The sequence below is a fragment of the Episyrphus balteatus genome, chromosome 3, assembly GCF_945859705.1.
Source record: "Episyrphus balteatus chromosome 3, idEpiBalt1.1, whole genome shotgun sequence".
Taxonomy (NCBI): Eukaryota; Metazoa; Arthropoda; class Insecta; order Diptera; family Syrphidae; genus Episyrphus; species Episyrphus balteatus.
The window spans coordinates 110,240,433-110,528,790 of NC_079136.1; the positions used below are offsets into that span (position 1 = coordinate 110,240,433).

At 31.9% G+C, this 288,358-nt stretch overlaps 12 protein-coding genes and 4 long non-coding RNA genes across 30 annotated transcripts; 8 read left to right on the forward strand and 8 right to left on the reverse strand.

Moving 5' to 3' along the window:
• Positions 1-3,017: 3,017 nt before the first annotated feature.
• Positions 3,018-4,475, reverse strand: LOC129916456 (uncharacterized). Of its 2 annotated transcripts, XR_008772454.1 has the most exons (3): positions 4,372-4,475; positions 4,105-4,239; positions 3,018-4,005 (listed from the first exon to the last, which is right to left on the reverse strand). It is a non-coding gene; the product is annotated as an uncharacterized LOC129916456 (long non-coding RNA). The 2 variants fall into 2 exon arrangements; XR_008772455.1 differs by having other exon boundaries at positions 3,018-4,239.
• A 37,173-nt stretch (positions 4,476-41,648) lies between these two features.
• Positions 41,649-59,908, forward strand: LOC129915385 (cyclin-dependent kinase-like 1). Of its 11 annotated transcripts, none has more exons than XM_055994886.1 (7): positions 41,649-41,878; positions 55,448-55,649; positions 55,781-56,066; positions 56,142-56,392; positions 56,462-56,557; positions 59,409-59,591; positions 59,689-59,908. In XM_055994886.1, exons 1-7 carry the CDS (start codon positions 41,811-41,813, stop codon positions 59,794-59,796), a joined length of 1,194 nt encoding a protein of 397 aa, XP_055850861.1. In that variant the 5' UTR covers positions 41,649-41,810; the 3' UTR covers positions 59,797-59,908. The 11 variants fall into 11 exon arrangements, with proteins under 11 accessions (XP_055850861.1, XP_055850862.1, XP_055850865.1 ...); XM_055994887.1 differs by having other exon boundaries at positions 55,463-55,649; XM_055994890.1 differs by having other exon boundaries at positions 41,650-41,878; positions 59,409-59,555.
• Positions 59,909-75,567: 15,659 nt separating this feature from the next.
• Positions 75,568-79,407, forward strand: LOC129916128 (uncharacterized). The gene is made up of 5 exons (XM_055995920.1): positions 75,568-75,632; positions 75,695-75,833; positions 75,889-75,974; positions 78,579-78,732; positions 79,034-79,407. The coding sequence occupies exons 1-5, from the start codon at positions 75,612-75,614 to the stop codon at positions 79,396-79,398; spliced, it is 765 nt and encodes a 254-aa protein (XP_055851895.1). The 5' UTR covers positions 75,568-75,611; the 3' UTR covers positions 79,399-79,407.
• A 2,325-nt stretch (positions 79,408-81,732) lies between these two features.
• On the forward strand, positions 81,733-83,814 carry LOC129915860 (protoheme IX farnesyltransferase, mitochondrial). The gene is made up of 4 exons (XM_055995555.1): positions 81,733-81,997; positions 82,079-82,346; positions 82,400-83,086; positions 83,146-83,814. The coding sequence occupies exons 1-4, from the start codon at positions 81,923-81,925 to the stop codon at positions 83,481-83,483; spliced, it is 1,368 nt and encodes a 455-aa protein (XP_055851530.1). The 5' UTR covers positions 81,733-81,922; the 3' UTR covers positions 83,484-83,814.
• A 4,304-nt stretch (positions 83,815-88,118) lies between these two features.
• Positions 88,119-89,171, reverse strand: LOC129916314 (anamorsin homolog). Its single transcript, XM_055996176.1, has 4 exons — positions 88,957-89,171; positions 88,518-88,892; positions 88,332-88,456; positions 88,119-88,276 (listed from the first exon to the last, which is right to left on the reverse strand). The coding sequence occupies exons 1-4, from the start codon at positions 89,096-89,098 to the stop codon at positions 88,163-88,165; spliced, it is 756 nt and encodes a 251-aa protein (XP_055852151.1). The 5' UTR covers positions 89,099-89,171; the 3' UTR covers positions 88,119-88,162.
• A 2,974-nt stretch (positions 89,172-92,145) lies between these two features.
• On the forward strand, positions 92,146-92,617 carry LOC129913784 (uncharacterized). Its single transcript, XR_008772092.1, has 3 exons — positions 92,146-92,255; positions 92,314-92,472; positions 92,532-92,617. It is a non-coding gene; the product is annotated as an uncharacterized LOC129913784 (long non-coding RNA).
• An 11,903-nt stretch (positions 92,618-104,520) lies between these two features.
• Positions 104,521-159,745, reverse strand: LOC129913061 (carbohydrate sulfotransferase 5). Its single transcript, XM_055991461.1, has 4 exons — positions 158,489-159,745; positions 108,668-108,847; positions 108,385-108,586; positions 104,521-106,491 (listed from the first exon to the last, which is right to left on the reverse strand). Exons 1-4 carry the CDS (start codon positions 159,199-159,201, stop codon positions 106,369-106,371), a joined length of 1,218 nt encoding a protein of 405 aa, XP_055847436.1. The 5' UTR covers positions 159,202-159,745; the 3' UTR covers positions 104,521-106,368.
• Positions 159,746-161,562: 1,817 nt separating this feature from the next.
• LOC129915585 (uncharacterized) lies at positions 161,563-162,675 on the reverse strand. The gene is made up of 2 exons (XR_008772329.1): positions 162,613-162,675; positions 161,563-161,951 (listed from the first exon to the last, which is right to left on the reverse strand). It is a non-coding gene; the product is annotated as an uncharacterized LOC129915585 (long non-coding RNA).
• A 1,892-nt stretch (positions 162,676-164,567) lies between these two features.
• Positions 164,568-185,001, forward strand: LOC129913213 (mucin-2). 4 transcript variants are annotated; one of them, XM_055991773.1, is made up of 7 exons: positions 172,537-172,973; positions 176,296-177,493; positions 180,215-182,013; positions 183,485-183,713; positions 183,777-183,957; positions 184,020-184,544; positions 184,601-184,731. In XM_055991773.1, exons 1-7 carry the CDS (start codon positions 172,935-172,937, stop codon positions 184,614-184,616), a joined length of 3,987 nt encoding a protein of 1,328 aa, XP_055847748.1. In that variant the 5' UTR covers positions 172,537-172,934; the 3' UTR covers positions 184,617-184,731. The 4 variants fall into 4 exon arrangements, with proteins under 4 accessions (XP_055847747.1, XP_055847748.1, XP_055847745.1 ...); XM_055991772.1 differs by lacking the exon at positions 172,537-172,973 and adding an exon at positions 164,568-164,767 and having other exon boundaries at positions 184,020-185,000; XM_055991770.1 differs by having other exon boundaries at positions 184,020-185,001.
• A 673-nt stretch (positions 185,002-185,674) lies between these two features.
• Positions 185,675-195,334, reverse strand: LOC129913214 (dynein axonemal heavy chain 1). The gene is made up of 5 exons (XM_055991774.1): positions 194,606-195,334; positions 191,295-191,558; positions 190,435-191,239; positions 187,054-189,710; positions 185,675-186,390 (listed from the first exon to the last, which is right to left on the reverse strand). Exons 4-5 carry the CDS (start codon positions 189,577-189,579, stop codon positions 185,752-185,754), a joined length of 3,165 nt encoding a protein of 1,054 aa, XP_055847749.1. The 5' UTR covers positions 189,580-189,710; positions 190,435-191,239; positions 191,295-191,558; positions 194,606-195,334; the 3' UTR covers positions 185,675-185,751.
• LOC129915189 (trimethyllysine dioxygenase, mitochondrial-like) lies at positions 190,416-195,197 on the reverse strand. Its single transcript, XM_055994664.1, has 4 exons — positions 195,033-195,197; positions 194,606-194,942; positions 191,295-191,558; positions 190,416-191,239 (listed from the first exon to the last, which is right to left on the reverse strand). Exons 1-4 carry the CDS (start codon positions 195,195-195,197, stop codon positions 190,416-190,418), a joined length of 1,590 nt encoding a protein of 529 aa, XP_055850639.1.
• Positions 195,335-200,579: 5,245 nt separating the features above from the next.
• Positions 200,580-206,649, forward strand: LOC129915479 (three-prime repair exonuclease 1). Its single transcript, XM_055995030.1, has 3 exons — positions 200,580-200,974; positions 205,543-205,709; positions 205,774-206,649. Exons 1-3 carry the CDS (start codon positions 200,752-200,754, stop codon positions 206,437-206,439), a joined length of 1,056 nt encoding a protein of 351 aa, XP_055851005.1. The 5' UTR covers positions 200,580-200,751; the 3' UTR covers positions 206,440-206,649.
• Positions 206,650-211,987: 5,338 nt separating this feature from the next.
• LOC129916168 (B9 domain-containing protein 2) lies at positions 211,988-214,487 on the forward strand. Its single transcript, XM_055995978.1, has 4 exons — positions 211,988-213,098; positions 213,237-213,426; positions 213,491-213,652; positions 214,375-214,487. Exons 1-4 carry the CDS (start codon positions 213,011-213,013, stop codon positions 214,466-214,468), a joined length of 534 nt encoding a protein of 177 aa, XP_055851953.1. The 5' UTR covers positions 211,988-213,010; the 3' UTR covers positions 214,469-214,487.
• Positions 214,487-217,379, forward strand: LOC129916167 (tectonic). The gene is made up of 3 exons (XM_055995977.1): positions 214,487-215,026; positions 215,875-216,025; positions 216,106-217,379. Exons 1-3 carry the CDS (start codon positions 214,487-214,489, stop codon positions 217,326-217,328), a joined length of 1,914 nt encoding a protein of 637 aa, XP_055851952.1. The 3' UTR covers positions 217,329-217,379.
• A 3,652-nt stretch (positions 217,380-221,031) lies between these two features.
• Positions 221,032-223,100, reverse strand: LOC129915396 (testis-specific serine/threonine-protein kinase 4). The gene is made up of 5 exons (XM_055994910.1): positions 222,950-223,100; positions 222,432-222,879; positions 221,679-221,828; positions 221,459-221,619; positions 221,032-221,389 (listed from the first exon to the last, which is right to left on the reverse strand). The coding sequence occupies exons 1-5, from the start codon at positions 222,975-222,977 to the stop codon at positions 221,094-221,096; spliced, it is 1,083 nt and encodes a 360-aa protein (XP_055850885.1). The 5' UTR covers positions 222,978-223,100; the 3' UTR covers positions 221,032-221,093.
• A 29,654-nt stretch (positions 223,101-252,754) lies between these two features.
• On the reverse strand, positions 252,755-253,354 carry LOC129916340 (uncharacterized). The gene is made up of 2 exons (XR_008772442.1): positions 253,181-253,354; positions 252,755-253,118 (listed from the first exon to the last, which is right to left on the reverse strand). It is a non-coding gene; the product is annotated as an uncharacterized LOC129916340 (long non-coding RNA).
• Positions 253,355-288,358: the final 35,004 nt, after the last annotated feature.

Consider the following 288,358-nt stretch of genomic DNA (forward strand, 5'->3'; position numbering starts at 1 on the left):
TTAAGTAGCGGTCTTTGAATCAGGAACAACACTGGCCAACCAAATTACACTTTTTTTGCCACAAGAATCAAAATATACTTTTCTGAAGGTTTTTGGGTTGCTGCAGGGCCGGTTTTGGGGGGGGGGCAGCCTGGGCCGTCGCCCAGGGGCGCAAGAATTGAGGGGCGCCTAAGGCGCCCCGAACTTTTACTAAAGTTATATAAATAACGAAGTCTTTCCAATCGATGTTTCATATATTTTTACTTTCAAAAAGGCGCCCCAATTTTTTTTATATTTACCTTCTTCAACGGCGGTCGTATTTTTTGTCCTAAACTTTTTGAAGAATGAAGGCGCCCCAATTTTGGGACAATGGTGTCTAAAATCAAGAACAAGGCGCCCCAATTTCTTTTGGAAGACTAAAGCAATCTTAATATTCCTCCAATCAATTTAATTTTTGCAAAGGCGCCCCTATATATAAATCACTAAATCATAGCTGGTAATATGTAGCGGGAGTGTGTTTCTTTATTTTTTCCGGATACGGAAAAGAATAGACCGACGAGACAAAATAGTTTATGGAGAATATCCATACTGTAATAATGAATAAAGAAACAGAAGGTAGACAGACAGAATCCCGAAATCCAAAATCCAGAAAGCCCAAAATCCAGAAAACCCTAAATCAAGAAAACCTAAAATCCCGAAAACCCAGAATCCCGAAAACCCAGAATCCCGAAAAACCAAAAACCCGAAAACCCGAAAACCCAAAATCCCGAAAATAATGCAGAAAAGATAAAAAACTTTTCAAAATTGTGTTTCACTGAAATTTTAACCGAAACATAAAATTAAAACCATTTAAATAACAATTTCAACATACAATTATTATAAGTTAAATATTAAAATTCATAATTCTTTTGATTTTAGTTCAACGATTTTTCCAACTTAACCCAATCACAAAAAAACACTGCTGAAAGCGCAATAAATACTTGAAATCATGTAAAAAAGAGATATTAACCGAATCATACACTTATATTGTTTTTTACGTGTTAACACCTTAATTGCACACTAATTGTTTTCGAAACCGAAATTCCGAAAAAATGCTCGGGATCCCATTCTGGATTTTGGGTTTCCGGGGTTCTGGGTTTTCGGGATTTTAGGTTTTAAAATGATTTTTTTTTTGAGGCGCCACTTGCAATCTTGCCCAGGGGCGCCGGTAGTGCTTAAACCGGCACTGGGTTGCTGAATCCGAATCCACAATCAGAAAAATTCTATTAGCCTTCGTTCTTAAAATATTACCGTTATAAAATGCAAAAAAGGGTTTTTTTATAACGGTTATATTTCAAGAAGGGAGGCTAATAGAATTTTTCCGATTGCGGATTTGAGTTCAGCAACTCGAAAACCTTCAGAAAAGTATATTTTGGTTCTTGTGGCAAAAATTCTGTGACCAGTGACTTAAACTTTAGATTAAGTTTAGTTTCTCTTTGACTTATTAAATGAAACTTAAGATATCTCGAGCAATAAAAGAGATATCGGGAAAATTTAAACAGTTTTTGAAAGAAGAATATATGTTCTTATAATAACCGTTACAAATTTGTTTTTAATGAACTACCCCACATAAAAACAGAACCTCGAAAACAGCCAAAATTACGTTTTTTGACATTTTCTAACGGTAATATTTCAAAAACGAAGGCCAATCAAATTTTTCTGACTTCAGATTCGGATTCAGCACCTCAAAAACTACTAGAAAAGTATATTTTGGTTCTTGTGGCAAAAAAAAAGTTAAATTTTGTTGACCAGTGTTATCAAAAGAAAATTAGAAAAAAGAGTCAAGCCTCTTGAGGCTTCATGTAATAGCTGACTAAAGGGAAAAAATAAACGGACCAAAAAATTAAAAAAAAAATCAAGTATAATTAAAAACATATAGGTATAAGGTTGTGTATTAATCTTGTAAATGAAAAAAACCTTTTTTTGTATTTTAAGTTTAAGTATTTTATTTAATAACGAGAACAAGTTAAGACGAATAATAGTCGACTGACTAAGGACTTAAAATTATTACCCACAAACTAAACTGAATTACGATAAACATAATAATTGGTAACGATACGATTGATCACTGCATAATCTTTTTAGAAGATGATAAGTGATATATGTCGTACCTACATACGAAGGGAAGTGTTTGAAAACATAATCTCTTATAATGAACACAAATACTATCCTTCATATTCCATTTTTGATATGTAACTATATAAAAGAATGATAGTATTAACACCTCGAAATTCCTCTATATAAACAAAATATAGAACATTGGGTAAAAAGTTCAATTTTAAAGTTCAAGTGACCTCAACTCCAAATTTATAAAGCGTTTCGCCCAGGTACGACAGTGGGCTCATCAGTTAGATCTGTCGTACCCTTACTAAGACGCCTTATTTTGGTCGATGTTTACCGACACTATATAAAACTCACAGCATGAATATACTGTGAATTCTAATATTCTAAAGGAATTTGTTTAAATTCAGACCTTAGAAAATGTATGAAGGTCTGAATTTAAACAAATTCCTTTAGAATATTAGAAAATGTATGAAGGTCTGAATTTAAACAAATTCCTTTAGAATATTAGAATTCACAGTATATTCATGCTGTGAGTTTTATATAGTGTCGGTAAACATCGACCAAAATAAGGCGTCTTAGTAAGGGTACGACAGATCTAACTGATGAGCCCACTGTCGTACCTGGGCGAAACGCTTTATAAATTTGGAGTTGAGGTCACTTGAACTTTAAAATTGAATTATATTCAATCGCTCCACTTAAAATAGAAATAATTTAAATAATTTTTATTATTTTTGTTATTTTTTTTCTTCGTTATTGGGTAAAAAGGTTTAAAAATCTGTCCGAACAAAAATTTACCCATACTCCAAATCCATTCATACGTCAACTATTTTCTGATTTGCTTCCGTTGAGTAAATTTATTGGTAACTAAACCAATGGAAGAGCTATTAAATATAGTAAATTCCAAACGGTAAAGTAAATACTCAAAACAAATAACATAAAGGTTTGAAAATAAGTACTTAATTTATTTTCTCTTTATCCATTAGGAACACATAAATGGTCCCTCTTCATCATCTCATAACATGCTGGCATGACAAATTCCGGAACATAAAGCTGAAATTATCTCAATAAATTGAGTGAACCGAAGAGGTGTTAAAATCATATCCACTTCACCGGTGCTTAGGGTCATGAGAAAAATACTCCTAACAGCACATAATTCATTTGAAGATGAAGAAAAAAAATGATAAATAAACCAATCAACCACCCCCAACACACATATACACCACTAAACTGCCAAGAAACATATATTTTCACAGAATATCCGATAAATCAATGCTAAAGTGTCCCCACCTATATGTGAAAAGGTTCAGTTTGGTTCTTGGTTCGATAGTCGAGTTGGTTCAAAGGGTGACGAAGGACATTTGTAGTAAAAGCGCCCATGCGGACAGAAACACTTTAAATTATTACATCAATTCTTATGATTGCGTATCCTGCAGCCTTTGGCGCCCAATATTTTATGCTTCAAGTGAACATTTTTGAACATTGAGTATGTGCTCAACGTCGCTTGGCTAACATACGTATTGTTCACAGGGACGTGTAGGAAGTTCTACAATTTCTTAAGGATTCTTTTTTCTTTAAGTACGAGTATGTTTATGCGAGTTTTATTGCCAAGACGGAAATTCCAAAGTGTTTGTGGGTATACATTTTTGGAGTATATTGTTCTCCAATGCTACTCTTCCATATGGCTTTCGTGAGACAGAAGCAAGACAGCAGGGGGCTTACTTCGAGAAACTAAAATTACGTAGATATGCTTGTATGCAAAACTCTGTTCGTGATGCAGCGTAAACACACAACATGTGAACAATATTATTGGCAGATGAAATCTTGGCATGAACTCGAAAAGATTGCGGAAAAGTATCTTCTTGGTTTCGGTGATATAAACTAGAAATGGTGGTTGACTTGAAATTAAAATTGGACTTCCTGTTCCTGCTTGCAGAGAAAGATGAAGTAGAGTTTGGTTTCATTGATATTTAAAGTTATGGAAAAGTTCAAGTTATGAAGGCCATTTGACATAGAAATCCTTACCACGTCTAAGAGTTTGTAAATATGCGAAGTTGAATTTTTTGAAACTCGGGCGCAAGATAACAAAAATGTTTTGATTTCTACAGCAAACTTTTTGGTTGCAGTAATGCGTAATGGAATTGAAGGCTGGAATTGTTTCTAAAAAAAACAATTTTGATGATATAATACAAAGGTTTTTTAGTTTAATTGATTCAAAAGGACAATTTTAGAGTAAAATTTGTTTATTGATCTGATTGCATTTTCAGCTTTGTTGAGATTAATATTGCGTACCTATGTTAACAAAAGACGTAGGTACATTGAGCTGCGGGGTCCCAGGACAAGACCAAATTTGAGGGCCCTTTGTCTTTAATTTTTCCTTTTCTTTTTGGAAAATATGGAGTTTTGTTTTATTTTTTGGTGTTTTATTTTTAATTTTTTGAAATTTATCAGTTCAGCTAGGTATACTTATTAAAAATTTCTTAAAGTGATTTTTAAAATTAAAATGATTTAGGCCCATTTGCTGAAACGAAACTTAAATATTTATGTGAAACATAAACCCTTAAGTTCTACATAGTGGTTTGCACGAACTTCAAATTGTGTCATAAATTCCTCTAAGTTTAACACAACTTAGAGGGAAGAAATAGTAGAACTTAAGCAGTTTATGTTCTACTTAAGCAGTTTTAATCGAGAAATAAAGAGTAATTTTCGCTAAAAAAATAATGTATAGTTACTTAAATGACCATAAATTTATGATGTAAATGATGTAAAAATTTATTTCAAAAATTGTTCATGGAATTTTCACTTTTTTGTTATTTATTCCCTACACAAAATTTGACACACACATACATTTACAAAGCACAAATACATTCACTCGAATCAATCCATTTATTTAGCAAAACACACATTTTATATTATTTTCACTTTTTTTACATATGTCCATTAATTTGAAGACATATTTAACAATATTTTTCCTGCTACCTATAATTGCTCAAAAACAAATAAAAACTAACTGGCTTTTGTTTTGATTTGACATTTTAATTTTTCTCGCATGAAAGTAAATTATTGCTATGTTGAATATAAATATTTTTTAGCAATTTAGAATAAACTAAGTAAAACATAACAGTTATGTTCGACCTACCTAAGATTAGAATTTATGACAAATATGAACAAATGGGCCTTAAAGTTTTATCTATGGTATTTGAAGAACAAAATTAATTATTCTGATAGCCCAATAAATTTAATGAATCTTTTTAGGAGTCCAACTATCAACACTTGTACGGCTTGCTATTTAAGGAGTGCACGAAAAAGCCAAAGTTTGTTTCGCTCGTGTTCCTGGTAATTCATATTTTTAAAATTGAGGTCTTAGGTGAAAATAGGAAGGAGTCTTTTAGATCTGGTTGGTTTGTTATTTCATTTATAATTACAGATTTTTTAACCTAGACTTTTTATGTTTGTAGGTACACGGTACAAATATGATAGTTACAATAATGAGCAGCAAATTTTCTTTCAATAAAGATCAACGCACCGTTGAATTGATTCTTAACAAATGCTTCTAAACTGCGTATTCACCCACTGTGAGGGTTTTTTTTCTCCTTACGAATTACTGCACATGTGAATGAAAGGATTAATATTATTCATCATCATCATCCTTGTAAAAAAATAAAACCCCAACCTCCAAGCACGTGATACTGTCCGTCAAGCTGACCACTTTCCAAGAAAGAAATGTAAGCCAATGTCCCCTTTTCCAAAGTCCAGAAAATATAAAACAAAGTTCGGCCACTCCGCTCGCCCTTCCAAATCATGGTAATAGTTAATTGGTAAACTTCTGAATTACGTGCGTAATGCAAGAGTTTCCATAGCAAACATTGCTGCAATGCTAAACAGAGTATAAAAGTACCTATCCACCATTAACATATAGAAGCATTGCCATTGAAGGACGTACTGGTCCTAAGCTTTTACGTAGGGAAAAATAAAATTTGTAAATTGGAATAAAACTTTTCGTTATTTTAGAAACCATATAGAAGTATGCAGTTGAAGTATATTTTATACATAAATAAATACATAGCAAGTACTTACAATCGTGCATAGAAGACTTTTTCCGAAAACAACTCGTTTAATTGGAATTTAAATTTTGTGCAACTCTCATTTTAAATTTTGAAACAATGAAGCACACATGCCTTTTTGGAGTTTTAAAAATTAATAGTTTCATGATGCTGAAAATTGTTTCGGGAACCAGTATGCGAATGAGAAACTATGCTAATTGAAGTTGTGGATCGTTGGCGTTGCAACATCATTGAAATTAAAAACATGAAGAGGTCGTTGTTAAGTATGTATTCATTATATGTACAAGTACATACATACATTATGTTTGTGTGAAGGCGGCCAGAAGCATTGAAATGGAATATGAAAGCCAAAGAAAACTAAAAAAGTAAATTAAATATTGATTATGAGATTGTGACAGTCAAATTAACGTTTATGAAACCACGACGAGATATTTTTTTATAGAAAGAAATTTCAAAATATTGCAAGTTGCAGCACTCTGGAAATATTAACACAAAAAGCCGGTAATGGTTAGCGATTTTCGCAAACTTTGAATCTGGTTTTTATGGAGATTACCGAGAGCACTCCAGTCTTTTAGTTAAATTTAAATGAGTTTCGAAAAGACGTCCCTAACTGGGTTTAATTTTTGATAATTGGCAGATAGGGTTCGATATGTTTTGCTATATGAAGTAATTAGTTTAAGATTGTTTGTTCCCGCTTTTAAGTAAAGGAATTTGTATTGTTTCCAAATATAGGTATAGGTATGAGTAGCATTTCGAATTGGATTACTGGAAATGGATTTCTGTGGACAAAGTTGTTTTTCTAATTTTAAGCTTCTTAAAACTAATCTTTGGTCAACAGTTTCCCAAACATGATTGCCAATTTAGCAACTTTGTCAATCAAAAATGAAATTGCAAAATAAATTTTCTAAAGGTTGTATAAAAATTTTAAATATACAAGGTGTTCCAAAACTAATGGATCAAGCATAATAATGCCAAATATAGCCAACTTAAGGGCTCTCAGAATTTGGTAACTTGTTCATCCCAAATCCTTACGGTTTTCGATTAAATGCAATTTTTAGGGAATTTCTATTTTGCAACAGTACTTGCTTCTTCCGCCCATAATTGATTTTTGTTTTTTACAATTCTTTCACTAAAGCATTGCCTAATATTAAGAAACAATTAATTAATCTCCTATGGAGAGACGGTCCAGCCCCTTCAACACGGCCCATCCTTTCAACGCCACAGACTCTGTGTAAACTGTCACATAAGGTTTTATGTAGAACTTAAATTCTTAAGTTAAATTGATCAAACGCCTCTAAGTATTTAAAAACAAAGAAAATTCAAAATGTGCAATGAGTTGGAAAATCCCAGAAAAAGCAGAAACAGAACTGAGGAAGAACGCAAGAAGTATTGGTAGAAACAAGATACATTTTTTTATTTATTTAAATAAATTGTTTAATTAATTATTATATTCAATAATATTATACATACATATGTATGTATGTTAAACAAAAAAATTTTACCTTTAGCCTGCTTGAAATATGTATAATGTTTATTTAAATATTGCAAATATCTTTTAAAAGGATTGAACTAAATAATTGCAGCCAGTTCCGAGCCTGCACTGCACTCACTTTTCGTAATGCTGAAAACATTAGCAAAAAGAATCACTATTTTTTAAGGACCCATTCGCCATCAAGAGTTATGAATAATACCCGATGTATGCCGTGAAGATTACCTTTTCGAGGGAATTCAAATGCTTTTATCGAGATGAATTGAAAGGAATGATCATCGCATACAAAATATAGATGAGAATATTTTCTAGTTTCAAACATTTCACAGAGTGCGATTTTAGAGTAGTTTAGTCGGATTTTAGTTTTTGAAGTAATTTTTTAGTTTAATGCAATGGGAGTCTGTACGAGAAAAAAATAATCCCCATACAAACATAAAATTTCATACAAAATAACAATAAAAATATTATGTTGCTTTGATTCACGATTGGTTTAGCAACAATTTTCTACCATTCACCGAGATCATTAATTAAATAAAACGATTTTCCGCATCACTCGGTTTCGTCGAAAAAAGATTCAGAAAAAAGACCGTGCATATATCAATAATCAAAATGTTTATCAGCGATACAACTTCAGCAAATATTGTTAACGGGCGCCCAACATGAGCTTCTTGCATATGGTTTGTGTCATATACATCCATGGACAATGGAAAGAGATGGTAGAAAAAGTATGTTTTTTAAATCGAGGAAAATCATCTCCCTGTGCTCTTACTACGTATCCAAACCAACCAACTGTTCATCGTCGCACCGCGTCGTCAACACAATCCACTAGGATGTTCGAGTTACCGGAATAATTGGATTGGTTTTAGTATCTGTCATAAATTTTAGTGACGTGTTTTGTTTTTGTTCCCTGAGTCGATAACTGTGCCCTTGTTATCTGTTCTACGATTAAAGCAAACGCGTTCGTCTGGATAAAAATTTCCAAAAACGTAAAGAAGTAAATTAAATAAAAATGATATAAAAAAAGCATAAAGCATCGGGAAAAGAGTGACTATTGGCTGTTCCCTGAATAATATGGATATGTTTTCTGTTCTCTGTACTGTTGCTGGATCGAATCCCATAGCTACTGGATGGATTTTAAGCTTTGATTTTTGTTTTTATTTTTATTTTATTTTATATTATTTTTTTCTACTGAGCATATACGAGCACATATACGAACGATTTTCTAGTGAAAATCTCCACTCAATTTAAAACGAATGCAGTACAGCATGATTTGAAGTTTTAATTGGCTCACGCATGGACGGGCGCATTGATTGTGAATTTACTGATAATTGTTATGCGAAAATGTTCGTTATGGAAATCATTATTTTACAGGATTGTTTTTTCTTTTCAGATATTCTAGAATGTACCTTCACACAGGTACTTTATTTTTTATTATTATTTTGACTAATTTCTATGCATCAGTTAATCATTTTGTAAGGAAAATAATTTTTGATATGCTTGTGAAATAAATAATAAACTAATTTAGAGCTGAGCGATTTGTAAAGTTACTATGCGTTTTAAACCCTTTGTCTTTCACTTTAACTGTAATTGGGCTTTGATGAATATTTGATATAAAGAAGCATAAGTGTTTTCAAAAACATATTGCAAAATATAAAGGATGGCTATATTAAGTCTTCGGTCAATTATAAATTTTCTGTGTACCTAAATAATAATTTTCAAACTTTGAACTAAACCCAACAAAGGGATAGCTTGTATTAAACATAAGGTCACGAAAAAAGGAATAATTTAGTTTGATTTATGATTATTATCTAAAGGCCAATTTCTTCTTCTTCTCCATTATCGACGACAGTCATGATCTCGAATGGGATCACAGCTCTCCCACTTTACAGCTTCGCACTACGGCTCCGCATGTGGGGTTCGCCGGGTTGACCTCAGGAAACGTCGGCAGGCTTCTCGATTTTGAATTGTTCCATGTCTAAGGCCAACTGAATTCAGTTGTCGTTGCATTTGTCGCGATTGCGTTGGAACGTCGTAAGCGATCGCCTTTTGAACTGGGTTCTCAGGGTCTCGTCTTTGTACATGACAGTACCAGCTTAAACGGTCATGCTGTATTTTTTTTCTTGTTTCTGATTCGATCTAGCTTTGTTACTCCTGCTGTCTAAAGGCCAATTTCTTCATTCTAAAATCAATTTAAAAGTATTATTTTTATTTTTAGCTCTTGATTTTTAATAAGGTCTCAGTATTTTAATACTCCGCAAAAGAATATTAACTTTAAAACTAAATATGAAAAAGACTTGCAGAATTATCTCTTTGAAAGAAACGTTCTCTTGATTTTCTGGCGAATAATATGGAAATGGAAGCAAGCGATTTCTAGTTTAACTCCGGTGTAAGTTCAAAATTCCTTGAAGTTGGTATGCCCGATTTTATAAGTATTTTGTATACCTACCTATTTGAAAACTGCCCTATAAAATCGATTGTGATTTTCGAAGTAAGTACAAGGTATGTTCATGTCGATGCTAGCATAGTAACTTTAGTCATTAAGGAGAATGAGTTACCTATAAATTCCAGCCTAACCTTGGTCTGAGAAAAAAATGGTCACTGAAAAACATTTATGTAATCATTTTTCCTGTTTTTTTTTTTAATTTTGTTTTATAAAAATTTGTGTTTTACTTTTTATCTGCTGCCCTTACAAAATTTGATTTCGCTGTTTTGGCCCGTCGTTACCATTTAGTTTGACATGTCTAATTTATAGTATACTTTTGGCAAATTTCTCCTGAATCACCAACTTACTATTTGATTAGGTCACTTATAAATTCCTACTAACTATACAAACAATTAAATCTAAATATCTGGTCTATTATTCAACAAATCATAAATTTGTCTTTATAATTTCATCATCTGGAACGTTAAAGTACATTTTCTGATTCTCATAAAATAGCAACACAAGAAGCCTTTATCTTTTATTCTATGCATATGTTCATCATTCATAGCAAACATCACAAACGTAATTAAATCATTTTATCAGTGTATCTGTATATACTTGAATCTGCAAAGATTCTCCACTTAGTGCCGTCATCAGCGAGTTCTTAATAGAACTTTTCAAAAGTTGATTCAAACCCCGTTTACTTCTTCATAGACAATTTACAAAGTCGGAAGTATCATCAACACATCCGCTTCACATCACCATCAACATTATCATGATGAGGCATTCGTTTCGTAGTCCAATGCCAGATATTTCTCTTCTACTTAGAGTTTACACTTCTAATTAAAATTAGACAACTCGAACTTATGGATTCGATGTAAAACCATTGCAAGAAATTAAAGAAGAAAAACTAGAAGCAGGAGGATTCGCTGATGGTTCTTCGTTCTGTACTTTTTGTCAGAAGTTATGAATTAATTATTATTATTTTGAAGTGCTGTTTTCCAAGTTTAATTACAAGTGATGGTATTTCTTTTCATCTGACTCTATACGAGTCTGTTGGTTTTTTGTGTCTGATTGTAGAAACAGAGCAACATGCACACAAACGAGACCATGAAATTCTTCTTAGCCATCAACACACTTCTAACTGTTGTGTATATACTTTAAGGATGTTTTAGAGGCAACTTTGTGGGGAATAGTGGTTTTGTGGAGTAAGTTTCAGCATTGTGCAGAAGTAAGAGTGCGCATTACCACCCATTGCCTTTGCCATAGCTGCTTTAAGTTAAAGACGAAAGAGAAAATACTATTTGTGATGATGATGATGATGTTACACTGCTTTTAATAATAATTTCTTAAGTGGCATCAATTATGAAATTCACCAAAGCGATGCTTCAATTTGTTAAGAATAAACTTTTCGAGATATGTACTGTACACTCTAGTACCCGCAACTGTTAATGTTTTTGGCAGCCCATTAAGAGCTCTGTTAAGTGATCTCAAAAATGTAACAGAGTTTGTTTTGAAGTGGTAGTGTTTTGAGGAGTACGATTTATTTGTTGTTAGTAAATGTGGCCTGGTCTTTGGTTTTATTCCAATTTAAATTATTATAGGGTACAGGGTGTCCAAAATGTTATTTATTATACTGATATTTTTTGTGCAAACATTTCTTTTGTTAAATTTTAAATATTAATATTAAAAATATTAAATATTTATTTTCATCAAAAACAGTTTTTAGAATCCAAATAAACAGACACAGCCTTACACATAATGAACGAGAAAGAAACGGATAAAGAAACAATTATTTACCTATCAAGATTATCGTTTTCTAAGCGCAAAAATTATCTTAAGCGCCAATTCAAATTATAAATTATGGACAACATAATATAATTCCATTTTTTAACTTTAGTGTCTTAATCTTATCAGCAATTGTTCAGTAAAACATTCATATCAAAATCGTCTCAAATAAGTCTTAAAACAAATGTTATTTAAGACCTGCCATGTCGTTTACGATAATTTTACGGAAAAGGTTCGATATCATACAAATTTTAAAAAAATGTTTTCTGTCGGTTAACGGACGATGAGATTTTTTTAATTTTTTTTAATAAGTTATAGAAAATCACAAAGATGCAAAATTTGGTTGGTACCATTAGGGTAAGGTGGTACAAGAGTGCTCATTTTAGACAAAACACCAAATAAAACAATAACAAAAAGAATTTAACTATTGTTTTTATATACGATTTTTTTTATTATTTTTCTGATAACTCGCACCACCTACCCTATCTACCGTTTTCGTTTCGACGTTAACTTTTGGGACACCCTGTATAGTTTTTAGTTTATAATCAAAGCAACGAAAAAAACTTAAAACTGGTAACAAAAATGTATTAATTCAATAGTTATAAACAAAATACCACATAAGGTCATTTGCGCACTCTTACACACTATTGTGTAAGAGTGTGCGGGTTAGTTTGTAAGAGTGCGCAGCTGCGTACAGGTGTTGTACTTCGCACAAAAGTCGCAAATAAAACTGCCTATCTTACATAAACAGACTATTTTTCAACCTATCACTCCTTGCATGAGGAACAATCAATTTAGTCTTCGATTAATGGTTCCGAGAAAATTTCAATATTTCCTAGTTACTTTTCATTCGCTTGTTTTTTGTAAAACTTGTATTTGGTTTCTTTCTGGTTGGAATTGCTTTTTCTAGCTGCTGTTTGCTGGTATATGGACAAATGCCAGTTATTTTGAAGCCTTGGATAACATTTACTGCTCTTATAACCCGCGCACTCTTATACATCATCATGGTGCGCACTCTTACACGTTCAGAGACTTTAGATTGGTTTTAGATTTTTTGGAATTAGCATTAAAAAATACCTTGAAATCATGTATCATATGTGTATATAATACCATTGTCTATTATTGTTAATTTTTAAAATCTCCATTTCGCGATTTGACCTTGAAAATCGCGACTTGCGGATATGAGATTTTTCTAGAAAATATTTAATAATCCCGCCATTTTGAAGGAAATTTAATCTTTTTTTTTTTTAATTAGAGCAATGCTTATGTCTATCTCAGCCCAAAAAAATACAACCGAAAAAGCAAAACAAAATCAAAAAATCGATTTTTTTAATTTTTTTAAAATTTGTTTCGACTGTTTTTTTTAATTAAAAAAAAGTTTTCTGATAGGAAATTTAAGTCTCTTCAAAAAGTTTTGAACAAAATATGTACATGGGTAAATTTGACGAAGCTAGATTTTCTTCAATGGGTGAAGGTAAAAAAAACCGTTTTTTGCCCCTAACTCCAGATTTTGAGGGTGTTAGGGACTTTTTAAATACCGATTCGTAATCAGTGCGACTAGCTCTAAACAACGTGATAGGTCTCTGCCCGCGTACATTTTGAGTGTTACACCACCGTGTAATTTGTTTTCGATACTAAGAATTTTGTCCGAGTAACTAGTATATATTTGTCTTAGTTTAATATTTAATTGATCACATTTATTTTTAACATACGGTTTCCATTTTAGTTTCGCGTTGAGAGTCATCCCTTTTTATAAATCTTCTACAAGTAGATAACTGTTTGTAAATACATACATATCTAACAGATTATCCCTATATGAAATTAAATAGATTCAGGTTTTATAAACATCTTTCTTTAACATTCTAACTGTACATTTTGTAAAGGTAAGTAGGTATATTAAATTAAGCTAAACATCTTCATCCAAAGAACACAAATCCTATTAATAAAAGAAAAGAAAACAGTAGTTCTACTTAGCTTGCAAATTTACCTTGATCTATAATTTTTTTTTTTTTAATTTTACGCTGCCCGAATAAACAATGTTTCCCAAAGTAATTCTTTCCTAGATGGTTACCTAATTAGCTCGTAATGAAAGTTAACAATCTATGCCTGTGTAAAAATTAAATACCAATCAACTCAAGCACAGCTTCTTTCGCCTTACAAACGCTCAGCTCCGTCTTATTGTTTTATAAGCGACACGAAGACGAAGACCTCCTCAAAACTCACACAATCTCATACTTTCACCTGGCTACATAGTCTAATTATAAAATCCCTACAATTATTCGCTCATTTAAGCAGAAAAACTGCAGAAAATGATATTTAATTGGCAGCCCAACGCACTGACGGCAACGTTTATACATACACATGTACATAGCTTAAGCACCATTTCCCTTCCCTGGTTCCAATTTTAGCTCCAATACCACCTCACCTTTCTTCACTGCGGCGCTATCTCATTTAATTAGGAAAAGGTGCAAAATTTCAGACACAAAATGGCGAAAAATATCACAAAAAGGATATGGCTCCAAGGACCGATTCGAACCGACATAATGGCAAAGTAATGTTTGGCGCCTTGTGTACTTTTACACTCTGGCAATTCTTTACTTTAGGTACGAAGCCGTTGCTTCCTCTTTTTCATTCTGTTCTTGTTCTGTGCTCAGTCGACGACAACGCTGCCATCTTATTTCTCATCTTCTTACATTTTTCTTTGACTTTAACGAACTTTTTTTCCAAAAACATATGAAAAAAAAACATGAAAAAATATCTACAACCGAACAGGCAATGCGATAAGTATCCTGGTGTACCTATGCGCGATTCTGTTTAATTAAAATGTGCTCTCTATCATCGTTGCTGCAGAGAACATCCTCAGATTGCTGCAAAATCAGAGCATCGGGCGGCGGAGGAGCAACAGCTTGACAGAACACAAACTGACAGCAAAACGTTCTTTGCCACGCAGGAGTAAACACAATTATCATTTGATTTGCTAAAACAATTAAATTAATGAGGCGCCTTTACGACTGTTGATTTCGAAGTATGGGAAATCGCTAAGGATTTTTTTTATTTCCAGCCTCTTGAAAAAAGAATTCCCAGGACGATGTCATTGACAACAACACAACGTAGGTACACCTAATGTGAGCATAATTTAGTCAATAGAGACTTTTTGGCTGGGGACATGAGGTGTTCTAGCTGCGACGCGACACTGTTTTTCATGGACAACAAAGTGTTTAAAAAGGAAAAGTTTCATGACGGTGTTCCTAACATCTGGTGCTTTGAAGTCCTTGTTCTTTATTTTTTAGGGGAGAAAATAATTGTACTTACCTGCTCTGTCGGCCTTGCCATGCTGTACAATAAGGTCACTGAATTTATTTAAGTATGTAGGTAGGTTGTTAGAAGTTGTGGACGTGATGGTATGAAAAAAAAAAACATGTAGGTATTATGGTTCTAGGAGCAAAACAAAAACCTACAAGTGGAGTGTAATGAGTCAGTTATTTTCAAAATGGCAGTTAATATTTCGATATTTGTTTTTATTTCTTTCGGTTCAAAGGTTTTGAATTTAGTTTAGAGCTTTTAGTAGACATTTTTGTCTACATCGCTTGAAAGGTGCCATGCAATAAGGTCCAATTTAATAATAATAGGGTACAAAATCTGCAAAAGTCCGATTACATTAATGTAATCGGACTTTGCTGCAGAAATTTTTAAAGTTTGAAAAGCCAACTTTCTGATTATGTGAGTTATAGTTATTTTTCAGAAACTAATAAGGAACGAAAAATACTATGTTAAATGCATAGGAGACTAAAAATAAAATAGTGACATTTTAGAGTTAAAGTACAGCACACAGTTTTCAGGAGGGTTCTTTTCTTGTCAATCACTAACATTTTGATAAATTTTGTTTTAAGCACCGTAATGAGGACTGGTCATTTTCCCTAAGCCTGGATATATCCAACAACAAAATTAGACAGAAAAGTCCCCAAAACAAAGCCAATTAATCAGCTGGCAAATACCAAGTTTCTAGGTTCTACCAAACCCCCAATAAATAAAATTATTTTTTGCTCTCATTCTGAGAGACGGCCGGCGAGGAAGAAGAATTATGTATCTACAAAAATATTACAATACAAGTTGCAGGCAATAACTTATTAACTGTCATATTCCTTATAACAAGAATATTCAAGTAAAAGTCAATAGAAACCGATGCATTGATTTCAGAAAGCATAACCGTTTGATCTTTCAGAGTACCTACATAAAATATTAATGCTTAATAAACTGTCTGGTGTTCTGCAGTATACTTATAAATATTAAATCCGCTCATCCACTAATTTAGTGTAATACAAACTATAAGCAATCATTTGAAGGTTCCAGGAGAAAAGCAGCAGACAGTCAGTCCCAACTTATTCCGAGAATAAAACAATTTATATTGTTGTTCTCTATACGACCTAGTACTAAAGGCACATTCTTTTTTTTAGCAAGGCTTAATTTGTTTTCTAAAAGTAAATATCACAGATCACACAGTGTTCAGAAAATACTAAGATCTCATCATTAGTTTATTTTTGACTAAAACTTGATATGTGCCGTTATATGTGATAAAACCTGTGCTGTTTTTTATGTCATTAAAAGTCTACTTCTTTGATACTTTTCGACTATATTTTCATTAATTTCTAGGTATACAAAATTATTTCATTTGACATTCCAATTGAAATAACTTGCGAAATTATCTCATTTAAGAGCACACCGGTATGCGATACCGGAAAGGTACTTGTATGAAAAAATTCCACACCTGAATATTGATGTTCCAGTTCAGAATTTTTTTCATACAGTTAAGGCTTGACCACACCGGAAGGTATGTGGTAGCGGTACGGGTAGCAGTACTTGTATTAAAAAAATTCCACATCCGAACGTTGATGTGTCAGTGTGGATTTTTTTTTTTCATACAAGTGCCCGTACCGTACTCGTACCGCTACCGCATTAAGCATACCCTTTCGGTGTAGTCAAGCCTTAATAATTTATTAATAATACTTTTAAAAGCCTTTTATGAAGGATTCAAACTTTGTCAATTATTATGTTAAACACCAAAGAAATATTTGGTGCATTAATGTGTTCTTCTTCGTAGGCTGTTTCGATTAATAACGAAAACGACCAAATTAAGTTTAAAGAAAGGTCACCCAGATAGGAAAAGTAAATATATATTGCGCATTTCCATCTGTTATTAAGTTTGTTGCTCAACTCTTTCGTTTAATAAATCAAACCGTATCTTGTTATAGATATCAAACCGATAAATTTCCAATACTTTTTTTATTACCTTAAGGGCCAATTTTTCAATAGTCAGTTAAACAGTCAGTTAGTACTTATTCCTAAGGATAGAGAAAAAATCAATTTTTCAACAAGCAGATATAGCTTATTCCTAAGAATAAAACTATCTGCTCCTTTCAGAGACGAATAAAAATTATTCTAAGGAATAATCTCAACAAAAATATTGTGTCAGTTGTCAAAGCTGTTTTGAAAGAATTTTGAAAAAAATACAGTGGAAATCAAGAAAACAAAAACTGGTCGTTAACTGACTGTTTATTAGAAGATTGCAAAATTGGCTCTAAGAGCCAATTTTTCAATCTTCTAATAAATAGTCAGTTAACTCTTCGACGAATAAAGTTATAAGGCTCATAAACAATCAGATAAAAACATTGAGTTTTTCAATCAAGAATAAATTATTCTACAGAATAACGAACAAAAATTGTCAAATTCAAAAATATTTAAAATTAGACGTCATTTTAATTCATGATTGTTTTTGTTTTCTTGTGTTTCACTGTATTTTTTTCAAAATTCTTTCAAAACAGCTTTGACAACTGACACAATATTTTTGTTGAGATTATTCCTTAGAATAATTTTTATTCGTCTCTGAAAGAAGCAGATAGTTTTATTCTTAGGAATAAGCTATATCTGCTTGTTGAAAATTTGATTTTTTCTCTATCCTTAGGAATACCTAAGTACTAACTGACTGTTTAACTGACTATTGAAAAATTGGCCCTAAGAAAATCTTTCGTAGCGATTTTATGAAATTATTTGCATAAAAAAATAATTATAATACATACTACAGTGTTAATCGAGAGACTAAAAAACACAATAATTTTTGATAAGTTTAAAAATACACTTACATCTCTATTATGTACTTTATTTTTACTTTAATGTTTAATCTTCAAATAAGTATAATTGTGAATTCATTATGAAATTTTTAAATTAAAAACAAAACAAAATTGTTTTGTTTTTTCCAAAATATAAGCTATAAAATTTGATAGAGATGTTTAAAGAAACGCATTGTATTTTTCGCACATAATTCATAAATCTGATCATTGAAATTATTTTGTATTAAATAATAAATGGAACTTTGCTATAAATAGCATGAAATATCTAAATCAAAATAAAGATAATTTGTTTGTGTTTCATTTAGTCTGAGCTTAAAAAAAACGAGCTTTATATGAAAACAACTCCCACACACCTAAGCGTGCACTTTATTAATCTCTGCAAATACACTCAAAGCATAAAATGTACATTTTCATCTACAGAAAACTTCAAACAAATTGCAATTCCGCACTCCGTTCGAAAATAATTATAATTTCAATACTCTTGTTCACTAAGCGAACCAGTTATCAACATCATCCTCAACCTTCCCATTCGCAAGCTCCTCTACTTTGATGAGATGAAAGTCCACTGCAGAGTGAAGTGCTACCCAGCAACTCAAAAAGAAAGAGTTAATGCCCATTCAAAAGTATTTTATATTGCATTTTCAACCGAAAGGATATTTCAGTGAAATTCCCAGCAGAATATGCATAATTAGGTTCTTGTACACCAATTGTCAGGAGGACAGCTTGTCAATGCGCGCATTATGAGAGAACAAAATGAAAATACCCTTAAAAGAGATGATTGTGTCAAGTAGCCAATTTAGTCGGGTAAAACTGTCAGTGATAAGGGGACATTAGCAACTTAAATGGAAGTAAAATGCTTCTTTGCCACCACCACCGCTCTGCCGCCACCACTGCTGCCGAATCTACCGCTGCCAATGGCCATTATTGCCACTGGGAATTGAAAACCAAATGGAAATGTCAACTTCAACAGGGTTTGGCTTTTTGTTTTTTATACTTTTTTTATTATTATTATTATTTCATGGAGAATGGTCCTTGTGGGGTTTGGCTGGTTGGTTGGTGGTTGCTTTGCGTGCAATCAATGGATTTCTGAATATTTTTTTTTCGAATAAAGGTTCATTTTTTACGGAATTTGGAGTTTATTTAGCATTCATTGTTTCAATAAGCTAAAGGAATTAGTTTTTGTCCCTTTGGTGGCATTTTCTCATTTTGTTAATTGTGTCTTAAAGGATGAAGCTGTTGGTTTAAAAAATAAAAAAAAAAATTAAATGCGTCAGAAGGAATAAAAGATTAATTTGTCGTCTTTGAACTTACTTTGAAAGAGGCCAAACTGACACTTTGAAAACAACTTTGTTTGTTTTAGGGATTTTGACGGACGTATTCCACTTTGTAAAGGAGAAGCGATCAAGATGTCATTTAATACTTAAGTTGAAGTAATTTTCTATTTATTTACTTCTTTGTTGTATATATAAAAAAAGAACTACCCAATGTTATTTGATATCATTCATTTAAATCTTATTTAATCAATTTGATGAACAGTTTTGTAAAATTATAGTTTTCAAATTCAAAATTTGGAAAAATACCACGGCTTTTGTTTTTGATATTCAATGCTGCTATTGATTTAAAGTCAAAAATTTAAAATCGAAAACATTTCCATTTATTTCAATTCGGTATATTTCAATTCCCCGTATAGCTGTCAAACTTATACACAAGAGTAGATTGTCTTAACGCGCGAATAATGTGATTATTATTTTTATTAAATAAAGCATTATTTCCAATAATTTGAAAAAAGTTACAGAGTATAAGTATCTAATAAATACGACTTGTATATACCAGTGGGGTAGATAGCTTTTCGCTATGGGGGGATGGATCAAGTTCGCTCATTTTCTTTTTAAGTTTTAATAATTAAAAAAAAGAACAAAAAATGACGAGACTCCATATGCAATAAAAAAAAAATTATATTTTTTAAAGATAATATAATTATACGCATTAATTTGAATACAAACTTGAATAAATACTGATATTGTAAGTAAAATAATATTAATGTTAAAAATAAATAAAAATGCAAAAAAGTAAACATCGAAGGCTTATCACACTGTTATTAAAATAGACATATTTATAATAATCTCACTTCGTTGGCCATTCTTCTTTGTAACCTTTTTTTTCTCTTGAAACTGGAGAAAGTTTTTTCGGGAGTTGACGTTGAAACCGGCAGTGTAGCTAATATCTTTGCTAGCGCTTCCAATGAATTCTTAGAGGAAGTATTATTCCTTCGGATCAAATAGGTAGCTCTTCCAAAGTTTTTAATTCTTCAAGAATAGAAGATGATCCAGCAGCCAAATATGTTTGGCAAAACTCAACAGTTTCATAAAATTTTTTAGCTGCTTTGTAAATTTCAGACGAAGAATCCTTGAAACTTGAACCATAGAGTTCAAACAATTTTTTTGTCGGTTCACTATTTTAACGTCATTGTTAACTGTCAAGGACTTTAGTTATTTTCTTTTTTTCATCTTCAAACACTATCGAAAATCAGTCGTCTTTTGTCCGTTTAATTTTTAATTGATCTCTTAAATCTTTGGTATATGCATAATGCTTAAAATCTAAGTCTAGGTTTATTACTCTAAGCTATTGAAAAATATAGTTTTGAATTGAATGCATTTAAAATTGTCATTTCCCTAACAGATTCGATACAAAAGTAAAATTTATTGAATATTGTTATCAATTGATTGAGGGGGCTTTTTGCACCATAGTTCGATCTATTAAAAATAAGGCACACTGGTTGGTGTAGTCTTATCCTTGTGCGACTTTAACTGAAATTTAGCCGACTTAGAACCAAACTGCAAATACTTTCTATAGTTAGTAAGTTAATGCAGTAAGTGAAGGAAGATTTATTAATTTGAGTCATTGAGAGTCTTATTATATGAGTGGCAAAGTAAGGTTACCACACTAAACAGCTGTATTCGAGTATTGGTCTTACAAAAGACACAAAGAGCAGCTTTAGAACATATGGGTCGCAGAGAACGCGACCAAATCTCTTTATAAATCTTATAAGTCCTAGGATTCTATTTAATTAGATTCTTTAATAATGTAGTTTAAATGATCTTTTTAAAGAGCTATGAGAAATCAATAAAGCAGTAGCCCACTAGATAATTTATCATGTTTTAATTTGTAATTAGACAATGATTATGAAAATTACTTGTTTTTCATTTATATACCTCAAAGCACTGTTTTAATTATATTGTAATCTTTATTATGGTAACATTACTTATTTTTCATTTAAATACTTCAAAACACAATATGGTTTGAAAAATCCTAAATTGCAATTCATTAAGGAAAGACAACAGAATTTAACTTTCAAGAATTATAAAAAAATTAAATGTGGAGTTACATACTATCGTTACTTTAACTTTTTCTATAATATTTTCAAAGAACTTTCTTCTCTGTAAAAGTACCCAAGTCAAATATAACAGAAAATTGTTGGTCATTTCTAACTAACTTTGTAGAAATGAAACCTTAAATTTTTCATTTTAATTAACAGTCTCCAGAATTGTTACTCTTGCCGCAATATAACTTTCATATGCATCTATATTCCTCTGATATCAAAAAACTTTAATTTATCATTATTCATTCGAAAATAAGAACATTTTTGAGAACACTTTTCTCTCCTTTGCCAAAACCTATGTACCTTAGACTGGGCCAAAAAAATAAAATATTTTTTTTTTGGAAATTAACTTCAAAAATCTTGTTCAGGATGATGAAAAAAAAATTTGGTGAAAATTTGAGCCGTTAAAAAAAATTTTAAGAGGTCTATCATCGGTGTTTTTTATTTTTATACATGATATGATGTTTTACAACAGAACTGCTAGACGATCAAAGTAAAAAAAATTTCTGTTCATTTTTTCTTATATAAAATTAAATTTCCTACAAAAAAGATCTAAATGAAAATTTTCGTCAGACGAGCCGTATTCGAGTAATTAAGCTTTTTAAATCGAAGTGTTTTTTCAATTTGCCTGTTTCACTTTGGAATTTTGTGATGAGCAAATAAGTGAATAGAAAAATAAAACCTCGACAGATTCTTATGGGAAATTTAATTCTCTACAAAAAAGGTCTTATAGTAATTTTCCCTAAATTGAGTTTTGAAGAAGTTATTCACGATTTAAATCGAGAAAAAAATTAAAAAATCAATTTTCAATTTCAAAATTTTCTAATTCACTGAAAATCCAATATTTTCAAATTAGCAAGATGTTTTCTTGTAGGGAATTAAACGTTCTATAAAAAGTTCCTTGGCAGCAAATTAATTGCTTTAACCGTTTAGAAGATATTCGTATCAAAACCAATGCCCACTGATTTCAATAGTTTTCTTATGACAAGTATGCATTTGCGATTTGAATACGATTATCTTCTAAACGGTTAAAGCAATTAATTTGCTGCCAAGGAACTTTTTATAGAACGTTTAATTCCCTACAAGAAAACATCTTTCTAATTTGAAAATATTGGATTTTCAGTGAATTAGAAAATTTTGAAATTGAAAATTGATTTTTTAATTTTTTTCTCGATTTAAATCGTGAATAACTTCTTCAAAACTCAATTTAGGGAAAATTACTATAAGACCTTTTTTGTAGAGAATTAAATTTCCTATAAGAATCTGTCGAGGTTTTATTTTTCTATTCACTTATTTGCTCATCACAAAATTCCAAAGTGAAACAGGCAAATTGAAAAAACACTTCGATTTAAAAAGCTTAATTACTCGAATACGGCTCGTCTGACGAAAATTTTCATTTAGATCTTTTTTGTAGGAAATTTAATTTTATATAAGAAAAAATGAACAGAAATTTTTTTTACTTTGATCGTCTAGCAGTTCTGTTGTAAAACATCATATCATGTATAAAAATAAAAAACACCGATGATAGACCTCTTAAAATTTTTTTTAACGGCTCAAATTTTCACCAAATTTTTTTTTCATCATCCTGAACAAGATTTTCGAAGTTAATTTCCAAAAAAAAAATATTTTATTTTTTTGGCCCAGTCTAATGTACCTATATCTATTTTTTGAAGTACAACTATGGCTAACTCGTTTATGATTACCCGCACCATTATAATAGATGAACAGGAAAGAAAAAGGAGGAAATTTTGTTATAAATATAACAACAGAGGCAAACAAAAGAGAAATGAATACTGGGTACTTCCTTTTCCTTCCTTTTTTTGAACCCAAAAAGTGAAGTGAAATTTACAAGATACTCATACTGTTACCGAAAAGTTTTTCGATTATTTTCACATCCTTAGGTCGTGTTCATGTTCATCCTGTGTGTTTGCAATGTTCTCATCTCTTGGTTGGTCGTCCTGCACCTCTTTAATGTTCGTTTGTAAGTTCAGAGTATCTATTAACAAGAAGATTTAATGATACATCCTTTCTTCGAACACCTTCTTTTTGCTTTTCTATTATTTTTTCTTTTTTTTGTTGTCTGATATCAAAGCGAATGGAGCAAACTTAAGATCTTTAGTGGTATAGTAACGCATAGCCTTAAATATACCGCGTCTCCTGTCTACATCTGGCTCTCAACTCGACCTGAAATAATGAATTTTCAAGAAAATCGTTTAAGCAAAGTTAACGGGTATTGTATTGGTTTCGATTTTATTAAATCGCATTATCTGGGTGGTCAGATAATTTGGTCTGAAAATCTTTGTGCAATAAATCGACTGTTTCATGGATGACTTTAGCCATAAGAACTCAGCAAAATTGTTACTGTAACCAAAATCGTTTGCAGCCGCAGCAATCTTCGATTTCTTACTTAGAATGACCAGTGACCGCCTTAAGCCGGTTACAATACATTGTGTCCGTGGGCCGCCACTTTCCCGGGCGTAGCATTTTTTTCAATTCAAAGTTATCTTGTCAGCGCTGGTGTTTTTGTCTGTGTTTATATCGGAGTCTAGGTAGACGACATCTTTTACTACTACGAAGTTAAGCCCAATTTTTTCACTTCTGTTTCGATTCTAACAAAAGCACCACTGGCATCACGCTGCATTCTTCGAATTATGTCAATATTGTCGGCATAAACGCCGGACTTTTGAAGGATGGTGCCTCTGGTTTTGACGTTAGAGCTCCGTATCATTCTCTCAAGGATGATGTTAAAGAAGTCGCAGGACAGTGCGTCTCCCAAAGCACTGTGCAAATTAGAGTGACGAATAAGCAAGTCGTTTAAAAAATATTAAAAAATTACTTTTTTCCAAAAGAAACTTTTATTTGTTGTTTTTACTTGTGGCTGGACTCGTGTCTTGTTGGTTAACTAACTATGAACCATTACCTTTTCTTTTGCAAATGCAAAAACACCAGCATTCAGTTGGCTTCAGAAATGGATCAATAGAAAAGCGGGAGGCTTGCCCCCAATTTTTGAGAAACGTTGGAAAATTATGATCCTCTCGACATCGAGATCATAACAAGCAGCGCCGAGAAAAGGAAGAATATCTATATATAAAAAACAAATAATTGAAATTTAGTGTTTTTTACCTATTTCTTAAATTATATTTCAATTACAAAAAAAATGAGAATTTTTTAAAGCCAACCATGTCTTAAGTAAGATTACGGTACTACTTACACTGGTGGACGGTCATCAAACTTTTCATTTTTGAAGTTTCTCAATTTAAGATTGTGTAGCTTCTACTTCTAGTCCATGTACCGTTCTAAATGATATATCAAATGAAAGGAGAAAAGTAATACATACTATCTGCCTGCACAATTAAGTTATATCAAATTTTTATGTGCTAAGATATAACGTTTTTAAAAAATAAATTAATTTTCCGTTATCAGAAAATTGTGAATGCGAAATGTGCATATGCTAATAACCTATAGCCTATTTTTTGAAGGGTTAGAAAAATTGTTAAAAATTCAAATCACCTAAGAATTCCCCTAAGAAAGGGCACTTTTGAAAAAAATCCGTATTTGACTCCTATAATTTTTTTTCATTAACTTTCTATTGATATACATAACTCAAATTTCTGTAAAAAATGTCCCCTTTCCATAATTAACACTTTTTCGAAGGTCTACCTCATGTTTTTGTTAAAAAAAAAACCTTCTTAACTTGATTTTGATTTTTTGAGAATAATTTCAATACCTTTATCTGGCTTACAATAAATCGTCACTTGTATGCTATCTTGTTCTAAAGACGATTTTTAACGAAATTGAGTTAAGTATGCAGTCTTTATAATTTTGGGACGCTCTTTCGTTTGACGCAAACTATTTTGTTCTATCTCTTTTAGTTTTCAAGTTACAGAGAACTTTTTTGTTCAGTAGGACATTTTTTTAACGGTTTATCATGTCATTTTTGTTCAATAAACTCCTTTTTATCTTTTTTTTTTTTATTAGATTGAACAAATGGAAGTATATTTAAAAAAAGAATTTCATAATTTCTATCTTGTCCAATATTCACTTTTTTGGATGGTTTGTTCAATATGCGCATGAACTTTTTTGTTTGTGTTTTCTTCTATTTCGTTCAATATTGAGATTTTTTATCCAACATATTTTGAAAACTTTTTGTCACTTTATATGCCATTCTCCAATATCCAAAATGACTCCTGTTTGATTTTAATTTATAATATAATTCAAAAGAATTGAAAACTATTTCTATTACTTTTTTTAAAAATAAAATTGTCAAGGGTTGCAGAAAAAAAATCGTTTAAAAACAAAAATTTTCTGATATCAACAAAAATTTTCATTCTGAACGTTAAAAATCGATTTCAAAAAATTTTTTAAAGTGTACATTGAACAAGATAGCATCCAAGCGACGAAATGTATCTTTCTATTAAGAAAATATTAAATTTTCTATAAAGTCGAGTTTAGAAAATAGCCACTTTTTTGCAATACCGTTTTACCCGTATTTTCTATTCTATTTAATGATTGAATTTAAAAGAATCCTTCTTAGTATACACCTTTTTTATCTCTAATAGTTTATTTTTAATTGCAATTTATGCCACACTGCTAAAAACTTCAGGCGGAACAGGAAAAAATGGCGTCACTTTTTCGTGGATTCTGCCATTGTTCATCGATTTATAAGATGTTATCACGTCAAAAACAAACAAAAATAAAGGCTTTTGTTCAAAGAGAAATAAACAAACAACAGTTCGAGAAAAATGTGTTTAAACAATCCTTAATTAATACCTACTTTACATATGTACGTATATGCACACTCATGATCAACTAATTCGTACTCCTAGAGAGCCTTTAGTATTTTCAATTCCTTATATTTTTATCAACTAAGGGTATGTGTCTTTCTCCCTGTTATTGTGGCATTATTACTCTTAATGTTGAGCAACAAGAAAGCAACATCATGACACTTGAGAAGCAAGGATCCATACAATTTTTTTTTTTGTTCATCCTCCTTTTTTGTGTGTTGCATCCTCTTGCTTAAATACTTTTATAAAAGATAAGCTGGATGGAAGCGCATCACCAAGAGATAAAGAGATTATACCCGACTGTACCGCGGGCTGTGCAAGAAAAAGTGAACACTTGCAAATACAACACGCAGCTTTGTACTGTACCTACATCTACATAGTTTAGTATAAAACGCTATGTGAGTAAGAAAAAACCATCCTTATGTAGCCAAAGAGGCGAGTATGAGTTTTTAATGAGAAAAAATATCCTTATACTTGAAGAAAATAAAAATAAAAAAGATGCGATTTAAAGGCAGAAGACCAAATAGTATATATATACGACACAAACACAAAAAAAAAGAGTTCTCAAGGGCGTTCTTAAGACGAGATGACGATAGAGCGCACTTAGTTTTAATCTTATGAATTTAAAAAGTGCCAATAAGAAGATTAAGAAAGAAAATGTGAATATGTGTTGAAATGTAAAGGAAAATTAGTGTCATTAAGGTGTTTGAGCAGATGAACACCCATCACACCTAAGGTGAAACGATAAGAGTCCATCATTAAGACTAAACGACGGCGATGTCGACGTTGGTATAACGAAGGAGGAAGGAAAATATTTTATTTGATATGTAAGCACAAGCACTATTAATGCATAAAAAGAGGTACTTAAAGTTGCGGTTTTGATCTTAAAGATGAAAAGCCCTTTTTCTCTGCGAACGAAAAGGTATAGACAAATTTTACATCATGAAGACGGAGTCAGGCCTGCATCATATAGAGATCCACCTCGCAAATAAAAAGAGTTGAGTTTTGACACATTTTGAACTCTACAGTGACTAGGGGATGGGTTACATAAAATAAAATTTCATCCTCGAATATATACATATATTTTTTTTTACTATTTTTTACTATTTTCATGCGCTGTCAACTGCATACGCTACTTTATGCTTTATGGAAAAAGAGGACGTGTTTGTGTTGTATTAAAAAGGACGAGGAATAGTTTCTGGTTGGGCTTGGGACCATCGGAGTTGAAAGTTTCAGAATACACATACCTATTTGCATTTAAACTCTCGATTGACGTGCTCAATATCACAGAATTTCAACTTTCTGGTGTCAGAGCCTGCTTGTGTATGGATGATAGGTGATAGCCAATACGCGCAGGATAATAAAGTTCGTATTTCGGAGTATTTACAATAAGCAATGGAAGTACAAGGACGCAGTATGGATATGGAATGGACTTTTGGTTTGATGATGGAAGCATTCAGGGTTGATATATGGGATATGGTATAGCGAGTTGAATACTTGGGGACAGTATGATTGCATAAAATTTGTCATTCATGGGAAAATTTCTGGATGACATCTGAGAAATAAATTGACATTCAAATGAAATGAAAGCTGCTGGGGCTTTTTTGTAAATTAGTATGTGTGTGTGTTTGCTTTATAAAAATGTGTGTGGAGATGAAATTGTGTTTCGATTTCATATTTTTGTGGAAACAAATATTCCAAAATTACGAAATTAAGTCATGGATATAGTTACCGAGGAATCATGTGCCTGCAAAAATAACAAAGGATATTATTTCGATAGATACTTTGTCAAGAATTTCAATTATTTCTTTTGATTGAAAAAAAAAAAATTGGGGTGTAGGTATTTGTCATTAAAAAAAAGAAATAAATTATAGAAATGAAAAAGTTACCTAAGATGGTCATTTTCTCAAAACAACTTAAAAATATCCAAGCACATGAATGCGGCTTAATGTAGGTGCTACCAACTGCAATCACCATTTATTTACGACTGCCCCTCATTATTAATAAATACTTGATGGTATTCTATGTGTGCGCATACTAAATAGTTAATAAAGTTATATATTAGGGTAGTTAGTCAACCTGTGGCCTGAGGGACGGGTTAAAACATTTCTGCAGCGCCTCCCCGCTTTGTCGAAAAGAGTATCGAGGAGTAAAGAGGAGTCAATACATCTAGATCACAAACATTAAGGTGAACCTAGTAACATGTTAACATCTATAAACTTTTAAAAAAATGTGCATGCCAGTGCCTGGGTTTAAACGACTTGAGATCACTGCTGTAAAAGATAGATTTATCACAAAACTGGAGCATGCACGCGTCGAGCGGAGATTTAAACGGTCATGTCAGAAATTATGAAGATTGCCATGTATTATGAATGTTTTGTAGTAACAGGCCGTTTTTTGCTATACAGGGTTGGTAGTGAGGTGGTTTACAATTTACAGTCTCTGAAAAGTACTGAAGAAATACAGTTATCTTGTCTATGATGCTCTACAACAGGCATGTCAAACTTGCGGCCCGCGGGCCGCATGCGGCCCACATCGAATATTTGTGCGGCCCAAGCTTAATTTAGGTACAACTTGCATTTTCAATTTTTACATTTAATTTTAGTTTAAAAAAATAAAATTTAAATGTCTCTAATGAACACGAACAAACCGGGGAATCCAATAAAATTGTTTTGAATTTCTCCATTTCAACACGATGTTCACTGCAGAGATTTTAACTTTTTGCTATTTATGTCGCAATGGAGAATTTCCAGCTTATATGAGTTCTTGATGGGTGAAAAGGTAAACAAACATTTTTTGTATTGAAAACAAGCTTTTTTTTGCTGTATTTAGTATTGGAGTGCAGTTTGACCCATGGGAAAGCAGTGAAAAAGTTCCATACGATTTGTTTCATCCTAAGTGAATTTTCGGGAATAAGCTCTGAATTTGTTTATTTGTACAAAGATTTAAGTCGACTTCCAAGCAACCAAAAATTCGATTTGCAGTCGACTTGCAGTCGCTACTTTTTTCTTAAATGAACACCAATGCAAATATTTTCGCTACTTTGTCCCGAAAAATCCATCCTTTTTTAATCTCTTTTTGAGACGGGTTTATAAATATAGAATCAGTACGTAATCATTTGCAAATGGAGCTAATCGAAATCCAGTGTGGCTCCGTTTAAAGATATAAATTCGATGAAGCTGGGATGCCTGAATTTTACAAGTATCTAACAAGCAGATTTGAGAACACTCGAAAATTGGCATATGAAATTCATTTGTATGTTTGGAAGCACTTATCGATGCGAGCAGCAGTTTTCACTTATGAATCGAAATGAGTCACCTGTTAAATCCAGAATAACAGATCTACGCCTTGGGTCTGTCTTAAAAGTAATAACTTAAAAAAAATTTTCATCACAAGTAGAGAAGATGGTACAGAAAAGAGATGCCAAGTGTCAGGCAGAAAACATTAATATTATAAATAAAATATCTAAATTTCATATTTATGTTTCATTACGTAAGAAATAATGCTGTTTTTGGTGTGTGTTGATTAGCATAATAAGAGGACAGAAATATCTTTCTCAGTTGGCAATTGACTCTTTTTTCCAAAATTTGACTTAGGGGAGAGTGGGGCACATTTGAACACTTTTTGCTTTCGCAGCTGCTTGAACGAAATATGTTCGTTTTCTTGATCTGTTAAGTTTACTAACATTGAACAGAAACATTGAACTTCGATTTTAAATAACATTTGGTTGGTTAGACGAAATATTTATATTAAATTTTGATGTTAAACCAATATAGGCTCTTATGTTCAAAAAAGCCCCATGTATGGGGCAGCTTTGAATATGGAAGGGGCACTTTTGAACAGCAGTATTAATTCGTTGTAATGAATAAATATTACTTAACTTTTTATGAGTTTTTTTTTAATATGAAACTACACAAACTCAAAATGGATTATTATATCATATTCAAGGAATCAAAAAATAATAAAAACTCAGAAAAAATAACATTAAAATTTGAACTATAGTTATCGCATTTATTAGTTGAAAAGAAAAACAACAAAAATCAATTTAAAACATAACTTAGAAAAATGGAATTCATACCATTTATGCTTCTCAGAGTAAAATAGATTTATTTTGTTATCAACCTATATTTCTAAACATTAAATGCAAATGTTAACAAAGCGGATGTTCTTCATTATTTCATTATTCTTTTTATTAGAACAACGCGATTTTTTAAATGAAACACATTCAAGTTTCCTTAAAGTGTCTGATACAAACTGTTCGGTGCGGTTTTGAACATGTTCAAAAGTGCCCAATCACACTTGTTCAAAACTGCCCCAACTGTGTCAACGACATAGAATGTTGAATAATTATTAAACATTAATATATTCATCCAAAAATTCACCGTGATTTAGTTTAAAATTTATTAAAAATTAACAAAAATTTTATTGCGCTTTGAAATCACTCACCAAATTTTGTTTAAACTCTTACAACTAAAAAACTGAAATAATGCAAAACCACTATAAAAATCACCTTCCACCTATAAATCTGAAAGCCAGCTGAGATAACCAAGGAAATTCATTGACGTTTATGGATATGGTGTTGACGGGTTCAAATATCGAATTACTTCTAAAAAAGATTGATAAACTCAAATTTTATATGCAATGTTCAAATGTGCCCCGTGTTCAAAAGTGCCCCACTCTCCCCTGTATACCACTTTAAAAAAAACTCAATATTGGTTTTGGACCACTTGAAAAGATTTGTTTGTAGGCTGTTTAGATTTCTTATAGCTATAATTTGAAATAGTTTATAATTCTATTTTATTTTACGTAAAAAGCTTATAAATTCTGCGTAACTTTTTTGTTTATACCAAAAAAAATAGTTTTAAGAAAACAAAAGTTTTTTCAATGTTTAAATTTTGAGAATTAGAACGATTCCTTATTACATATACTATCGAATTCTGTATCAACGAAATATCATGACTTATCACAATCTCTAACTCGAGATGGTTCTATCTAAAAGTTTAACGGCGTTATTGTCAATACCAAAAATTATTCGTAACTATTAGAAAACAAGTTTTTTTTCCTTCGAAGAACTACGATAATTTTTTTTTGTCATACATATGTATACATTTTTTGTTGGTGTTTTCATATACAACAGTTAAAAAATTTAAGTTACTTGAATTTTAGAACAAGTTCATGCAACTCAGCCTTGCAATTTATTTCGGTCTCAATTCAACTGATCACATTATTCCGTATCTCTTTAAAGTTATCAATATAAAGTTTTGCATCCAAAAAATACAACTACTCAAAACACGCTCCTGACTTTTGAAGTTTCTATGTATCTAGTTTAGCTTAAAGCTTTCAACAATTTACGAATGTCAAAACAACCACTTAAAGAGCACCCATAACACATAATATCAACAAAAAAAACTCTGTGTTTAAAAAAAAACTTTCGAAAGGACGGTTTACTTCCTTCCTAGTAATTCCTTATTCAGAATAAGAAAAAAATCTATTTTGTACACAAACACCAAGTAAAATGTATTTTCCTTATCATTTTGTCCTCTCCGATGATCGGAAACGGAAAATGAAGATGAAAAACTTTTACAGACACCAATTACTTTTGTGTGGTTGTTTTGTTTAACTTGAATAGCGTTGTTGTAGCAACAGAACACAACACAGCCCAAGACCGAACTTTCCAATACAAACTATACTCCGTTTCCGATGTGCTGCTTCTGTTGTTTGCTGTGTTTTTAGCAGCATCAATTTCAGTATAGCATTACGACAGCAACAAACTGAAGAAGAGAGGCAACCGGAAACGACCATTGGCATACATTTCTTCCGGTTTTTGTTGTTTTAAAAATCACTCTAGAATCCATAGGATGACGTTAAAGAGTATGTTCCGTTGCGGGGATATGTGAATGGACAATGGTAAATAGTACCTCCGAGAGGACATTACAATATTTTATATGTTGCAATTATCGCTTGTTTGCCCTGAGTAGGATGGCAATGTGTTTATGTTTGTCCCATATCATTCGATGGATGTACGATAGAGATAAAACCGTTTATCTTATTTGGTTTCAGATGGCGATGAGATAATGAAGATGAATTATGTATGATGTTAAGAACAGTTTGTTTTATGTATGTACTATGTTTAAGAATGTTCTCGTGTATAGTTTAATTCAATTTTGAGATCCGAAAGGCTTAAGTGGAATTCTATTAAGTATTAAGTAGTCCAGAAAGTTTTTATAGACTTTCTTTTTGAATATATTTATTAATTAAACTAACAAGAAAAAAAGTTTTAACTAGTCGTAAGGCCATTTTTTTTTTAACTTAAATGTATTTGGTGGTAATTTTATTTTAACTTCTGGTTCTGTGAATAATTGAATCGAAAATATTTTCACTCTTGTACTCTTAAAAGCGATTCTCATTTCGAGAAAAATGAATTGAATTGTTACAAAAGTCTGTTTAAAAAAGTTTTAGATCGATAGCAAATTCTTTGCATGTTTCTATTCACACAGCACTTTTTGACCAAAAGAATAAAAAAAAGAAAAGAAATAGAAAATTATTTACTCGTTTCATTTATTAACGGAACCAAAATGGAGCCCGAATACCTCAAATCTAATTTTCATACACTAAATTAAAAACAAAAATGGTAAATAAATAATTCATTTCACTTAGCAACCACATTTTTAATAATTCTACTTTTTATTCTACGGTTTATACTTTTTATTATTAATTTTTGAGGGTGGTAATATACATACATGTACAACAACACCATACTTATTACGTACATTGTACATAAATAAGTATGGTGTTGTTTTTTTTTTCACGAAAGTTGTATTTTAAAGGAATAATAGAAGTACAAAAAAAAAGGCCCTAAAGTGATATTTAAATTTACCTAATTGTTTTACTTTTAGGTACCTACCTATCTCATCTATTCTAAAAATTCATAAAATAGCAAATTAAGTACAAAAATAAAGGTGATAAGGTTTGCTTTTGAAAATAAGTAGTTCTCCGAGTAACAAATTAGGAGTTTGTCATGCGGTCTATTTATAAGGTTAGGAGCGTTCATCGAATTTAACCTTCAAATAGGCTTTGAGACGAACTACTAAGATTTGTCTCCCTGCTTCTTATTTTTAAGTGAAGAAGATATTACTTTTATTTTGACATCCTAACACGTCCACGGCGGTGTACCTTTTGTCTAATGTTTTCTCTTATTTTTTTTTTTTTTTTCATTTTGAGTATACCTAATCTAGTCAAATAACAAACTCGAAATAAGTGCTAATATAAATGTTTTGTCCTCATGTCAATGTTTTAAGCGCAATTTACCATTGTATCAAGGGCTATTTAATTTGGCAACCCCAAATTTTATTTCAAACCTACCTAGTTCGATTGCCCAAGGTTAGAACAGGATAGCTCAACTTTTATTTTTTCTATGCTACCCTTAGAGTAGGAATTATAGAAGCATTATTTTCTCTTCACCTTAAAAACCACTAAAAATATTTTTTTTTGTTCAGTGTAAAAATCGTTGATTTATCACTATGCCCAAGGTAAGCCCAGGCTAAACCACCATTTATTTCTTGTCGTCCCAACTATATTTGGTTACATATGCCAACTAGTTTCATCAATTAAAAAAAAAGTACGCATACGCCACAGTGACCTTTTTTTAATTTATAATTTAGAAAAGGTAAATCCACTGGTGTGTGTACTGTGACTCAAATGTTATTTATTTGACTTAAAATTCTTACTTGATTAAATTAAGTTAAGTTGTTAAGAAGTTTGAGTTGATTTGTTTTATTTCACCTTAAAAACTTAAAATACAACTATTGATTTTTTTGGTTTGCCATATCAGCACCTAGAAAAGCTATATGCTTAGTGTAATATATCCAAACTTTTTTTCGTTTCTGAACAATTTTAGAAATGTCGCTTAGTACATTCTAAGAGGAAAGTATCAATATTTAAACAAGGAAAAAAAATAATGAAAATTATTTTGATTGCATTATTTTGATGTTAAAAGAGGTACCTATTACTTTTTCAAGAAACGTTAGATTACCTCTTTTTTGTTCTTTTTTTTATATAAGCCTTAAGAAATACCTCGAAATCATTAATCATATATGATGAACAATACATTATACCATTGTTTGTTATTGCTAATTTTAAAAATTTCCATTGCGCGGCTTGGCTCTTTATATAAACTAAAAGCATTCATTCCAAGTTTTAACCTTTTTTCGCCTCATTTGATTGTACTTTCTATCGATTCGAATGTACTTTCTATCGATTCTAATGCCTGGAAGCTACTTATTTTTAACTTTGATTTGATCGTTTCTGCAGTACCCGCTCGAATTATAGATAAAGGGAAACTACAATTGATTTTTTTAAAAGTAAACATTTTCTGGAGGACCAATAACTCCGCTCACTATTGACAAAAAAAAAACTTTTCTCAGAAATAGTTCTATTTTGTGTTAAATTTAGACATTTGAAATAAAAAAAAAAAAAACTAAGTAAATTGAATGTTTGTATACATCGACTAAAAACGTGTCAACTCTATAACCGTCTACCAAAATACTAAAAGGAGTCAGACAAACATCAACATTAAACAGTACTTTTCAACAATTAAAACTTTATTGCTTTGCAGTCAGTAACAAACCCAAGAAACTAATTTAACTTATCATCAACTGTTCTAAAAAAAAATTAAATTAAGAAAACCCCTTCGTCGTTGCAGACCTGAACCAAAACCAATGAAATATTTTATACGAGACAGAGAGAGCTGTTAGTATGGTTATGGATCATCTTCTTTTTCTTCGTCTCTATGAATATATGAACAAATATAAGCGACTTAAAATGGCATTGCCTCCAACCTAAACCATAAAACTGCACAAACTAAAGCATTAGCGCACAAAAGTGCGAGGTTTGGCTAATTAAAAAACTTTCGCGCCACTTATCGTCGTCATCCAAACACTTTTACAAACAACACTCGAAACAAAAATGTGATTCACCCTTCCGCAGCAACTGTAACTGCAGTGGCGATGGAAGGGGAGGTTCCATATTTGCGCGGCAAAGACCAACATGGTCTCGCAATAGCTAGAGCTGCTGTAGTTACTCGAACCCATAGAATCGCGTTGCTATGTTCTGGTGGCAAAAGCAAAGTAGATAATCAAAACCAGAAAAACCAACCCTAACCTAACCACAAAACCGCTATGCGCGATCCTTATTAAAATTAATTTGCGAGGACGATGACAATTTTAGCCTTCTTCACCCCGACTGCTTGCGGCGCCAACCCTTTAATTCACTTCCATCCGGCAATGGGTCTCTATATACAGCAGCTACAACCAGAACCAGAACCAGAACCAGAACGCCACTCGACTCTTTAGTAGGGTGGAAGAAATGGCCTCTTCTCGTTCCCATTCCCTACCTACACTCCATCATGAATTTCAGGACTTCCGGTGAAGTACCAGTTTTTATCTTGGAAACTCTCTACGTTCCTAGCTCCCAGTTCTATCAAGTGGATGAGACATGAGAGGTAGGGAAATTATTCTCTTGCTTGGTAATTCTGCTTCGAATTTCCTCGCAGCGGCAGCACTCGTATTGTCTCATCCTCGGGTGCAACATGAGTGTAACTGATTTTTTATTTCATTGCGGTATACCCTTTGTTTATTTCTACAATATGAACTATGTCCACCCCTTTCTATGGGTTTTAGGGGTCAGAAGACAAGACAGGACGACAGGACATTATTATTACATTATGATTACACTGGATATAGTGTAAAAGTAATTAACTGTGTGTTTTTAGTTAGTGCACTGCTATTTCACCGCCGTCGCTATTGAACAAATACAGCAATTAAAACCCCTCAAGGGGATTGGTGTTGGTCCCAAAGTCCACAACGCACATGTATGTCGATTAAAGGTGCTTGACGCATGCAAAGAATACCCCCATGTGGGCTGTGTGGAACGAGTTACCAACAAAAGTGATTGTTAATTACATCAAGCAAAGCGAAATAATAATTACCAAGCACACAATTAGGGGTGGATTATTGAGCCATGGCACGAGACGTACAACAAAATCATTCTTCCGACGAATAGTACAATGTACAATATGAGCGACTTCCCTCAAAGAGCTTGTGTTAGGCACTGAAATTGATGGTATTAACGTGTTCTTTGTTGACTTTGTTAGCATTTTTCTTTAAGAGGGTGAGTGGAAAATAAGCTCAGCTGTTTTTTAGTACAGAGACAATTTCCCCTTTTGAATGAGATTTTCTTCAGGCTAGGATGATGGTGAGAAACAAAAAAGAAAATGATATATTTTGTTCTCTTAATTTTGTCTAAGAGAATGTAAAATCATCGCTGCTGCGTTGTTCGCACAGAGAAAATATAAAACGAATTCAATTTAGTTTTTTTCGTAAATTCTGCAACCAATTGGTGCACTTACACTGGACTTTAAGTTAAATAAATTGATGTGGTTTCTCAGGACGTTAAATGATGTTCAGGAGAGATTAGATAAGTGTAGAAATCTTTTAATGAGTTACCTTTCTGGTGTATTTTGGTTTGAAGTGTAAATTATTTTTCTTCTTCATGTTTATGAACTTGTAGAACTTGTTATAACAATCAAATATAACATTTTATGATGACAGTGATAGTCGGTCTGCTAGTCGGATATTCTTTCAGACTGTCAGTATGTCATCTTGCCAGCCTGTCAATTGTTTAGCCTACAATTTACAAGGTAGATATATATATTCGAAAAAGAAGGCTTGATTTTCTTTTGAACTACAGACAACTTCTGTAGCTATTTTTTTTTTTGAAAGTAAGTGATTAAACTTACTTTAAAAAAAAAATAGCTACAATTTTAAAAAAGTTAAATTTTTTTCGGTTAGTCTGTTGAGTAGAGATTTTAGGTGGATCAAACTTGAATGAATTTACAATCAGCTTCTCAAACTCAGAGAAACCTGTCTCAGTCTTTAAAGTGCTCTTTATTTTTTTTTTAAAGGTCTGACTGTCAAATTTGTGAAAAAAGGCTTGCAACATCGTTTAAAGTTATTCTTGCAGTTTTGTCGTTCTCGAGAAATAAAAAAAAACAAAGCCATTTAGAAAAAAACTGAGATAGGCATTATAGTATTTCACTAAATAAAAAAAAAATAATTTAATTCAAAATGCTGGGCCTGATAAATTTTTTCATTGAAAATTGACCGAAGCATGGCCATTTGAACCTATCTTTTTTTCGAATTTTGTAGAGGGGTTAAACACAATCATTGTTTGCTATAGAAGGGTAGATCTATCTCAATCTATCTATACGTTAGAAGGGCAAATTTTCTAAAATAAAAAATAACTATTAAAAAACAATGTCAACACTAATTTTTTTTTTTTTTTGCAAGATAAGTAATTTTTTAGAAAATTGCCCCTCCTGACATGAGGGAATAGACCAATCGTCCTCTACGATTTTTTTAATTGTCTCAACCCAACCTACCTTTACTTTGATGTCAACATAATCAGAAAAAGGATAGCGCAAAAAAAATCATCGGAACGACACTTGCGCGTAAAAAAATACATGTTTAATTTTTTTTCATTTCCAATCTAGCTCGAAATCCGTTGTAGTTAGAGGTCTCTACCCAGCCCATATACACTTTCGACCAGCATAGTTTTACTAACAGATAAGTTTATTCAAGCAAAATTTCATCGAATTCGACCGGGAAACTTTTTTATACATTTAGCATTTAACGGGTCACTGTGGCGTATGTGAAATATTTTTAATAATTTTTTTTTTGTGGGTAAAATAACGCTTTTTTTGATAAGCAAATCATGTAACCAGTCTTCTTCAGTGAACCATTTTCTGACCATTAATATAATATTTTGATGCGTCTGACCAAACATCGCTAATTCATGAGTGAGTTGATTTGAAGTTTCACATAAAGTCCGAAACAATAAATAAATAAATATCAATCTATTCAAAATATGTACCTACTGATAAAAATCTAATCTAATCTAATCAGAAATAAAATCCGTGAACGCCATTTTCGTATGCTTAAAGGTAATTTCAGTACTTCAAAATATTTTATACACATTCATCAAAATCTAATTTTAAGTTTACATAGGTACATAATTTTATTATTATTATTGGTTACTTTTACTTTTAATATTTTGAATGCAAAAAATATTTGTTTTACACACTTCTGGCAAACTAAAACACCAACAATGACTCCCTTTTTCAGGCAACATTTTCCCACATTATTATGCATGAGCGTGTGACTCAAAACAAAAGCAACTGGTGTCAAAAATTAGATACATGTATTCAAATTCACCATATCCATGGGATGAATTTACATTTTTATACCTATGTAGGTACATAGGTACATATTTTGTTCACAATCTGTTTCCTCAATTTGTTTATTTATTCACCTGATTTAAGCCTGAAAGACGATAAAGAGACGCAGAAACACATTTTTGTGTGGTATTTCAGTGGAGAGCAAAAGACCTCGACCGTGGCTGCATGCGTATAGCAGAGATAGCTGACTCTACCTGAATAAGGTGGAAGAACGCAATCGGCGAATTACGTCTCATTATCATAAATAAATCGTTCTGTCTCTGTATATTTTTTCTGTAAGTGTTGGTACTGTTATTATGGATTGCTTGTGGCTTGTACTGTGTACTTCTTTTTGCACAATAACATAATATTTGAACTCAAAGTTTAAGTCTGTCCTGACTGGAATCGGATTGAAAGGGATGGTTTGCAACCCAATACGAGCAAAACAATAAAAAAACAAAAAAAAACAGATGGCGCCCAGCACAGTTTCATGACAAAGCAATCAAAAACAACTACTTTATATGCTAATAGCACGCTAGTGTGTCATAGCAGACGTCAAAAACAACAACAATTTTAAGGCATTGTCGTTGCTATTTTCACCTTTTTAATCAATAACATCTGATTTTGAAATTTTATAGAACGTATAATGTAGGTACCATGGATGAAATCGAATTGTTTTAATAAAAAGGGATATTATAAAAAGAGTAGGTTCATATTTGAATGTTAAAAATTTTACTTTTTTAATTATAGTATGGACTTTTGGAATACGTTTCTTTGTGTTAAGATTAAGTAAATACAAAGTTGCCAGGCATAATATTTTCCATGCACAAAAAAATAACAAAAATTGTAAATGAAGAGTGCTTGAAAAGTTAAAGTTGTTGAGATAAGGTCAAATAAAAAGATACAAAAGTAATAGGTACATTAATCAGGGAAAAGGTGCGAACGGTGAGGAACTAACAGTTTATTAAATAAATAACACTGAGGGAAAAAACAACTTAAAATCGAAAACCACGTTAATTCAACTATTTTTCGGAATGATTTTGCGTTGAAGAAGAAAATTTTAAAATCAAAGTAGAACATCGTTAGTTTAAAGTGGTTTACCGTTATAAAACATCTTTAAATCAAAGTTGTTTCAACTTTAAAAAAAAAGCATCAATTTATTAAAAAAAAAGAAAAAAATGGGCAGCCGCTGGGGATCGAACCTACAACTCTTGGGTTACTAGGCGAATGCTTTACCAACGTGTTATCTCACTGTTGAAAATTAGAGTGATAAAATGCAACAAAAGCTGAAGTCCGACAAAAATAAATAAATTTCTTACGTTGCTTCAATTTTATTTTGAAGAAGTTTCATGTTAATTTTTTCAACATTAAATCAACGTTGAACATTTTACATTGCATTTTTTCCCTCAGTGTATGTTAATTTAAACCATTTCTTCAAAAAAGTTACAAAAAAACATTTAACATTGTCTACTGTTTGCTTTTTTATTTATGTATTTTTTGTGTTTATTTTTGCATTATGTGTACAAAGTTTCAGTTCGATACGATTATTGGAAGTAGACTTAAATTGATTTGGGGTGTTTCGATCCTCAATGCCCCTCCCCTGGGGCATTGACTTAATTGAAAGTGGCTCAAAACTGAGTTTCAAAATTTTATTACATTACTGTTTGTTAGTTTATCAGTAACAAGTGAAGCTTATAAAAGAGCAATGAAAACAGTCTTTTTCAATCAAGAAAAATGTCTAGGACAGTAAAAAGTAAATGACAAATGATTGATAACTCTCCACATTATCTGGAATTTTTCTCTACAACTCCGAACTGAAAAAATGAAAACCATAACGAAATTTTTCGTTCCCAATTTCGTTTTGCTATTTTTATATGAAAGTTTCGTTTCGCTTCAGCTACGTACTTGGTTTTAATATGTATACAGGGTGTCCCATAAGTCAACGTCGAAACGAAAACGGTAGAAAGAATAGGTGGGACAGTTATCAGAATTATAATAAAAAAAAAAACTTAGCCATATATTTTGTGAGTTATGGGTTTTCGAAAAAAAAACGAAAAAATGGTGACCCTGTGATTTTATTTTATGTGCCTCAAAAATTTTCAATTTCTCCTCTAAGGAATCACCAAAAACTCTTAATAACGAAGTTTCAAGTCAATCTCTATCATCAATATGTCATGTCTGATTTTTATCTCGAAAAATTTCAAAACAAGTTGTATATCATATTGCTTAAAAGTTGTATTTTTACACACATCTCCAACGTAAATTGGTACTATCAAGTGAAAATTTTGTCAAGAATCTAGAAATGTCTAAAATTCAAACTCTGAATCTGAAACTTGTACTCATGTCATAACATCCTTAGGCCCGATCTTAATACAACAAAAACAACATAAAACAAGTACCAAAAAAATATTAATTAGTTTTTAAGTTATAGCTTATACTAAGCTTAAATAAACATGCATGAAATTCATTACGAAAATAAGAAACATCGAACTTGTATCATTTTTTTATAAAGAGCTTAATAAATAAATAAATATACCTAATAATAAATAAAAAGTTTTTTCAAATATAGTTGAAAAAAAAGTCACATCTCACCCTTGCGTCTTGTTTAAAAAGCTTATAAAAGTAGTTCGCTTAGCACATCCCAGTTATTTAGCCTTGTTGAAATCACATATATAAAAAATTTAAGACTTACCTACATTACCATAAACTTATGTCTTTTCAATCAAGTTTTTATCTCTCATGACCTTCATTTTGTATTTTCTATCTGAAAAACACACTGCTTTCTATTTTATTCATCCTTCAAACAAATAAGTCCCCAAGTCATGAATGGCAACACTCTAACTTCTTGAACTCAATTATTATTCAACCCATCGTCATCCTTCAACCCCAATAACACCACATTCTACCCTTAGCAGTACTCCATCGTCGTAGTGATTCAAATTGAGCACATGATCCAAATGAACTGGCAAAGTTGTTTGTTTTGGTTACCAAGTTCACCAAGGTAACCACAAAATCCGTTCTACTGCCATTCACTATTTGATGATAACCTTTTGCGTTCACCATACAAGCACATATCAAGATATATACTTTCACAGACTAAAACGTGTGTTATTAGCGATTTGAAATTAAAACAATAAAAGAATTGAAATAAATTTAAAAAGCTTTCAGGCAAAGTGGCTTGAATTGTTTTTTTTTTTTTTTTTTGTTCATTTTGCGGATTTAATTGATTTCTATCAGCTGCTCGGTGTCCTCCAAAATTTGGCTACCAAAAAAGGAATCCCATTACGATTGTATGTCATCAATAAAAAAGTATTTTCTTAATCGATTCAAAATAAAAAAAAAATTAAGACTGGATTAGAAGATTGGACACAAGATAAAAGAAACTTAATTACAAGCTTGAATCTCTCGTATGGACAAATGGTTTGGAGAGAAACGTTTGTGGCTGTTTGGTAATCACCTTCCACTCCTGCCCAGAAGGTAAGTTTGCCTAAAAACGTACTTTTGCACCTGCTGCTTTGCATGATGTGTATTTGATTGTGTGAGTACTATAAAAGTTAACCACAATTTGTGTGAAATTAAAAATGAAAAATACATTGGTTATGGTTGTCCTGGTGTCTCACAGTGGGAGTTATACATACAAAAGAATATAACATATAAGTATAATGTACTTACATAAACTCACAATTGTAGCCTTTCATTGAGCGGTTCAATTGAATGTCGCTTTTATTTTTGCGGTTTTTGGTTAGGCCTCAAAAAATAAAAAAAAAGGCTTCCCAGCCGCTGCCATCAACATCGTGCCATTCGTTCATTGTTCAAAATCGATTTTTGGTCTTTGGTGGTATCGAAATGTTTTTTCACAATTATATTTTTATTGTTTGTTTTAACAAGTGAATTCTTTTTTGAAGCACAGCAAGTGATATTCAATGTCCAGTAAGCGTGGTGTAATATCCTGTGACTTATATTGTTAATATTGTTGAATTATTACATCGATCGAACAAAATCCTTTTTATGTTCATTAAACAATTTGTTTAAATGGTTGTTTTTAAGTGTGATGCAGAGCTGGACTCCAATGGCTATAACATTTTTTAGGCGCTATGTGAAAAAAAAGACAAATTAAAATTAAAAGAATTCCGTGTTAAGAATTTCATATAAATAATGGCCGACAGCTGAGTGGTTTTGTCTTTCAATCTATTTTTTGCGTTATCATGAAATAACGTCCAACGATATGAAGGGTCCAGGGGAAAAACAGCACAAGTCCAATCCAACTCATTTCGAGAAAAACGCATTTTAAAATTTTGCTCTCCATACAACTTTCTACTAAAAGCACATAATTTATTTATTTTTTCAGCAAGGCTTGAATTTTTATAAAAATAAGGATGTCATCAGATAGTGCTCCGTCAATACTACAAGACCTCATCATTAGTTTATTTTTGACAAAAAGTGAACTTGTGCCGTTTTTCGGCTGCACCCTTCATATATAGTGTTATAGTTAACTTTATTACTGATAGTATATTTAACTAACAGATATATACTTACAGTAAAACTTATTTCATTGCATTTTTGTATCGCGTATTACGATTGAAGTATGTATGTTGAGCTGAGAATGCTGCCCCCTTGCTTGCTTTAATATAATAGGTACTAAAAGGATAGAACTGATAAGTGATAGAGTGAAATAAAGTCCAAAATCATTTTATTGTGCAAAATTGTTGGTTTTTAATTACACTGGACTTTATTTGATGGCATTTTTTTGCGACAACTATTTATTTTAAAATAACTTCATGTTTCACAATATTTCACTTATTTCAACATTCAAGGAGCGAACCTTAAGAAACTTGTTTTCAGTTAAAAGCCCCACTTTCGTTTCAAAATATTTCTTAATGCATATTTATATGAAAAAGTAAGTAAATAAATACTCGTTAGGGTCATCCTTAGGAAAGAAAAAATTGGGGACGCCCCCTAGATTGGTTTCAAATCAGAAAAAAAGCCCTAATTTTTTCAAATTTTTATTCCTAAGAAGTTTTTTGTTTTTTTTTTTTCAATATTTCGATATTTCATCATTTGCTTTTAAAGGAAAGAAAATTACAGTTTATAGCCTCTTCAAAAAAATAGTGGTGCCCCCATTACTTTTATACTTTCATACGGTATCATACGTATAATACTATCATACCTTTTATACATATGAATGATCAAACATCCGCCATTTACCCGGAATATCGCCCCTGCTCAAGTAGGTAACTTCTTATCAAAATAGGGCCAAGAGGTGTAAGAGATAAAAATATGAATAATATAGGGTATTAATACTCGTACATACATAATTTCTCATTTTCAGTGTACTATAGGACAAGTTTAGGATTCTTATAATAAATCCAGCTTGAGATAGCAATCAGACATGACATAGCTTATTATGATGATGATAGAGAATGCTACATAAATGGGTACACTCAATGTGACTTTAATTGAAAAAGTTGTTTTTTAAATACTTAAACAAACTTTTTTTAAACTACGATGACATATAAATTCATATTTTTTGAGCCGTTATCAACTGTACCTGTTATAGAATCGTTTTCATGATTTCTGACTTTATCATAAATATCGAAATATCGAGTTCAACGATGATTTCGGAGAGGAGTCATTACGACGCATCTGTTACATATTTCTCAGTGACATACTGCAAACATCCAGTCCAGGGGCGTATACGTACCCTTTGGACAACCGGGACAGTGCTCCGGAGCCCCACGGATGCCAGGGACTCATGTTAGAATAAGTAGTGAAGAAACAAAACTAAAAGAAGCGTAGCAAACAGCTGAAACAATCATGAAACAATCTGAACTCCGTTTCTATATTTTCCCCTAATTTACTTAGATACATATCATATAAGGACTTGAAATAGAAGGGATCAACAAATTTTGAGTCTTTTCGCTTAATGCATTGTAACCTAGCCGATCCATTCCTGGGAGGCCCATCTGTACCATTAGACTATGTAGCACTCAAAATATACGATTTTTAACAAGTTGCCCTGATTACGAAACGTTATTTAAAAACTTCGTAACACCCCCAAAATCTGGAGTTAGAGGCAAAAAACGGTTTTTCGGACCTTCACCCATTGAAAAAAATTTAGCTTCGTCAAATTTGTATCCTCTTTTGATTTCTTTACAGTTTTAGATAAAAGACATTTAGACATTTTCAACAATATACAGGGTGTCCCACAGTCACCGCCCCAAATGAAAACCATGGATTCCTGAGGTCATTTTAAGTCGAAAAACTTAAGGGAATATTTTCGCATTTTCGTCCCGTTTTCGAGTTACCACGGTTTTTATGATTTTTGCTCTCTTGTCCTTTAACTGGCCTTATCTTTGCCAAACTAAGTTTGATTTGAAAGATTTTTTTTTTAAATTTATTACAGTTTAAGTTTGTCTCAAAACTTTTTTTTCTGCGGACAACCGTTTTTCCACAATTTTGCATCAAACACAATTTTCTTCGTTTTTTAAGTTGTTTTTTACACTTTCATATCATTTAAATCAAAAAAACACGTTAATGAGCATTAATTTTTTGTCCTTTTTATTAAAGCCCAGTTTATTTTCATACACCCTGTATAAAACATGTGGTTTGATGAAACCACCTAGAATTTATAAACTGACAAAGTTCAAAAATTCCATTTTTTTCGTCATTAACACAACTTCGACATCAATTTAAAGTATGCTATTTTAAAAATATATTTTAACATAATATTTATTTCCGAATTTTTTTTTATGAAAATCAGTTCAAAATTGGCTTAGAAAAAAAATTAACGATTTGATATCATATACAGAAATTCTAAACGTTCGAATTCAAATTTTTAACTCAATATGTATATTTCAACCAATTTTTGAAATAATCGATTTCAAAGTTAAAAATAGGCGAGAACAAATTTTTAAAAACTCATTGAATACTATTTTTGTTAAGGCTGTGAATTTTATATAATACAAGAATTAATTCCTAATCGAACAATGAAAACTATATGTTTCTAAGCCTTCTAGGCTTTTTGAAAATTGAAAAACTATTTTATCAGATTTTTCTTTTTTCAATTTTTTTTTTTTATTTTTCAATTTTCCTCAAAAACTAGAAGGAATAGACACATTATAGTCAATTGAGGCAGTTTTATGCATGAGTTAATTTTGTATTAAAATTCACAGCCTGAACAAAAATAGTATTCAATGATTTTTTTTTATAAATTAAATAATAATTAATTAAATTGCCGAGTTTGATGAATCAATTCATTGGAGTTGGTGGCGGGGTTTACTCAGAAAGTATAAATCTTAATCTCTCCTTCCGACTCCCTAATCACTGCAGCGTGTTTCGAGCGGAAATTATGGCGAATAAAGAGGTATTGACTTTGCTCAAAGAAATCGTGATATCTACTTCGGATATCCTCATCTTTTTTGATAGTAAGCCACACTCAAATCGTTAGCTGTTCTGTTTCCAAACTTCGTAACTGCTCGCGTCTGTCGATCATGCGTCATGGAGACGTCAGAATAGTTTAACATTCACCTCTTTAGGGTGCTGGGACACAGAGATATTCTGGGAAACTGTAAAGCAGATGAACTCGCCAAGAATGGAATCCTAAACTCTAGGTAATACCAACCGCTGGCAAGTGAGTGCAAGAACTTTCTTTACGCGGACGATTCGCTCACATACTGTGAATCCATTTCACCAACGATAACTGCCCGCAAAGTTGAAACTCACATCCAAAAACTGTATGAATTCTACAGTAAATGGGGTTCCAGATCAACTCGCCTCAAAATCGCAAGTACTGTGCCTTATAAAAATGAGCCTATATTTTCAACTTTTTAAAACATGGGCCTGGTTAAGAAAATAAACTTGTGTTGTTTGTCTACACACCGCTCCTGACTCCAACCTGTTTTACATTCTGATTCGAGGGCACATTAAAACATATACAATAGAGTGGGCCGAAAAACACTTTTTTTCGAATTTCAAATCGTAATAGCGCGGAAAAGTTGCGAATGGTGATGACTAATAAGGGTTTAAAAAATAATCAAAATCAGTTCATATCTTCCGGTCGCGCATCGGCTCTGAAGTATGAAAAAATTTTTAAAAAATGGTATTTTTACAAAAAAAAATTTACCACCCTAACATATTATTTTTTGAACATTATAGCTTTAAAAAACTCTCATGTGAGCTAAATATTAAGCAGAAAAAAAAATTGGCTCAAATTGATTAAGGACTTCGGTGGCACATGTGTTTCAAATTTTGTCAAAAATGGCAAAAATCATATTTTTGCGATATTTTTTTTCCTTTTTATAAACTATTTTTAAAATTATTATTTTTACCAAATAAGAATTAAAAATGAAGTTGACACAATCAGTGAAAGCCGTGAAGTCGCTGAATATATAAAAATCTTTCGGTCAATTACGCTTTGGCTATTTATTAATCTCTTTGCCGCACAGTGGTGCCTTTGGTGCTTTTTTGGCTTCAAAAATCATTTTCACGGCCATTTCTTGATGAAAAGTCATGAAATTTAGAACACTGAAATATATAAGTATAAGATATACGAAAAAGCTACCAACTTTTTTTTTACTCAAAATGGTGGTCCCAAAATGGCGATCAGAATAAGCATTTATAGAATCTTCTTTTGCGAAACTGTTTATAAGCTAAAAATTTAGCTAATTGATGAAAAACAGATGTTCGACTTTTGAATTAGGTACAACTGTTCATATTTAATGAAAAAAAATTCAAACATTGTTGAAACAAAGTTCAAAAAGAGTCAAAATAGTAAACCGCACTTTCGACCTTTTTTTTGTGCTGTTTTTTGTTTCCTTTTGAAGTTAGCACAGTTTTTTTATCTTTTCATTTTTTTTCTTTCTTAATATCTACTTTTAAACATAGTTGGGAATTATATAAAGCCAAAATAGTCAATTTTTTATGAAAATAAAGAAGGAAGATATCAAAAATTGAGCTTTATAAACAAAAAATCAAAAAATAGCACAAAAAAAAGGTCGAAAGTGCGATTTACTATTTTGACTCTTTTTGAACTTTGTTTCAACAATGTTTGAATTTTTTTTCATTAAATATGAACAGTTGTACCTAATTCAAAAGTCGAACATCTGTTTTTCATCAATTAGCTAAATTTTTAGCTTATAAACAGTTTCGCAAAAGAAGATTCTATAAATGCTTATTCTGATCGCCATTTTGGGACCACCATTTTGAGTAAAAAAAAAGTTGGTAGCTTTTTCGTATATCTTATACTTATATATTTCAGTGTTCTAAATTTCATGACTTTTCATCAAGAAATGGCCGTGAAAATGATTTTTGAAGCCAAAAAAGCACCAAAGGCACCACTGTGCGGCAAAGAGAATAATAAATAGCCAAAGCGTACTTGACCGAAAGATTTTTATATATTCAGCGACTTCACGGCTTTCACTGATTGTGTCAACTTCATTTTTAATTCTTATTTGGTAAAAATAATAATTTTAAAAATAGTTTATAAAAAGGAAAAAAAATATCGCAAAAATATGATTTTTGCCATTTTTGACAAATTTTGAAACACATGTGCCACCGAAGTCCTTAATCAATTTGAGCCAATTTTTTTTTCTGCTTAATATTTAGCTCACATGAGAGTTTTTTAAAGCTATAATGTTCAAAAAATAATATGTTAGGGTGGTAAATTTTTTTTTGTAAAAATACCATTTTTTAAAAATTTTTTCATACTTCAGAGCCGATGCGCGACCGGAAGATATGAACTGATTTTGATTATTTTTTAAACCCTTATTAGTCATCACCATTCGCAACTTTTCCGCGCTATTACGATTTGAAATTCGAAAAAAAGTGTTTTTCGGCCCACTCTAATATACAACTGTGTGTTTACGTCTCCAACATTTCATTTATAGCCTCTGCTATCGACATATCGCACACATACACGGATATAAACACACATATTATTATATATAAATATAAACGGCGATAATGAACCAAATGAATATTAAACACAGCAGTGCAAAGTATACTTCTGCGAAGGACAACAAAGTGCCGCGCGTATCCAATTCCAATCCATTAAATTAAAAAAAAAAACGAAAACGAAAACAAAAACAAAAATAATAAAAAAAAAACTTCTTCTTCAGTGTATTTATACATTCGAAATAGTAAGGACTCGCTGCATACGCTTCAAGGCAGAGGTTTATTTTTCGTCAGAAGACCATATATATAAGTAAAAAGGATTTCAATTTTAAAAAGGAAATTGCAACGTCGGTCGTTGTCGTGTTTCATGTCCCGTATTGAAGAACCCTATTAATGGACGACATTTAATCAAAGGTATTTTCTCAAAAACCCTCAATGACTGACGTGTCACGCACTATCACGCACATAAGACTTTTTCAAGGACGATACATAACACAATACATATTTGCATGTACCTATATCTACGTAGGTAACTTCATTTCACATATAATTAAGGATTTATTTTTCCTTGAGTTGCAAAGTAAAAAATTCACGTAATATAAATAGTAAATCCAACCTATGTATACCTTCTCATATAATGGAACTCTCGTTCTCGAGAAAAGCCACCACCCTACTCGTATAATTTAATTAGCATATCTTTCAACAAACTACTTCCTTACTCCATTTATAGAGTTGAAAGTTTGTGAGAAGGCTTTGCTTTCCTTAGCTTGAAAAAGGTCAAAAGCCGTGAGGTGCGGTTGTTGTTCTTGTATCTTTTGTCTTTGAATAAAATTTTTGGAATTCCTTGAAGGGCCGGTGACCTGCAGTAGGTTTCCCTTAATCGACTTTTGATACAATCACGATAGTTTTCCTAGAAATTCTGGTTTCAATATTTTCTGCCGCAAATACGAACTTCAGTTTAATTTCAACAGTGGACAGTGGCTAACACACTGGAAAAACTACGACGTATAATGTTTGAACTTTCCAAAATATTCTCATTGAGACGGTACGGTGTGGTGGAGGGTGGTGATAGTTTTATTTTGCTGTTCATCGTTTGAATATTATTAAAGTTTCAATTTTTCCTTGATCTAATTAGAAAAAAAGAATTTCATTTATGACGTTAATAGATTCATAATTGGAATAAATAGGGGAGCTACATAACTTTGTTTGTGTATTTGTTTTTTTTTTTTTTTTGTTTTTTGAATATAAAATTTACCAAGCGAAAAAAAAGAAGAAAAAACAAGAAACCATTTTAGTCCACAGACAAAAACATAACGGGAGTGGTTGACAAAATGGGATTTTCCGTCCGCCATTGAAAAACAAAGTTTCTGTTATTTTTTTAGTGTAATTGAATATAGTGAAGTACTTTCAATGACAAACAATGCTTTTAAAATGAGATTGAAAAAGTAAAATTAATCAAAAAAATTATAAATATTTAAAATTTGTTATTGAAAAGTTTTTTTTTGTGATATTTTTCCCGGTCATACATTTTTTCAACTTTGAAAGTGATTGTTTTTGATCATTAAAATATGTTTATTTTATCGATTAAATGATTGTCCACAACAAAAGATACAGTAATTATCACACAAAGTGATTTGATTAAAAGAAAATAAAAAAGCAAATATGTACTTACATTACAGCGTTAGCTAGTTGCTAAATATAAATTGTGACTTTTTTATATACAAAGTTTTACAAACATTATAGAATGCGTTAAATTGGATGGTTTTTATTTATGCAGTGGGGTTTTGCGTGTTAATTTGTATTGTTGTGTGTTTTAGGTTGCTAAGGGTTTTTTTTGTTGGCCTTTAAGCGTGAATCTACTTATAAATTTTGTATTATCGTCTTGTCTCGTTAAATAAAAGCTTGTCACTTCTAAGCCTTTCCTTATAGTACTCCTTCCCTTCTAAGAGTCGAAATGTACTCGTATAAAAAAAAAGAGCTTTAATATAATGATTAAAAACATTAGTGATTGTAGGTCCAACACTATTAATCGAAATATCCTCCAACGGGTTAAATTAGAAACAATATTTCAAGATGGAATTTAATGACCCCTATGTTACACTTTCCTTATACAGGGTGTCCCAAAAGTAATGGATCAAACGAAGTATGCTGATACGGGATCTTAAGGGCTCTCAGAATTTGGTAACTTGTTCATCCCAAATCCTTACGGTTTTCGATTTAATGCAGTTCTTGTGAGATTTCGAAAAAACCCTACTTTGCAACAGTATTTTGCTTCCTGCGCCCATTATTGATTTTTGTTTTTTAAAATTCTTTTACTAAAACATTGCCAAATAATTAGGAACAATTAATTAATCAAAACATTTTTTATTTCATACGCCATTTCGCTGCAAATTAGCTAACAGTTTCAAGTTTTATAAAAAGAAAATTTCTAACTTTTATTTGAGAGCAACACCGCAAAAGAAATTTGTACGGTGTGATAATGGTTTATTATTTTAAAAAGTTGCCCTGTTATTGTAGTTTTCAAAAAAGTATAAAAGTTTCCAAAGTTGCAGTTAGATCGCAAAATATTACAATTTTAATTCAACAAAACAGGGTTTTTCAGAACAAAAATACAAACAAAAATAGAGGCTTTTGTTCAAAGAAAAATAAACAAATAACAGTTCGAGAAAATGTGTTTATTTTTGGTTGTTTTTTGTTCTGAAAAACCCTGTTTTGTTGAATTAAAATTGTAATATTTTGCGATCTAACTGCAACTTTGGAAACTTTTATACTTTTTTGAAAACTACAATAACAGGGCAACTTTTTAAAATAATAAACCATTATCACACCGTACAAATTTCTTTTGCGGTGTTGCTCTCAAATAAAAGTTAGAAATTTTCTTTTTATAAAACTTGAAACTGTTAGCTAATTTGCAGCGAAATGGCGTATGAAATAAAAAATGTTTTGATTAATTAATTGTTCCTAATTATTTGGCAATGTTTTAGTAAAAGAATTTTAAAAAACAAAAATCAATAATGGGCGCAGGAAGCAAAATACTGTTGCAAAGTAGGGATTTTTCGAAATCTCACAAGAACTGCATTAAATCGAAAACCGTAAGGATTTGGGATGAACAAGTTACCAAATTCTGAGAGCCCTTAAGATCCCGTATCAGCATACTTCGTTTGATCCATTACTTTTGGGACACCCTGTATAATTGTTACGTTCGACCCCATCTTGAATATGCTTCGCAAGTTTGGACTCCATTTTATGAAATTCACAAAAGCCGTATTGAATCAATTCAACATAATTTCATAAGATTTGATCTAAAGGGACTTCCTTGGTCTGATCCTTATAACCTGCCTCCATATGAACAAAGGATCCAACTTCTTCAGATTCAAACTCTATAATCAAAGACGAGTTAATAATGACCTAATATTTCTCCATCAACTTCTTAATGGATACATTGATGCTCCAACCTTGTTAGCCTGTATCGGGATTAATTATCGCGGAGGGTCTCACCACCTTCGAAGAATTGAACTTTTACACGTTGACTTTCATAGAACAAACTATGGCATACATGAACCTCTTAATCGTATGTGTAAACTTTTTAACTTAAACACATCTTATATCGACTTTAATATAAGTAAGGTGGGATTGAAAACAAGTTTTCGGACCAGTGCACCACTATCGTAATTGTTTTTCAATGTCTGTATTAATTTTATAATGTAATATATGTATGTTAATTGTTAGTTTTGTATCGTAGTATATATTTTTGTGCATGTGTTATTTACTAACCACTAACACATGCACTTATGATGAGCCTCTGATTGTAGATTGCAGCTTGCTCTAAGCTCACTACATCGGAAATTTCTGAAGTGTAAAAAAAAAAAAAAAATGGAATCGATAACCAATTTTATAGAGAAAAATAAAAAAATCATTTCATCTATAATAAATTAATTTGACCTAAAGCACTGAGGTAGCTGATGATTGAGTTTTTCTCTTCATGTAATATTTACTACCGCTAAAATTAGATTAAATAAACTTTTTGAAATACATAATTTCAGAAAGTTAATACAAGTCCATTTGTTTCAGCTTAGGGTGACTGTGCAAGGTTATAAATTGTAAATTTTTCAAACTCTTCTGATACTGAAATACTTCCAATCAAATTCAGTTATGCTTAACTCAAACACAATTGTTTATTATCGATTGCTTTAGTAAAATGTTAAATTAAATATTAAATAATTTAAATATGTACGTAACATTTTCGGAGAAAAGTTTATTTACAAAAAACAATCAAGAAATTTGTTTTGAAATTAATTAAGTTGACTTCTCCCTTAAGAAATTTTACAAACTTACACCAAGATTATCCCTCATTTGTGAGTCATAAAAAAGATTTTAGTTTTTTGTGGAGTGACCTGTCTGCTCTATATAAGAGATCACAATTTTGAGAATTTTTGTGACTCAGGTTTTATTTTTAGGATTTATCATTATAATCCTTTCCTATTATCGCAGAAATTAAAATTGCTTAAAATTGTTTTGCCAGGTAACTGAGATTTAGAGCCCAATTCTCCTCCACAGTCACAACTTGTGAGAGTCACAAAAAGAACATAACTATCCTTTGTTGAGATTGTTTTCCTGCTTGTGACCTGCTCAATAGGAGATTACATTTTTGACAATTTATGTGACTCTCACAAGTTGTGACTATTGGGCTTTTATGCCCCTTTTACATGAGTGAAAACTTGGGAGTTATGTTGCCACACAAGTTTCAAATGCTTTTGTGAGAAAACTGCAAAGCAATTTATGTATCTTCATCATTGTAACATGAAATAAAAGCTCGAATCACACGTACTCGCTCGTATGGTAACAGTTGCTCAGCAATGTTAATGCTTTTTATGTTAACACCATAAGAGTTAAATCTTGCAAAAAAATTAAAAACCAAATTAGTTTCTTTATGTATTTCAAAAACATGTTTTCAAGTGTATTTGCTATTTGTTGCATGACCATGAAATTTTAGAAACAAAAAAATTAAATTAAATCTTTAGAGCCGTTTCAACAAAAAAGCTTTTTAGTCCAGTATAGGTATGGTGACCATCCGTCCCGGTTTACCCGGGACTGTCCCGTATTTCTACAGCTTGTCCCCGGTTTTTATTTAAGAAACCCGGGACGTATAAGTGTCCGGTATTTTGTAATCTGTCCCGTGATTCTCCCGTATTTGGACATTCTCTGATTTTTGTATTCAATATTTTAAATACTTTGTACGGAAAACAACAAAACAGTGGCTGGAAATTAAAATGTTTCTAATTTTTCGGATAAAACATTACGCCTAGTACGCTGCTGAAGCAAAACGAAAATTTTTTTAAGTCTCCAAAGTCAAAAAACTTTTGCTGCTAGAAAAATTGCTTGGACAAATAAATGGGCGTTACAAACGATTGAAAAATCTCCATATATTCTAGCACAGGTAAGAATTTCGTTACCTAAGCTGCGTATTGTACAACGAAAAGCAAAATTGTGTGCTGGTTTTGTATGAAAATTTTCGTTTCGCCTCTAGACTAGGCTGAGTTTTTTTTTTAATGTTCGTCAATTTTGAGTTCCAGGTTCTGTTTGTCAGGTTGCTACACAAGGTAAAATGTTTTCGAATAAAGAACAACACATGGAAAAGCAAAGAACGCAGATAATTTTCAAAACTTTTAAGGAAATGTTAAAAGTCGTGTTTAAGATCATACAATTTCAAAATCATTTAAAATAAAATTAAAATGTTAAAAAACAGCTCTCCCGATTTTGATTAAAAAAATATATTTTAGAAGTTATTAGCAGACATTATTATAAAACCATTTAGGTACTTGATTTCTGATTTCATTAAAGACTTAAATGATTGCAACAAAAACGCTCCCATAAAATCGTTTAGGAAATCTTGATATCAAGAGAAGGAAAAACTATGAAAGCTCATTTAAAAAAATTTAAATTTTTTTGAAAAACATTTTCAAAACGATCCAACGAATTTTGTATCTGTCCAGGGTTTCGCTTCCAGAAATATGGTCACCGTAAGTATAGGCATTTTTAACCCCAATCTGCGGGAAAATTCCTATTGGGCTGAATTTTGGTATACACCTTCGTTACGGCGGCGTTGTAATGAAGATGTGAAAAATCGACATTGATATCGTGCCGGCGTTAGACGTTATAGAGGTCAAAAGGTCACGAAAATCAGTTTTTCACAAATATCTCGCGACCTGTTGCACGGAGGTCAATAGGGGTCCATATTGTTATAAAATTATCTACCTATTATCGTGACCTTTTGACCTCTATAACGTCTAACTCCGGCACGATTTTCACATCTTCATTACAACGCCGTAACGAAGGTGTTACCAAAATTCAGCCCAATAGGAATTTTTCCGCAGATAAAACCTTAATTAACTGGACTATTTGTTATGTGTTATAAAATTCTATGGAATCGTGACATTAAAAAAATCGTTTTCAAAAAATTATATGTATTTTCCAAAAATTATTTTTCAAACCCCTCCTAATCCTCGTAGATACTGTGTTCATCATATTAAGGGCAAATTAATCTCTTTAGTGCGCTCTTATTATTAAAAAAAAACATAATTTGAAACCTTTTTTTAATAAAAAATGTGTTATTTTTTATTTTGCTTCCGTTAAAAAATATTCGTTAAATCGGCTGAGTGAGAAATAAGAAAACGGATCTATGATAAGTACCTTCTATCAATAAATCTTTCAAAAAATATTTTTTTCTTAGTGCTCATCTCACATCAGATAACGGTTAGTTTTTGTCTTTAAAAAATATAAATTTCCCCTCTATGGAAACGCCAAAAACACAAAACTACCAAGACAGACATACATTGTTATATCATTTCTGATTGTTTTCTGGACTGGAGTGTTTTTTTTTTTTACTTATTATGAACTAATATCGCAAGTAAAAATGGGAGAGCATTCCAAACAAAATTATACGAAAGTATAAAGTAGCAAATTTAAAAGAAAGTTGTTAATCATATGAATATAAGGCAACCAGAACTTCAAACTACATACCTATTAAGTCAATAATAATATCAAAAAGAAAAAAGAAAAACATTCATATTCCTTAAATGTTAATCAAAAATTTATTCATCTTTTTCACACATTAAACGTTAAATTTATCAAAACAACCCATACAATTAAAAACAGAACTTCTCATTCCAGGCCTCAAGGGAGTAGTAAAATGGATCGTTATGAAAAACTCAGCCGTTTGGGTGAAGGCTCCTATGGCGTGGTCTACAAGTGCCGTGACCGAGATACTGGTGCGTTGGTAGCTGTCAAACGTTTTGTCGAATCAGAAGATGACCCAGCTATTCGCAAAATCGCCCTTCGTGAGATTCGCCTGCTCAAAGTATGTTAAACAACCAAAAAACCATCTTCAATTCACATAATCCTCCTAATGCTCAACACCACCATTTGTCAAAGGCAAACACAAGTGCACGCACACACCCGTTGTCATTTTCTGTTTCTTCTTCTTTGCAGAATTTAAAGCATCCCAATCTAGTGTCACTTTTGGAAGTGTTCCGGCGAAAGCGCCGTCTGCATCTGGTTTTTGAATTTTGTGAACTCACTGTATTGCACGAGTTGGAACGTCATCCCCAGGGATGTCCGGAGAATCTCACCAAACAAATCGTATACCAAACCCTACACGGTGTAGCATATTGTCACAAACAAGGATGCCTGCATCGTGACATCAAGCCGGAAAACATCCTCCTCACTGCACAGGGTCAAGTTAAATTGTGTGACTTTGGATTTGCCAGAATGCTGAGTATGGATATGGCCGGATTCCCGCGTTGACGGTTTAATTTTACCATTGTTTGTGTTGTTTTTCGGATACATATAGGTCCCGGCGAGAACTATACGGACTATGTAGCAACACGATGGTATCGAGCTCCAGAGTTGTTAGTCGGTGATACACAATACGGAACACCAGTCGATGTCTGGGCGATTGGATGTCTCTTTGCCGAGCTGGTGCGTGGCGAGGCATTATGGCCAGGACGCAGCGATGTCGATCAGTTGTACCTAATTAGGAAAACATTGGGTGATTTACTACCACGGCACATACAGATATTCGGACAGAATGAATATTTTAAAGTAGGTTTGCTGTGTTTTCATTTGTGGCTTTTGTGCATGTACTTAAGTATTTCTCTATTTACGATGCAGGGTATTACACTGCCCGTTCCACCTACTTTAGAGCCTCTGGAGGATAAAATGCCAAGTAAAGCTCTGCACAATCCACTGACCATAGATTTTTTAAGGGTACGTATGTGTTTGGAATCTTGATCTGTGTTGCTAGTTAAAGGTGATGTGAACGCTATTCACAAGTTGATTACGGCCAAAAACTAAACAACGCATCATTGATTTATCTTGGTATCAAAACCCTACATCCCAGAGACTTTCTATCGTCCGATAGTTAAGCCGGGTTGGGCTTAACGACTATTGCACAGTCGGCAATAGTCGGGTTCGTAAGATGAGAGAAAAAAAGGCACCTTGAAATTAGATGGTATTCACTTTAAATTCTTTTTTTTATTAGAATTTGTAGAATAGACTGATTGAAAAACATTTTTTTTTGTTCAAAGTTTTATTGAAAATATTGTTGGAAATGATGAAAAAAAATTCTGTAAAAGTTACAGCCCTTAGTATTATTATTTGACGCAATTATAAAATTCTTAAAAAAAATTTGTCAATTTTTTTGTAATTTTGTCAAAATTTTTTTTTTTTGGTTTCACAGATCCTTTTGTTTAACTGCCAAACTCCTAATAATGTTGTATAAGAATAAATAAATAAATTCGAATTATTTTGTTGTTAATTAAAAATTGTTTTTATTAATTTTTCGCGTCGGGTTTTTTTTTAATTTTATAAAAGCATTTTTGTAGACCGTTTCATTTTATACAAGAAAATGATTTAGCCTATTTTTTTTGAAGAACCATTAAAAAGTTATAAGATTCTAAACTTCAAGACAAAATCTTTCCCATGTTAATCATATGGGAAATTGAAATTTGCGATGCGGCAGTACTTAATAATAATATTAAGGGCTGTTACTTTTACAGAATTTGTTTTCATCATTTCTAACAATATTTTCGATATAACTTTGAACAAAACAAAATTTTAATTTTTTTTAATCAGTCTAGTGTAGAGCATACAATATTCAGTGCAGTGTGCACGTGGACATTTTCATACTGATCAAGTGACCGACGAAAATGTCGGTCGAAAGAAAGTCTGTAGTTTGCGCGGGTTCTAAAGTAAATTTGGCTGTCAATAAGAGATATTTCGGTGGCATACATACATATCTACATATTTTGTTCATACACTTCAATATAAAGAAACTGACAATTTGACCGACCAAATGGCCCTTTTTTTACATTGGTTTTGCATTATTTCAGTTTTTTAGTTGTAAGAGTTTAAAAAAAAATTTGGTGCGAGATTTTAAAACTCAATACAATTTTTGTTAATGGTTTGTAAGTTTTAAACTAGATCACGGTAAATTTTTTAATAAATATATTAATATTAAATATTTATTCAACATTTTATGTCGTTGACACAGTTGGGGTAGTTTTGAACAAGTGTGTTGGGGCACTTTTGAACATATTCAAAACCGCCCTGAGCAGTTTGTATCAAACAATTTAAAGAAACTTGAATGTGTTTCATTTAATAAATCGTAATGATCTATAAAAAGAATAATGAAACTAGCATTTGTGGGCAAAATTAAAGAAAAAAATGGAAATATGTACAACGTTATTGAAAATAAATCTAATAAATGTGATAGCTATAGTTTAAATTTTAAGGTTATTTTCTGAGTTTTATTATTTTTTGGTTCCTTGAATATGTTAAAATAATCAATTTTGATTTTGTGTATGTTCTTATTAAAAAACTAATAAAATGTAAAGTGTTATTTATTCATTATAACGAAATTAATACTGCTGTTCAAAAGTGTCCCTTCTATGGTCAAAACTGCCCCATACATGGGCACTTTTGAACATGAGTGCCTATATTGGCTAAACATCAAAATGTAATATAAATATTTCGTCTAACTTACCAAATGCTATTTGAAATCGAAGTTCAATGCAAGTAAGCTCTACATATCAAGAAAACGAACACATTTCGTTCTAGCAGTTGCAAAAGCAAAAAATGTTCAAATGTGCCCCACTCTCCCCTATGGAGATGATTTTGCCTCTTTGAGATCTCTTGTGTGTATCTAGAATTTGGTATGGCGTGTTTTTAAACCTGCCTGGCTCGATTGCCCAAGGTTAGCCCAGTATAGCCCAGCTTTTTTTTCTTTAATCCACCCTTAGTTCTAAAATTATACCGAATTTATGAAATATTAAGTTTGTTGTTTTTTTTTTTCAGTGTAAAGATCGCTGATTTATTACTGTGTACAATGTTAGCCTAGGCTAAGCCAAGATTTATTTTTTTCATACCAACTTTCGTTGGTTATAAAAGCCAAGTAATTTTATTATTTTTTTTTTTTTTTTTTTTTTTGAAAAATAGTACGCATACACCACAGTGAACTTTTAAATTTATAATTTGGAAAAAGTAAATCCACTGGTGTGGAAACTGCACCTCAAATGTTATCCTTATTATTAACCTTAGAATTCCTACTTGATTGAATGTACATTCCTGATAAGAAGCTTAAGTTCATTTATTTCATCTTTAAAACAACATACAAATATTTTTTCAACTGTAAAAATCATAGATTTTTTTGGTTTCCATATGAGCACCTAGAAAAGCTACAGTATAATTCAAACTTTTTTCAAAAGTAAAAACAAATATAAAATGGTGCACGAGTAGTATTTTTTTAGCCTTTCTCAACTTACCATGGTAATAAAAAAAGAATAGTACCTACGCATACCTTTTAATTTTATAATTTAAAAAAAAAGTTGGGATGACGAAAATAAATGGTGAATCAGAATGGGCTAACGTTAGGCAAACGAACCACAGTGGAAAATCAACTATGTATTTTAAAACTGAACAAAAAAAATATTTTTTGTGGTTTTTGAGGTGAACAAAAAGAAAAGTTGGGTTATTCTGGGCTAACCTTGGGCTTTATTCATTTCTAATTTAAACAACAACAATACTTTTTTTTAAATTTAAAATTTTGTATTTCTTACAGAAATGCCTCGATAGGGACCCTGCTAAGCGATGGTCATGTGAGAAACTCATTAAACACTCCTACTTCGATGATTATATTGCGAAGCAACGCGAAATGGAAGCAGCATCCAGTTCTTTACAAGATTCAAGACACAGGGATAAATCAAAGGTTTTAGATTTTGTTAAGATTTTTACGAACTCAAAAGTAAAATTTACTATTTTGGGCATCATTTCTTTTCATCATTGTGTTTTTTCTTTTTGTCTTTCTCTTTGTTATTTGTACATTTTGGAAATACCTGTAGACTTCAAATACGTCACTACCTATGCTGCCTAGCACACAGGACTACGTGAAATTACAGCCAATCAAAAACAATCTCCATCGAACGGAACACCATTTGCCGACAATATAGAAAAGGCCCTCGGTAGAGTATTAGATGTAAGAGAAAGAAAAATTTTTTTTACGTATCGTGCTTGTGAAATGTATGTTTTAAGATATTAAATAAAACTTAATAATAAGAGGAGATAAAACTGATTTTTCTTCATTAAAAAAGTATACAAGGAAGAAAAAAATTCGTAGCTATTAAAAGCTAAAGACCAATGTATTGAATCTCCATTTTATGTCGTCATTAAAAAAGGGAATTTTAAAATTAAAAACTAAATTCATTTATCCAGTCTTTTTTACACATTTTTTTGAAGCTTGACATCATTAACTATTTGAGCATTAAATTTAAAAGGCCTTTTAGATAAAAAGCCAAATTTCACTTTTTAAGAGGGATATTCAGAACAAATGAAGGTTTTAAAGGTTTTATGTGCTCTCCGCTAGCGTTAAATATCATTTCATTTTATTATTTTATTATTTTGTTTGAAAGCTTGAGCGTCTATTGAGTTAAGCAATAAAAAAGCTAAAATATGGAAAATGAATAGTCAACAATATTTGTCGAAAGTGTACGATGAGAGTGGCGGAATGTTCAAAAATTAATTAATGACGAGGACGACTGAATAGCTTTGTAGTTTTTTATTGATGATTTTGGAAGAAATTATTGAGCAGTCAAGCCTTTAAATAATAAGAACAAGTTTAAAATTTGTTGATTAAATTTTAATATGCACCAGATTCAACATTGAAATATACCTGAGAACACACTCTGCAATTGAAAATACTTCTCTGCAATATTATAGTAGCTGCTCAAAGAGATTAATTGCATAAACGACCCCACACAAATTCTTACCTCCGGAATCCATCTAATTGAAATCCAGAAACGAAGGAAGCAAGAAAGAGAAGAAGGAAAGCCTTACTGAAATTTCAAATATCCTGCAAATCCATTCCTAGCTATTTCTTGCAGGTGCTGTTTTTAGCCGCACCAAAGCACTGCCAATGAATATTAGTGGCGTAGCTCGGTTCGCACATACCTTTCTATTCGGAAAAAAAAGGAGAAGATAAAATTGCATCTAAAAACACCTGCATCAGCTGCTTCCTTTCTAGCCAGCCTTCCAGACGGTGCTGCAGTGATCCATCAGTAGTCAGGTAAAAAGTCGTACGTTTCAACGCCTTCTTTGGAATTCTCACACATCTTTCGGTGAATTGGTTTCATTGCGGCTACTGTTGATGCTTCTGCAGCAAGGAACTGAAGTTGCAACTCTGTGTTCTACCACCCGATTCTCACCACTTTCATCTTCTCTGTGTGATTCCTCATGCCGTCTGCCTTTTGGCCACATTTCAGTAGAAACAGTGGTGTATGAGGAACATTGGGTGAATCAATAGAATCTCTTCTGCTTGCGTGGATAAGAAGAAGAAAAATGGTTTTGCACATCCTTTCACGAATGAAATGCTTTCGGTACGTGACATCGATTAGGTTCGAATTTACATCTTATTCGAAGTAAGAAGCAACGACAACTCCGTTCTCTTCGTTGTCAACTTGTCGACGCACCCCAGAATAGAAGAAAATTCCCCAGCATAAATGTTACCTTGTGTAGGAATGCAGAATGTGTTCCTTTATCAAATTGGCGGCTTATATTGCTTAGATCTGTGTAATAAGTGTATATATCTTGGAGGTAATTTAAAGTTGAAAACTCCTGACAGCACCATCCGTTTGCCAATCAATTGCTTTTCTTTTATTCTTATGGAAGATCCACCTTAACGACGTTTTGGTAAGATATGTGGAATGCTAATTTGTCTTTCAGAAGATATGAGGTAGAGTTCTCCGATGACAGTATCGGTATAAATGGATATACCTAGGTAGCTGAAATTTCCTATTTCATTTGTCATGGTAATAGACGATGTCGTCGGTGAAATAAATGAGACCAAAATAGACGAAGTTGTTTCTGTGTTCATCAGAAAAGAGACATTAATATCTTGAAATTAAATAAATATATAATAATAACTGTAACCAACAATTGAAATCATTAAAATAATATACATAATACATAGTTGTACCAAGTTTAAACTTTTTTTTTATCATAAATACAACTTTTATGCTTAAATTATAGGCGAATAAAAAAATCTGAATCCGGATAAAGTATTTAAATGCTAATTTTTGTTTAAATTGAAAATAAAATACACACTTTTATGTTTTAGTTTACTTGTAGATTTTAAGAGCAGCCTCTATATAAATTGTAAAGAAATTTTGTTGATGTTAGGGAAGAGCCGACGTTTAGCCATTTTTTTTAACATTTTTTTTTTCTTTTTGTTATTTAAGAAAATTTAAAGCGCAGTTTTATTGCAATGCTTTGAATATTGAGCCTGAACAGTTTAGTCAAAATCGTTAGAGCCGTTTTCGAGATATTTCGTATAACTTGAAAAAATTGTATGTAGGTAAGGTACAATTTCTAAGCGACATATAAAAAAAATCATCCACCCATTTAGGCTGTGGAAATGTGTACAGATGGACGCATAAACGCACAGACGTACGCACGGACGGAATTGCGAGACTCACTTTTTCGGACATCTCAATCATCGTATTATTGGTTTTGATTAAAACCTCAAATTTTTTTTCTACTAAAAACCAAAAGGTACTTGACGTATAGAGCAAGTAAAAACTGCAGCAGTATAACAATTCTAGATTTCACTTCACCTAAAAAACGAAATGTCTTTAAGTGTCATAAAAAGCATATTTGTTTGTTATTCTTTCAGTAAACTTAGAGTTCTTTGATAAGTAGGTACCTTTACCTGTTTTCAGGAATATAAAAAAATATCATAACACAGTAAGTATTCATAAAAAAACATCTTAAATCATCATTATACTATTTGGTAACTACGGCGTATACACGTATTTTTTTTTTTTTTTGTCATAATAATTGAATAACTAAAAGCTTATAAAAATTGGGGTGCAATAATTAGGGTCGATAATTAAATACACCCTAACCTACAAATGTAAATTCAAAATTACATAACTCTGGTGCCGTATTGTTTTTTTTTTTTTGTAAAATTAAGATCTATAGGTAACTTTTTTCAAGAATTTTGTTCAAGGAAAAAAAATATATAGGAGTTGAAAGCCGATTTTCAATCGTTTAATCGGTAGAAGCAATGTTTTCTTAATTTAACTTCAAACACAAAAAAAAAATTCGAACAGAACGGCAAAATCTAAAAATTTAGATAAAGGTGCATTTCAGCATTTTGAAAAAACTAAATTTGATTAAAATTTTTTTGTTTTTTTTTTTGAAAAACCAAACTTTCGCAAATGTGATATTAAATTTTGGTTGGTTTATGTGTTGATAAATATTAAGTTTTAAAAAGTAAAAAGAAAAGTAGACCTAAAAAATCCTGGTACCTACAAGCAAATGCAAAAATACCAGCATTCAGTTGACCTCAGAAATTGAACAATACAAAACCGGGAGGCTTGCCGCCGATTTCTGAGGTCAACCCTATCGAACAAATACGTGAGATAGTTATTATCCCTCGACATCGAAATCATAACTGCGCCGAGAAAAGGAAGGAGAGGATGTGTTGATAAATATTTACTATAATATGGCATACCAACTCGACGAAATCCATCATAATTTTGTTTTTAATTCCTTAAGCTTGATTCCGATTTGTATTTGTAATATAAAAAATTGCCAAAATTCAACTTCTTGAAATTAAACTTAAATCGAATAGAGTTGATTCTTAATTCCACAAGCAAAATTAAAAATAAATACAAAGTGGAACAATATCCAAGACCTATCCATTTCTCATAGGTAAGTAGTCCTTATCTCTATTTTTAATTGATTTGTAATTCATGATTATCATTTAATTCACTCTATGAAAATATACCTGCAATCTTTAACCGTTTCCATTTTATAGATACCAACTATATTATAATTACATCTGATGCATTATCTTTTTTTTCTGTGACTTCATTGTCTTTTTTCAAGTAGCTCTCTAGATACTTGATACGTGCGTCGTTATTATGCGTATACATTGCAACTGCACGTGTAAGTAATAAAATAATATTCCTTGCAAGAGTGTTTTATTTATTCTGAAAGGACAATTCATCGACCATCGGAAGGAAGTAGAAAAATATACAGTATAGCCTCGTAATGCACTTTTCGTGTTTAACTTTAAAGTGGTATTTACGGCCGAGTGTATCACGTAAACATTTTATGGTTCACATGCATAAAAGTCTACGTGTGTAAAGAGATTTTTTTCTTTTATTTACGTAGGTATATATACTCGTATAGTATACGAAATCACCGACGACGTATAGTTGCATGCTTGCAAACTTTATATCTTGAGTGTTTCATTCAATTATCTGAGTTTCTTTTGAAGGATAATTGTATTTTTATGTGCGCAATTCTTCTATTTGACCACATAAGAGCACTATGCTAATGGGGACATATTTAGCCTGGAGCAAATAGCAAGACTTCATCTTACAGTATCAAGTCAAATGCGATTTCATTATTTATAGAGTTTGTCATGGTTAAAGAAATACAATTCAGAAGAAGAGTAATATTTGACATTTAATTAAAGTGAAATAATTATTTTTTTTTGAAATTGTTACCGATATTATTTCATGTTAAACATGAAACAAGAAAGTCGTTATAAAGGTATGGAAAAAGCATATTAAACCTAATTAAACGAGACCAGGCAGCAAATTCTAAACGATTTCCATTAGAAATCTGTGCATACTTGCATTTTTAGGAGTAAAATTTTAAAACTTACATATTAGGGTGCTTCTTAAAAATTAATGGGACACCCTGCCACAATTCAAAGTTTCTGAGTCATTTTTTTTTCTAATTTTAAAATTTCTAATCAGAATTAAATACTTTATATTAAATCTTTAGCTGTTTTGAATGTTAAAAATGACGTTTAATTTTGAATAATTGAAAAATTAAATATTTTTATCTGATTGCTTATGAGCCTTATATCTTTATTCGTCAGACAGTTAAGTTACTGTTAATTAGAACATTAAAAAATCGGGTCTTAAGAGTACTTTGTATTGTTTTCCCTACTATTAATCATTGAAAAAAAAATTGTTGAAATTGATCATTTCATTTTTTTTTTACTTAAATCTTTAGTGAATGGTAGCGACCCCTAAATTTTAATATTAAAATCGGAAAAAAAATACCATATACTATGCTTATATGGAAGAACATAGTGCAGGGGTGTCTCATTAAAAAATCGAAAACAAATTTTTTTCGGCCATATAAGAAGCACTCTAACACCTATGTATATGAAAAAAATTTTTTAAACATAAATGTTATTACCTATGTCTGAGTAAAAATTAACGTCTTAAATGACTTTAAGGTCCAAAAAGGGTACATAAGCAATTTGATTCCTTTTACAAACATGCATTTTTACAAAAAAAAAAAATCAAAATCGCTACAACATCTTAAACCAAATTTCAAAAAATGTCAATTTCCAGTTTTCGAAAATTTTATTTTTGAAACAAAAAATTAAAGTGTATTTTACCCAAAAATTATTTTTTTTTTCAAAATTTTAATTTTGATTTATATAAGAACCATATAGTCCGGGCGGCCACTGCAGAAACGCTCAACTCATCGAGCTAAAGAAAATTTCAAATGGGAAGTGAAAGAGGGCTATTTGTAGTTACGAAAACCACAGGTCTTCCCGTTCGCATCCTGGCACGATTGGTGTGGTAAAGTGCATTGTGCATCTCATAGAGTTAAAAGACAATATTGGTGTCAAATTAAAGGTTATATTGTCAGCTATCAAAATTCAGAGGTCTTCCGGGCGAAAGTCTGGCAGTTTTGCCATGCAGCCCGTTTTAAGGTTAGAAGCGATGAAAGTGAGTTTTTTCATAAAGTCTTGTTTTTTGGTATTTTGGTGGATGAGTTAAGGAGTTTTTTCACTATAAAATAAAAATATGAGTTATATTAGCATTTAAATATAAAACGATGTTTTGGAAAAAGCTTGATAGATTATTAACAATGACCCAAAGTATATGTAAAACTACGAATAATTCACGAAAAAGTCTCAAATAATACGCTGCGCCCCTTTCAACTTACCGAATTAAAAGGCGAATTTAATTTCAAATTAAAGCTAATAATGTCTTTTTTTGAAAACCAGAGGTCTTCCAAGCCACTTCTTGACATTTCACCCCCCAGCTTGGGTGAACGTTTTAAGTAAAAAACGCTCCTAACCTTAAAACAAACTGCGTGATCTAACTTCCAATTTTTGGCTTGGAAGACCTCTGGTTTTCAAAAAAAGACATTATTAGCTTTAATTTGAAATTAAATTCGACTTTTAATTCGGTAAGTTGAAAGGGGCGCAGCGTATTATTTGAGACTTTTTCGTGAATTATTCGTAGTTTTACATATACTTTGGGTCATTGTTAATAATCTATTAAGCTTTTTCCAAAACATCGTTTTATATTTAAATGCTAATATAACTCATATTTTTATTTTATAGTGAAAAAACTCCTTAACTCATACACCAAAATACCAAAAAACAAGACTTTATGAAAAAACTCACTTTCATCGCTTCTAACCTTAAAACGGGCTGCATGACAAAACTGCCAGACTTTCGCCCGGAAGACCTCTGAATTTTGATAGCTGACAATATCACCTTTAATTTGACACCAATATTGTCTTTTAACTCTATGAGATGCACAATGCACTTTACCACACCAATCGTGCCAGGATGCGAACGGGAAGACCTGTGGTTTTCGTAACTACTAATAGCCCTCTTTCACTTCCCATTTGAAATTTTCTTTAGCTCGATGAGTTGAGCGTTTCTGCAGTGGCCGCCCGCTCTAATATATTTTAATTTAAAAAAATTCGTTGAAATTAAACAATTCGTTTGGCAGAAAATAAGATTTAAAAAACAGTTCTATGGATTTATGAAAAAAAAAACTTTTTTCATGAAGACCTTGCCTAAAAAAGAATACCTACATTTTTTTATCTAAATCGTATGAACAGTTGTTGAGAATATTAATTTTTTCCAAATGGATTTGCCCAGCCGTTTAGGCTCTAACTCCTTTAAGAGACCGGCAGACATCTGACAGACAGACAGACGGAGTTTCGAGACCCACTTTACGCATTCTCTTGCATGGTTATGTAATGTTTGATTGTTATTTCAACTTTTTTTTTTACCTTCATACAAATTTTAATTATTTGACTTTTAAAAATACGATTAACTTTTCACATGAACGATAACGATTTGATGAATAATCATTTTTATCAAAAAAAAAACAAAACCGACTTCCATGGATCAAAACTGGGTTTTATGGTTTTTCTCATAGTTTCTATAGCCAGAACTGAACGAAATTGAAATTGGACCACACTGCAGGCACCAGCTTTATATGTTTTGTTTATGTTTTTTACCTCATAACTTTTGACAAAGTGAACCAATTTTGATAATTCTTTTTGTATTGGAAAGCTGATGCCTGCTGACGAATGTCAATTTCGTTTAGTTATTACTATAAAAACTATGAGGAAAACCATAAAACCCAGTTTTGATCCATGGAAGTCGGTTTTGTTTTTTGGTAAAAATGATTATTGACTATTATTAATTTATAATACTATTATCATTTTATTATGCTAGCAAGTAGAGGGAACCATGTTATAATATAGAAACACTATAAACGGCAAAGTTTCTAAAAAGGACATAATAACTAAATCAATCTATGTATACGCATTGTACTAAACTTCTTCTGTATACTATTAATTCATTCATTATCATCAATCACATAGCGGAAGTAAGGTAATGAGAAAAAAAAATAAAAATTAAATAACATAGACACCTGCGACTTAACCTATATATACCTATCTGGTATTTCCCTGCGATTTGGATAGGTTCAAAATTACAACTCAACTCCATTTATTTATTTCATATTGCCAAACACAAAATACTTTTGCTCAAAGTAAGCCTATCACTTTTCTTCAAATGTATAAGTATGTATGTAATTGTAATTTATACAAAAGTTATTTATTCATAAATTTCTCTTGAGCTTTGTAAACCTCTAAATCCACCCTAATATCCACACGAGCCTTCTCAAAAAAAAATATCAATTCAACAAACAACAACATCATCATCTTCCAACAAAAATCCACACGAACAAATTCCATTACACAAAAAGTTCTATTTTTCTATATTTCTTTCAATTTCGATTCAATCCTACAATCAATTGTGAATTTATTTTGCATTGAATTATTACTACCCCGCTTAGTCTGCAGCTTGGATCTACTGCAAGGATATGGCAATGCTCCTGAGCACTGAGCAGCAATTTAATCTCAATTTCGTTCTTAAATTCGAGAAAAACACCTCCAGGATATTTGATTTGATTTTCTGTATTTTTTTTTTTTTTTGTTCGTTTGTATTATTTGGTAAAAACATGTAGGATGTAGGTTGTAGGAATTTCCATCTATTGGTTGAGTAAGCGGAATCTAAGAGATTATTCTGCTCCCTGAGTAAGAATGTTTGGAATATGCATCCAAATCAGACAGAGAGGAACAATCAAATTATCGAAGAATGAAACTTGGCTCAGGAGTCAGGAAGGAGCTACTTATGTAGTATATATACCTATTTGTATACCTGCTGCCTGTCTCTCGACTGCTTGTTCATTCTGCTTATAGAATACCTACATAGTGGATCTGGATGTGCGATGTCTGTTTGCCATTTCATATCAATAATGAAAGTATCTGACAGATGTTATTCAAGTCAAATGGAATTATAGAGAAATTTCGACTGTCTGGATGCCAGAGAGAGTTGGCGTTGGCAGCATCATTGTTGAAGCAATAAGAGGCATGTAAAGTGTTTTAAGTTGCAAGGTGTGAGGGGATCACCACCATCAACCGCCTTAAGTTCACTGGCTGTTTACGTTTTGACTGAAAATAATATGACTTCCGCCATTTTGAGAAGGACATCACATAAGAATGTGTGTAAACACATTAAATATTGAGAATCACTTCGAATAAATTGAAAAAAAAGTCAGAACTTTAAAAAACAGATGAACTTAAGACAACGTTGTTTGTTTGAAAAAGATTGAAGGAAGTTGTACCTACGAGTAGGCAAAACTAGATATAATAAAAAAATGGAATTAGAAAAAAATATTTGTTAGACCCCCGCACGCTACAGACTTTCTATCGGCCGATATTTTAGTCGGGTTTGGCTCATAGTGTGCGCACAGGCAGCCGACCAAATATACCTACAATTTTGTTTTTTCTATGTTTTTTTATATACAAATTTTAAAACCAAACGGCCTCTTAGAATTCAAAGCGATTTTATGCTGGTAAAAAATTTAAATATAAGATTAATTTATCAATGAAATGGCATAGTTTGGAAAAAAAAAATTACTTAGTTTTATTCGAGAAAATAGAAATATAGTTCGTTCCAAAAAGCGTATGTCCAGCACTTTTTTTTATTTTTAAAGTTGATATCTTTGTAATGTTTACAGCTGTAAGAAGCTAGAAAGTGTAGATTCAATAGAGACAAGAAAAAAATCTGCCTCGTTTAGCTGGCAGGGACAGTTAAAAAAGACAACGCTCACACCTATAATAACGTGTTGTATTTTTTGTAAAGTCAAAAACCTCATCTTTTATTTGGTTTTTAAATAAAGCTTTTTTAATTCAATTAAAAAAAAAAAAAAAAAAAAAAAAAAATGTTGTCTCTAAGCAGATTGCATATCAGCCTCTGTAATAGGTGTCTTAACAGGACACTGTCTCATAGGTAGACACGCCATAAGACTTGGCGTAATCTCTAACGACTTCTGTAGAAGTTGCCTTGATGAGGAAGAAGAAGAAACAATCCAACATCTTCTCTGCTCATGTCCTGCCCTTTCCAGTAGACGTAAAAAATACCTGGAAAAATATTTCTTAGAAGATACCAGTGAACTAATCAATACTGACATCTTCAACCTTCACCGCTTTATTAAAAGCTCCAACTGGTTTAATTAGTGAGGAATTTCCTCACAAAATCATGGTATCACAACGGACCAATAAATGGTCTAAGTGTGTCAGTTGTTTTCCTGACAGCCAATTCTACCTAACCTAATTCAATTAAAAAGTTCAAGTGACTTGAACTCCATATGCGTTTCGCCCATGGAGTTGAGGTCACTTGAACTTCTTAATTGGATTATATTCAATCACTCCGCTTAAAAATAAAAATAATTTTCATTATTTTTTTTTTACTTTGTTTAAAGCTTTTTTTTAAGACACAGTTTTTGAAAAATTAATTTTGAAAATCAAAATTTTGAAAAAAAAATTTAAACTACATATTTTATAAAATTTCGAAGTTAATTATGTTTTCAAAATTCTATGCTCTACTTGTCTTTAAACAAAAGCAGAGAACCGTAAATGTCTGGTCGTTTTTGAGAAACTAATAAAATACCAAAACTACCTATTTTTAGAAACCTCTTTATTTTTTGGCTGGACTTGGTTGGTAATTATTTTTTAAATATTCAGACTTAAATGACAATACAATGAAGTGACACATTAATGAATTGAACTGTGAATTTTTCTTACTAGTATGTCTGGTGTGCCCGCCTTTAGACAGTAAAAATGCAAGCAAGTACATGCGACCTAGCATTTAGATTATTTTTAAAAATATGTAGAATTTCAATCAAAAACGACTTTGCGATTTTGTTAAAACGTACAATTCTATTACAAATTTTGAATGCAATTTCTATGCATATACCTACATTTTCTGGCCATTTGCACTAAAGTGTTTTTTTTTTGTGATTTTTTTTTTCGAGATATAGTTATTCTTCATATATCTCAACGTCCAATTTAACAAGTTATTGCATTCAATAAAATTAATTCTTTGTTAAGGTGGTGCGCTCAGTCGGAGATCAACTTCAACCAACTTGATGTGCGTAACAGGAGACAGCTAGCTAGGGGCCGAGCTGCCAGAATTGTTTCTTGATCCACTCTGAACTGTGGGCGCCACCAAGTAAGTAAGTTTTAAAATCACCCAAGTACTTTTGAAGCCTATTGTTTATCCATTATACCCATTGGAAATAAATGTTTTTGGCGATGGAGTTATCATAAAAAAAACGTGTGTGTACTATGTAGATACACACGATTGAAGTAATACTTCTCAATCACATGCTTCATGCATTTGCCACATGCCATACGTAACAAGATGGAACTTGCCACATGCAACTTTCCACATGCAACTTGGCACATGCAACTTGCGACATGAAATATGCAACTTGCCACGAGTTGTGTGTTTTTTTGCCATACTGCGGCGTACTGCATTTTAAAATACTAAAGTACTGCCAACTCTAAAGCCTGGTACGCTGCTCGCGCTAAATTTTAGCCGAGATAAAATTCCCATACAAGTTATCGATAATTTGTATGGGATCCATTTTAGCTCAGATAAAATTTTTCGATAATTTATATGGGAGCCAAAATTTAGCGTGAGCTGAGTACCAGGCTTAAAGGTAAAACGACAGTCCCAATTGTCGATTGCGTCATAATCCCTTTGACATTCTTGTCAAAAAGTAAATTTTCATACCCACCGTCCCATAAGTATAACTTCAAAAATAAAATAATATACAATTTAAATTCATTAGCGCAATTTTTCAAACATTTAAACCCTACTCTAAATCTTCTTTAAAACGGAGGTCGGATCTAAAAACAAAATTTAAAACGAGAGTCCACTCTTTGATATTTTCGAACGATTTAAAGTATACTTTATTGTTAAACAGGTCGTCTAACTTTAAAAGCAGCAAAACGCTGGTTTATCTTTTTAAAATATGCTTTTATTTGTTAATGTTTGTCAATGAAGAGCAATACAAGTAAAGAAAATTGGATTAAGGAGTTAAAAATATTCTTTAAACAATTTATCCAATATGCGATTGGTCATTTGAAGCCAAGGCCAGTGTTTTTTATTTAAGTTTCAATTTTAATTTTATTGTAGTAATACTTGATAAAAACAAAAAATAAAAATCATATACTTTTTTTTAAAAAATTTTACTATGAAAATTGTTTATTTTGGTTGTTTTTTTTTTTTTTTTGTAAGGGTTCGTTTGACATACTTTTCTGTCAAATTTAGGTGTGTTCAACTACAAATTAGTTAAAAGAGTTGTTTAAACTGTTTGAAAATGAGAACAAGTTAGACAAGGATCTAGAATTTAACGAGTGCTTTAATAGAGTAGGCTTTATTGCTTAGACGAGTGCTGACTGAAAATTTGTGCCATTTACTCGAAATCTGAATCTTAACCCCTTGTAACCCAAGATCGCAAATTTTAAAATGAATAATGTCAATCGACTTGCCTTTAGCTATAATAAAACACGTATTTTTAAAAAATTCAATATCTTTATTATTTACTTAGTTATTTCGAAATTTATGCAGTAAAAAAAAAAGTTTAAATAATTTATTTTTGTATATAAATGCGAAAATTCAAACAAACAACTATCTAATATTTATTTTTAGTCGCATTCCTAAAATCCAAAAATAAAACCCCGTTAGATTATGCACGAAAAATGTTTTTTCTGAATTTCGTAGTTTTTACACTTTGCTTGTTTTCAAAAAAAGCCGAACTTTCAACATTAACTGCCTATTAAAAACTATTGGTGCCATTTATTACAAATATTTTGTACTATTTCGATGAAGCAATATCTTAAAAATATGTTATAAGCTTTAAAAGAATGAAAATATAGTTTTTGCAATTTTTGTGGAATCTTTGTTGGTTTGTAACAGATATGTGCCCTTAATTATGAAAGTGGACTAAGTCACTCCTAAAAATGGCATCAAATCTAGCTAGTTATTATTTAAGGGGTAAAGTTTATTTGAACGCGAAATTGCAGCAAATAAACTTCTTTATTGCTCCTCTAGTGATTTCATAAAAGAAATATAATTAAATCGTTATAAGAAAATTATTATAGGTTTTTCTTTAAACATTGCAAAAAGTGACTTACTCCACTTTCTTAATCAAGGGCACATATGTCACATGGGGCTACAAGGGGTTTAGAGATGTTTTCGAGAAAATGGCAATAAGTTGGAAATGATATATAGGGATATACGTCCTAAATCAACGGTGAACGCTTTGGCCTACACTCATGTCAATGTGTTGCGATTTGAAAACTACATCTTTGCAATTAAATTAAGAAAGATTCAACAAAATCCAATAAAATTCCATAGAATAAATTTTAAACTTTTTAATACCTAAACAATCTTATCAGATCGTTTTTCAAAATTTTAACTTACGACCAACATTAACAAAATTGATTTCTCCAAGTTTTTTGACCATAACTTTTCGTTTGTTTTCTGTGCTAGTCATTACCATAACTCCCTGTGGCAATGTGGACGTAATTTTTACGCTAAAAACTTTTTCTAAAACAATTATTTTTCTATCGAAACTAATACTTCTTTCCTTTCGATATTATTGCGATGAGGATGCAAAATTTAAATAAAACACCACAACAACAATGGATGAAGATTCCCTTAGGGCAACTAATAGGACTTTCGTTGGCAGGAACTATTTAATACAGGGGACACAGTTCTCCTTATTTCAGCAGCAGCATCAGAATTTTTAATCCGGTATTTCGCAAATAATCCTTTTATATTTTTTTTTTTTTGTATTTTATACTTTCTCTCGTTTACATTCTGGCTCCTTGTACGATGATAGTTTTTGATGAAGATATTTTATAAAGTATAGTTTCTGCATTTTGCTGCACACTAGAAAATAGAAGAAGACAGAGCAATAAAGATGAATGGATAAAGCAGTATATAGCACCATCCTTTCTCGAATGAACAACTTAATTCAAAGAGGCTACTTTTTCTTAGTGTGGTACACTTTTACTTGCGTGCGCTCCTGTCATTCGTAGGGAAAAAAACTTAGAAAATTGGAAGGCAGCCAGAGATAAGTCTTCAAAGGTTATTATATAGATAATATCTTACAATTAAGGAGAAAGAAAGGATTTTCTCGAAAAAGCCGTTTAATTATAATCCCGGAATCATTCAAGTGCAAGCGAGAATGCTTAAGATGCACAATATTTTCATCGTGTCTATCTAAGTAACAGGGCAGATATAAATTCTTAGAATTAGAGTATCACTTTAAGAATACAAACTAAGAAGGAACGAATATTGTTCTTTGCAGAGAAGGTGTTCGATGACGCATGCAGCAACATAGATACTGTAACAATGAAAATGCATAATGCAAGATGGCTTACAGTCGAATTCAATTAGAATCAAAATGTGAACGTCAAAGCATCTGGAAGATTCTGCAATCCTTTATCTTTTTAATTACATTTGTGTCGCTTTTATTGTACTGTTGTTGTTCTAGAAGAAAACAATAATCGCTTAGAAATAAAACGACTTATCATGGTTTATTATCATAACTATAAATTACTATCATAATTATAAATTACTATCATAATTATTAATTATTGTCATAATTAACCATGATTTCGAATGTTTTTGTTTGTACGACACCAACGCATTCAGCAGAAGAAGTAACACCTCAATCAAATGGATATTTAATGACCTCTAATCGCATGACTTTGATTGAGAAAAATACTTGACATTTTTTGACAATTTTTTTCCATTTTTGTTTAAATAGTTTGAAAAATAATTTGTTGATGTTAGAGTGGTTTGCGATGAATTGCAGTACCTCGAAAATGGTATATGGGGTCTTTCCCGTTTTTTTTTTTATAACAATATGAATAAAAAAGTTTTATTATGGTTTTTTTTTTTGTGTTTGAAGTTTTGAAAAAGAATGATAAAATTGGAACAAAATTTAGAATTATAAAAATTGCAGACAACTTGTAAAAGCTGGTGTTTTATAATGAAATATATTATTCTGAAAGACATACCTACAAAAAACACAACTTTGTAAAGAAGGCTCATAAACTGTAGTAGAATTTGTTCAAAAAGTTGAAAAAATCAATCAAGAAAGACAAATGTTAATCATTTTCCCTCGAGGCGCCATCAATAGGTAGAGTGACCATGTATAGATATTTAACTGAAAAGCCGGCATCGTGGGTTCTTTCCATCTTAACTGAAGCTACCTCTGATGCCGGCCGGTGCGATAACATGAAACAATTTTCAAATATGTCTTCACCTCTGTGTTGTGTTACGTACTCGTAGTTCTCTGTTATATGTTCTTCTGTTGTTCTTTCTCTACTTTGTCTTTCTGTGTTGTTTTAATGTCTTCCGTTGTATCAACCAATGAACTTAGTTTCTAGCTCGCTACAGTGATTCTAGGCCGTAAAATTTATTTTCGGACTAGATAATGTAAATGTAAAAGTGATAGATTTCAGTTATCTATTGAAACAAAGAAAAAATATTTCGACGTCATAAATGGAAATATTGGCCCTCAAAAACTTGTCGCAATTTTAATCTGTAATACTCTTCATCACTTCGTATTTGTTGAGTATTTATTTTTCTCACTTAATTTCATAACGAAATCAGTGGGTAATATTTTGGACATTCTTTTTTCTTTTCAAGGGTAAAAGTCAATAAATCAATTTGGTACCTATGTATACATAAAAACAAGCCGTTTTTGAACAAAAAGATATCCTTAATGAATGTGCAACAGGAAAACCACGTTGACCCATCGAACTTACATACATATTTACCATTCAATTTCATATAGATCTACAATATAAAATGACAAATCTAACAATGCAATTCATTGTCAATAGTTCACCGAAATCAAAGCATATCTAATGGGTTTTCTGTGTTCAATCCTATCACATGTGATCAATCTATATTACGTATGCTTAACAAAAAAAAACAAAAAAAACACGCTATTCAACCAACGCCAATACAATAGTTTTTTATTCATTCGAAATGCTTTGGATGGAAACGTTTTGTTTTTATTGTTCAGTTCGTTTGGGTGTGATAATGTCGGCAAGTTTTTCTATAGTAAGCTTTATTTTCAAAATAAAAATGAAAATTACATATTTAAAAATAAATAAATTCTGCAGTTTCAAGCGTTCGTTAAAATTTTAATACTTGCTATTTACGGAACGTCACTTTTTACATCAACAAAAAGTTTTATTGAGAAAAACGAACAGCAAAATCAGGATGTTTTCATTATGAAAGTGGTTGACGAAATTACGGGACGTATGTGTAATATTTTGTTCATAGATCACAATAATGAAAAGCTTTTTTCTTGTAGATCCCGAAACTTATACAATTGTTTTTAATGTATTTTTTGCATTTGATGTAGTTTCCGGTTCATCGGCAATATATGCAGCATTAAAGGTATATTGAAGAAACATTTGCGACAAGAGTGTTTACCTTAAAGTTCGCACAGTGGCTGTTTTAAAAATTAAAAATTGAATATCAAGCATTGCATGATACATAATAGAGAACACGAAACAAGACATGTATCTGCAGCCCCCGTCTGTATGTATGTTTGTCTGTCTGCCAATCCGTGTGTATAATTAGAGAACTTAATATTTTGGATCATGTAATGAAATGGTAATTTCAATGGGTATCAGTGAAAAGTCCACTAAGCACCAAAAATACTATATACCTATACAGTATACAATACTAAGTAGCCAGGCGTGAGGGACAGTTCAAAATTTAAGACATAGATAAAATCTCAGATGAAGATCTCAATTTTAAGTTTGTTAAACAGCGACATTAGAAATGTAAGATGTTATTTGTGGGTGTAGTTTAATAATGAAATCGACTGATTTTGTACCACAGCCATAGCATTGCGTTGCGTTTAAGCAGTTTTTGGACATATGGCTTTGCTTGTGGCTCAGTGCATGCATTCATGTGTAGACATTTTTTAAAGTTGGAATGAAATTAACTTTTTAACAGTTTATTAGACATGGTCGTTGTTAAAAAACATGTAGAGCGGAATTCATAGTCGTTACTCAAGTTAAGATTTTTCTACACTCCAGTAAGTTGAGAAATATTTCAAGCAGTCGCTCAAGGGAATTGAAAATAGGGCTGTCACTTGAGTAAAGAAAAATCTTGTGTTGAGGAAAATTTTTTCTCAAATTCGAAAATTTGACTGATTTGAATTAACTGTCATAAAAAATAAACATTTTTTTTAATAACTCAACTTCGGTTTGATTTGTCGCGATTAAAAAATATTTAGAAATAAATAAATTCAAACAAATATTCGCGATTCATTTATTTTATTATAAAATAAGTACAAATTTCAATTGTTAAATACAAAAAAACAAACTCTCGCAATGACACTTGCGTTTTAATGTCAATTGACTGAAAAAAAACTTAAGCGTTTCCTCAAGTAAAAAGCCTCCTCAGAGGTTTACTTGAGAATAATTTCGACTCCAGTGAAGACTATGAATAAGGATTCACTTGAGCGAGTGCTTAAGATATTTCTCAACTTGAGTGACGACTATGAATTCCGCTCGTAATGTAGCGACCTCATTCTTTTTTGTAATTTTCTCCAGAATTTTTCCATATATTTTCCAACAAATGTACAGCCAAATTTTTTGAATAAAAAATTGCCGTAAGAAAAATAAATTAGGTACTTATTCTTTGCCAATTTTATAGGACAGTTGTGTGTCATAATTACTGGCAAGTTTTTGTTGTAACTACCGTGAAAATAGTTGATTGATGATTTCATCACATTACTTATAGTATATGTATATTAGATTTGGGAGACATTCACTATGCAAAAAAAAAAAACATCAATCAGATAAAATCTCCAAAAAATGTTTGACTCGCAATGGATGAAATCCCCATTGAGAAAGGCATCCAATTGACAATTTCTCATTTAAATAATTATTCACTGGCCCTAATTTGTAAAACACATGTTCTTTTTATTAATATGTATTAAAAATAATCAGTTTCATAGATAGAAGTCATCTTACTTAAAAAAATTATGATTAAAATCTATGTGCACACTATGGCGTATACGTACTTTTTTTAAGATATTTTGTTCGTAGATCTACATATTATCAAATTAATATGTAAATATTTTTAGAAATATACAGCATTTCATAAACAAATACATGTATATTTTTCTACAGAAGAGAAAAAAATGCTTAAAAAAACCTTAGCAAGGCATAACTTCGTTAGATGAACAAACACTCAATAAAACTCGGATATGTTGATATTTTTTTTAAACAGGAAAACCGTCTTTTCAATTAAATTAGAATTGGTTGTGCGAATCAGTAGTAGTCATTGCATTTCGTGTTCATATTAGTTAACAACCATTTATTAAGTGCCAAAGTGCAACTCAAACATTTAGATCGAATTCTAGTACGCAGCTGAAGCGAAACGAAAAATTTTGAAGTCTCCAAAATCAACAGCGAACATGTTAAAGAAAAAATACCATGGGATATTATAGCAAAGTAAAAATAATAAAAAGTACAAATCAAAAAATTCAAGAAAAAACATCAGAAAATAAGTTTTATAGCAAAAACAAAACAAATTTAATTTCGTCCAAGATTTTGCTAGCGAAATTTTGTATGGAAGATTTCGTTTCGCGTCAGCTGCGTACTAGGCTTTTGGCTTTAAAGTTCAACATAATTATGTGAGTAGGTATTTATCTAATTTGTCATTTCATTTCATTCATGGAATCACTCGATGCAATAGGTATAAAAGTATTAATAGAATAATGCATAGATATATTCAAATATAACATCCTTTTTTATAGCCTGTTTTCACTAGAGCCCAAATGAGGCAATTTCCCAAATTATCTCATTTCAAAACGCATAGGAAAAAAATTTAATTTGAACTGACCTAATTTGCGAAATTATCTCATTTGGGTTCTAGTGAAAACAGGCTATTATTTACATTAATATAGGTAATTGTAATTGTGAAACAACAATTCATACATATGTAAATGCATCTTAAGTAGCTATTTCAAATTATTTGCAGCTCCAAAAGATGTTCCTGATTCCTTACATATTTTCACAATTCATATTGTTCTTAACTTCACTTGGAGTTCATGTCATCGCAATGATTATTTTGAAAAAAATTGTTAATCTTGGAATTTTAATTGGAATGACCCTTACCGGAGGATTTTATATCCGTAAGATAAATAATAATGGAATTCAAACAACGTCGAACGATCGTCGAAAACTCAACAACATCGTAAGATCGTACAGCAGTAAATTTAAAACGAGAACTTTACAGCTATTGAAAAAGAAAATTTTAATTAAAAACCTATGTGAACATCAACAACTCTGGAAATATTTGAATTTTTTATGAACGGTTGTAATTAACATGTGTCATCGTTACTTAAAGTTTTACGGCAGTTGAAAGTTTTTGACGTTGCATGAATACCGCTTTTATTTAACTATGTCCATTTTCATTAAACTATTCTTTTTTAGTCTATTTAGGCTATAGTTGGGCTGGAGCAGTTGGTCTTTTTCAAATTATTATTCTTGTGAATTCACAAAAATATAAAGTTCTTTATGGAGAGGATCCATTGGCACCGAGAGAAAAGATAACTATTTTACCCAAGGGACATGAATTAAGCGAAAATAATAAGACCAACTATAAACACTTTCATAACAATCAACCTGGTGATTTTAAACGAAAACGACTTATTGACGACCAACCACAATGGCAATATGGAGGAAAAGTCATTTCTGTTATACCGGTGGATCAACAAGACACTGACGATGTTGAGTTGATTCATTTTAAGAACTGGCATTGGAATGAACTGGTTGGCATGAAAAAAAGTTTCAAATAAATAAAACTATGAGCATAAATGAATAATCGTTTTCCTTTTCACACAAAGAAAAAATAATCGTTTTTCTTTTTTTCCAAAATGACGTACAACTATATCAGTCAGAAGTCCTTACTTTTCTCTTATTTTAGTTAATTAAGTCTTTTATGCTGCTGTTGCGAAACGGGATGAAGTTTTTCTTACTGGTAATCGGCACTTACGCTGGAGATGTTTGATCCTATTACAATTTCAGCATCATGCACATGAACTACGCTGGTTTCTTCGGAAATCAATTCTCTGGCAAGAGCTTTGTTTGACTTCAACCTTCCAACCTGATGAAGTTCTTGAAAAGCATTCTGCTTCTATTGTCAAATCGAGCGTTATAGCCCAGTCGGGATGTACAAAAAATTAAGCTGAAATGGAAATAATTAGACCGTGCAATTTTTTTCATAGGACGGTAGAGGGGATCACTGAGAGCTTAAAACCAGTTTTTCGGGAAAATTGACTTTGTGCTTAAGCCGCCATCTTGGATTAAAGGTAAAACACGTTTTAGTGAATAACTCGGCCATTTTTGATTTTTGACAAAACTATGTATGTAAAACTTGTAGAAAATTTTATTTTCTATAACTTTTATCTTAATAAATTTTTCTATATGACCCATATTTTTCGAGTTAATTTGAAAAAACTATACCCCTACTCAGCTTAAAATGTATACCCGCTTTGATTATAGATTTTAAGGTCAACGCAATATAAATCTAGCTGCAATGTTAGTTTTTGCAAATTCCTGAAATTTTATAAACAAAAGGAACTATCTCAAAATCGGTAAGTGTCGTTTTAAACAGAATTAGTAAATATTATAATTGATGTCTAGCAAGACAATTAAGTCTTTGAATTTTTCAAATCGGCCCATTAATGCCTGAGATATGACCAATTGTTTGTAACTCACTCTTTCTTTTAAGCTTTTATTATAAACAATTGGTCATATCTCAGGCATTAATGAGCCGATTTGATCAAAAATTGATTTTCCCAAAAAAATGTTTAAAATATTCTTTAAAAATCCAAAAATGTGTTTTTTGTATTGTTTATTTTAACGTTTCTGTATAAAAATCAAAAAAACCGTTCTATGGCAGGTACAGTAAATAACGGTACAAAAAATATTTTTTTATTCCAAAAGGAGGCTCTTATGTGTATGACTAAACGAAAACTTTTAATCAAAATCACAAGAGCTGTTTTTGAAAGAAATTAATTTTTCTATTTCCGTTAAATGACAGGTACCGTTAGTTTTGGTCCTCAAATACAAATTTCAATTTGTCCTCTACTGCATCACCCAAAACTATTTGCTGCCAAGTTTGAAGCTAATTACTCCAGTAGTTTAGGCCGTAGCTCGAGAGAAAATCACCACCAGATTTTCATCAAAATATGATTTTTTTCACTCCACTGAGGAGTACACCTCGGATTTACCCTTTTTTCTGGAGTGATAGAGTAAAGTAGAGTAGATTTTGATTTTAAAACTGTTCGGTTGGCACTTTTTTTTTAATATACAAAAACCAAATGTGTATTTGACATTAATTGAGCAAAAATAAGTTCTAAAAAGGTACTTTCATTGGAGAGTACCTTTTTAGACATCAGTCTCTGTCTCTGACCTAAAGTAAAATTGTGTTGTGTGGTGTCTATTTTCGTTCCTTCAATCCACTGAGGAGTCTTTACCCTTTTTTCTGAAGTGATGGTAAATAACTGAAAATTTTATAAATAAGTGTCTTTTTCTATAATGAAGATAGCCTTGTAAAAAATAAAAAACAACAAAGTATTTTGGTTACTAAAGTGCCGGGCTACACATTTGACATTTGAATTTTCACAAACACAAAATAAAAAACAGAATTGAGTGGAATCGACTTGGCCTGTTCCATTCGATTTCAGAATGAGTGAATTCTTGAGTGAAACCAATCGAAAACGACATTAGCTGCGTTCCTTTGGAAATATTTATCTACTTTTTAGTACTTAAAACAACTTTTAAATACTTTTGCTATACTGAAAAAGTAGTTCAAAGCAGCTTTAAGTACTAAAAAGTAGATAAATATTTCCAAAGGAACACAGCTATTAAAATCAGAATCCTCTCAAGAAGCACTAATACATGAATGTTCAAAATACAAAATGATCACTCAATCAGTTTTTTTTCTGAAATATACTTCTTAATACAAATAAACGCATTAAAAACAAAAAATCGTTAAGAGGCCAGCTACTAGCAACTCTACCCTACAATTTGTAGATAATGCAGTTCGAATTCAAACTACTTTTCTCAACAATCTAGCCTTCTCCCTCATTCATTTCGCATGCGGCCTATATGTCAAAAATTCTGACAACCAAACCAAAACGTCATTTTTCTGTTCTTTTGCAAAAAAAACCTCGACCGAGCAAAAATAATTTTCGATTTCTGTTCCTCCACCATCCAACTGCAGTGGTTGTTTACTTTACATTTTTTTTGTCGATCGTGTGTTCAAATTTAGAAAATTTAATGCCCACAAATAAAATGCTGCCTTTCTAATTAATCATGATTAAATTGGTATTAAAAACGAGGAAATTTCCTCAAGAGCTTGGACGTCATTGGTGGTACTGTCATCAAAAGGTGAAGAAAAAAACAAATGACTAAAATGGTTATGTAAACATTTTTATCACATAATTTTTTTGATTCTGTTTATGTGCGTAGTATGCCACACGGTTGCCAGCCAAAGAATCAATTGATGATACGACAACATCAACTAATATTGATTTAGTTCATTCGGTGGCTGTCCCAGTCGAGGATAAAAATGCAGTTCTCTTGGATACGTCCAAGCGCATGGAAATGAGTCCGAACATTGCGCGGGAGGAACCAGTTGCAAAAGTTAAGCCAGAGATACTTCCCTGGACAACAAGTCCAACGCAAACTGGTAGCCTTCTTAGCAACTACAAGAAACTATCCAAATTCCGATTAACATGTAAGCCCAGTAATTGATTTTTCCTTCAAGTTTTTCATAATGATCCCTTTTAGCCCTGGTTGTGATAACATCGATGGCTGGCTATGCCATGGCTCCAGCAGCCTTCGATCCCACAACCTTCGTTCTTTGCTCTGTTGGCACAGGCTTAATGTCGGCGGCCGCTAATTCCATCAATCAATATCACGAAGTTCCATTCGACTCGCAGATGTCGAGGACAAAGAACAGAGTTCTGGTAACTGGACAACTAACTCCTGCCCATGCTATTGGGTTCGCGGTGGTGTCGGCCACTACTGGTCTGGGAATGCTCTATTTCGGAGTAAATGGCTTGACAGCAGCTCTGGGAGCTGGTAATCTGTTCCTATACACATCTATCTACACTCCAATGAAGCGTGTAAGTATCCTCAATACGTGGGTAGGGTCGTTTGTGGGTGCAATTCCACCTCTAATGGGCTGGGCAGGATGTGCTGGAACACTAGACACAGGTGCTTGGATGTTGGCAGGGCTTTTGTATGCGTGGCAGTTCCCTCATTTCAATGCCCTTTCGTGGAACCTTAGGCCAGATTATTCACGAGCTGGGTACCGAATGATGTCGGTGACTAATCCAGCTCTGTGTCGACGAACTGCATTGCGATATACGGGCGCCCTTGCTGTTCTTTCTGTAGCAGCTCCTCTGCTAGATGTCACAAACCCATGGTTCGCTCTGGAAACGCTGCCCTTGAATGCTTACTTTTGCTATCTAGGTAAACCTTTTCGTGAGTCTTCTTTTTTGACGAAGTTATTTATGTATTTTCTGTTTTAGCTTGGAAATTTTACCAAAAATCAGACAGTGGGAGTTCACGTAAACTCTTTCGGTTCTCGCTGATTCATTTGCCTGCTTTGATGGTGCTTTTCCTTCTAAACAAAAAACGATGGATCTTTGCTGAACAATCAACCGAAGAAGCAATTGTTACAACTGCGACAACTTTAGACACTTCGATAGATGCAGCACCAGCCAAAGGCAACTTCCTGTCCACCACTCCTAGACCTGCATCGTCATTAAGTAAGGTTTTGCCAGTTGCTGTTGCTGCTAGTCCCGAACCAACACCAACAATTTCCCAGGTTGACCAGAACAAACAGCCTGCAGGGTCGACGCTGTGACAATTAGTTTTGTAGGTTTTTAGTTAATTTATTGTAAATGCAAACTATGATGCTAAAGATGCGTTCTGTGCACAATGATAAATGCACTATTGTACCCAATCAAGGCGTATATCCCAGTCAATAACTTTTGGCACTTAACTTAAAAAAGAAAAAACACAAAGAGATACCTTAATTAGTTTGTTTAAAATATAATCGAGAACAGTTTTTACTTTGATCAAAGAGTGGGAGTGGACAGACGCATTTTGTGTAAATATAAATTTAAATGAAGTATTACTGTTGAATTAAACACAAAAAAGGTAAAACAATAAAAGTTGAGCTCTTTAAAGGTAAAGTGAGATAGATGGTTTTGTGTTTTTTTTTTTTGAGGGCATCTGCAATGGAACAAAAATTTTTCGTTTTGAATTTCACAACGAAACGCAATTGATACAAGACATCTTATTATGGTTATATCACTGGGGAATGCATCAAACGCACTGAGCGAACACGTTTAGGAATTATTACGGACTAGACATCAACGTCATTTTCTAAACGGGAATTAGGGTAGACGATTAAATCAAGTTAGGGAGATTTTTCTTGTATAACTTTCCATCTTTCTTACTTAAAACCTTCGAGTGAATGAAGCTTATAAGTTATAGAATATTTCTACTAAAAAATAACCTTTAATTTGACTTATACTACGTTTCCACCTACGCTAAATCCGAGATTTAGCTGAGTAGATTTTGAATAAATATCGCGTTTTATTCTAAATCTCGGACTGAAGAAAGTAGGTGAAAATATTAAATTTAGGGTAGCTGAAGCCAAATCTGAGATTTAGCGAAGTAGATTTAAAATAAATCTCGAGATTTATTCTAAACCTACTTAGCTAAATCTAGGATTTAGCGTAGGTGGAAACATAGTATTAGACTTTTTTTTAAATACGATTTGATCATTCAAAGTTTCAATGATCAGTGAAATTAATCAAATTATTTATTATTTTGATTTTTTTTATAAAAAAAACCCCTTGATCCGATTAAATTATTTTTTTTAGGAAAAATATTCTCTATCTCATAATCTTCATGTGGTTACCCATTATAACAATTATTGCTGGCTTCATCGTCTTAAAAACTTTCAATGATACCTACAACTGCCTCCTAAAAATTAAACAAAAAATAAGGAAAAACAAATTGAATTGAAAATTATTGAATATTTCTATGCTGGCGCATTTCACATTACTTCCGCATAGATTCTAATTCTAATTTTTTTCCATAAATTGTTGGATTTGGCGTCAGGGATTACCAAATGTTTCTTTACGCGTTTCTTTACGTTTCTATATGCGAACACTGTCAACTATCAACTTATGATAACTAACTGAACGCAGTTCACAAGCAATTGGGCCGAATATTATGCTCTTCATTTTTTTTTCAAAGTTTTCACCTCTTTTCTAAGAGTCTGGGATGAGATTTTGTATTGCGTAAATGAAGTAACGATTTTGTGTGTGCGAACGGTTTATTTTAAAACCAAAAAACTTATACTGAATTTGAGTTTTTCATAAACAAATGATCATTTTTGTTTCGTGTTTAATAGAATCTACCCCCCGATTTTTCTTAACTAGAGCTTGGAGACATTGCTAATACATACTTTAAGAGAAGTGCTTGTAGTCTTTAGACAAAACAATTTTATAGCTAATATCAATTTGTAAATATTTTTTTTAAAAGTGACCCAACTTGTTTTTATCCCTTTCAAAGTACTAAATCCTCAAATAATAGTTGCGTTCCTTTGGGTTCATATATCTTGTACCTACTTAAAGTTGCTTTCAACAACTATCACCCTATTGAAAAAGTATTTTTAAGCAGCTTTAACCCGTTCGAACCCAAACTATGAATATCAATATTAAATTTTTTTCAGTTTAATCGTGACAACAAGATATATGAATAGCAAAAAGTTATTTTCCAAATTTTTTAATAGCAAAACTAATGTATTACTCTCATATTACATTTTAGTTATGTTACTAACTGTCTATGACCACCAAAAAAAGCCGGACAACTGAGAAAATATTTATTTATATACTTAATAATGATGTATACTCCTTCTTCTAAGCTAAAAAACAAAACACTCTGTATTTACATTATTTATATCTTTTTCAAAATTATGGCCACATAAAAAAAAAGTGAAAATCAGTCCCATTTTCGATAAAAAAAAAGTTTAAAGTATGATATTTGACTAAAGTTTTGTACTTATCCAATAACTAGACATTATTATCTTTCAATTTAGCCATCGAAGCCTAAAAAATTATTGAATGGAATATTTTTTACGAATTTTTTATGTTACATGAGAGTAACGCTGGGCTTAAACGAAAGGGTTAAGTACTAAGCAGTAAATGTGCCCAAAGGAACGCAGCTTTTAAAATAATTTTGAGACCAAAATAAAGTGTCGATTCGATGGATATTTTTTCTACATTTCTAATGCAAGAAATATGCAGAAGACCAAGTAAATCCTCTTGAATAAATTTTCATTTATATAACGAAAGGATTTCTTATCGTAGTGTCAACAATTTTCTGTTTGGTTGCGTAATCATTCAAAATTTATTTGTTACCGCCTTGAATGGATCTCTCACGTACAGCAAGAAATCTTGTGTCAGTAACGGCCATATTATTCACTAGTTTAAAAATACATAAAAATGTAAAGAAATCCAAATAAATTTAAACTGCCCTCTGGAAGTCTGTTTAACTTTATAAAACCAGGTGTTAAATCAATTTTCACAGTATTCAGTTGTTTTCTCAAATATTTTGAAAAGGAAAAATAAAGATAAACGAAAATATATACAATATTTATTGAGTAATCACATAACTTATTTTGAGTGAATAATATGAACAAAAAATTAAACCCTTTGATTTATGAAATTTGAATTTGAGTGATTGGATTTAAAATTCATTTTAATCCAAACTAAATCAGAGTGAATAATATTTTTGATGTCTAACATCAATCAAAAAGCATGAGTTTCATATGAGTCAGTTCAAAAAATCAATTGCTTCGATGAATGTCTTGTGTTAATAAACTTATGTATTTGTAGTCCAGTCATTTTAGATTTGGTTGTATGGAGGTCTGAGAAATAATTCGCAACTGCAATTCGGACTAAAAATATGAAAGTACACTAGTACAGGAACTAAACCCCCCATTTTCCGAACAAATGTCTGGACGACTTTGGCCGCCATTTTGTTTTGAACAGTTTTGCGACTATCGCTTGTAGTTCGGCTAGTTTTGGTCTTAGAGAAAAATGTTATGAGACAAAGTTGTAGCAAATTTTATTTCCCACAAAAAATGTTAAGTAAGTTTTTATTCTAAAACCTACCATTTAGGAGTTATAATGAATTTCGTAAAATGCTATGCTCACTTATTTTTTATATTCACCATAACTTTTTTTTTCAAACTTTGATTAAAAAATTGTTGTTATAAAAGTTAAAGAGCTACTAATTATCTATGTTTGTCTCATACTAAGTTTTTTTGTCCGAGTTGCCGTTTCCTCACTAAAACAAAAATTCAATAAAAAAATTAGCAAAAACAGGGTGAGGGGAGAGTACGATAATTGTGGTGCCGAGATTTTATAACAGTTTTTTGAAGAAGGGTTCAATACAAGTATTTTTTACTATCGGAAGGGGGGTCTATCTCCCCCCGTTTATGCGGAAGGGGCAGTTTTCTAAAAAAAAACAGCCTAAAATAAAAAAAAAATATTAAAAAACAACGGCAACACTTACAGTTATGAATGATACATTTTTCAAAAGCCACAATTATATGCATTATTGTAGTTTTTAAATGGAGCTATTAAAATTTATAGTTTTTGAAGTAATCGATTAAAAAAAAATTTTTTTTTCCTAAATTTAACTTTGAGATCGATTATTTCAAAAACTATAAATTTTAATAGCTCCATTTAAAAACTACAATAATGCATATAATTGTGGCTTTTGAAAAATGTATCATTCATAACTGTAAGTGTTGCCGTTGTTTTTTAATATTTTTTTTTATTTTAGGCTGTTTTTTTTTAGAAAACTGCCCCTCCCGCATAAACGGGGGGAGATAGACCCCCCTTCCGATAGTAAAAAATACTTGTATTGAACCCTTCTTCAAAAAACTGTTATAAAATCTCGGCACCACAATTATCGTACTCTCCCCTCACCCTGTTTTTGCTAATTTTTTTATTGAATTTTTGTTTTACTGAGGAAACGGCAACTCGGACAAAAAAACTTAGTATGAGACAAACATAGATAATTAGTAGCTCTTTAACTTTTATAACAACAATTTTTTAATAAAAGTTTGAAAAAAAAAGTTATGGTGAATATAAAAAATAAGTGAGCATAGCATTTTACGAAATTCATTATAACTCCTAAATGGTAGGTTTTAGAATAAAAACTTACTTAACATTTTTTGTGGGAAATAAAATTTGCTACAACTTTGTCTCATAACATTTTTCTCTAAGACCAAAACTAGCCGAACTACAAGCGATAGTCGCAAAACTGTTCAAAACAAAATGGCGGCCAAAGTCGTCCAGACATTTGTTCGGAAAATGGGGGGTTTAGTTCCTGTACTAGTGTACTTTCATATTTTGAGTACAAATTGCAGTTGCGAATTATTTCTCAGCAAAAGTATAACTTGACTGGACTATTGTAAAGAAATCTTAATTTATAATTTTATTTAAGAATTTAAATTTATAAATCAGCTTTAAGTAAATTTCCAGCAAGTTGAACCTTCTCGCCAGGTTTGAAAGCTGGCATTCCCAAGTAAGGACATGTTGAACAACGAAAAGCGTCTCCCAAATAACACTGCAAACAAATTCAAATCAAAATAATCATTTTAAAACAATTTTCATTCACTTACACTTCCACAGCTGGACTTTGCATTTTTTGTTTCAACCGCGACCTTTGTTTTCTCAGCCTCCAGTTCTTCAGCCAGCCCACAAGAACAATCTTTGCAAGCTTTTCTCTTTCCAGTTGTTCCACAAACTACCAAACACATTCAGTAATTCTAAAATCAAGTATTTGCACTAATTTAGTTAGTATTTACCTCTCAAAGACTCTGGATTTGGTTTTGCTTTATCTTCTTCATCTAGCAAATCATCTTCGTTGATTGTTTCCTCTTCGTCGCCATCGTCTGCGTCAATTTTCCAAACTGCGGCAACATCTTTCTTGGCAAAGGATAACTTAACAGATGAGCCAACTTCATAGGCGGGTTTCTGGCAAGTTATGGAATCAGTTGCCTTTTGAATTTCAAGGAATCCAGAAAGTTTTAATTCTTGACTGACGCTTTCTGAACTCCCTTCGTACTTTTCCAGATATAGTTTACCAGACGGTTTGAGTAGGCTTAATAGCTTGGCAAATGCATCTGAGGAACGAGCACCTTCGACGACAATAAGATCAAATGTTGAATTGGGATGTGAGGCTGTTGGGGGGGAGATAAAATGTTAGAAAAATTCTCCTAAAATAGTTGTGAAATGGTTTGTTACCCATTGAAAGTCGATCAATGTTTTCAACAAGAACTTCTCCACCAGTTATTTGTTTTATCAGGTTGATACTTTTTTCCATGGATTCTTGATTCGAATTCGACCAAATGTATAAAGTTTTCTTTAATCCTTTGAATTGTTCCATGGCTTTTTCTTTTATTTATTTTATTTTATTTTAATTTTTTTTATTCTCGATCAATCTGTGACGAACAATTTGCAAACTTTGAAGAATGACAATTTAGAGTTGTTGTTGTATTGTCAAAGTCACGTTCACATGACAAGTGCTGCCAAATTTATAATTTAACACTGTGCTTACATTTGTCAGCAGGGCTGCCCCTTTACTGCTTTAAGTCTAGTACGCAGTTGAAGCAAAACGAAATTTCTTATACAAAATTTGGTTTAAGGAAATCTTGAACGACATTAAAATTTGTTTTGTTTTTGCTTTAAAATTTATTTTCTGATGTTTTTTCTTGAATTTTTGTATTTGTATTATTATTATTTTTGCTTTATAATACGATTACAGTACACATAATAAGGTAATATCTTCCGAACGTTGTCAAATTTTGTTTGCGGAAAATGGTCAATAATTGTTAAAAAATTAGTGGTGTGCGTGGTTTTCGGTTTTTGTGCGTTTTTCGTCGGTAATTTAAAACAATTAAGAATTACGGTAGCTGACATTGGTCGGCAAATTGTCATGTTTTAACAATTTGGTCACCAATGTCAGTTTGGAATATATTACCTACCTTTTTATGTGTACTGTGATACCCGATGGTATTTTTTCGTTAACATGTCCGCTGTTGACTTTGGAGACTTCACAATTTTTCGTTTCACGTCAGCTGCGTACTACCCTTCAAGCAAGAAAACGGAGTCCAGAAAACACAGTCCGACCTCCGACCGAGAAAAGCGGGGTTGCACTCACACACTTGCAACTTTTTGTGTATGAACACAAAGTCTAAGAGAATCGTGGTGAAAACTGAGAAAAGGAAAAAAAAGTAGACAGACATAGCCAACAAGAGCAAAAGCGTCATTTTGTTATTTTTTGTTGAAGTGTTTAGTCGCGTCGTGTCTCGTGTCGTTGTTAATAAAATATAAGTATAATTATAAACAATTATATCAAACTATTAACAATATGGAAACAAAAAGAGGTATGTTGTATATATCGCTCAAAGTGTTTGGATTAAAGGCTTGGCCACACCGAAGGGTACATGCGGTAGCGGTACGGGTAATTGTATGAAAAAAATTCCACATCTGAACGTTGATGTGTCAGTTTGAAATTTTGTTCATACAATTACCCGTACCGCTACCGCATGTACCCTCCGGTGTGGCCAAGCCTTAAAGGGATGTGTTTCTGTTTGTGTTGTAGATGTAATCTCTAATGATGAAGAAAAAGGCAGCAGGTGAAACATGCGATTGGGCATCTAAAGAAACACCAACAACAGCAGCAACAACAAATAAAATAAAATGAAAAAAATGTATTGTATTTTATATTGTATATATTAGCCGTTTTTTATTATCACTTGATCCATATAGATCATTAATTAAAATGTATTACAACAACTACATGAGATCTTGATTTTCATCAGGATCACGAATCGTGATCTTGCTTTTCATCAGGATCACGAATCGTGATCTTGCAAGATCTCATGTAGTTGTTGTAATATATTTTAATTAATGATCTATATGGATCAAGTAATAATAAAAAACGGCTATTGTTAAAATTTCGTTTGCCAAAATTAAAGAAAAAAAAAAATAAATCTTGTTCTTTTTTGGTCGCAAATGCGAAACGTCATCCCTTTTTTGTTCCTCTTTCTAGTAGGTTTTCGCTGCTCCGACTCGGGTCCGACTTCGGCTCCGTTTTCTCGGAATGGAGATTTTCACCACACCAATACATATGCAATCGACTTCGCGGTGATTATAATTTCCATACTAATTTGAGCCGCCTTCGGACCAGTTTCTGATCCGTATTCGGACTCAGCGGATCCGGACCGAGGTCGGACTTGTTTGATTGAAGGGTAGGCTTTAAACATAGTAGAGTTGTCATATTTTTTGGTTTCGACTCTTTCAGGGGGGAAATCTCTCTGGAAGACAGCTTTTTCAATAATTTTTTTTTTGGAAAACCGAAAGCATTTATTGAAATTTGGAAAAGTATATGATATTATTGACATTATAAAGTATTCATACAATTTTTTTGATGTGAAATAAAAACAAAATGGCGGCTCTACAGCTCTTTGAGGTTGGCGTATACAGTTTGCGCCGTGCAATGCCCAAGTCCAGATAATTATTTATAATCAAAAAAGAATTTTTTTTATAATAAAATATAATTATACGCATTGCATGAACCTAAATTTAGTAAAAAAAAGTGTAAAATAAAAATTAGAGACCAAAAAAAAATAAAAAAAGACAATGTTTTTTTATAAAAAAATTGTTAAAACAAAATATTTATTGTAAAAATTATATTGAACTTTTAGGTTCATGCAATAAGTTAATAGTCTAAGATCCCGCCATAGGACGACCTACCCTCATCGTTATACCAGTTGAGAGTTATATTTTCTGAAGCTAGTGTCTAAAGAAATAAATTGCACATGGGTTGCCTAGCGATATCCTGTCAAGGCATAGGGTTGCCTGGCCTTAAAGTTCATTTTTGCAAATTTTTGAATACGCGACCCTGCTTATATGGCAACCCTAAGAGTTATAAAAAAAATATTATGCCATAGAAAATTTAATTTAAAAATTTTAATTTTCAGGATTTTTTAAAATTTGAAGTTTGAGTAGGGTAAACAAAGGTTAATTTAGAAAAAGGGCAAAAATCTATTATCTAAACAAACCGTGGTAAAAATAAAATTGAAATTGGAATCGATAGATATTATAAATATATGAAAGTCACACACACAAATAAAAAATGTAAAAAATCCAAAACTCGAGATATAGTCTTTTTAGAGTCATGACACTCAAATTCGATATTTGAGAAATAATTCACCAAAAATCAGAATAAAAGATTTTTGAAATAATTTTTATTATTAGGTGTGTTTTTTATTACCACCGGTCTTAACTGGACAAAAAAAACACCTCGGGGCTTAACCTAAACACTTGGCAGCACTGCGTTTTAAATGTTCCGAAATCAGCTGACTAGACAAATATACAGTTGTCAAACGTCAAACATAAAAATTTACAGCAGAAACAAACTAAAAAAAAAACAAAAGAACAAATTTCAACAATAAAATAGGAACTATTTTATTTCCACTCGAAACAAAATTATATTAAAATGTCCATGAGCCTCTCAGAATAGTCATTCATGGCAAAAGGTATAAATAAAAATATTCGTTTAGCTTCTCTTTTTAAATAATTTTAGAATTTCAGCAGAATTATACAATTCCAATTGACATTCTCCAAAACCGACGTCCAACAAGTACAATCAAATGACCCATTCATAACCAAACTTTAAAGTGGAACACTATTCAAAGCTAGCTGCCGAATTCTGGGACCCAGCTGGTCAACTCAAAGGGCCATGAATACAGTAAGGTTCGTTGTGGCTCCCCTATAAGAGACAAAATCCTAATTTTAATTTTATTGCATTTAAGAATTATATTTTATCGTGATGGTTTCACCTCTGGTGGGCCTGTTGATCCAGAGCTTCGACATACAACAAAAGTTCTTAAAGACAAACAAATTTTGGAAGTTGGTTGTGCATTCTTCCTGAAAGTTTCGTACTGCAACTTGATTATATAATCGATTTGAGTGATGAACTTATTAAGGTTGCCAAAACAGCACCTTAACGATTGCAGTCTGGAGCTAAGCTCAAGAAATCAGTACCGAATGAAACCACTTGTCATTCTTGTTATAGATAATCTGGAAAATACGATGCAGTAGTGATATCTGAGGTTATAGAATATATAAATTATTGTAAATGCTTGTATGTAATTTGGTAATTAATAGACGAACACAAATTAAGAAATGTTCTTTTGTTTATTTGTATTTGTAGTAAAGTGTGATATAATCATGTTAAAAGGATGCATTTACGAATTCTTGTCAAATAAGTTGCAATGGATACAAGTTGATGATTTCTCTTATGCGTTGAATGTAATTAAGTTAGCGAGATCTTAGGTCGAAGGTTGGCAAAGTATTTCAAATTATTATAGTATTTAAAGCGATCTTGAAATAAATTTATAATATTTGCGATAGATATGTTTAAACAAATGTTTACACAAGAAATTTATTTATAATGACTGGCGAGAGACGGAGCGTTTTTTATTCCTGCAAAGATATTCAACGGTGTCCCTAAATAAACGGTAAATCCATTCATGCCAAAGCATTAGCGATTGCAGACAATGCAACTATGACAACTAGCACATAACAATTTCAATGGGCTGGGCTGTCAAAACCTTAAGTTTTGACAGTTCTCGATACTGAGTTTTTTCTAATGATCATACCTTCTCTTTTTATACCATGGGTACATGCGGCAGTAGTTGATGTTTTTTTGATTACAATCGCTGCAGGCTATAATTGAAACATCAAAAACAAAACAACAAAAATCCAGAAAATACTGTTTACACAAACTGTTATTTATTCATTTAATAGAGGATTAAAAACAAAGACAATTTTTATAAGATAAAAATCGATGAAGCCTATCGCAATCTATATATTGAAAAAAATAAACAAAATCATATTTAAGTTTTCATTACGAAAAAGAAACATGCAATAGATAAAACGCACTTGATCTTAGGGTTCAAGTGTTTAAAATTCTTAAGCTTCAGGCTAGTTAAAGTGACATTTCCTCCTTGGTCGCATAAATCCATGCAAGATGACATTTCAACTGTTCCAACTAATTATTACTGCATTGTGAGCTTGTAAATATTCTTCTGTTAAAACTGGATTATTATGAAATCCTAAAATTAGAGAAGAGTTGAGTTTGTTTTGATTGAATGTTAAATGTGCAATTATTTTTGATGATATCAACAACGGAACTTAGATTGTACTAGGACTCGGTGCAGAACTCACTGACGGAGTTTCACATTGTTGTATGCGACTGCATCCAGATGCCTGAGACCCATTTGTTTGACAGATCTCCATCGCGACCATCCCCGCTTCCTAATGAAAGAACTGCGATTTCGACAAAAATCGACATTTTCATCGTCTCCTCTTTCACCTCCAGACTCATTGTGGGTGTCGTACAGAGAATAAAAGATTAGCGAATCACTCTTTGTGGACCCGCATAGTTTTTCCAGTGTCTTGCTTGTACGATGTTTTTAGAAAGCTACTGCGGCATTACACAATATTTTTTGCTGTGACCTGCAACAAAAGTACACTAATTGGAAAATTGAAGCTTAAAATGCCAAACTCTTCATTGACACACTGCTTTCTTCATCTAAAAGTGCATTGACCTTATTCTCCTGAAATCAGGTTCCAAACCAGCACATGTTTTCACTGAGATTCCGCTTCTTTGCAACAATAGAGTAAGTAATATAACTCTTAACAAGCTCATCTGAGCAGTCTCTGAAAAAATATCAAATGGAAATGGAGGAATCTCAATCCGAAAACTTCTGTTTCATAACACTGTACCTGAACATTTATGAAGGTAAACCTGAACATATGGGGGTAAACATACCGCCGAACTTGCTGTCTTTAACTCCAAGTTGGATGCAGACGTAAGATATTCGGCCGCCAGTTAAGGATGTGTCGACGGTGACTGGATTGTTGCACTCACGAGCTTAGAACTCATGAAGGACAGAGCTATGATTGGTCACATCGTTGTCAGTGTCCCACCAATTGAGATTCGTGCGAAGCCATGGCGTAGCTAAACACAGCTTCAACTTGGTCATCGTGCGAAGTATGAAGTGAAAAGTTCTCTTATCACTGCTATGTAATTTTAAATTCACAAATCACAATAAAAAAAATCACGAACACAACAAAGATTTTGTTTTCAGTTAAAAAAAAAATTAAATTCTTTTTTTTTAGTTTTTTTTTTTTCATTTTGTCATTTCAAACGTCAGTTTTGACGTTTCTAAACAAATTCTAAACAATTTATGGTTTGGTAGCACAGATTTAAAACTCTTCAAAAAGTTAAGCCCAAAGAATTCTCCGGGCTAAACAACTAAGCCCAAGGGGCTAAAGTGTTGTTGTATTTAACATGTAAATTGCTTAGCCCCGACTGCGTTTTTTTTGTCCAGTTAAGACCGGTGGTAATAAAAAACACACCTATTATAAGTTAGGAAAAATAAAATAACTTGATTTTTTGATATTGCTTACAGTTTTTGCGGAGGGATTTTTTTAAAAAGTACTTACATTCGTATTTCACCATATTAAAGGAAAAAATCCCATCATAGGACGACCTATCTACGTCGTTATACCTGTAAAGAGTTATATTTTCTGAAGCTAGTGTCTAAAGAAATAAATTGCACATGGGTTGTCTAGCGATATCCTGTCAAGGCATAGGGTTGCCAGGCCTTAAAGTTCATTTTTGCAAATTTTTGAATAAGAGTAATAAGAAAAATATTATGTCATAGGAAATTTAATTTGAAAATTTTAATTTTCAGGATTTTTTAAAATTTGAAGTTTGAGTAGGGTAAACAAAGGTGAATTTAGAAAAAGGGCAACAATCTATTATCAAAACAAAACGTGATAAAAATAAAATTGGAATTGGAATCGATAGATATTATAAATATATGAAAGTCACACACACAAATAAAAAATGTAAAAAATCCAAAACTCGAGATATATTCTTTTTAGAGTCATGACACTCAAATTCGATATTTGAGAAATAATTCACCAAAAATCAGAATGAATGGTTTTTTTGGGTTGGGGTCGAAATTCTGTATGGGCCAAAATTCGGATTCCAAAATTCTGTATTCCAAAATTCTGTATTTTAAAATTCTGTAAATTCAAAATTTTGTATTTTAAAATTCTGTATATTCAAAATTCTGTATTCTAAAATTCTGTAAACACAAAATTCTGGATTTCAAAATTCTGTATTCCAAAATTCTGTAAATGATAAAAGGAAAATTGTTTTGATAACGAAAAAAGTGCGCACTTTTTTCATTATCAATACAATTTTTCTGTTATCATTTACAGAATTTTGGAGTTCAGATTTTTGATATTTTCTAAGCAGAACCTTGAAGCAGCTTGCGTTCGACAGTTTAAGTTAAGTGTTATGAGTTAATCGTAATATAAAGTGAATTCGTAAAAAATGGAAAATATTAAATTTTATAAAAAAATTAAATTCAAGCCAGCAGAACAAGAATTTTATTGTATGGAAAATGAGATTTTTTATGAAAATCTCGGAAAATTCGCCGGAAAATGGAGTGCTTAATTCAAATCAGTCGAATATTCAATTATTTATGTCCAATTTGTTCGAAAAAGTGGAATTTTTTGAAAAGTTTAAGGCATTTTCTAGTAATTTCTCTGCTAACTTTAAATCAAGTTAGCAGAACATTAAGTTTTTCCAAAAGTAGGGAAGCACTTGATTTAATTTTGGGGTACTTAATTAGCACTTAATTAGCACTAAAAGGTCCAATAACAAAACTTATGGTCTGCTGACCTTGCTCTGCTTAATTGAGGGACATGTTTTAATGTAGAGATTTAGAATTTTTAAAAGCAGAATAATGGATTTGCAGAATTTTGAAAAACAGAATTTTGGATTTACAGAATTTTGAAATAAAGAATAATAGAAAAGCAGAATAATGGAATACAGTGCCTACGTTCTGTAACTCTCGCATCGAGAAATTTCTCGCATGAAACACGCAAATCGGAACAAAAATAATGTGAATCGACACAAAAATCATTTTCTTACATTCGTTTGTTTCTATAAACAAATTTTTCTCGTCTTGAAACATTTCTGAATCAAAATGCTTGACAGACTGGAAAAATGTGAATAAAACTGTGTCTGTAAGAAAATTATCGAGATAATTTCTCGATTGAACTGCCAAAATTACTCACAAGCAAAAAGGATGCGAGAAAGTAAGATATTTGAAAAAAATTTGATAATCTTGCATTAAATGTGAGATGTGTTAAAAGTAAAAGTGTTCACGGTAATTTATTTTTGTATCACATACATTTTTAAAATAAAAAAAAAGAATATTAAAGAAAAAAAAAAGAAAAAATTACATGCCCTAACTGTGACTTGAACGTGGTACCCTCCACTCGCTGACCGACTGCTCTACCTTCGGACTGCCGAGCCTTGAGATATTTTTGGAAAACTATAGGTGTGTTTTTGTTTACAACCGGTCTTAACTGGACAAAAAAAACGCAGTCTGGGCTAAGCAATTTATATGTTAAATACAACAACACCTTAGCCCCTTGGGCTTAGTTGTTTAGCCCGGAGATTTCTCTGGGCTTAACTTTTTGAAGAGTTTTAAATCTGTGCTACCAAACTAATTTTTTCATAAATTGTTTAGAATTTGTTTAAAAACGTGAAAACTCACGTTTGGAAGGACAAAATGTATGAAAATAGTTTTGCTAGCATACATTTTTGTATCTCTTTGTAAAACATACATGAAAAATACAAAAAAATGACGAAAGCGAAAAATATGATTATAAATTTTTGTTGTGTCTGCTGTTTTCGGAACATTCAATATACAGTGCTGCCAAGATTTCAGGTTAAGCCCCGAGGCGTTTTTTTTTGTCCAGTTAAGACCGGTGGTAATAAAAAACACACCTTATGTCTATATGACCTTTGATGGCCAAAGGTACAAATATTTTCCCTTTTTTTGACAGTTTCCAATAATTCCAATGGAATAAAAAATTTACAGGGTTGCTTCTCACATCGAGATACAGACACACGTAATTTTTCCAAATATAGAGAAACGTATGGAATTTTTGTTTTAAAATTTTTCGATGCGAGAAGTTTTCGACAAAGTTACAGAACGTAGGCACAGAATTATGTTCATACAGAATTTTTTCTTCAGATACAGAATTTTGGTCATACAGAATTTTCGAATACAGAATAACGACCCGTTCCCGGTTTTTTTAAATAATTTTTATTTGATAAGTTAGAAAAAAATAAAATAACTTGATACGTATCTGTCAAATTTTTAATTTAACTTACCTTTTTCGCGGACGGATTTTTTGAAAAAGTACTTATTTTCGTAGTTCAACATATTAAAGGGGAAAATGGCGTCATAAGACGACCTATCCACGTCCTTTTACCAGTTGAAAGCTATATTTTCCTAAGGGTAGTGTCTAAAGAAACAGTTTGAACATGGGTTTCCTGGTGACATCCTGTCAAGGCATGGTTGCCACGCTTTAAAGTTCATTTTTTGAGTTTTTTCGACAACACCACCCTGCTTACCATATAAGTGGACAAAAAAAAACGCCTCGGGCTTAACCTGAAATCTTGGCAGCACTGTAAATTGAATGTTCCTTTGGGTATCTCTGGCCAGAACTATAATTGGCGGATGGAGTCGGAAGCTACTGTCAATTGTTGTTGTTTTCCATAAGTTTTCATCCGACGAGTGCGCTCCCTACTAACAATTTTGCGTCTATAATGCTTTACAGAAGCAACAATTGCATCTGTAAAGCTTTATAGAACCAAAGTTGTTTGTCGGGCTCGCAACCGCACTCGACGGATGAAAACTTATGGAAAACAACAACAATTGACAGTAGCATCCGATTCCATCCGCCAATTATAGTTCTGGCTTAAAACGAGTCATTTTACATCTACATTCAAGAGAAAACCTTACACGTACATAAAATAAAAAAGTAAATTGAGTTATAATAAAGTGTGTTTTAATTTGAACGGAAAGATACGTGGAAGTTAAATAAACGAAATAAGTTTAATTTTGAACCCGGAATAAAACGTTACAATATCATCGAGTATTCTGTCAAAGTCAAAATAAAAAAATTCAAAATTAATTTAAAATCAAGAAAAATCAACAGAAAATAATTTTTAAAGCAAGAAATAAATGAATTAAAAGTGAAAAAACAAATGAGTGAAAACTCTCCAATTTTTCGCTAGGGTTGCGTACTGAAAAACGAAAAGCAAAACGAAATTTTTCGTTCAAGATTTCGTTAACGAAATTTTGTATGGAAAATTTAGTTTCGCTTCAGCGGTGACTAGGCTTAAATAGGATGACGATTTTGTTTTTTGCTGATTTCTTTTGTATGTTTAGGGTTAGTTGTACAAATATTTAATCCGTGGTTCAGCAACTTTTATCTCCTGAAATCGGTGTTTAAAGTACAGTTTAGCACTAGTCACTCAAGGTCCATTTAAAATATTTACTTTCGTAAATTTCCCACTTTTTTGCAAAAAGTGGCCATTGTACATTCAGACTCAGGAAAAAAAATAAAAAATGCTTTCTATTCCAAATTCAATATTTTTCACAAATTTTATTAGGGTGGCCCATCATTTTTGTTTTTACTTAAAAAAAAAACACCCTTTTAACCATGATATTCGTAGTAGTGTAATACTAGTATTACTCTATAATTACACACTTTTTCAAATATACCCATAATTTCTCTATACCTAAAAAAAGCACCCTTTCACATGAAAAAAATGTAAAGCCTTGTTTTATTCGTAATTTCCATGGGAAAGACAACATTTTTAATAAATTTCGTAAGGGTACCTCTTATACCTTTGATTTTATTGGACTTATCGCGGATTTTCCTTATTTCCCAAAAAACCTTTCACATAAAATATTTGTATAGACTACTTAGATTCTTGGATTTTGTTATAAATCAAACATTTGTACCAATTTTCATTGGTGTAACAATTTTGTCCCAGTTTTTGTGGTACTAATTCCGAATTTCATAATTTCTTTAAAAAAAACACTGTTTCACTGAAGATAACTTTGTAGACTCTGTTGATTCTTAGTTCTTATAACAGACATTACTTTTTCACCAAGTTTAAAAATTTACAAAACGTAAGTCAGCAGTTATGACACCTTTCTCACACACAACTCAAATCACCAAAAAAACACCCTTTCACCAAAAATATTTTTAAAAACTTTATGAATCCTTCGTCCCTGCTTTATCTTATACCTTTATCCTGAATTTTATCAGTGTAGCATGTTTTTCACATGGGTTTCGGTTATATTTTACCTGTTGAAGTCAAAAAACAAGCACCCTTGTTTTTAATCGACAATAACTTTTCTTAGAGAACTCGTATTGACTTTATTTTTATTTTATTAGAGTCAGCGTCAAAAAATACCTTGAAAACATGTGTCATATGATGATATTCGACAAACAATTTTTTTCAGTATATTTTTGGCCTTCACCCCCTCCCTCTTGTCCGCAAAAAAATAAACTTCCATCCAATTTTTTGTATCCTTGATTCGGTACGAGTACGATAAATACAAAATAAAATAATTAAAAAACAACGGCAACACGTACACTTATGAATGATACCTTATTCAAAAGCCAGAATTGTACACTTAATTCTTGTTTTTAAATCAAATTATTTCAATCAACTGTTCTCGAAATAATCAACTTCAAAGTCAAAATTTGGGAAAAAAAGTTAAAAGAAAACACATTAAATACTATTTTTACCAAGACTGTGAATTTAAATATGAAATTAATCAATGAAATAAACTGCCTCAATCAATTTCTTATCAAAAACTGAAAACCATATGCTACTATGCCTTATAGTTTCCGAGAAAATTGTAGATACGAAAATTACCTTTTTATCAGATTTTCATTTTATTGACTATTTTCGCCAATACTAACAGCTTTTTAACTTCCTTTTTGGGTTCTCTGCCCCGCTCAGACAACTTCGTTGCTTTTCTAAGGCCATTTGAAATTTCTATTTCCCATATGATTTACTTTGGAAGGATTGTGTTTTTGAGTTTGGAATTTTATAACTTTTTAATGGTTCATCAAAAAGGCTGGATTTAATTAATTTTCTTGTATAAATTTCAATGCGATGCAGCAGTACTTAGTATTAATAATAAGGGCTGTAACTTTTACAGTATTTTTTTTTTTTTGTTATTTGCAACAACATTTTCGATATACCTAACTATGAACAAAAAACAATATTTTTTTGAATCAGTCTACTGTTTATGTTCTTTCACTTTAATGAAAAATATAAAAGAATTATTTTATTCAAAAATCCATACCTACTTGATTCTTGTGGGATATTTATTCAAGACATCAAAACACACCTTAATTTTCTTGTGCAATCAGCGGTTCCTGAGATATTGATGGTTAAAATTCCAGTTCAACCATTTTTAAGGGTAATATAGTCACTTGAGAAACCTTATCTTTACAGTGCTTAGAAAAAAAGTTTTCCGAATTTCTATGCTCAGCACATTCAAAATGGAAATACCTGTTAAACAAAACGAGAAAGACAAATGATCACTTCAAGACATCCATGGAAAACATTTTACTTCAAATTAATACAAAATAATTGCTTTATTCCGTTTCTCTATATAAGTTTGTATAATTTTTTAATAATAAAAATATCACTACAAATCTAAATACATAATATACCTTAAATTATTTCTTCTAACAAGAGATACAAATTAAACAAATCATTACAATGTTATAAGACAAATTTTTAAGCTTCAACCAGGGCTTTATTAGACTAAACATTTTATTTTTAACTTAAAGTGTTTTACACTAAAATAAAAACAAATTACTTCATCAAAAAAGGAATCTCAAATACATTCAATAATAACTAAATATTCTTAAATAAAATATTGGACACACATATTTTTAAATATTTTTTTTTTTTTTTTGAAGAACAGCCAGTCAAACAATTTTAATAATTATAAATTAAATATTTCTTTAATTCTATACAATATATATAATTTTATTAGCACTTAACTAAGAGTCATTATTTTTTGCTCATCATTGAATTTTCGAGTAATGTTGATTCTTATGATCTAAAATAAAAGGATATTGCCTATAAATAAAGAAGATGGGACACGTTTGAGATAAGCGCGTATATTATTGAAAAAGGTGCCAACTAAAAGATTAAGGTGAACTGGTGAAGTAAATGTTACGGGTGCATTTTTATTAAGAAACATAGAATTCAAATTAAATGTAGAATAGTTACATTATTTTTCAAAAATTACCTTATTGGTCAGTCGTTTTCAATAAACATAGGTACTTGTTTGTTATTAACTATCAAACTTGTTTAAACAATAAAAGAGTTCAGTTGTAAATTATTTTATTTAAACAATTGTCTGTTTGGAAAACTGATGCATAATTTGTCTTCTATATTCATAAAATACATAATTTTGTTTAACAAAAATGCATCTTAATTATGGACTAAAAACATGAATATCTCGAAATGCCTGCAAACGATTTTCATAAAATTTCAAAGATTTTATGTAATAACTATGACTATGTACGTTAAAAGGAAAAAATAATCAATATAAATCATTACATCCTCATTTCTATATTAAATTGAAAATTAAATAAAAATTACTACGTATGAGCTGAGCAGTGCTCATTGAGCCTCAGCTAGAACAGCATCAAAGCAAATTTATTTGAGTCTGCTGAGCGCCCAGTTTTACCTTTAATCAGCTAAAAAGCAAGAAATTATGAGTTTCATACAAAATATGTATATATGCAACAAATTGGACAAACGGAAATGTAAAAAACAAAAAACTAACACTTTTATTTAGAAACATTTTCAATGACGCACGCTTTTATCCCAAATGCCATATAAAATTCTGAATTTGAAATGGATCCTCTTTTGAAATATAAACCTACAAAATTATGTTGTTTTTAATCAAAAATTGTGTTATGTACTTTCTTCTATTATATTATTATTTAAAAAATTAAAGCTTAATTATGTCCAAATCAGCGCGATTTCGAGAACATTGATATCTTGATAAGGGGACGTTTTTTATGCAGTTTAGAGGGGGGCTGTAAATTTTTGTTTAATTCGAAATAAACGAAAAACAAATTGAGTGAATAAAACAAAATATTATCTTTGCAATCGGTCATGACTTATATGAAACGAATCTCTCGTTTTTATCTAAAATTTGAAGAAAACGAAATACACAGTCTCGATCACAGACAACTAGTCTGGTTTCTCTTCAAAATTCTCCATTTTTACTGAGGAAAAAATATCTCGGATCTCTCAGTGCCAGTTGTACAAACGTGGATCAGCCTTGGTTCAGGAATTTAACTCGCTGATTTCAGCGGATTAGCTGCGGGTCAACTTTGGTTCAAGCATGGATGTGGCTATTTTTACATATATGGACTTTGAACCAGGGCTAAACATCAACTTTACCATCGAATTCGGAAGATAAAAGTTGCTGATCCACGGGTTAAATATTTGTACAACTGGCCCTCATGGCCAGTTGTACAAACGTGGTTCAGCCTCGGGTCAGGAATTTAACTCGCCGATTTCGGTGGATTAGCAGTGGATCAACTCTGGTTCAGGGATGGATTTAGCTATTTCAACCTATATGGACCTAGAAACAGTGCTAAAACTTAATATTTTCAGCGAATTCAGAAGATAAAAGTTGCTGAACCACGGATTAAATATTTGTACAACTGGCCCTCAGTGTATCAAGAAATTTTTGATACCCGGAATACGAAAGCGGTTGACATCTATCGTAAAAAAAAATATTTTGCTACAAATTTAAAATTCGACACAGAAACTAACTAAATTATAGCCCCCAATTATACACCATTTATTTTTATCTATGGTACCAGAATTGCTCCCACTTGTTTAAGCATCATGGCGTTTATCTTAATACATACATAACAATGTCCAACTACTTTTCAAAACTGGTCAAGTACCTAATATAAAAAGCGGTTTATCTCCGAGCTTATAAGTATTAAGTTTTTTATGTAAGTGAACATTATATTTTGATTTTTCTTTCTGAAAGCCAGATCAGAAGGGATGACAAATTTGTTGTATCTCCGGCAGATACCTGAACATTTCGAGTAATGTCAAATACATTATATTTCAAGTTATGTATGTCAAATACTAAATCATTCAAAAGGAGGTGGTTTTTAATGCATGATAATACAAGTTTGATTCGTTTTATCGATTTAAGTGCAATACTATGGCCAGTTTAATGTATTGTTTCGTTTTTAAATTTACCCCCAAAATTTGAATTTCTTGGCTAGCACTGCTTTTGGTATCTACAGCCATTGCAAAAATATTTTCAATCTCATAAATGTAGGTTTTTCTTAAATTTTCACATCGATTTTAAACATTTTCATTAACTAGATCATGTTTTTAAGAAGGCAAAAAATCGGTACAAAATTGACGATTAAAAAATTTTTGCGCACTCTGGGTGTATTTTTAAAATGTTTTGATACCGAAAAGCCCCTGCGAACGTGAATGTAATTTTGTATATATATTTCTTTACTTTTTAGCAAAAACATGAAGAAAACAACAAACCCTGAGTTGTGGGTGAACAATAAATTTACTTGAACATATTTCGATAAAAGCTGCGTTCCTTTGGGAACATTTATCTACTACTTAAGTACTAAGCTGCTTTGAACTAGTTTTAAGTACTAAGCAGTAGATAAAAAATGTTCCCAAAGGGACGCAGCTAAAACCTGCTTTTTTTTGACAACAACTTACAAATTTAAACAAAACTAGAAGAAATAAAGTTAATATTTAAATCATAATCTTTTTTTTTTTTTTGACAATTTATCTACTTTACGTCCTTATCTACTTTATATTGTTTCTTCAAACTGTTCGTTGTTTTTTTTTTTTGTTGTAAATATGGTATACTATTTAGTTATAGTGTTTGCAGTACCTACCTACTTAAAATTAAATTTTTTTAATATCTGTTGATTAGGTTTGTATAATGTTGAATGCATCATAGCATTGGGAATTTCAACAGTAATTTTGTTCGTATTCGTGAATCAAAAATTGGTTTGGTATTCTGAGAATAATCAAATTTATTTGGAAATAAATAGTAGAAGATAGTGGTTTTATTTTGTTGATTAACTTAACAAATGAGGTGTATTTCTTCGTATTGTTATCTCAAAAATGTGACGTCAATAGCATTTAGGAGTATCAATTTTATAAAATATTTATGTAGATAACTTTGAAATAATCTTTTGTTTAAAATTTTGAGTTTGTCTTTAACATGAAATGAGATTTATCGAAGAAGCATTTTGATTTCAAGTGCCAAGAGAATTCGTGGATAATAGTCTGTAATTCTTAGACACTTTCATATCAGGTAAATTTATACGACCTCTAAATCAACAAACTTGGTCAAGAAAGTGAAGTGAATGGGGACGTGTTACTCAAAAGACCTGCTCAAATTTTGTTGACCCAAACACAACCCGATTGAAATCGATAAAGATCAAAAAATGTTGCAAATATTCCAGCTTGTTGAAATGGAAGTGGCAGTTGAATTCAAAAATAACATTTTACTGACATTCAACAAGAAACGCGTCCACCCTTAACTGATAGTGACGAGTAGCATGCTGGCCAACAATTAAAAAAAAAACTGTTGTTCGACATAATATGGGCGCAACTTAGTGTTGTTCTGCAAAAGAGTAACAAAACTTAAGTCTCTGTTGTGCCTCAAATCCAATTTGATAAACTATATAATTTATAATTATGTATTCCTAGTCATGTAATGCATTTACCTTCATTTATGTATTCTGAGCTTTCTATAGACTCGTAAGTTGTTCGATCAAGTTAAAAAATTAATTTTCTTAAAATTTAAGCGATTTTTTTTTTGCAACGCCTACTCACCAACGCAGGCCAAGCAGAAGTTTAGAAATTTGTAAAACAGCCTAGTTTATAGTGATTTTTGACTTTTTCTCGCAAGAGTTCAGCTTAAAACTTTGATTATTATAAGATTTTTGTTTTAGTTCGATTTATAACTATTTCAAAATGTTTTTAATTTTCATACACATCGTTACCTCTTAACAATACTTTATAGTTTCATATAACATTGTGTAGTGTAGTGTTAGTGTTTTGTTTTAATATTTTTTTTAGTTTTGAGTTTCTTAGGCACGTGCATTGGTTGATATTGTTTTGTTTCATTTTATTTTTTTTTTTTGTTTTATAATTTATTAATTTAATAAATTTTATAATTCGCCTATATAACTACACTTTACATGCAATTGCTTATAATTAAAAAGAAATAACAAACGTTTTACTGATTTTTATAACTATGCTTATTGAACTACCTTTAGTTATATATTTTTAATATCTTACCTTGATTTTTAAACTATTTCAAACTATTCTCTATAGTAGGTATTCATTTAACGATATTTTATTTAAGTAATACAATTTTATCTATTGCCACTTCTTGTGAATGTGAGAACTGCAATTATGTTTTTGTTTTTATATTGAATTCGATTCGATATTATTCCTTCGAGGGTTTCTACTTAAAGTTTTTTTTTATTTGTTCTGGATTCATTTGCTTTTGTTTTTTTTTATCTTAAAAATAAATTGCTTGGTTTAACGCGCGTTGTTATTAGTAAAATTGTTCTTTCTTTTTTTTCTATAATCACTTGGAATATCACAAAAATAAAATAAATTAAAACGCCTCACGAAAACGGTGCCGGAAGTATTAATGGATCAAAGGATTTTGTAAACTCTACAGTTGTATCTACTTGGCGATAGCCCCATAACTCCATCGCTTTTGTGCAGGTTTCTTGAATATTTTCAATCTGAAAAAATAAACAAATTAAAAAAATAAATATATTTTTCTTATGTTAAAATTTATATAGGTGTTTTCTAAGGAGTGGATAAGTAGAAACCAAACTCTTATACAAACAAAATCAAAATATCAGCTTTTTTTGTTCTATTTTAAATTTCATCATCTTATTTTTCGTAGACCATAACCACGAATGAAAGAATTTTATCATTATTTTATAATCCAAAATAGAGCTTTCAAAGTGATAGGTTATATCTTTGCAGCCGGGTACAAAGGGGTTAAATAAAAAAAAATCGATTTTCGTATTTTTATTGGACTTTAGTCAGTTTTTTTTTTTCTCTTTCGTTTGGTCCTATTGTCATAGCTCTAGCGTATCTTGTTCCGCTAGAAACGTCTCGGTACAAAGAGTTTAAGTCAAAAAATTTTAAAATTGTGTGGTACTAAGGGCGTAAGTTGACTTAACTCCTGTGTTTTTGCATTCATTTTTAATTTTTAAATACAAAAATTGACCCAAAGGCGTTTAGTCAAGAGGATGACAGAAAACGAAAGGCAATTTTCTACAGTATTATATTAGATCAAAAAGAATTCAACTTTCTTTTATAAATTAAACTTTGTTATCAATGTAAACATAGATTTTTCTTGACTTAACACCTTTGGACCAAGTTTATTTTTGAAGACTAAATGGCTCTTAAGTGTTAAGTCAAAACAATTTTTTTTTAAGAACGGTCATTTTCTGGTCAACAGCATATGAATATTAAAAAAGATCTTATAGATGATAGTTCTGCATCATTACTTTTTCAAAATAATAATATTTTTTGTTTTTGTTTTTTTACACTTCAGAATATTCGGATTTACAAACAATAATTGAAACTTCAATTTTATTTTCCTCAAAATTACATTTTCTGACTTAACACCTTTGTACCCAGCGCCAAAGATATGTCCGTTACAGATACAATCTCATCTTTTGAGCACCACCGAAATGTATAATGCCGTCCTTAGTAATTAGGTAGGTATTTCAAAAAAAAAAAAACAAATATATATGAAATATATATGAAAAAAGGCTTGGCCACACCGGAGGGTATGCGGTATAGCGGTAACGATATTTGTACTAAAAAAATTCCACACCTGAACGTTGATGTGTCAGTTTGGAATTTTTTTCATACAAGTACCCTCACCGCATACCCTCCAGTGTGGCCAAGCCTTAATAGGGTAAAAGTAAAATTGAAAAATTGAATTTTTTCGGGTGAAATCTTGTTCACATGAAAATCGATGATTTATTTTAAAACAAAAAGTGCAGTAGATTTTATTTAAAGGCAGTAGATTTGTTTCTTGAAAAAAATGCAGTAGATCTACTGCAATTGCAGCAAAGTCCCATCCCTGTACCAACACGCGTTTTTTTTTGTTAGTTCAGAACAGAGCCTGAACCAGATATACCCAGACAGAGATGGGAAACTTCTAACGTCATACTAGTTAGCCTACAAGCTCGGATTGAAGCTTTTGGCTAAGTATGCGTGAAAACTATGTGGTGTCTTACTTGGCAATTTTCCAAGTAACCTTAAAAATCGGTAACTAAAAGAAAAATTGTCAATAAAATTTAATTGATGTCAATTTAAAACAAAACTTTAGAACTTGGTACAATTTTATATCTCAGTACTTTTTGTGCAAGCTTTTTTTAACCGTTATGTTTTTGTTGTGATATTATATAACTGGAATTCTTTCTCATTAAATTTACCCTTTGAACCATGTACCAAAACGGGGGCCGAACTACGGTATACAATAACGATCTTATGTTAACGTATTAACGCTGTGTCTTTTTATGTTTCTATTGATAAAATAGAGACAGCAAACACGTTAACGTATTTTAGCATTATTCACTTAATATACAATATTTTCAAGAATTTCTTACCTCTTCGATTGATAAATCATTCTTCCAATGAAATGGGGCTGACTTCGAATCTCTAAATGTGGAACTTACACCGCCAATATTAAGTTTAGTATGTGTATCTAAAAATTCTTCTACCATTGGATCAAACGGTAGCCCAAAGTATTGCAATATTTCTAGTGTCACTTCGTATGGATTCACCGATAAATCTTCGTATCTTAGTGTTCTAAAAGAAAAAATACAAAACAAAACCCCACATCCATTAAATTTCATAAAAACCTTCTTTGCTCAATAACGTCATTCATACCTAAATCGGGACGGATATTTTTTTATGAGCACCTCTGCGGCTTTGTAGTCATCTATAAGGTCATTGCACAAGTTCGAAGCTTCGTCGCAGTCGGGATTACCAGGGCACCAGAGGCGATGTTTCCGTGATTGCATTGTACCACGTGGGTCACGTACCAGCAAGAGTAATCGGACATTAAGGCTATAAAATAAAAGAGAGAATAAAATAAAATTATAAAGCGAGGTGAAATTATATTTTTTTTCTTTTGATTTGTAAATTCTTATTCGAGAGTAGTGTTGGAAATACTGGCGAGTGCCCATTACTTTCTTTTAACGCGTCATTCATTGAAAATAAAATGAAGCAAAAGCAATGAACTTCTCTAAAGAACCGCATGGTTACTTATTAATCTCTTGACAGGTTGGTTAATTAAAATGCGGAAGATGTTGTAGAAATGAGGAGAAATATATTTATTTGGCCTAGATTTACTATGATCTTTGGCTTTTGCAATTTAATTTATATTTATTTTTTGTTTACATGAACAATGTACAATTTTATTTTAATCGCGAGTGTTTTTTTTTTTTCTTCAATTTACCTACTGATTGCTAGATATTATACAAACTTTTTGAAACCCAATTGTTTTACCTCCATGATTTTTACCTATTAACCTTTTAACTTTTGCCTTTAGCTTTACCTTTAGGTATCATTTAACTTTTATTGAATTCATAATACAAAAATTAGGAATGTTAATCAAAACAATTGATTTTGTAAGCCATAATATTTTCAGATATAGTGTCTAGTAATTTTTTTACAAACTAATCATTTTACTTGTGGCATTCATTCAAAATGCTCGTACATACCTATCTAATTTTATTTTTCTTTGACTAACTTGCTTACGCGCATTAAGAGAATTCTTTCTCTTTTGGTAATAATCGTTAAAATTACATTCACTACACACAACGGAATAAATTATTGTTCACTTCTACAGCAACACTTTGGTATACAAATTACCGTGTCATGGAAACAAAAGTCTATCTAAGCAATTTATCATTCTTTTTTATCTGCCATCTGGCTAATGTATATTCCAACTTATCTGCACTAAGTATGGTTGTATCCCCATTTTATCCTATCATAACCCTTTTTTAGACCATTCTCAATTCAACACTGACCACGCATTGCACCCAGTGCCGGAGTAATAGAGAATAACAATGAAAAGATACTATTAAGTAGGAACAATTTCTTTTAACAATAAAATTATGAGTTCCGTTTTCAAAATTAGGAAAAATATCCAAAAATAGTATAAAAAGCTTTTTTTCAAAATTTAACTTTTTGTGAAAACTTTTAATTTTTCCTTGGGTTATCTTAAATTTAAACGATATTTATCAATAAAATGTTCAAATAAACTCAAAAGAATTTGATTTTGCAGATATGATTTTATAGGCGATGTTAAAGAGGGTGAATGCTCTGAAGTTAGCGCATTTTTGAGTGTTTCCTTTCTTGGGGGTCGGGTATACAATATTGAGATTCCATTCTGCAGGTATGCTTTCCTCCAACCATATTTGGCAGATTCAAAATTATTCATAATCGCCATTGTAGTGATTGCAGAACTGATTTCTCCAAACTCTGCATTCATTACAAGAGCCCAATTGATTAAAAGCCTTAATCCACCACTGACCGCAGCATTTATATTTTCTGCCACTGTTTAATGCCATCTTCTTTGGTTGGATGAAGATGTGTATGTATGTATGTAGGTATGTAGCAAAAAAAACATATTTCACTTGATAACCAACGAGGTTAATGTCACACAACTAAACTTTGGTTCCATTTATGCCTTGTGCATGTGCATCGTTCCATGAGGATTTTCAAATTGCCTACTTTTGTGTGTAATTTCACATAAATTATAATTACAAACAATTTTCATTGCAAACGAATAGAATGCTTTGAAGATGTAATTAAAACAATATACGACGAGAATAACTGATATTTAAACAGATTGTGGAAAAATATTTTTTTTTTTCAATGTTTTATAACCATACATGTGCGTCCATTGTCCATGATAAATAAAGCTGATAAACGTAAATATGATTAATTTGAATTGTTTTCTCGCAATTAATTTTATATAATTTTTTATATGCAACCGGAAATAATATGCTTAGGATTGCGATTTAAATGTGTTAATATGAGATTGTGTTAGTTGAATGTAAAAAAGTTGATGATTAGCTGAGGTTTTCAAATGATAAGCAAACAAGATAGGTTTTATTTTATTTTTGTTTGTAATTATATGATTTTAAATAGGGCTTTTCTTTTTTCAGAACACTTTTAACAGTTTTGGTTTGCGAGATCAATCTTGGTATAGGGAGGCTGCCCAAGTTTCTTCAAAATATGCTGCTTGGATAATGAGGGTTTTTATCAATAAACCTAAAATTCATACACCTTTCCACAGTGAGAAAATTAAAATATTGACCTGGGATACTTATCTTTTATCAAACAACATGAAGACATAATAGTAAATCACAACATGTGAACAAAACTTATTTTCGGATCATCGCATTTTGTCAATAAATAAATGATGCAATCACCTTGAAACCACACACGATTTAATATGACGCAATGCAACACTATGGCATGGCAAAAAGAAAAAGGAGGTGCTACCATAAAACAAGTTGGTAAATTTGTAGCACCATCTGTTGATGAGCAATTCAATTCCAATTTACACAAAATGCACATCACTTTAAAGAAGAACATGTGATTTTCTTTTTTTTTAAGTCAGTTGAAACTGTATTTTTTTTTTATAAAATACACTTAAAAGGCACATTAATGGTTTTCTTTGAATTCTTAATTATATTAGAAATATATTTTGTTTTTAATTATAATATAATGCTGTGCATAAATTATTACTTGAAAACCGTAAATTGAAAGATTGATTTACTTCGAGTTTAGTACTAAGCGGGCTTGTATTCTGCAAGGGGATTTTCGTATGTTTTTAAGGAAAAATATAATGGATTTTGTCTGTCTGCACGTGACATTCCTCTGTTTTTTTTTTTTTTTTTTTGATAAATATCTTATGAAACGGTATTCGTTTTCGGTCAAGATGAATGATGTTTTTGACAAATACAATGCATAGAAATTATACATCAAATGCACAGTGGTGCATTTGGTGGTTTTTGACGACAAAAAGTCGACACAAAAGCCAATTATTATGGGAATACAAAAAATTTAACATCTTTTTTACATCCATTTAGCAAAATTTCTATCTTATATATACATGCTTCTGAGAAAGAAAATTCATTTTGAAGCCACCTTATACTTCCTTGCACCAAATTTCAGGATTTTTTGGTTTATTTACTTTTTTTTAATCCTTACATTGTATAAATAAGTTTTTTTTATAAAATAAAATGTGTTCAAATATGTTTGTGTTGAGATTAATATTTTATCTTTTAATTGACCTATGCTGCAATTAAGCGGTTTTCGCTTAATTGAACAACCGAATAATTGACCTAAAAATTTGACAAAATGGGCAATGCTAATAAGCGGGGAATACTGTAAATAAGTAAATAAGCTTTGCATAATTTCTTCATTAATTTTTGGAACGTAAAATGAAAAGCATAGTGATCATAATTTAATAGACAAAAAAAAGTAAATTTTTATAAATTTTTTTAAACCTCTGGGTCACAAGGCGAATGCTTTACTAACGTGCTATCTCACTGTTGGAAATTAGGGTGATAAAATGCAACAAAAGCAAAAGTTCAACAAAATTTTTAAATTTTCTTACGTTGTTTCAACTTAAATTTAAATATGTTTTATGTAGGTAAGTTTTTTCAACATTAAATCAACGTTGACCATTTTTATTTTACGTTGCAGTTTTTCCCTCAGTGTATAAGAAGCTGAATTTTCTTATCACACAAAGCGAGAAAAATCCCAAAAGTCACGTTCAGCAATACAAAGAAGGAAAAACAACATACGTTTTATATAGCTATTAGAATGTTGTGTCCAAAGTTCGGAATCGGAACTACATATTTTTTTAACTCTATACTTCTCTACGAAGACCATAAATGCCTTGCCCTAACTCCATCATCATGCAATCACGTAGCAAATGTGTCATGAGTGTGTCCTTAGTGGTCATGAATGACCATAAAACTATCATAGTTCGCAGTTTTATCATAAATTTAGCACCATTTCATCTGCAACCACAATCGAAAAGAGCGAGAGTTTAAACTTTTAAGTGCGTGTCTTGCAATTTGCAGTTTGCAAATGTCATTCGTCTGTCCTCGTTTTTATGTTTCGAATTATGTATATGGGATGTCCCACGCATTATGAAAGCACATTTCAAGCTTTAAACCAGAACCAGATAGATGTATGGGTAGTAAAAGTGCAGCCAAAACAAAAATTACATAGCTATTATATACGTATGTATGTATGCATGTATGTACGATATATCGCACTGCATGCAATTTTTTGTCTGAACATATCCATGCGCATTATACTGACGAAATTGGGACTCACTGGTTTGGGACTTGGACTGGGACACAAACTAAAAGTGTCTGAATTTGTGTGACCCACTTGGCTAAAAAAAAGCCATCAAGAATATTATATTGCCTCAGGGGAATCCCCAGTTTTGTTTTTACATCCCCAAACCAGGCATTACCATTATCTTTAATGTTGTTTTATTAGAAGTACAACCTATAAGATGCTTATTTATTTATGTCTGCATTAGTTTGCTGAAAAGGGATATTAGTTTTTTTTTATTTTATTTGTAATATAATGGAGAATGGAGTAAAGACAAAAGGAGAAGAAAGTATTTAGAAAACGCAATATGACTGGTTTACGGAGCCAAATACTTTCGATTAAATCAAGTTGAATGAACTTCTGTTAAACGATTGAGTAATTTTTTTTTTCTAATTGAAATTTGTTTTAATCTTAAAAAACATTTTTTTGTGTTTTTTATGGCGTTTTCGATTGGCAGTCCGGAAGCGTCCGGAATCATTCTGAAAGCGTTTTATTCGTACAAAACTGACAGTTTTGTGTGAATAAAATTTTTTCAGAATGATTCCGGACGCTTCCGGACTGCCAATCGAAAACGCCATTAAATTACGACTGTAAATAAACGATGACAACTTTTTTGACAAGGATAAAGATATTTATTATTTTTGATACAAAAACATTTTAGTAAAAAAATAATTTAATTGACCTATAGGAAATGGTTCGATCAAAAAGCGTCGAGCGCTTTGTTAAAACTTTTTTAGTCTTATCATGATTAGGTTCAATTCGATTTTGGTTGTATTAGCTCCCAAAGCCCGCGCCTCCCCAGCATTCGGACCACTAAGATATTGTGTAGTTATCAGAACTACATATAGTATGTACAAAGTTTCATTTCGATACGATAATTGGAAGTAGGCTAAAATTGATTTGGGGTGTTTGGACCCCCCAATGCCCCTCCCCAGGGTCCGGACCAATAAAATATTGTGTAGTCATCAGAGCAACATATATGTACAAAGTTTGATCAAATCAGAAACTAAAATAATCATTTTTACCAAAAAAGAAAACTGACTTCCATGAATCAAAACTGGGTTTTATGGTTTTTCTAATAGTATCCAGAACTGATCGAAATTGAAATGGGACTTCACTGCAGCCACCTTTTCAATGCAAAAAGAATTATCATAATTCGTTCACTCAGTCCAAAGTTATGAGGTAACAAACATAAAAAAATAAAAAAAACAGACGAATTGAATACCTCCTCCTTTTTGGAAGACAGTAAAAAATTATTAACGGCCATATTATTCACTATTTTGAAAATACATCTGGAAGTAAGGAAATTTAAGTGTCAAAAATAATTCCAAATTCATAATATTCACTACTTAAATACAATTTTTTAAATCTAATTTCGTTAAATCCAAATAAATTGAAACTGCTCTCTAGGTCTTTTTAACTTTATAAATCCAGGTGTAAAATTCATTTTCACAGTGTTCAGTTGTTTTATCAAGTATTTTGAAAAAGAATAAAAAAAATGCAAATTATACTTAATTTATTTTATAATCACTTTTTTTTGGGTGAATAAAAGTTAAATTCTTGGATTTATTAAATTCAGACTGAAGTGATTGGATTTAAATTTCACTTTTCCAAACGAAATCCAGAATAATAAAGTCGTAAGCCTTTACGCTTGGATAAAAATACAGTTCGACCGACAGTAATGGAAAAGAAGAAGAAAGCGTGCCAACTAAAGGGGTCTGATGAACGGTTAGGTGCTATTGAAACATCTTTGTCATCAAATCAGCCAGCTACCATTTAATTTTACATAATGTTCTTAAAACTTAATTCATGAGAAATATTTTTTGATATTTTTTTAACAAAAAATTTCAAATCCCCTACAAATCCTCTCGTTTCATGCATCAATGTGATGTAACTTCAAATTGAATTCTGTGGTTTTCATTAAAATTGTCTTCAAGGTTTCAAACACATCAATCTAAACTATTGGGTCAGATTAGTTCTCTCTTTATCATAATAATAAGAACGCAAATTGTTCACCCAATGCATTGTCAAAAGTAACCACAAAGCCCAAACAATTATTGAGTTCCGATAACGTTCAAAGTTCCAGTTGCGGTTTTTGGGTTACAAGTTGTTATTAAAAGACAGATTTATTTTATAGTCCAAGGGGTCAGGTTAATTTTTACATTACAAAAAAAGTATAAACACATTCGATTTTCAATGCGTGTCTCTAAAGTTCAGCAGATTCTCTTCTTCTCTTTTTTCAAAAAAATGCGTGCTTATGGAGTCGATAAGTCTCTTCTTCGTTGGTTTAGAAACTACCTTTCGAACCGTTCAATACAAGTCGTATTTAATGGATTCAAGACTGAAACCCACAAAATAAATGTTAGTGTGCCACAGACTCCGTTCTGTCTCCGACTCTGTTTCTCATTTTTATAAATCTGAAGTCTGAAACGTCTTATCCACTCAACTGTTTTGCTGATGATAGTTTTTCTTATTTGTTTCCTGATTTTCGCCCATATTCTTCGGATGTTAACCTTGAACAGCTAAATATGATAAGCTCATTAAACTCTGATCCGATGGGGAATAATAAATCGCGTAGAATTTAAAGAATTTTTGTAAAGCAATCAGAACTAGTATATGAGTAAGTAAGTACTACTCAGTCGGACATTTTTTAGCTTTATTATTTTATACCATGTGTGGAAATAATTCTTAGTACAAGGTCAACCATAAAACACAAATCCATCTACTACAGGCACTGAGGCATGATGCGGCTAAAAAAAGAGCTGCAGGAAACGAGGTAAACTGCATTTGAGGCATTAGCATACAATGTATCTGAACCATTCAGTGATGAGTGGTGTTTTCTGCTTGTTTCTCGTGGGAATTCCGGTTGTTCTTTTGTTTTATTTTTGCCCGTAAGTTATAAGATCTAATAAAAGTTAAATGAGTTAATAAAACAAACGTATGATTAAGTTTGAGGGTCTTCTTCTTTAACAGCTTCGGTGTCGAGTAAATGAGTCAGTGAGTTGAGTTTTTTGTATGCACTAAATGAGCTGACTACATAGGATTGGATTAATCTCTTTAGTGGTGTCAAGGTTTTGTTGATGCTTTCAATTGATCGATTGGTATTAAGTTGTTTATTATCTTATGATTGAGTGATTTGCTAAAAATAAATACTAAAAAAATAATAATTGTATTTAGTAAATAATTGTCGATCTGATTTCGTATATTTGAATTAATTGCTTATGAGGGAAAAAAATGCTTTTACCTATATCTATCTGATAAATGTGTAATAGTTTTACAAAACCTATCTGTATAAAACCATTAATAATTATATTGAACATCGAAATGAAGAATATCAGTTCGGAATAAGTATGTGGTACTTGACTTGCCTAAGAAAACGAAATTACTGATTACCAACTCGAAAATCTGATTATTGTTTATTGAACTATTCTTGTGTGAAATTCATTTCCCAGATGCAGTTGTATAAACAGCGGAGATACAGACTTATGCTTAAAAAAAGTTGTAAATACTTTTCAAAACTAATTTAACATTTTTATATTTTCAAAGTACATGTTATAATGATGTCCAAAAACGTTTTTATTTTTTATCTCATGAAGTATAGGTGCAAAAAGTAAATACTAACGGTATTCTGTAGCTAGGAAAAAATTTCTACAGAATATATTTTTTTTTTAATTTTGCTATACATTCGACTGCATTCGAAAAAAGAAAATCATGGACAAATTTTGAAAATAAATGATTTAATTGGAGAAGTAACACTTAAACTTCTATAAGTAAACAATAATTCCCACAAATTCAAAAGAAAAAAAATAAAACTCAAGCATTAAAAGCTAAAACGAAGAACGATATTTGGAGTGCGTTGACAAATTGATCTCGTTTCCGTCTGTAAACAACAAAGTTAAGAAAAATTGCATCACTGACATTGTTGCCGTCGTCGTCATCATTGTCAACATTTGAAGTATATTGTTGTGCATATACTACACGTATTTTTCCTACAGTACAGACGCACAAGTTACCTATTCTCTACTCCTGTTGTGAGTTTATCTTTTTTTAACAAAGGAAGTCCTAAAAATAAGTTTTCAAATCAAGGGAAGGACGAGATGGAAAAATCACTACCAGACGTAGTTCTTTTTGACGAGTGGGTATGGTGATATTTGTGTATGTGTATGTTTATATGAAGGGAAGTGAAAATAACACAACTTGAGGCAGTGAACACTACTTTCGTGTTTAGATATATAAGAATATCAATCCATATGCAAACGTTTTGTACAGTACAGAGATGTGGTATAAAATTATTCAGTATACTATACAGTGACCCGTAGCCTTCAAATCCATACTCTTTGCATCCAGACCAGATTATCTGGTTAGGAGCGTACACCACCTCTGTAATATATGGATGAATGTAACTTGGTATAAATGTCCCATCTAAAAAAAAATGAGACTCTCTGAATTGAGCCAACTAGAGAGGTATAAGTCTTCTCAAGATGGCATAACAAATCTTGTTTTTGTGTGATTTTGGTTCTATCTTTTGACAACGACCTCTTCAGCCCCTATCAGTGTGGTTTTAGACGAGGTAAATCCACCATCGAAAAAATCTTCACCCTCCGACAGATTTTAGAAAAAACTCAAGGATACCAAATCCATATCTTCACACCAATTTTTTTTCGATTTTAAAGTCGCCTTGGATAGCGTAAATAGAGACGAGTTAAATAAAGCCATATCACGTCTCGGCATCCCTGCACAACTCGTTGCTCCGTCAAATTCGGCCAAAACATCAACGAAGCTTTTGATGTCGAGAAAGGTTTATGATAAGGCAGCATCGTGCAATTGTGCGCAACTCAGAAATCAACACTAGTGGCACAATTTTTCAACTGCGCATGAATTAATACAAAATCTTTTTGTTTTAAGCGTGTGTATTTTTTCTCTATGCTTTATCATTTTAGAATGACGTGGAACAATGCAATGAAGATGGCATAAAATTGAATCTCACTATGTTTTTTTATGCTATTTTATCAACAAAAAAATGGTCAAAAAACTCAGCCTTTAAAGAACTATGTATGTAAATAAGTAACCTAAGTAATCCAAACATCTCTGAGAGTTTTGAATCAAAACAAAAATTATGACCCACAGCAGTGTACAATGTACATTATATACATTATAATGACGACATAACACATTTCAAAAGCGTTGACAATCATCTTGCAAAGGCTTTGGTCTAGGTCTAGCTTGCTGATGCATTATCTGAATTCCAGTGTACCCCGTGTCGAGGGTGTGTTACGTTACATGAATAAGTTTTTGCATGCAGGACAAACATTTCACAATGCGTTTTCATTTGTATGCTTTGTTTGTCAGATTTAAGTATGAGTGGGAGTATATGTGTACAGCTTGTAGAGTTCTCCTACCCGGTTTTCTCTCATGTATAGCTGAACAAAGTTCTCCCCATGGAAAAGCAAACATTTTAGAATATTTGTAAATGTTTGTGTTGTACTTCTGACTCTGAGTTGTGTCATCTGTGCAGTACACTTTAATTAGAATAATTGCAGTTGGAGGAAAATTATTTAGAATTTCCTTTTACGAATTTTAATTAAAATATATAGAAATGGTAAGCAACAGGAACGGAGGCAGAGGAAGATGTAAAGCGTAGGAGGAGGCCTAAAAACATTTGGAGTAAAAGTCAAATTTATGTCGACGATGTTGGCAGGTAATGATACATTAGTTTACATATACTATACACGGCTAGCTCTATTTGTTTATTTGCATATGAATTCGTGTTGTGTACATGTTTGTCCTCGCAGACATAGTTTTGGGTTGCTGTGATTGATTAACATTTTACTTCTTGGAATGGATCCAACGTTGGGGCTTTGGAAGTGGCAATTAACAGACAATATGTTGCTCGTCATGTTTAACTTTTGTACAAGCTATAACTTTGATTAGTATTTATGTATAGGCAAGACATTATGATAAACACAAGTTGTATTACAAAAACTTAAAATTGAATAATTTTTCTTTTGTATTTGAGGTATCCATGAGAAATTGAGCCACGAAACAATTTAGAAATATTTCTGTTTTGGAAGTGTAGGGGAGGACGGGGGGAAGTAAAGGCAAGGAGTAACTGTGAACAAAGCCAAAAAAAATATCAAAACGAATAGTTTTTAATACAATTTTATAGTAAAATTTTTTTTAAACATGTCTTGTGACATTTGGGACGATTTCAACGAAAAAAAAAAAAACAAAAATAGAAGACCATGAAACCATGAAACCATGGTAGCCTTTTTATTTTTTTTTTGTTTCGATCTGAGACATAAGCTTTTCTTCACAAAATACAGTAAAACCCGGATAAGTGCCTCTCGCTTAAGTGCCTAACCCGCATAAGTTCCTTTGGTTTTTTAGAACCAAAATTTTAAGGATTTTTTCATATACAACTCATCTCTTAAGTACCTTTCGCTTAACTACCTTCCCCGCTTAATTACCTGCTATTTCAAATACTTATAATTGAATTTACATGCAGAAATTTCTTTAAAGTACACATTTGAAACAAGTTTCAACAATAAGAAAAACTTCGTTTGCTATAGCGCTTTAAAATTCAAAAAATTTACTAAAGGTAGAAACTAACAAGTTAGCTATATTAAACTTTCAAAGAAAATTTTCTTGTGAAGATTATTTTTTTAGTTATCAAACATGTTATTTTTTATTATTGAATAAATAATGAGATAAGTGCCTATGAGCAATTAAGCGGGTTCTTGTAAGTACCTAACCCGCTTTAGTGCCTATCAAAATGGAGCATTTAAGGTGAGGTACTTATCCGGGTTTTACTGTATACCTAATTAAAGTATTTTATTGTATTAAATTTGAATGTGATGAAGTTATACGATATTCTTAGCACATTATTCAACGTTTAAAAAAAAAATAATTTTAGTTTGTAGGTCCCCTTGGGTCACTTTTGGACCGTAAGCAAGGGGCACAACATGTAGACGCGATGGAAGTTAACTTCTCACTCACAGAAATTCACATAGTAGGTAGGTTCACACCATAACAAATAAAACAGTTTTACAATTATTATGAGAACTAAGATCACTAGTTAACACGTTGACTGCCATCTGACCCACCGGTGGTGGTTCAGGAAATTTTTTCTAAGGAGGCCACATGGTCTAAAAATGTTCTAAAATTTATAATTTTTTCTGCAAATTTAAAATTAATTTTGAAAAGTTTAAGAGTTATGGACAGAATTTCATTGCCACGGTATTGTTAAAACAAATCAGTTGTTAGTTTTTGAATAATGGCTATAATATATTTTTTTTCCAAAATCATTTTTACGGAAACTAACATAGAAATGTTTTTTTTTTTATTTCATCATTTCTCCCAGAAGATTTGTTCAATTGCATATTATATAGTTTGAATACAAATTAAAAATAGAATTTTGAAAAAATATATTTTTTTTAATACAATTTTGGTTAAAAGCATTCATTGAATTACTACGTAATGGCATAACTTTACAAAATTTTTGATTTTCAGCACATTTTGAGTTTTTATTCAAACATAATTTTTACTACATAAAATAAAAAAAAGCATTACAATTGGACCAAATATATTATTTTTTATGCATATCAGTTCAGTGCAACATGTGATGATAATGTTGGATTGTAACTGGATTATAGTTATCGTATTTGCTTACAACAATGCTCTTCCCAAATGCAAATAGGTACAGCCATTGATCAAAAATTAATACTGCAAAATGGTTTGATCTATCCACAGTCCACATGTTATGTCGTTGAAGTAAAAGTAAATTTGTATTAGTTTCTACCAAGCAAGATGATATTTAAGCACAATAAATTGGTGTTCGTTTTATGGTGTTCATTTTCCAAAGTAATACCATTAAAATAGAACTTGCGGAAGTCTATAAAAATTCTTCCAATGGTATAAGTTCAAAAGTGACTTGCTTCGTTTGCAATTGTTTGCAATTTTTGTTCTTGGTTTTCTGCAATGAGAGTTATAGAATAGAAAAATTCATTTCTAATCCGATTAAGGGAAAACTGCACGCTAATTTTTTTCTTGATATCCTTCCATACTGAAAAGAAGAAGCCTTATAGAAAGTCTTCAGCATAATGTTTAACTTTATATATAAGTACCCATTAAGAAATGACATATCAATTCAGTTGTTGTTGGATATATTCCTGGCAGTGGCGTAGCTAGCATGGGTGGTACTCTGACTTGTTCGTAAAGTAAAATTAATCTCATAAAAAGGCATATTATTTACATGACGGTCAATTTTATATTGATTGGGGGCGGTCCGCCCCCCTCGTCCCTTTGCTACGCCACTGGTTCCCGGAGTGTGCGAACTTCAAGAAACTTTAAGTTAAATGGTAAACAGAGGGTGTGTAGACGAAAACTGACATGTAATTATGTTTTGCATATATGTTTACATTGTAGGTATAAAAAAGTTAAAATAAAAGGGTGAGTGCGAACTTTTCATTTATATGACCCTGAAAATTACAACATATTTTTCAAAAGAAATTTCCAACTTTTTACTCTATAATTTTTCATTTTGGACATACTCTTTTTCTGTTTGGAAAAGTAGTTAACATGATTTAAAAGTTAAGAAGTTGTTGACTTTTTTTTGCGAGATTTATTAATGCAAATAAAACAAAATAAAAGCGAAATGATAAATACAACAAAGGCAAAGGTAATTGAAGAGCTATATTATATAAATAAATTAAACTATATCTCGGAAGCGACGGAAAAATATAAATATGTTTCTTCTTATGTTTAAAAACTGACCCCCGAGACCAATTTTGTACACGGTTAAAAATCCTGTCGTATTTTTTAATAAAACTTTTAGAATTTGGCCTTTTTCAAAACAAAAATTATTAGTTTTTAATATTGCGATTTCATTACACAGTTTTTTTTAATAACTTTTTTATTAATTTCAAATACAAAAAATTAAAATGTATTAGTTTCAAATACAAACAATTAAAATGTAATGTAAGTATTGAAATATAAGAAAATTTGAAATTAAAACTAATTCCTTTGCACCTAAATTATAACTTTATCTGGTTAGGAATTGAAATAAAATACTCGTCTTCTTTTTTTTTAATACATACAAGAAAATCAAATTTTAGTCAAACCGTAAACGAAAATGGAAGCCATTTAAAAAAAATATATACATTTTTGTGTCTGGGATCCATACTCTGGATTTAGGGAAAAAGTACCTATATGTACATAAAACTTTGTGTTTTTTCGAATCAAAAGTATGAATTACTGACAAAATTTGATCGGCAGTAAGATTTCACTTCACATTCATAATATCACCATTATTATTTTTATGATGAGTAATCACTTTTAGAAATGTTTTGATTCATTTTTAAGAAGTAAGAAATAAAATACTTAAATAATAAAAAATAATAAAAAAGAAAAAAATATCATTATAATAAACTGAAACTTTAAATTGAGGAATACGTCCTTGATTTTAAATACAAAAATATTTAAATTTCAGTAAATTTTGTGTTAGGCTCAAAAATGAATGCAATCACAGTATTAAATTTAAATTAAATTTCGGTATTGCCTCACATATAACCCAAATTTTCGTAGAATCTACTCCATAATTTTTAACTGTGTTTAAGCGATACCAAAAGTTTAAATAGCTGGAACTTTTTCAAAAAATGACTTTAAAAGTAAAAACATTACTACATAGATTCTCAGAGTGCTCCCTACTTCCGCAAAAAAGAATAATTAACACCCTTTACCTACATGTTTAAAATGAATGTAACTCGGAGGATAGAGTATTTTCAGAGCCAGTTAAAAGTCCTGGAAGTTATGTAAACTATCATATGAAAAGAAATCTAATAACCAATTTGTATCGTTTTTATAACATCGAAAATCTTTGCTAGAGTATTTTTTGCATTTTCAGCCAAAATTTCTAGATAATTTCGATTTGCGTATGAGGTTAAAATATATCTTTTAATCTATTAACCATATTTTTGTCATATAAATAACTCTGATGATTATTAAAAAAAAAGAAATATTAAAACAAAATCTATATGAAGGCACATGAACTTGACTTTGAAAGACTTTTTTTTTCTGTATGCATTCCACTTTACAACTTTAACGGAAACAAAAGTTCCGACGCGACGCAACGCTACAGCTCTTTTAACTTACCTTTGCCAATATTTTTTTTTTTTTTTGTCATCATCGGGCAATATCATACAACAACATCCTTCGTGGATGAGATAGTTCAAGAAGATAGCAAAAAAAAAAAACTATTCAATCAGCATTCTTCAAAAGTATTCAATTTCCAGATAGTTAATAGTGCCTGACAATGCCAACCAACCTATCTCAAGGTAGCCACACCTTGGATGTGGATGGATGCGACACATGCAGCTTTACCACTCTGTCACGCATCGAGAAATTCAAGTTCAAGAGAAAAATAAACGATCTTGTAAGATGTAACTTTATCTTCGGATCAAAGACAAACAAAAGAGAATTTTCTTGTTTTACCCCAGTTTGCAAAGACTATGAAGATGCCGATGCTAACCGACGACCGACGGACGATGACAACGAGAGCGTATATCTTTTATCTTTAACCATAAGTACTGATATGTTAGTTGTTGTTGACCATGACCGCATCTTTTGAACTTTAATTCAGCAGCAAAAATGACCGACAATCATTATTTTGTGTCAGTTAAAATGTTAAATTAAAGGTGAATTTGATAAATCATTGCGCTTCGACTAGACTTGAATAGTTTGCATTTTTACAATTTTTTAAAGATTCATGTATTGAGTGACTATCGGAAAGACGTAATATAAAATTAATTTACTTTAAATTATCTGGTAGTTATCAATAAAACTAGAAATCTTGATACCTTTTCTAAAATCACTTTTCAAACCACTTTACTGCACTATAAATTGCTAGCCATGTGGAAAATACTTTTTTTGGACCAAAAATAACGGTACCTGTCATATACTAATTCCAGAAAAGTTTAATTTTCTCTGAAATGGCTCCAATGATTTTGTTAAAAAAAATTCAAATGTTAGTTTTTGAACAAGGTCTATCTTTTAATGAAAACATTTTTTTTTGAAAATCATTATTAGCGGTACCTGCAATAGAACCGCTTTTTTTAAATCTGACTTTCTACCAAACTGCTAGTTGTATTTCAAGAAAATTTTTATATAAAAGCATTTATATAATTTCAAAAATTTTGAAAAAAAAATATTTTTGGATATTTAAAAAAATTTTATAAAATTTTTTTTGAAAATTTAATTTTCAAAAACAGGACATTGATTTTTTTTAAATTTTGGTTTTAGATGTTGATTAGTGACCTCTTCAAAGTGCATACCAATTTTATTTTAAAACTTTTTTTTTCCAAAAAATTATTCATACAAAATTAGTTTTTAAAAAACGGCTAACGATGTAAAATTTTTTTTTTTCCAAAAATACATACTTGGTTTGGAGGACAATTTGATTTCAGATTTTGTTTTATTCCTTTAAAAAACGAATTTTATGTTTTTTTTTTTAATTTTTTGTTTTGTTTTTATAAACCTAGTATATTTCCCAAATTTCTTAATGAATAGTCTTAGAAATTTAAGCAATGGGAAACAAATTGAAAAAAATTGTGACGTAACCAAGTTTGGATGCAGAATTGAAAAGAGGTTTGTTTTGAGTATAAATTTCACTTTGCTCATTAATTGATCTTGTGGTGCTTCCGCCATTTTGAAAACCGCGTATCTTAAAAACGACTTTTCGCACAGAAATTTGAAAGGACCTTTTTGTCTGTGAATGTAATAATAATAAATAGATATTTTGTAAAAAAAGTTTAGTTTTCAAACAATGTGCAATGCAAACAATTTAGCAGATATACAATACATATACACCTACTTATGCTGTCCCTTCACACAAGTCTTGGGAACAATCTATTAAAGTTCTAATATTAAATTAATACAACAGTATCTGGAAGTTTATGCAAGTACTTCAAAGGAAACAAATCGATGGCTCATTTTTTATAAAGGAAAGTTATTCTTTCTCGGAAAAAAACTGAAACTTAGAAGCTTTGGTTTCTTCATTGAACGTAATTCAAGTTCTCTAATTTATTCACAATGAAATCTGCGTTGATATTCTCAGTTATCACGAATGAAAACATGTCCTTTTGTAGTGCATATTAAGAAAGAATTATATTTATGTCATGGTTACCTATATTAATTGCAACTTTTGGGCTAACAATTTTTATGCTCTTAGCGATTTGATAAACACTGTTGATTAAGAAAATATTATGCTCATTGGTGATGTAGATTCTAGTCTAGAATTGAAAAAAAAATCAGATATCTACTTCCAAATATATCCAACTTAATTGAAGTAGAAGTTATTGAGAAACGCATTTCAAAAGACGTATTTTCATAGCAATACGAAATATAAATGGTTTTTGATATGAAATTAAGGGTACCTTATATATATTTCTTCTCTTATACCTACATAAATTTTCAACAATCTGGTTGATGGTGTTGCGCGAAATTGGGAATATGAGAGATCGACCAGATTGGACCTTTTCGCGCACCACCACCGATGTATTTTTAATATTGGTTAAAAAGCTGTAAAATATCACAAACATAACGTATTTTTTTATTGCAGAAAAAAAAATGATTTTTTGGTTTAAAAAAATTGTTTCTATTTTAATAGTGTGGAAACAAATTAGTAAAATGTTATTTAAATTTTGTAACAGCTATTAGATATTTAAGCAAACACGTACGACTCATCGGCACCTTAATAAGTTTACTATTCAAAATGCAGCTAACATGAATATGATTTCACCTTAGATGAGCTGCTCGATAAAGGCAAAGTAAAATCTAAAAAAAAGTCTGTATGTACCTTGCTACTATGTATATTGACTTAGGGCGGCAAATTGATATAATTTGCTATTAATGAAGTTTGAGTATCATGGAAAAAGGAAAGTTGAAAAACCTACAACCGGAGGCATGCTTTACTTATAGGCTGGTTATGGTTTCCAGAATTTTTAATGCGTTCTAATGGCATAGATTTTTTTTTAGATTATTTATTTTTTTTTAAGTTTTTCTAATTTTGATAGACATTGATTAGTTTTTACCTTAGGTTTTAGTTTTGCACCGATATGAGCAGAGTGGGAAGTTAAAAGTCAACACTTTATTCTCTCAGTGCACCATTTTTGTCATTTAATCTAATTTCGACACAATATTCTGATTGAGAATGAAGTATAGAGGACATTATTCTAGCTAAGTGCTTTGATGAATTGGGAATTGGTATACAGGAGCAAGAGGTTTGAACGCTTTTTCGTTTTCATGGAAATGCAAATGTAGACAAAAAGGATGTGTCCCGAACCGTGAGAAGTGCAGATTAATCATGGATGCAGTGGCAATGGGTCGGTGGGTATGGGTTTAGCAATTTAAGATGCACATTTTCTTCTCCTACATGTACTTTTTCCTTTTACTGTTACCGTCAGGGAATCGATCTTTCAATTGATTGATGGCGTTAATGGTTTTGTCGATTTTAAAGAAGCTTGCATAAAAAAAGAGCTAAGTTTACTGAAACAATATTAACATTGAATATGCAGTTGCAGTGCAGATCCAACGTGGGTGCTGGTTGAGCACAAGTACTATACAAATTAGCTTTAGGAGAGAATTTTCATTCAAGGCGTTGCGTTTTAGGGAGAAATCAAGAGGTTTTCTAAGTAGTCCATCTTACTCATGGTATTGAAAACAGAGTTTAAACAGAATTGTTAAAAAAGTGTTTATTGGGTGTTTTAATTAAGGTTAACTCGTACCAAAGAATTTTTTTAAATTTTTTTGTGAGATTTTTAAGAAATTCTATATCTTTTTAAAATGGCTTCTGCTGTCGTTTAGGCTTTTAATACAACTTGATTTTATTTTTAAATTGTCGGCAGTTAGCCAGTTACAGTGTTTGTGATTTTTGAACCCTGTATCTCAGAAACAACTCATCTAAAAATATATTTCTTAGTGAGTGATTGAATGTGCATAGTTCAATTATTACAATACATACATTTTTTGTAATCATTAAAATTTTTTTAATTAATATTTTTTTTAAACCTTGAAATTTAAAAACTGTTCTCGAAATAAGTCGTTCTGTGAATAAATTTTTAACGAGTTCACAATCATCATGAAGTTTATTATTTAATAAATGTTTTTCTTCGTACAAATTGTATAATCATTAACGTTATTAATTTTCTTTAAACCTACAAATTATACAACATTAAGTCTTTAATTTGTAAAGTTTTTTCCACTCATTTATCTTTTTTATTCATTCGTATCAATCTAAGAATATAATATTTGTTAGACAATATTGTTAATTAATAATTTGCAACGAAAAAAAAAATAAGGCTTTTCGCAAAAAAAAATCAAAATTAGCCAAAGGTTAAAGCAAGTCATTAGCAATTAATTTTCTGTCTTCAAAAAGTATTCTTTTTTCATATATCCTACATAGCTTCATTTAATGTGTCAAGCCAAGCAAGCGTCTGCAAAAAAGATTGAATCGTCAGAATGTCAGTTTGGGGCAAGTAGAGTCGATTAAAGAAACCATCCAGATAGCAATCATCATCAGCATGTCGTCGCCATTCGCCATCGTCAGACTTGGCTGCTTTGAAAAATTACCCCTTCATTAGTAGGTTTGTGACAATGATAATTCTGTCGTTCGTGTCGTCAGATTATGGGCGGGAAATAATAGTAAAAGACAAAATAATCAATTTACAATAATTCCGTGTGCAAAAATGCCATCACAATATCCAGCGTTCACAACTGTGATTGTGTGCTCTTACCTACATAAGTCTTTGATTTTATCGTTAATTTTACGATGAGTTTGCATGACGACGACATAACTGTGGTAATCTGTATATTTTTGTTTCCTTTATTATTTGTTGTATCAACATATGCTTACGTAAGTTTTAATGTGAAAAATTAATTGTAGTTTTTCTATAGAAAAAATTGTAAAACCTCCACCGTATAGTCGAGGGAATAAATTGATTTAAGGTTTGTTACTCGTAGGTATACAAAAAAACAAAAAAAAAAAAAAAAAAAACAAATATTAATCGTTGTGATATTGACACAGAAACTTCAAGCTTAGTTTGTCTCGGTATACAACTTATCACCAAATTCTGTGTTTGTATGGAAATTATTTTATTGAGTTTTTTTTTCTTTAACTATCATATCATAGCCGAAGAGCGCTTATAGCAAGCACCGTCTTGCGTCTTTCAAAAAGTTCTTAATTTCAAACTATGAAGTTATTTCCATACAAAACTATTTTCAGAGAAGTCAGATTGTCTTGGTTTTATTTTCATGAGTCATGACATATCCATAATTGACATGTTTTTAAAATGATGCTAATGAATGTGATAACATGAAATGAATGGTATCCTTTTTGGTTTTTTTTAACAAACGTATCTTTATTAGATAACTAAGAATAGCTTGCACAACAAGATTTAAATTGAAGTGTCTTGCAGATCTCGGCTCCTCCTTGTGGTCATTGGATTTTGGTTTAACCAGATTGAAGACGAAAACTCCAACTTATAACTTTTTGGATGAGTCTTTATTAGCCTATTGGGCTGATTCCAAAATAAAGAGCATTAACAGTGCATTATTTAAATAAGGATGCTACCTAGATAAATTAATAAATGATATAAATATTGCGGAACCACATGTCATACATACGACATCCTATGAAAGAGCAAGGCTTAGTAACTAACAACTCTTAACCATTTTTGGGTGCATGTAATTAATTTGTAAAAATGGAAGGGACCTACAATTAACGGCCAAGTCTGAACGGCTAAGCAGAGATGCACTTTTTCATGATAATGATATTCTTGGAGGCTTTGTCAATTCCTCGAAAGAGGTAGTACCCCTAAAAAAACTCTTTTTAATTTTAACTGGAAATCGAACTCAGACCTCTGGCGTTATAAACTGTCAAAAATTGTTTTACATTCGAAAATTTGAAGTCCTTGAACTCTATCAAGAAATTCTCACGAAAATTGTATTTTGGCATTGAAATTCATCAGTTTGGTATCTGAGCTGTACATCATATTTAAAATAACGACGTAAACATTAAAATGTTTGACTCCATCTCTCGAGTTGCGATAAAAAAGGTAAACAATTTGAATTTCATTGTTAACTTTCAAATAAGAAACAGCTTAGTAAAAAAAACTAGTAGGTGGTACCTACTAAGTTTTAATAATTTACATATATGTTTGTATAGATATAATCGATGGGAACGGGTCATAATGCTGTATTCCAAATTTCTGTATGACCAAAATTCTGTATCTGAATAAAAAATTCTGTATGAACAAAATTCTGTATTCCATTATTCTGCTTTTGTATTATTCTGCATTTTTTAAATCCAAAATACCTTTTTTTTTTTCAAAACTCTACAAATCAATTTTTCTGCTCTTTGGAATTCTGTAATTCAAAACCTATACATTTTTATCTTGCCTGTTGAACAAATTGTATTCAATCACAAATTAAGTACCTATACCAGTGTATAAAAGACCTTACAAAAAAAAAAAAAAATAACAAAAAGACAAATTGATGCAATACTCGTGTATGAAAATTCTTGGCTTAATATTACTCGTACTTTTGTATTCAAGATATGTCATTCAAATACAAGGCAATAGCAGAAAGCAATATGCAAATTAATTGGGAAGATACTTTACTTCAAAGCTTTGTAAGGAAGATACTAAATTGTCGTACTCCAAAATTCTGTAAATGATAAAAGAAAAATTGTTTTAATACAACGATTTTTCTTTTATCATTTACAGAATTTTGGAATACTACAGAATTTTGAAATTCAGAATTTTAAAATACAGAATTTTTAAGTACAGATTTACATATACAGAGTTTTGACCCCAACCCATAATTGATCTGAGGAAGAGAACGATTTGCATCATCTATACCTACTCAGATTCATTGACCTTTGTATAAATTATTTCGTCATTTAAAATCACATATAAGTGTTAATCACGAAATGAATCATAAAACATATAGACAGTTTTATTTTTATCTGTTTATTGATTCGTGAAATTATACTTTTACAATCGATAAAATTTGATGGTGCTTTTCATAAAAATTTCTGATTGATACGGATTATGTTACTTTTTTCTATTCACCTTAAGACAGTCTGAATAATTTTGCATAAATATTTGAGCCTGAGGCATTTTCTTTTTACATTTTTGAATATAAATGTTAAGCTGATGATTTGCACAGAAAACTGCCAAAAATTATATTTATTCAAAGGTAATTGTTTTTTTACAGTTTTAAGCTAAGAGCAAAAAACCTCTTAAAATTTACCTAATCTTTATTTGTATTTCTTTCTTTCAAATGTTTATAATGAAATTTTTATGTAAGCAAAGAAATTTTAATTTAATTTTTTAAGATGCTATTTTAGGGGAATAGGAATAGAATTACGTTTCACAAGAGTTTTATTGCCTTTATTAACTCATTTTAATATGATTTTGATTTACAACAGTCAAACAAAAAAATATTACTTACAGTTTTGTTGCTTATATTTATACACAAGTCGTATCTCAGAATATTACCTGAAAAAAAATACAAAATTGTTTAGAAAAAGTATCTACATAAATTATATCAAAATTAGTTTTGTCGAATAATTAGGCAAAAATACAATGATTTAAAAAAATCGAAAAAAAATTTAATATGGCTACCTTCAAATGCTTAAAACATAAGAACGCTGTTTGTGTATATGGTCTTAAAATTAAGCTTAGAATATACAAAGGGTCATGAGTCCCTACCACTTAAAAAAAAAAGCAGACAGCTGCCAAAGGATATGTTGGTACCATGGTATAATGAGAGAAGGTAGTATCATGAGCGTTTTCGTTTCAATGAGCGTTTCAATTTGAGCTCCAAAACAAAGTAAGCTTCTGAATTTCTTCCGTTAATATTATTTTCTTTAAGATAAAGAAAAGGAAAATTCAACAAATAGATGATGGTCAAAATTTATTTTCATATAAATCTGTTGTTGAATATTATATATAAAAAATACATAAATATGAAATTCAAAAAAAAAAATAAATTATCTTACTTAGGTGTGACCCAAACCTTTTATTCATAAAATTTGTAAATTTTAACACTTTATTAAAGGTCATTGACTTTTATTTGTTATCACACGCTGTGCTGACCCGAACGGCAGAGGTTTAAGGTATTAAACATTTATCCAAAGGACAAAGACCTTTTTAAAAATACATAGATTATTCACATAAGGTGCGTTAATTCAATTCAATTTCAAAAGTAATAAGCTCATTTTTATGTTCAGATAGATTAACATATTTTAATTTTTTTATTTTTTTATTAAACAATCATAATTTTATTAATATTCACCTTTCATGGTTTTTGTCAAAGAATTTTTGAAAATTTAATTCTTTTTTCGTTTAATACATCATACATGATTAATTCAATTACCTACATAAACAAAGGAGAAAGTATTAAATAAATGTGTACTCATATCTTTGCTTTAGAATTTTCTAGCTCGTTATTTTGGTCTTGCGTTGGCCTAATTTTTTTTTTTGTTAAAAAATTCTGTGATGAAGAATTTTTTTTACAACTTGAAGAACATTTCCCTTAAAATATACTAAAATCTGAAACAAATAAAAGTCCTAAAAAAGTTTCCGACTTAATTGGATATTTATTATGCAAATATATTACAACCTTGAGTTTCCGTCAACATTGAGTTTTTATTTTACGTATATACGAGGATTTCGTGCACGAAGGTAATTCAGCACTCAAGTCTATCCAACAACCCCTTTTAGATCCCACCTCTTCGTTGAGCTTTAAACTTTTACATGTTATACATAGCGTTGTGATGATTTGCTAGGCGACGATGGCTATGAATATGATTTTCAGAGAGTCAGCTTCGTTGTTTTATCAAAAAAAAAAACTATATCCTCTTTATCTTGATTTTTCTCGAGAAATTATCGCATGACTGCATACCCAAGTAGAAATTTAAAAAAAATCGGATCTATTGATTTCACTTGGCTGCAAGATTTGAGCTGCTACTTCTTTCTTATTCATTACTTACACCCTTCTGGCAAACTTTTTGGAGTACAGAAATGAACGTTTCCATAGAGATTTAATGCAGCAAAAGCATTAGAGCTACAATTCGCTCAACATTATAAAGTTCAATTTTAGTTGGTATAACAAAAGCTAAAGGCGATTTTTTTTCTGTATTTTACTCGTATTGTTTTGAGTAAAACCGTTTAAAGAAATTCTTTAAGAGTTTTGAATCTTAAAAGTATAAAAATTGGCATTCACAACATTGGGTTTTGTTAGCCTAAAGCTGCGTCCATATTATGTCGATCACCACTATTTTTACTTGCGATATAGGTACTATATATCAAGTTATGCATTCGTACAAAAAAAAAAAGTTGAGATAACATTTTTCCATGACATTACGATGGTAGACAATGCCAAAAAAGTGGGTCCCGGAAGTCCGTCTGTCTGTCTGTCTGTCTGTCTGTCAGTCTGTCTGTCAGTCTGTCAGTCTGTCTGTCTGTCTGTCTGTATAAGGAGCTACAGCCTAAACGGATGGACCGATTAATGTCAAACTTGGTATGTAGCGTTATTTGGCGACTCTCCAGAGGGGTTTTTGGAATTAATTTTTTTGGACCAAAAATAACGGTACTTGTCATATACCGATTTTAGTAAAATTAAAATAGCTCGAAAACGGCTCCAACGATTTTGTTTAAAAAATTCAAATGTTAGTTTTACGCTAAGGTCTATATTTCAATGAAAAATTTTTTATTTGAAAATCATTATTAACGGTACCTGCCATAGAACCGTTTTTTTTTAAATTCGAATATCTCCGAAACTTCTTATTCGACTTCAACGAAACTTTTTGTGAAGAAGCATTTATATAATTTAAATATAAACCAAAAATAAAATTTCCAAAAAAATAATTTTTGGATTTTTAAAAAAATTTTGAAAATTTTTTTTTGAAAAATGAAATTTTCGAAAACGGGACATTGAATTTTTTTGAAATTTTGTTTTTAGATGTTGATTAGTGATTTCTACAAAATGGCATTACAATTTTATTTTTAAACTTTTTTTCCAAAAAATTATTTATAAAAAATTGTTTTTTTAAAAAACGGCTCTAACGATTTTGAAAATTTTTTTTCTAAAAATGCACGTTAATATATCAATCAAAACTGCATACTTGTTTTGGAGGGCAATTTAATTTCAGATTTTATTTTATTTTTTTTTTTTAAACGAATTTTATTTTTTTTTCCAAATTTCTACATAAAAAGTCTTAAAAATTTGAGCAACTTTAACTCCAAGAGCAAGTTCGTGCGACCCAGTCGTGCATTTTATTTTTAATTGTTGACCAGCATGCTACTCATCCACACTCTCAGTTAAGTGTGGACGTGTTATTTTTCATGTTGAATGTCAGTGAAATGTCATTTTTTATTTCAACTGCCATTCCAATGTCAAAAAGCTGGAACATTCGCAGCATTCTTTGATCGTTACCGCTTTCAATCGGGTTGCGTTGGAGTCAGCAAAAGTTGAGCAGCGCTATTAAGCAACATGTAAAAAAACCTCCGCTTTGTTAACCAAGCGTGTTGGCCATCACAAATCAACATAATGTGGACACAGCTTTAGTTAGAGAAGATATTGTATAATATTTTGTATATCAATTGATAATACTCTCTATGATACTATGGAAACACTAATAGCACCTATTTATCAACTGAGGGAATTTTTTTAACCGACATCTATTGGTGGATCTGCATTTTAATTTCTGGGAAAAGTTTAAATTTAAGATAAACTAGCGATCTTACCGGTGGTCTCGGAAAACAGAAAATTCTACTTTGTGACAGCGTTGCCAGAGCCGGCTATTTATAGCGAATGGCAATACGTCCCGTTTCTGCTTGAACCTCGTAAGTACATTTTTTTAAAAGATTTTATTTTCTGTCAAACAATGCTCTAAAACTTACAGAAAGAATAGGTACAAAGGTTTAATTGTAGAATCAATTCAACCAATATGTCTAAATCATAACCTGATTTCCCTATTTATTTTAAGAACTGAACAAAATTTGCTTTGTAGATACGTGGTTCAGGCAGAAACGGGACGAATAGTTTTACGAACTTATTTTACGTTTCAATTATGATACCAAAAAAAATTGATTGTAGTATATCAGCTTAAAAACAAAATAAATGTTCATTATTTTTACTTGCCATATAGGTATTATATAATATATAATATAATATATTATAATATATAATATAATATATTATAATATATAATATAATATATTATAATATATAATATAATTATTATAATATTATCAAGTTATGCATTCGTACAAAAAAAAAGTTGAGATAGCATTTTTCCATGACATTACGATGGTAGACAATGCCAAAAAAGTGGGTCCCGGAAGTCCGTCTGTCTGTCTGTCTGTCTGTATAAGGAGCTACAGCCTAAACGGATGGACCGATTAATGTCAAACTTGGTATGTAGCGTTATTTAGCGACTCTCCAGAGGGGTTTTTGGAATTAATTTTTTTGGACCAAAAATAACGGTACTTGTCATATACCGATATAAGTAAAATTGAAATATCTCGAAAATGGCTCCAACGATTTTGTTTAAAAAATTTAAATGTTAGTTTTAAGGTAAGGTCTATATTTCATTGAAATTTTTTTTTTTGAAAATCATTATTAACGGTACCTGCCATAGAACCGTTTTTTTTCAAATTAGAATATCTCCGAAACTTTTTGTGAAGAAGCATTTATATAATTTAAATATAAACCAAAAATTAAATTTTCAAAAAAATAATTTTTGGATTTTTAAAAAAAATTTGAAAATTTTTTTTTGAAAAATCAAATTTTCGAAAACGGGACATTGAATTTTTTTGAAATTTTGTTTTTAGATGTTGATTAGTGATTTCTACAAAATGGCATACCAATTTTATTTTAAAAATTTTTTTCCAAAAAATTATTTATAAAAAATTGTTTTTTTTTTTAAACGGCTCTAACGATTTTGAAAATTTTTTTTCTAAAAATGCACGTTAATATATCAATCAAAATTGCATACTTGTTTTGGAGGGCAATTTAATTTCAGATTTTATTTTATTGTTTTCTTAAAACGAATTTTATTTTTTTTTCCAAATTTCTATATAAAAAGTCTTAAAAATTTAAGCAACTTTAACTCCAAGAGCAAGTTCGTGCGACCCAGTCGTGCATTTTATTTTTTACTGTAGTAGATCTTTCTTCCACGATCACAAAAAGTTGGGTAAAAGATATTTTACATCTTCGATTGTTGCATTCACGGTATAAATTGCACCTTGTGCTTGTGTTCAGATAGATTAATTTTATCCTTTAAACCAAACTTTTTGGTATTGAGTCGTTCAGTTTATATTGGGTAGTTTAATGTTCGAAACAAATTTTATGTCAACGATATCCAGCAAGAAGTTAAAAAGCGAATAAGCAAGAAATTCAACAATGTCCATGGATGAATTCACCTTTGAATAACACAAACTTAAAAATGGGTAGCTCTGAAGTATGTATATTTTTTCAAAGAAGAAAAGAATGATACCGGTTCAATTTTGTTAATCGTACCGAGAAAAAGTACCCTCACATAGACGTAGCAAAGGAAACTCAATCTTTTCTTGTTTGTATATTAGCAAACGAACAGACAGACGTAAAAAAACATATAGATAGATACCAATTTTTACACCGGGCATAATATTATTTTCAAAATTATATGTATTTCCTTCTAGTGAAAACATCGTGGGGCTCAAACTGATTTCGTGGCAATAAAAGCAGCAGCACCACCACTTACTCGTAATCCGTTTACTGTGCCACAATTTTCAATGATTTCCTGGCAAACGGATCGAAACCCCCTTTAGTGTTTTTCTTTTTTGTTAAATGGTGTTAGTATGGTGTCGTTGTGGCGTACGCCGAAACTACTAGCAGTATGCGCCCCTGCTCCCTGCTGCGTGTCGTTCATTACTCTTGCTTGCGGTGAGTATTACGTCAAACTTATTTCAAAGTGGTTGACCTCTAATGTTATTCGAAGTGGCTATGTGTTGAAGTGCGGTCTGGAGTCTGGTCTCTGGGAATGAGTTAAAAGTGACTTAGATTGTTGTGTGAGCACACACCGACTATGATTTAAGGTGATTATATTTCTTCATTTCACGACAAGGAGTTGATTTAGCAGGAGTAAAAATGGTGGTAAGACACCATCCGTAGTTGTCGTCCCAATAAAGTCTAGGCAGACCTCACCAACTACAATAAATGCAATTTTATGCTTTGTTTTCGGTTTATTGTTGAATTTTCGTTTAGAGAATCGTTTAATGGTTTGTTGAAAGAACTTGGAGTATAATAATAATGTGTTCTGTTTAGTAAATGAATTCGTGTGAAATAATTTTTCATGAAGATTACGGGGAAGATCTTTATCTTTAGACAAATTATCACCGGATTGTCTTAAGCTTGTTGTGAGAAATGGCTTTTGTGAATTTTTGGGTGGAAGTGTTTTGTGTGGATGTTTATATATTATGACATTTTACAAGTGTGTGAACAAGATAGCAAGGTTTTTATGAATACTAAAAAGTAATTTAACAATATTTACAGTAAGAAAGAAAAAACATTGAGAAAATAAATTTTTTGGATTTTTTTTTTCATAAACCATTTGAACTTGAAACACAAAGTTTGATCAAAGAGAACAGAAAAAATCTTCCATTAAAAATCTGTAAATTTGCTGATTAGGTAATTGTTGGAATGTTCAACTTAATTAAGCCTCATTTTGATCTTATCGTCCATAGCTACAACATAGCGGTAAATTGTCTAAACTTAAATATCGTAAAAAAAAGTTATGTTGGCAATTTAATATTTTAAAATTTGTTGATTAAAAGAATTAAATTTTTAACCGAATTCCGGGAAGGAAGATGTTCTCAATTTAACAGTGATTTTTTTGTTGGAAAAATTTAGCTACGTATACGTAATATAACGTAATTTAGCTACGTAATTTAAAATAATTAGTTAAATCGGTTGAAAATTAGATAAGAAAGAATTTTTCAACTATACTGGTCAGCAACGGCTACAGCACATTTTCTTTTCTATGCGTCCTGCTCATAACTATTTAGTGGAGCCAATATTTGGAAGCCATAAGAACCCTGATAACAATGATTTGTTTTAATTTTTGGTTTGTTTTCTATTAAGATCGGACACATGTTGAAGTGGGGAAATAATTTATTAAAATTGTTTAGCTCTGTTCAAAACAAAGAGATCTGTGTTCTCCGTTTTGAGGGAGGGGAAATTAAAAAAAAAAAATTGTATAAAACAACACGCAACATTTACAATTTCGCACATTAGATTTTTAAATACCGAAAACTGTTTCCTTTTTTTCAAAGATCGTTTACACAAAAAGCGTTCATTTTTTAGGAACTTTTGTCTTAAGAAGGAGTTTCTGCTATAATCTTTAATTTAGTTTTTATAAACTAGTCCACTTTTAAACTAGTTTTAAAGACGTAAGATGTTGGAAATTTATAAACAAAAAAATTTTGTTAGATTTTAGATAGTTTAATTTGGCAAACATGACACTATTTGTTGTAACTACCTCAAATTTGCTTTGAAAAAAATATGTACAGCGTTTATAAGTTATTTAATGAATTTAGAAAACACAAGTTTTTGCGGAGAGCTCATAAATTCTGCTATTAGACAGTGACAGAAGAGAATTCTAAACGAAGAAGTGATATTCGAAATATAAGTGTCGTAAGATTTTGCAATGAAGTATTTATTTTATTTTGACGAATTTACGATTTTTTTGGATCAAAAGCATCTTGCGTGAACTTCAAATATATGTTTTTCCCCCTTTTTGCAGCTAGAAAATAGAATTGCATTCGTTTTATTGGTCAAAACCAAAATATATAGTGTCGTAAGATTTTGCAATGAAGTATTTATTTTATTTTGACGAATTTACGATTTTTTTGGATCAAAAGCATCTTGCGTGAACTTCAAATATATGTTTTTCCCCCTTTTTGCAGCTAGAAAATAGAATTGCATTCGTTTTATTGATCAAAACCAAAATGCAGAGAATACAAACAACAATGAAAAAAATATCCCGAAATTTTAAACGAAGGTAAATTTTTATGTTAAAACATACAGAAAACCTTACCGACTCAACCGAATATTTGAAAAAAAAAACAAGGCCAAAGGAGATTGTGGGGCGCAATTTTGTTGGCTCAGGGCCAGGTAACAAATATTCTTACATGTTTTTTTTTTCCTTCCTGCTGCTTAGGTGCTTATTTTAGTTTCATATATACATTTTCAGGAGAAAAAACTTCCTTTCCTTTCCTCATTTCATTTTATATGTACTTCCACAGAGAGTAAAGTTTTTTTTCTGTTGTACGTATGTGTTTTTTTTTTTTGCTTTTAGTGTGGAATTGTTAAATTCCACCTACATACATGACAGCGCATGCCAGAGAAAGGGAAACCTAAGGCTCCATAAATATACCAACCCTTGCCTGGCCGAAAAACAGAGAAACATTTGTGGTGTTCCGAGTTTTTTTTTACATGACTTGCATGCTAAGATGGTGGAAGAGGTTGAAGGTTCAACGAGCTTGAAAATGCATTTCAACTTTAATCCTATTTTTGGGAATTTTTCAGCTCTGGAAGGCAAAATTATTTGTGTAGAAATAAAATGTGCAAGCTCCATTGATGTAAGAAGTTTATAGGTTTTACTCTTTGTTTGCTTCTTGTATTCAGGAAGGGTCAGAGGAGTATTTATTTCGAAATATATTTAATCTGTATCCTGAGAGATTGTTACTGACACAACCATCGATACCAGTAAGACAAAAAAAAAACTTTTTTTATGCCAATAGGTACCTACTGTATATCTTTAAGAAGATGTTTAGTTTTTATAAAGGAAATCAATTCTGTCAGCATTTCTCCTTATAAGTTTGTATGTAGCGTAGATATTAGTGTAGGCTTTACATTTTTCACAGACTACATATATTTATTTTGAGCGGTCGTAAATCAGATACAAATTTATTTAAATAAATCTTTCGTGATATTTAAAAATAAATAAACACCAAAATAAAAAAAAATTTAAAAGCAACTTCTTCAGTCAGTGAAGGCTTTTACTTCGAACTCCACAGAAACAACCCCGATTTCGATGTTTTTTCTAATTTGTATGTTTTTAAAATCAGAAATCTTTAATATTTTTTAAACAAAATCATTGGAAAATATAAAGTGTACATATATTGCAAAAGATACAAGAAAAGACTACAGCTTTTATGTAGGTTTGATCATACACATCATACACAAAAAAAATGGTCTATGTTTGCCCGTTTGGAAGAGCTCCGTATAGCCAAAACTGGGACCCCTAAATTTTTTTTAATTTTTCAATTTTTTTTCAACAATCGTTTGTCCAGCTCCACAAATAGTATTAACGAAAATCATCTTTTGTCCACCCTACGTTTAGGGATAATCAAAAAACAGAAATTTTCGTACTGAAAATTAAAAAAAAAAATACTCATACACCACAGTGTACCAATGTACCGACTGAGGTTAGGTTAGGTAGTAGTGGCTGTCAGGCTAATTACCCGACACACTTAGACCCTTATGGATCCATTGTGATACCACAAAAGACTAGCAAGTTGGGACTCACTAGCCGAATGTACCGACTGAAAAATTCAAAGTGTTCTAAAATTTATTTCATAAATTAAGTTTCGAAAACATTTTTTTGGGAATTTTGAATTTTTTTTTAAACGAGGTGGACAAACAACAAAAGAGAATGATACAAAATGTATGAATGTTGCTATAAAAAATTGTTTTTTGAATTGAAGGTTTGACAAACGATAATGTTTGGTATGTATCAAGAACTTGACCTTGACAAACAATTGCAATTTAAATTTTTGAAAAAAAAAAAAATTATTTTTGGGGATTTAAGGGGACTTTGAATTTGTGAGTGGAAATTTTAATTTTTGGTACAGTGCGGTTCACATGGTTAGACGCACCAATTTTCTTTTACTTAAATTTCAGTTTTTTGTAGGTGTGTACAAGAATAACCAAAAAAATTGTATTCGTTAGAATCGTTATTTAGTTCTTAATGGAAAAGCAAAAAGAAATAGTGGGTGAGTGGAAGTTAACGGTACTTTTTACTCCTTCTTGTCTCTGATGTAAGAAAAAAGGGCACTTTTTTGGCTCACATGATTAAACGCACACCTTAAATTAGTTAGTTTGGCGAGATCTATTGCACTGATTTGATTAAATTTGGAAGATTAAGCATCAAGGAGTATTTTTTTAGTGAGTTTCATTCAAAATCTGTACAAAAAAGTTCTGAGCGCGAAAGAAAAAGGGAAAAATGACGCGTTGGACTCCAAAGGTGTTTCCATAGGCACCGTTGCCAAAACAATAGGATGAAGTGACCATTTCAAGAGGATTTATTTTTTAGACAGTGCCTCCTACGGTAAAAACTTCAAGGGAGGAACAATAGAAGCTTTAACACCTTAGGAAAAAAGAAAATTTAGAAGAGAAGCTTTGAATTCAGCCATATCCACGAGCAAAATTAAAGAAAAAGCTGGGATAATGGAAAGAACATCAACTTTTCGGCAAATTATTTTGAGGACCGAACATCCTTAATTAAAATAAAACTTAAAAATTGCCACTAAAAAACTCTGTTTGAAAAGAATAGCGGTTGGAGATCGCACCTCTTCACATAACGTATGAAACAAGTTATTGAAGTTTTCTAAACTGACCAAATGTGTTATTTTTTAATGAAAAAAAGCTTAATTTGAATTGTTCTCATGGGTATTCCCACTACTTTCACGATTTTAACAAGGAGGACAAGTTTTTGACACTCCACCATTCAATACAACTGGTGTAAGGGTTTTGGGAGCCATTTAATACTACATTCGATTTGGTTTTCGTTTCAAACCGCTATTCTTTTCAAACAGAGTTTTTTAGTGGCTATTTTTAAGTTTTATTTTAATTAAGGATGTTCGGTACTCAAAATAATTTGCCGAAAAGTTGATGTTCTTTCCATTATCCCAGCTTTTTCTTTAATTTTGCTCGTGGATATGGCTGAATTCAAAGCTTCTCTTCTAAATTTTCTTTTTTCCTAAGGTGTTAAAGCTTCTATTGTTCCTCCCTTGAAGTTTTTACCGTAGGAGGCACTGTCTAAAAAATAAATCCTCTCGAAATGGTCACTTCATCCTATTGTTTTGGCAACGGTGCCTATGGAAACACCTTTGGAGTCCAACGCGTCATTTTTCCCTTTTTCTTTCGCGCTCAGAACTTTTTTGTACAGATTTTGAATGAAACTCACTAAAAAAAATACTCCTTGATGCTTAATCTTCCAAATTTAATCAAATCAGTGCAATAGATCTCGCCAAACTAACTAATTTAAGGTGTGCGTCTAATCATGTGAGCCAAAAAAAGTGCCCTTTTTTCTTACATCAGAGACAAGAAGGAGTAAAAAGTACCGTTAACTTCCACTCACCCACTATTTCTTTTTGCTTTTCTATTAAGAACTAAATAACCATTCTAACGAATACAATTTTTTTGGTTATTCTTGTACACACCTACAAAAAACTGAAATTTAAGTAAAAGAAAATTGGTGCGTCTAACCATGTGAATCGCACTGTATGTATAAAGAACTCGAGGTGCACAAACGATTGCAATTAGTTTTGAGCTCACAGTGTAGCTTTACTTACATAAACAGGATGACTTGAAAACTCAACAAAAAAAAACCATAAGAACTCGGTTTCTCTAAACCGATATCAATATTGCTTAAAACACAAAAATAATAATTTTAGATCGGGTTTTAAGGCAAGGATGTGAAGGAATTCAATTATTCTTAATATTCTTAAAGAAATAGTTATTTTCTTTAACTTTGCTTCAAAAAACTTTAACAAAAAACTCATCATTTTTCTAAGAGGTTGATAAATAAAAACAAACAGCAAAATCCGCATAGACAGAAAAAACAAACAACAAAAATTTATGTTACGGCTACCATCTAACTTAATCAGTACAAAAGCATTTAAAATGTTTCAGTGAAAATTCTCTTCACAATTCGAAACAATTTTTGCTCGTATGCGGAGTTATTCATGCAGTCAAATTGCATCGCAAGAAGAAAATTGCAATGAAAAGCCGGAAAAGAATAAGTTAAACTTTTCGCAGCACACCAATGACGACGATGATGATGATGATGGTGGCTTTTATTTAGCATCAAACTATCTCATGCGTTCAACAATAGAAATTGCTAGGGTTACCATTTCTGGATTAAGTTAATCTAATTTTAAATTTTCTAATTTGGATTTTATCCGACTTCGAAATGATTCACAAATATTTTGTATCTGTAAAGTAAGTGTAAGTACAGAATTAATCTAACTGCAAGTTTTTGTTCTTGGTAATCTACTAAATAAATCACTCTGTAATTTAGGAAAACGTTGGCAGCCCTAGCCAGAGGGCTTCTTTCTACCTCATTGTAGTTATTCAACCGTTGCGGTTTGCTTTGCTTGCTGGTTTAAGTTCTTGCCTGGATGACTGCTTTGTGGCAAGGCGCGCTCATAGAACAATAGACTTCTGCACCACCACCCAAAGATAATGACTTGGATGCGCTTACACCAAGAACACGACTAAAAAACATACCTTACTTACACAGAAAACTTCTTTACACCTATCCGCATCCAAACAAATAGAAGATACACAACACCCCCCGCGATATGAGCTGGGAGTTAATTGCTACGTTCTTACACTGGCACTGGGTTCTAGTTCAATAACAGTTTCCTTCATCTTTCTTTCAAGCTAATATTGGTGGGTAATTATGGGTTGCTGCCACAACATCATGATATTTCTGCAACAGTTGTGCAAATTTATTGAATGCGACACAGTAAACAAGAAAAAATAGTTTTCCCAAAGAGAAATGGCAAAAGGTTTGCTTTTGTTACAGTTTCTCTTTGGTTTTTCACACACAGATGGCAGAAAAAAGGTTTAATCTCGCCCATTTTAGAATAAAATAGCTTTCTTTTGTCGCAAAAAAAAAAATAACAGCCAGATGTCAATTTGAATTCAAGTCACTAAAGATTTTTTTTATAGAAGATGGATTACGGAAACGGAAAAATTGGGTCAGATAAAAGTTTTGTAGCTGTTGGTGTATTTTTCATTGTTTTTGTTTGTTTTGTGTTTAATTTCCACTACACGCTTGCCTTAGTTTCTAGATCTGCTATATGCAGTTTAAATATGCTGGGAGTTTTATTATTTTCTGGGTTATTGTGGTAGGTAGGTTGAGGTATTATATTATACCTCCATTTATAAGAATATAGAGTGGTTTTCGAAGCGTTATCGTTGACAAGAGCTGGAATAATTGACCGACATCTCGAATTCGATGAGGTTCGATTTTACGAATTTAAAGATCAAAATCATGAAGGTGGAAAATTTGATGTCCAGGCATTTTTTTTTCAAATAGAAACAGCATTTATTTGAAGTATTTTTATCATTTTTCGACAAAAATTATTATTAAAATATTATCATATGCTTTGGAAAAAAAATTAATAAAATCCATTATTTTTATTTTGATTAATGTTGTCCGTAGAAAAATTACATATCAAAATATCTTAAATCATCAAAATTGTAATTATAAAGCGTGCTGGTGGTGTTAATAAATGCCTTTTCGGATATAATTTATCGTCGCAAAATCATTTCCATGGATAAAATAATTAAATAACTGTTTTAATTATGTTTCAATGTTACATTCAAGTACACCGAAAAAAAAAACCAATATCAATTTAACATTTTTTAAATATCAAATTAACATTTTTTAAATATCAGCCAAAAATGCTCTATAAAATGTGTTTTATGATATTTAAAATGTTAAAACAACATTTTTATTATCAGGATGATATTTAAATGTCAAATTTTGAAAATTTTTTTTGATATTTTATTATCATTTTTTCATATCAATATCTCATTCCAAATTATTGAAAAATATTAAATAAAAAACTCTTAATGTGTACTAATTTAAAGGCGCTTTGTGTTTTTTCGAAGTAAAATGTATGATTTACTGAGAAAATTTGATCGGCAATAAGATTTTACTTCACATTGTTTGGCTGAAAATAACAAAACAATTATATCACCTATAATAGAAAAAAATAAAATCACCACTATTTTGTAAAGAATATTCACGTTCAGGGCCCTATTTCACCAACTACAAGTTACAAGCACAAATTTGTAACTTGTAGATCACAAGTACAAATTTGTACAATGGAATTCTGTTTCACAAAGTACAAATAAGTAATTCACAAATTTGTGATTATCGAGAAAAAAAATTACAACTAACTTTTGAAAACCACAAGTTTGTAGAATTACCGTTTCACCAAATATATTTTTTTCTTGTAAGCAACAAGTTTATCTCACAAACTTGTAAAGCTCTTTAAAGTCAAAGCGGTGACCGTTGAGTTACTTAACTCGTAACGACAGAGGTTAAAATTTGTTTCAAATGAAAACTAAGTTGATATTGAATATGAAAAAATAGGATTGCCATTTTTAAAACTTAAGCAACCCTATTTTAATCGAAAAATTGTCAAATAACTTATACTGTCATATCTTAGTAATTAAATCAAATAAGAAATTTTTTTAAATGCCAAACAAAACTGTAAATAAATATTAAGATTTTTGTATTGCTGGATTATTTTTATATTTATTAATTTAGAATGACATTCATGGATTTATAGAAGTAAAACAAAGGGTAAAATAATAAAATTGTAAAGAGTGAGGAAAATTAATAAAATAATTTAAGGAATTAAGAACTACAAATATGAGAAAAAAACAAGCCTCTTTGATCAAAAGAGAACGAATTTTTACATACACTTAAGAGGCAGGTTATAGCGGAATCAGGAAAATTTTTTAAACAGATATTTTGTGATGTTTTCATTCGATTTAAAACACAAATGCTATACCAATTTTTAAAGCATTTGTTTTCCATTACAAATTAAAAAAAAAAATATTTATTACAATAAAAAATCGCCTTAAAAAATATTTATTGCAAACAAAAAAATTTGCATTAAAAAAAATGTAATTGCAACTGAAAAATATATAAAAATTTTTTTAATGCAATTTTTTTTTTTCACTATGAAATTTTTTTACTTGCAATAAATGATTTTTTTTTAAATCTCAAATGTATTTTTACAACCTTGAATAATAATAATATATAGCTTTTATTAAAATAATAATAATGGCCTTCGGCGTAAAGCCATTTTAAACACTTTAATCACGCTAAATACGGTTTTTACAAACTTGTAACAAAAATGACATACGTCTTGACTCTTGTAGAAAATTTTCACAAATAAATAGAAACTTGTAACTTTTTTTTTTTTGGTGAAACAGAAACCCACAAGAAACTTGAAAGCTCACAAGTTTGTTACTTGTAAAATACAAGTTTCGGTGAAACAGAAAATGGATTTTTTCACAAATTTAAAATTGTAGATTACAAGTACAATTTTGTGATCACAAGAAACTGGTGAAACAGAATTTCTCGATTTTTTCACAAATATTGTGAAAATTACTTGTAATTACAAATTTGTAAGTTGGTGAAATAGGGCCCAGGAATGTTTTGAAAAAAAAAGAAAGAAAATACTTAAAATAATAAAAAAGAAAAAGAAAGAAATAGGTTTCATTATGATAAACTAAAACGTAAAATCTAATCAACAGTGATATTTTAATTGTCAAAGTGAAATTTCTACAATCCACTAAAACTTAAAAAAATGTCAAAATGATATTTTAATTGTCAAAATGAAATTTTCACTATCCACCTAAAATTAAAAAATGTCAAAATGATATGACAAAATATCAAAATTGATATTTTAATTGTTGGACGACTTTTGTCACTGAAAAATGTTAATTTGATAGCTGTTATTATCAAATTTTTTTTTCGGTGTAGCTTACATCAATTAACTGTCATTCCGGGAACGCCAGTGTTGCAATAATTCTAGATTAAAATTATAATTTTTTGTCAATAATATGAAAAGTAATCGAGGCCACTATAATATTTTTTTTTATTATTTGGTTTTATAATGTAAAAATAAAAAATATTAAAGATCAATGCATATTATGTCATTTCCGGGAACGCTCTAGGAGTAAAAATGAGTTATTTTTACTCCTAGAGTAAAATTTTATTTTTAGGACCTGCCATATAAATAAAACTTTAAAAAACTCAAGTTTTACAAAAATGGCTCTAATGATTTTGATAAAAACCTATTGTGTATTCTTAATAACAGTAGTTGCCACCGTTTTCTTATTTCTGACTTTCTCGTAAACGACTAAATGGTTTTCAGTAGAGATTTTTTTAATAAAAAAAAACTTTTTGGGAAACTAAAATTTAAACTTACTTTGATTAAAAAAAAATAATTTTTGAATAAAATAAAAAATATGACAGCATTCCAATGATTTCTTTCTTTTTTTTTTTTCAAATTTTGATTTTATGTGTATTGATATTTTTTTTTTACTGCTAACTTTTTTGTGAAAAATGTTTGGAAAAAAGAATGGACAAATTTGTTTGGAACGTGAACGTTCCGCGGCCAAGAATGAATTGTTATTTTTTTATGTAACCAAGTCTTTATGGTGCATAAGTACTGTGTTATTTTTCACAAACGGATAGAGCAAAATATGATTTTCTATCATTTTCAATGAGTTCGAAGACTAATAGAACCCCAAAGCTTTTTAAAACATCAATTTCGAGTCTTTTTGAGAGTTTTGCTGTTCAATTTTTTGTTAGTTTGCATCGTATGAAAACACTCGAACAAAATCTCGAGGTTGTTGGCTGAAAAAACGTATATTTTGATTGAAATTTTCAGACTTAGGAATAATCTCATTCTGCTTCCGCCTTCTGGATATCTCTATCACATCAAAATGCTCACACAGTGATGCCGTATTATCCGTAAAAAATGTTTCGAAAAGATACCAGCGTTACCATCTTGTCAATAAATTTCACAATAACGAAAAAGAACAATAATTTTTTTCTTTTTCACACCAAAATAACAAAACGGAAAATTCACTCTTTTAATACACAGCCCGACGCCACAACGGCCGCGGCGAAGCTTGCGCAAAAATTTTTTCCTGAAAGTGAATGTTGACATTAACTCTTTTTTTTTAATATACACTCCTGCTCAAAATTAACGTACACTTTTTTCTTCTTTAGTCATACCCCTACATCTTATTTAAAATGGCTTTTAAATTATTTGTTGTATTTTTTTGTGTTTGGTTATTATTAAGCAAGTCAGAAAAATGCTAAAGTGCAACAGTATTATCAACCAAAAAAAAGATGAACCAAATTTAGCAATTTAAGGTCTGAAAACTGATATTAAAATAATTTTTGTTTTTTAAGAAAAAAAATTTTTAAAAATGGAAGCACGTGACAGTTCTTTCCAATAATTTTATTCAATACTTGGCATTGTCTCCTTGGAGTCATCTATTCATTCCACGAATTAACATTTGAAGGTTTTATTGTAACTTTTCTTTCACTCCAATTTTCTGTGGATCAAGAATGCTTGGAGGTGGATTTCGGCCGCAAATGCACTTTTTTCAACATTTCCTAGACATGTTCTATTGAATTCAAATCCGAATATCTGTGTGGTCAATTCAAGGGTGGCATATTTTAATCTTGAAGATATTTTCAAACCACTCTAGCATGTATTATCGTGCATCAGACTGAACTGTGGACCAAATCTAGGGGTGATTGGAACCGCATGGTGTTCGAGGATATCAGTCAAGTATTTTTGGGTATTTAAAGTAGGTCTAGGAGAGCTCACTAACTCCGTAGGTGTTGTAAAGCAGAGTTTACTTCATGAAAATTTATGACTCATCTCTAAAAGGTTAGCGGGTTGACAGATAGACTTCAGCATATCTCTCCAAATCTTCCCCACAAACATTTTATTCCATACCATCAATTTAAGATCCTGTCTTATTTGAGAAAATAACCACGATACTGTGAGACAAAGTAATAGTAGGAATTTTCTGTAAAATAAATATGATGTGCGTTAAATTTGAGCAGGAGTGTACAAAAAAAAACCCAAACACACATCCTTTTTTCGTTCTAAAAGCTTGATAATCCTGAGTAATCCTGAAAGCTCTTTCAGAAAAACAATTGAAAAAGGAGTAGTTTATAAAGAAAGTTTACTAATGGTAACTCTTATGTATTGTGAATACTTTTAATACAAAACTTCGATTATTGAGTTTCATTCTTCCAACGATCGTGTGGTAGATATGTCATAGGGAATGCACCACGCACATAGGGGTATTTCACCCAAAAAGGTGATCAATATTATTTGTTGGTATTTTTAAATGAAAAAGGTTCTGAAAAAGTGCAATTCATAAATACATTACTAACCATACTTTGTAATTTTTATAATTTGTATTAAACAATAAGAATTTTCAATATAAAAAAAGTTACACATACGCCACAATGACCCGCAGTTAGGACACAAACAAAATAATTGAAAAAAAATGTATTGCTGACTAAACATAACAATAGTTAACCTTTGTTTGCTATTCAATAAATGTCAAAATAGTAAATATGGGATGCTAAGATTTCGGAGCCATTAAACGAAAATGGGTTAAGTATTTTTTAACCACTAACCCATGCAGAAAACAAATCAATAAAACAAAATGGCGGAAGTTGGCGGGGATTTTTATTTTCTTACCTGATAGGGAAATTATGTTGTACTAAGTTATTAAGTACCAAGGGCTACTATATTACTTTTTTATAAATTTTTCTTTTTTAGCTTTCGTGAAAAAACAATTTAAACTCTCATCTTAAATTATCACAATTAAAAAAAGAAAATTACTTAGTTGAAAAAAATTAAGTTTTAAATAAATATTTTTGTCTTTATATGTCAAGGCAAAAAAAAAACTTTTTAAAAATAATTTTTAATTTCGTGTTACATATGTATGTATATCACAAATTAAATGGTACCTATTATATTGGGATATTCTCTAGAAACGCCAATTTGTGATATTTTTGTATGAACTTTTGTAATTACACTTTAATTCTGCCTTATAATATTATGTACTTACAAAAGTTTTTTTTGCTATTTTTGTATTTAAAAGAGAAAAACTTTTTCCCAGCCTCCACAGTGGCTTTACCACTTAAGAAATACATATTTTATTTAAAAATATTTGCAACCCACGCCAAGTCCTGTTATTTCAAATTAAATATGAAGCGAGTTTCTCACTAAAATCTATTTTATTGAATGTACCTATGCGCTGTAGGCAGTGAAGATTTTTCCCACTGAAATTATAGACCAACTTTCCTTTTCGTTTCAAATAACAAGATTTCTTGTAACATTATATTACATAGAGTCCTAGACACCTAAGGTGTATTTACGTTTTTTTTTTATTTGTTTTAACAAATTTATGATCGCCGAAGCAAAACTGTCTGAAAAAGAGTATGTTATCTGTAATCACATTTTTTTTTTGTAGAATTATCAAACAAATTATGACAATAAACAAGTCTTAGCTACGATATTACTCACAACCAAATCATGATTCGAATGCATTAAGAAAAAAAAAAAAACAAAACAAAATATATACCTACATCACTATATCAGCATAAACCGGTCTGGCCGGCCGGCTCCACACCTCTGAAGCTACTAAATGTACTTCAAATTAAAAAAAAAAAACTAGAAATCATTTTTATTTTTTTCGCTACCAAACCCATTATCAAGAGATCCAAACTTTGATTTGTGTTTGAAAAACATCACATTTCAAGTTTTCTCTTATTTTTAAATGTTTAAGTGCCTCCGGTACTTAAGCAAAGCAATATAACACCATCGAGCTCACGATATCCAACCAAATACGAGTAGTTTGTTCCATGAAAGGCTTAAGATTCAAGAGAATCTCAAGAGATTGTCGCGCTACAATTTAGCGCAATTTAGTTAAACGTCATCTTTGCTACTTTTCTCAAACAACGCCAACGGTTGCCGCTTTGTTAAATTATAAAATAATTTATAAATTTGTGAAAGTATATTTTAAAATGTAAACGAAATATTATAACTATAATGTAAAGTAATAAAAAGGCTATATTTTGCATAGAAATATTGTAGACTCGAATAGTTCTCATCATTTCGAAGGAAAGGTATTTATTTATTTTTATTATTTTAGTCAAATTTATACATGATAGTTGGCAATCATGCCACATCAAGGTATTATATAGAATGCAGTGTGTCTATAATGGATCCGGATACCAATGAGATTGTTTTGATGATATTTAGTGAACGTAATTAGAAAGTTCCTCGAGTGTGGCTGGATAAATGATTCATGCAGCCGAAAGTTACGGAGACTACGTTCGGTTATTAATTTCGGCTTATTTAATAATTTAGCTACTTTGCTTGCATTTGTGGCGCAGTTAAAAGAGTAAGAGCGCATGAGAATGACAGAGGATTGTCTATTAAAAAATCATAAGAACACTGATTTAACTTTATTTAAAGTTGAGAGTTTTTTTTATCTAAGGGAATATATTTTTTGGTTTTTTAGTAAAGTTCAAAAGAAATGAAACTTATTTGATGTAATTCTTTGGTCAATAATTAAAAAAGGAGAGTGCGGACCGACGCGCTCACGAAGACCAAGTCTAGTGACTTTATATGCTTAACAATTTTAATGTTCGTATTATAAATTTGTAAGGATGAATGGGAACCTACAATTTCCTTCCGAGTCTGAATGATTGATGAAAGTGGCAATAATGCTCTTTAAGGCTTTTATGCAAGGAGCAGTATTTCTGAACATTTAATTTGGTATAAACTGAATTTGGAAAAACAGAACCTCCAGAGTTAGATTTTTTAGTATTTTTATACGAACAAATTTCAATTTATTAGTGTGTAAACACTATTCAAACTTCGAAGCAAAAGATAAAAATAAGAAGATACACCTCAAGCCCATTTAGAATTACATACATAAATACATATATTAGGCTTGTTTTTTCTAATACTTAATTAATAGCTACATACTAATTTTTATTTAATTAGCAAAACAAAAACAGATTACACAAGTATGTATTTTTTTTAATTTTTATTTTTCGAATAAATCAGAACATGAGTAGCTACTAACTTGTAGAAAAGACAGGGCTATTGTTATTTTTTTTTATTGAGTTTCGAATCATTTGCATTGCTTCGTCTTCCTCGAAATTTTACGTAGTAACACACATTTTTAATAAGCTAACACTTATCAAATTATGATTATTAAATTATTGTATTGAATTGAGAAAAGTAAATCCTTTTATTAAGAAAATTAAACCTTCGTATATTGTTTTTTTTTTTTATATGTATCTAGTAATTTTTTTTTTTGGAAACTGTCAAACAACAATTTAAATTATAGATTTTCCTGGGATAGAATCTGCTTTGCAACACGCAGGAAATTAGTGAGCTTTTCTACACCTGTACAAAGTGCCAAGCTCACTGATACGTGACTGGATATACTCGAACAGCATGCGGTGCTATTCTCTTTGAATTGGTACACAGTTTATTCTGATGCCCGATAATGCACTAGTGTATAAAAATCAGTTAACTTCTTCTTTAGAAAATAAAATAATGTTTGCATGAAAAACATTACAAGAATCTAAAATATTATTTAGAACAACATGTTTTTTTGAATAACTCACATAATTCTGAATTTATCTACTTTAATACGACTTCTCCCACTACTGTTCATGTCATTTTCCTAAAATAGAAACACACAAAACTAATCAGGACAAAAAAAAATAATGTTATACTACATTTTACATATCATTGCGTGATAAATATGATTTAAGTGCGAGCGCATTCAAAATATAATTTGGATTTGTCAACAAAATAAAAATGAAAAAAAAAACTCTTTTGTAGCTAGGGTAATCAAAGATTGTTTATGAAATGGAAATGGAAAAATCTTACTTATTTTTCGCGTGCAAAGATATAGTTTTGTTTCAAATTGTTTAATGAAATATGATGAATGCAAGAACATATTTGTATTTAAATAAATTTAGTAATTTTTTTATCAAATCAGTTACCAGAAAATGGAAAGAAGAGAATTTAGTTTGTTTAATCAAGAAAAAACAACTTGTATTGGTGCTCAACTACCAAAGTACAATCAAATAAATTACCACGAATGCCCTAGCCAAGCTCATTTTGTGCAAATGAGGTCCAAACGATCACATTTAAAATTTAAAATTCATAGATATGGGCAATTATATCATTTGCCTTAGTCAAAAGTAGATGGCTGTGAATCGTAGCATATGAACGCAAAAGGAAACATAAACAACATATTCGAATTAGTTTTTTTCTGTACAAAATACATACGAGTACAAGCATTTTCTGATATTTTTCCTCGGAGTACTGCTTAGAATAAAACAAACGATTAAATGACATACCTTCGATCCTCTTACGACAACTGCCAATTGAATGCTAAGTAATTATAACTCTTTTTGATAAGCGCTTTTTGACAAGCGCTCTACTTTTTTTTCAACTCTGAAAATCTAGCTTACTTCCCCGTGGAAACTTATTCTTGCCCATACTATTACCCCTCCTTTTTTATTGGGTTTTTTTATTTTTCAAACCATTGACTTGAATCAATTACGTGAAGCGTTTGTTCTCGGGGTTAGCACTGTGTTGCTATGGATAGAAAGTTACAATAAGATTGGTTTACAAAAATGCGTAATTATCTACAAATCCATATTGAAATTAGTTTTTCCTTTGGTTTGGTTGGATATTTTAATGACATCGACAAATTTTCTATCAAAAAAATATAACAATGGGTAAAAATAGCTATCGTTTACTTTTATCTTTATCTTAATACAAAATAAGGATAGGGAAATTGAAAAGTAAACATTCAAAAATTAATGTCATTTGCGATGCTATCGCAACTCCATTTGTAAAGGTACTTTAGCATAGGACTTATCAATGATATAACACAATGCAATATATTCATATGGTATCAATGGTAGGTATCAATAACTAATATTTGATTTTTACAATAAATTGACTTACTACAATTTATATTCCAAAAATATGAATTACATATTACGGATCAGTTCTCTCTCATGTGAATTTTTTTATGGAATGGATTTTTATATTATAATATATTAATGGCAGTACAATAAGCTTTGACCTTATGTTGTATTTTGTTTTTCATATGCATAAACACTATCTGTTAGTAGAATTGATGTGCTAAAACGGTTTAATTCAACGTTATTTATAGTTTTTATTTAACATTTATATCTGCGTAAGAATGTTTTAGCACTAAGGACCAATTTATTCACACTCCATTATTTTCAAAGTCACAATCCAAAAAGGAAAATTTAAAAGTTATTATGCGATTTGACAGATTTCTAATATTTAATACGGACTTTAAATATAAATAAATAAATTTGGCCTAAGCAGTTGAAAATGAATATTCCATTGTAAATGGACTTCGAACTAAGAACAAAAACATCCTCACGAAATCTTAATGCTGACAAGTTGTCAAGTTGACTGCAACTTATTTTTTACCTCTGCTGGCAGGCCTGCGAGCTCTAGGAGTAATTAATACTAATTTTATCCTCCTAAAACACAAGCATGAACGAAACAGCAAAATAGTGTCTCAAATGATTTTTTTATAGATATAAAGGTCTAAAATCTTAATTAAAATCTGATTAAAACGATTCATTTTCGTTTGTATTCATTATTCGAGGTGGACAAACGATGGCCGTTTCAATTTTTGAAAAAAATAGTTTTTGGGGATTTTAGAAAAAATCCTTATGCTATAAAAAAGGAGGGTCAGTTTGAATTTTTGAAGAAAAAAAATTACTTTTGGGGATTTTAGGGGAATATAATTGGTGGTGTAGATGTTGGATGTTTGGATTGGATCACCAATACTTTTTAAAATATGCGCAGATTTTTTATATTTCAACCACTTTATAATAGTTTCTGTTCATTTGAAAGAACAACCTACACAATAACAGGTGGTTGTGCAATAACGGGACAAGAACGGGGCAGATAATTAAATACGGGAGACTAATACGTCCCGGGTTTTCTGCTACTGAAATACGGGGCAGTTCCGGGCAATTTGGGTGAACAAACGAATACTCATAGAATTTTTAGCATTTGCAAGGTTTTAAGAGTTGCCGCTGACGATATGGCCACCTTGTCGCTCGAAATTTTCAAGATCGGAATCAAGGGCGTCAGCTTCTAAAGTTCCTACCCACTGAAAATCGGTCACTGGATTAGGAGTAGGTAAAAAAGATTATTCACAAAACTGCAATGATATTGTCGTTGTGTTCATGGAATCTACCGATATTTTGTTTTGATTAAAAAATGTTACCATGGCTATGATCATATGATTAATTGTTTTCAGAACTCATTTATACATAAATACTAAATACGTATTTATATCTTCAAAATTAAATAAATGTTTCTTATATTGAATCCACCATTTAATAAGCTCTATCACAATTACAATTAAATGGCCTATTTTACAAATAAGCTTACCAAAATCGTTTTCTTATCTTATATTTTACTGATACAATATTGCAACGTAGTTTATGTTAAAAAAAAATACTAATTCCATTTCTTTTTCTTATTCACTCTTTATAAAGTGTATTCAAATTGATTTTTATATTTGCTTCTCCAACTCTCCATTTTGATTTCTATGAACACTTCTATTGAGTGTGTGATTGTCTATCGATTGCTTCACTTAGGCATTAAGACAACCCGTATTCCTGTTCTTATGCAATACGTTTTACAAAAAAAGAAAAAAAAAAACAACTATAAAATTGCCCGCGACTTAAACACCTGATTCTCTTTTCTTCTGCGGTTATTGAAGACATTTAAAAGACCATAATGTCTGCTATGATGATGATGGTAATGTTAAATTTGAACAAATAAAAGAGTGTGATGTTCAATGTTCTTCAAGTATTCTTCGTTAATACGAACAAAGTAAAAGTCAATTCAAATTCAATTCGAAGTGGCAATCGAAAATAAAAAACAAAAGTAAAACGAGTAGAAGTAAAAAAGATGCGAGAAAGTTATTACTTTTTTATTTCTTGTCCGAGTGGAAATCTGAGCATGCTGTCTAGCGATTGTGCCTCAAGGGTGCACAAAAGATTGTAAGTTAGTTTTTTTTAGCTTACTTGGACTAATATTAAATGAGGAGTAAATTAAAATTATAACTTTCATCTATATATGTATAATATACATATACATTGTATATGAAGATGTATACATTCACTTGTGTTGTATTTGCTGATACAAATACGAACAAATATAATTAACTTTTAAAAATAATTTCGATACAAAATAAAATGCACGACTAGGTCGCACGTACTTGCTCTGAATACTTGCATAGAATTTTAGTAAATTTTTTTTTACAAAATGCTTCATTGCTATAAAGGAGAATGGGCAAAAATATGTATATGGGAGCTGGTCCACATAGTGAACAGAAACGCCACCTATGAAAACAACTTAGTACTATGGAGTATATCAAAATTCGAATATTTTTTTAAAGAGAACAAGATGATGGGTAAAATAAGCGACCAAAAAATATGAAAAACACTTTGCAATTACCCAAACCTAGCACCACCATTATGAAAAATGAAATACCGAAACCAAGCAAAACCATATGAACATTTATTGTTTATGAGAGTTTTTACTATAAATTTGCTATAAACAATTGTCGTAAAACGTTTTCTATGAAATTCAGCCATAAAAAAATTTGTAGATTCCTTACTTTACAAACCACGCCCCCTTAACTGAGGCAACTAAAATTAGAAAACATATTTTTTTTAATTTTGAATTTTATTTCTTTATTAATGCCTATTTCCTATAAATTGCCATAATTTTATAATAAATTATGCCGACAAAAAAAAAATTGTCGCGCCCTCATTTTGGAAAAAAACATCCAAAAAAAGTGAATTAACAAAACCTAGCACTACCATAAGAAAAGTTTTTGTTTATAGGAGTTTTTGCTATAAATTTTTTATAAACTGTTTTTCAAAAATATTGTATTGAAAAAAGTAATTTTTGGGGATTTTGTTATTTTTATTACATACACTGTGGTGTATGCCGTATGCGTAACTTTTGTTGGGTATTTTCAGTACAAAAGTTTGTTTTTTGCATATCTCTTAAACGGAGGGTGGAAAAACTATGATTTTTATTAATTTGAGCGTTTTAGACGATTTTTCATTTTTCACACTTCCTATAAAAAAATTAAAAAAAATTTTTTTTTCAAGGATGGACAAACGAAAATTCTGGGTGAACAAATATTTTTTTTTTTTTTATAATCTGGGCGCACTAAAGGGGTTTTGGGTACCCTTAAATCAACACAGTGCGAGCGTTAGGAAAAGAGGGAGGGGTTTATAAGGAGAAACCGATGCACATTAGTTTTAAAGTTCTGGACATTAAAATGGGAGGGAAAAACTGAGCCGGGTAATGCATTCCACATTCTCGTAGTGCGACTAAAGAAAGAATCTCTGTATTTGACGGTACGTCCCAAATTGGGCTCAAGTGTAAACTGATGGGCATTCCTTGAAGTACGAGTATCACGGTTGAATTGTTTAAGGGGAGGAATGCAGCTAGCTATTTCATTACAACATTTTTTAAAAAAGTACCTATAAAATAAGGACAGGCATGATACATTCCGACGGTGCTCAAGAGGTGGGATTGTACCAGTAATGGACCTATCACCTATCATTTTAAAAGGTGGATAAACGAATTAGATAATATTTTGGTTCAATAATTTTGAGGTCGCAGTTTTGGCTTCACGGAGCTGACTATTTTCAGAGTCAAAATTTGGAGGAAAAACTTTCTAAAAACTCCATTCAGTGCACTTGCGAAGGGTCTTATTTCAAAGCACACATTTGAAATAAGACTAGTCGATTGTTATTTCTTTTTTTAATAAAATACACCCAAATTTGAAAATATCAAAAATAAAATTTGTTGGTATCCCAAGTAAGCTCACATGTGAGTCTGATAAAAAGTAGTTATTTTTTTTTTCAATTTTTTAAAAAGGTAAAAAACATAGACACATCATAACGTTTTCAGTGTTTGACAACAAATTACATAATAGAGGCAGTTGATTTTGTTCGTAAATTTCGTATTTAAGTTCAATATCTTGAAAAATATCGTACTGAAGGTGTTTTTTTTTTAGTTTTTTTCTTTTTATAATTTTTTCAAAAACTATTGCTTAATCGAATTTCATTAAAATTTAAAAGTGGAATTCAGGCTTTTGAAAAATTAAGTATTGCCGTTGTTTTTTTTTTAAATTTTTACTTTTTTTTCTTTGAGCTGCCTCTTCCTGCTAATATCAATCTTGTTTTTGATAAAAAAAAATGGCCTTTTCGTATTTCGTTCCAAGAACAAGTCCTTTTTCATTTTTTATGTCACAAATTGTAAAAAAAAACTTCTTAAATTTTGAAACTAAAAAATGCAAACAAAAATATTATTTATAAAATGAGGATAAGCATTTTAGGGCGATTTGCGGAAACGAAACTTAAATATTTTAGTAGAACATAAACTCTTATTCCCTAATTTGCCATCTGCATAAACTGTCACATAAGTACTTATGTATGTATCTAGATCTTAAATTCTTAAGTTTCGTTCGAACGAACCGCTCTTAGTATTGTTAGGAAGGTACATGGTACATATGGAGGGCTAAAAGCTGAAGTGAACCAAGTTACAAAAAGTGAATTCGGAGATATGTATACCGAGTTAAAGTAAATACGTTTTCATTGAATCTTATGGTGAATATTTTTTTCGAACAAATGACAATTTGCGTCGAAACACTTTTAGATCAAACTTATGAAATACGTTAGTAGAGTCAAACCTTGCGCAGATTTTGGAACTAGATTTGGATATTTTTCTTTTTTGACGTGGTCCCTTTCAGCTGTGAAACCTCCATTTATCTTGGATTAGATTAAAATATATAAGAACTTTTACTTAAAAAAAATTGAATACCTAATAAATTAATAGACCAAACGACTTTCTTCTACGAGCACTTTATTCAGCCTTAAAACTATAACATTATTTCGAATAAGGAAAAGTACACCATATAAAAAGACAACGATCAATTGAATCATACGATGAAAGCATACATATTTTAACGTTAGATTTTTATACATATAAAACATCGAATGTACAATATTTATGTATTGGTGCGTATACAGGGTTTTTTGGAGTACAAAATAATCGTTTAAAATAATAGCACATTTTAATTAAATTAATTATGTGATATCCTACAAATAGTATTTCAGTTTAATACCTATATTTACCTACCAAGCTTAACCATAAGTAAAAAAAATAATATAAAACTAAAGAAATTGTAAATTTTTCTTTAAAAATTAATAAAATCAAAAATATAAACATTAAACCACAACTGACTCACCTTTTATCCTCGAGCAACTGTTCAGCTAGAGCCAACCGCAACCTCACCACTTTCATACTCTGCAGAGGAAATAGTTTACAAAAAGGTGTTAGGAACTTCCCCTTCCAGCAAAACTGTGGATATTCCTTGCATTGGGCCCACAGCCGTTCATTATGTTCAAACAAATACTTATGCTCCTTCCCATATTCTAAATACTCTCCCATATCACTATAATCACAATGCAAAAGATTTTTAAGCATTGCAATTGCCTTTTTCTCATCCGGCGGACCACGAATCCTTCGAATATCGAAATTCAACAATGGTTCATAATGATAGAAATTCCCTGGCATGGCATTAAGAATGTCACCAAGAAAAGTCGACCCCGAACGCCAAGTTGTGATGACAACACTTCGAACTGGCTGACCCCCCATTTCTGGAGCTAGATCCGACAGTTTCTCGGCATCGACACCAAATCGCCCGGACGGATACTCAAAGTTCTCCATCTCGGTGGCGATTTTCGACCTCTGGTTGGCAAACACATCGGCCATGGTAACGGATTGATTGTAGGTCTCCGTCATGGTCGTGAGTTGGTGATCCGTTGCCGGAAGCGGACGGTGCTGGGTCGTAGCTATCAGCAACAAAATGCAGAGGCTGCTGACCCCGCATATTCCGATTAAATTCGCTCGCCGTGACATTATTTTTCTTCGGGTTTTTAGTTTTTGCAAATTTTGCATTAAGTAGCTTCAGAAAGTGGGCAGAAAAGTTTTGACAATAAACAAGTAGAAATAGAAGGGGGGAGAATGTTAAATAAGTATCGATTTTTATATTTTTTTCTTTCTTCAATTTAATTGACTCAACATTGCTTTGAGGACAAAATTAAACAATGTAGGAGATAACACTTGAGGCGCACTTTTGACGCATCATAATAATTCTATTGGAAATATTCACAATTTGCAAATAAAATCGATTTATAAACAAATTACTATTTTTCTGTCACACTTTTTGTATAGGAATTTCGAGACTTTCGCTGAGATTTCTATAAAATATATCCATTTCGATGAAGCTACGTTTTATATTTGTGTGTTGTAAAATATTTCTATTCTTTTAAGTTCGAATAAGAAATAGAGATTTATTTATTTGCAAAGAGATTAACAGACACAGCCCGAGTCCATGGTTTGGATTTTTGCACACAAAAATTTTCGGATTACCGTATTTTAAGATTGTATTTGGTTGGTGTCATAAGCGAAACTGTCAAGAAAAATTCATGGCAGTTTTTTTTTATGCGACCGAAACGAGATAGATGGAAGATGCTGCAGTGGCGAAAAATTGTATTTGTCTCGTTTTAACTCATAGGTGATGTTATGAGAGAAAAAATTGAAAAATTTGTTTATGTTTTTGTTTTCTTTTGGAATGTGGAAGGAAAGAAAAAGAAACGTCAATGTTGATTTTGTTTTCAATAAATATTCGTGGAGTGGTGTGTTGAATTTGTGGATGATATTGGAAATGTGGTATACCACTATAGTGTTGAAAAAATGTCTGCTTCTACACGAAGACTCAAGATGCAGAAATTATCTTCGAATTTCGCCTTGATTTTTGTTTCCGTGCGTCACGCGCTGCTTCTACACAAAGTCGCCAAGTTTTAGACGCACATAAGAACAAGGGAGAAAGAAATTTTATACCCTGTGAGTCTTCGGTCGGGAATTTGGAGACTCAAGCCTAAACTACATTGGCTCAAAAAGTGAAAAAGTACAAAAGTGAAAATTTTCAAACGCATTTTTGTATAGTTTTTCGGGCTAGAAAATTAAAACAAATGATGCAGAAAGCTTATTTTTTGGTCTAAAAAACAATTTGTACACTCTTTATCACAAAACAATTGCGAAAGCCAGAAAAAAAATCTTTTCACTTTTGTACTTTTTCAAAAAGTGGTGTATGTAGTTAAGCCGTAACGGCTCGCGTACACCAAATCCGTCATCGGCCGAATTATGCTCGGGCGTTGTCGGCCGAACTCGGCCGATAGAACCAAGCACATAGAAAGAAAAGAAAGTGCGTACACCACTGAAAGTGACATCGTCCGTTGACGTACGTTGACGCCCGATAATAACCGATCAACCGGCATAATCCGAACTTGTTTGGATTTTTCGTCCGTTGTCGGGTTGATTTACACATAGATATTGCTAAAAGAATTTTCTTTGCAAAAATTGGCGGTATGAACTTTCAAAAATATAAATTTCTTCAAAATATTCCATTTAAAACAATTATTATATGCACTTCAAGTTTCACAAAGTCAAACTACAGACCGGCAGCGACATCCTAGATCGGAAGCAGTGTATGCAGACGATCGTCCGAGAAAGTCGTCCGAGTAGTTCCGACCCGATGTCGGCCGATAATTCGGTTTTAGTGTACGCGAACGGTTAGAAGTACTTCTTAAGGTCGGTCGCAGAGTACAGAAACTTTTTTTAATTTATTTAAATGTTTTTGTTGCACATAGAGCCCGCTGGAGTTGTTTTTTTTTTTTTGTATATTTTGGGGCTTATTTTATTATATGTATACATACGAAAACGAGAATAAAATAAAACAAAAAAAAAAAATAGCTGTGAAATTTACTTTTTCAATAAAGCTGTTTTGAGTATTAAGGCTTAACTACATTCAACTTCAAAAAGTACAAAAGTGAAAAAAATGTTTTGTCTTTCACCAACAAACTGCAAAATTCTATCTTTCATCTCAGAAAAACAAAAGTGAAAGTTAAAACATTTTTAACTTTTACTTTTTCACTTTTTGAAAACACCAACACATGCAAACCAACAACTTAAGAAAATGATTGCTAGATGGCTTTGTAAAGGATAGTTTTCAAGGAACATGCCTTTTTTTGACAGATGATTTGTTTTGTAAACAAAAAAAAATTTCAACAAAAATTTATAAATTCGAAACAAATTCCAATCCAACATAATCTTTTAAAAGGTTTGTTGTAATTTCAAAAGGTTTTCCTTTGTGATTTGATGTAAAAATATATCATTTCTATAGCCTTGGAAGCTGTAGCCCTCCTGCCACATATCTTGATACAATCGGTATAATACAATAAATGAAACCCGAACACATGTTTTCAATTTAAAATTTTTCTTTGGCCCAAAAGATACATAATAATTGCTTATTTCACTTTGGTTTCTTTTTTGTTTCGTTGCTTTTCCACCGACTGAGGAGACGGTATTAGTTCGATGGTAACCTCCAAAAAGAAATTTCTATCGGCCACCGCAACACCACCACCAATCACAATCTCCTACTCCAAGAATAAATCTATCCTTAAAGCTTATCATACTGGACCACACCATCACCCAGCAAGTGGTGTTTATTTCCAATATTTGTATTTGCATGAATAGCGCAATAACAAAATCCAATTAAATTGGAAAACACCATGTCGTGATGCTTCTCGGAAAAGCGGGGACTCTTTGGTTTGGTTGTTGTTTTCTTTTCCAGCGGTGGCGATGAGCTAGATGAAAAACGGAAATGAATGCATACAGTTCAATGATGAAGTTTCTTTATGCCCACATATTTAAAAGAAATTATAAAATAAAAATAATAAAATTGTAGTAGCTTCGGATGAATAGAAACTACTTCTTTGAATTCTTTAATAGAACTGATTTATTTTTATTTTTTAAGCACTATTTATATCAAAAAGTTTGTTTACATTCGATAAACAAACTTTGCACAGAATAGGTGATTAATATAAAATTTGTTCTTAAAGTAAAATAATATTTGAAAATGATTTTAAAACTAAGTGGATTTTATGAATTTCATGAATCGCCACAGTACTCGCCCTCTAGTGACAACGATATCTGTCTGGAATATGAACACGTCTACCGCTTCTTGTAGTCTGAGTGGTTGGTATCTGAGGTGGAGTAGGTGTTAGATTTCCTTCTTCGATTTGGTGTTGATCATTTAAAAGAAATGCTGGTTTAAGGCGATCAATGGAGATGTTTTTCTGATGTCCTTTGATTTCTAGTGTGAAGTATTTGCTTGTTTTTGAATCCTCTCTTTTCAATGAACTGTCAAAACTTCTGGGCATCAAGAGACACCGTTCATCGCCTTATCATCCCCAGGCAAAATCGCCACAAAATCTTAAGAAATAAAACAAAAATGTTAGTACTCACATCTTGACCGCAAGACAAAAACTAATAACTGCACAATTTTTTTTCATAAAAATGACAGATAATCTTAAAGTTTTAAACACAATTTTGATACTCAATTTCGTATGAAGATGTCGCTAGTAGTATGTGTGTATTTTTCACTTTTTCACTTTTTGAAATCAAAAAGTGAATGTAGTTAAGCCTTTAAGCAAGTAGAAAAATGTTCCCAAAGGAACGCAGCTAATTTAAAAAAATTTCGAGCAATTTATTTAACAATTTAGCGATATTTTTTTTTACATTCAAGAAATTTGTTTCTTTGCATTATCATTTTATTATGTTTAAGTGGAGTAACTAAAGCAAATTACAGATCCAATTTTGATGATTTCTGTTCTTAAACGTCAGTTAAAAATTGTCGGTGCTGCCGTTTTGTTTTTTAAAACTAAAAAACAAACAAATTAATTTTTTTTTTTTTGAATTTCATAAATTACTTGCTGTCAAAAGATTATTTAGATTATTTACAGAAAAAAATTATATGGGAGTCAAGCCTAGTACGCTGCTGAAGCTAAACGAAATTTTCCATACAAACTTTCGTTAAAGAAAACTTGATCGAAATTAATTTTGTTTTATTTTTGCTTTAAAACTATTTTCTGATGTTTTTTCTTGAATTTTTTTATTTGTATTTTTATTATTTTTACCTTGCTATAATACCCGATAGTATTTTATATTTTTTCGTTACCATGTCCGCTGTTGACTTTGGAGACTTCAATTTTTTTCGTTTCGCATCAGCAGCGTACTAGGCTTTAAAGCCTATAGTACGCAGCTGAAGCGAAACGAAATTTTCCATACAAAATTTCGTTAACGAAATCTTGAACGAAAAATTCCGTTTTGCTTTTCGTTTTTCAGTACGCAGCTCCAACGAAAAATTGGAGAGTTTTCACTCATTTGTCACTTACTTTTTACTGTCCTGTGCATTTTTCTTGACTCCAAGAGCAGTGTTGACGGTTTTTTCACTTTTAATTCATTTATTTCTTGCTTTAAAAATTATTTTTCTTTTTATTTTTTTTTATTTTAAATTAATTTTGAATATTTTTATTTTGCATTTGACAGAATACTCGATGATATTTTTTCGTTAGCATTTTCGTTGTCAACTTTGGAGATTTGAAAATTTTTTGTTAAGCATCAGCAGCGTACTAGGCCTTAGAACTGAACAAAGTTGAAATGGGACCACACCCGATGGTATTTTTTTGTTAACATGTTCGCTGTTGACTTTGGAGAGTTCAAACATTTTTCGTTTCGCTTCAGCAGCGTACTAGGCTTTATAAATTAAAATTTTCTGGTTTGTATTTTTTGACATTTTTACAGAATACCTTGTGTCAGTATTTTTTTATAAAATTTTAATTGGAAAATACTTGAGGAAATGGTTTTTGACTTAAGCTTCTCTATCGAATGCATCGTATTGTGTTTTGTGTCATTCAGATAAAGGTTGATAAGAATAATAAGATATTTTTGCAATGGAGAATATTTTTAAAACAGATATGTTGCAGAAATAGGTATATATCTCAAAAAAATCGCTTATGTTGACATGAACTAATCTGATATCTATACCCAATTCATGACGTGTACAAATTCAAGAAATACAAATAATTGTTATACACCATTGCATAATTTACCCTAAAACCTAAAGTAATGACAAGAAAAACCATTCAACAAAATGCATAGCATACATACATACATTTACATACATAGAAAATGCGGGAACACATGGAATCAGTGGAGACTTCCGGTTCAAAATTAAAACAAATAAAAAAAATAATAAAAAAAACAACCCCTACTCGTTTTATTGCTTTTATTTTTTTCTATCTGCTTATATACATGGAGTGTGGAACTCATGGTGAGTTTTGCTGGTTTGCAATTGCGTTTACCTCTGTTATGTACATAATGTGTAATAAAAAAGTATCAATCGAATTAGATTAATCACTTAAATGGTATTATAACGTGAAGTAAAAATACATAAATAATTTTATTGAAGTGATGTGATTAGGACACTTGTCTATGTGTCGAGTATTATGACACTTTACTAATATTCATTATGGTTATCAACTAAGTGCAGTTAAGAAAGTTTAGTGTTAGAAGAAGACATTGCATTTTTGTTTGCAACTTTGCCCGTCATATTGATCAAGTATGTATCTAACGCCACATTAAGGAATCGAAAGTGATGGTAATGGAAAAATAAAAGAAGGAAAGGGGAGTCTCGGTCTATTCTACCAAGGTGTCTTTTTCTTTTTGTGGTCAGTTATATTTTTTGAAAAAAATAAAAGAAGAACGATTACTTTGGTGTGGTGAAAATAAAGTGTTGGTTGTTGGGATGAGTTTAATTTAACGGAAATAAAAAGTTAGCAGACGAAAAAGTACTAAATGGGTGATTAATCGAGAAGTATTGTTGAAAGTTGATATTTTTGGTTTGCTACGTATTTCATATTAATGCTAAATTCAGATGTTTATAAAATTATGATTTAAGTAGAAAACATTTAATTTGAATATAATAGCTGCGTTCCTTTGGAAATATTTATCTACTTTTTAGTACTTAAAGCTGCTTTGAACTACTTTTTCAGTATAGCAAAGTAGATCAAAGTAGTTTTAAGTACTAAAAAGTAGATAAATATTTCCAAAGGAACGCAGCTAATGTATTTGTAAGGGCTCAGTTATAGCTATCAGTAAAATACGTCAGTAAAAATTTTGTTTTTTTATTTTAAATACTTCAATCTTATATTTTGATGAAAATTTTGATGAAATAAATTAAAAACAATAACGAAACGCTTTATGAATTTGGAGTTGAGGTCACTTGAACTTTAAAATTAAATTAAAAACATATTTCCACCAATTTTTTCAAAAAGAATCAATGCATTTTGTGTTAAATTTTTTACACAAATTCATTTTATAAATTTTACTGATGACATTTCATTTTACTGAACAACTGACTACCTACCAAATGCAAAAAAAATTCCATTTCGTTTTACTGATAGCGTTCCATTTTTTTTACTGTTCCGGTGTCATCATTAAAAAAATTACTGATGCAATGAACAGTAAAAAAAAGGAAACGAAATTGTTTGAGGCGCGAATGTCAAATAAGCATATAATTTAATGACTTAAAGTTATCATTAGCCGTGTATTATTGGTACTGAGTAAACATTTTATGCTGTAAACAACAACAATTGATTCATTTTTTTTTATTTATTAATGATCCTTATTGTTGAAGGATCAAAAATGTATAAGTTTAGAAAAAAATGTTTTCTATAAACCAACAAATAAAAAACTTTTGTTTATCCTTACCAATCTTTTGTTTCCCGCGTAAAATTTTACTGAGCTAAGTACTGAGTTACCAATAAAACGTAGCTATTGCAATAAACGCTTATCAATAAAACATTTCAATTCCTGATGTTTCAATATTCAATGTTTACTGATGAATTTTACTGATAGCTACATATAATTGAGCCCTAAGGCATAGAGGAAGGAATACCTAGAGACGCGACTTCGGTTGGTTTTTCTCTTCCACCCTACAAGCTGCAATGAGAGGAAAAACTCCACAGTGCTTATATGTGGTAGTTTTCCCGTGCATTTTAAATGGCACCAACACATTCAACTGTGGAGTTGAGCTCAAAACAATTAAAAACAATTTAAGTGCTCAGTAGGAAATAAATTCATAAAAAAATAATATAATAAATTCAAAACACGAACCTTTTTTTTTTATTTCTGTACATATTTATTGAAAGGTGGGTGTCTGGAGTGAGCTATTTGAGCTATTCAAGTTCATGTACAAACCAAAATCATGTTTAAATTCAAAATTTGTGAGGACATCTACTGGTGAAAGGAAGGTATTAAACGAATTGTACTTTTCACACGTATTCACAGATAGGAAAACAAGAGAAAAATAAGAGAGATTATCTGAAATTAAATTTGCGGGTGTTTTAGGTAAGGGGGGTACGAGTCGGCTCTCTAGGTATTCCTTCCTCTATGCCCTAAGGAATGAAATAAATACAAAATTTGATAGATGTAGGTACATTTAGCCTTTATGAAAAAACCAATGTATAATAAGAATGGCGCAAAATTTTAAACGATTTACAAAATTGCTAAAGCCATTTTAATAATTTATTTATTTCCGTTTTGACTTAGTAAATTACTAAGAAGGCTTCAACATTTTACTATCATTTAAAATTTTGCGCCAGTATATTTTAAAGTTTTGACTTAAGTGGGATGTGCCTATAAATGTGTAGTTATAAGCTTATAGCCCAAATGATATAGTTTCGTAAATTATCTCATTTCAAAGTTTTAACTCACTATCCGATTCGGCAATTGAAACGAGATAGTTTGCGAAATTATCTCATTTGGGCTCTAGAAAAAACAGACTATTAATTGCGCCACTTCGTATTTTTTTTACATGCTCTAGAGGGCAAGTATTGGTTTCGTGTCAAAAAAAAAAGAATGATGATGATGGAAAAGTCGCAAAAGTGTGTTTCTACATGACGTCCGTCAGTCCGTAAAGGAGTGGACTGATTTTCTTGAAACTTGGTATTAGCCCTCTTCCATTGGAGGTGGTAGTTTACTACTAGTAGATGTTTTGGTTAATCTAGTACTATTATCTACTCATGCTCTTCTTCCCGAGTAGATACGATTTGTATAGAACTCGTTGAAAGTGCGTTCCATTGAAAATCGCTAATAAACTACTAGCAGTACTTTACCACCTCCCAAAGGAACAGGTCTAATGTGTTATACCGTTTTATAAATAGAAAGATATTGGGGAATATTCAGAGTTGTTGTTTAACCTAAACTGTGGTTTATCCAATGCAATTCAAATGGAATAAACTCAAGTTTTTGTTAAAAGCAACTTAAACAGTCTCTATGAATACGCCCCATTGTCTTTTATCTTGTTTTTAAATAAAGCTTTTTATGAAATAGTTTCTGAAAAATAACAGCCATATTTATAAAAGAATCTTAAAGGTTGTTTAACTTTTAACAACCTCTAAATTGCTTTTAAGTACAAAAAGTGTATTTATAAAGAATTTACACATTTAAGTAACGTTGCTTAACGATTGCTTAACTTAAATGCCATTCTCGGCGTTTAGAGCTTGCTTAGAGCCATTTTAACATAAATTTGGCCATATAGGAATTATTACAAAAATCGTAAGCTTAGTATCATTGCATTAATTTATCTAGGGTTTTGATATGAAGACGTAATTTTGTTTGAAGTTTGAATTAAATTTAAATTAAAGTCTTTTTGTGCACACAAAGTTAACGAAAAAAATTAAGTGGACAATAAACATAAAAAAAATCAACTCTTTTTGGATTTGTTCTTCGCATTTTATTGAAGAACTCAACGAATGTAAAATCATATTCAACGACCGACCCGACTTGATATTTAGACACCAAGGCCGTTAGATTCTGAGAGTTTTTTATTTCAAGCTAATCTGTGTACTGTTATTTTATTTGTTAATTTATAATAAAAAATCTCATTTATCATATTCTTGTTTTTTTCTTTGTTGCAATATGTTTTAGTTCGATTCAGATTTCCAATCAAATTTGGGGATGATTATTTATAGTGCCAGTTGTACAAACATGGATCAGCCTTGGTTCAGGAATATAACCCGCCGATTTCGGCGGATTAGCAGCGGGTCAACTTCGGTTCAAGTATGAATGTGGCTATTTTTATATATATGGACCTTGAACCGGTGCTAAACCTTAGTCTTATTACCGGTTTCAGAAGATAAATGTTGCTGATCCACGGATTAAATATTTGTACAACTGGCCCTTACAAATACAAATTGTCAAAAACCACGTGCTGTTTCTAAAATGTAATAGTATTTTGTACTAGATTAGTGAATTCCCTTTCATTTTTTGACACAATTACCCGACAAACAATTTTGGTTCTATAAAGCTTTACAGATGCAATTGTTGCTTCTGTAAAGCATTATAGAAGCAAAATTGTTAGTAGGGTATCGCTTAGCTAATCATCTATGTAAATCCGATTATAAATACAAATTTAAGCAACGTTGCTTATTGACAAATTAAATATTTAAGCAAGCTTAACTAAACAGTCTTTGTTTGTTTTCAAAGTAAATTTTTTTATTTTAATTTAACTAGGTAATATAAAATAAAAATTATGATTTTAAGTACCTAGTAAATTTGTTTTCAAATTTTAGTTTTCTTGTTTGTTTTGTAAGCAAAAATAAAAAACAGCATGCAAAAATGTCTTACCGGTTTCGAGAAATAAAAAAAAAAACTACTTTTTTCAAAGAAAACCATTTACTTTTTGTTCTTTCGTGGTACCTTATTATACAAGGTGTTCCGTAATAAGGTAAGGAAAATTTAAGGGGTGGTTTTTGAGTATATTTTAAGAAAAAAATTGCCTAACAGTCTCTATCTTCAAAGTTGGTATCATTTTTCGATGATTTAAGGAAACGCTTACTTTGGTATACCTTGAACCATGTTAACGCTAATTTTGCTGTTAATACTAATCACAACAAAAAAATATTTCTGTTAAAAAAAGAGCCAAGTTCTCCTATGTTGAAATAATGGTGGCACAAAAAGGACTGAGATAAAAAAGTTCTAAAGTTTGGTTTCAAATTTGTATCAATAAAATTTGTATTGTTCTCTTGAAATTTTTCTTTTAATTGCCGATTTTTAAAGTTATTTCAAAATTTACCAAGTAAACAATCAATGGAAAAAATGCAAAAATACGATTTTTTTATTTTTATCTCTTACAAAAATAGTTGGATTTTAGCAAAACTTGGTTTAAAATTACTTTGTTTTGTTTTCTATAGCCTGGTACGCTGTTCGCTCTAAATTTAAGCCGAGATAAAATTCCCATACAAGTTATCGATAATTTGTATGGGATTCATTTTAGCTCGGCTAAAAATTTTCGATAATTTGTATGGGAGCTAAAATTTAACGCGAGCTGCGTACCAGGCTTATCCATTTAAAATGTTTTTTGAGCAAAAAGTTAATTTTTGGATTTTTGAAGAATTTAGTTTGAAAAAACAGCCTATTTTTCAATTTGAAAAATTTGGAATGCATTTATTTAGATTAAAACCTTTTAGTAAAGATTGTGTGGAAAAACTATACTTTTGTTTTAGAAAATATTGAGAAAAATTGAAAAAAATAAAAAAAATGATTTGAAAGATTGATTTTTCCGTAAATGACAGTAATATTGGCGAGAATGGTCTATGACCTTCTTAATTTTAATCTAGCATTAGAATAGTTCTAACGTGCAAAGTTTTTGAGATATTGAATTTTGAACGTCCAAAACACTATTTTTGTGATGTTTTGGCATAGTAAAGGCTTGGCCACACCGAAGGGTACATGCAGTAGCGGTACGGGTAATTGTATGAAAAAAATTCCAAACTGACACATCAACGTTCAGCCTTAAGGCTTGGCCACACCGGAGGGTATGCGGTAGCGGTACGGGTAGAGGTAACGGTACTTGTATGAAAAAAATTCCAAACTGACATATCAACGTTCAGATATGGAATTTTTTTCATACAAATATCGTTACCGCTACCCGTACCTCTACCGCATACCCTCCGGTGTGGCCAAGCCTTTAATATCTCAAAAACGTGATGCGATAGAATTTTTTTGACTTTGGATTTGAGCTCAGTGCACAAAAAACCATTAGAAAAATATACTTTGATTTCTATAAAAAAAAACTCATAAACAAAAAATACCAAGACTGGAAACTCGGCGGTCAACTGACGTTTGCCTACAAGCTGCGTGGTGTGGTGAATGTCGTGAACCTATCGTTGTGTTCGTGCCAAATGTGTGGTGAATGTCGTGAATCTATAAATGTGTGCGTGTTAACGTCATTTACCAACGTGGTGGCTTTCACATATATTCACAGACAGCACTGTACACAAAAGGGTTTCGGGGGGAAAGACGTACGAAAGTTTCCAGTCTTGGTATTTTTTGTTTATGAAAAAACTTTTTGAATAGTGAAATCGAACAGGGCAGAAAAAATCGAATGCCTTTTTCGATTTCACTAATCAAAAAGTTTTTTGTTCTATGTCCCATTAAATTATATTATTAGCTGTGTTTTTTTGTTTATCTATATAGATTTTGTGCAAAAAAACGACATCGAGATTTTTGAAATCCATGCAAAACATTTGGCACCACTGTACATATACTTTGGCAGCTGTCTGTCAAAAATGTTGTTTTTGTTTATTTTAAATCCGAGGTGGGAAGGCCATTACACCCATGTTGGATGCAAACAAAAATTTTCATATGGCCATGGCATCCATGTTGGATTAAAAAATTTTTTTTCACAAAAAACCAAAAATGATCTGTATATTCTTATGTCGTTTTCTATTGACGAATCTCAGAATGAGATTTGTGAATTTGACAGCTGAAAGGGGGGGTGAAGAGGGGAAATAGTGGACAAATCTCAGATTTCATGATCTATTTGCGTCCTGAGATTCAAAAAAATGACAAAAAAATGAATCTGAGATTCAAGAATCTGATTCTGGATTTTTATCAAGATTCACGCATACAAACACACGCACTTTCACACACACTCCTCTGTTTGACATTTGTCTTAACATTTGTTGTTGTTTTATTTTTTTTATACGCACAGATTTCGCACACAATTACAAATTACAAGATTTCATATTCTATTTGCAGTGGAAAATCTGAGAATTTTACATTACGATTTTCTAAAAATCAAATGTGAAAACTTTTTTATTTCTATTTCGAAAAAACTTTGGTAGTTTTATATACATATATCTGTTCAACAATCTTATCAGGATCCATTTAAGACTTTTATCTGAAAAGTGCATTGCGTATATCTCGAGATATTAACATTTCAATGCAACCATGTCAAACAAATTTTTGATAATTTTTTTCTATGAGAGTTTTTTTCAAACCTCGTTTTCTCCGCTTTTTTTTTTTTTGTTAATATTTTCAGATATTTCTGCATGAACACAACAATTAAACAACCTTGGCACTACTGTTTTTATCGAGAGAAAGTTAAATCTGGATAATTATCTGGATTTTTCAAAAATCTATACAGATAAAGTTTTTGTTGTTTTTAACACGTAAATTGTTTTGATTTCAAAAATCTCGATGTCGTTTTTTTGCACAAAATCTATATAGATAAACAAAAAAACACACCTATTATCTGCGGAATGAATTTTTTTTTTTGTTGACAAAAACTGTTTTCAAATTCGGAAAGAGAACCCTCAAATTAGTAAAACTGCATCATTAGGTATGTTTTTTATTACCACCGGGCTTAACTGGACAAAAAAAAACGCCTCCGGGCTTAACTAGAAAAATTGGCAGCACTGCATATTAAATTTTCTGAAATCAGCTGACAAAAAAATATTTAGAGTTGTCATATTTTCCTCTTTTGGGTTTTTTATGTGTTTTTTGGAAAAAAAAAGTTTAACTAATAATTAAACAAATAGTTAAAAAAATAATTGTCATTCCAAACATCAGTTTTGATGTTTTTAAATAAATTCTAAACAATTTGGTAGCACAGATTTAAATCTGTTGAAAAAGTTAAGCCCAGAGAATTCTCCGGGCTAAACAACTAAGCCCAAGGGGCTAAAGTGTTGTTGCATTTAACATGTAAATTGCTTAGCCCCGACTGCGTTTTTGTTTTTGTCCAGTTAAGACCGGTGGTAATAAAAAACACACCTATTAAAAAGTGGATATGTCTAAACTCTAAAATGTCCAAATCTATGGACCATAAAATCCTGCCAATTCTCTTCGATTTGAAATAAAACATTTTTTAAGTACTTCCAACTAATTTCACCATTATTTATTATACCATCCCCGTTCACCCAGTTATCTCTACCTCACTCTTATCGTTCAAATTCACCACTCAACACAGATTCCACAAAAAAAAAATTAAAACACTCACACAAAATACGCTCATTTTTTTTTTAAATCTTTTCTACACATCAAATCAACCACTCAGACTCAACAGAAAAAAAAAAAAAACAAAAAAATAAAAACGCGAAATGTCAAACAAAATTCTCCAATTACAAAAACATCGAACAAATTGTTCATTTTCTGAACAAAAAGAGAACAATTATCATTTTTTGTAGAGAAAGAAGTCGATCAAAAATTACTTCCATTAAAAGTCGGATAATAAAAAATCATTTTCTATTTCTACCGCCGCGACGTAGAAACAATTTCAGTTCAAGTTGCAGTTTGAAGAAGAAAAAACCCAGACCGCCGTTTTATTTTTTTTTCTTTATTTCTAAATTCTCCACGCCACACAAAATTGCATTATTTTCCCCTAACAATTTGCCAAAAAGAAAAAAAAAAGAAATAAAAATCATTATCGGTGTTGAAAAATAATGAATTCCATTATCGTTTTGGATTCGTCCGATGAAGAGGTAATAAAAAAAAGCCAAATAAATAAAGCGAAATATACTATATGTAATTTAGGACAACTATATTATGTACAATGAGATAGAGGAATATATCCGCTGGAAAGTGAGAAGAACTCTTATATGTATTGTGAAGTATATACTTCCCATAAAAATAGTGGATTGTAAATTTTAATTGTTTTTTTTTTCGCTACTTCTCTTGTCTTGTTGGAGTGATTAATAATTTTTGGTTACGCCATTTATTGTTGAATGAAATTAGTAGAATAAAGAATGTTTGTGATTAATTTTTTGGCCAGTGTTTGCATTTTGAAAATGCTTTGATTATTTGCTAAAAATTAAATGTGCAAAAGGTTTTATCCCAGATAAAAGTTGTTTTGTAAGGAAAGAAAAAAATTGTATATAAATTTGGTCGGCTTCAGAGAAGTTATAAATTTCCCGCCTTTATGGTAAATTCTGTTCAATTTTTTATAAATATTTTAGTGAATTCTGTTAAAATTATAATTATCCAAATCCAAATCAAAAATTTATACACTTGTATTATTTGTTGTCTTGTATGCGGACAGAGAGAAAAAAAAACTAATTCCATATATTAAATCCCAGGGTATTGATGGAATGATTCTTGTACTATTGCATGAACTAAGAAAAGAAGCGGTATTGAAGGGAGGAATTCTGCAATTCACTAGTTGGCAGGTTGAATAAGTTTTCTTTATGAAATCAGTTTCCAAGATCGTTTTCTTTAGAATTAAGTTCCTATAAGTGAAATGAGCTTCATACTTATTATTCCGCAGTTAAAGACTACAGTAACAAATTAGAGGTAGCCTTTCAAATCGACAAATTATTGTAAAAATCCCTTGAAGAGGTTCACTGGCTGAATACAATGGTGTAGCTGTGGCTGTAGCTTGTAGCGCAAGTTGAAGAATTCTCAACTTTTACCTCGGCTGCAGCCTACTTTTGTAGCGTTTTCCCTCAGTGAAATTTTGACAGTACTACAAGCTACAGCCACAGCTACACCATTGTATTCAGCCAGTCATCCAACTCAATGTGCGGTGCCGAAAGTAGGTAAATTCAATAAGACACTATTTTGTGGTTTAATGTCTAACTTCCTAATTATTCGTCGATGTAGAGACGATCATAACTTTGCCTATTACCTATCTGCTTCACCATTCTTATCCACCTGTAGGCTTTACCCGATTGACCACAGAAAGTTGCAGACAACTTTCTGGTTTTGTCTTGTTTCTTCCTTAGGTCCTGTGCGAATTGCGTTAAAATGTAGGTTACAATTTCTACCACTATTAAATTTTGACGTTTGGTTTAAAAAGGGATCAAAGTTATTTTTTTGCTGTGCGAATTGGGTTAAAATAAGTTAAATGGGACTTTTTTTTTGCACTACTTTTATTAAAATTCCCTCAAGACAAAACAAAATTACCTTCAAAACTTTTTTTTGTTATACCTGTTCAATTAATTATTCTTTTTAACAAAACCCCGCTGAAAATATATAAAGTTAAATATTCTATTATGAAAATGTAAAACAAAGTTTTCCCGCCCACTTCATTCACCCTAAGTCTTAATTGATATCGTCACCAAAAGTAGCTTCAGAAATAGTCCTGTGTGAACACCAAATTCCTTCTAAAACATGCACTCCACACATTTACTCATGGCAAGGATGTAGGATTTTTTTTATGGCAAGATTTTCAATTCTTTTAGTTTAATTCACTTTTGGATCCGTCACTTTTGTATCAAGCAGCTAGTAAAAGACGGCAATAAAGAGCAGAGGCTCCAAGTGGCTTCTTGGAGTACACGCACTGTGATTATCTTCAATGACTCCACCTGGATATCTTACTTTAGTCACCGTTCTATCTTGTACAAGCAATACTAGGTATCGCTGATTGTATATTAATACTGTTTGATTTCCTCAGAAGCCTTTGTATTTGATTCACATTTTTGCGTAACTAACTTTTATTAACATAAATACTATTTTTTTGTTGGTTCTACCTATGTATATGAAGTGGAATCTTCATTCTATCGCGAAAGTTTTTGCAGAACTCGTTGCCGACAGTTGAATATTGATCGTTATTGAATATGAAAGGTGAAGATTGCGTATTTTGTGCATAAACCCGATCTAGGCACACACAGTTACGAATAATAAAAATACATTTTTGGCAACAGGTATCCATTTTTCATAATAGATCATTGGATCTGACACAAAAATCTATGTTTCGAATGGAAATCGCTGATTTTCAAAATTAATAGCAATTTTTTCATCGAATTTTTCATTTACAAAAATGGAATTTGTTGTAATGCTAATTTCAAGGCAAGTCTCCCGGTTTTGTATTGTTCTATTTATGAGGCCAGAAATGTTGTTTTTGCATTACCAGGAGTTTAGGTCCATTTCGGTGTTATGAAATTCTGTTGTTAACGAAATTTTCGTTTTATCGTTCGATCTTTTTTGTTTACAATTGTGCTATGGACTCAAATTAAGTTCATAGTTCACAATAGCAAATATTTTTGTCGAAAGGATACACAATACCAAAACAGATATTTATCGATTCGATCGACTTTTATCGCATCGAAAGTTGAACGGCACTCGCAATAATGGCCTTGCTCTTTCGACTGCTACCTTTATGCAAGACTGGCATTCAAAAGCCTTCAACTCGTATAGCTAAATATTAACAAATTTTAGTTTTTTGTTATCGACTTGTGTTTCTGTGAAACTTTTTAGCTAAATCAGTAAAAAATTTTATACACACGCCAACAACTGGGAAGTACTTATCTCGTTTTCGTACACTACATTGAGAATTATACTCGAATTTACATTTTTTCTGGAGTGATGGAGCGCAAATGAGTAGATTTTGATACTTTACCCTGTGTTTGTCCTTTTATAAATCAAGAATAAAAAAGTGTAAAAACGTAAACGTTCATGCAAGTTAAGTCGGTGTAGTTCCTAGTAAATTAATCCGGGGTAAAACATTTTTTTACCCTTTTGTGGCGTGAAGGAACAACCACAAAAAGGGCCAAACTATGTACTAAAAACGTACTCTCAGGTCTCAGTGGAGTGAAGGAAAATGACATTAACCATTAAAATGTATACAAAAAAAAGTTTAGATTGCCTCTGGATCGTTTTAGTGAGGAGTTATATCTTACTCAAAAATGACCTAAGCCTTCTACAAACAATTTTAGAGCAAAGAGGTAATTGTTTGTAGAAGATTAAAACAAAAATAAAAATTAAACAAAAGGACCAAATCATTTAAAAAAAACCAATACCCCTGAATATGCGTAAAACGAATAGATACCATATATGCTTATCAAAATTATTCTCTTTATATTTCAGGGTGGTACTGTGAAAAAGAAGAGAGGTCCGAGGATCAATCAACCTTCTCAACCCCTTCCGGTTACAGGACAGCCACCAATGGCCAGAGTGAATCCTGTTAAAACTCCTAATTCTACAGTGGCAGTGAAGAAAACTCAAGCACCCCTTCCCAATGACAACTTTAAGATTCAGCTACCAAGTAAACGGCCGACTCAGCCGAATCAGAGTGATCTGGTGCCCCCAGAAAAGCGTGTACGCCGTGTCAAACCAACGACAATTATACGTAGCAATGATGAGGAATGGATTAAAAGGCAACCAGCTGCTCAGTGGAATGGTGGAGAACGTCCCAAAGCAAATAGCCCAGCAATAACGAAGAATCTTGTTAATGTAGTAAAAAACGCTCCAACCAGAGTTGTGAAAAGTCCAACGCCAGTTGGATTAAATACCCCCCGTGGTACCCAGAACAATGTTAATCAAAATAATCCGATTCAACCTAATGTTAAGAACCCTACAAACTTTGTGCGAATGGCATGGAACGGAAAGAACCCAAAACCTGCATCGCCACCTGTAATAAACAAAAACATTACAACAACATTAAAAGAACAGCCGAAGAGTTTACCGATTCCGCCGGTAATTAATAAAAATATCACAGCCACAGCTAAGGATCCCAATATCCCATCATCGCTCTCATCCTCACCGGTTTTTAATAAGAATTCAGTAACAATTCGACGAATTGTTGTGAATGATGATAGTCCAAAACCGGTTACTTTGGCTAAAAGCATCACAACGACAGCGCCCAAAGCACCCATTGTCAATCAAAATTCTCCTAATATAAAAAGAGTACCTCCAACTCCTCTTGCAGTAGATCCGTTGAAAATCACCATGTCGCCCAGTAAGAATCTCAACAATTCATCGATTAAAGTTACTCCAATAAATGCGAAATCGCCGGCAACACCTGTTAGTCAAACATCGAGTGGTTTCAAAAAAATTCCATCGACTGCAAGTGAATTAGTTAAAGGTTACCAACATCTGCCCACATTAAAACGAAATGAAACCAATGCTAAGCCACAGCTACAGGATCCTATTGCGGTTGTGAGTACATCGCCAACTATGCTGTATTCAACTCCACCCACAATAAAGAAAATGGTGAACATGGAATTGCCTACAAAGCCTACAGCTGCTTCGACAATACCAGTTATTTCTAAAGTTTTTGGTTCAGGTAAATATGAATTTCCAAAAAACAATTTTACAACTTTTCAAAAACTTTTAGATATAGCCTTAATGTAAAAATTTTTGATGAGGTTCTTTTCTATATTAACCCTTTCGGTACCAGCGTTACTCTCATGTAACATATCTTTAAAAATTCGTAAAAAATATTCCATAAAATAATTTTTTAGGTTTCGATGGCTTAATTGAAAGATAATAATGTCTTGTTACTGGATTAGTACAAAAAGTTAGTCAAATATCATACTTATAATTTTTTTAATCGAAAAAAGGACTGAAATCCATATTTTTTTGCAAAAATTTTTTTTATATATGGTCTTGAAAAAAAGATATAAAAAAATTAAATCCAGAAAGTGTTTTGTTCTTTGGCTTAGAAGATGTAGCATACATTATTGTTCTATAAAAAGTTATTTTCTCAGTTGTCCGACTTTTTTTGGTGGTCATAGGCAGTGTATGTTACTTACGTAAAACATGAGAATAACACATTAGTTTTGCTATTTATTATTTTGGAACATAACTTTTTGCTATTCATATTTCTTAGTTCTAATGTTTTTGACACGATAATACTGAAAAAACATTTTTAAGTATTGATTTTCATAGACATGCATGTCCTGACTAAACCCCTAGTTTATACCTTTTTCAAATGAGAAAAAACTTAAACCCTCTTGGGGCTCCATCTAGCTTCAAAATAAAATCTAGCTTCAAAATAAAAATCTGAAAAAATTAGTTTTTTCCACTTAGGAACTTGATTCCCGAAAAAAACCTAAATAACGAACGCCCTAATGTACATATCTATTAGAGCCTACGATTTTGTTCGTGTATTTAATTACACGTGTACCCGATACACGTGTACACGTGTATCTAAAAAACGTTTACACGTGTATCTTATTTACACGTGTATTTATTAAATACACGTGTATTTATATTTACACGTGTAAATACGAAACAAAATGATTTTTTTGCTTTTTGGGGGTAAAATAAAAGTTTTTAAAACTAAACAACTGAAGATTATTGTGCAAATAAATAGTTCGAATTGGAAAAATAGTATTTGAACTTTTTGAAGACCTTATAAATAATTTATTAAAAAATTAAAAATAATGATGTGCCTTTTCATTAAAAAAAAACTAATAAATTTTTCCAAGATATATTTGCATATTGCCTACTGTGTCTTTCTCAGAAGAAAGTGTACCAACTGTTACATGTTTTTTTTTTTTTTTTTGTTAATCACCGTTTATTTGAAGATCATATGGTTTACTAAGTTCATAGTGAAAGTGTAAAAGGTGTTTTATAAATAAAGCGACAAATTCAATCAAAATAAATTTTAAAATAAAACTAAAATATGAAGCCAAGGAGTTGGGTATGGCAATATGCCCACCGAGAAGGGACAAATGCCTACTGTGACTTATGTAGTTCACAACAAAACAACCGTTTTTCTTGTCCCGGTGGAACAACCGGAGCCCTTGGACGGCATTTAAAGGGACTCCATGGAGTCAATTTAATTATTTTATATGTTTTGTTGCTTGGTAATCTAATCTAATCTGCTTTATTTTTTTACTTTTTAGTCGTATAATATTTGAAAGAAGATGATAATTTGCTTGGGTGGTATGAGCTCCCAAAGCCCCTCTCTTGCAATTTACCTACAAAAGCTTTTGCGATATTTAGAATGGGATAAAATAGATTTGGGGTGTTTCAACCCCCTAATGCCCCTCCCCTGAGTTCGGACCCCAAAATATTGCGTTGCAATCCAAACTTCATATGTGTACAAAGTTCAGTTCGATACGATAATGGGAATCGGGTCAAAATTTTTTTCCAAGATTTATATGGCTAGGGTTGAATAAGAATTTCCAATTAAATTTTCCGTGTAATTTCAATGTGTAAATCTAGCCAATAACCGCAAAAACCTGAACAATATCCTTTTCATTCAATATAATACATATTTTAGGAAATCACCACCAAATCTACCTGTTCGAACGCTATTTACACGTGTAAATATAAATACACGTGTAAATATAAATACACGTGTATTTACAAATACACGTGCTTCGGCACGAATTATTTAAATACACGTGTAGCACGTGTACCTTAATACACGTGCAATAGTAGGCTCTAATATCTATTTTAATACAAAAATAGATTTATGCATCTAGCTACACTCAAAACTAGATGGCATTCAAAAAAGTGTTGTTTTAAAAAACCTTGTATCTTAAATCTCTCGTGCTAAAAACTATTTTTCTCATAGCCTCATATATAGGTTATTTAAGTTTTAAAGTACCTGAATTACAGAACTTTGCTCGGTGTTTTCGAGTTTCCACTTAAATGTTACAATTCTTATTAAAAAAGTATAAAGATCCAATGCTGATCTAAGGTATGCGTATATTTGTTAAGTTCTTATGTCTTTTTTTAATTTTTTTCAATTAAAAGGACTCAAGATATAGGATATTTTCAAACAAATGATCTTCAAATATAAATATAGTTTCGAAAAAGTAAATATGAATTTTCAACATTTGGACACACGTACATTTACAAAATGAGATCCCTATTTTTTGAATTTCCTTAATATCCAAAAGTATCGAATTTTAGAAGCGACTGCAAGTGGTTGTAAAGAAACAAAAATGTCAAATGCTCTTCCTCAATAACTTATTCTTTAAGGCAACTAAACATTATAAATAACTGCAATAAAACAATGTTTAAGATCAATTTATTTATATATTTAAAGGTAAAAAGCCTATCAATGAAGAACAACCATTGATTCACTTAGGAACCTCAGTGATAAAGAATCAAACGAAGCTGCCTGAACCAAAAATATTACCAACTGTAGCACATAAGTCGCCGCCAGCCATTATTAATCGCTCAAGTGGACTTATAGTTACCCCGATAACTTGTACGATTGCCACAACAACAACAACAACTGCAACGCCCACATACAATATGCCATCGAATTTAACGCCAACCTCTAGTCGCGGAGCTTCGAAACAATCGAAAGCATCTATTAATCGTAACAGGGCTTTCCAAGCAGCGCAAGCCGAACAAGCGTTGGCTTCAATGTTCAGTATGTTCCCCCCTTCAACTTTTATGGGAAATCCACAGATGATGTACGACATGGACCCATCAGGTGGTGCTTTTATTAATCCTGCTTGTATTCCTAATCGCCCCATGCGCACAATGGAAGGACCAAGCTTTCCAACGGTGGGTTCGCCTGGGTTTCATGTAAACTACCCAAATTTTTCGGGAGGCTCAATCACACCCGTTATGAGCCCTGGGCCAGGTGCAAGTCCAACTTATAGTTCTGGCCGTTCTTCTAAAAGTCCCGTTACGAGTACGGTTACGAGACCTTCGGGTGCAACTAGAAGTCCCGCCAGCTATATGGGTATATCAATAGATGTTGATCAGCCAATACCACCAATGTCACCTCCGGTGTACAATATGAATCATGCTCCCTTTAATGGAGACCCCTTTAATTTCATGCGGAATCCACATAACATCCCAAGTCCTTCATTCAGTCCAGTACGATCGACAAGAAGTCCTTTAAGTACCGGTCAAAAAACAAATAACAAAGGTGTAGCTGAAAACGTAAAACCTCCTGCGTCTTCACCAGTGTTTCACAAAGACTTGGATAACTTTGTTAAAAATCCGTATAGCTATCCTCAAACTCCAAACAGCACAAAAACTATGCCATCATTTAGCAACGGTCCCATAATATCGTTAGATAGTCCTCCGAAAAATGACACTTCTATGAAAAGTCCAATTCCAGTTGAATTACATAAAAATTCTACAATTAATGTTTCGTCAAGTCCTGATCAAAGCGAAATTAGGGATGGATCATCTGCATCGGAGGTATATGCTCATAACTTACCTCCCAACGGGAAAGAGAAACCATCAACTTTAGACAATAAGAAGGAGAATGACAATAAAGCGGAGAAGGACAATAAAGAGAATAAATGTAAAAACAAGCAAAATGATGTGGAGGAGGTGAAAAAGGATAATGATGGCGAGGAAGAAGAAGAAAAAGAAGCAGATGAGGAGGAAGAAGAAGAAGAGGAAAAAGAACCACTTATTCCAGAATTTGAAAATCTCCTCAAAGCTTGTCGGGAAGCTGATTCCTCTGAAGATATGAATAGACTGATTGATTCGAAATTAATTCGTTACTACTATTCGGTGCATCCGGACTTTGTGAAATCTCGCGGCTTTAAAAAAGCTGTGAAGGCAGCAACAGAAAGCATTTCAAAGAATGCTGAATTAGTTTATTATCATCTCAGACCGGTTGTGGAAGAATTAAAGGCGCGGAAAAAGTGCAAATCTATAGTAATGACAAACGATGAAATATCAGCTGTAGCAGCAGAAGCTGAACAAGAGGGCATAGAAGATAAAGTGCGGAATAGACAAATAAGACGTCTAAACAAAGGGTTGTATATTTTGACAAGAAAAATTCACAAGTTAGAAACAGATGAGGTGGATTTGGAAGACGAAAATTCAACATATTTGATTGTCGAGCGGTACAAAAAAAGAGCTTGTGAGGTAAGTAATTAAAATATTTTTCTTTTGTTAAATCGAAAGTTTCATAATTATTCTTATCTGGGTTTTATTTCTTATTAAACTATATCAACGAATTTCCAATCCACAATTTGTTTGTCCCATTAGACTAAACTAAGTAGTCAAACCTCCATAATTCGAACTTCCTTGAGTCGAAGTCTTTATAAGTCAAAGTGTTTTTGAGAACTTTCCGTATAAAACAGTAGGTTTCCAATTTTTGTTTTCATTTCTTTAAGACGAAGTTTCTCTAAATCGAATTTTTGTTCTCCATTTTGGGAGTTCTACTTATAGAAGTTCCACTGCGTATTTCTTATCCCACTATAATAACGTTTTTACAAAGCTTTGTACAACACGAAGTACTTTTCGAACATCTTCATTACTACATTTGATTGGGCGACAAGTATTGATTGTTAAAGTTGTTCATATAGTTTATCTAGTTTTATAGTTTATCTGGTTTTATAGTTTATCTATTTTTTATAGTTTATCTAGTTTGATGAGAAACAGGACCCTTGAACACTCATTAGCCGTTTTTTGTGGTAACTCAGTTGAGTAAACACAAAAACACGGCTATTGCAATTCTTCAAATTATAAGTCCATTGTTGAATCTCAATCCCTTTTGTTTACTTTTGGTATAATATAATTATTAGGATTCAATAATGAGGTACTATTGGTGTTACAAGACTTGTTTTTCAGAGAAAGCTGTAAATACGACTACGAACTGAGCTTGCCAAATTTTTAAATTTTAATTATATTTAACTATTTTTGTGAACTTAATTTTAATAAGGGTAATTTTCTCATAAAAGTCGATTAAAAAGTTCCTATTTCAAGAAAACCAAATTTTTAAAAAGCTCTTATAAAGTCGATAACTAAATTAAATAACATTAAATCTAAATGTAGTATATAGATATAAGGTTTTTTAACTAACCATATCTTTTTGGGTGGTTTTGAATTCAAACAAACAACAAAAAAAAAAATAACAGAAATCTCCAAAACATAGCCGTTTAAACAGTTTATATTTTCGGTGCTAATGACGTATCAAGATTGAGGTCTTCAGGGCTACTGAAAATGACAGTGCATCGGTTCTTGTCTTAGGAATTTGAAATAGTGTGAACTAAGCTTACTCGTATAAATAGGAAGACTGCTGTTTCTTAACCCCCTGAACACAATATGATTTAAAGCTGCTAGACTTTTAAATTTGTTATTAGTACTCACAATTTGGTCATACCTCAACTCACAAAGTTTACTGTGGTCTCTGACTCCTTGTTGCCAGTATAAAAATAAACGAAAAACTAAATAACTCGTTTGAGTTGTCATCGGAGTGTTCTGTTGTTCTGTCTGTGTTGCCCAGGTGTTACTTGCTGTTTTAGTCGCGAACGAGATCATTATTTTTTTCGGTTTATTTTTTGTGCAAATACATACAAGATTTTTTTTAATTATTTTTTTTTTTTCTTTATAGATATACGATAAAATCTGTGATTTGACTGGAGAAAGCAAACATGCACTAAGACAAGTTAAAAAACCAATCACGTTCAAAGACACAGATTACCCAAAATTCAATAAAGTTGTTGAAACATTTGTTAATAAAACAAAAGAGTTTCCGGATTTCGTTGATGTTTTGCGAATGTTGGAGTTTTGCAATGACCGGTATAATTTTGGTTTAATCAAAGAAGAAATGACTTCAATTGGTAGCTAAACAAACAACAGTTTTCAATATTTTTTTTTTAATCAACTTTTTTAATTTTCTTTAGCTCAAGGTGCTTTCATTAAAATTGGAAAACTTTTGCAAAGTCGTCGAAAAGCAGATCTTTATGAGACTGTATCACATTTTACATCGGATCTTGTGGATCCAGCTGAAAATGACCCGGTTCTTTTAGCCAAACTGACCGAAAATGAAAAAAATCAAACGACTATTGGTTCTGTAATAGAAAAGCAAGTTTAAAAATTTGTAGATTTTCTAAACAAATTCTTATTTGATGAGTTTTTTTTTTTAGGTATGCACGTGAACAGGTGAGAAGAAAGGCTGATTTAACCAGTGTTTCTGATGATGAAGTAAATAATTCATCGGAGAGCTGCGATTCTGAAGAAGAAGAATCCCATAACATAAAACAATCAAAATTAAAAAAAAATAACAATAAAACTAATAACAAAGAAAACAACAAATTAAAAGAGAAATATAAAGATAAACATAAGGAAAAAAATAAAGAAACAGATGAAGAAAAAGATAAAGATAAAGGAACGGATGAAGAAAAAGAGAAGAGAGTGGATGAAAAAAAAGATAATGAAAAAGTTACAGAGAAAGGTAAAGAAAAAAATGAAGAAAAAGTAATTGAAAAAGATAAAGATAAAACCGACGTTATCTGTCAAAAAACGACAGAAGCAAGTACAAACGGTACTTACTCACCACCCTCAGCATCAGTAGTAGTTCCACAATCCGTTCCAATGGCAAGCACATCAGCTGCATTTCGTACATCTCCCCCACATGCATTTGAATCGCCAGAAGCATCACCACGTCCAAGGTCTTTATCCCCGTTAATGCCGTCGTGCACAACAAGCTCACTTAAAATACTTTCAGTTACCAGCCTCAATGAGAGTGCTGACACCCCCTCCCCCAAAAAGAACAACGATATTATTAAGCCAGCAGCGGTTGTGGGATCAGTGGATGAAATTGTCATTTCCGATGAAGATTTATAGTCTTAGATTAACTCTATGTAATATGTAATAAATTATATGTTGTACATTGTTTTTGTTTAAGTTTTTCACGATATACATCTATATTAAAAAACAAAAAACAAAAATATTAAAAAATTTAAGTTCCTTCTTTTTCCTAATGCCTGTTATTTAAAAAACTGAAGGACATAAGATGTCACTGTATACTGTACATAGTAAAAGAAATAATCTTTAGATGTAATATAAATATTTTGTAACATTTAATTTAAGTAAACATTACATACAAATCACAATTTTGAAAAAAAATGTGTCTACGATTTTTTTCTCAGATTCCAAACAGTTAATGATTTCGAAAAAAATTTAACAAGAGTTCGAGCTCCTAAGCAAAGGATGGCAACAATTGTAACGATTCAAAAAAACAACACTAAAGGTATATTTGTAACGATTCCGAAAAAAAATCACAGAATTTGTTCGTAATGGTATTCGTACAAATTACAGATTTTACTGTCTCTTCATGTGGGTAATTCCATGAAAAAGTGGACCCGAATTTTGAACAAATTTGGCAGTTTTTTTTTACTTTTTGTAATAGCAAATTACTGTTTATATAAGAAAAGATTCTTTGTTGTATTCCCTTATAGATAGAAATTAAATTCAGGGAGTATAAATAATCTTAAAGCATTTTTAAAGCATAAGCTGCCAACTACAGAAGAATTTCACATGAACATGACGGAAAAATGTTTAAAGTCATTGATGTGTAGCTGATTTAAACAATGCGGTAAGCTCTGAAACAGGCCCCTGCAGGGCCCTGGTCTCGAATTGATGGAACAATTTTTATCGCATGAGTACCAATTTCAAAAGAGTGCATACAAATATTTTGCCTGAAAACCTGATTATTAATAACGGCAATCGTCAAATCTTAGATCGTTCTTTTTCGTAAGCGGTAACTAGAGACTAGACTCCATTTTTGACAGAATAAGAATTTAAAACCTCACATTTGAATATAATCGAATATAGTTAATAAAGTAACAGTTCAGTGACAATATTTTTGTTTAGGTACTATATATCAGTGCGACATTTTCGATTTTTTTTCTTTTCGAGCAAAGCCAATTCTGCTTCTTGTTTTAAACGCTCTTCTTCTTCCATTGCTAATCGTATATTATCTGCTTCAAGTACTGCTTTTTCAGCAATGTCTTTGACCAACAAAACATGGTTTAAGATTCCCTTTTTAATGCAGTATGAAAAATTCATAGCAACCGAAAATTTAATATCCATTCCAGACCGTTGAGCTAATTCTTGCCAATGCATTATTAACCAATTTTCATTTTTAATACATTCAATTGTTTCGACAGTTGGCTGAAAGTCTTGAATTTTTTGTAAAAATACAATTGCAACATTTTGAACTTCTTCTTTTTCTTTGAAAATTTCTACAGATTTTTCAAAATCCCGAGTCAGCTCCGAAATGTTTTCTTTTATTTCATGCAAATCAATTGAAGTCAGGGGATTGCCAATTGTAATTTCTTCAAGCTTAATAAAATCAGAACAAGCAGTCCACATAGTCCGATAGGGGATAAAGCTTTCAATTATACTCTCCAGATAGTCTAGGGAGAGTTCATCGGTTTCAAAAAGAACTTGTCTGTCTTGTAGAAGATTTCCAACTTTTTGTAAATCAATTATGAGTTTCCAGGTTTTTTTCGCCTATGAATGGAACAATAGAAATATTAGTTTGGTTTGAAATTTTTATATTAATAATAGCCCCGTTCAATTGGAGATGGTAGTTTACTCATGTGTAGATGATCTAGTACATTTACTACTACAACTACTCATGCCCTTCTTCCCGAGTAGATACGATTTGTATTGAACTCGTTGACAGTGCGTTCCATTGAAAATCGTAGTAAACTACTTCTATTACTTTGCCACCTCCCAAAGGAACAGGGCTAATAATGTAAGGTGGCTAATAATAATGTAATGCTAGTAAATTTTCTAGAATCCTCCTTGCCTTTATAAGTACCGATGTACGTTCAGTATTTTTTTTTAAATAACATTAATTGTAAAGTTAGAAGGATTTCTGTATGTTATCAACTTGGGGAAAGTTGAAATTTCTAGTTTTGAAAGTTCGAGAGTATTTTTGGTTTTTAATTTTAGTTTTTAAAGTTTCTTTCTACTGTAAGTTCGTCTGTAGTGTAAAAAATCTTCTAAGCGACTTCTGTAAGATTAACGTAAGTCGTAAGTTAACTTAGGTTTGCAATCCTTGTCTAATATGTTTTTTTTTCTTGCATACAACAACATAATTTTTTCGATATTCTTAAAAAAACTATCAACATATTTTGCTTTTTATTTAATGTAAGCTTTAAAATTTACCTCGACAGCAACCTCAAGAGCCTTCTCTGGATCGAATTGTAAAGAGAATGACATAATTTCCTCATTCAATGACTCCAATCGTTCCTGAAATAAAGCCAGTTCTCTAATTTGAATACGTTTGAATTCCTCAATATCAATTTTATGTTCTTCCTTCATAGCAATCAAACGTTTCATTATTTTATGCGGCCACGCAATTGCTTCCCATTTCATAGCGAATTGTTGATCACTTAAATTGTAGAAAAACGAATCCAGAATGTTGTATTCCAGAATCATAATTTGAATACGTTCTCGCATAATAGTCATCTTATCCGGTACAAGCTCCATAAAAGCTTTGACCTCAAAGAGTTGTTCAACGGATAATAATTTTTCATTTAGTTTCCCATTAATTTCGATTAATTCTTGAAGAAGTTCTTCATTTATGTTAAACATACGATCCACATAATATAAAAATAGTTTGCGAATGATCTCAGTTCGCTTGTGTATCAGATATTTCTTCAACGGCTCAACTATGATCTGAAATGGTCCGATAACAATGTGTTCAGGAAGAATAACTTTTAAGTTCTCTTTTTGTTCTTTCTGCCAGATGATTTCATGTTTGACTTCTTGTGAAGACTTTTCTAATTGCGCAAAATTTTGAACGTACTCATCAACCACCATTTCATGGAATTCTACGAAACATTTAAATTTCTCCAGATATGCATTCAGGGGTATCACTGCTTTGGAGTAAGACGTGTGAAGATATTCCACATGTTTTATGTACATTTCTTCAATCAGTTCCACAGTAAAAATGCACAAATTCTTGGCAAAAGACAAGTTGAGTAAACTATCGGGTTCAATTATCCGGATACCACAAGTTGACATAAGCGTTGTGTATAAAATTTTCGTTACTGTAGGTTCAAATTCTTTTGGATCAGTGGAATAGAACGGACCGTTACTACACAATTGCAAGACAATTTTGAAAACCGGCGGTAGATTCAATCTGTTGAAAGGGGTTGTACGTAAATCATTGTTCCAAACGTAATCATTTTTGAGATCCAGAAAGTCTAAGCAGGAATTATTTAGCAAGTTACTGTAGTTAATTATAGATTTCTCCATGAGAATTTGCAGAGATTGCTGCATTCTAAATTTTGTCTGGAGAAAAAATCTAGAGATCTTTGCTACTTTGAAGACATTCCAGTCAGAGACTGAAAGATCTAACCAACCTTTTCCAATACTTCGAAGGCAGAGGCAAATTTTTGTGGAGAGGTTTTCAGGCCACGAGTATTTTAAATACTTAATCACTGTGGAGGAGCACGATTCCTGAGCACTAACAAAATCTGATAAAGCAACTGATTTCGTAAAAAAACATGTAAACAGAGACAATGATTCAATGTGTACGCATTCGAGCGATGCGCTTAACATGGCTTGAATGGATTCTCCGGTGTAAAAGAGGGTGGATACACGAAAATATTTCTTCGATCTCTCGAACCGATTTCGTACATCTTCTGTCGTTCTATGCAAACATTTTCTAGGCAAATTTAAATTTGGCTGGGTGGGTTTTATAAATTTAAGTTCTCCAGAATGATTTTGAAGAAAGTTCTGTAGCTCATATGAGACCATGACTCGCTGATATTGAAATAAAATTTCATTGGTCACATTTTTGAATATATAATCTTCATGAGAACTTTCTTCCATCAAGGATAGTTTGAATATTCGATTGAGTAACGATTGATTCATTTTTGGGACTTCATCGTACATAGTGCAATCCAAAATCATTTGGTATCTTACGTGAGCCTCGAAATCACTTCTTCGAGTCAGTGCAGATTTGATTCGTTCTAAGAAACTGTATGGATTTTCGGCCATGAACATAAGATGGATTCTATACAATTTATGTGTTTTCGCTTCTTGAAGATCGATGACAGTAAATTTAAGAGCTTCTTTGTTGTAATTATAAACTGCCACAATTTGCCAGGAAAAATCCCCAATTTTAGTTTTAATTAAACCCCATGCTGGTAAAGGATGTCTCACGCCATCAATTAAGCCCTTATCAAGCCACCCACTGATGGTGTCTGTATCAAAACTATCATCATCAAAAACGTGTAAACTTACACTGATATCACCCACGAATGTGACTCTTCTTGGTTCTTCTTCGTTGTTAACAAGTTTTGAGTTTGAAATGCCTGCTTTTTGAAGAAGTTCATAGATTTTTACATTCGAATGCTGTCTGCGACGCCGGTCAATTTCCACATCACGAGGCAACTGTCTTATAGGAACTTGTCGAAGCATTTGAACTTTTGGTTGAATTGTTTGAACAGGAAATTCGACTTGATGCTTTCCAGGGAACGTTATCCATTTTTGAGCAGATTCTAATTTGTAATCAGTTTCCAAATTGGAATTTGTTTTATCAGATTTTCTGTGGCATCCTTCCACCAAAGACTCGTATGCATAATGTGGTTTTGTTAATGGAATTACTTTTGGGTTTAAACAAGATTCATGTGAATTGAGAATGCTTAGTGAAAAGAGTGATGATTTAGCTGAGTCTGACATAGTCGAATTTTTTTTTTATTTTATTAGTTTTTTGAATGTTGTTTCTTCAAAGTTGGAGTCGATTCAGTTTTTGAATGAATAATTAGAGTGCGAAGAATCCGAAAACTAGTGAGGATTTGAGAAAAGACACCCTGAAAATTTTGTTCAACTTGGTAAGTACGCAAAAAAACAAAAAGGCATAGGATTTTAAATTATTTTGACTTTGCAAGTCTTAACGTTGAACAAATCGTTACTAATTGTGTTGATTAATGTACTCTTAATTAAAAATTATGATTAATCAAAAAAATTAGATTGGGCAGGTTCAGAAACGTTAGTGACTAAATATTTAGGTAATTTTTCGGCCTCTGATTGGTCAGCTGTCAAAAAAAATCCTTCCAATTTAGGTAATTTTGTTGGAAAGCTGACTGGAAAATTAGGCAAGAAAATTTTACATAAAAATCTAGGAAAGTTTTTTTTTGTCAACATGACAGCTGATTGTTTTTAATTACAGAATTTCGTTAGCAAAATTAAATTTATTTGTGTGAAAAACGAGTTAAAAGTGCATTATCGGTTATAATTAATATTATTTATTTATTAAAGTAAAGTTAAATTCGGTGTTTGCCCCATGTGGTCTTAATTAAATTTCGAAATTTGACAATAACATCATATCCAAACTAATTTAGTCAATTTACTCAAATTTCCGTTCAGAAAATGACGTTGCCTAAATATTTAGTCCCTAATATTTCCTGAACTTGCCCATTTTATCGTTATTTATAAAACGAAAATTATTATTTTGCAATCACTATTTATTTGTACAAAAAAAATTATTGTTCATGAGTTTGAAATTCAAGTCAACTTTACAAAAGTTCTAAATACCTTGAACGACCAATGTAATCGTTTCTGCTTAAATAACACTGTTGTATTCCCAGATTACTACACATCTTATGCAAAACTCTCCAATTATCTAGAATTATCATTGTTCCTGGTTCTAAAGTTAAAATGATTTGATTTTTATTTTTTCTTATAATAGTCATTAACTGTTCCAAACTATGATAAAAGTTTGCAATTTTGTCTTGTGGCAATATATTTAGCATGCCAAATGTTTGCATATCCAATTGAATTTTTAAATTTCCTTCTATTTCATTTTCTATTTCGATAATGGGTGTAGATTTTTCATGGTAAACATTATTGTCCCGAATGTTGATAGGGACCGAGGTACTTGTGAGCAATTGGAAGGCATGCATATCAAATTGTTTGAGCTCTTCTATAATATTCTGACCATCGACTAAAATAATTTTTGATTTTTGAGTAACAAAGAAGAATTTCAAACCACAATCAAAATTGGCGCATGTGAGATTTGTGCAGATGTCTGAGTGAATTTCATCGAACGGTTGGAAGTTTATAGCCTGCTGATTTGGAAACAATCTTTCAATGATTAGTTTGGCCATTGAAGTGTTCTGTATTGAAATTCCTGTCACACAAATGAATCCATGTAAAATCAGATTTTTAAAAGTCTTGGCTATTCTATCATCAAATGACACCAAATTAATAAAATCAATTTGTGGAGGTTTCTGAAATGTATTCGAGTTAAACGGAAGTTTCTTCAAAAAACACCTTTTCTTTGTAACATCGATTTGTAATAGGAACTCAATATTGTATGTGGAACAGTGACCATCCTCCCCTAGAAATAGATTTAAATGTTAACAAGTAATTAGGAAATAAAAATATGTTATTACATTCTACAAGAAAACTATCTTCAGTTACACCTTCAATTATTTCTTTTGTTTGAATATAGATGGGTATGTCCAGGGGACTAAATTTTTTTCTTTTCGTTTCTGAATCGAAACATTCGGAGCATTGGCAATGACATCGCAGCCAAAATGCATCCAAATTGAATGGCTTTTCATAATTGGAATGTAGTATTTCTAAACTTGTTGTGTAATCTATAACCTTGAATGTATTTTTCTCCCCATCAGGATCCAATTGAGTGTTTATAGAATCTGAAAATACATAAATTATAAATTCGAATGAATGAATTCTAAAAGTGGATTTAAATTCATGTGCATGCAGAAAAAAAGCAGAATATATGTGCCCTTAATAATGAAAGTGTATTAAGTCACTCCTAAAAGTACGATCAAATCTAGCAAAAATATTTATTATTTAAGGGGTAAAAATTATTTGAAAGCGAAATTGCAATAAATAAACTTCTTTATTGCTCCTTCAGTGATTTCATAAAATAAATACAATTAAATCGTTATAACAAAATTATTATGTAAGTTTTTCTTCAAACCATGCAAAAAGTGACTTAGTCCACTTTCATAATCATGGGCACAGATAAAAACCTATAAACTGGAGGATTCAAACCCAATAAAGCGGGTTTCTTGAGATCTAGCGAAGAAATGGGTCCAAAGGAAGCTTACTTATATCGTCAAGTTAATGGAGCAATAATATATATTGCAATCGTTTCAAGACCACATGTAGCTTTGGCAGTTAATATGGAAGTTAACGTTACTCAACCTACAGTTGTATATGAAGATAATCAAGTATTCATTCGTCTTATTGAGTGATTAATGTAGAGCACGAACAAAACACGGAGATATTTGCCATCATCACATAAGACAACTACGAGAGAAGACCGAACAACATTTTTTTTAGGAATCACAATACTTTGTGTCAACTATATCGTACATAACTGCATTCCGCTAAAGGAAATGGTCATTAGAATTGTGTCGAAGCGAAAAACTTGCCAATATCCTTTTTAAGTATTTTTTAGAAGAGAAACTCGTAGTTAAAAGTTTAAAACAGGTCTTCTTACTGTAGAACAGTGCTGCCATTTCGAAATTTAAAAAAAAACATATTAAAAAACATGATTTCAGTTCAAAAAACATGATTTATAAAAAAAATCAAAATTTGAAAGAAAATGAACAACCACATCATGACTAGGGGGGAATAAAACAAATTATTTCGAGTTCATTTTAGAAAATAGTATAAAGTATCAGAGGTATAACTACACAGGGTACTTTTTGCAAAAATTCTTAAAGTGAAAATTATCAAACTCATTTTATGATGGAGAATTCTTAGATCTTGGCTTCAAAACGTTTATAGTTTTTTTTTCGGAAAAAATTGCCCTTTGAAGGAAAAAATAATTATTTGCTTTTGTAATTTACCCACTTTTTTTCAAAATTTGTAATTATAACTTAAATTACAAAAATGGCGGGAATAAAACATAAACATAAATCAGTTTATAATTTGTACTCATTCAAGGTTAATTTCATATATACATACTTCATGTAGGTATTGAATGACTTATTGGGCCCTATCGTGAATCTCGAGGGGAATTTTGTTTCCCTCGGAATATTTTTTTCCCTCGGAATTTTTTGTGCGATCCTGAATCTCCCTCGGAATTTATTTCCAGGGAGCAAAAAATCGTAAGAAATGATGTCTAAATTCCCCTGGAAAATTGATTGCCGATACCAATAAATTTCGAGGGAAACTTTTTATGATCATTTTCGCTCCCATATTTAAAACATGGGAAACATTTCGAGGGAAATTTTCATTCATGATAACTCTCATTAAAAATAACAGTTCATCTAGTGAAAAAGATTGTTGGTTTACAAAAAGATTATAAAGATTTTTCTCTTGGATTAAAAAAAAAAACATGATTTTGGGCACGAAAACATTAAAACATGATTTTAGTTCAAAAAACATGAAAATCATGCTAAATCATGATTTCTGGCAGCCTTGCTGTAGAAGAATTTAAAAATGTACCGAATATAAAATGGCCGAATATTCGGCGGCATCTCTAGTCGGTACAAAGAGTGATAAGTTGTTTGATATAAATTGCAAGCTTAAATTTTTAGGTTTTATTTGGGCTTTAATGATCTTTATTTTTGGATGCAATTAATGAAACACTAATTCATCTTTTTGTTTACCTACCTTTCGCCGGTTTTTTTCCAGCTTCCTCAGGGGATTTTTTATTTAACTAATATAACCAAAATTACAATTACAAGTAAGATTGATAAGGAGCATATTTAAATTTTAGTGGAAGCGTCAGCGAGCAAGAAAATTTTTTTAACGAAATAAATTTGAACCATTCTTAAGCTATATACAAAAAATTAGTTCATACAATTTTATATACATATAAAAACATTGAAAAATGGAATTTTTCTCACACTGAAATTTTGTAGCAAAAATTTGATTTATTCTATTATATCAAATAAGTTCTTAATTAAATCGGGAATACTAAAAACTAAAAATTTTAAATAATCCAAGTTGTTTGACATGAGCTAAGTACTTCACGTTGAAATGAAACTATAAACTTAAATTCTTTAATTTTCTAATTTGAAACAATTTCAAATAAAAAGCTAAAAATATAACGAAATGTTTTACATATAGGTACTACACTCTCTGAATAAATGAATACATTTATTTTCGTTTATACACTGGATTTAAGATTAACATAGAACAAAAGTGGGTAATAAGCAACTGAAGATATCTCGGACAGTAGAAAAGATGTCGGAAAGATTTACATAGATTTAACGGTTATATTTCAAAAACGAGATGTGATCGAATATTTCTGTCTTCGGATTCGAGTTCAGCAACCTTTTGAAAAAGTATAGTTTAGTCTCGGCACCAAAAACCTTGTAGAAATACTTATGTTATTTAAAGGGTTCTTAAAAAAACATTTTAAGGTGCTTACGTGGTGCTTTAGGAAATGATCAAAGAGGTAAAACTAGTTTTTTGAAAAATACCTTACCAACCTTGTAATGCACCACAAAATGTTTGTTTTCGCTTATAAAAACTTCATCGACAGCTTCTTTAACGATACAAAATTGGTAGAGACTTTAAGGGAGATTTTCAGATTGGTAATTAAATTACTAAAATACAAAAACAAGATTTAGTTTTGCACATATTAGACTTGTTTTTGTTTAAACTTTATCTTTTGATTTTCTGAAAAAAAATGTTCGGGGGTTGTTAAACCCCATAACTCCTCCCCTAAATACGGCTATGCTAAATATGTACCCAGCTAGAGCTACCCACTTCTTACCTAGATCCATTTCGTCAGAAGTTACTTCAACGTATTCTATGTTATCCGCCGAATTATGTTTTTCCTCATCAATAGCCTCGTTAGTTGGTTTATTTTCCTCAAATGTTATATTTAATTGGTCATTTTCGATCTCTAATAACGTTTCGGTTTCATTTTGAATTGAATCATTAGGTACGTCCGCATGATTCGAATTTTCCAAATTCAAAGGAAGAGCTTGAGTTTCACGAGCAATTAACTCACAACCTATTTCCATTTGATTGAAATTTTTCAAGTTTAAAGGAGAATTTTCGACTTCACGAGGAGTTGAATCTCTAGCCAAGTGCAATTGATTTAAATTCTTGAGATTTAGAGAAGGAATTGCTAATTTATTCAAACTTCTCGACTGTGAATGTTTGTAATCGGAAATCTTGAAATGGCGAGCACATACTTGATAGCTTTCATTTAGTTTTCTTAAATGTATGGTCCTTAAATTAGGATTATCGATAGCTTGGAGCCAAGAGTCTGCTACTTCCTGAGATCGGGGAAACTTGTGAGCTAAGTCGAAGCGTTCACCTTTGCATGTTGCAATGCAACAGCGATTTTTTCTTTCCATGTTTCTGATGTACTTTAGAAGATTATGCTATGATTGATTGAACTTTGGAAGAAGATAAATATTTACTCTTCTTTATTAGAAGGAAAAAAAAACAATAAACATAAACAAATTTTAATTCATTACAAGAAAAACCGGATAAAAACAACAAGCTGGATGCATTGAATAAGAAGTACAGGAAGGGGTGTTTATTCAAATAAGTGAAGCCGCTTTTTATTAGTGTGAGTTGTACAGATGCACATGTATTGGTAAAGGGTCGGAGTGCAGATATATTGTTCACTCAAGGGGCGCCAACAGAAATGTAACTGGTCTCGTGATAGACTTAAGTATAAATGCTATTTTTCATCATAATTATATACGAATTTTAAACTGTTTTTTTTTCCTCAACTAAAATCACACTGAAAATTGTTTTAAAATCATCAAGAGTAGCTGAAACATTGGCGGTCAATGATTGCATCGCCTTGTCATCACCAATAAGAGTGAGTTCGCCCCTGGAAAACGAGCTCGAAATTTGACAGATTATATAAAATTTTTGACAGTTTATATAAATTTGATTTTTTTTTAAATTTTTTTGTGGCTTCACTCGCCAACTCTATAGGTGTGATATACACCCCTTCCTGTACTTCTTATTCATTGACTTAATATATATGGACTGCTAGAAGCATATTCAGGTTGGTTCCACTTGTTTCTTCGCGATACTAGCGCCCTAAAAAAAAGTGGAGAATAAGTGCAACATTTTTGACTAAGTGCGAAAGGAACAAATATAGAAAAACAGAGAAAGCACTACCTTTTAACGACAGATGTCATTCACTAAAAGTTTCCTCTTTTCGCCGTCTAAGGTTATACCGCTAGTAGAGCTAGAAAGACGTGGAATCATTTTTTTTCAATTTTTGTATGGAAAAGTCAAACGATTAGCAGTCCATATATAGTAGGTCAATGTTCTTATTCAATGGCTGGATGTCAATTTCTACTTCAAAGAAATGACACTTGGGAAATAGGTTTTCACGCCATCTAGCACTTGGAGCGGAACCTTTACAGTGATATTGGAAAAAGCTTTTCACGCTACCAGCACTTTTCATGGAACCCTCAAATATGAAATTTGACATCAGGTGCGTCCCACCAAGGGAGATCTCTGAGCGCTCAGAGATTTTTTAAGTAAAGCCTGGTACGCAGCTCGCGCTAAAATTTAGCCGACATAAAATTCCCATACAAGTTATCGATAATTTGTATGGGATCCATAGGTGTGTTTTTTATTACAACCGGTCTTAACTTGACAAAAAAAACGCAGTCTGGGCTAAGCAATTTACATGTTAAAGCCTGGTACGCTGCTCGCGCTAAATTTTAGCTAACATACAAATTATCGAAAATTTTTAGCGGAGATAAAATGGATCCCATACAAGTTATCGATAACTTCTATGGGAATTTTATCTCAGCTAAAATTTAGCGCGAGCAGCGTACCAGGCTTAAATACAACAACACCTTAGCCCCTTGGGCTTAGTTGTTTAGCCCGGAGATTTCTCTGGGCTTAACTTTTTGAAGAGTTTTAAATCTGTGCTACCAAACTAATTTTTTCATAAATTGTTTAGAATTTGTTTAAAAACGTGAAAACTCACGTTTGGAAGGACAAAATGTATTAATATAGTTTTGCTAGCATACATTTTTGTATCTCTTTGTAAAACATACATGCAAAATACAAGAAAATGACGAAAGCGAAAAATATGACAACTCTAAATTTTTGTTGTGTCTGCTGTTTTCGGAACATTCAATATACAGTGCTGCCAAGATTTCAGGTTAAAGGCTTGGCCACACCGGAGGGTATGCGGTATAGCGGTAACGATATTTGTACTAAAAAAATTCCACACCTGAACGTTGATGTGTCAGTTTGGAATTTTTTTCATACAAGTACCCTCACCGCTACCCGTACCGCTACCGCATACCCTCCAGTGTGGCCAAGCCTTAAGCCCCGAGGCGTTTTTTTTGTCCAGTTAAGACCGGTGGTAATAAAAAACACACCTCATTTTAGCTCGGCTAAAAATTTTCGATAATTTGTATGGGAGCTAAAATTTAGCGCGAGCAGCGTACCAGGCTTAAAGCCTGGTACGCTGCTCGCTCCCATACAAATTATCGAAAATTTTTAGCCGAGATAAAATGGATCCCATACAAGTTATCGATAACTTGTATGGGAATTTTATCTCAGCTAAAATTTAGCGCGAGCAGCGTACCAGGCTTTATAAATAAATAAAAATAAATAAATGTTTTTTTTTTTGTTTTTTTTTTTAAGCCTGGTACGCTGCTGATGCGAAAAGAAAAATCCGGTGTGGCCAAGCCTTAAAGGCTTGGCCACACCGAAGGGTACGCGGTAGAGGTACGGGTAACGGTACGGGTATTTGTATGGAAAAAATTCCAAACTGACACATCAACGTTCGGGTGTGGAATTTTTTTAATACAAATATCGTTGCCGCTACCCGTACCGCTACCGCGTACCCTCCGGTGTGGCCAAGCCTTAAGGCTTGGCCACACCGGAGGGTATGCGGTATAGCGGTAACGATATTTGTACTAAAAAAATTCCACACCTGAACGTTGATGTGTCAGTTTAGAATTTTTTTCATACAAGTACCCTCACCGCTACCCGTACCGCTACCGCATACCCTCCAGTGTGGCCAAGCCTTTAAAGGCTTGGCCACACCGGAGGGTACACGGTAGAGGTACGGGTAGCGGTAACGATATTTGTATGAAAAAAATTCCACATCTGAACGTTGATATGTCAGTTTGGAATTTTTTTCATACAAGTACCCTTAGAGGTACAGGTAAAGGTACGGGTATTTGTATGGAAAAAATTCCAAACTGACACATCAACGTTCGGGTGTGGAATTTTTTTAATACAAATATCGTTGCCGCTACCCGTACCGCTACCGCGTACGGGTAGCGGTCACGGTACTTGTATGAACAAAATTCCAAACTGACACATCAACGTTCAGATGTGGAATTGTTTTCATACAATTACCCGTACCGCTCCCGCATGTACCCTCCGATTTGGCCAAGCCTTTAAGGCTTGGCCACACCGGAGGGTACGCGGTAGAGGTACGGGTAACGGTACGGGTACTTGTATGGAAAAAATTCCAAACTGACACATCAACGTTCGGGTGTGGAATTTTTTTAATACAAATATCGTTGCCGCTACCCGTACCGCTACCGCGTACCCTTCGGTGTGGCCAAGCCTTTAAAGGCTTGGCCACACCGGAGGGTACGCGGTAGTGGTAAGGGTAGCGGCAACGATATTTGTATTAAAAAAATTCCACACCCGAACGTTGATGTGTCAGTTTGGAATTTTTTCCATACAAATACCCGTACCGTTACCTGTACCTCTACCGCGTACCCTCCGGTGTACATGCGGGAGCGGTACGGGTAATTGTATGAAAACAATTCCACATCTGAACGTTGATGTGTCAGTTTGGAATTTTGTTCATACAAGTACCGTGACCGCTACCCGTACCGCTACCGCATACCCTCTGGTGTGGCCAAGCCTTTAAAGGCTTGGCCACACCGGAGGGTATGCGGTATAGCGGTAACGATGTTTGTACTAAAAAAATTCCACACCTGAACGTTGATGTGTCAGTTTGGAATTTTTTCCATACAAATACCCGTACCGTTACCTGTACCTCTACCGCGTACCCTCCGGTGTGGCCAAGCCTTAAAGGCTCCGGTGTGGCCAAGTCTTTAAAGGCTTGGCCACACCGGAGGGTACGCGGTAGCGGTACGGGTAGCGGCAACGATATTTGTATTAAAAAAATTCCACACCCGAACGTTGATGTGTCAGTTTGGAATTTTTTCCATACAAATACCCGTACCGTTACCTGTACCTCTACCGCGTACCCTCCGGTGTGGCCAAGCCTTAAAGGCTTGGCCACACCGGAGGGTACGCGGTAGCGGTACGGGTAGCGGCAACGATATTTGTATTAAAAAAATTCCACACCCGAACGTTGATGTGTCAGTTTGGAATTTTTTCCATACAAATACCCGTACCGTTACCTGTACCTCTACCGCGTACCCTCCGGTGTGGCCAAGCCTTAAAGGCTTGGCCACACCGGAGGGTACGCGGTAGCGGTACGGGTAGCGGAAACGATATTTGTATTAAAAAAATTCCACACCCGAACGTTGATGTGTCAGTTTGGAATTTTTTCCATACAAATACCCGTACCGTTACCTGTACCTCTACCGCGTACCCTCCGGTGTGGCCAAGCCTTAAGGCTTCCAAACTGACACATCAACGTTCGGGTGTGGAATTTTTTTAATACAAATATCGTTGCCGCTACCCGTACCGCTACCGCGTACCCTCCGGTGTGGCCAAGCCTTTAGGTGTGGCGAAGCCTTAAGGCTTGGCCACACCGGAGGGTACATGCGGTAGCGGTACGGGTAATTGTATGAAAAAATTTCCACATCTGAACGTTGATGTGTCAGTTTTGAATTTTTTTCATACAATTACCCGTACCACTACCGCATGTACCCTCCGGTGTGGCCAAGCCTTTAAAGGCTTGGCCACACCGGAGGGTACGCGGTAGCGGTACGGGTAGCGGCAACGATATTTGTATTAAAAAAATTCCACACCCGAACGTTGATGTGTCAGTTTGGAATTTTTTCCATACAAATACCCGTACCGTTACCTGTACCTCTACCGCGTACCCTCCGGTGTGGCCAAGCCTTAAAGGCTTGGCCACACCGGAGGGTACGCGGTTGCGGTACGGGTAGCGGCAACGATATTTGTATTAAAAAAATTCCACACCCGAACGTTGATGTGTCAGTTTGGAATTTTTTCCATACAAATACCCGTACCGTTACCTGTACCTCTACCGCGTACCCTCCGGTGTGGCCAAGCCTTAAGGCTTGACCACACCGGAAAGGTAAGCGGAAGCGGTACGGGTAATTGCATGAACAAAAATCTGCACTTTAACGTTGATGTTCTAGTTTGGAATTTTTTTCATACAATTACCCTCAAGCCTGGTACGCTGCTCGCGCTAAATTTTAGCTCCCATACAAATTATCGAAAATTTTTAGCCGAGATAAAATGGATCCCATACAAGTTATCGATAACTTGTATGGGAATTTTATCTCAGCTAAAATTTAGCGCGAGCAGCGTACCAGGCTTCACCGTATAACTTTCCGGTGTGGTCAAGCCTTTAAAGCTGGGGGCACACCGAAGGGTATGCGGTAGCGGTAACGATATTTGTATTAAAAAATTTCACATCTGAACGTTGATGTACCCTCTCCGGTGTAATCAAGCCCTTAAAGAAATTTGAAGTACCTTACGTAACGTAACGTAACCTTTTGGAAGGCACTGAATGCTGCCCAACTTTAAATATGACACTATAAAAATCGTTACATGTCATTGGATACTTGACGTTTACTTCTTGTCCTGTGTTTAACTTTTTCAAGAAACTTTGAAAATGGAAATTTTCATTTTCAACTTTTTTATAACTTTTTACCGCATTTTCTAATAATCATAATTTCACCATTCTATTAAATCTTGACTCATCTCAGACCAAGTACAGTGCATTCTGCAATGGCTTCAAAAATATCTTCCTTCGCTGTCTTTGATCTAGAAACGCCAGGACTTCCCGATCATAGTTTTAATAAAGGCAGCATAACCGAAATTTCTATTCATGGATTCAAAGCTGACGACGTTGCCAATTCTGTAAATTGCAAGGATCCCAGAATAAACCATACATTGACGCTGTTATTCAATCCTCGTATGATGATACATCCAGAAAGTGAAAAAATAACTGGTAAGGAACAAACGTTTCCTACAAGAAAATCTATGTAGTTTGGTCAAAAGGGTAATTCCATGAAAAAGTAGACACGATTTTTGAACAAATTATGCAGACTTTTTCAATAGCAAATTACTATTTACAAACAGCAAATCTTAATGCAAGTTGCAAGAATAAATTCTTTGTCTTATTCCCTTATGACTAGAAATTAAATTCAAGGAGTATAAATAACACTGTGCGAGTGTGCAAGTCAAAATCTTAGACCTCTGCGTTGTTGACTGTTTCTCCCCATTTTGGACCTTAGAAATCGATTGCAATCATTAGTTTTTCGATTCGTCGGTACGACTTCGAACAAAATTTTTTTCGGAAGTTTTTTAAATAATTTTAAGCATTTTGCCCTAAAGGTATACCACTTAAATTCTTTGACGAGGCAAAATATCTAGGTCTGATCTTAGATAAGAAGTTAAGCTGGAAACCTAACATTTAAGAAATAGTTAAAAAGGCCACAGTGGCACTCTTCTCATGCAAAAAAGCCATGGGAAATAAATGGGGGCTTCAACCTCGAATTACTCATTGGCTCTACACAACAGTAATCAGAACGATTCTAACATACGGTGTGTCAGTATGGTGGACTGCTATAGAAATGAATGCTAATTATGTTTAACTAAGCAAAGTCCAACGTTCAGTCTGCCTGTGCATAGGAGGAGCACTTCGCTTTCCATCTAACACCCATCGACATATATGGCAAACAAATGGCTGCAAGTACAGCTATTCGTCTCAAAGCCTCTTCACAATGGATCAATAATAACATTGGTCACTCTATTATTCTGAACTCTTTCGGATCAATCCCAAGTAAAATAGACTTCACCATCCGACAGGCTATAACTGCAATTTGATAGAAACTTTCAGGTAACCATCCCCTCTAGATAAGTTTGAGAGGATAGGGGATTCCTGGAAGATGATTCGATCCATTTTTACACGGACGGATCAAAAACTGAAGATGGAGTTGGTGGAGTTGTATACTCAACTCAGATAGACTAAATTTAAGTCCCTCCTTTTGTCTTCCTTATCACTGTAGCTTGTTCCAGGCGGAACTTTTGGCAATAAAAGAAGTCCTGTCTTGACTGAAAGAAAACGTGGTATCAAACAAAGATATTCGTATCCGACAGCCAGGCAGCCATTAAATCTCTTAATTCTGTCTCCACCAATTCAATAACTGCCTTTAACTGTCGATCATCTCTGATGGAGATGGCACAGCAGTTTAACATTCACCTTTGCTGGTTGCCGGGTCATAGAGATATTTCAGAAAATTGATGAACTTGCCAAAAGTGGAACACTGAACCAAATAAGGTCAACATAGGTATTCCCATCGCTACGTGTAATCTAATGCTCAAACAAGATGCTACAAATAAAATAAACCTTAGGTGGAATAATATCACCACATGTACATATAGCGACTAAACAGATCTGGCCAATACTGGATCTGAAGCGCTCTAATTGTTTAATATCTCTAAGCTGATCACATCCGTAATAGGTGTCATAACAGGACACTGTCTCAAAGATTCATTGTGGTATCACAACGGACCAAACATGGTCTAAGTGTATCAGCTCTCCTGCTGATAGCCACGTTAACCTAACCTAACTAAGCATTTTGCCTGGTTTAAAATCATTTTTTTTGTTTATATTGCTATTTATTCTGCGCAAACGTAATTTACTATCAGCATAAACTACTGGCTTTGTAAAAATGTATTTCTTAGTAATGAATGTGTTGCCGTTGTGTTGAAATACATTTTTTTTTACATTTGAAGCCGATTTGTGAGAAAATTGCTTCTACCGCCTAAACGATTTAATCTTATCCTTTACTCCCATATAATTTTTCCAGTAAATAATCTATCACAACAAAAACATTACTGTTAAAAAAAGAGCCAAGTTCTCCTATGTTGAAATTATGCTGGCACAAAAAGTACTGAGATGTAAAAGTGTACCAAGTTCTAAAGTTTGGGTTCAAATTCGTATCAATAAAATTTTGATTGTTCTCTTGACAATTTTTCTTAATTATCGATTTTTAAAGTTATTTCAAAAATTGCCAAGTAAACAATCAAAATTTTATTGATACGAATTTGAACCCAAACTTTAGAACTTGGTACACTTTTACATCTCAGTACTTTTTGTGCCAGCATAATTTCAACATAGGAGAACTTGGCTCTTTTTTTAACAGTAATGTTTTTGTTGTGATTTCACTACTTTTTGCAAGGTATGGCTGTAGAATATAAAATCTCTATATTTGATGAAAATTCAGTGAAAATGGGTGGTTGCCACTCCCCCTGCCTGAAATTCTCAAACTTTAAATTGTTTCCTTTGTGTAAACTACCAGCTCCACCATTCTACCAAATTTCAAGATTCTACGACAATCAGAAGTGCTCTATAATAATTTATGAAAATTCAGCGGAAATGGGCGGTTGCCACGCCCCCTGGCTGAAATTCTCAAATTTTAAATTTTTTCCTTTGTATAAACTACCAGCTCTACCATTCTAAGAAATTTCAAGATTCTACGACAGTCAGAAGTGCTCTATAATAATTTATGAAAATTCAGCGGAAATGGGCGGTTGCCACGGCCCCTGGCTGAAATTCTCAAATTTTAAATTTTTTCCTTTGTATAAACTACCAGCTCTACCATTCTACCAAATTTCAAGATTCTACGACAATCAGAAGTGCTCTATAATAGTTTATGAAAATTCAGCGGAAATGGGCGGTTGCCACGCCCCCTGGCTGAAATTCTCAAATTTTAAATTTATTCCTTTGTATAAACTATTAGCTCTACTATTCTACCAAATTTCAAGATTCTACGACATTCAGAAGTGCTCTATAATAATTTATGAAAATTCAGCGGAAATGGGCGGTTGCCACGCCCCCTGGCTGAAATTCTCAAGTTTTAAATTTTTTCCTTTGTATTAACTACCAGCTCTACTATTCTACCAAATTTCAAGATTCTACGATAATCAGAAGTGCTCTATAATATATGATGAAAATTCAGCGGAAATGGGCGGATGCCACGCCCCCTGAATTGAAAATCTCAAAGTCCTATCACCGTGTAAAATTTCAAGTTTCTACGATATCGGGAAGTTCTCCATAATTTTGATGATCTGTCAGTGAGTCAGTGAGTCAGTTACGGTTTTTGCGATTTTTGAAGCCCTATATCTCAGAAACTACTCATCGTAGGAGGCTGAAATTTTGTGAGGAGTTTGGTTTTTACGAGCTCAACAAATGTAGTGAGTTTGAAATTTCTAGCATCTTTGGTGTGGAAGTTAGAGGGGGGTCGAAAATGGCCTGAGTTGTTTCCTGTAAATAAGGGTGTAGTGCCAAAGTTGCTAGAGAACTTGGCTGGGCACTACCGTGCCCCTTGAAATAATCTTTATACATCATTTTATTTATGAAATTAAAAAAAATTATTTTTAGTTTAAAAAACAAAACGGCAACACCGGCAATCGATTTTAAAGAATTTTTCATTACCGACGTTTAAGAACAGAAATTATCAAAATTGGTTCTGTAATTTGCTTTAGTTACTCCTTTAAAACATAATAAAACGAGAACAATGCAATCAAATTTCTTGATTTTTTTCAACAAAAACTTGCTAAATTGTCAAATAAATTGTATAAAATTGTTTATTTGTCTTTATGCTTGTAGCACAAATAATAAATTATACAGATGTCGTATTCATATGGAGAGAAGTGATATATGAAACTGAAATTGACCAAAAAAGAGCTTTTCTTAAAGCTTTAAAATATTCAGTAAATACACACAAAATCATCTCGCTCATCTTTCATCTTGAAATTAGAACGAAAGATATTACAATTTAAATGCAACAAAACAGGGTTTTTCAGAGAAAAATAACAAAGAAAAATAAACACATTTTCTAGGCTGTTGTTTGTTTATTTCTTTTTGAATAAAAGTCTCGACTTTTGTTTGTTATTTTTCTCTGAAAACCCCGGTTTTGTTACATTTAAATTGTAATATCTTTCGTTCTAATTTCAACTTTGGAAATTTTTATACATTTTTGAAAACTGCAATAACACGGCAAGTTTTTAAAATAATAAACCAGTATCACACCATGCAAATTTTTTTCGGGATGCTGCTCTGAAATAAAAGTAAAAAATTGAGTTTTTATAAAACATGGAACTGTTAATTAATTTGCAGCAAAATGGCGTATGTAATAAAAAATATTTTGATTAATTAATTATTTCCTATTATTAGGCAATGTTTTAGTGGAAGAATTGTAAAAAACAAAAATCAATTATGAGCGAAGGAAGCAAAATACTGATGCAAAGTCGGCATTTTTCGAAATTTCACAAAAACTGCATTAAATCGAAAACCGTAAGGATTTGGGATTAACAAGTTACCAAATTCTGAGAGCCCTTGAGTTGGCCTATCAGCATATTTCGTTTGATCCATTACTTTTGGGACACCCTGTATATTATATTTTATATCCTCAATTCAATTAAAAAACAAATGGACTCATGTTGTTATGACCAAACACCATAAAAATTAAATCTTACTAAAATTCGAAAATTCTCTATTTTTTTTAATAGGTTTAGATAATTATATGTTAGAAAATGAATCATCATTCGATGACAATGCAGCTAATGTGATTATCAGTTTTTTGAAACACATGCAGCAGCCGGTCTGCTTAGTAGCTCACAATGGCGATAAATTTGATTTCCCCATTCTCAAACATGCTTTGTCTAAATTAGGATTGGTTAGTAAAAAAAAATATTTAATTCAAAAAACATGAAAATATGTCTGAAAATTTTATTTCACAGGAACTTCCTAGTAACGTATTGTGTATTGATTCCCTTGGGGCCATCAAAGACTTGGATTTGGCAAAAGAAGATGATAATGACTCATTCACTCCACTGCCTACCAGCGATCCAAACTTAAACATTGAACATTTTGCTACTCTCCTGAAGAATGATACAAAATCAGAACATATTGGAATAGAACCTCCAATAAATCAATTGTCTGAATCAGTTTCTGACGTCGAAGTAAATAAACTCGAAGTTAGCACAAACAATTATGAAAACGAAAAAGAAGAAACCCTCATAGCATCTTCAGAAGTTTCTGGGAAATTGGAAACGCCAGCCGATTGGCAGACATTTAATGAAACAACACCCAGTAGACCTCCAAATGTTGTAAACCTTGAAAGAAAACGGAAGAGACTTAATGATGAAGAATCATCTAGCACCCCTGCTGTGCCCAAGTCCCGAAAATCTCTAAGTTTCAATCCGACACCAACCAAAGTTGGAAACTATAAACTCGGAAGCATATATGAACGCTTGTTCGATAGATCTCCAGTGAATGCGCATCATGCAGAAGCGGATGTAATCACACTCAAAAAGATCATGCTTAGATATGGCAAATCGTTTGTTGATTATGCCGAGAAAAATGCGAAACCTTTCAGCGAGGTGAAAAAGCTTGGAGCTAGATGATAGTGTTAAGATTTTTATTTTTGAAAATTTATTTAGATAATGTAACAATTTAGGTTATGGTTTTATAAAATATTTTATATTTTCTTTCTACACTCGACATTATTTTGGAAAATTTTTAGCAAATTATTGTAGAGAACATAAATAATATTTTTATACTTGCCACTTTTGACATTTAAAATTTTGATTTAATAAACAACTATTTACAACTGGTATGTGTTGTATTTATTTTGAAAAGGAGTACTTGTTAAACTGATCCCTCAAAAGAATTCAAAAGCAGAAAGTCAAGCTGACGATGAAAGACGGAACTGTGGTTTGGGGTTGAGTTTTATGGTCATAATATGTTGATCCATTATTGGTTCAAAATCTCCATTCCAATTTGCCTGCATTCGCACAAAATTACTGTTATTCAATGGAGGAAATCATCTTCCAACTAGATGGAGATCCTAAACATAAGAGCCCTCGCTCACTACAAACTTTCTATCGGCCGATACTTTAGTCGGGTTGGGCTCCATGGTCTGATCCTTATAATCTCCCTCCTTATGAACATCGGATTAATCTCCTTCAGATTCAAACTTTGGCTCAAAGGAGGGTTAACAATGACATTCACCAGTTAATCACAGGCGTAATTGATGCACCAAATTTACTTAATTCTGTTGGTTTTAACTATCGAGGGGGTGCTTATAGCCTCCGATGCTTGGATTTAATGAATATTCCACAACACCGAACAAATTATGGCTTGCATGAACCTTTAACACGCATGTGCAAACTTTTAAATTTAAATTCAAACCTTTTTGATTTAAACTTTAATAAAAATAGATTTAAAACTGTCTTAAAAACCAGTGTACCACACTCGTAAATGTTTGTGTTTATTTTTATGTCTTTTTTGTGCTCAAGTAATTATTTTGTTTGTATTTCTTTAATGTTTGTTTCATTTAATATTGAATTCAATGTTTTTTTCATAGTATACGTTTTTTTGTAGTTGTTATTTGCTTACTAACTACTAACATTGCACTAAGTGATGAGCCGGATAACACTTTTTTGTGTTGGCAAATGGTCGCAAGACGGTGCTTGCTATAAGCGCTCTTCGGCTATGAACTGATAGTGTATATAAAAAAAAAGAAACTTGGCAAAAAGTTTGCTTTTGAGATAAGAACCAAGGATAAAAAAGTCTATAAAAAAAAGTTGGGTGGAAGGGTGTTTTTTCGCGGACAAGAGGGAGGGGGTGAAGGGCGTCCGTTCCATCGAAGTTTGCAACTGACAGCTCGATAAAATACACAAGTTCTTATGGGAAGCAACCCATAAGCGACGGATCGGACGGAGGTCGACGGATTCGACGGAAGAAGAAGTCCAGGGCCCAACCCATAGAATCCGTTGCGTCCGTTCCGTCAATCGATCCGTTGAAGTTGACGGATGGGACAGAAAGGGGTGACCCATAGAATACGTCGTATGACGGATTGCTTTTTGACAGCTCACTTCAAATTCCAAGGTGTGTTCGATATTTTATCGCTGAATGTGCACTAAGGAAGTTCTGATGCAAGAAATTTTTAACTATTATTGTTGTTCTTTTTTTTTTTAATAAAATAAAATGCACGACTAGATTTCCTGCAGGTACTTGCTCTTCAGTTAAAAACAATTTTTTATAACAAATTATGAGATTATGAGTTGTAGGTATGACTTTGGCATAATAAAATTGAACTCAACAACAGAATTTGAATATTTAATTGATATAATTTATTAGATATATCATTAAATATTACTTTTATTACATTTTCTTCACAAATATACAATTAAAGTTCACAAAAGAAAACAGTTCCTAGTTCTGAAATTCCCCGGTGTGCACTCAGAAACAGAAAATCGAACTGATCTATTGTTGACAACCAATGTCAAAGGATACGACGGATGAAAAAGTAGAAAGTTGGGCTACTTCTTCCGTCGAATCCGTCCGTCTCCGTCCGATCCGTCGCTTATGGGTCGCTTCCCATAAGAACGTGTGTATTTTTTCGAGCTGTCAGTTGAAAACTTCGACGGAACGGACGCAACGGATTCTATGGGTTGGGGCCTTGAGATGCCAAAAAGCAATCCGTCATGCGACGTATTCTATGGGTCACCCCTTTCTGTCCCATTCGTCAACTTCAACGGATCGATTGACGGAACGGACGCAACGGAATCTATGGGTTGGCGCCTTAAAGAAAATCAATTTTTTTTATTCATTTTATTATATTTTTGTTTGAATAAAATAAAACAGCTGTGTCTGACAGTTTTCACTTCCTTGCTCTACCTCAAAAGTAGGAGGAGAAAAACTTGAACTAAACTGCGCTGGAAAACTTCATGGAACACAAATTGACAGTTTGTAGAACAGTTTGGGGCAAAGTTTTCTTTCATGGAACACACAAACTTGTACTTTTTGGATCTTTTCTGTGCGCATCCGATTCAATTTGTCTCTCTTGTGTCCGAAGTGATTTATGTCAAATATCTTATATTTTTGCTTAGTTACTTTTATAATAAGTTGACTTTTCTGCATTGTCTCCAGTCGGGGGCTTCAGGGCACCACCCGCTTGCCCCAATAGTTTGTACGCTTCCTTATGGCTTCCCCTTATCTAAAAAAAATTCCTCTTTTTTCCCCTGAAGAAGGAAAATGTAAAAGATCAATTCTTGTTTGATAAAAAATAGATACACTACTGGAAAAAATTAAGGGATCAAAAAAAAAATTCCAAATTTTTGGGCAAATTTCAACAGGCCGTAACTTCGAAAGAAATGGTCGTACAAGAAATCGATATAGAAGGAAATTGTAGCTCCAAGTGTCTAGTTTTTGGATTAGAACTTTAAAAATTTTTAACCTCTGCGGTTTTTGAGTAATCGTAGAAAAACCAGCAACAAAAAAATTTTCAAAATTTTTTTAGTTTTTTTGTTTGGTCTACGGGCGTAGCTTAACCACTATAAGGATCGGATACTTTGTTCATTTAGCTTTAATTTGGTTTTTTGAACACCTCGATACGTCCACTTCTCGCCGAGATATCGGTCTTCAAATGGAAAAGGATCCTTTTGTGTTTGATTATCGATATCTCAGCAACCAATGATCGCACAGAAAGTTAAAGGTGGGTTTCAAGAACTTGAATGAATTCTCCTTAACGGCTAGCCATTGCTTTTCCAAAAAAAAATTTTTCTTATTTTCACATGAATTTGAAAATGCAACAAAAAAAGGGCTTTTGGTGGTTTTTTGGAAAATCGAGCGCTAGATCGAAAATATTGAGGAAACCACTAATGTTAAGTGTGCCTTTTACAGTTCAATATGTCCACAAAAACCCTACAAAAAATCAAATTAATCCAGCCAGCCGTTTTTTGTTTCACTCGATCGAATTTTTGAAAAAATTAAAGGATCACGTTTTTTGCTCTGAAAAGCTCAATTTTCTTTTCTCATTTTGTAATGAGAAAAAAAAATTGTTTTTCCTAGCTTTTTCCACATTTTTGCTCCAGAAAAAGCTTAAATTTAAAACAAAACAAAATTCAAAAAAAAAAAAGAAAAATTTAAAAAAATAAAATGTTTTTTGAATTTTTTTCTCTTAAACTTTTCAATTGAAACTACGACATTAGAAACTACAACAGCTGCTACTACAACCACAACTACAATTAAGAATGTCCAAACAACGAAATCAACTCCAACTTCGACACCGATTCCAGTTTCGTCAACTTCTGCAACAACATCCACAACAACAATACCACCATCAAAAAATGATTCCCAAACAAGTTCGATGAGAAATAAAGATATTGTTCGATCGGGTATTACTGTTCTTGTGATTTGAGGGCATATTTTTGTGATATAAATTGTTGTTGTGATATTGATTGTATTCCCGAGGAACTGAATTCATTTGATTGTCATAGAGAAAAGAATGAATTGGAGGATTTTAGTTATGAGCAAGGATTGCCACCGTGCAGGATCAATGAAGGCTGGCTTTGTGTATTTCGCACAAACATTGATACTTCCAAGAATAAGGTGAATTTTTTGTATTTGCAAATTTAATTTAAAAGTTTTTTTTTAGCTAGAAAAAAAGCTCTGATAACAAATAAAATAATTGAAACAAATAAATAAGTGGTTTAGATGTTGCCGAAAAAATAGTATTTTATAGATAAAATAATTTTAAACAAGCATTTTGAACAAATTTCAGATCGAATCAGATCATACAGTAGGTATGTAAAAGTTTGGACAACAGCTCAAAAAGAAAAATTTAAAAAAATAAAATTTTTTTTGAATTTTTTTCTCTTAAACTTTTCAAGAGAAAAAAATTCAAAAAACATTTTATTTAAAAAAATTTTTTTTTTTTTTTTGGAATTTTGTTTTGTTTTAAATTTAAGCTTTTTCTGGAGCAAAAATGTGGAAAAAGCTAGGAAAAACAATTTTTTTTCTCATTACAAAATGAGAAAAGAAAATTGAGCTTTTCAGAGCAAAAAACGTGATCCTTTAATTTTTTCAAAAATTCGATCGAGTGAAACAAAAAAACGGCTGGCTGGATTAATTTGATTTTTTGTAGGGTTTTTGTGGACATATTGAACTGTAAAAGGCACACTTAACATTAGTGGTTTCCTCAATATTTTCGATCTAGCGCTCGATTTTCCAAAAAACCACCAAAAGCCCTTTTTTTGTTGCATTTTCAAATTCATGTGAAAATAAGAAAACATTTTTTTTTGGAAAAGCAATGGCTAGCCGTTAAGGAGAATTCATTCAAGTTCTTGAAACCCACCTTTAACTTTCTGTGCGATCATTGGTTGCTGAGATATCGATAATCAAACACAAAAGGATCCTTTTCCATTTGAAGACCGATATCTCGGCGAGAAGTGGACGTATCGAGGTGTTCAAAAAACCAAATTAAAGCTAAATGAACAAAGTATCCGATCCTTATAGTGGTTAAGCTAAAAAAATTTTTCCACGCCCGTAGACCAAAAAAAAACTAAAAAAATTTTGAAAATTTTTTTTTTGCTGGTTTTTCTACGATTACTCAAAAACCGCAGAGGTTAAAAATTTTTAAAGTTCTAATCCAAAAACTAGACACTTGGAGCTACAATTTCCTTCTATATCGATTTCTTGTACGACCATTTCTTTCGAAGTTACGGCCTGTTGAAATTTGCCCAAAAATTTGGAATTTTTTTTTTGATCCCTTAATTTTTTCCAGTAGTGTTGTATTTTCGACATTGAAGGTATTTTTGTACATCATAAAGTATTTATAAAGCTTAAGGCAGTTTGTTTCAACCACGAAGTATATAGTCTTTTTTTTAAATAGGTACCCAAAAAACAATATTCTTTTAAAATTAATATTAAGTATTTTGAAGAGTGAATAAAAAATGGAAGCACAATGATAGTCTTTAATTAAGCAGTTGAATTCAAAATTCCACTAAGTGTAGAATACGATAGTTTATGGTTCGAAATTTTGTTTTATTTTAATTAATTGCATTGCATGTGTTCACTTTTAAAGATTGTGTCTCTGTCTATTAATTTTATTCCTTTTTAGTTTATTTTTCCCCTTTTTTTTATCCCCGTCCCCCTCTTTTATCCCTTTCGTAAAAAAAATCAGCAAAAATGGTTATTTCCCATCAACCTGGGCACCCTGATAGCACACTCGTTAAAACTTTTTTATGCTCCTCCCGCTCAACTCCACCACTCCCTCCATCAAATTGATATACGACACTTTACTGAGTTGTTATCTCTCTAAATCCCAATAGGACTTAATTTCCTCTCAACTTATTTAGTAAGAATTCAGCGCTAAAATGCAAAGTAAAAGTATACTGAAAAGAGTATCAACATGAAGGATATTTTACATCAAAAACAAAATCATATCCCCTTTTTGTAACATAGAAGAAAAATGTTTTTCAAAAAAACTGTAATCCCTGCCGAATTCATGTTTGTAATTTCCTTTTCTAAAAATTTTGATTTAATTCAGGAAGGTATTACACAGAAATGTACTGTTTTTCTCCCCGTGAATTCTATAGGTAGCTTGATAGCTGCATGCAACATCCACACGGCAGCTTCATACGCAACAAAAGGATATTCGGTTTCATATTTAGACAACGAGAGTTCGAGTTTCAAGATACGATTTTAGAGGATTTGAATGAAAAAGTTGATGGCGGGCATGGGATGGGGGAGGATTGATAAAGGTAGAATAAAACCTATAGATATATGCATTCACCCATATGCTAATGTCACATCGAAAAGGGATGAAAACGCTAACAACGAACAACGAAGTTCCGTCCGTTGTCATTCGTCGTTGTCGTTCATGAGGACTAAGAGAACGATGAGGACGACGATGAAAATGCACCCTTCATTTGTTGTTTTGACAAAATATTCACTCACCTGTCCTCGTGCTGTCGCCATGGCGCCAACCATGACCAAAACCAAAACAAATTCGATTTCCTGCTATAGTCCGTTCCTCATTTGGAATTCTGTCAGTAAGCGTTGTGAATCAAGTTGCAAACACACATTCACAGTTAGTCATCAGTTTTCAGTTCAGAGTTTTCCGAATTTTTGAATGTGGAGAATTTATTGCATAAAGCCACAACTTTGTGCCGTTATAGGAGGAAATTGATGGCGGAGGTGCATATCGTCGGACAGATATTGAAGGCAGCCGATTTTGAAGAGTCTCATCTCTTCTGCAAGTGGAGCCTTCAAACTGGTATGTATGCATGCGACGACGGGTAAACAGCCTTTTGTTCACTGATAGTAATAAAGTCGGAGACAGAAAGAGTGAAAGAGAGAGAGAGAGAGAGTGATATATGTGAATAAGGCTTTTAAAAATTATTTTTTCGAAAAGGTTCCGCTTGGAAAGTTGTACAAGGCAGGTCGGAAGGACGGAGCTTTGTTTGCTCGAACCCGCTAGAGAAATCTTCGGAATTTTGTTGTCCATTGGATATACATTTGGCCACTGGCAGTGTGCAGGGTTGGCCAAAATTGCACGTGGAAATTTACGCAGTGAATTTTCTTAAGAATACCTGGCCTGTTGGGTATGATTTGATTACGCTATAGGTACCTTTGCAATGGAAGTTATCTTTTGAAATGCTCTTTCAGATTTGGAGTTGTTTATATTCCTACGTGCCCTGGATACCATCGAATAGAAGTAGACACTTGGAAAGTTGCTCCCGTAACAATTTGGGATAGTGTAAGAGAAAAATTTGGAGCGGGTGGGATTGCACTTAGTAAGGAGGATCTTATATTTTCGGGAGTTGAAAGGTAATTATTGTACGAATGTTATTTCAAATTATTATTAAAATGTGCACAGTGTAATTTTATTGATATTAACTCTTTGGGATTGGATACTTATGACTTTTTAAATTGCTCAATCAAGGATTCACTCATTATGAAATCCAATTCGTTTCCAATGAATTCTGAAATTTTTATTTTGTATTGGTGGATAATCAAAAAAAATTATTTCTGTTTAAACTGGAAAATTTGATATGACTTTTGAGTATTTATGTACCTATCAATGCTTTTCACTGGATTACGATTTGAAATCTTTAAAGCGTTCTGTCTGTCAGTTCATTTTCGTGCCGATAAAACGATTTCAGAAGGCTTCTAGATGCTTCCGAACGGTTCTGGGTGTCTAATGGTCAATCGAAAACGACATTATAGAAGAAAAATTCGCGAACACGATTTTTTGGGTATAAAAATGTCCTGATAGTAAATTCAAAAATCAAGCATCTCTGATATACAATGTCACACCTGAGTGGAATCGATTTAAACATTTCAATTTTGTCATTTTTGGTTGTTCGGAAGAATGCAGATGCAGAAGCCTTCTGAAACTGTTTTATTGACACAAAAATGAAATGAAGTTCGCTTTTCGGTTTCAAGTACGAAGTCATTAGCCTTCCCCTTCATGGAGTCGGTCTTAGATGTTGTTGCCGTGTTTAAGCTATCATGTTTTAGTAGAAAATCCAAATATTAATTCTTTTCAGATACAAATTGAAAACAAAAACATCAGGAAGTGTTGTAATTGAAGTATCTTTAATATTTCGAAATTTTTCAAAATACGGCGTTGAATTTTCTTAATTAAGAACTAAAACCAATATGATTAAGGCAATATTACAAATTTTGGTTGCCTTATTGTTGTCCACAACAATCATTGAATCAGTGAAGATTGGAATTTCAAAACCAGTAAACACAGTTGAAAACGTTACAACTGAAACAATTGAAACTACGACATTAGAAACTACAACAGCTGCTACTACAACAACAACTACGGTTAAGAATGTCCAAACAACGAAATCAACTCCATCTTCGACACCGATTCCAGTTTCGTCAACTTCTGCAACAACATCCACAACAACAATACCACCATCAAAAAATGATTCCCAAACAAGTTCGATGAGAAATAAAGATATCGTTCGATCGGGATATTACTGTTCTTGTGATTTGAGGGCATATTTTTGTGATATAAATTGTTGTTGTGATATTGATTGTATTCCCGAGGAACTGAATTCATTTGATTGTCATAGAGAAAAGAATGAATTGGAGGATTTTAATTATGAGCAAGGATTGCCACCCTGCAGGATAAATGAAGGCTGGCTTTGTGTATTTCGCACAAACATTGATACTTCCAAGAATAAGGTGAGTTTTTTGTATTTGCAAAGGAGAGTGGGCATTTTGGCCCATCGGTGTAACACATTGAGACATACATTAAATGAAAGGTCTCGATGAGTGTATTATTTTTTTGTATGGGCACAAGTCTGTATCTCGTGCAGGGAAAGTGCATTGGTGCATTTTATTTTCAAAAATGTATGTAATAAAATTCAGAAAAGTATACATTTTGACTAGACGTTGGATAAAATTGTTTCAAAAACATTACAAAACTGTGTTGGAAGTTCAATTGGGCTATTCCATCACAAGTTTTCACCCATGACGCAATGCATTTTTCGTTTTTTAGAACACTTTTGTATGGGACGTGGCTCATTTGTATAGATGCTCTATTGACTAGATTCAAAAACATAATAATAACGGTGTTCTGTTGGACTAATCCATCAACTGCTTTCATTTAAAAAAAAATGCATTTATCGTTTTTTATAGATTGAAATGCAATAACAAAAAATGTTTGAGTAAGCATATGATCTTCTGTAGGTACTTTGAAGTCGTGTGCGAAACTACCTTGTTGGTTTTAAAATAATTTAAATATACGAAGGTTGTGACTAATTTTTCAAAAATGCAACTCAAACTACAAGTAACATATATTCGTTCAAGATGTTTTTGAGAGAAATTAGCTCTTCTATGTATATTTATAGTATATAGATAGATTTGATAGTGATTCTACAAAAATCTCGAATCATTCCAGACTGTTAACTAAACTGTTTATGAAAGAAATCCTTTCAGTAGTTTTGGACTGTTTTTGAAGTTTTGAAAAATAAAAATTGAAACATTTATGTACATGCAAATACTAATACCATAAATGTTTTTGATTTCAGCACCAGAACTACATTTTTGACAGATCAAGTTTTCGCGAATGGCCGCAACTTTTGTTAGAAGATTTTGAGTTAGCAAAAGATCGAAGCTTTTATAAAATTGGAGAGCCCATTTTAATTTACAATTTCGAACAAAATGAAATTATTGAATTCGGTAAACAAATAAGAATAAATAAACAAATATGTGCATGTATGTAGTCTGTATAAAATTAATTTTATTTGTGTTTTTTTTAGAACTTCCATTTTCTTTTAATGGTCATAATTGCAAAATCTACGAATCTATCCGCCATTTGAAATCAAAGAAAACTTTTTGTCATCTTACATTGGAGAAAGCAAAACATTTTGAGACCACGTTATTTCAAAAACTTTGTACATCTTTTCTACTTCAAAAACCAAATATTGAAATTCCTTTGGACGGTATCATCAAAGAAACACTTACAGAATTCGTTCCAATAACACTTTTTCGTTGCAACCAGGAATATGATTGTATTCCAGTAGCAGTCAATAACTCTTTTTTCGATAATTTGGATGAAACAGAATACAGCAATTTGATTGAAACAAGACTTATCCACAATATAACAAATTTAATCAGCTGTGAAGTGTTTTTTATTCAGTCTGAAGAAAGGACCAACGAAGTTTGGTTGCAATATGAAGTTAAGTTTGTACAAATTAATGAAACACAAGAAAATACTTTGAATGTTAGTGGCCCATTGGGTTACACTTCTGGAAGTCCACTTATAATCGGTCAGAAAGTGCTTTTGAACGAATCAGCAGAAAATGTGGATTCAAATCGTATCCTAAGCTACTTCCATGCTAATAAAACTCAAGAAATACATATTCATGTGCCTAGACGTAGTCAAAACCAATGCAAAGAAAGCTCATTGGCAGTGAATTTTGGCGAAAGCATTTTAGTGCAGTGCTCGGTAGGACTTGATAATTCAACTGAACTAACGAGCGATACCAATTTTACCAAAGTGTGTGAAGAGTTGCAAAATCGTTCCTTCAAACACTTTCAAGTCGAAAACATTCAACGCCTTCAAGATGACTTTTTTATTTCTACCCTGGGTTATCCTATCAACAAGACTGATTACTGGACAAAGGTCGAAGTAAGGAATTATGAACATTTGCCGGTAATGGGAGTGTTTTTGAGCAAAGAAGATTCATTTATTTGCCAAAATATGATTTTGGGTGTGAAATATGAATTTTTGATTGTTAAAGACGAAGTTCATGGTGTTCGTCATCAAAATCTTGTGAAAGCAGCATCAATTGAAATGGGAAAAAGACATGATTTGCAATTTCAGCTAGACGAGGCAGTTTCTATTCCGATAACATTTTCAACTATATTCCACGATCTTCAAGAAACTAACAAAGCAGTTAAATTGTCAGTTCTCTGTATAAAATGGCTTATAAGTCTTTTAGTTTTAATTTATTTTGAAAATTATAAAAAAATGTGTTAAAATAAAAAAAACCAATAAAAAATGATCTGAATTTACAAATTCAATTTAAAATATAGATTAGAAAAAAAAAAGTTTATTTTTTAATTGTTTCAAAATAATTAAAAAAAAAATAACGACTGTCCTTTGTGATAAAAGCATGAAATTGTACGGTCAGTAGTGCTCAAGATACAAGTAATTATGAGATAGTCACTTTGGTTTCCATTGGTATGTTTTTAATAGATTAGATTGTGTATTTAAAAGGATACCTACAATTTCAGATAAGAGATATAATTTTTATTTATTCTTAATTTCAAAGGAGAATACCCAAGAATAAATGGAGAACCTTTATATAACTTGAAAGATCATCAATCATAGATAACAAATATGAAAATTTGTTAGAAACCATCCCCGAAAATTGCTGTGGCGATTCATATTTCAAACTATAAAGTAGCAGTTCCAAATAATAATCTGACTTCCCTAAAAATATTTGGCTAAAAAACCACTTTATAGTTTAAAATTGAGAATCGTTATAGCAAGTTCCAGGGACGTTTTTTTTTTTCAAAACTATAAAGGAGAGTGGGCATTTTGGCCCATTGGTGTAATACATTGAGACATACATCAAATGAAAGGTCTCGATGAGTGTACTAATTTTTTGTATGGGCACAAGTCTGTATCTCGTGCAGGGAAAGTGCAGTGATGCATTTTATGTCTAAAAATGTGTGTAATAAAATTCAGAAAAGTATACATTTTGACTAGACGCTCGATTAACTTGGTTCAAAAAAATTACATAACTGTGTTGGGAGATCAATTGGGCTATTCCATCACCAGTTTTCACCCATGACTTAATGCATTTTTCGTTTTTTAAAACTCTTTTTAATGGGACGTGGCTCATTTGTGTAACACATTGATACATACTTCAAATGAAAGGTCTCGATTAGTTTGTTATTTTTTTATATGGCCAAAAGTCTGTGCTCGTGCAGGGAAAGTTCAGTGATGCATTTTATGTTTAAAAATGTATGTAATAAAACTCAGAAAAGCATACATTTTGACTAGATGCTCGATTGACTTGATTCAAAAACATTATAATAACTTTGTTTTGTTGGACTAATCCATCAATTGCTCTAATTTTCCAAAAAAATGCATTTATCGGTTTTTATGGATTTATGAAATGCAATACCAAAAAATGTTTGAGTTAGTATATGATTTTCTGTACTTTGAAGTCGTGTGCGAAACTACCTTGTTGATGGTTGGGACTAATTTTTCAAAAATGCAAATCAAACTTTAAGTTATATTTCTAATAAAATGTTGGAGTGAATTTAAATTCCAAACCATACCTTTTTTTGTTCTAAAACCACAAACATGTAAATTAAGCTCTAATATACATTTTTGAACATAAAATGCAACACTCCACCTTCCACGAGAAAGAGTTTTTGTCCATTCAAAGGAATAATGCGCTCATCAGTACCTTTTATTTGATGTAAGTCTCAATGTGTTACATATATTTTTGAGCATAAAATGCACCACTGCACTTTCCCTGCACGAAATAGAGTCTTTCGTTCATACAAAAAAATAACACGCTCATTGAGATCTTTCATCTAATGTGTGTCTCAATGTGTTACACCAATGAGCCACGTCCCATACAAAAGTGTTAAAAAAAACCGAAAAATGCATTAAGTCATGGGTGAAAACTGGTGATGGAAAAGCCCAATTGAACTTCCAGCACAGTTATGTAATGCTTTTGAAACAATTTAATCGAGCATCTAGTCAAAATGTATACTTTTCTGATTTTTATTACACATATTTTTAGACATAAAATGCATCACTGCACTTTCCCTGCACGATATACAGACTTGTGCCCATGCTAAAAAACAATACACTCATCGAAACCTTTCATTTGATGTATGTCACAATGTGTTACACCGATGGGCCACGTCCCATACAAAAGTGCCCAGTCTCCTTTATACAATTTATTGCAATGAGCCCTTTTTTTGAAGGGTCAATAGAAAAGATTCACTTGTCTTATTTGGGAAAATGAGAAGAAAATGACTCAACTATTAGTAAAATAGTTTCTATCGATTATTTTGGTTTTATTTTACTGAATCTAAAATAAAAAAAAACCCTTTCTTTTCAACGATTATCCCAAAAACTCTCAAAAACTTTATTACTTTTCGAATTTTATAACTTCTACAAGTATACTTAAATTATATTTCAAGCTTATTTCTTATTGTATTTTTCGATTATTTCTCTATTTTATAATTAATTTATTTTTTTTTTAAGTTGGAAGAGGAGTTTTGAGAAAATTGTACTTTTGTAAAATTGGTTTATCACAGATAAAAAATAATTAATTCCAAAATGTTCGTGTTTACTTAGTATTAACCCTCTGTAGACACACCTTTTTTTGTGACGTGATGGCACACCACGCACGGGTGCGAATTTGGCTTCTACTTTTTCATGTCGCTAGAACTTTTTTATGTCTCATATATTATAGAGAATATGTACTTGAAACTTATGTACAATTTTCCGAGGAATTCGAATATTGTATTCACAATTCCAAAAAAATATGTTGTCACCATTAGAAACAGACTTTTTTTCACCCAGAGGGTTAAAGATGCTGAAACGAAAGAATCGTATACGAGCAAAATGATACCTAATTCGCTTAATCTTGACGAATTTACGCTATCGTTTCCTAATTTCACAGTTTTCGTTTCGCATTGAATGCTGCTCTAGTCCGAAAAATATGCTTAAATAAAACCCACATTACTCCACTAACAAATCCGCTCACTGATCTATTTATCGTTACAACAGTTTTTCAACTCTTTCTTTCTAATTTATAGTAAGGGAAATAATATGCAATCACAAAAAGGTTTTTGCTAAAGCTTTTTTTAAGAGAAAAAATCTTCTATTTGGTTTCTAACTTGCATATCATTTTATATATGGTTCAAATTCATATGTTTTCAGATACTTAATGATTTTTTTATATTTCTATTCAAAAATGTCAACACTTAGGTACATATCTGATCGATCAGACAAAATAATATTGTTTCATAAATATTTAAATTATAAACCAACATGGTCACTGGGTTGAAAAATAAAATATTTCTATCACAGCACATTATCAAATTTTCCATTTAAGTAAAATTGAATGGTAAATGTGTTATATATTCGGGAAAACAAACACTAATGAATGAGTTATTCTTAAACGTTGAATAAATTTTCTATTGGACAAAAATTGTCTGAATAAGGCTAGGCGCACACATTCGATTTTAGTCGCGCGATTATTCAGTCGCAAAAATGGATCACAAGGATTTCAATGACTGTGAACACACATGCTTCTCGCGATTAAAAATTTGAAAATTGTGTCTACAGTCAATGAAATTCTTGTCATCTAATTTGCGACTGAATAATCGCCATGTGTGCGCCTAGCCTAAATGATAGTTAACCCTAATGTTTTTTGGTTAGGCATAATATTTTTACTGTCTTAATAGGTATATTAATGTACAGAAAACATGATTTCTTTAATTTAATGCGTCACCCTCTTGGCTCCCCAAACTCCAAATCATGATGGCGTACAATACACATGTTCCCAAAACGTAAAAAAGATATATTGTAATATAGGCCATATTATTAACATTAAATGTCGTTCCGTGTTTTAGAGAAACTCAGATTTGTTTAAAATAATTGTCGCATGTCCCAATAAAATCATTTAAATTTAAAAAAAGAACCGTTTCCTTTTAATACTGAGCAAGTTGATTTTTATTTCAGATGTATGAGCTTTTGAGGATGTATCTATTTAGTCTTAGAAGATGTATCAACTGCATTGTTTGAATTTTCACCATTAAACCAAGGATCCTCTTGTATTTGGGGTATTCGATATCTTATATTTAGAGGTGCCAGTATATGAAATATTAATTGCTTGCATTCGTTACTTGCCTTAGGTGTCTTAGGAAACACAAGATGGGAATTTACTCGCTTAAGCAAGACATGTACGTTTGATCCATCATATGGCAGCCGACCAAACACCATTGCATAGCAAACGACTCCTGTTGCCCAGATATCTGATAAAAATGGATTATAAGCAACTCCTGTTTGAAATATAAAAATAAGAGATATTAAATAATTATGCAAATAACATTAAAGATTAATTTATGTACCTTTTAAGATTTCCGGACTTGCATAAGCATAACTACCACAGAATGTTTTTGAAAGAATCACCGAGTTATCACTGGCCAGAGTATCCTTTCGGGCGAATCCAAAATCAATTATTTTCAAATTGAATTCTGTATCAAGCAATAGATTTTCACATTTAATATCTCTGCAATGGTTTTATTTATGAAGATATAAAGTAACACACAATTTATGGGATTCTAATACCGATGGACAACTCCCTTGGAATGGCAATATGAAATTACACTAATCAACTGTCGAAAAAGCTTTCGGGCATTCGTCTCATCAAGATACTTTTTTTGTCGGATATAATCAAGCATTGTTCCATTTTCAGCTATCTGCATTACTAAGTAAACTCTAAAAATAAATTTTAGTTAAAATCAGTGAGGTTAGTACAAAAAATTGTATTCTAATTAAGTATATTTCAGTGACTACATTCGGCGTTAAGTAGAAGTTTATTTTCTTGGAAGAAAGGGGTTCTATTTTTTTTAGTTTCTCGAAAACGACAAAACATTTTTGCATCCGGTTGGCTTACAACGAATGAGAGCATTGAATTTACAAACCTAATTTAGTACTTAATTGCATGCAATTTTGAAAAAAAGTCAGTTCAACAATATTTTGTAGCTGTTTTTTTTTAATTTTTCTGAAATTCTGAGATATAAGTTATCTTCAGTTTCTCTATTATTTTATTTAGAATTACATATATAGCAAAATAACTCATTCCCACTCAGAATATTTAATTTTGAATATTGCTTTAAGGATGAAGATATTATTGTCTTACCACTTTATTTCTACAATTATAAAAACGTAAAATATTTTTTTTTTAAAAGAATCGATTGATACTGTGTATTTAAAAAAAATATGGATTTTAACACATTTCTCCGCTTTTGTAACTGCAGAAAATGGGTAGTCAGACATTAACGAACTTATCTATTTTTTCGTCAATGAAAAATGTTATACCTATGACTCGTTTCAATACTTTGATAAAATTGTATTAGATTTTCATGATGTAAGCCTTTCACTGCATCAATTTCTCTAGGCAAGAATTTCTTGGTATATTCTGGCGGAGCTTTTAATTTTGAAATAATTTTAACAGCAACTTCTTTTTGCAATTCTTCAGAGTAAGCAACTTTAACTTTGGCATAACTTCCACAACCAATTATTTTACCAATTAAAAGACCATGTTCTTCCAGGATGGATTTCCTGTTTCTCATAGGTTTTTCAGATTCTTCTTCCATTGGTGCATGCAGAATGCCGTCTTCACTTGGCTGAAGAAATACTATTGATTCATTATTACGACGCAGTGTTGTTTCTGTCTGTAAGGCTATGGTTGACGTGGAACGTCGAAGTCGTTGATTTTCTGTGGCTTCATTGTCGATTTCCAAGTCATCATTCCAAGGATTATAACCTTAAGATTTCCATTGATTATTTATTGTGTGATAAATTATTTTTATATGAAGAATAGTGTATAATTTTACCAGAAGAACTTGCATCAGCTGTTGCCATTAAATTAAGCTGAAATTTTGAAGAAATGTGGCCGAAATGTGATAAAAACAAAATTAATATAGGTTCTTTCTCAGTGTGACTTATTATTTATTTTTAAATCTCATTTTTCCTTAACCCTTATTTTAGAAAAAAAAAAATATTTGTTAAGTTATTTAAAACAAAAATAAAGCCGAATTATTCTAGAATGGCGTAGATACACAAATGTGAAATAATTTAGTTAAAAACCTTCTTTCCAAATTGAAAGAGAGACTTGTTATGAGGTAGTTAGGACTATTAAAAAAGATTAAGGAATAAATATCTGCAATTTTTTTTAGATGCAAACTGAATCAGCACCCCAAAAAACGTCCAGATTCATATGACCTTGAATATTGGGATATAGGTATATTGAACTGATTGGATAACTCGAAAACTCTCCAAAAGCAGTGGGGTATCCAGAAAACAATTTGAACGGGACGGGTAAATGTACCTACGTAAAATTGTTCTCTCTTTTTTATTCATATTTGATCGAGAGTGAAGCGCTGTTCTGCGGTACCGAAAGTGGTATAGTAGCATTTTACTGTTCTCGATAGTTTCGTTCTACTGTCTCTTCCTTTTACATTGAAAGTAACTACCTATTGTTTTTGCAAAGTTCTTGTGTCCCAAACATTTTACAGAAACAGCTAGGACAAGGAGTTAAGTCATCCTTAAAAAATCTACCCCAACCCTCAACGTCACCTAAGGCTCTTATTCAAACAAACACAAACAGCCGTTACAGAATTTGGAGGGGGCTCGAGCATCTGAGCTGCATTTAAATCTCTAAGACTTACTAACAAGTTTTAGTTTATCATGTACATTATTAGCTGCGTTCCTTTGGAAATATTTATCTACTTTTTAGTACTTAAAGCTGCTTTGAACTACTTTTTCAGTATAGCAAAGTAGTTTTAAGTAATAAAAAGTAGATAAATATTTCCAAAGGAACGCAGCTATTATGTAATCAGCTAAATAATAACATAATCTTGGGGTGGCTTGAGCCCCTTGAGACCACACCCCCCCCTCAATACGCCACTGTCCAGTAGTATGCCACGGTGACGTTACTGATACGAGGGCTCTCAACTAGTGCAATTGACAGACTGTCAAATACAGGAACTATCCTGCTAGTAACCATATAACCCACCAATTAATGGTCGAAAGTTTTTCACGGCAATATCACTGGTTAACTTAATCAACACATGAATTTTCCTGCTCTTGAACAGAACCTAAAGTGAATCATATCAGAAAACCATTTAAGGTTTAAGGATAGTTCTGATATCAGCGGTTGCACTACCACTACCTTTAACTATAGGGTTCTTAGAACAACAAAGGCATTTGCAATTACTTAACAATCCTAAGAATTTATTTGAAATTGATAAAGTGAACACATTCCTCAGACACATAATTCTACAAGTTCTACTTTTGCTCTTTTTTTTTCCAAAACATTCAAAAGTATTAAGGTAGATTGCTCTTGAAAACTCCTTTAAAACGAGAGAACCAAATTCAATCTCGTATACGTGTATAGAGGCAACCATTTGGAGCACAAAATTCGCAAATACGTTTCTCACACTTCGATAGGCAAATGAAAAGATTTTTTTGCGTTGAAGCACTTGTTTTTCTCCACATCTCATGCATGTGTCTCTACTCTCTACCCTGTCTACCAATCATTTTTTTAAGTCAAAATCCAACCAACCTACCAAAAACAAAAATAAAAAAACATAGAGGAACCTTCCTTTCAGAGAATAAACCATGAAGTGTTTTAATTATTAATTTCCGGTCTTTCAAGCCAGTATAGCTCTTGGTATGAGCAATGCATATGTGCACTGTGCATTTGTGAAATGCATGATGGCTGCCTACTCTGCTTCTAGCGAGCAGCACGAGCAAGAGGGCGGCGAGGAAAGATATTCAATGTGCAAATATCCGTCCGCCATGAATATTTCGTGAACATTTAAATCTGCCAGGAGCACATATTGCTGGGAGAATACCTACGTATTCATCCAAGCCGGAACACCGGGCTGAGGCCCGGTTAACAAAATAAAATAAATTCCCAGAATTTATTTCCGGTTATGTGAGAATTTATGCGGCGGGTTTCAACAGTGATAGTACCATCGAAAATATAAAAGTTACACTAAAAGAAAACGTTGCAATTTGAAATTATAAATCTTTAACCAACCAGGTGGAATAGATAATATACCTGTGCGTGACAAATTAACATTTTCATTTGGTTATGTATTTCTTTCGACATTTTTTTTTGTTCTAAAAATTTCATATCTTATATATAAAAGAGAGTTCGTTAAGTGTGTGTGGCCGATAAACTCGCGTTTGGCTGGTCCGATTTTGCAAAATTTTTTTTTGTTTGAAAAGTATTAATATGTAGATGGTGTGTATAAAAAAAAAAATAATACCTTTTCTCCCATCTTTACATAGATGTCAATTTGTACGAGTAAAGAAACACTCTCACTTAAAAAAAAAAAACTAAGCTTAATTTGTAAAAAAATTTATTAGACAGGCTTTCAAAATAATTATTATCGTTTAAGGCCTGATTTTGACAACATTTGCGTACATGTTAATACACAGTTCACAAATATGAATTTAATCAGATTTTGTTGTGTCATGCTGTGGATATGTATTTAGGTATGTATGCAAAAAAAGAAACAACGATTAAATTCTATTTTTTTTTTATCAAAAGAAGCTCAATTCTGAGGAGTACCTACTTTCAACTTCGTGATGCCATTAATGATGGTAATGTTAATGATATTGGTCAGTTCACTATTTTGCTAACTTCATACACTGGTGCACACTGGGGCCTACTGTATGGGTGGCTGATATGATATTCTTATATATAGTAAATTAAAGTTTGGTTTTGTGTACGTTCGCTAACCGGCCAAACCGATTGTCTAATTTTTTTTTTTAAATAAAAGAGGAATAAGAGTAGAAAGTTTATTACAAAAAAAATTGATGATTTTATAGGGTAAATAGGGGAAACAGGACATTGAAAAAAGAGGCTATTTTCTAAACGGTAAGTTTTAGAGATCTGATTTTTTTTGAAATTGATAGATACATTTATTGTTAGTTTGGAAAAGGTAATGAAAAAATTCTAAAAAATTTCAAAATTAGGTTGTTAAGGATTTTTTGCAGTCAAAACATGTGATATACCTTCGACAAAAGATTAATTACAGATAGGCAACATTTTGTACAGAAATTTGAATTACACCATTAGAAAGATACTAAAAAAAAATTAGGCGTCTCATACGGATTTTTTTCATAGACCCTGTACTTTTGAATATGAATTTTTGAAAAAAGCAAGGAATTTTTAAAAAACTGCGAAAAATTTCAAATTAATAGGAGATATGGGTTTTAATTATGCGCATGCATGTGCAAATAATTGAATTTTTAAAATGATTTTTGACCGAATAACGGGAAAAACAAGTTTATTTGTTCCAATTTTTTTGGCCGTTTTTAACTGTTTTTTATTTTTATCTTTTTTTCTTCAACATATAAATGAATGAAAGGAGATGGCACATTTTTGGGCCCAGTGTGTTCACGTACGAAATGGGTATCAAATGAAAGGTGACGGTAAGCACATTACGTGGGTAAAATATTTTCAAATTCGTTAGTGGGGTTTTGGAGATATTTGAGTTTGAAGTTTCGGATTTCAAAATCAAGATTTCAGCTATTTTTGCGATCAATTAATCGTAGAATGCGTAGAAAGGACTTTTTAGATTGGAAATTAGTTAATCTTTCTTTTTCTAGTACATCATTTTTCTCTAGGAGTTATACTTTCAGAGTAACAGAACCGCAAAGTATCTCATTCTCAGTAATTCCGCACTTAACTCTAAGGGTTGTTTAAAATATTTAAAATATAAAAAAACACACAATTTTCGGTAGTGTAACTCTGAAATTATAACTCCTAGAGAAAAACGATATACTAGAAAAAGAAAGATTAACTAATTTCCAATCTAAAAAGTCCTCTCTAGTTTTCTGTCCGACCAGTCGTTCTCGAGATATTGAGACAAATGCGTTTTTCAAAATGGCGGTCGCCCCACAAGACCAAACAATACGCAATCTAAGATTTGTACTTGGGATAAACCCCTCTTCAATACTGCATTCAAACTTAGCTCACGTCATAGCTTTTTCCAGATTTTTTCCCATTGACTGAACTATAGTTTCTATTCTTATTATTTAATAGGCATATTTCAGCGCGTTTTTGTGTATTTTGCTTATTATAAGGTTTTTGTATGTTTTATAGAACTATTTTATATATAGAATTAAAGGTAACACATTAAGCTATCGAAAAATTACAAAAAAAAAGTTCATGTCACCACTGAATATTTTGATATTTCGATGTGTCAAATGCCTCGCTTAAAAAAATCACCTTTTGAGAAGTAAATACCTAATATGTATTATTTTTTTTAACAAAGAAAAAAACTTTTGATACAGATTTATAGACAAGAGAAATACCTTTTATTTGATACCAATATTATTTCTGTACACCCATTATTACGCATTCTACGATTAATTGTTCGAAAAATTAGCTGAAATCTTGATTATGAAATCCGAAACTTCAAACTCAAATATCTCCAAAACCCCACTAACGAATTTGAAAATATTTTACCCACGTATTGTGCTTACCGTCACCTTTCATTTGATACCAATTTCGTTAGTGAACACACTGGGCCCAAGCTCCATAGAAAAATGTGCCATCTCTCCTTTACGGTGTAGATATAGATAATACGCAAGACTATATTTGTACAAAATTTCAAATTGTAAACACAATCTTGAAATAATGGTAAGATAAAGTTATATTTTTCAGCACGTCACATCTTTTGATCGAGAGCACATAAAAATTGTATTTAACTTTATTAAGCATCTTGATGATATTACCTTTCATTTGATATATCGCACATAGCCGTACATCAACTACAAGCTACATAATGTTAAATTAAAAAAATTCACATAATGCCGTGCTTTTCAGAGCGTAGGAATAGCTTGCCGAAAGTTAAGCGAACCACGCTCATGCACATTATGGGGTAGCATATTTTCGCTGACTCGCACATGCTTTACGAAAAAATTTAACTATATGTAGGTACCAAAAAGAGAGATCACAATATTTTCTAAAGTGGAGTAAAAATGGGCGTTAGAAAGGGCAGGCTAAATAGCATACACATTGTTCAAATTTATAAAGAGCCGTTAAAGTGCGATATTGGTAATAGGGTGTATTTGTAAAACGCTGATTTTTTAAAGTGCCGTAACAAGCCGTATTCAAATATTTAATGCAAAAACGTTTGAAAGAGTTAATAACTTTGCATTGTGAAATTTTGTGTGGTGCAGCATTGTAGTGCATGGGCTACTTTTTGCTAAAAGTTTAAAAGTGAATATTTTTAGACTAATTTTACGAACTTTCAAAGTTTTGATCCCCTTTTTTTTGTTAGAAAATAATAACTCATTACAGAGTCGAAAATTGGAAATAAATACAAGAAATGGCGGAACGAAGTCCGCCGGGTCAGCTAGTATTTCATATATTTCATATATTTATTTGTATAGATTTATACAATAAGATACAATGTAGGTATTAGGTGAATGCTTGCAATAGTTTTTGGGATATAATAGTAACAAGATTGGATAAAAAATGCGCCCATCCTGGAAAGGAAGTTTCGAGAAACAAAGACGAGAACCTTCGAAGACATTCTCGAAACTCGAAATTACGGTATAAAAGGGCAGCGTAGACACCGACCGGATACAGTTTAATTTTGAAAGTAAAAGGGTGCAGTACAAAGTGCATTAAAGTGTTGAAAATTGTTAGTAGTTTATAAAGTGATTTAAAAGTGTGTTTGTTTGAGCGAATAATAAAAGTAAATTGGGTTGAAATAAAGTGTGTTCTTATTTGAACGGAAATATAAGTGGAAATTAAAATAAACGAAATAAGTTTTAGTGTGAACCCGGAATAAAACATTACAATACATTTAAGAAAATAAAAAAAAACAAACACGTTTTTGAATTTAAAAAGAATTTTAGTTCTTAAAAATTGATTAATATATTTAAATAAAATATATAGTTTAAAAAAAAATTAAAATACTTTTTTATCATGCACTAAAAACTAAATAAATAATTTAATTGACTTATTTGAAATGGTTAGATCAAACTTTATTAAATTACACGCAAAAAAAAATGCGCTCTACGCTTTTTGATCTTATTATTTCCAATAAGTCAATAAAATTATTTTATAGTTTTTAGTGCATGATAAAAGGGTATTTTTATTTTTTTAAACTATATATTTTATTTTCTATTTTTTAGTCTTATCTGAGATAAAATTGATTTGGGGCATTCGACCCTCAATGCCCCTCCCCATCTGAACTACATATATGTACATTGTACAAAGTTTCATTTCGTCAAGACAATTGGCAGGCTAAAATTGATTTAGGGTGTTTTGACCCTCCAATGCCCCTCCCCAGGTTCCAGACCATTTAAAAATTGTGCAGTCATCTAAGCTAGATATGTGTACAAAGTTTCATTTCGGTACGACAATTGGAAGTAGGCTAAAATTGATATGGGGTGTTTTGACCCCTCAATGCCTCTTCCCAGGGTCCGGACCACCAAAATATTGTAAAGTCATCTGAGTGACATATGTATATGTATAAAGTTTCATTTCGATACGATAATTGGAAGTAGGCTAAAATTGATTTTGGGTGTTTAGACCCTCCTCAAGGTCCTTACCATGAAAATATTGTGTTGTCATCCGAACTACATACATATATGTACATATGTACAAAATTTCAGCTCGATACGATAAGTGGAAGTGTGTCAAAATTTAGTTACAAGATTTTATTACATTTTTAGTTAGTTAGTTAGTTAGTTACAAGCGAAGCTAATAAAAGCGTATTAAAAATGGCATATCTCCCTAACTTTTCTTGGGAAAATGTTAGAAAATGTACTTGTATATCAAATTAGTTTTTTTGCGGATATAACGATTTTCAATTTTTTTCTTAAAATTCAATAGATGCAATATTTCGTTTCAAGGTCAAAATAATTTCAAAATTTAAAAAAAATTGAAATCCAGTTGTAATTTTGTGTACATTTTCAAAACAAATATATATGGACCGTTAATTCTACACGACCTTTTCCTTCAATGTAATTCTGTTCGGATCAGATGAGCTTGCCTATCGGCTCCCTTGGAATGGTTTTAAATATTTTCCCTGCACTTTTTGAAAGCTCACAAGTCTGGTATTCAATAGATATGTACCTTTGTATATAAATGTATTTTTATAAAAATGTATTTTTATTCCATTTTTCATCAACATTTAATAGAGACGTTCATGCGGTAGAGTGTAAACTAATGGAATGGCATTTTGAATGTCGAAATAAAACGATATATGAGACATAAAGAGTATGCACATACAAATACACGCATGTGGCATAAGGATAGTTGAATTTATGACAGCTACAGTAGTCCAGTAGAATTAAACATTTCAAATGGAAAAAATTAGATCGTGCAATTTTTTTTCATACGATGATAGAGGGGATCACTGGGAGCTTAAAACCAGTTTTTCGGGAAAATCGACCTTGTGCTTAAGCCGCCATCTTGGATTAAAGGTAAAACACGTTTTAGTGAATAACTCGGCCATTTTTGATTTTTGACAAAAATTATATATATAAAACTTGTAGAAAATTTTATTTTCTATAACTTTTGTCTTAATAAATTTTTCTATATGACCTATATTTTTCGAGTTAATTTGAAAAAACTATACCCCTACTCAGCTTAAACTTTATACCCGCTTTGATTATAGATTTTAAGATCAACGCAATATAGAAATGTTTTTATATGTTTTTGGGGATGATAAATCTAGCTGCAATTTTGAGATATGACCAATTGCTTATAATAAAAGCTTAAAAGAGAGAGTGAGTTATAAACAATTGGTCATATCTCAGGCATTAATGAACCGATTTGAAAAATTCAAAGACTTGCTTGTCTTGCTAGATATCAATTATAATATTTACTAATTTTGTTTAAAACGACACTTACCGATTTTGAGATAGTTCCTTTTGTTTATAAAATTTCATGAATTTGCAAAAACTAAAATTGCAGCTAGATTTATCATCCCCAAAAACATATAAAAACATTTCTATATTGCGTTGATCTTAAAATCTATAATCAAAGCGGGTATAAAGTTTAAGCTGAGTAGGGGTATAGTTTTTTCAAATTAACTCGAAAAATATAGGTCATATAGAAAAATTTATTAAGACAAAAGTTATAGAAAATAAAATTTTCTACAAGTTTTATATATATAATTTTTGTCAAAAATCAAAAATGGCCGAGTTATTCACTAAAACGTGTTTTACCTTTAATCCAAGATGGCGGCTTAAGCACAAGGTCGATTTTCCCGAAAAACTGGTTTTAAGCTCCCAGTGATATCCTCTATCATCCTATGAAAAAAAATTGCACGATCTAATTATTTCCATTTCAGCTTGATTTTTTGTACATCCCGACTGGGCTACAGGTACATAAACTTTTTGGAGTCAAAGAACCAAACAGGTGAATGTGTTTTCAAAAGTATTTGTATTTCTATTCCTAAATTACCTTTGATATTAATACGAGTAGGTATGTAGTTCTTGCTCTGAGTGTGAGTATATACAAAAAGGATTTAGTTCTAATTGATGCTTGAAACTCGTAAAGGGTACTTTCCATGGAATGAGGATTCTCTCAACACAGAGCACAAAGTAAAGAGTGAAGTACTCTGTACTTAAAAAGTTTTGACGAACTATAAAATACATGCTTAAAGTTATAAAAGGTCACTCACTATAAACGTAAATAAAGGATGGTCGATCTATGATCTAAGGACAGTAATAAAAGAAAGAAAAGCTAATTGCATTCTTTTTAAAACTGCAAAATAACAAACATAATGTATTCCTTTTCACGATTCTTTCGTTTCTGACGTTTTTTGGTGTTTGGAAGGTTGCCCGCAAATCGGATATTTAATTCTGAAGCTACACGAAAAATAATTGTTGAGATCAAAAATATCAAAATAAGCTAACTAACTAGACTAGAAATATTCATAAGAAGGAAATATCAATTTGTTTTACCTCAATTGGTACATTTTTTTCTTAAAAATAATAAAACCTACTCAATTCAATGGGAGTTTACTTACCCGTATATGTACAAAACAGTTTTACTCGGTTTTGGCCATTCATCACTAACCCTGTTGGACATCCTGTATATAAAACACTTAAGATGTAAAAAAAAATCAACACAAAGTTAGTACTATGAACAGGGGCGGACACACCATTGGGGCAAGAGGGGCGGTGCCTCGGGGCCCCCAACACCCCGATTGGAGATAGTGCACAGAATGCAACTTATTATAAGTAACTAAGCTAAAAGATTAGATATTTGACATGAATCACTTCGAACACAAGAGAGACAAATTATATTCTTCAGTGTAATGCACAATGAATTGGTGGCCAGCCACATAATATTTCATCTCAAAAAATAAATCGGTTTTTTGAATGAAAAATTATATATAATCTTGGGGCCCCAAAAATTGTTACTTGAATAATCTTAGCGACCAACAAATGATACATCAGAGACCCAAAAAAAAAGTAGGGCGTATGCGTACTTTTTTATTTGCTCTTTTCTATATCAAAAACTGAAAAAAAAAATTGATTTGACCCGGGCCCCGCGGGGCCCCGACAACTTAACGTACGCCTCTGACTATGAATGCTATTTCATAGAAACTACACTGAAATAGTTTGATTCTTTCGATATATTTCGATATATTTCGATATATTTCGACAGTAAAATATCTTTCCGGAACCCTCGAAATACCAAGAATTCAATAAAATCTTGGTCGTTTTTATTAAAATCTCATCGCTTCTGAACTACTATTACACTGCTGAAAATGAAATATAGTATCTATACACTCAAAAATCTGAGCTGAGTTTTTCACAAGCGTATTCACCGTATACACGTTCCATGACAACTTTTAGAAAGGTAATTTTTATTTGTTGGCTTAATAATTGCCGTGTATATGCCGTGAAGTCAAAAAATTTCTGCGCACTTAGTTCAAAATTTGTCATGCTAACTTTTGTCGGTATAAAGTTAGCATGACAATTTTGAATTTTTGATCAAATCCATTTTTTTCGTTCATTATTTAAAGTTTAGTTGTCCTAATCATGTCGTGAAATCGAATAAAATATGTATCTTTTTGGTAACCACATCACATATAAAGTTTTAGCATGACACACCCTGTATTACCTAAATCGCTGTTCAAAATCAATTTTGTTTGGCCAATTAATTTGCAGAATTTGGGTTATAGTTAAAATTCAAAGTCAAAAAATTGCCGCGCTCTTGTTTTTTTTTAAAGTTAAAAAAACTTTTTTTTGAGCTACTTTCCATTAAAAAAAGTTGAAACTGTTTTTGACTGGACGTTGAAATTAAAGAGATTGTTTCATTAGAACATCATTGCGATCAAATCAGCCGATGCCATAAAGGGGTATTTCACCCAAAAAGGCCCACTCAGTGGCGTATCCAGAAAAAAATTTGGAGGGGGCTCGAAAATTTTTCAAAAATTTTTTAGAGGGTAAATGTACGAAAATTTTGTTTCTCTTCTTTTATTCATCTTTGGTCGAGAGTGAAGCACTGTGCTGCGGTAATGAAAGTGGCAAAGTAGCGTTTTACTGCTCTCAACAGCTTCGTTCTGCTGTCTCCTCCTTTCACATTCAAAGCGGTGTTTTTTCAGAGTTCTTGTATCCCAAACATTTTATACAAACAGCAAGGTGTTGAGTCTTCCTTAAAAAAACACTTTATTTCGTTCGAACTTTGTCACTGTTTACAGATTTATTCCTATCACGCCTAGTTTTTGAGTTATACTCATCATTATTTTCGATATGAAATGAAATGTCATAATATTCTTCATTTCGATCGATTTCGAAAACTTTGAAATTGCTTCGAACTGTCAAAACTGAAGGATTTTGTTCCATTTTTATTTTGTTTCTAAAGTGAAGTTACTGCTGCTTTGAACATGAATGCAATTTTATTGGCAATTTTAATTGAAAAAAAGCAGAATTAAAAAATAAAATAAGAAGACATAATTTGCGACAAATCAAATATGTAAGTGAAATGCGGAACATGGCAGATATCAAATTTTAATAGAAAAATAAATAGGTAAAGTGTAAAGCGAATGAGGTTGCAAACACAGAGGCATTGATGAATTATGATATTTCATGCCTAAATGCCTATTGTGTTTTATGTGTTTTGTATTAAATTAATAACAAAAAAACATTACAAAACAATAAAAATATAAGTTTTGAAAGTATTTATATTGAATTGAGTTCGGTCAGAAAATCTAAATGAGTGAAAAAATGCAGAAAATCTAATTTCCCTTTGGGCTATTGAATGCTCAAAAATTGAAATGTAGAACGTGAAAATCTTAAAAACTAATTTTTAATGAAATTCTTTTTGATGTAAAATTCAAAATATACATTTTTTCGTAATATGTTGCTTTTTAAATCCAAATCAGAAGCGCAAACTGGAATTTGCTTAAAGAAACCATTAGTTACGAGATATCAAAAATTTCTATTACCAATATTTTTGACAAAAATATTATTTTTGAAAAAAAAGTAAATATAATTAAGACGGTAAAATATGGTGTTTTAAGATTTCATAAGAAGTTTTGCAAAAAGTACAGAGATGTAATTCGACTTCAAAATACTAAAAAATGATCTGAAGAATTCCGAATTGGACTAAAGGACGAAAAAAAATTACCTCAACTCTTAACGCCAGCTAAGGCTCTTACTCAAACAAACACAAACAACCGTTTCAGAATTTTGAGGGGGCTCGAGCATTTGAGCTGCCTCTAAGTCTCTAAGATTTACGAACAAATTTCAGTTAATCATGCACATTATGATGAAATCAGCTAAATAATAACATGATTTTGAAGGTTTGGGGGTGGGGGGGGGGGGGGCTTGAGCCCCCTGAGCCCCCCCCCCCTCAATACGCCACTGGGCCCACTTAGTGTTTGACTGTCTTAAAAACCAATAAAAAACATCTTTTAAATAGAATAAAGTTTTTATTCATTAAGTTTAATGTTTTTTGTAGAAACTCTCGTTATTATACAAAAATAAAAAAATACTGAACAAAAGATAATACGTTTTGAAAAAACATCTAACAAAAAACCGTCTTGCCCCCACATGGGGGTAAGACCGCCCTGTCAAATTTTGTTGGTAGAAAGACCGTCTCTATTGTTTTAAATGCAGCCTATTTGTAATATTAACACAATTATGCTATATTTTCATTAGTTCTCACTCCAGCACAAACTTTTTGGTACCATTTGGTACACATTTGGACTTAATCCAACAATACTTTGGATTGGATAAGAAAACAGTTGCAGATAGAAGGTACAAATACAATCTGCAAAGTCCTCTTCATCAGAATCATCAATTACAGTATTGTTTGGCGCCTGTTGCTTAGCTTTTTGGAAGATTTAACGGTGAACTTCTTTTTTCACTTTGTTTAAGCTACCAGAGCTTCCCATATCGCCCATGGGCGGTCTTGCCCCAATCATATTATATTTGATGTTCTGTATTATTTTTTTTTAATTTATCTTTATGACTCCTTCTTTCGCAGAAAATACTTTTTAATATTCACTTTCTATTATAAAAAAGGAAAAGTTAAAAACTTTAATTATTTCAGTATTGGCCAATAAGATATTTCAATATAAAAAAAAGTTACACATACGCCACACAGTGACCAGCAGTTAGGACAGAAACAAAATAATTAAACAGAATTATAGCTAACTAAACAATTACACCAATTCAACTTTGTTGACTATTCAAGATAATGTCAAAATTTTACGCATTGGATGCTAAGCCATTAAGTATGTAATGAAATGGGTAAAGTACCTTGTACCCACTAACCCATGCCTTTTTAATTTCTTAACCTGATAGGAACAAATGCTGCGAAAATTATTTAAAACTTAGTTTTTAGGTACTTTTTTGTTATTTTTTCTTTTACAGTTTCTTGAAAAAACACTTTGAACTATCTTTGAAAGTTAATACCATTATATTAAAAGGCAAAAAAAGAAAACCTTCAAAATAAATAAAAACACAGGAAATCCACCTTATAAAAAAACACCTTTAAACAAAATTGCACAAAAAAAAGTCGATTCGGCAAGCACTTACTTTTGACTTAGAATATAAGTAACGAATCGACATGGCGTGGTAAATATGGTTGTCACATGCAATGTCAAATTATCTATGACATATTAGCTTTGAAGGAATAGATGATGATGATGACGAAGCCACCCATGTCTGCGAGTTATGCCAGCTCAAATAATCATCATTCTCTGGGATCATTCTCATCACCACATCTTATCTCAGGGGGGTAGCCCATCTTACCCGCACCATGGGGCAGGACGGGGCGGAAAACCTTTTTTTATTTTAAAATTTTGTATTCTTAAATGTGTTACCAAAAAATCCTAATGATACCAGATATTAAAATAATAAATTAATTGTAAATTAAAACATAAATTTGATTGTTTCACTATGTACATTTTTATATTGTTCACGTTTCGAGCGTAAGTACTCCACCTTGTCCCCACTTCCCCTACCTGTCATATAACGGAAATAGAAAAGCTAGTTTTTTTTTTTTCAAAAACGGCTCTAACGATTTTGATTAAAATTTTAGTGTGTAGTATTACACATAAGAGCCGAATTTTGAAATAAAAAAAAATATTTTTTGTTATTGACGGTACCTGCCATAGAATGGTTTTTTTAAGTTATGAATTTCTCGTAAACGACAAAGCCGATTTCAGCCAAAATTTATATACACAAATTTTGAAATAAAAGTTATATTATTTTTTTTTAATTTTCAAAAAAAAAACACATTTTTGGCTTTAAAAAAAATCAAAATTTTTGTTTGAGAAATCAGTTTTTTGAAAACGTGTTGATGAATTTTATCGAAATTTCGTTTTATAACGTTGAATAATATTTCCTTAAAAATGGCATACTAATTTTTTTTTTGAAAAATGTTAGAACATTTTTATATAGGTATCTATACAGGGTGTCCCAAAAGTTAACGTTGAAACGAAAACGGTAGATAGGGTAGGTGGTGACAGTTATTAGAAAAATAATTGAAAAAAATCGCAGCCATATATTTTGGGAGTTATGGGCATTTGAAAAAAAGTCGAAAAAATGGTCACCCTGTGACGGTTTTTCATGTGCCGTGACTACAAATCTTAATTTTTCTCATTTTTTTCTTTTGTTACGGAACCTTGAATAACCCTGCTATCAAATGTATTCAAAAATTTTAACTCAGCTGCATCAGTTTTAAAGAAAATATTACTTTTTTACCCAACTTTGTACTAAAAAATTTTACATGACTCTAATTCAATGAGCCGTAGTGTAAAAAAAATGCACTAGGATGTTTCGGCAAGTTGCCTTAAAAGTTGGTGTGTTCAATTCTCTTTTCAAAATGGTACAACATTGTTGGAAATATTTCATAAATAACCGAGATAAAATTTTTTTGATAGTTGATAGTTAACTTTACGTGTTATTCCCGTTATATCTTCTTAAAGCATCAAAAATGCAGTTTTGAAAATCAGGTCTCTTAAAAAAAATACAAAGCATAACATTTTGTTTAAGTATCTTACTTTTTGGTTCTTGGGCTTGGAGAAATCTTGATGCCTTTTTTTCTTGTTGATTACTATCCAATTATTCAATTGTTATCCACAGCTACTATTAAAAACATAATAAACATAAACGTATTGCAGCCTATTATTCGACTTGTGTAATAGGTCCTATTGTTAAATTAAATTAATGTATCAAAAGGATTTAGACTTGCTTTGCCATATCTCATCTTGAACATTTACCTCAATCCCATAAGATCATTAAGAAAATAACCAAAGTGCTACAACAAAGTTTATTACATTAAAAATAAATTAGGATATCGTAGCATGAACATCTATCTCAACCAATCAATCGAAAACTTTTACCCACAAAAGGTGAACTTTTACGCAAATTAAATAATCCAACATTCTTGACTTTCCACATGTAGATAACAACCTAAATATACTCCTATAAAAGCTTTCACTGATATTAAGGTTACAACTTTGCCACCACTATTACTTCGTCCACATTTAAGCATGTGGTTGCCCTAAGTCCTAATTTGTTTGCTAACCCATTTCTATGAACATTTTTTTTTATCCCCCGGATTGTGGGTTTCTCCCTGCGTATTACAAAAAACGAGTAAAAACTTCACTCCTCATTTAGTAGGGAGAAAGTTCATAAATAATTTATACACTCTTCCGGAAAAATATAAATTCATTTTTAATAGTTCCATGCTCCGACACTGCCACACCGAACTGCGCTGCGTCCAATTCGGTCTCTTTTCTTTGTCTAGTCTAAACTCACCTCTTCCTCACACATACTAACATGTTTACCATCACCACCACTGTCGCTGCATAGTAAATGAGTTGAATGCAAAGTGCTTTTCCGCCGCCCCACAACACCTTCAACACCCTACCGCCCTAGTCTATTCTCTGGGGGATTCAATAGTTGCCCTATAATTCAACCACCCCTCTTAATCGTTCGCGCGTCGTAATTATTCTGATACTAAAGTTACAAGCTGCCATCAGTTGGTGCGGCAATGATTGATGACCATTTTGATATTCTTTAGACAGGATTCTTTTTTTTTATTTCGGATAGCTTCCTGCATCATCGACAAAAATAAGGAAGCAAAAAATCCTTCAACCGAAATCGATTAATCGCTTGATTTTTGCATAAACCGCACTTTTGTGTGTTTTGCTGATGAATTTTGGGGAAAACAGCGCCTTCTGGATAGTATCAACTCGACTGGTGCTGACCCTTTCTCCCTATCGTCAAATATATGCAAATACCATAAGTGCGCATATAAAAATAATGTGAATTTAATTGATTTTCGATCGATTTGACTGGGGTTGGGGCTGGGATTGTTTTATTGGGCGCACATCAGTTTATTAAAAAGAAATTAATATTAATCCAATAGTTGCTTTTTTGGGGGCTTGGTGTTTTTGGTTGTAAGTGTAACAAGAATCGCGAAATTAAATTAATGCAAATGACACTTTTGCTTATCAATTGCCTCTTTTCATTCACATCAAAGTAGAAATAACTTTGTCTATGATGGCAATAATCGAATAAAAATGACATTACTCAAAATAGTATATGTCCATCTACCTACTTATATTTAACTGTGTAATATTTGGTAATTTTGGGGTTGGTCTGCACACTATACCTACTGTAAGGTTTTCTCCTCCATCAGCTACCACTGACGACCATGCAGCAGTGAATTTTGTAACCTCAGGCGCATTCCGAATGCAACCGAATGAAAGAATTAATCAAGTCCAGCATCGCGTTCCATCAAATTCATTTTGTTTTGCGGTCAGTCAACCTCAAACTTGCGAGTTCAGGTGGTTGATGTTGGTTGTTGCAGTGGGTTAATCCAGGGCTGGCCTGAGACCTTGAGGGTATTATTTGAAAACGCAAGTTTTTTGGTTAAACGTTTGTTTTCGTTGAGAGTAGCTCTTGGAAACGAAACTAGGGTATGTTAGGGGGTCATAAGGCAGTATAGAATTTCCAGAGGGACAGTTCGGGTTCCGAATAGAAGAATCTTGTTGTTTGTTGGGAGACATATACCCTAGTCATTTAGTTATGGCATTGTTTGAACTCTTTAGTAAACCAGAAAGTTAAGTATTGGGTAGTTAAACTCTTTTAAAAAATCAGCATGAAAAAAGAATTTATTCAATTTGTGAGTTACAGGAAAAAATTATTTTCTCATAAAATTTTTAATTACAAAATTTACGGTCAAAAATAAAAGTTATTTCTTTTAGACCTGATTTTTCTATAACAAATGATTAAGGCTAATGTTAATATTTAAAATACCTAGACGTTTTTATCTAAGGAATAAATTATAACTGACTCTTCAAAAACTGGACCCAAAGAGTTTAAATAAGAAAATTCATAAACTTATTTGGCGCTAACTACAATTTTTGAGGAAAAAGGTCGATATTCTATTACTAGGCACTTTTTATCTCTCTTGCGTACTAACTCAACGGAGAAAATCACAAAAGCAGAAGCTCTTAAAACATAGAACTATTGAACGAGTAAAAATGGAATTCCGCCGCACCACCGCTGCACCACGTCCGCACCATGATCAAACATTTCTAAACAACCGCACTACCGCTGCATAAAGTCCGCACCATTTTAAAAATTTCTAAAGCACCGCACCACGTCTGCACCATTTAATTTTGAAAAAATAAAAAAATATGAACAAATTCGCTGCACCACGTCCGCACCATTTCATTTTGAATACAAAATTCGGTGCACCACCGCCGCGCCACCGTATCACGTCTCCACCATGATCAAAAATTCTATTCTCTCACTTATACAAATGTTAAGTCGTCTTCAAAGTTTTTAAGCAACAAATTTCCAGTTCGTACAAACATGATTTGGTGGTCGAGTGGTTAAGGCGTTGGACTTCTAACTTAAAGTGCTCTGGATGCTCGGGTTCGAGTCTCCTTCTTGTCGGTAGTTTTCTTTTTATTTTCAATTATACAAAATTATGTATCATGATGCAGAAAATTTCTCATACAAAATGAAATGGTGCGGACGTGGTGCAGTATTGGTGCCAAACGGCGGTTGACGAATGTTCTTATGGATTCATCTATTCTCAAAAACATGACAGTTTTTCTAATAATTTTAAGCCCCTGTGCGCTCCGTTTTTTAAATGGCTAAATTGGAAGAATTTTTATTCAAAAAATTGTTGTTCGATGAAGTAGTTCAACGTAAAGGTTGAACTTTGAACTTGATTTGCTGTTTACACCCAATTTTTTCTGATATTATGTAGCTTATATAGTAAACATTTTCAAATAAAAGTCAATTAAACAAAATGCATTCACGGCCTGAACTAAAAAATCGTTTTGAATACATATTTGTAAGCACCACCAGGAGTGGAGTATAGTACGCAATAGATCACTTATTACAGTAACCATCCTCAGAACCGCCTCTGTTTCAGAAATAAACAAATGTTATAAGTAGAACTGAACAAAACCGAACTCACAGAGAGAAATTATTCGTTAAAAAAAATAAATTTAATTTGTACATTGTTGTGTAAATACAAACAAAATTGTCGATTTACATTATTAACGGTTTACCAAGTCGAAACCTATCGACCACCATCATCCATTGCTACACGCCGACCTTCTCATAGTCACCCATGACATTGTTTCGAATTTCAACACTGCCAACCACCCCGCCCGAATGCACAATCATCGCATCCCCCCTCGAACCTCCCATTGGCCCCTTTATCGTCAGTAAAGAGAAATAAATTAAATTTTCCCTTTACCGGTGCTACGAGTATATACGAAAACACGCAGGAAGATTTTCCTCATTGACAATCAGAAAGCAAGCACTGACAATTTTTGCCTATGACGGCAGAGCAAAACAGAGCCAAGGCATGGCTGCGGCTTCCATGTCAATATTAAATATTCTGTTTATGGCACCGCACGTTAAACCACTGCCGCCTCCGTATCAACGTCCGTATGGAGGAGCAAAGAGTGTGCGTACTCTTAGTACTCCAACTCCACAGCAGATCCGCCATTCATTCACTTCGACATTTTCACGAAATCATGATGGCTTCCCTTTGTCTCTCACTATCAGGCCACTCATTCACTTACTGGCACTCTACGTGCACCACATAAGAACGCCCGGATAAACATTTTATTTCCGGACGTTTAATCTGAATTATCTCCTCGAAAAAGCTCCTTCTTTTCTCCCCCGCTCGCCGTATACTTCTGTACTGTACACATATTTTACGGCTTTTCCCATCGGGCAGAGGAGTTCCTTTAGAAAAAAAAACGTAAGCCTATGCGTTTATTTTGTGAATGGTGACTTTAAATACTTGACAGCGAGAAAGTAAGGCCACGTGTCGTGCTGTGTCGTGAACGCGTCGTTGTTGCAGAACTCTAAATTTCAAAACACAGCTTCAAAACTCAGGATCGCCGATATATGTATAAGGAGATAATATATAGCATTATAGGTAACGAAAAATTATGCCCAAATAATGATGATGGGATAGCAAAACGGAATAGAGTAAACGTTTATCTTTCAAATAGAAGATACACAGATACAAATAGACACTCAATGCCTCTGCGTTTGGGAATAATGGATGTTCCGTGAAGTGGCACTTAATGGAATGGAATGGAATTATCATAGAGCTTGCTTGCTTTCGCTTTAGCTTTGCTCATCGTCTCTTGTCGTCCGTCGTCGACATTGCGCGAGCTACAGATACAATTTTAACTGCAATAAGGTAACAAATTGCTGGAACACACAAAGCCAATTTAGCAGATAATCACGTTTATATACCAAAATTACGTTAAAGGCTGTTTGGAATGAGAGGGTGTCGTGTCGTTTGTCTGCCGGATTCTATCATCAGTGTTGGCTAGGGCTTCGTCTATATTGAGGTCCAGTGGTGTGTCCTGGCTAAGGAAGGTAATTAAAATTTATTCCATCAATTAGAAGAGGCTGTTGAGAATATGCGAGACTTTTTAAGTGGTTTTTCGTATCTGTTTCAGGTGTAAGATTCGTATTTGGTTTTGTGATGTTGGATAAGAAAGTAGATATTCATGTTATTTCTAAGGATTGCCGTGAAAAATAAACTATTACAAGTTTTAGCTCATGGTTTGATAAAAAAAACGACGTTCTTGGATTGGAAATTAGTTTTTATTAAGAAATTTTGAATGCACTACATTGCGACACAGTGAAACAATTTTGTTTTTAAATGTTAAGTTCTTGAGTAAGTCAATCAAAAATTTGAGTCCATAACACGGTGTTACAAAAATGAGGTTTCAAAATATACGCGGGCGGAGACCTATCAGGTTTTGTCGAGCTAGTCGCACTTATTACGAAACGGTATTTAAAAATCCCCTAACACCCCCACCTTCACCCATTGAAAAAATTCTATCTTCGTCAATTTTTTACCCACTTTCGATTTTTTTACAGTTTCTGATAGAAGATAAATATACCTTTTCAACAATGTATAAAACATGTAACTCGGTTAAACCACTTAGAATTTATAAGCTGTCAAAGTTCAAAAATTCCATTTTTTTCGTCATTTGCCCAACTTCGGAATCAATTTAAAGTATATGTTTTCAAAACAACATGCTTTTTAAAATATATATTCTAAAACTATATCTATATCCCAATCAATCGAGGTATTTTTTATGAAAATCAGTTCAAAATTGGCTCAGAAAAAAAAATTTTTCGATTTCAACCCAGATACAGAAATTCGAACTTTTAGGTATAGAACAAAAATGTTGTTTCGGCACGTAGTAGGATAACTTGGGCGCCAGGATTTTATAACGGGTTTTTGTAGAGGAGCTCAATTTTCTAAAAAAAAATTATACTTTAAATTGATGCCGAAGTTGGGCAAATGACGAAAAAAATGAAGTTTTTGAACTTTGACAGCTTATAAATTCTAAGTGGTTTAACCGAGTTACATGTTTTATACATTGTTGAAAAGGTATATTTATCTTCTATCAGAATTTTTTCAATGGGTGAAGGTCCAAAAAACCGTTTTTTGCCCGTAACTCCAGATTTTGGGGGTGTTAGGGGATTTTCAAATACCGTTTCGTATTCAGTGCGACTAGCTCTACAAAACCTGATAGGTCTCCGCCCGAATTTTGTTTTTGATCCTCCGGGATCAATTTTTAAAAAAAATAATGAATCAAAATAAAACACAATTTTATTTTTAATATTTTATTCACAAGCTTCAGATCCCTTACCACTGGTGGGGGGAAATCATCCGCTATATTAGAATGTTCGAACTATAATCTCATCGTGACTTGTTATGCAAGCCCCTTTTATACTTTATTTTACTGTGCAGCAATGCTACATGAATACATTGCCACAGTAAAGATACATAATATAATGTTTTGTTTAGAATTTGAATCATTGACAATTTCTTGGAGTGATTCATTTTTATGATTGAGAAATGCGATCGTTAAAAATCTTTGTTTATATTAATTTATGATTGAGAAATGCGATCGTTAAAAAATCTTTGTTTATATTAATTTAATGGAGATACTTATTCTTATAATTTATTGTACTCAAGCAAATATGCTTGGTATGTTTTTATTATTGTTTATATTGGGAAGTAATTCTATAACTCCTCCCCCCTTTGACTTTTGTTTCTCCTGAAACAATTTTTTATATAAAATTATAAGTATAGCAAAAATTATGAGAATTACAAATCCATTTACACCAAAATGAATATGTGATTGATCTGAAACTTTTTCTACTATTTTTTTAATATTTTCAATTCTTGTCAAATTATAATCTTCAGTTTTTAAATCAAATTCAGTAAAATTGAACGTATCTTCCATATATATATTTATTGGTTGCTTTACAATTGGATTTTTGTTTACATATTCTGTGTCACCCATTTTAATATTACAGTTTTCAAAATTAATTAACACATTTCTTTTTATTTGAATTATTTTTCTTTCATCGCAATAGTTTTTAATTTTAAGATCGCTATTTTTAACAATTAATGTACCTTTTTTAAGTTCCTTTACAATATTTATTTTTTTATTTTTTCTTTTCAAACAATTGTTTTTATTAATACAATTAACATAAGGTTTTAAATGTTTTAATTCTGTATTTTCACAATATTTATAAAAGGTTTCATTTATTTTAACAATGGTTTCATCTTCTATATTTAATTCCATATTTTCCTCATTGGGTATGGAAGTTATAAAATATTTATCAAAATTATAAATCTTATCAGGTATTTGGATTACGAATATTAAAAGATCGTTATCGTATTCGCTTATTGATAATTTAATATTTTTAAGTTTGAATAAATCAATATCATAATAATCTATTTCTTTTGCCGTTAATATGCTTTCCGTCATTATTTGCAATCTACTTGCCAGTATAATATTTTGTATTTTCTCTATAATTGCCTTTAACTTATCAACTGTTCTTATATATTCTAGAATTATAATTCTTTTTTCCAATACTTTAAACTCTTTTACAAAACCAGAATTATTTTTTATTTTTGTATCAATCAATTTTTTAACTATTTCTATTTCTTGTTGGAGTTGGTTATTAATATCTACCTGTTTATTTGTGTTCATTATTAGTTTAAGATTATCTGAAGTTAATGTTTTCAATCTGTTTTCTATTTCTATTTTATCCTCGTCATCCATAGTCCCGAATAAAAAGTTTAGGACTCTTCCTCCTATGTTTATAAGACTTCTTGTCTTTCGTGTATGGGGTTTATGACCTTTAATGCTTTTTAATTCTTCTTGAATTAAATCTAGTTCATTGTCTATATATATTGTCTTAACAATGTCTTCTGGTGACTTCACTATAAAATTCTTTTGTTCCAACCATTGTTTAGTTGTTTTGATCAATAACACATTTATTTCCGTTAAATTTATTATATGTAAAACTGAATTATATTTGTTGACGATATTCACTTCATCATATTTAACTATCGCGTAACCGTTATTGTTTGTTATTTCTTCGGCAATTAATGATTTAGTGCTTACTATATTAAATATAGCCACGAAAATTATTAAACTTTTCATCATGTTATATTACGTCCTCTTCTTTCTGGATCTGTGCTTTAACTAAAACTCTTCTCTGGGTTTTTCTATTCGTTTGGCTCGCTTTGATTAAATTGTCTTGATTTATTTGCTTACTCTTTCTTTCCTTTTGGATATTCTTCGTGTGTTGATCTTCAAGTTTATTGTATTTGTATCTTGGTGCTGTTTTATGACGATCTGTTCTAGAATTTTTAACAAATCCTTCCGTTCTATTTTCACTATATTCCTCTCTATTGGTATTTAATTTATCGATTATTTTTTCTTTGTTTTTGATCATTAGATCATAAAGTTTATTTTTATCTACATTGCCTTTTTGTATTTCATATGGTTTTTGTTTTGTAGTTGAATGTATCGAAGTGTTATAAAAGAGATTAGCTTTGTGAACAGCTACTCGAATTTCATGTATACTAGGGTTAATTTTTCCATTAAGGAGTGCTCTAATTTTTTCTGCTAATGTTCTATGAAAGACTTCAATGTCTGAATTCCCTGTATGACTGTTCGGTTTAGTAAAATGTACTTCTATGTCAAGGTCTTCTAATAATTTTATAATTCTTGGAAAATTAAATTCATTATCCATTACGAATCTTTTTGGTTTACCATTTGTAGCTAAATATTGCAGAATTGTTTCTTCTAGAGTTTCATGAGAAACATTTGGAACGTATGTAGCTGTAGTTAGCTTACTAAATTTGTCAATGGAAGTTAAGTATTTTGTTTTGTTAATACAATAAATGTCTAAATGAACTATCTGATTAATGTCTTTTGGAGTTTCTGTTAAATGAAATTTTTCTTTAATTGGTCGTCTATCATATTTAGATTGTTTACAAATATTGCAACTGTTGATTACGTCATTTATTAATTCTTTTAATTTCTTAAAATAGATTTTTGTTCTAAGTCCTCTATAGTTCTCTTCAATTCCTGAATGACCTGTTTCTTTTTCATGATACAATTTTATTTGTTTAATAACTTCCTCTTCTGTTTCTATGTCTTTAGCAAAGTATACACATTTATAAAATTTAATTCTTGTTCCAAATAACTCTATTAATTTTTGTTGAAGTATGTTATATTCGTTGTCTGTTAATTCAGTATAAATTCCTGTATTAATTTTTTCTATTAATGGTATGATAAGATCATTAAAATTATCTTTATTTATTTCATTTATTCCTATATGTATTCTTTTAAAGTTTGAATTTTTCTTAAGTCCGTTTCCTGCTTGTAGTATTATTTGTTGTTTAAATATGTTCACTGCACTATCTTTAATTGGGAAGTGATCATTTAGATCTTCATGCTGCGAATGTATTGTAGCTTTAACTGATTCTTGTTCTAACATGTTTATTTCTTCTTCATTTTTAATTTCTCTACTCAAGAAATCTGCTACAGTGTTGCTTGTACCCTTTAAATATTCGATTTGCATGTCATATTCTCCTAACTGAAGTATCCATCTTTGTAATCTGGGTGAAATATCTCTACCTAAATTCTTTGTTTGTAGCCATTTTAATGGTTGGTGATCTGTTTTAAGATCAAATCGTCTACCATATAAATACGGTCGTAAATATTTTACTGACCAAACTATGGCGAGTAATTCCTTTTCTGTTGTACTGTAATTTCTTTCATGTTCATTGAGAGTTCTACTTATAAATGTTATTGGGTGCCCTTTCTGTGTTAGCACTGCTCCAATGGCATAATTGGATGCATCTGTTGTTAATAAAAATTTTTCATTAAAATCTGGATATGCAAGTACCGGTTCTGTTTGAAGTGCATTTTTTAATTCTTGATGTGCTTTAATATAATTTATATCATTTTTATCAATTTTCTTATCTTTCTTTAAAAACTTGGTAATGGGTTGTGCAATTTTTGCATAATCTTTGATAAATTTCCTGTAGTACCCTGTTATTCCTAGAAAGGATTTAATTTCTTTAGTTGTACTAGGAAGTTGTATTTTTTCTATGGCTTCTATTTTATCTATATTTGGTTTCACACCTTTGTCTGTAATTGTATGCCCTAAAAACTTTGTTTCTCTTTTAAGAAAATTACATTTATCTATCTGCACTTTAAGGTTATATTTTTTTAGACGTTGAAAAACTAATCGAAGGTTAACTAAATGTTCCTGTAATGAAGTACTAAAAATTAATATATCATCAAGATATACCACACAAATTTTATTTATTAAACCTTCCAAAACCTCATTCATCATTCTTTGAAAAGTGGCTGGTGCATTTTTCAGACCAAATGGCATTCTTAACCATTCGTAATGTCCATATGGAGTTGAAAAAGCTGTTTTTTCAGAATCAGCAGGATTCATTTTTATTTGATGAAAACCTTTAGCAAGGTCAAGGGTTGAAAAATACTGAGCTCTTCCTAATTTATCTAATATCTCGTCGATATTAGGTATAGGATGCTTAAATTCGATGGTTTTTTCATTTAATTTTCTGTAATCAACTACCATTCGCCATTTTTGTTCACCTGAATTATCTATTTTCTTTGGGACTACCCAAATAGGTGCATTATAAGGGGAAACACTTTTTTTTATTATACCTTGTTGTAATAAATCTCGAACTTGGCGTTCAATTTCTTTTTCGTGAATTTTAGGGTATCTATATATTTTGCTGAATATAGGATTATCATGTTCTGTCCTAATGCTATGCATAGTTTGTGTTGTTGAAGTAAGTTTATCACCTTCTTTATAAAAAACGTATTTATTTTCATCAATAAATTTTCTTAATTCTTTTTTTTCTTCAAAATTCAAGTTCTCATCTATTAATTGACTCATTTGCGTTGAGTTGCAATACTCTAGAGTGTGAATTTCTTCATATTCATATATACGTTTAGTTTCTTTCTTTTCACTATCATAATTCTCAAAATACGTTTTCCTGTTATTTATATCAATATATCCTTCTTTTAAGTATAATGTCGCTCCAATAGGTTTTAATAAATTTTGACCTATAATTCCTACAAATTTATTATTTTGTATTTTCATCAACTTCCATGCCATAGTAGATTCATCTTCATTGAATTCTACTGGTACTTCAGTTATGATCTCAAATTTTATTGTATTTTCGTGATTAAGTGTTTTAATTTTGCTTGGAACTTTCATTAAAGTTCTCGGAATTTCTAATAGTTGTGACTCATCAAGTATACTTATTGTTGAGCCAGTATCTATTAGAATATTAAATTTTTTATTATTTATTGTGACTTTTATTATGGGAAGTGATTCTTTTTCCCGGCTAAGGTAAAATTTACCTCTTCATGTTTTATTTCAGCATTATTTACTTCCATAGGTTCTGGTCTTGGATTCCGATTGTTATAATTATTATAGTTATTATTCCTATATTGTCCTGAAGGGAATGACCTTTGATTGTTTTTATTAAAGTCATTATAATTTCTAAATTGTCCTGAATTCTGATGTTTTTGATAACTATTTCTAAAATTATTTTGGAATGGTGGTCTAGCAATATAATTATTCGGTCTCTGATTATAATTCATTCCTCTGCTATTATTGTGGTAATTGTTATTATTTTGTTTAAAATTGTTCGAATTTCCCTGTTTATATTCTTTATTTAAATTTCTATGACGCATTAGCAGAGTATAAGCCTCTCTTATATTTTTTATATTTTGTGCAATAATGACAGATGCTTGATTGGCATTTAAATTATTTAAAAATTTATTCATAACAATACTCTCATTATTTTCTGGGTTATAAATAATACTCTGTTCTAACTTACTTTTTTTATTAAGTTTTAAAAGGATTCCTTCAGTCTGGTCAAATAGTTGTTGAAGATCACTCGTGTTGATTGTATGAAGATCTTGTAGAATTTGTTCATATGTCTCCCTAACTCCGAAATCCTGGATTAATGCATCTTTTATTGTTGGCCATGTTGGCATTAAAATTCTTCGTAAGGTGTTGATCGCTGCTCCTTGTATTTTATTTCTTATTATAAGTGTCGCTATTGGTTGATTTTCCACACTTACATAGCTGTACACAAAATCTATGTATTCGATGAAGGCTATGACATCCTCATCTGGACGTCCCGAGAATGTTGGAATTTTTTCCAATCGTACTAGTGGTATATTTTGGTCTGCTGCTGGATTTGCCATTTTTGTAAAATTATTTTTTTTTTTTTTAAATTTTGTTTCTAAAAGAGTTTCTGTTTTTTTTTTTCTCTTTTTTTTTTTGTTAATTTTAATTTAACACTGTGAGTTCACTTCTTTTTTTTTTTATTTTGTTTGTTAATTTCAGTTTAACATTTATTATTATTTTTTTTTTTTTCACTGCTTTTATTTTTCTTAAGCACTGTCTTTTTCGTAGACACTTTAATTTTCTAATCTCTCTACGAGAATTCGTGTATTTTTTATTTAACACTTTAGAAAAAAATTATTAATTGCTTCGGCAATTGTTTTATTAAATAACTTTTAATTGTTCGTTAAAACACTTCGGTGTTATTAGCTTTCACAATAAAAGTATTTTTTTTTTTGTTCGAATCACTGGATCTCATATGTCACTATTAAATTCGTTAATAGATCTCATTGAAATCCTACCGACTGCGCCAATTTTGTTTTTGATCCTCCGGGATCAATTTTTAAAAAAAATAATGAATCAAAATAAAACACAATTTTATTTTTAATATTTTATTCACAAGCTTCAGATCCCTTACCACTGGTGGGGGGAAATCATCCGCTATATTAGAATGTTCGAACTATAATCTCATCGTGACTTGTTATGCAAGCCCCTTTTATACTTTATTTTACTGTGCAGCAATGCTACATGAATACATTGCCACAGTAAAGATACATAATATAATGTTTTGTTTAGAATTTGAATCATTGACAATTTCTTGGAGTGATTCATTTTTATGATTGAGAAATGCGATCGTTAAAAATCTTTGTTTATATTAATTTATGATTGAGAAATGCGATCGTTAAAAAATCTTTGTTTATATTAATTTAATGGAGATACTTATTCTTATAATTTATTGTACTCAAGCAAATATGCTTGGTATGTTTTTATTATTGTTTATATTGAGAAGTAATTCTATAACTCCCGCGTATATTTTGAGTGTTACACCGTGTAATTAATGTGTATTTAGTGGAAGTTCAACACTCATTAGAGGAATTTTAAACAGATATTTTCTGGAAAGTTCGCTGCACGTCTGTACTACAGACAAAACTATGGAAACTGCTCAATATTCTAGTGCTTGGGGATCTTTGAAGTAGAGGACTGTCCTAGAGATTGGATTGTATCCATGCTAAAGCATGGCTATGTGAAGTTGGCACCCCCCAAATGCTATTCGTTCGATTGCCCAAGGTTAGCCCAGGATAGCCCAAGATTTGGTTTCGTTAGCCCATCCTTAGTTCTAAAATCATAACGGAATTATTTTTTTTCACCTCAAAAATCAAAAATAATTTTTTTTTTAAATCAGTGTAAAAATTGTTGGTTGTGCACTGTGGTTCGTTTGCTCAACGTTAGCCCAAGATAGTCCAACTTTTTTTTCCTTATTCCACTATTTTTTCAAAAGATACAACAGTAAACTTATTTTCATATTAGAACCCGAAAACATTCAGATTTTTTTTTCCTGTGAAAAAAATGGTTAAACAGTGCTTTGTTTGCACAAGGTCAGAAAAGTCAACTTTTATTTTCGTTATCCTACACTTAGTTAAAAAATTATAGAAGAATTAGTTTTTATTCACCACACAAAAAAAGAAAGTATGCATACACCACAGTGATCTTTTTTTAAATTTATTATTAAGAACAATTAAATCCACTGGTGTTTGCATTGCGCCTAAAATACTATTTATGTGACTTCGAATTCTTACTTGATTGAAGGTATTCCTGTTCTTGTTAAGAAAAAAACTTTTTTCAAATTACCAATCTCTCAAAAATCAAAATTTGTTTTTTTCAGTGTAAAAATTGTCCTTTTTCCACTTTATTCCATTTTCCTATTGTTATAACTTTTGAACTAAACGAAAAAAAGTGAAGAAATATGTTGGAATTAGCATGGCTCATTGAGAAAAAAACACAAATTTTGATTTTTGAGAGATTGGTAATTTGAAAAAAGTTTTGACGTGATAACGTCTTATAAAACGATGGAGCATGGCAGCCACCACAAAAAAGTGACGCCATTTTCTCCCGTTCCACTTGAAATTTTTTGCAGTGGGGCAAAAATTTCAATTAAAAATTAAAAATAAACTATATTTTATATTTTGTTTTGCTGAATTATAATATTATTATTTTGTGGTTGTATTTCTTCCCTTATAATTCAAATAAAAACACCATTTTTTATTTTAAATTTGCCAATATATTTCGAGGTTCATACGTCATCTTCAGGGCTAAAAATATTTATTTAATAAGCGTTTTTAATATATAATTATATAAACATATATTATATAAACATATATTATATTATATAAACATATAAAAATAATTTACCTATTATAAAAACTATTTTAGTTATAATATACAAATTATTTCTTCGGCTACAACATTAATGTTTTATGATTATGATTATGATTGTGATTGATTTTATTTTATTTTTAATTTTTTATTTTTGATTTTTAAATAAAATAGTGGAATAGAGAAAAATTATTTTTTGTGATTTTTGAGGTAAAAAAAAAATAATTCCGTTATAATTTAAGAAATTGTGGGCTAGCGAAACAAAATCTTGGGCTATTGTGGGCTAACCTTGGGCAATTGAACGAGGCAGGTTTAAAAAAAAAATTAGCATTTAGGGGTGCCAACTTCACATAGCCCTAAAGCATAGAAGAATTCAAGCATGTTTATTTTAAAAGATAAAATTCTGTCTATTTGGCCTGACCAAACTTTTGAACATGGAAAAGGACCTTTCAAATTCAGTCGGTGTCATTGGAGCATTTTTGAACGCAGTTTTTTTTTTACAGAAACTCCATCAATGTCATCAAATTCTTGAAAATTTCTTCAAAATGTTCAAAATTATTTTCATAGTAGAAAGGTATATAACTGCAGTAAGAATAGAAACCGTGACGGTTTAAAGAAAATAGCTTGATTCGAAAAACTGTATTATTTAAATGCTTAACCATCTTTTTATACGGATGAAAATATGTATTCAAATAAGAGTCCTTGCCCTACTGATAATTTGTTTCATAAAGTAAAAAAGAAACTATAATTATTGATGACAAAAATAAAGTTTTTAAATATCTTTAATTGATGATATCTTCAACTTCATTTACCAGTTAAAGACACAAACAATTTTTGTGATCCAGCATTTCTATCCTGCTCCAATCTGATTCTTCGACATAAATTAACTTCTTCCATCTTATGGCAATATTGAGAACAAAGAAGCAAAAAGTATATTTATGCAGCTCACGCCTTGTTTGAGAAAAGTCAAAGTAATTAGAAAACTCTTTGCAAGAAGTTCAGCTTCGGATCGAATAATCAGCTTTTTACGTATCTTTAATTACATCTTTTCATCATCAAAGAAAAGAAAGAGCACTACCTCTCATTAGATTTGCATTCATCAGAATCGTTTTTCTTTTGAATAGAAAATGAAAGCCTAGGAAACAGGAGTGAAAACTATAATATAAACACCATACCAAAAGCCCACGCCTATTTTGATAGCCAGCCACCTTGCAAAATGTGTCAGAAAACTATTTCACCTCCAGATTTGCTCCGCTCCGTGTGCTCCCCCTGCCCATGTCTCTCAAGTTGAGTTTGACATATTTTTAATTAGAGAGTCAAAGCCTCGTCGGATTTTGTTTGTTACACTTAAATGTGGTATATGTGTCAAATGAAATTAATTTCCGCCTTTTGACATTTCTAAAAGCAAAGATGGCAGATGCCTTATGAAAAGGGTGTCAAGCCTCAACGATAAGCATTCGCAATCTCCTTTCTGCGGTTTGGCTTCAGCTTCTCCTACCTCCCGCCCACCCCATCAACTCAACTAACTCATCAGCAACATCATCAGTTCCCTTGTACCTACTTATAGCAAATCAAAACGACATTGCATTACTTTCCGGAAGAGATGTTGGACCCCGGAGTAGCATGCGGCCCCGGCGAGCTGAGGGCAAAAGACGAAGGCGATAGAATGTTACACTGAGATGTCTCGGAATGTCACAACAAGTCAAGGGAAATTAAGGAAATACAACATTTTCTTGAGGGTTTTTGTTGGCAAAATGTTAAATCAAAATATGATTTCTATTCACATCAGATTAGATAGCTACATAGATACTATTTGGTTTGAGTTTTGGGTATTTAAAATGACACTAGAAGATAGAAGTAGGTACTTTTGGAAAATGTCACAACTTAAGTGTCTGAACAAATGGAAAATGCTTGAGCCATTTGCAGAAGAAGAGTTGCATTATTAAGTGACTTAACAATAATACAAAGAAGAACTCTATTGTTGCCTACCAAAATGATTGGGTCATCCGAAAGAAGAATGTATTTTGTTGGAAATGAAATAAATGAAATTTTAAATGGCTCTTATATGGAGTTGGTCATATGATTCGGCTTAATTAAGGCATATACCAGTATGCTACATCGACAGGGCTGTCATTGGTTTAAGCTAGATTTGCTGACTTTGCAAATCACTTAAAAGGCAAAGAAATGGTAGATATTGTCAGCTGTGGGAAAATGTAGCAAAAGGATGAAGTTTTATTCCTTCGAAATTTAAATTGTATCTTTTACGCGATTTATCATTTAAAATGTTGCTACTACCTATTTGTTGACTACCTATTTGTTACTATAGTAAAAGTAGCTCGGAGTTTCGAATGGAAACAGTGAATGGGTTTTTTTAAGTTATGAGATGAATATTCATTAATTATTAAATTTTAACACGGTGCAACTGTGATAATGTCGGGAGTAACATTGAGCGGGAAATAACTTATTACATTAGTTTAAGATGATTGGAATAAGTTATACAATGTAAAGGGTTATGTAAGAAATACGACATTCGCATAGTAGCTTAGACTGACTTTTGAAAGACTAATGAAATGACTAACACAACTTGGAAGGCGCTTACCTGTGACACACATTGATTCCTTGCATCAGATCCGATTCTAATCCAAAGTAGGTAATAATAAAATTGATCCTGCGAGTATTGTTAAGTTAAACAATGAAGAAACAAAAATTAAGTATGCAATGTATACTTCTAAATAAAATTGACTGCATCATAAGTACATCTTCTGTTGATAAATTGGATCTAAAACCAAACTGGTTATTAGAAAAGAAGCTATATCGATCCTAAAAATTACCATACTGAGTTTTAACAGTTTCTAAAAAGGCTTTGAGAATGTTGGAAGGAGAGATATTGGTCTACAATCCTTTTGCCTCTTTTAAATATCGTAATCACCTCAGCGCAAGAAACTTGAGTAATATCCAACTTTATTAAGAGAGTTAGACAGTCAACTATTTAACAAACAAGTTAAGTTTTGCAATAAAGAGTTAGTTACTAAATATTTAAGTAATTTTTCGGACTCTGATTGATCAACTGTCAAAAAAAATCCTTCCAGTTTATGTAATTTTATTGGAAAGCTGACTGGAAAGTTAGACAAGAAAATTTTTCTTAAATATTTACGAAATTTTTTTTTGTCAACATGACGATGATGATTGTTTTAATTATAACAGAATTAAATCTATTTGTGTGAAAAACAAGTAAAAAGTGCATTATCGGTTATACTTAATAATATAATATAAAAGTAAAATGAAATTTGGTGTCTGCCCCAGGCGATCTGAAAAATTCTCAAGTAAATTTCGAAATTTTACAATAATGGTGTATCCAAACTAATTTAGTCAATTAACTCAAATTTCCGTTCGGAATATGACGTTGCCTTAATTCTTAGTCCCTAATATTTCAAAAAAAAACAATAGTCAAGACAAGAATATTTTTGTAGGTAGGTATAGTTTATACAAAGGACAAACTTAAAATTTGAGAACTTTAGCCAGGGGGCTTGGTAACCACCCATTTTCACTGAATTTTCATCAAATATGTTAGAGCACTTCTAACTATCGTAGAATCTTGAAACTTGGTAGAATGATAAAACTGGTAGTTTATACAAAGAAACAAATATAAAATTTGAGAATATTAGCCAGGGGGCGTAGTAACCGCCCATTTTCACTGAAGCACTTCTGATAGAATCTTATGCAAAAGCAGCATTTTAAAAATAGACATTCTCTAACCAGAGGGTGTGGTCCTCACCCTTAGATATTCGAACACAACTGCCTTAACCCTCTACTGCATGAATTAATATTAGCGGACGAAAAAATTAAAAAATGCTTTACATGGGTTCTTTGGATTGTTTCAAAACGGTTAATATTTAAAAAATTTGTTTAAATTAATTTGTTTAACAAATTTGTTTATAAGCCAAATTTGGCTTCGTATGCATTAAGGGGTAAGAAATTTTACTAATTTTATTTATTCAGATTATGTAAAGAATAAAATTAAAAAAATCAAAAGATAAATATTCATCATTTAAAAACAAAATAAAGTAAAATAAATACATTGCATTACAAAAGGTTAAGAATTAATTCAAATTTGGCTCATTTTAAGCCATGGAACCGAGAAAAGCAATTTGTTTTTTCCGGTATATATATTTTTTTCTGGTTCACATTCTTTCCACTGTCAAAGTAAGTCTTGCTCCAACATTTTCACCCACTCCCAGATCTTAAAAAAACTAAAAAGTAATAAAATGATTGAAAAATATTATAGGTAAGCCTCCCTCCCCCTAAATTTTTTGTGGTTACGCCCCTGGAAATGGGGTTAACGTAAAAAAAATGTCTCTAAAAGTGAAGGGGCTCCATTTCTGAAGCTTCCAAGCAAAAAAAATGTAAAGGAACAAAATTTTCCAACAAAAAAATTGAACAAATTGTGTAGATTTAAAACCCCTTAATGCATACGAAGCCAAATATGGCTTCCGTACTTTTTGCCCTCCCAAGACCAGGCCAATAATTTTTTTTCAATAAAAATTGGTTTATAACATACATAATAAGACAATCGATCAAAAATAAATTTTTAATTCCACTTTTCTTACCAAACAAACGCAGTATTAACACTTAAAGTATGAATATATTCTACACTTTCGATTTCAATGCACACGACTGATCGACTCACCTGTGATCATAAAATACACCTTTATTTTGTGTCGGACACACGAAAAAACTATCTCTATGGGTTCTCAGAAACACAAAGAAGAGGATTGTATTTAATCTTTACCATTTTTTTGTGACAGAGAAGAGAAAAGTGCATAAAAACAGACAAAACCATATTTGGCTTCGTATGCAGCAGAGGGTTAAAAGAATTAGGAAATATGGAAAGCTTCAGATCTTTTTAGGAGAGGCGCTAAAATAACCAAACTATATAGATTTTAAATTTTACAGCAATACCTTGCAAAAGTAATGAAATCACAACAAAAACATTAAGTGTTAAAAAAAGAGCCAAGTTCTTCTAGGTATGTTAAAATAATGTTGGCACAAAAAGTACTGTGATATAAAAGTGTACCAAGTTCTAAAGTTTGGTTTTAAATTTGTATCAATTAAATTTTGATTGTTTACTTGGCAATTTTTCAAAAAACCTTAAAAATCTATAATTAAAAGAAAAATTGTCAAGTACACAGTCAAACTTTAATTGATACAAATTTAAAACCAAACTTGAGAACTTGGTACACTTTCATATCTCAGTACTTTTTGTGCCAACATTATTTTAACATAGAAGAACTTGGCTCTTTTTTTAAAACTTATGTTTTTGTTGTGATCCCGTTTAAAACGTCCATTTGCTCGAAATATCCCTCTTAAAAGGTCGAATTTGGTGTTTTATGTAAAAGGATTTTTAAAATTAATGCTCAGTTTGTGAATGATGTCAAACTTAAAAAAATCCTTAAAAAAATCCTTAAAAAAGACTGAATAAATTAATTTTGTTTTTAATTTAAAAATTTTCTTCTTTAATGACGATTTTAAATTAAAAATGGATAAATGGAGAGTCAATAAATTGGACTTTAATAAAGGATTTCAGCAATTTAAATTTGTATTTGTTTGTCATTCTTCGATAACACAATGTGATTGAAATTAACAGTGATTTTTGTATAATAAATTACAGGTAGAGACAAAACCTAATGTAAAGGCATAAGTATAGTGGTTGAAAAGCTTCGTTAAGCATCCTCAAAACCTAAATGAATCATTCTCATTCTGCCTCTGATGAACTTTTACGAAAAATAAAAAAACAGTTAATGACATTAAGCAAAAGTCAAACCACCTTGACTCTGCCAATATATTCCATTACATCAAAAACCACATGATTCTACCCAAAACTACCACCAACCAATCTTCAATTTCTTTACCCTGTTTGGTCAAAAGTCAACATGTCTGTCTGTATCTGATGATAATGCAATCAAGGAAACATTGTCCTTCGGCCGTCCAGCATCGTTCTTTGGAGTTCTGTTCTGCCACAACTGGTGGACTCGTTTCGGAATACTTCCACTTATAGCTGCCCTTTACATTTTGACTAATTGCAACGCATTAAGCCCTTTTCGATGCGGAAAAAGTTAAAACAATGCCTTATACCCAGTAATCGGTTTGTTTATGCTCGTTAGTTTGATGTATGCATGTCCGCTACCAGACGCGTCAGTCTGACTTACACGCATAATGGTAACCGAGTGAGGACTAGATGGACAAGGCAAGGCAACCAACCAGCCCACTTATACAGAGATCAGAGAAAAGATTCATTCAGCGGGCGGTCGCACCCGTTTTCGACATCGACCAGAGGTGGATGGTGGGTATTTATATTTTATATTTTTTTTTCCTATTACTCACGTGATAAACTGGCAAATGTAAGGAGTGAAATAAATAAAATCCCATCAAAGGTTCTGACATGTCGTCCTCCTCCACTTCTGTCTGTATCTTTGTCTGTTCTGTGATAGCTTTAACGAAATTAAACTTTTCGGACCAGTAAGCGAGTAATAAATGAGTTTTTGCGCTTGAGAAAGTGCTCCTCCATTTTGCCATCATCGTTGTATTGCAATGATCATCATCGTCTGGATGCGGGACAAGATGGAACGGGAACCCAACATCACCGAACTGACATAAAAAACCGGAAAGAAGGGCTATTTTTGAATCAATCAAAAGACCAAACTGCTGGATCAAAACAAGTCAAGCATTTCACGTGATTTTGTTGGTGCATGCCTGTTCTACTTCTTGTTCTTAGTGAACGTCTTAAAAAAGACTGCGCGGCGGGCGGCATAACTAAGTGATATAGGAGGAGTGCCATTGCCGATTGCATAGAAATTCTTCTTCTTCTGCAATTCTTTGTGTTTGATGTTTGCAAGACGACCGACTGAAGACGGCGACAACGACGACGCGACATAGAAGTTGCCACTCTGTTAATCATCAGAGCGTGTCATAAAAATGAAATCCTCATTTCCATCATATCAATAATACTGCGAGTCATTAAACAGACTCTAGCGTGATGGTAAAACAAATAAGACAGACGAAAATATCGGGTTGTTTATGGTCGAATGGACATCAGATAGTTGGCAGATTGCTTTATGGATGAATTGCTGAGTCCGAATGTATTTGTTGTGCATTTGAATTAGAAAATTTTGGAAGGGGTGTCAAAAAAAAAATGTTTGGTTAGTAACGATAAATAAATCAAATACTATATTAATTTATAAATTATCTAAAAATGGATTTAAACTATTTCTGTTTGGAGGGCAACCAAATTCTTCACAGGTGGCGAAAGTATTGCGAATAATTTTCAAGGGAGCTCCTTCCTAGGAAAACAGTAGGAAAGGTATTATTTGGCTTTTGATCTAGAAATGTTTAAAAATTTATCATTTACTTCATATTCATTATGTCATTTCAATTATTTAATGAAAATGGTATTGCAAACTGAAAGGTTTTTGATTAAGTTGAACGGAAATGAATGACCAGTGCGTTTTGCTTCAGATGAATCAGCCACAGATGTCCTCCAAAATATAAGAAACAGAATATAAAAACACCAAGATTCCCCAACGGATGGCCATATTGTGCTGCTTGAAGAGGCCATGGACTGACCTAAGATAACCGGGAGTGTCCGAAATGTACATGCGGATGATCATGGACATGATCCAGAGAAGCAGAAGTAAAGTTATCCCTGGCGTTATGTCTTTTCTTTAGTAAATAGTGATGATGGCTCTCAAATTTCTGGGCCATACCATGTGATTTCTTGCAAGCTGTGTTCATTCACTACCATCTTAAACCAAGGTTTGAAATTCGAGAATGGGCAGGTTCGGAAACGTTAGGGACTAAATATTTAGGTAATTTCTCGGTCTCTGATTGGTCAACTATAAAAAAAATCCTTCCATTTTAGGTAATTTTATTGGAAAGCTAACTGGAAAGTAAGGGAAGACAGTATTCCCTAAAAATTAAGGAAAGTTTTTTTTGTCAACATGACAGTTGATTGTGTTTAATTACCTACAGAATTACGTTAGCAGAATTAAATATATTTGTGTGAAAAACTAGTAAAAAGTGCATTATCGCTTATAATGAACCCTTTGTAGGCATAGCTCTTTTTTGTGACGTGATAGGCATACGTGTGCGAATTTGGTTTATATGTATACTTTTTCATGTCGCTAGAACTTTTTTCGATCTCAATGTTTTTTATAGAGAACGAAATATGAAATTGATGTAGAATTTTACGAGGAATTCGAATATTCACAATTCGAAAAATATTTTTACCCTTAAAAAGAGACTTTTTTGTGACCACTTTTTTAAAAAATCGTAATTTTTTATTTTTGTCCTGCCAAATTCGTACCCGTGGGCCGTGTGCCGACAGAGGGTGAATATTATTTATTTGTTAAAGTAAAATGAAATTTGGTGTCTGCCCCATGTGATGAGTAAATTTCGAAATTTGACAATGGGCAGGTTTAGAAACGTTAGGGACTAAATATGTATTTAGGTAATTTCTCGGTCTCTGATTGGTCAACTGTAAAAAAAAAATCCATTTTAGGTAATTTTATTGGAAAGCTAACTAGAAAGTAAGGGAAGACAGTATTCCCTAAAAATTAAGGAAAGTTTTTTTTTGTCAACATGACAGTTGATTGTTTTTAATTACCTATACAGAATTACGTTAGCAGAATTAAATATATTTGTGTGAAAAACGAGTAAAAAGTGCATTATCGCTTATAATAAACCCTTTGTAGGCATAGCTCTTTTTTGTGACGTGATAGGCATAAGGGTGCGAATTTGGTTTATATACTTTTTCATGTCGCTAGAACTTTTTTCGATCTCAATATTTTAAGGCTTGGCCACACCGGAGGGTATGCGATAGAGGTACGGGTAGCGGTAACGATATTTGTATGAACAAAATTCCACATCTGAACGTTGATATGTCAGTTTGGATTTTTTTTCATACAAGTACCGTTACCTCTACCCGTACCGCTACCGCATACCCTCCGGTGTGGCCAAGCCTTTATAGAGAACCAAATATGAAATTGATGTAGAATTTTCCGAGGAATTCGAATACTTACAATTCGAAAAATATTTTTACCCTTAAAAAAAGACTTTTTTGTGACCACTTTTTTGAAAAATCGTAATTTTTTTATTTCCGTCCTGCCCAATTCGCACCCGTGGGCCGTTTGCCGACAGAGGGTGAATATTATTTATTTGTTAAAGTAAAATAAAATTTGGTGTCTGCCCCATGTGATCTGTAAAATTCTTGAGTAAATTTCGAAATTTGACGATGGACAAGTTCAGAAACGTTAGGGACTAAATATTTAGGTAATTTCTCGGTCTCTGATTGGTCAGCTGTCAAAAAAAAAATCCTTCCAATCTCGGTAATTTTACTGGAAAGCTGACTGGAAAGTTAGGCAAGAAAATTTTCTCTAAAAATTCAGGAAAGTTTTTTTTGTCAACATGACAGCAGATTGTTTTTAATTAAAGAATTAATTTAGCAAAATTAAATTTATTTGTGTGAAAAACAACTAAAAAGTGCATTATCGGTTATAATAAATCTTATTTATTCATTACAGTTAAGTGAAACTTGGTGTCTTACCCATGTGACCGGTAAAATTCTTAAATAAATTTTGAAATTTGACAATGGGCACGTTCAGGAAATATTAGGGGCTTGATATTTAGTCAACGTCATTTTCTGAACGGAAATTTGAGTAAATTGCCTAAATTAGTTTGGATATGATGCTTTTGTCAAATTTCGAAATTTACCGATTTTACCGATCGCAAGACACCAAATTTAAGTTCTGCCCAATAGCATCACATCCAAACTAATTTAGTCAATCAGAAAATGACGTTGCCTAAATATCTAGGTCCTTTAAAATTCATTTCCAGGAGGGGACGCTTCATATTTCCAGTGGGATATTTAGGATGCCCGAAGTCCAGGATTGTTTTTTTAGGTACGTTCAGACATTTCTTAAAGGTAGGTAGTGCGTTCAGATATTTATTTTCACAGTAGTAGTTCAGTAATTAATTGTTACGATAGCTGCGTTCCTTTGGGAATATTTATCTACTGCTTATTACTTAAAGCTGCTATGAACTACAGTGCGTTTTCTTTTGGCCTTAAGTATCTACTGCTAAGTACTTCTGAGGCCCAATTCCGTAAGAGTTAGTTTTTCTGTGTGAGTTTTTCTCTGCCTTGTTTCTAAGACAATTTACACGTTTTTTCGTTTACACAGACGATTTCAATCTTGCGGAATAGGGCCCAATATCTTTGAATGTATTCAGAAGTACTAAAAAGTACTATGCTGTGCCCAAAGGAACACAAGCAATATAGCAAAAGTAGTCCAAAGTAGTTTTAAGTACTAAGCAGTAGATACATATTCCCAAAGGATAGCAGTTAATACATTAAACAAATATTTAAAATCCATTTTTAAGAAATATGTACATATATCATTTCAAAAACATTTCTTGATAAGAAAACATAAGTAACTAACTCTCCGAACATAATTGGCTCGAAAAAGAGCCCTTCTTGAACTTTCTACCTAATGTATACACTTCACAAAAGAAACATCAAGCAAGAAATACGTTTTAAGTGTACCCTTGGATAACACTGACACAATTAGGTTCTTTTTCAATTATTGCCGATTCAATGAATTTCCCGGCTACGCAAACTTAACCGAATTTTCTTATTATTGTTTTTTTTTTTTATTTTTGATTTTTTTTGTTGCTTACTGGAATCGTATTCTTTGTTTGCACGAGTGAATGCAGTGTTCCAGAAACCGAAAATTAGCTCAGTGGACAGAGGAAAATTAAATTTGCACGTAGGTTGTCTTGCCTTGACAGATGTTCTATTCCTGTTATTCTGATCCTGTTTCTGATACGACGGCACTCAAAGCTCATAATACGAACTATATACGAAGAGTAGGTAGGTACTATTCTCGAATTTGTAATGAAATAGACAGAATATGCAGGTTTCAACGAAGTAGGTAGGAGTTGGTAGGTAGAGTAAGTACAGTACATCTACATAATTTTATCCCCTGGTACTGGTAGGATGAATCAACAATTATAATTGTAAATTTTCGAGATTTGTTCTGGGAATTAAATTACTGTCATAAGATGAAGCAAGTTAGTGGATCATATTTCCATTTGGATGGAGAGCGAGTAGTCATCAGTAAGGGTGGTAGGTACCTACTCTGAGTGGATTCTTTAGCATTAGAGTATGGCTGGCGAATTAAAAATTTCCAGAGTTCAGTTTGCATAGATTTACTGAATGAACAAATGAAGAAGAGCTGTCCTGTGCAGCAAATGCAGCTCATTTTAATATTTGTTCTTTTTATCGTCTTCTTTTAGGTCTTCCATGGTTTACTTACAACCACCAACACCCTCACCCATCAAGCTAATATTAGAGTTGGAAATTAATTTTCTACGTTTAACTGAACTGAAATTCAATAACGATAAACATCGTGTGCTGAATATTTATCACAAGTATTCGTATTGGAGCCCTTGAGTCTAAAATTGCAGCCTCGCATAGATATACTAATATGCGTCTGCTTTTAAACGCTTTACCTTGATAGGTTGTTGGGCTGGCAATGGCATGGCGTCGGAAAAGTTTTAACCCTAGCTGGGAGCACACTTTCAGATAAATTTCTCCCTAACCTCCATTCCCTGAACAGCAGCTGTTATGTGGATTTTACGACTCAACCAACTAAACAAACTGTGAGAGTCTCAAAATTTAATTACCTTTGCAGTCGAGTCGTCGTCGCGTCGTGGGAAGATATTGCAGATGGGGATTTCTAAAGAAATTAGGATGCCTTATGCAACTAATTATTTATTATTATTGTTATTTGCCCCAACTTCTGCGAGGTATTTTTTTTCTAGTTGAATGTACGATATGAAGTGTTTTCCATTATTCATATCCAATTAATATTTTCAATGGGTTTTGAAGTGCTCTCATGGACAAGTTATGGGGTTATAGGGTGCAAAATTGATAGTATTCCCCTAAATCGTTAATACGAGGCTTCATTGCGGTTAAACGTGCATCACAAGTGTAAGGATATGCTAAGGAAGGGGTTTGCTTAAAAGTTTGACATCTAGAGTTTGTCTGTCTATTTGGTAAGTCGATTCGACTGCCTGTAAGGCCATTACAAAGTAACGGAGAGGATATATTGAGCATGCTCTCAGAATCAAAGGTCAGAAACTTGTTATCTCAGGATTCACAATTTGTAAATTTCAAAATCGTACCTGATCCCTTTTTTGATTTACAGGCATTATACATATGTATACCTATACACATCTGACTTAGAAAATAGGAAAAAAATATTAAAGAAAAAACAAAAACACATTATAATGTCCTATACCTTTTTGAAAAGCTAAAATATACTCCTTCAATTTGATGTTTATTTGAAGTTAGTTTTTGAGAAATTTAATTTTAAAGTAATCATTTTATAAAAAAGTATTTATTTTTTCTTTAAGTTTATTTTATTCAGTTGTTTTTAATAAAGGGTAAAATTTTTTTACACAAATCAATGCTTTAATTGATTTTAAGTCAAAACAAAAAACCACATCTTTAAAATTATCTTATTATTTTTTGAGATTCAAAGAAAGATGTATCTTTTCTGCATTTTTTTTTAGCTTTTTTTTTATTTTTATTTTTTTTCAAATAAAAAAAAATTATCCTCAAATCAAATGGAAAAACATCACGGTAACACGCTGTTGATCAGGACGTCTTCTTTTTTTTTAAATTAAGGCGAAAAGTCAACATGGATTCATGAAAAATGGCTCTCACGATGAAAATCGAGAAAAGGTTTTGTGGTTCATGAGGACCTTAGCTGTCATGAAATGTAATTAATGTGGGATATTTTTCTGTTATACGTAACATTATAACTCTTTCATTTCAAAAATAGACCTGAAATATTCAGAACGCAATAAAAATAACTTAACAAAAATATTAAAATTAAAAAAAAAAAAAATACAAAACTCTAAAAATGGCAAAAAAAAAACATAAAAAACGCCAAAAATGAACAAAAAAACTCAAAAAAGGAGCCAAAATACCACTTCGTTCTTGTGGTTGATTTTGAGTTTGATTAGAACTTACAAATCTGTTAAATAACCATTACACAAATTTTTCCTTAGATCAAATAAAACAAATATAAAAGTGCGTATCTTTTTTTTCCATTTTTGAAAAACTAGAATAGTTTTTTTGCATCTATTTTTAAGGATTTGACTAAGAACTAAATACAGCATTCAATTTTGAAAAAAACTTGTACCTTGTAATTCAAATTAAAAAAAAAAACTTAAAGACAAAAAATAATTTTTTTTTTAAATTTTGACTTTGAAATTAAATTTCTCAAAAATTCAAATTTAGATTTATTGAGAATTATTTTTGATTACAATAAAGTACTTATGTCCGATTCACAACATTGCGAGACGACGAGACGAGAGCGAGACGAGATTTTCCTTGACGATTTTAAAAAATGCCAAATAATGAAAATATATGATACAACTAGCTGACCCGGCGGACTTCGTTCCACCTTTCCAAGTATTTGTTTTCAAATTTTAGCCCTGTAATGTGTTAAACTTTTTCCGGTTCACTCGGTTCGGTTGATATGTGTAGCACAAATAACTTGACTACAGCGCAACCTACAGGGTCCAATTATAACACAAAACCTGTCTGGGGCAAACCTTATCACACACACAAAATTTCACAAAAAATATCCAGTCATTCGACCCCAAATACGGATTTTGAATTAAACTTGACAACAGCGCCACCTACCGGGTCCAATTATAACACAATACCTGTCTCAGATGGACCTTATTGCACACACAAAATTTCACAAAAATCTATTCAGTCTTTCGACCCCAAATACGGAATTTGCATATACATAACTTGACAACAGCGCCACCTACCGGGTCCAATTATAACACAAAACCTGTCTCGGATAGACCTTATCGCATACACAAAATTTCACAAAAATCTGTTCAGTCATTCGACCCCAGATACGGAATTTGCATATAACTTGACAACAGCGCCACCTACTGGGTCCAATTATAGCACAAAACATTCGACCCCAAATACGGAATTTGCATATAAATTGACAACAGCGCCACCTACCGGGTCCAATTATAACACAAAACCTGTCTCGGATGGACCTTATCGCACACACAAAATTTCACAAAAATCTGTTCAGTCATTCGACCCCAAATACGGAATTTGCATATAACTTGACAATAGCGCCACCTACTGGGTCCAATTATAAAACAAAACCTGTCTCGGATGGACCTTATCACCCCCACCAAATTTCAGAAAAATCTATCAAGTCGTTTAGAAGGAGTAGGGTCACAAACAAACGCACAGGAGAATTATATATATAAGATACACAATATTCCGATTCTCGTTGCGTTGAAATTCCGAAAATTTGGAAAAAGGACGCACGAGACGACGATTTTTCGAAAATGAAATTTTAATATAAAAATATTCTTGACAGTTTATATTAATAAAAGTTTTCTCAATTTAAAACATTCGAGTTAGCTCAGGTGAGAAGGTGATTGCCTGAGTTCGATTCTCAGTAAATACTGTTTATTTTTTTTTATTTTTGTTTACTTTATAGAATAAAAAATCGCAGTATTGTGAATTTCCATACGATTTTAAAACGATTTTTATTTAAATCGAAAACGTTCAGAAAAAACGTCTCACTCTCGTCTCGTCCGTCGTCTCGTGTCGTCTCGCAATATTGTGAATGGGGCATTATGTTTGAAATACATAGTATTTTTCAAATAAACTGACTTAGAATTGGTCTAGTTTTAACATTTGAATATTTTAATTAATAGACTAGTTAATTCTAAAAAACTATTTACTTAATCAACTTCACAACAACATCAAATTCAAGGAGTATATTTTAGCTTTTCAAAAAGGTATAGGAAATTAAAATGTGGTTTTGTTTTTTGATTAAATTATTTTCCCCATTCTAAGTCAAATGTGTTTATATGTATAATGCCTGTAACTCAATAAATTGATCAGGTACGATTTTGAAATTAACAAATTTGGAATCCTGAGTTCATTTCGAACAAATCTACATCATTTCATTTGGTATCCATTTTTGTAAAACCTGTCGCGTTTTCAAGACCGCCGCGCCGTGTGTCTCTACTGGAAGCAGTGACCTGAGGATAGAGCTGGCTGGCAAAGCTTGTTGGTTGAGGCCCAAATCCACAGCGGATTGTAGCCGCCTTACGGCGCTGGTCACCCTAAGTAAGTAAGTAATTTAGTTTCGTATAATCATGATATTGTTATTAGTTTTGGATTTCTAAAATGCCTACTCTACTTGTCAAAAACTGCTGCCCCACATCCCCCATTTAAATCGCGTTTAGTAGGTACAATAACGGCCAATTTCTTCACATGAGTACTAAGCCAGCTTAGTACCCGGTCTAGCTAGACCAGGTCCTAGCACTAGTACTCGGTCCTAAGGAAAAGTTAGGACCTGAGCATTTCTTCACATTTATAGGACCTGATCTAAGTTCACAACGCGGTCCTAAGAATTAATTCGTATAAAACTGGTCTAACTGTCATTTTGACAATATTTTGATGTTTGAAATTATTTTATTTTGATATTTCAACAAATAAAACAAAACAAATAGACATAAAACGTTAAATTAATGATATCACCATTGAGAAAATATTAAAAAAAAAAATATAATAAAGCTTAAAAAGACCCAACAAGAAAAGAAAATAAAGTTCAATCAAGAAGTGTGACAATCAAAAATGGAATGTTTTGATCTAATTAAAATTGGCAAAGCTAATAACCAATGACGAGGGATTTCAATAATCTGGACTAGCAACGGATGAACCACCAGTCGCCTATAGGAAGAATAATCATATAAAGAAATAACATAGACAGTTTGTATATAGATGTGTAATTTTACAGATTTAAATAAAAATAACAGTTTTTTTAAGGCGAATTTCTTTTTTTGTTGTGTGTTATGTCTCATATAAGTCATCGGTGAAAATCGCATTATTTTAACATTACCTACTTGTAGACGAGCTTGAACATAGCCTCTAAAACTATTTGTTAATGGAACAAACATATTATTTTGTGTTTGAAACTAGAAGATTGATGTTGGACATCCATCTGTGATACTGTGGTTCAAAAATTGTTGCACCCAAAAAATGGACTCGAAAGATCATACTTTGAGTAGTCTCAGGTTACTTTTTTACAAGTATGAGTATAACTTTAATCGTAAATGGTTTCCAGCATTGTCGGGCGTCGAGAAATGCAAATGCAGAGTGTCTACGCAAATCCCCTCTATTTTGACTTGGTTTTCACTTTTAAAAAGTTCGATATACATTTTTGTTACTTTTTCATCCAGAAGTGTTCTTTTGTTAATTCTTCACGTTCTGGTATTGCATTTCTCATTTCAGGTGTTCTTGGTAAATTTAAAAAAGCTTTTATTTCATCAAAATCAACAAAAAAGTACGAAACAACACCCAAGAAATTAAAAAATTAAACGAAATGAATGAAATTCATTGCTTTGATTCAAGTACTAAGCGCTAGACTACCGATTTCGAGGTCCTAATAAATACCGAGTCCTAACTAATACTCGGTACCAATTTGACAGTACTAAGGCTTAGGACTTTGGTGAAGAAATCATTTGGTACCGATTTGAGTCCTAACGATTGGTATAATAACCAGGTCCTAGCTGATTTTGAGGAGCTAGCTAGTACCGAGTCCTAACTAGTACTCAGTACTAAATTGACAGTTCTAAGGCTTAGTACCTGAGTGAAGAAATGAGTTGATACCGATTTGAGTACTAACTTTAGGACTAGGACCGGTACTAGTGCTAGGACTCTGTGAAGAAATCGGCCGTAAGCGTGTTAACATTCTCCCAGCACAGAACACTCCAATAACTTTTTTTGTATTTGCAATAAAACAGACAGTAAATATAAAGATAAATTATTCAACGGTTCGAAACAACCATCAACTCAAATATGTACATATATTTTCATCGAACAATTGTCATTCAAAAATAACTATTGTGACAACCTTCTTTAATCAACAATCAGGCATCCAATGCCAGGCCAACAGAAACACGCAGATAGACATCAACTTCATCATCATCGGCAAAAACACGAATGTTCACTTCCAATTCAAATGAATTATTAATCGCGTATTGACTTTGTGTAAAGAACAAAGCGACCGGTAACATTTTAATGTGATGGCGATGTGTAGCCCCAGTTCCATAGGAAAGAACGAATATTGAGATTGAAAGTTAGGGGGGACCGGAACATGCTACATCAGAACACGGAATCTCCATCGTAAATCTCTTTACAACAGATCAATAACCCTGACAGACAATTTTGGGCGAATAAAGGAAACTTCCAATCGATGCCAAACCAAAAACTTTCCATCAAGTAAACAATCGCTTCTCATTCCAACATATATATATATATATATAACTTGTAACTCCATTCTCTCATATCTTCCTTTAAATAACAACAACAAAACAACGAAAACAACAATTGTTTACCTCGATACCAGTCGTGTCCTTACGTGTGCATGCAATCATAGCAAAGGCACTTCACGTCTACAATAAAGGATAATTGACATGTTGAGAGCACTTTTGTGACTCCATCTCCTGGCGAAATTAAATATTAAATTTGAGAAAGGTGAAGTACGTTTGAAATGTACACCGCTCGTTGCTTCTGCTGCTTTTGCTTTACTGATTCAGATGGTGCTGCTGCTTCAGGAGCGTTTCCCAGCAGAAAAGCTTTTTCAATATGCCAGTGACGCTGAAGCTACATATTGGTGTCACTCGGTGCGGACGACGATGCGACTGCGACGCTCCTCACTCCTGAATCCAGATATTGAAGAGTATGAAAATGAATCAATTGGTTGTCAAGGAGGAAATTGAATTGTCAACTGACAAGCGAGAGAAACATAATACCCAGCAGTACCCCAAACCTGGCCGGAAAGTGTAGGCTTCCTATATAAAATATTGACAATGTTTTTGAATAAATTTTCTGATTTGATATACGCGCTACTCATAAATTTATCAAGAAAAAATGAATATTGATTCTTTTTTTTTTTTTTTTTAGAAATATTGGTATATTTTGGGACCGGAAAAGATATCGTCAGAGGGTTGGGAAAAGAAGATTAAGTTGATATTTACACTTAAATCATGGTGACTTAAAAAAGGGGTAAATTAGATTTACATTTGCACAACACATGTCAACGTATCATGCGACGGGACACTCTTATAAACATGCATACCGTCGGCTTAGAGTGTAAACCTGCTAACTCCAGTTTTGGCCGAATTTGAGTTAGGTATGCAGTTTGAAAGGTCTAAGGAAGGCGCATCGTATAAGTTAAGTATAAGTTAGCCAAATTGCGTGATGAGTAAAATAGCTAACTCCATTATTTAAAATGAATTCCTGCTAACTACATTTTATTTTTGTAGGAAAACCCGCTAAATCCAATATTTGTTTGCATTACTAACAGAAGAAAACCTGCTAACTCACAAAAATGCTAAAAAGATAGGAAACTAAGAGCCTTTTTGAATCTGCTTTCGTATAGAAATGAAGAGCACTATATTCAACACAAAAAATGGTATTCTGGATTTTTCTTTTAAATTGACAGGAACCATTTTGAGAAGTTTTTTCTTTCTCCTGTAAATTTTACTTTAATGGAGTTAGCAGGTTACACTCTAAGCCGACGATACGTTACGCTGAGTTGAAGTGTGGTTAAAAATATATAAAGAAGTAGCCAAAAAACTTCAAAAATTTCTTCAAACGAAATTTTATCACTTTATAGAACCCAGTATAGAATCTCGCTTGCTCTGTGTAGGCCGGAAAAATGTTAAAAGAAAAAAATATTTTTTTCTCACATCTCAAAAATAGTTCATAGGAAAAATAAACGCATGAAAAATATTTTTCTCACTCACCACCAATTAGTTTAATTAGACCATTGTATCGTCAGGTCCCTTTCAAATACTATTTAGAATTATACTAAATTTACATAGCTTTCATAACCCCAACTTAAGCAATTAAAAATATGTCAACTCAATTCCATTGATTTGAACTCCAACCGTTCAGTAACCAACCAACTTTGAACTCCCATTCCATTCAGTAAAATTGTTTTGTGTTGATGGTCGATTTTTGGGCCAGTTTTTCCCATTCTCTTTTCTTGTGAAGAATTCTTTCAGAAATTAGTTTATTCAAAAGCCTTAATTAATGGTTATGTATACGTATAATTAATGATTTTAATACAATATTTATTAACTGCAAATGTGTATTGACATGCTGAAATCCTTTATTGACCAAGTCTGCAATGAGTTCTACCAAATACCTTTTGATTATTTTACATTTTTTTTTATTAAAGAAACTCTTTTCTCTGGAGAAAACACTAGGTATTTTATAACCAAAGTTCAAATTGCTTAAAGATACAATTATGTACATGGTTCAGTCTGACTCTCACAAGAATCCATATATATTTATTAATTTCTCATTCCACAACAAATATAGGTAATGTTGAATGTAACATGTGAAAGATTGAGAATTTGAAATTTCATCCGAAAACCCAGTGATCTTCAATGCGAAAGGAGATATACATGAATTCATATTAATGCCAATGTCATTGCCAGCTTATCTTCTGACACTTACAACATACCCAAACAGATGCTCCGTCGACAGCCCACAACCACTTTGAATGTTTCAGTTGTATCTAGACTCTCGTGCGGCATGACGCTCCAACAGAACAACGTTTTGCAGTCCATTTGCCACTTGACACACCACCAGCAATTAAGCATTTTTCAATGTCATGATTCCTGCCAGCTCTTTCGAGAGTCCCCATAAATTCCATGAACTCTCCGGAGAGTTCTTCCAAAGCCATCACCATCGCACCATATCATCCACCCACAACTTTTCTTCACCAAGTCCAAGTCTCTAAACCTAAAGCCGACGAAAAGAATGTGCCCATCATCACGAGTTGAATTTCTCATTTGGAAAGATTTTCTGGAAATGTTTCCGCTGTAGCTCCTTTGGTATATCCCCATTCCTCATGACTCTCCTCTTTCGTTTCAAGTGGATGAGATCTCATGATGCAAGAGCAGAAGTAGAAACGTATAAAAAATGTTTTATGATTAGCTATCTGCATGAACACGAACAGTGCTCAAGCACAAGCCCGAACTGAACCATAGTGACGATGCTCCCAAGAGTCACTTATGGCCTGTTGAGCAAGGTTATTAACACTTTAGCAACACTTACAAGGCAAACACACAAAATTGCCCATCAAACAAAAACAAGGACGCACTGGCAGTAGGGCCAAGGCGTGTTAAGTGCCATATCCGCTGATGTTGGTATGTCTTTGCCACATTTGGTGTGTCTTCGTGAGATGTACGCGAGAGCCTTTATGGACACACAGCAAAACTCAGAGAAGCGTAAATATTTATCGACATTGAATGCAACAGGTCATGTTCAGACTTTCCAACCTACCCGCAGCACCGGAGGAGAGCCAACTGACAAAATGAAATTCTCAATCGCAGGGCTTCTTAAGGGAAGAATTCAGGTGAAATTTATTAAAGCGCTCACAGGATTCATAAATAAGATTTTTATTCTTTTTGAAAGAGCCACTTGCTCGTTGTCCTTCCATTACCATTGCGGGCTTATAATGGGGAGAGGAAAGGTCATGTTGGCAAATTGAATTAAAAAGGAAAAGAAAATCTTCCGGCAAAGTGGAAAATATCTATTTATCATTCCAGCCACACAATTTTTCTGTTGCACAAATTAAAGCCTAGAGGGCTTTAAAGATTAGGTTTTTTCTTATTTTTATGTCAGTGGCAGTGAAATTTTATTATTGACATTAAAGACTTTACTTTGAAGGACTTGATACGATATTGTATAGTTGAAAAAAGTCTTTTTGTCGGGACAATTCTTTCACATTGAAATGATTGATTCAATTATACAAGTATTAGCATTAAATTAATCATATTTAGTGGAGTAACTAAAGCTAAAAAAAATGGCAATATTAGGGAACCCTAATCAAACGTCGGTAATTAAAAAATTCTTTAAAGTCTATAGATTAAAAATTGCCGTTGTTGCCGTTTTGATTTTTTAAATTTAAATGTAAGATTTTTGTAAAATTTTGTTTAAAAAATTTTGCTTAAATTTCATAAATTTATAATGCCAAAAGATTGTCTAGACAATTAAAGAAAAAAAAAAAAAAAAGATGGGAGTGAAGGACAATCTTTTTGAAAAAAAATTATTGAAAAAAAATTAAACATGTCCTTTTTAAAACTTTTTCGTAATATAAAATGCATTTATTTTTCAAATTATAAAAGGAAAAAATGTCAATATGTATTACATAGAGCTCTTGAAACCCTGGTACCCGAAGACCCGCCCGGGTACCCGGGTACTCGAATATCCGGGTATTACCCAGGTACCCGAAATACCCGAGTACCCGGGTCCTTAAAATACTCGGGTACCCGGGTACCCGAGTACCCGAGTGTTTTCAACAGCTCGTGTAACCAAGTAAATTCTCGTAAAACAGAACTTTTTTTGTGTTTTTTTTTATTTTGCTATAATTTATTAACCTGGTTGACACTTTTTGGGAATTTGTTTGGCATTTAAAGAGTTTCCTGGTTGAACCAAAGTACAAAGATATGACCAATTTGGTCATGTACCAATTTTACCTATGAAATAAGGTTGCTTTATAAAAGTTCCAATTTTAAAAGTGGCAGCCCTATATTTTTCATTATAGTTATCAACTAACAATGCCAAACAATCTTCTTAAAAGTGTCAACTAGGTTAATAAATTATAGCAAAACATGAAAAAATAAGAAAAAACAAAAAACTAAATTTTTTATTTGCGTATCTACTTGGTTACACGAGCTGTTGAATATACTCGGGTACTCGGGAACCCGGGTACCCGGGTATTTTGAGGACCCGGGTACCCGGGTATTTCGAGTACCCGTATACCCGGGTAATACCCGGGTATTTTGGTACCCGGGTAGCATTGGACCCGGGTATTACCCGGGTAGAATCAAGAGCCCTAGTACAGTTTATGAAAAAAATTAAAAAGTATTTCATTTTAGAAGAACTTTTTTTAATAGAAGTTTTGAAAAAAAAAATTAACAAATTTTTTTTTTTAAGTTAATAGCAAAAGTTTAAAATTCTTATTTGAAAAAGTCTTTATGAAAATCAATTATTTCAATGCAAAAATTCAGTTTTTATCAATAAAATCCTATGAAATTAAAGTAATTTTTAATTTTTTTTTTAAACTGTAATACATATTATGTATATTACCTTTTCATCTTCGGAATTCAACTGATAATATTTATGGCCAAACATTTTTTTTTAAAACAAATTCATATTTTACTACGAAAGAGTTTGAAAAAAAAGTCATTTAAAATTTTTTAGTAACATTTTTTTTTCCAAAAAGTGACCGGATTTCCTTCCACGGCATAATTCCCTCGGTGCGCGGCGTCTTATAGAACAAGAACAATACATCATAGAGAAATCATAAATCTCATGACCTAAAAATTCCTCAAAAAGCTAAACATACATATTTTAAGTTCAGAAATGCACAATGTGCATACATGAGTACCTGAAACACATTCTGCTCAAATTCATTACAAGATAAAGTTTGTAAAGGTACATTGAAATATGTCTACATCCCGAAGCATAACAACTCAGAATTTCTTTTCTTGCTTCCAAATGAGGATCCGAACAAAAGAAGTCTCAGTTGGTTCTCGGTTCGGGAATCTAAGTTCTGGTGCACCTACAGTGCATTGTATAGATGAATAGTTGGATTCTTGGATTCTTTATAACAATTTTCAGGTTATTACTTGCGATATAGGTACTATATATCAAGTTATGCATTCGTACAAAAAAAAAAAGTTGAGATAACATTTTTCCATGACATTACGATGGTAGACAATGCCAAAAAAGTGGGTCCCGGAAGTCCGTCTGTCTGTCTGTCTGTCTGTCAGTCTGTCAGTCTGTCAGTCTGTCTGTCTGTAAACGAAGCTACAGCCTAAACGGATGGGCCGATTGATGCCAATCTTGGTATGTAGCGTTTTTTGGCGACTCTCCAGAGGGGTTTTTGGAATTAATTTTTTTGGACCAAAAATAACGGTACTTGTCATATACCGATTTTAGTAAAATTGAAATATCTTGAAAACGGCTCCAACGATTTTGTTTAAAAAATTCAAATGTTAGTTTTAAGCTAAGGTCTATCGTTTTATGGAAATTTTGTTTTTTGAAAATCATTATTAACGGTACCTGCCATAGAACCGTTTTTTTCAAATCCTCTTATCTCCGAAACTGCATATTCGATTTCAACGAAACTTTTTGTGAAGAATCATTTATACAATTTAAATATAAACCAAAAATAAAATTTTCAAAAAAATAATTTTTGGATTTTTAAAAAAAATTTTGAAAATTTTTTTTTGAAAAATCAAATTTTCGAAAACGGGACATTGAATTTTTTTGAAATTTTGTTTTTAGATGTTGATTAGTGATTTCTACAAAATGGCATACCAATTTTATTTTAAAACTTTTTTTCCAAAAAAATATTTATAAAAAATTAGTTTTTTAAAAAACAGCTCTAACGATTTTGAAAATTTTTTTTCTAAAAATGCATGTTAATATATCAATCAAAACTGCATACTTGTTTTAGCAGGCAATTCAATTTCAGATTTTATTTTAATTTTTTTTTTAAACGAATTTTATTTTTTTTCCAAATTTCTATATAAAAAGTCTTAAAAATTTAAGCAACTTTAACTCTAAGAGCAAGTTCGTGCGACCCAGTCGTGCATTTTATTTTTTTAATGAAATCACTTCAACTGCGATGATGTGTGGATACGGATATCATGCTTGTGCCTCTATTCACGACACCAGTCACATTCATAGAAAAATCTTGATTTCGTTTACACTGCAGATTGGTGCATCACCTCCTGTGTTCCTCTCGTGCGTTTTCGTTGTCGTCGTCAACGTCTGTACGTTGTGTCGTCTCAGAAAGTAAACAAAAAACTATATGAGTGTGGATGTGGATGTAGAAAGTTAAAAACTTCATCTTTTTGAAATTCATCTGATGCTCGGCGACACATATGCCCTGGAAGTGTAGATTTCAGTGTTCAAAATTGTTGGTTCCATTTGTTCCGCTCACTTTACTGTTCTGCATGTGATGAAGTGCAGCGAAGGCAGTGTTTTGCCGCAATATAAAACTTGAAGTTTTTTTTTGTCGGATCGGGATATCTGGGTCACGGTATAGTAGGTATTTTTGGAGGGGGTAGATACCCTCCTTCTACTTTGGTAACGATGACTATACTCTGATGATGGCAAGGATGTGAGAAGGAGGACGACTACGACTCCAACGACGACGATGACGACAATTCATGCAGAATTCATGGTGATTAACTTCGTTTGTGTTTCACAGGGCGTCAACGCATACACGAGACAAACAGAATGTGTTACGAGTTCATGATGTTCTGCAACACCAGCGGAATAGTTATAAGGCATGAGGAAGAATGATTTTTTTTTCCAATGGACGTATGACAGGCGATGTCAAGTGAGGACACGGTAGCAGCGTCTTCTTCGGGCAAGGGATTCCTTCACAATTTGAAATTCACAGTGTGATGATTTTTGTGAGGAAATTTTTTTGATGTCTTTTAAAATTATTTTACATAATATTGAGAGCTCGATAAATAAGTCTCCTTTGAAGACGCTAAAAAAAAAAACAGATTTCCATCAAAAACATAATGTAAAAACAGTAGTAATTCTGTCGAACTCGCATATGAGAAACACCAGTAACCAGAACTGCTGGAAGATGAAAGGCTTTTAAATCAAAGCTTTTATGTTTGAAATTGTATCGAATTTGAATCATAGCCTGCCGAAAATATGTTCTAACTTTCATGAATATCTTAAGTTTTAAAGGTTATAAGGAGGGATACTGTGCAATCTTTTTTTCTTGAATAAACTTCTTGAAACTTATCAAAAATCGTTTCTTATATCGTTTTCGATTGGACGTCCAGAATCGTTCGGAAGCATTCTGAAAGTGTTTTATTGGCACGGAAATGACAGAAAGAATGCTTCTGGGGAGTTAAATTATCTTCTCGATTTAAAGATTTTAAGATTTAAATAGATAAATGTTCAATTTTATATAAATGTCGGAACACACTACCTAATAATGTGAATATAAATGTCTGAACGCACTACTTACTTTTAATAAATATCTGAACGCACTCCATTAAAATTAGCCTGGAGATCTGCTGAATACCACAAGACATTCAATTCTCTCCTGGAAGTGTGCTGAATAACGGCATCTCCCTCCAACGAATGTAAGCTTCTAGAAGCAAAGACGAGAATCTTGATTCTCGAATTTCAAACTTGAGGCTTTGAACAAGTACAAGGGAAATATGTATACAAGGCTTGAGGCATAAAAAGATAGTTTTCTTCCCCATGTACCTCCATGTACCACGAAAGGTCAGATCTGAAAAATATCTCTGTCAAAAAGAGACTTGCACAAATGTTACTTTTACGTCTCAAAATTTTCTTGCCCTAACGACTATCCTCACCTTTAGGTACCGATGCACATAGGGGTGATTTTGTTTTGCTCGAAAATACACAAATTTCTAAAACCCTTTTTTTTCTAATCTATAAAGTTTTTTTTTGACAAAAACTAAAAAAAATATTTTTGTATGCCCAACATAAAAAATTTTGTTGATTGCTGAAGAAAAAAAATCATGTTTATAGTTATTATTATTATTTTATTTCTATTATATTAATTATTATATACCTACAAAAATATTATAATTTTCTATAAGCTACAAATCCGCTTATAGGCGCATAAAAAAATTGAACCAAGCACTGCAAAACAAATTTTGGCTGCATCATTCCCATTGCATTACAAAATAACTAAATAAGTTAGATTTTTGAAAAAAAATCTTGTTACGCGCGAAGGACGATGCATGTCTCCAATGTAATTTGACCGATATAATTACCACCTTAAAAATATCAAATTTTTTTTGTTGGGGGTACAATCAATGCCAAATTTATCAAAAAAAAAAAAATAAAAAAAAACTGATAAAAAACTTGTTTTCTTATTTTTCAATTTTTTTCAAAAACTATAAGGTAGGTATAGAAACATATAGTTTTCAGTGTTTGATAGGAAATCAATTGAGGCAGTTTTCTGTGTCAGTAAATTTTGTATTGAAATTAACGGTACTGACAAAAATAATATTCAATGTGTTTTAATTAATTCATATCAGAAACCGAAAAAATTGTGTTTTTTTTCCTGTGAACAAAATCGTTAGTTGAAACCGTGGTCTGTTTGCCCAAGGTTAGCTCAGGAGAGCCCAACTTTTATTTTCGCTACCCTACGCTTAGTTTAAAAATAATAAAAGAATTAGTTTGTGGTGAATAAACCACACAAAAAAAAAAGTACGCATACACCACAGTGACCCTTTTTTAAATTTATAATTATTAAGAACAATTTAATCCACTGGTGTTTGCATTCCTGTTATATGGTTGAAAACCACAATATACAAATATTTTTTCAAGTGTTGTTTTTTCAAGCACCTAGAAAAGCTACATGCTTAGTAAAATATATCCAAACATTTTTCAACAGTAATAAAAAATATAAAATGATGTGAAGTAATTTCTTTTGCAGTACACGAAAAAAAAACTTTTTTGAAATTACTAACCTCTTAAAAATCAAAGTTTTTTTTTTTCACTGTAAAAATTGTCCTTTTTACATTTTTTCTCAATTGACCATGCTAATGTTTTTTTTTATGTATCTTTTGAAAAAATAGTGGAATAAAGAAAAAAAAAGTTGGGCTATCTAACCATGCAGGTTTGAAAAAAAAACTTAGCATTTGGGGGTGATAACTTCACATATCAGTTTTTTTTTTCAATTATAAATTTTATTTTAACTTTACATGAACTAATTTTTCATGAAATCAAAATTTTGCCTTAAATTATTTTTTTTTAAACTTTGCTTTGAACTATTTATTTCTCTTTTGTATTGTTTTTATTAATTTCAAATTTAAGTTTAGGTTTGATGATTCTTAATTTGTTGTTTGTATAGGTCATCTTCTTCTTCCTTTTTCTCGGCGCTGTTATGATCTCGATGTCGAGGGGATCATAACTATCCCACGTTACTGCTTCACACTAGTGATCCGCTTGTGGGGTTCGCCGGGTTGACCTCAGAAATCGGCGGCAAGCCTCCCGGTTTTGTATTGTTCCATTTCTAAGGCCAACTGAATGCTGGTGTTTTTGCATTTGCTTGTACCAGGAGTTTTTAGGCCTACCTTTTTTTTTATTTCGTGTTGGAACGTTGTATGATATTGCTTTTTTGACGGGGTTCTCAGGATCTCTCCTTTGAACATGGCAATACCAATTGAGTCGGTCGTGTTCAATTTTTTGGGAGATGGTGTTTTTAACATATGAAGGCTTCCTCGGATCTTCGTACTTCTAATTCTATCAAGCTTTGTTACTCCTGCTGTCATACGACATATATATGTATAGGTCATATAAGTAAAAAATATGCATTTCTCGCATTTTAGCTTCTGAGCTTTGAAATTTCTACTAGTATCTGCTGTTGGCATACGAAATTCGTTGAATATCAAGCAAAAAGAGTTGAGGGCCGATACAACCTGATCTGAAGGTTCCTACATTCAGTGTGTTGGAGAAGTGACTTCAGCTAGTTGAAATGGATTGTGGGTTCGACCTTTTTGGTCAAGTTGAGCGACTACAGTGCTTTGAAACAACATAGGGTAGGATGGTATAAGAGTGCGCGGTTGATAAGAGTGCGCAAAGCGATTTTCTACGGTTTGAAAGGGAATATAAGACTGAATGCACTTATTTTGGAAAGATCTAAACGAGTTTGATCTGCTGTCAAAATTTCATGCAAATGTGTTTGTAAACAGAGGTGCTAGTTAAGTTTAAGTTTTTTAGCACTTTTTTTCCAACAAAAAATTAACAACAAAAAATAACAATAAACAAAGTATGGGACATTGAAAAGTCGACAAAAAGAAACATTTGAGGAACACGTAAGATTGGTCATAAAGTGCATTGTGAAATACATATATATCAGGGGCGTACACTCCCTTGGGGCAAGCGGGGCGGTGCCCCGGGGCCCCCGACCGACCCCAGGGCCCCCACTGGAGACAATGCAGAGAAGGAAACTGTTAGCATACATTGAGTTACAAAGTAACCAGGGAGACAAATTATGTCATTCAGTGTAATATATAATGCATTGGTAGCCACACAATATATGTATACTGATTTTAAAAAAAGGTTACCCCAGGGGCCCCAAAAAAAATAAACTGCTTTTTTAAAAGAAAAAATATAATTTTATCTTAGATCCCCAAAAAATATTACTTGAAAAATCTTTGCCACCACAAATAATACATTAGGGGCCCCAAAAAAGCAAAAAAATATTATTTGAGGATCCCCAAAAGTGGTTCAAAACAATCAAATGGAAAATTAAATATAAATTCAGGTTCCCCAACATAGATAAATACATCAGGGCCCAAAATAAAAACATTACGTTATTGGTGGCATTCCGAATATTACTTCAGAACAGAGGCCCCAACACCTATTAATTCTTGGCTCCAAAAAAATTATATTATATTTTAGGGGCCCCTAAGCACTTAATTTTGAGGCTCTAAAAATAATTTTTCAGAGGCCCCAAAATAAAAAAATTATGTTTGATGATGGAAAATAAAATATCATCATATAATAAAACGGCAAACACTTATTTTGTGGTACAAAATACGCGGCCCACAAAAACCGAAGGGGCTTAAATTATATACCGAACGATAGGAAATTTTATCTAGATGTGCAGAATGTATACTTTGTTTATTTTTTTTTTACCGAAATAAAAAACAATCAATTAAAATTGATCAAAAAAACAAAAACAAATGTGCTGAACCACGCCCTCTCCCTTCTCGAAGTGGAAACTTCTAAAAGCAAAGACGAGAACCTTCGAAGACATTCTCGAATTTCGAATAAAATTAAGTGTTGCATATTCTTAGTAGTAAATAAAGTGATTTATATAGTGTACTTATTTGAGCATAAATAAAAGTTACAATTGGCACTCGAATTTTGAGTGCGGGGTCGGCTAGTATGTATTATTACTTCAGAACAGAGGCCCCACGAACTATCAATTCTTAGCTAAAAAAATTTTATTTTAGGGGTCTCTAAATATATAATTTTGGGGGCCCCTAGTACAAGTGTTTACTACTTTTATGAGAGACATTTTAAGTAAGTATAGCAAAGTGAATTACGAACATATTAAAACATTAAAATAAACCTAAAAAAATAAGCCATACAAAAAAAACGTATACGTAATTTTTTTTTGTAACTAAGGGGCCCCCAAATATCAAAGGGGCCCCAAAATTTAGTCTTACCCCGGGGCCCCGGCTACTCAACGTACGCCACTGATATATATTCTTCGATTACATGTCTGAACGTGTAAGAGTGCGCACCATGATGATGTATAAGAGTGCGCGGGTTATAAGAGCAGTAAATGCTATCCAAGGCTATAAAATAACTGGCATTTGTCCATATACCAGCAAACAGCAGCTAGAAAAAGCAATTCCAACCAAAAAGAAACAAAATACAAGTTTTACAAAAAACAAGCAAATGAAAGTAACTAGGAAGTATTGAAATTTTCTCGGAACCATTAATCGAAGACTAAATTGATTGTTCCTCATGCAAGGAGTGATGGGTTGAAAAATACTCTGTTTATTTAAAGATAGGCAGTTTTATTTGCTACTTTTGTGCGAACTTACACCTGTACGCAGCTGCGCACTCTTACAAACTAAGCCGCGCACTCTTACACAATAGTGTGTATAAGAGTGCGCAAATGACCTAAAGTGGTATTTTCTTTATAACTATTGAATTAACACATTTTTGTTACCAGTTTTAAGTTTTTTTCGTTGCTTTGATTACTAACTAAAAACTATATATAAAAAAAGTAGTTAAATTCTTGTTGTTATTGTTTTATTTAGTGTTTTGTCTAAAATGCGCACTCTTATACCACCTTACCCTATTATTCCCTAACAAGTAATTAAGCTTGCTTGAGCCCATTTTCGAAAGTGATGTCTAAGGATTATATAATTTTTTAGTTTATTAATCCGGACTTTTTGTGTTTAAAAAAATTTTTCCTGGCTTGTGAGGCCAGGCACAACACATTTGAATTCTTCTTAAAAAAAAGATAAAGTTTTTTTTATCAATTTTTGGAATTATGTTTAAGTAGAATTCAAAGTTGAAAGCTAGCACGTTTTCACTTTAAGCCGACGAATTTAAATTTTTAAAGACATTATTTGTGAAACCTTCATTTAAAGTTAAACGCAATTGAAATATCATTTACTGTATGAAACCAAACTTTTAACATTATTCGACATCAAACTTTTATGAACATTGCATGTGGTCAACATAAAAAACAAAACAAGAGAATATCCCCTCGTCAAGTTAAGGCTCCTATACTCGTACCTTCATGTCGAACAGCTCAATGTAATGTAATTGAAAACGAACTTTATAGATTTGGGACTAGAAAAGCGTCAGAGAAGGAGGTACACGTATCGTATATATATGTTTGTATGACGATGATGAATACTAAACCACAAGGGAGAAATAAATAATTTAGCCAGTTCCGTAATAATTTCAATCTCTCTTGAGAGGTTTGCCTGCATAAGGGAAACACTTCCAAAACTTTTTTGTGCGGTTTTAAAGTTTGACATAAATAAAAGCTTGCAAATAACACCCGAACCCCGGATCCCATAGCATAGAGCACATATACTTACACCCACTTTTTAGAATAACGACTCGGGCCAAACATGAATGCTGTTTGTGGAAAGCAATATTTGACCCAGAAATGCCATACAGAGTTCATAACTTTATGTGGGTTGGTGTGTAGCAGAAGCGGCGGCGGCAGCGGCGGGCACTCTGAATGACCTTTTTAATAAATCAACCTAAGTGTGGCAAGGCAGGGCTGCCAACTGGGATATGTATGCTCTAAATGAGGTCTACCTACCTATATTTTTTGTGTGTTTCTTTTAGTAATCATGAGGCATGATTTTTTTTTTTTACAAAATGATATCATACCGTAACTGAAATGAAAAATTATTTCAAAAAATGAAAAAGAAATTATACACAACATGAGAGCACGCGGTGATGATGTAGTGCCCTTTCCGCCGACATCGCCTAACATCGTCGACGTACTACCTTAGTCGCACACAAACCAATGTCATAGCTGTACATTTTCCATAAATCATATTTTAATTAACATAATTATTATGGATGAAGAGGAAGATGAAGGTGTTTAATGGCAGGTACCCGTACCATATACAGTGCCATATAGACCTGCGTTCTAATGAGAATCTCAGAATTAGATCTACAAAGGTGTATACCTTGTACATACATGCTCTTCATATTATAACTGTTACTCTTATGTATGTTATTTTATTATTTTTATACTTAAATTTTTAATAATGGCTGTTAATGCATTTTACGTACTTGAGGGTTGGAAGGGTGAGAGTCACTCTGTTATCCTTCCATTAAGGATTTCTTTTCTGCTTTAGCCATGTACTTTTGAGAAATAAGATTGTAAAAAGCTTACAACTTACTGACTATGGAGATCTCTTATACTCGTGTATTTGTCTCAAAATAATATGACATAGCTAATTGAAGTTAACATCGAGCTCGTGTAGTGGTTTTGTAGTGGTTTTTCATCCCCAAGGATGCATTCATTTTCATACTTAAAGCATACATGGGAATATATTTCTTGAGTGGTAAAATAAATATTTTGTCTATTTTCAAGAACCCCAGGAAAGAATTATATATGCGTGAATGGTAAACTCTCAGTAAGTTGATGTTTTTTTTTTTTTTTTTAATTCAACCCTTAAAAATGTTGTTTTAATTTTAGTTCTACTTCAAGTCAAGGTTTCTGTTTTCAATTTTGAAAGGTTGTATAAAATTAACCGAAACTTATAAAGGTGTCATGGTGCTGACACAATTTCAATAGTTTTGACGGAACGTATACCTACAACCTTAACTTTCATACATACGATTTTTTCGAAAAAAAAATCCTTAAACACTACACAGTTCCTTGATGGCTTTTTATTTGCGGAGGATATTTCTAGCTGTCAAAGTAATTCCCCCCCCCCCCCCCCCCCTTCTCAGAAATATATAAGGAGTCTTATTATGAGTTTTTTATTTATATTTACTTGAAAAAAAAGTTGAATAATGGAGCTTCGCTTTGTCTTAACCTTTTTTCGACAATAAAGCATTTGCCGGTTTCGATAGAGCAACAAGAGTTTTTCATGAGGGAACTTAGTTTAAAAAAATAATGCATCGATGCAGTGGGATTCACATGTTATCAAAAAACTTATCAAAAAATGTCCATTTTTACTCATTTTAATCAAAAATGGCCAATGACAGACTTATTAACAATAAAATTATCAAAATTTGGTAAATGATTGACTTTGCTAGCCTAAGACGACAGTTAAAGGTTCTAGGATTAGTCCACCAAATCACAGTAAAAATCGTAGGACAAACTTATCATGTGCATCTCATCATGAGAAAATTCATCACAAGGTTGAATCTTTTTGAATCTTTCTTTAATTTTCTTTTTATTGTAAGGTGCACTTTTTAGGGGTTATTTTTTTTAAATTTTGTTTAATTGTTTCCCTTGTGATTAGTTGTCCTTTGATGTACCTACATGATGCCTATTGTCCTGTGATAAGTTAAGTTGAAATCATAGGTCCTAATGAAGTTAATGTCAAATAATTCTAGATAGTTAAAGAAAATAACATACAAAGCTGTTTTGGATCCTCCTGAGAAGTTTATTTATACATTAATCTTTTTACTCTGTAGGTAGTTAAACTGTAGATCAGAGCGTGTCCTTTCTTTGAGCGTACGAATTTCCCTTTACCAAATTATGTATACACATACATATATGAACTTTTGTATACTAATGACCAGTCAACTCTTGCTGTCAAGTTAATTGTTGCCCTGGGTATATGCATCTGCATTCATACATTATTAATAAATTTTTAACGTGTGTCCCGGCAAGCAACTCCATGTAGGTTCAACGTCTAGTGACATATAAATTTGAGTTTTTCTTTTAAACTTAATATAAATTGAAAAAAATTGTTACTCCCGATTGTTAGATCTTTGCAATAAAATTTAAAAGTTTATTTCACATTAAAACCCCAAACAAATACCTATGTATATAAAGTAGGTTAAATCCATTTCATGCATTATTTTATGGAGCGAAGTGTAAAAGGTAGATGAGTATACCTAAATGTATAGGTATAGGGTTTCTAAAACCGGAAAAAAATTTAATAGCAAAAGCCAGATAAAGGAAAAAACAACGTAGAAAATAAAAGATTCTACACAAACACAACCCATCACATGGCAGCCCCACCCCTTGCCACATCACTCCACATCTCATATCCTACCTATGGTGTTCGAAATAAGTTTAACGAAGGTATCCCAGAGAGGGCCTTGAGTGAAGCTACAAATGAATGAAGATGACACATCATTACATCGTTCCCCAGTAAGATGTCCTTTTTATACCTTTTCTGTTTTTTTTTCTTCTTTTTTATTACAAAAGCAAAATATTGAACGAGTTTTTGTTCGGCTTTGGCTTTATCCAGAAAACGAGAAAAGTATAAAAACGGTGTACATTCTCGTAATTATAAGGACTCTACCTACATTTACTCGTTCATATCCTTCCTCCGATACGTTTTATTAATTATGTAGACGTTCGTACATGTATCAAGCCAGGTTTACCTACCTATATACTACCTACTTCTTTTTGTACATATATTCCCAGGTATGGTATGAAAAGCTTCAGTACCAACATCAGCATATACTATACAAGGATATAAAAAAAAATTCCAGGAACTTGGTTTATGTTCTGCTGAAGTTTTTGTGTGTTTCAATAAAAGATGAAAAAAAAAAAAAAAAGTAATGTTGGCTACCATTTCGAAAATTGCCGCGAGGCAGAAACTCGAATATTTTGTTAAAGGTTTACCACCCTGAACCCCCCTTCACCACGCGATCTAGCACATTCTCCTCTCAACTGCCAGTTAAGGTTACAAGAAACGAAATTGAATATTCCATCAGAGATATCTGAGGTTTTTTGATAGTCAAACTTTATCTTCCTTCGCTTCTCCTGTATGGTAGACTGGTATCTTTTTGTTTTTATTTTTTTTTATTTCTTTTTTTTTGTATTTTTATCCTGTCAAACTGACATCAACCCAACATGAGACTTAAAAGGCAGCACTTGATGGCCAATAAGAGTTGCAGGTTGCGTGTCGGAGAGGAGGAAGAAAAAAGTATCTATAAATTGTAAGGAAACGAAAATGTTGTTAATTTTGAATATAATATTTTAATTTGCAAATATGCTGGAGGCAAGAAGAAAACAATGTTGAAAGGTTCTTATAACATATTTGAAACAAGGAGAAATACACTAAAAATGTTCCATAGAGAGTATGTATGTATTGTATATATAATATATATTATATATTATATATGCAAAGCATATGGAGAACCCCACTCAACACGGATTTGTGGTTTTGTTTTTATAAGAGGTTTATTTTATGAAATTGAAGACTGGAAAAAGGTGCTTGTTAAAAGCACTCAAAAGAAAAGTTCTATTTCAAACAAATGAGCTTTTGTTCGTGTTTACATTAGAAATAAACCATGTTCCTGATAAATTGGTAGAATAGTCTCTTGATGTTTGTTTTTAGATATTTTGAAATTTCAAAATACAAATTTCCGAATTCGAAAAGTTTGTGTGTAGGGACCTACTTCAGAAACAAAGATACATATATATGCACATTGGGCATTTCGGGTGGATTGCATGGCTATTTTTGGGATATTCCAAGAGACGATTGATTTATTTTCGGTTTGGAGGTATGTACCTATACCTAACCAAAACTTTAGATCGCCAGGCTTATAGGTAGGTACATTCAAAGTCTTAGGTTAAAAGCATTCGATTTTGTTTTTTTAATTTTATATAAATGTTTTCATGAGTCCGTTAATCATGGATTTGGCCAGAACCAAACAATATATGCTTCACTTGTTTCAAACCTTGAATAAAAACGTTCGCAAAAATTTTAATCGCGTTTTTCTTGAAACGGTGAAGAAAATGTTTCCTTTTTGTGGAGTTCCTCTATTTGATCTACTACAGAAACAACAGACTCAAATTTTTTTGTAAATAAATCTCAATTCTTAAAAAACTTAAAGTCGCTAGATGTTTGTACCTACATATTGTAGGTCCAAGGTGCATGTATTCTATGTTTTTATTTCATAAAAAAGCCTCTTCATAAAAGATTCACAAAAAAGAATGTTGTTTAATACTTACAATTATTACACTGAGGGAAAAAACGCAACGTAAAATGTAAAATGTTCAACGTTGATTTAATGTTTAAAAAATTAACATAAAACTTCTTCAAAATAAAATTGAAACAACTTAAGAAATTTTTTTATTTTTGTAGGACTTCAGCTTTTGTTGCATTTTATCACTCTAATTTTCAACAGGCAGATAGCACGTTGGTAACGCATTCGCCTAGTAACCTAAGAGTTGTAGGTTCGATCCATAGCGGCTGCCCATTTTTTCCTTTTTTTTTTAATAAATTGATGCCTTATTTTTAAAGTTAAAACAACTTTGATTAAAGATGTTTTATAACAGTAAACCACTTTAAAGTAACGATGTTCTACTTTGATTTTAAAATTTTCGTCGTCAACTCATCATTCCGAAAAATAGTTGAATCAACGTGGTTTTCGTTGATTTTAAGTGGTTTTTTCCCTCAGTGTAGGTATAACCTCTTAAAGCGTTTTTTTCCCCCAGTGCAAATTTTAAGCATAAAACTAACCATAATTAAATGGTTAAACTTCATTTGAAACCGAAATTGCAGTACATAGACGTGTTTATAACTCCTTAAATTGATTAAAAAAAAAAAAAAAAAATACTATTAAATCCTGTAAATAAAAAAAACTAATATGACGTGATTCAAAAATTATAGAAAAAGAAAATTGTGCCAGCTCAAAAATGAGCTTTGCTCAGTTCGAAGACTAGCTTGTAGCTTAATATTTAATATAGCTCACATTTTAACATTAAGAAAATAGTGATATTATGCAGATTCTGCATTGAGCAAGAAGAACCACCATACCAAAACTTGGGTAGTTTTAATGAGCTAATACTTCAAAGATGAGATTGAATGCAATGAGGCCGATGAGAGAAGGTACACTTTTCCCATATATGCTGCATTTTTAACTATACTTTTTTCCGAGAAAACCTCCGACACTTGCAGACACACTAACGGTTGTTGCTATCACTATAATTGGATCTGCT

Excerpts from the sequence above, each read along its gene's own strand:
- LOC129915385 (XM_055994886.1), top strand. The coding sequence starts at position 41,811 with ATGGACAAATGGTTTGGAGAGAAACGTTTGTGGCTGTTTGGTAATCAC. Across the intron at positions 41,879-55,447 it reads CTTCCACTCCTGCCCAGAAG|AACTTCTCATTCCAGGCCTC; the intron begins GTAAGTTTGCCT and ends AATTAAAAACAG. Across the intron at positions 56,393-56,461 it reads GACAGAATGAATATTTTAAA|GGTATTACACTGCCCGTTCC; the intron begins GTAGGTTTGCTG and ends TTTACGATGCAG.
- LOC129916128 (XM_055995920.1), top strand. The coding sequence starts at position 75,612 with ATGTCGGCAAGTTTTTCTATA. Across the intron at positions 75,834-75,888 it reads GGTTGACGAAATTACGGGAC|ATCCCGAAACTTATACAATT; the intron begins GTATGTGTAATA and ends TTTTTCTTGTAG. Across the intron at positions 75,975-78,578 it reads CAATATATGCAGCATTAAAG|CTCCAAAAGATGTTCCTGAT; the intron begins GTATATTGAAGA and ends AATTATTTGCAG.
- LOC129915860 (XM_055995555.1), top strand. The coding sequence starts at position 81,923 with ATGATTAAATTGGTATTAAAAACGAGGAAATTTCCTCAAGAGCTTGGA. Across the intron at positions 82,347-82,399 it reads ATCCAAATTCCGATTAACAT|CCCTGGTTGTGATAACATCG; the intron begins GTAAGCCCAGTA and ends GATCCCTTTTAG. Across the intron at positions 83,087-83,145 it reads TGCTTACTTTTGCTATCTAG|CTTGGAAATTTTACCAAAAA; the intron begins GTAAACCTTTTC and ends TTTCTGTTTTAG.
- LOC129916314 (XM_055996176.1), bottom strand. The coding sequence starts at position 89,098 with ATGGAACAATTCAAAGGATTAAAGAAAACTTTATACATTTGGTCGAAT. Across the intron at positions 88,457-88,517 it reads AAATCCAGAGTCTTTGAGAG|TTTGTGGAACAACTGGAAAG; the intron begins GTAAATACTAAC and ends TGTGTTTGGTAG. Across the intron at positions 88,277-88,331 it reads CAAAGTCCAGCTGTGGAAGT|TGTTATTTGGGAGACGCTTT; the intron begins GTAAGTGAATGA and ends ATTTGTTTGCAG.
- LOC129913061 (XM_055991461.1), bottom strand. The coding sequence starts at position 159,201 with ATGCAAAATTTGCAAAAACTAAAAACCCGAAGAAAAATAATGTCACGG. Across the intron at positions 108,587-108,667 it reads AAATATCCGTCCCGATTTAG|AACACTAAGATACGAAGATT; the intron begins GTATGAATGACG and ends TTTTTCTTTTAG. Across the intron at positions 106,492-108,384 it reads ATGATTTATCAATCGAAGAG|ATTGAAAATATTCAAGAAAC; the intron begins GTAAGAAATTCT and ends TTATTTTTTCAG.
- LOC129913213 (XM_055991770.1), top strand. The coding sequence starts at position 172,935 with ATGAATTCCATTATCGTTTTGGATTCGTCCGATGAAGAG. Across the intron at positions 172,974-176,295 it reads TGGATTCGTCCGATGAAGAG|GGTGGTACTGTGAAAAAGAA; the intron begins GTAATAAAAAAA and ends TTTATATTTCAG. Across the intron at positions 183,958-184,019 it reads ATTGGTTCTGTAATAGAAAA|GTATGCACGTGAACAGGTGA; the intron begins GCAAGTTTAAAA and ends TTTTTTTTTTAG.
- LOC129913214 (XM_055991774.1), bottom strand. The coding sequence starts at position 189,579 with ATGTCAGACTCAGCTAAATCATCACTCTTTTCACTAAGCATTCTCAAT. Across the intron at positions 186,391-187,053 it reads CTCTTGAGGTTGCTGTCGAG|GCGAAAAAAACCTGGAAACT; the intron begins GTAAATTTTAAA and ends TTCCATTCATAG.
- LOC129915189 (XM_055994664.1), bottom strand. The coding sequence starts at position 195,197 with ATGGAAAGAAAAAATCGCTGTTGCATTGCAACATGCAAAGGTGAACGC. Across the intron at positions 194,943-195,032 it reads AACTAAATGAAAGCTATCAA|AATTTAAATCAATTGCACTT; the intron begins GTATGTGCTCGC and ends CTAAATCTCAAG. Across the intron at positions 191,240-191,294 it reads AGATAGTTTTCTTGTAGAAT|GGGAGGATGGTCACTGTTCC; the intron begins GTAATAACATAT and ends ATCTATTTCTAG.
- LOC129915479 (XM_055995030.1), top strand. The coding sequence starts at position 200,752 with ATGGCTTCAAAAATATCTTCCTTCGCTGTCTTTGATCTAGAAACGCCA. Across the intron at positions 200,975-205,542 it reads AGAAAGTGAAAAAATAACTG|GTTTAGATAATTATATGTTA; the intron begins GTAAGGAACAAA and ends TTTTTTTAATAG. Across the intron at positions 205,710-205,773 it reads CTTTGTCTAAATTAGGATTG|GAACTTCCTAGTAACGTATT; the intron begins GTTAGTAAAAAA and ends TTTATTTCACAG.
- LOC129916168 (XM_055995978.1), top strand. The coding sequence starts at position 213,011 with ATGGCGGAGGTGCATATCGTCGGACAGATATTGAAGGCAGCCGATTTT. Across the intron at positions 213,099-213,236 it reads CAAGTGGAGCCTTCAAACTG|GTTCCGCTTGGAAAGTTGTA; the intron begins GTATGTATGCAT and ends TTTTTCGAAAAG. Across the intron at positions 213,427-213,490 it reads AAGAATACCTGGCCTGTTGG|ATTTGGAGTTGTTTATATTC; the intron begins GTATGATTTGAT and ends ATGCTCTTTCAG.
- LOC129916167 (XM_055995977.1), top strand. The coding sequence starts at position 214,487 with ATGATTAAGGCAATATTACAAATTTTGGTTGCCTTATTGTTGTCCACA. Across the intron at positions 215,027-215,874 it reads TTGATACTTCCAAGAATAAG|CACCAGAACTACATTTTTGA; the intron begins GTGAGTTTTTTG and ends TTTTGATTTCAG. Across the intron at positions 216,026-216,105 it reads AAATGAAATTATTGAATTCG|AACTTCCATTTTCTTTTAAT; the intron begins GTAAACAAATAA and ends TGTTTTTTTTAG.
- LOC129915396 (XM_055994910.1), bottom strand. The coding sequence starts at position 222,977 with ATGGCAACAGCTGATGCAAGTTCTTCTG. Across the intron at positions 221,829-222,431 it reads AGTATTGAAACGAGTCATAG|AGTTTACTTAGTAATGCAGA; the intron begins GTATAACATTTT and ends ATTTATTTTTAG. Across the intron at positions 221,390-221,458 it reads AAGTCCGGAAATCTTAAAAG|GAGTTGCTTATAATCCATTT; the intron begins GTACATAAATTA and ends TATTTCAAACAG.